This window comes from Cervus elaphus, chromosome 28, assembly GCF_910594005.1.
Source record: "Cervus elaphus chromosome 28, mCerEla1.1, whole genome shotgun sequence".
NCBI classification, from domain to species: domain Eukaryota; kingdom Metazoa; phylum Chordata; class Mammalia; order Artiodactyla; family Cervidae; genus Cervus; species Cervus elaphus.
Genome location: NC_057842.1, coordinates 54125385 through 54413742, shown reverse-complemented (window position 1 = coordinate 54413742; position 288358 = coordinate 54125385). Strand labels below are relative to the sequence as shown.

The 288358-nt window shown below is 39.1% G+C and overlaps 2 protein-coding genes, 1 long non-coding RNA gene and 1 pseudogene across 3 annotated transcripts; 3 read left to right on the top strand and 1 right to left on the bottom strand.

Moving 5' to 3' along the window:
* The first annotated feature begins 14966 nt into the window (after nucleotides 1-14966).
* LOC122685442 lies at nucleotides 14967-17408 on the top strand (annotated as a pseudogene).
* Nucleotides 17409-73301: 55893 nt separating this feature from the next.
* On the top strand, nucleotides 73302-137151 carry UFL1 (UFM1 specific ligase 1). Its single transcript, XM_043889832.1, has 19 exons — nucleotides 73302-73495; nucleotides 74672-74817; nucleotides 76175-76203; nucleotides 89371-89468; nucleotides 89990-90104; nucleotides 92606-92736; nucleotides 117029-117087; nucleotides 120827-120973; nucleotides 122639-122814; nucleotides 123439-123618; nucleotides 125338-125458; nucleotides 127754-127870; nucleotides 130705-130822; nucleotides 131859-132025; nucleotides 132106-132236; nucleotides 133477-133557; nucleotides 133872-133957; nucleotides 134450-134630; nucleotides 135256-137151. Exons 1-19 carry the CDS (start codon nucleotides 73419-73421, stop codon nucleotides 135472-135474), a joined length of 2379 nt encoding a protein of 792 aa, XP_043745767.1. The 5' UTR covers nucleotides 73302-73418; the 3' UTR covers nucleotides 135475-137151.
* Nucleotides 137152-144954: 7803 nt separating this feature from the next.
* On the top strand, nucleotides 144955-198288 carry FHL5 (four and a half LIM domains 5). The gene is made up of 6 exons (XM_043889833.1): nucleotides 144955-145115; nucleotides 180930-181100; nucleotides 181901-182075; nucleotides 183832-184001; nucleotides 188140-188326; nucleotides 193826-198288. The coding sequence occupies exons 2-6, from the start codon at nucleotides 180942-180944 to the stop codon at nucleotides 193987-193989; spliced, it is 855 nt and encodes a 284-aa protein (XP_043745768.1). The 5' UTR covers nucleotides 144955-145115; nucleotides 180930-180941; the 3' UTR covers nucleotides 193990-198288.
* Nucleotides 198289-247033: 48745 nt separating this feature from the next.
* Nucleotides 247034-264325, bottom strand: LOC122685244. Its single transcript, XR_006338308.1, has 2 exons — nucleotides 263856-264325; nucleotides 247034-247121 (listed from the first exon to the last, which is right to left on the bottom strand). It is a non-coding gene; the product is annotated as an uncharacterized LOC122685244 (long non-coding RNA).
* Nucleotides 264326-288358: the final 24033 nt, after the last annotated feature.

Genomic DNA, 288358 nt, shown 5'->3' with positions numbered 1-288358 from the left:
ATTCCATTTGTATGATTGGCACTCTTGTTGCCTTATGTAAAATGGGAAATTCAGGTTCCATTCTTTAAGAAAAATTTTAGCTGTGAAATTATGACTAAGAAAAAGAAAGTTGATCTTTTTTTCAGACAATTTATGGCAACAGTATTGTTTAGACTCAAGGAAAATTAGTTAAGATGAAACTTAAAGTTTAAAAAAAAAAACAGTTCTTTTTGCATATGCAGTTAGGGAAAGCTAGCTTGATAAAACACTTTCTTTGGATCCTGAGGAAATAAAGATATACTTAGAAGAAAACTTGATGTTAACTCTTATCAGGCCCTTGAAATACAAATACAGCCCACTTTGTCTGGGCCATCACCCTTTGGTTGATTAGTAAAAGTTCAATTCAAAGGAAAAAAAAAGAGGGAAGCCTTTTAAGATTGAGTATGTAATTTTGGCTATTCTGACTGTTATCCATAAACTGATAAGTTTAGTTGCAATACCTAATTCATGAAATGTAAAAAGATGAAACAATGAGATCTCGGTTTGTCTGGATGTTTGTATGTCTCAATATGTGTTTTTGTCTTTGGATAATATTGCTGAGGTTAATATGTAAAGAAGCCCTACTTAATTGGCCTTAATAAAATATAAGCACTTACAAATCACACAAATGTAAATTTACCTACTTTTGTCTTCTTGTAAGACCAAGAGGGAAACTAAAGATGTTTTGGTTTATTAAACATGCATGTGGTACCACTGAAGAAAATTTATACTATGAAAAAAATGTATGTTTTTAGAGGTTATGGAATATGTTCTGAAGTTTACCAATCAGAAAATGCTGGTGTAACATTTCACTTAGTTTTGTTAAGGTTTTCAGGGTTAAAAATTATGATATGTAAAAATGATAACAGAAACATTTCCATGTATAAAATAAGTAGGATAGGTGCTGTTGGTGAAGAGAAGGAATAAAAACAGAGATACTTTTGTTCAAGAAAAATGATGATAATTTTGTCCTACAGTTATATGTTTCTGGATAGGGAAATACAGGAAAATTTGTTTGGATCCATAAAATGATAAAAGGCTTATGAAAAAGAAACTTTGAAAAAAGAATTTTAAGGGCAAGGCAGAGGTATCAGTCTTGAAATGTAATGATGTTTCAGATGTTGCTAGTGAATAAATGCAACTTGCAGAGCAAAACTTACTTTTGATGCTACTAGGCAGAGTGAAACTTACTGCTGGTATGCTACTACACATGCTGAAACACACACTCCAAACAGAGGTCATTATTTCTACAGTTACAGACATTAGGTATGAATAGAAGAGCAAATATTGAAAAGATAACAGGGTTACCTCGGGCTAAGGGCTGGAAGAAGGGAGACATTCATCTTTTCTGTTTATTTATGACCTATTATGTGTATAAGCTAAAAGTAAATAAATAAAAACAAAGAAAACTGAAAAAAAAAGAATTTTATATATTGTCAGGGTTAAGATTAAACTAAATTAATTTAGGTATATGAATGCTTTTATTAACAGTAAACTGATTCTAAAATTGAATTTTTTTTTCTCTGTTAAGAAAGCAAAGCTCTCCTAGAATATTGATCTGATTTCAGTAACGGAAACTTCTAATGGGAAGTAATTGTTTTGTTTCTAATCATATTTTTGACTCTAACAGATGGAAAAATTGTCCAGGAAAGTTGTCACAGAATATAACTACTCATGGCGTGTAGCACTGCTGGCTTCAAGTTAATTGCTTAAAGCACACATACAATGGTTGTATGGCAATTAGGTGGTTGTTTAGTCACGCAGTTGTGTCCAGTTCTTTGAGACCCCATGGACTGCATCGCACCAGGGTTTCCTGTTCTTCACTGTCTTCTGGAGTTTGCTCAAACTCATGTCCATTAAGTCAATGATACCATCCAACCATCTCATCCTCCATTGCACCCTTCTCCACCTGCCCTCAATGAGTGGGCTCTTCGCATCAGGCAGCCAAAGGATTGGAGCTTCAGCTTCAGCATCAGTCCTTACAATAAATATTCAGGGTTGATTTTCTTTAGGATTGTCTGGTTTGATCTCCTTGCTATCCAAGGGACTTCAAGAGTCTTCTCCAACACCACAGTTCAAGAGCATCAATTCTTCAGCACTCAGCCTTCTTTATGGTCCAACCCTCACATCCATACTTGACTGCTAGAAAACCATAGCTTTGACTAGATGGACTTTGTTGGCAAAGTAATGTCTCTGTTTTTTAATACTCTGTCTAGGTTTGACATAACTCTTCTTCCAAGGAGCAAGCATCTTTTCATTTCATGGCTGCGGTCACTGTCCACAGTTATTTTGAAGCCCAAGATAATACTCTATCACTGTTTCTATTTTTTCCCATCTATTTGCCATAAAGTGATGGAACTGGATGACATGATCTTAGTTTTCTGAATGTTGAGTTTAAGCCAGCCTTTTCACTCCTCTTTCACCTTCATCATGAGGCTCTTTAGTTCCTCTGCCATAAGGGTGGTATCATCTGCATATCTGAGGTTATTGATATTTCTTCTGGAAATCTTGATTCCAGTTTGAACTTCATCCAGCCTGGCATTTCGCATGATGTACTCTGTACAGAAGTTAAATAAGCAGGGTGACAATATGCAGCCTTGACGTACTCCTTTCCCAATTTGGAACCAGTCTGTTGTTCCATGTCCAGTTCTAACTGTTGCTTCTTGACCTGCATACAGGTTTCTCAGGAGACAGGTAAGGTGGTCTGGTATTTCCATCTCTTGAAGAATTTTCCACAGTTTGCTGTGATCTACACAGTCAAAAGCTTTAGCTTAATCAATGAAGCAGAAGTAGATGTTTTTGTGGAATTCTCTTGCTTTTTCTATGATCCAACAGATGTTGGCAATTTGATCTCTGATTCCTCTGCCTTTTCTAAATCCAGCTTGAACATCTGGAAGTTCTTGGTTCACATACTGTTGAAGCTTCACATGAAGGATTTTGAGCATTACCTTGCTAGCATATGAGATGAGTGTAATTGTGTGGTATTTTGAACATTCTTTGACATTGCCTTTCTTTGGGATTGGAATGAAAACTGACCTTTTCCAGTCCTGTGGCCACTGCTGAGTTTTCCAAATTTGCTGGCATATTGAGTGCCACACTTTAACAGCATCATCTTTTAAGATTTGAAATAGTTCAGCTGGAATTCCATCACCTCCACTAGCTTTGTTTGTAGTGATGCTTCCTAAGTCGCACTTGACATAACAGTCCAGGATGTCTGGCTCTAGGTGAGTGATCACACCATCGTGGTTATCCAGGTCATGATGACCTTTTTCATACAGTTCTTCTGTGTATTCTTGCCACCTCTCCTTAATCTCTTCTTCTATTAGGTCTGTATCATTTCTGTCCTTTATTGTGCCCATCTTTGCATGGAATGTTCCCTTGGTATCTCCAATTTGACAATTAGGTATAAATGATAAAATGCATGGCCTATAAAGCATTTCCCTATTAACATAGGGAGCTCTGTTATCCTCAGAGCCTGTTCATGATATCTGAGTTTTCCCCCAACGTGAACAACTAGGCACATATATAAACAAAGAAGCCTAGCACCGAGGGACATGGGTGGACCCAGAGCAGGCAAGTGAACCACTCTGGCGACATTGGGGAAATGTATTGATTATAAATGCTTTCTGTGAAAGGAATTACAATTAAAAGAGGGAAGTAATGGAAGAAAATTTCACATACTGAGGTATGAGAAAGTCATTCTGGCCTATACATGATTTAATTTGAACTTCAGGCTAAGCAAAACAGCCTGTTTGTGGCTCAATACATACATTGCACTTTGCTTTAATCATTAAAACAGAGAATAATACAAAAATGCATTTTTATTCTTATCCTCATTATAATGTGTCTAGTAAATTTCAAATGTTGTCCAGGTACTATGAAAGTTTATTGCTTTTCTTGTTCTGTACCTGTCCCTCCTCAAGATTGAGGAGTATCAAAGAAAAGCGGGGATTGAAATGGAGTAGGACCCTATGGTCCTTACCCCCCACTATGTCCTCGGCCTGCCTTTTGTCTGTGGAAAACTTATGCAAAGAATAAATTTAATCAGAGAAGTGAGAAATGGGGAAACAAACAAAAACACTCAAAGAAGACCAAATAATAATAAAAATGTAGTCATTAAGCATAGTCAAGGACCTTTAGTTCTTTTTCAAGGGCTGCAGATAATATTCTAGCCATAGGAGACGTTAGCTACATGATGACCACACTTTACCCAGGACATGAGCTGTCACAATTCTGAGAATTGGCTGCAAAGAAATGGGAATAAATGGACCCTGGAAGTAAAGATTAACTAAAACAACCAAGATGATGCTGGTCAGAACAGCAGTGACCAACCTGAAGACGACTCTTCGAGAGATGACAGTGCTCATTCTGCATATAGCCCATCTCCCCACACTCTGTCTGTAAAAGTTCTCACCCCCTGCTTCTGGGCAGCGAGAGTCAGCTTTTGGACAAATGTTTGCCACCCTCCCTCACCCCCAGTTGTCAGCATCTGAAATAAAGCAAACGTTCCTTTCCACCAACCTGGCCTGTTTATTGGCTTTTGAGCAGGGAGCTGCCAGACCCCACACACACACACACACACACACACACACACACACACACACACACACGGTAACAGGCGTTGTCATGGAGAAGAACTGAGCCTTTTCGGATGTTTATCCTTTCTGATGACTTCATCCCTCTTTACTTCCATTCTGTCTATCTTCATTTTCCTTTAGCCTGATAATCTCCCTTCGGAATTTCCCGCACTGTAGGTTTGTTGCTGATTAATTTTCAGTTTTTGTTTCTATTAAAATGCCTTTGTCTTCCCTTCTGAAGAATATTTCCATTGACTATAGTATTCTATGCTGGTAATTATTTTTTGGGAGCACTTTGAAGATATTTTCATTCCCTTGTATTCTGCAAAGTCAGCTGTCGTTTCATTGTTGCTCTTTGAAATGATACAACTTTTTTTTCTGGTTTCTCCTAAGATTTTATCTTTGTCTTGTTTTCAAGTGTTTTATTGTGTGGAATTCTCTTTGTACTTATCCTGTTGGATGGTTATACACATGTACATCTGTGGTTTAATATCATCTATTAATTTTGGAAAAATTTTAGCCATATCTCTTCCAAGATTTCTTCTGTACCAACCACGGTTCTCTCCTTAAAGGAGTCCAGATGCAGACATTTTTAACTGCAAGTCATGTTCATCATATGTTCTTTTCCATCTTTTTGTCTCAGTTACTTCAGTCTGGATATTTTTTCAGACCTATCTTCCAGTTCACTATTTTTTTCACAACTGCATCCAATCTCTTGTTAAAATCAAATATTAAATACTTAATTTTATTAATTTTGTTTATTATTTTTTAAATATTTATTTTGGCTTTTAGTTTTAATTTAAATGAAAATTTAATTTCTTTTTATAATCTCTACTTCTTTAGTTAAAAATGTCAACTTGCAATTGAATGTCTTACATATATTATCACAGTAATTTTAAAGATTGTATCTGCTACCTTTAATACCTATATCTCTTTTAAATATGGTAAGTTTTTCATGCTTTTTAATCAATTAGTGTAACTTTTTGTTTTATTTTTCACTGAGTCTTGAATATTACAAGCAGAAATATCTAGGGATCATTTGAAGATATAATTTATTTCTTTGTCCAAATGTATTTGCTCTGCTTCTGCCAAGAATAAGTCTAAAATCCATTTCCTTAATCCAACAGTGAGTAAGTGAATAGTGAATTTGAAGCTAGGTAGTTAGAATAGGAAAAAGGAGTCCAAAATGGCAATGGCTAAAAGACAAAGAAGGGAAAAGCCTGCAAAAATAGAACGAGGGAAGGTGTGAGGACCAGAGTGAGAACCTCAGGTGAAACAAACAGTTCTCCTGGCTAGCCCAGTTTCCGTAGGGTAGGCTCAGTGGGAGGAGAAAAAACATATAAAAAGGGAAGCCAAAATTGAGCCAGGGGCTTCTCTTCTCTTTGTGTCTTTTGGATGGGCCCACCCTCACGTCTCGAGGATGTATTTTCCTTTACGTTCTAAATAAAACTGAGCAGTAACATGGATCTGCAACACTGGTCTGTCCAAGGAAATTACATGGGGCCATAACACTGCTCCACCCTTGCTTCAAATTTTTGTTGCAACGAGACAGAACCAAGGAAATTACAAACTCCCCCAACATGCTGCTGCTGCTAAGTCACTTCAGTCATGTCCGACTCTACATGGTGCCATTTCTCAGATTTAACCTGGCTGAAGCAACCTCAGCTCGGCCCCCGCGAGGCAGAGGCCAAACACAGCAGAAGCCCAACTCAGCAAAAGCTCCTGTGGTGGAAGCTGAACCCAAAGAAAACCCCGTGCAGTGGAAGTGACAAGAAGCCCAGCGTGCTGGAAACTGGGACAGCGAAAAACAAACTCAGCAGAATGCTCACGCGACTCAGTCTCAGAAGACCTCTGGTTAAGGGAGGAGGTCCTCACCCTGATGGCTGAAAGGACATATACCTAACAAAATCTTAATTCCTTTGCAATCTCTTGTTTCTATTTCCTTGAACCCCCCCATGAACAGGTGAGCAGCAGTGGATGCAACTGAGGGACTCTGGAGAGGCTCCTCCCCAGTGTGTCCTCAAGGCCCCACTATCCTCTGCGCTCTAGTAGCTATTGCCCAAGTGGGTGGGGGTTCTTCTGTCCTTAATCTTCTATGTGCCAAGGATCAGGTCAATGAAAACTGTGAGCACAGTCAGGTATTTAGCAGATTTTCTGGCAGATTATGAAGGGGATTTCTTTGTACATTTTCCCCATTGCTTTTTCCTCCCGTCCTTTGGCTTCTCTCTCCGTTTATGCCACTGCTTACAAAGTATTGGGCAGGTCATCATCTTTCCATTTCTGAAAGTTATGTTTGAAACAGTTTACCTAAGATTGGGACTCAAACCCACGTGGAAGGGACTCTGTGCTATGCTTAGTCACTTAGACATGTCCAACTGGGACTTGAGCCTGGCCAAAACTGGGTTCAGGACCTAATGAGGCTCAGGCTCTGATGTCTCATTGCAAAAAATTCAGTGAGAGACACAGTGATAGGTAAGAGGTGGATTCGTTCAGATTCAGAGAGCAGCCCACTCCGCAGGGTGTGGGCCATTGCAGAGAGCTCCAGTATCAACCATAGAATGTGGTGTGGTTAGTTTTTGCCAGTTGGGTGATTTCTTATGCTAATGAGTGGGAGGATCATCCCAACAATTAAGGAACCACCCACTCCTCGGTCTTTTGATAGTGCCTTGGAACTGTCATGGCACCTCTGGTGTGTCATTTAACTTGCAGATTGAGGATCAAGGTTTAGTTGAATTTGACTTGTCATCTTGGACCCATTTGATTTTAATCGGTTTATGTTATTCCCTTGGGCTTGTCATTATTTCAAAATTTGTGCCCTGCCCGCTTCCCTCCTATTTCAAGCTCTTTTCCTGAGCCCCGTCTGGGCCCACAATGTTGCCTCTACAATCTTCTGGAGGGACAACCAGAAAATAGCTGACCCTTGGGAAAGAAATACTGTATAAAATTCAATTCCTCTAGATATTCAGGCCTTCATCTTCTGTGTTTCCTACAACATGTGCAACAACAGCATCTCTCAGTGAACCTGCTAGGGTAACAGGCACACAATATCTGCTAGAAGTCCATCTGTTGGTGGCATCCCTTCAAGGGCAACTGGGCTTCCAGGACAATGTTTGTCACTTTGGGAATTAGCCCTCTGGCTGTTTGGGCCCAAACCCTTACCCTTCTCCTAAAGTTACAATCATACCCCCAGATCAAATTTCCACTGCACTTTTATGGAACATCTTATCAATTTGTTCTTAAGTCACTTACTAACTCCTACAACCAAGACCCTGCTGCCTTGTAGGCAACACTGCTCCATCCAGCCTATTAATAAAATACTCTTAATGCCCCTAACAGGACCAGATAACCCGCTCCTTAGTCATTACTTCTCCTATTACCTAAAGTAGGTCTATGACAATGAAATGTTTACCTTTGGAGATACCCTAACCTGTTCTTATGGAGGACTAGGGGAGAAAATCAATGACTTACATTCCCTCAGAGCAGTAAGAGGATAAGGCTTATGGCTGCTTCACCAGGTTCCCAGTCTCAGGGCACAGGCTTGGGTTGCTTTACACCATGGTATCTATTCTCATCCACAGTGGACAAACCAGCAATGACTTGATTACACCTCTTAATCCTATCCAGCACTGGTCCTTGGGGACACCCAACTCCAGTCCTGGGGTCCCAGGAAGTCAACCTGCCTTGACCTACATAGGTATCTGGTCCCTGGGAGGTTTCCATGCCTCAACCTGCTCAAAGATCCACCAGCCCAGGGTCCCAAGAGGTTGACATGCCTCGACCTGCCCAGGGATTCAATCTCCAGGAGGCTGTCATGCCTGAGCTTGCCTGGGGATCTGCACCCTGACCCAGGGATGCCTGGCTCTCAGGTTACAACAGTGCTAGGTAGGATAAGCTTCAGAAAGACTCACCCCTAGGGAAGTCCACCCATGGAAATAGAAGGAAGCCTATTAGTTGTGGGACTGTGCCCGGTCTCAGCAATAACTCAAGAGTCCAAAGAAAAACACATTGCCTTTCTGGAAAGTCTAAAAGAGGCCCTCCAAAAGTTTACCAATCTGGACTTAGACTCTTAGAGGAACAGGTGATTTTAAAGGACAAATTCCTGCCCCAGTGCGCATCAGACATCAGGATAAAGTTACAACAGCTACAGTAGCAGGACCCTGTTGCCTCTTTAGATGAGATGGTCCAGAAAGCCACCAATAACTTTTATAACAGAACAGGAGAGGGAGGCCAAGGTTCAGGAAAGGGAGAAAAGGAAAGAGATGAGGCATGCCCAGATGCTGGCTGCCCTCCAAGGAAGCCCTATGGCAAACCCCAAGTGTTAAAGAACAAGGTACCAGGCAAATGTCTAATCTATAAACAGGCAGGACTTTGGGCCAAAGAATGTCCAAACCATGACAAGTCTCCTTAAATAGCTTACTGAAAGGTTGTTGCTGAACGATAAGACATGGGGATTCTTGGCCTCCAGAGGAGATGAATTCAATCTGGGGCCAGAGACGAGGCTGGATCACACAGAGCTTTTGTGTAATAAAGTTTTATTAAAGTATAAAGGAGATAGAGAAAGCTTCTGACATAGGCATCAGAAGGGGGCAAAAGAGTACCCCTTCGCTAGTATTAGGAATGGAGTTATATACTCTCCAATGAATCCAAAGAATGCCTGGAGGTTGTAAAGACCTCACCAGACCTACTCCCATAATTTACATTTTAAGATAACAGAGTTGGCCAGAAGGTTTAATCCAAAGATTGTCCTCAGGCAGGATACATCCTTGTAAAGACCAGACCTACTCCCATAATTTATGTTTTAAGATAACAGAATTAGCCAGAGGGTTTAATCCAAAGACTGACCTCAGGCAGGATATATTATTGTTATATAGTCACTCACAATCTGTTAATGAAAAGAAAGGAAGGTCATAATGGCACCAGATAATTCATCCCTGGCCATAAAATGATTGACTTGAATCTTGTAGAAGGGCAGATTACCAACAAATAGTTTTGTTTACATAGATTAGGGAAACAATACCTGAGTAAGTAGGTTGGGCCATTTGGCAGAACCAACTTGAAGATAGAGTCATAGCTTAAGACAACATTTCCATAAGAAAAAGAAATGTATTGGTTAATTCAAGGTTTGAGAGTAGTTAGCTTCAGGTGAAACCAGGTGTCATGGCAACACAGCATTTTAAGAGAAACCTCCTTTTAAATTTGCATAGAGAAGCAAAAATATCGCTGGTTTGTTTCCTCCTGCCGCTTAAGAGAGAGAAAAATGTCTGGCACTTGCAGCCTCTTTCCTCCATTTGGAGACCCCTGGTCTTCCTGCCTGTTACCCCCTTATTACTACAAATGCCATCAATTGGGACATTGGACGGCACTCTGCCCTTGCAACCCAAGAGCCTCAAAGTCAAGTGCCAAACCTTCCCTCATGATGGTTCAACAGGACCGAAGAGGCCCGCTCCAGCCAGCCCGCCTGTCACAGAAAACCATCACAGGGCTGGAGCCAAGGGTACAAATGGATGTGGCTGATAGGTCTGAGAATTTCTTGGTTGAAAAGGGGGCTACCTACTCTGTCCTGACCTCCTGCTCCAGAGATTTCTCCGTTCAAAACTGTACCATTTTGGCTGCTACAGGAAAAGCAATTAACAAAAAGATTCACATAAGCACTTCTCTGTTGCTGGGATGGACAAATATTTTCCCATCAATTTCCAGTGGTCCCAACTCCCTTATTGAGAAATATTGAGTATCCAACTCCCTTATTGGGAAGAGATCTTTCCCTGCCTTTGAAATCTTGTAGCTATTGCAGATCTGATGGAAGATGCTTTAAAACACTCTCTTGGAGGCAAACTAACTATTTTTACCAGCCACCAAGTGAAACAGCTCCTGAGTGGGAGAGGCAATTTATGGATATCTGATCAAAGACTCTTCAGATATCAAGTAGTGCTGACGGAAAATCCAGGCATAACTACATGCCCTTGTGAGGTTCTTAACCCAGCTACCCGCCTGCCTTCCCCTGAGGGCTCTCTGCCCTTTCAATCTTGCCTAGAAACCTTGGACCACTGAACAAAACCCCGAGAGTGATTGTCAGAAGATCCTCTGTCCAATCCTGAGGAAATCTGGTGCACTGATGGAAGCGGCTTTGTCTTCGATGGAAAAAGAAGAGCCGGATATGCAGTAGTCTGCAATTTTGAGACCATAGAGGCTAAACCTTTGCCACGAGTTACTTCAGCCCAATTAGCTGAGCTCATAGCCCTGACTTGAGCTTTAGAGCTGGGAAAAGGAAAAAGAGCAGCCATTTATACTGACTCCAAGTATGCCTTTCTGGTGCTACATGCACATGCTGCTGTTTGGAAAGAAAGAGACCACTTGACTACCCAAGGGTCTCCAATCAAATAAGGTCATCAAATCCTTAAGATCATGGAGGCAGTCCATCTGCCCACTGAGGTTTCAGTCTCCCATTGTAAAGGACACCAAAGAGGGAGCTCACAAGTGGCATGAGGGAATCGAGCAGATGGCCAGGCAGCTAAGAGAGCAGCGTTACAGAACAGTGACCTAATAGGGGTTGCCACCTTAGTTCCACAGACTAATTTGCTAGAAACTCCTTCCTATGCTGAAGGTGAGACTCTTAAAGCTAAAAGTAAGGGCTTTCAAGATCATATGGGGTGGTTCCAAAAGGAGGGACTCCTTTTTCTGCCTGGGAACCTCCAATGGAAGTTAATTAACTCCTTACATGCCATCACTCATTTAGGGGAGAAGACCCTCCAAAGATTACTAGAAAGGTCCTTCAGAGGAACAGGCCTCCAAACGACTATAAGGCAAGTGATCTCCTCTTGTCCCACTTGCCAATTAAACAACCCCCAAGGAGCTCAAAGACCCCAGATGGCCCAGTCTGTCCAATGACGTGGGACCTACCCAGGAAAGGACTGGCAGATGGACTTCACACAGAAGCCAGTTTCTTGAGGGTATAAATACCTATTAGTCATGATAGATACATTCACAGGATGATTGACGGCCTTCCCACGTGGACTGAGAAGGCTGAGAAGGTGGTTAAAAAAAAAAAAAAGAAAAGAAAAAAAACTGCTCCATTAAATCATTATGAGATTTGGTCTGCCCAGGTCATTACAAAATGACAATGGGACATCATTTACTTCTAAGGTCCAACCAAGGGGTCTCTGAACTACCCATTGCTTCAAATTTTTGTTGCAATGAGACAGAACTGAGGAAATTAAAAACTCCCCAACTAAGCTAAGGGCAGGCCTTGCAAGAGTTAGTTCATGTTTCTTTTACTCTTGCTCCTAAGGGTAAAACTTCCAACTGAAAGCCTAGTGTGCTGGTCTACTAGTACTTCCTGTTGCCCCCATTCCAGTGTTTGTCCTGCCACTGCCATGAGCTGCTAGGAAACCTGCAGAGCCTCCCAGCCTCAGCCACCGCTTTCAAATCAGTGAATGCATTGAGGGGACAAGACGGGAACAAACGTCTGACACATAACCTCCCTGGCCTTCCCTTCTCTTCATGTCTCAGTCTTACAAGTGAGACCAGGGAATCTACCAGGGAATCCTGCAGTGCCCTCAACAAGACTTTTTGGTTCATCATTTTCCAACTCTTGTGTTTGTTTTACAACGGTTTAGTTGTTTTTCAATTATTCAAAGAAGCTATACCCACCATTTCTGGAAGCAGAACACATCAAATAGCATATTGCTAAAACATAAATAAAGAAAAAAAATTGTTTTAGAGCCCCAAAATAGCGGAAAGTGTTGTCTAAGGAGACCTGAATATCTTTAAGTAGGAGACAAAGTTAGGAAAATCACCTAAAGAAGAAGAAAAGCTTAAGAGATGCAAATGACAATACCTAAAAGATGAATATGCAGAGTACATCATGTGAATTGCCAGGCTGGATGAAGCCCAAGCTGGAATCAAGATTACTGGGAGAAATATCAATAACCTCAGATATGTAGATGACACCACCCTTATGCAGAAAGTAAAGAACTAAAGAGTCTCTTGATGAAAGTGAAAGAGGAGAGTAAAAAAGTTAGCCTAAAGCTCAACAATCAGAAAACAAAGATCATGGCATCCAGCCCCATCGCTTCATGGCAAATAGGTGGGGACACAATGGAAACAGTGACAGACTTTATTTTCTTGGGCTCCAAAATCACTGAAGATGGTGACTGCAGCCATGAAACTAAAAGACGCTTGCTCCTTGGAAGAAAAGCTATTACCAACCTAGACAGCATATTAGAAAGCAGACATTACTTTGCCAACAAAGGTCCATCTAATAAAGTTATGGTTTTTCCAGTTGCCATGTATGGATGTGAGAGTTGGACTGTAAAGAAAGCTGAGCACTGAAGGATTGATGCTTTTGAACTGTGGTGTTGGAGAAGCCTCTTGAGAGTCCCTTGGACTACAAGGAGATCCAACCAGTCCATCCTAAAGGAAATCAGTCCTGAATATTCATTGGAAGAACTGATGCTGAAGATGAAACTCCAATACTTTGGCCACTTGATGCAAAGAATTGACTTATTGGAAAAGACCTTGATGCTGGGAAAGATTGAAGGTGGGAGGAGAAGGGGAAGACAAAGGATGAGATGGGTGGATGGCATCACCGACTCAATGGACATGAGTTTGAGTAAGCTCCAGGAGTTGGTGATGGACAGTGAAGCCTGGTGTGCTGCAGTCCATGGGGTCACAATGAGTCAGACACGATTGAGCGACTGAACTGAAAAGACATATATAAATAGTCAACCTATATATGACAGGAATTCCAGGATAAGATGAACAGAAGAAAAGAAACAGTTAAAAGAGTTAAAGGCTAATCAAGAAAACTCTTATTCCCTGAAAAACAAACAAACAAAAAACCCGGAGTCTAAAATCAAAAATTTAAACGTTCAAAGTTCTGGGAATAATTAATAAGAACATGTATATTTAAATGTATTCTGGTGAAATTCTGAACTTGGAGTTTAGGGAAAACAGAGCAATCTTACATGCATGAAAATAAAAAATGCAGCTTTTGTGACTGGCATGGAAAGAATCATTATTTCATGAAGTTATTACTCATTGTTTCTTACATAAAAGGCTCCAAAATCTAGGTTCGTTTGCATTTCTGCAATAACAAAAGCTTATACTTTTAAACTGGCTTCAAAGTACATCGAAAGCTTCTTCCAATTGATACTGCTTGGTGTCGATTTAGTGGCTATAGTTGGGAGAGCTTTCAACTTCTTTGTTGTCAAGTTCACTGTGGGAAGTTTAGAAATAATGCCTTCATTACCATAATCTATGATGATTTCGTATTGTTCTCAATTTCCTTATCACCCTTTGTACTTTCTGTTCACAACGGGCGTCACAGATCCAGGTTCCAAACCAAGATATATACCTAAGATAAATCAGCACATTTAAGTAAGATACAGAAGGACAAGCAAAATCATAAAACGTAATAACTGAGGCTATTTGTGAAAAGGGACTTCACTTTGGATGGAAATGGAAGGAAGCAAATTTATATTTTTTAAATGGAAACTGAATAAAGCACAATTTCAGCACATATTTGAATTAATTTGACTGATGGAGCTGAGTTTTACTTGACTGATACTTAAATTTGGGAAAGAAGCAATGTTCTATAAAGTGGTGAATTTTTTTTTTTTTTTTTTGTGAATTTTATTTTTTATAAAACAGCTGTATGGACCTCTACTGACTGAGTAAACTATCACACATCCCTGCTTCTCTGACAGATTTGCAGAAGCCATGGGCGTGAACGACACAAGCATACATTTTCAGCACCATGGCAGACCCCACCTCGATTCATCCACAGAGTAACCCAATACCACTTGTGCCTTGGAGTACAAAAAATACAAAATTTTCTGTATACACTGCATATTTTCTTTTTTCTAGGTAATCTCACACATACACTGCACACAGAAGATATACAAAGAACTGGAATTCTTCTGATGCCCTTATAAATATATGTGACACCAAATTTTCAACAATACTTCCCCAAGTCTTCAGATAATCAGCATTCCAGTACAACAAACCAGCCTTTACTGGCCAAGATAAATGTAGCAAGGAATACACCAGGAGTGTATAATCCAACTTTAAGAACCCTTGCTCTCAATGAAGAAAGTGAAAGTCGCTCAGTCATGTCTGACTCTTTGCGACCACATGGACTATACAGTCCATGGAATTCTCCAGGCCAGAATACTGGAGTGGGTAGCCTTTCCCTTCTCCAGGGCATCTTCCCAACCCAGGGATCGAACCCAGGTCTCCCACATTGCAGGTGGATTCTTTACCAGCTGACTCACAAGGGAAGCCAAATAATCTTTGTCAAAACGGCTAGGAAAGTGTCCCCATGAGCAGCGGCCGGACCTGCGGTCACGCTGACGCCTCGCCACGTGGCCCCAGGGCCCGGAGCGGCCGGAGCAGCTCGCACCCTGACCCCGGCCGGCTCCCGCTCCGGGCTCTGCAGGCGGGCGGGCGAGCGCGGCGCGGCCCGGGCCGGGGGGGATGTCGCGGCGGACGCGCGGTGAGGAGCTGGATGAGCTGCACTACCAGGACACAGATTCAGATGTGCCTGAGCAGAGACAGCAAGTGCAAGGTCAAATGGACCCAGGAGGAGGACGGGCAGCTGAGGGCCCTGGTGAAGCAGTTTGGGCAGCAAGACTGGGAGTTCCTGGCCAGCCACTTTCCTAACCACACCGACCAGCAGCGTCAGTACCGCTGGCTAAGGGTCTTGAATCCAGACCTCATCAAAGGGCCATGGACCAAAGAGGAGGACCAGAAGGTCATCGAGCTGGGCACGAAGCAGTGGACGCTGATCGCCAAGCACCTGAAAGGCCGGCCGGGCAAGCGGTGCCGTGAGCACTGCCACAACCACCTCAACCCCGAGGTGAAGAAGTCCTGCTGGACGGAGGAGGAGGACCGCATCATCTGTGAGGCCCACAAGGTGCTGGGCAACCGCTGGGCCGAGATCGCCAAGATGCTGCCGGGGAGGACGGACAATGCTGCGAAGAATCACTGGAACTCTACTATCAAGAGGAAGGTGGACACAGGAGGCTTCCCGAGTGAGTCCAGAGACAGCAAGCCCCCCACGTACTTGCTGCTGGAGCTGGAGGACATGGATGTGCCCCCTTCTCGGAAGGCCAGGGAAGTGTCGTGACCAGCTGGCCTCCGGCATTCCCTGCCCTGAAGGAAAAAGAGAGCAGCGAGGAGGAGGTCGCGGCGGCCGCCCCCGCCCAGGAGCAGGAGCCCGTCCCCGCAGAGCTGGACGGAGTGCAGACCCCGGAGCCCCTGGAGGACTTCCCCAAGCATGAAGACCAGGAAGGCTCCTCGCCGGAGACCAGCCTGCCCTACAAGTGGGTGGTGGAGGCTGCCAACCTTCTCATCCCGGCTGTGGAGTCCGGCCTCTCGGAAGCCCTGGACTTGATCGAGTCGGACCCCGATGCGTGGTGTGACCTGAGTAAGCCTGACCTCCCCGAGGAGCCGTCGGCCAAGGGCAGTCTCGTGGGCAGCCCAGGGCAGCCCCAAGCCTGGCAGCCTGGCAGCCCGCGCCGCCCTGGCCAGCCGCCTCCGCGGCACCCAGCGTGACCGAGTACCGCATGGACGGCCACATCATCTCCGACCCGAGCCGCGGCAGCCGGGGCGAGCTGATCCCCATCTCCCCCAGCACTGACGTGGGGGGCTCGGGCGTGAGCACGCCGCCCTCCGTGCTCAAGCAGCGGAAGAAGAGGCGTGTCGCCCTGTCCCCCGTCATGGAGAACAGCGCCAGCCTGTCCTTCCTGGACTCCTGCAATAGCCTCACCCCGAAGAGCACGCCCGTCAAGACCCTGCCCTTCTCGCCGTCCCAGTTTTTGAACTTCTGGAATAAGCGGGACACACGAGCTGGAGAGCCGCTCGCTGACGTCCACCCCCGTGTGCAGCCAGAAGGTGGTGGTCACCACGCCGCTGCCGCGGGACAAGACGCCGCCGCACCAGAAACACGCTGCGTTTGTTACCCCAGATCAGAAGTACTCCATGGACAACACTCCCCACACACCGACCCCGTTCAAGAACGCCCTCGAGAAATAGGGACCACTAAAGCCCCTGCCCCAGACCCCCCCACCTGGAGGAGGACTTGAAGGAGGTGCTGCGCTCTGAAGCCGGCGTCGAGCTCATCATTGAGGACGAAGTGAGGCGCGAGAAGCAGAGGAGGAAGGCCGGGATGCGGCGAAGCCCCATCAAGAAAGTCCGCAAGTCCCTGGCTCTCGACATTGTGGACGAGGACATGAAGCTGATGATGTCCACGCTTCCCAAGCTGTCCAGCATCCTCGCAGCGGGCTCCTCAGGCCTCACCCCGTCGGGCAGCAGAGAGGACAGCAGCCTGCTCAACCAGGGCTTCCTGCAGGCCAAGTCCGAGAAGCCAGCGGCCCCGAAGTCCCGGGCCGCTTTCCCTCCCTGGCCCCATGACCAGCGCCTGAAATACGGTGGCCTGCGGGGTCACCAGGGACCAGCTCTTCATGCAGGAGAAAGCCCAGCAGCTCCTGGGTCGCCTGAAGCCCAGCCACACGTCTCGGACCCTCATCTTGTCTTAGGGGCTTGGCAGTCACGAGCCCGTTCTCATGTTTACAGGGGGCCAGGGGACTGATTCTGGGCTGTGAATTTGAGAATCATACTCAGAGACAGCCACCAGCCCCTCCCAGACTGCTCAGGTGGGGACAAGCAGGCCCACCTACTGACCTGTCTCTGAGCCCGGCTGCAGCTGCGGGCAGTTCCTGGTGCTAACAGAACAAAGTCCCACCTCTGAGCTGGCCTGGCCCTCCCTGAGTGCCACAGGGAGCCCCTCAGCTTCTCCCAAGCCCTGGTCAGGCCTGCCCTCATCTCAGACCCCTGCTTAGGACAGGGGACCTACCTAGCCAGCGTGCTCCTTCTTGCAACTTGTTGGTGCATTTTCTTGAAGGAATAAAAGTTGTCTTTCTCCAGCAATCTATAGATTCAATGCAATCCCTATCAAGCTACCAATGGTATTTATCACAGAACTAGTACAAATAATTTCACAATTTGTATGGAAATACAAAAAACCTCAAATAGCCAAAGCAATCTCGAGAAAGAAGAATGGAACTGGAGGAATCAACCTGCCTGACTTCAGGCTCTACTACAAAGCCACAGTCATCAAGACAGAGTGGTACTGGCACAAAGACAGAAATACAGATCAATGGAACAGAATAGAAAGCCCAGAGATAAATCCACGAACCTATGGACACCTTATCTTCGACAAAGGAGGCAAGGATATACAATGGAAAAAAGACAACCTCTTTAACAAGTGGTGCTGGGAAAACTGGTCAACCACTTGTAAAAGAATGAAACTAGAACACCTTCTAACACCATGCACAAAAATAAACTCAAAATGGGTTAAAGATCTGAATGTAAGACCAGAGACTATAAAACTCCTAGAGGAGAACATAGGCAAAACACTCTCTGACATAAATCACAGCAGGATCCTCTATGACCCACCTCCCAGAATATTGGAAATAAAAGCAAAAATAAACAAATGGGACCTAATGAAACTTAAAAGCTTTTGCACAACAAAGGAAACTATAAGCAAGGTGAAAAGACAGCCTTCAGAATGGGGGAAAATAATAGCAAACGAAGCAACAGACAAAGGATTAATCTCAAAAATATACAAGCAACTCCTGCAGCTCAATTCCAGAAAAATAAATGACCCAATCAAAAAATGGGCCAAAGAACTAAACAGACATTTCTCCAAAGAAGACATACAGATGGCTAACAAACACATGAAAAGATCCTCAACATCACTCATTATCAGAGAAATGCAAATCAAAACCACAACGAGGTACCATTACATGCCAGTCAGGATGGCTGCTATCTAAAAGTCTACAAGCAATAAATGCTGGAGAGGATGTGGAGAAAAGGGAACCCTCTTACACTGTTGGTGGGAATGCAAACTAGTACAGCCACTATGGAGAACAGTGTGGAGATTCCTTAAAAAACTGGGAATAGAACTGCCATACGACCCAGCAATCCCACTCCTGGGCATACACACCGAGGAAACCAGATCTGATAGAGCCACGTGCACCCCAATGTTCATCGCAGCACTGTTTATAATAGCCAGGACATGGAAGCAATCTAGATGCCCATCAGCAGATGAATGGATAAGGAAGCTGTGGTACATATACACCATGGAGTATTACTCAGCCATTAAAAACAATTCATTGGAATCAGTTCTAATGAGATGGATGAAACTGGAGCCCATTATACAGAGTGAAGTAAGCCAGAAAGATAAACACCAATACAGTATACTAACGCATATATATGGAATTTAGAAAGATGGTAACAATAACCCTATATGCAAAACATAAAAAGAGACACAGATGTACAGAACAGACTTTTGGACTCTGTGGGAGAAGGCGAGGGTGGGATGTTCTGTGAGAACAGCATTGAAACAAGTATACTATCAAGGGTGAAACAGATCACCAGCCCAGGTTGGATGCACGAGACAAGTGCTCAGGGCTGGTGCACTGGGAAGACCCAGAGGGATGGGATGGGGAGGGAGGTGGGAGGGGGGATCGGGATGGGGAAGACATGTAAATCCATGGTTGATTCATGTCAATGTATGGAAAAAACCACTACAATATTGTAAAGTCATTAGCTTTCAACTAATAAAAATAAATGAAAAAAAAAAAAGGCTAGGAAATAATGCTAAAAATAAAGGCTAAAGGAGAAGAGGATTGAAACATCATTGTGTAGGTGTAAGAGCTTAATAATTAAGAACAACAATGCTGGATTGAAACTGCTTAGGTTTGCATTTCAGCTGTGCAATGAACATTTTCTCATTTTTGATATTGATCAATAGAGTGAAAGACCTTCCAATATGGTATAAAACATCAAAAATAACCACTAGTATAGTAAAAATAGAATGTAGGCTTTCCAACTCACCAGAGGCAAAAACAAGCCAACACACTGAGTCCAAATAGGAATTCAGGAAAGAAAAAAAGAGAAACTGGCAAGTCTGAAGAACACAAAAGCATGTCACAAGTAAAGCAGAAAGAAGTCTTTTCCTCATTCTCCTCCCACTCCCCCCACCTTCCGTTCCTGATTCCTAGAAAATGCCAGTTCCCTTCCTGCTCCTTATCACATATATCAGCAAGAAGAAAAGTCGACATTTGGTATTGCATCTAAAACTGGAGATAGAAACCATGGTGCTCTTAGCACAATAGCGCACAGGACATATGCATTGGAATATGTCTGAGTAATAAGTCTTATTGCTTTTTGGCTTCCCTTCCTACAGAATCCAAAATACAACCACCCCCACACAATCCCAACTCTATCTAAAGTAGAAACAGATGGGACTAAAGAATAATTCCCCTGAGGCTGAAGAGAAACCAGGCCAGTGGTAGCTGGGCGGTGTGAAGAGAAAGCAAAGATCAGAAAAAAACAGGTTTTGAATTTCCTAGTAACTGTGAGAGAGGAAGCTTCATAAAGCAGCACAAGACTTGAACTTGAAAAGTTGGACATACAAGAAGTAGGACAGAGAAGCCGCCCCTAAATTCTACTGGGCTCTGTGTGGGTTGGGGTGTCTGCCTGGAGACCGAAGTGCTATTCTTTGTGTTCCTCTGAATCCTGTGAGCATCTGATCATCTAAGAGAGCTAAGAGTAAGGACATTTAAGTTCCTCCCCTCTTGACTACTAGTAAGGGGAAAAAGAGTATCTTTTTTCATTTACCTGTAGGTCTTTTGCCTTCCTGGTAACCATGTGCCCCAATATTAACACATAGTACATTCTTCGACTACTTATTCATATATTCAACAATCTATTAATCAACTACACTGAGTAGGGAGTCTTCCAGTGACTAGGGAAACCAGCTCAGAGAGTCCAGCTTTCTGAGTGTTAAGTCGTCCACTATCCATCTTGTGACTCTCCTTTGGATCAGCTTGACTTGTGCTGAATTCCTGACACGTCTTTTCTGTGTTAGCAACAAATCAGAAGGCACAGCGAACATGACAACAATCTTAGTTAATGTCTTAGTTTTCTCCACTTTTACTGCACTCCACAGTGTCAGGGCAACCACCAAAAAGTGCTTTCTTAAATGTGATATAGTCTGTGACTCTAATGGTAAGTCTCTGCAGAAAAAGAAGCACCAGTTGTCCCTATGAATCACAGCTTGCAATCCTAGGCACAGCTACAGCTTGCTCTAGAGTCGTCAAATCAAATGTTTTTTGAATGTATGTTATTTTTTAAAATCTATTTGTCATGACTTGATATTTGATATGCTTGTTTGGGTCCTGAAACAGAAAGAGAACACTTAATAGAAAAGTTGGAGAAATCTGAATGAAATCCAGAATTCAGTTAAAGAGAAGTACCAGTGTTTTGACAAATGAACCATGATGAAAACAGGTATAAGATTTAGGGGAGACTGAGTTTATGGTATACATTATCTTTGTATTTCATTCTTCTGTAAATCTAAAATTATTCCCAATTAAAAATTTCTTTTAAAAAATCTCAGACTTCCCTGGTGGCACAGTAGAAAGGAATTACCCTGCCAATGCAGGACACTTGGCTTTGATCCCTGGTCCAGGAAGATTCCACATGCTGTGGAGCAACCAAGCCCCTGCACCACAACTGCTGAACCCATGAGGCTAGAGCCTGTGTTCCACAATAAGAGAAGCTGCCGCAAGGAGAAGCCCCAGCACTGCAGCTGGAGAGTAGTTCACTCACTGCAACTAGAGAAAAGCCCACACAGCAATGAAGACTCAGTACAGCCAAAAAAATAAATATTTTTTTTAATGGCAGTGCAGATGCTCAGACTATATAAACCTGTAAAGTTGGTTATTCACTTATTTAATAAATGTTTATTGAAGTGAAGTCGTTCAGTCGTGTCCGACTCTTTGCGACCCCGTGGACTATAGCCCAACAGGCTCCTCTGTCCATGGGATTCTCCAGGCAAGAATACTGGAATGGGTTGCCATTTCCTTCTCTAGGGGATCTTCCCAACCCAGGGATCGAACCCAGGTCTCCCGCATTGCAGGCAGATGCTTTAACCTCTGAGCCACCAGGGAAGCTTGAGCACCTGTATTAGGCATGGGGGGTACATGAATGACTGACAGCCCTAGTTGTTGCACAGCCATAAAATACTAATAGGAAACCAGGGCTAGGAAAGGCAACTGACAAAATCAATAATTGGTATGGAACCCACTCCAGATGAATGCCATCTCATTTTTTAAAATATAACAAAAACTTTAAATATATTGCAAATAGCCAATGAGATGAGAGTATAACTTTAATTTTTTAAAAAAGAGAATAAAAAGAATGAGAAGTAAACAGAAATAAAGATATGTAAATTTTAAAGTTAAGATGTTGGAGATATAAATATAGCAAAAAGAATGGAAAATGCAATAGAGAGGATAAAGTTTATAGTTTAGACAGTCAAATTGAGAAATAATAGGTAGGAAGACAGCATTAAGAAACTCACCAGAGTGCAGAGCAGACTCAAAGAAATTTATAAAAACATGAAACAAAAATTAAAAATTATTTGTGAGCTTATAATAGAAGGTTATACTCAAAAACTTAAAACAACATTAATGTATGGTAAGGAATATTTAACACATAATTAAAGCATAATGAGGTCCTTGTAGTCAAGTATGAATTAATGAATAGATGGGATTCTAGCTAATAAAACATAAATCTTAAACCATAAGAATAAAACATTTCTTGCAATACAGCAAACTATATAACCAGAAAAGAATTCCAAATAAAAAACACCTAGATATGATGAATAAAATTTAAAGTATGAGCTCATTAGTGGCCTCCAGACAATAAAGATAAGATACCAGACTCTGGCTTAGAATCGAGAAAGAAGCACAAAAACCTAGGGAGATAATATTGGATTACAACCTGAAGAACATCTCTTTCACTGGGTCGGGAAGATCTCCTTGAGAAGGAAATGGCAACCCACTCCAGTATTCTTGCCTGGAGAATCCCATGAATGGAGGAACCTGGTGAGCTATAGTCCATGGGGTCGCAAAGGGTCGGACACGACTGAGCGACTTCACTCACCTATTACATTGGTGTGGGGAAGACCAACATTCTCTAAAAGCCTTGTGGTGGCTGTTTTCTGTAGACTAGAGATGATGGTGGCAGATGCCATCATAAAATCAGGCTCCCTGGTTTCATTTCCAGATGGATAGAAACCAGGTGGCACTGTTGAATCATTAGAGACTTGCTGTGTGCAATTACCATAATAAGCCAATGAGGTGGGGCAGTAATCAAAGTCTTTTATCCTAAAATGATCTCTGGTGGTAGTTAATTGAGTATGAAAATCCCTAGGAATAAAATAGATAGGCAGCCATTAAAATACTGCTTGATATGTACAAATGAAAAAAACCTTAGGTCTAGTGATGAAAACTTCACTAAATGGGGATTAAAAACCACTTGAAAAGTGGAAGTGTTAATCACTCAATGTGTCCAACTCTTTGGGACCCCACGGACTGTAGCCCGCCAGGCATCTGTCCATGGACTTCTCCAGGCAAGAAAACTGGAATAGGTTAGACATTCCTTTCTCCAGGGGATCTTCTTGACCCAGGGATCAAACCTGGGTCTCCCACATTGCAGGCAGATTCTTTACTATCTGAGCTACCAGGGAAGTCCCAAGAATACTGGAGTGGTAGCTTCCATAAGCCTCTTACACTTATCCATCAGAGGGTAGACAGAATGAGAACCACAATCACAGAAAACTATCCAGTCTGATCACATGGACCACAGCCTTCTCTAACTCAATGAAACTATGAGCCATGCCGTATAGGGCCACCCAAGATAGACTGGTCATGGTGGAGAGTTCTGACAAAATGTGGTCCACTGGAGAACGGAATGGCAATTCACTTCAGTATTCTTGCCTTGAGAACCCCATGAACAGTATGAAAAGTCAAAAAGATATGATACTACATCACTGGCTATCACAGAAATTTTTGTTGTTTAGTCACTCAGTCATGTCCAGTCCAACTCTCTGCAACCCCATGCACCGCAGCACACCCGGCTTCCCTGTCCCTCACTATCTCCTGGAGTTTGCTCAAATTCATGTCCATTGAGTCAATGATGCCATCCATCCATCTCATCCTCTGTTACTCCCTTCTGCTCCTGCCCTCAGTCTTTCCCAGCATCAGGGTCTTTTCTAATGAGTCAGCTCTTCGCATCAGATGGCCAGAGGATTGGAACTTCAGCTTCGGCATCAGTCCTTCCAATGAATATTCAGGACTGATTCCCTTTAGGGTTGACTGGTTGATCTCCTTGCAGTCTAGGGAAATCTCAAGAGCCTTCTCCAGCACGACAGTTCAAAGTATCAATTCTTTGGCACTCAGCCTTCTTTATGATCCAACTCTCACATTCGTACATGACTACTGGAAAAACCATACCTTTGACTATAAAGGCCTTTGTCAGCAAAGTAATGTCTCTGCTATTTAATACACTGTCTAGGTTGGTCATAGCTTTCCTTCCAAGGAACAAGCATCTTTTAATTTCATGGCTGCAGTCACCATCCACAATGATTTTGGAACCCAAGAAAATAAAGTCTGTCACTGTTTCCACTGTTTCCCCATCTATTTGCCATGAAGTAATGGGACCAGATGTCATGATCTTCATTTTCTAAATGTTGAGTTTTAAGCCAGATTTTTCACTCTCCTCTTTCACCTTCATCAAGAGGTTCTTTCGTTCCTCTTCACTTTCTGCCATAAGGGTGATGGCATCTGCATATCTGAGGTTATTGATATTTCTCCTGGCAACCTTGATTTCAGCTTGAACTTCATCCAGCCTGGCATTTCTCATGATGTACTCTGCATAGAAGTTAAAGAAGCAGGGTGACAATATGCAGCTTTGACGTACTCCTTTCCCAATTTTGAACCAGTCTGTTGTTCCATGTCTGGTTCTAACTGTTGCTTCTTGACCTGCATACAGGTTTCTCAGGGGAAATTAGTGCTCCCATCAAAGGCATGAAAGATGCAGTGGTAACAATTCCTATAATCTCTTTTTACTCCCCTATTTAGTTAGTATAAATTCCAGATATATGCTCAGGGACACCTCTGTAGGATGATAAAGTTAATCAGGTTGTGACACCAATTGCAGTTGCTATTCCCAATGTTGTATCATCACTGGAGCACATCATCACAGCCCTTGGCACCTTTCAGGCAGTCACTGATTCAGCAAACATTTATTCTCTACACCAGGTAGTGGAGAAAGTTAGAAGTGATTCACCCTCGCTCTTATACCTCAGGGCTATGTCAGCTCTTGGCTCTTGGTCCCATAATACCCTAGGGGGGGCCTTGATTGCCTTGATATCCCACAGAGTATCACACTGGTTCGTTACATTGATGACAGCATGCTAAGTAGATCTGGTGATCAGGAAGTAGAAGTAGATGCTTTTGAAAGGCCCATGCGTGCCAGGCAGAGGAGACATAAAACTCATGAGAGTTCAGAGACCAGCCCCATAGATAAGTTTCGAAAGGAGCAGTGTGCTGTAGCAGGTGAGGATAACTTCTCTTAAGTGAGAAAAGTTGGCGGCACTTGGTGCTGCCCCGCGAAGAAAGAGGCTCAGCGCTTGATTGAACTTTTCAGGCTTTAGAGAGAATGTATACCTTATTTGGAAGTGCTGTCCCAATCCAATTACAAGGTAAAATATAAAGCTGCCACTTTTAAGCTGGCTCCAGAGTAAGAGAAGCCTCAGTGTTGCGTACGAGCTATGGTGCAGATGGTGCTACAATTTAGGCTTTATGACCAAGCAGATTCAATGATATCTGAAGTGCCTCTGGCCAACAGAGGCTCAACAGAAGCACCACAACACAGATCTTAGAATCTGGGAATAAGGACATGCTGTATGCTTCCAACAACTATCCTTCATTTGAAAAGTGACCTTGAACCAGGTCCACCAAAGACATAAGACCCTATGTGACTGTGTCTAGGACTCTCCTTTGTGAAATGAGACTTATTTGATGTGCCAAATTATGAAGTCGGGTTTGTGCAGCAGCATTTCACTCCTAAATTGAAGTGGTACACTCAAGACCAGGTTCAAGGTGGTCCAGACAGCACAACTGAATCACGTGCGCTGGTGAATCAGACCCCAGGGCAGTTGCTGCTATTGCCTTTATGCCTCCCCCTCACCAACATCTATGAACTCATACGCAGAGACTAATGACTAGCCCATAGAGGGGGGAAAAAGCACAGGCCTTTTTTAGAGTTAAATCTACAAGGTATTATGTCTCCAGCCAAGAATAATCACTGCTCTATTACAGTCCCACTTCTAGATGTCTGTAGGAGAGGGAACTTCCGCTGCTGAGCAGATCTTCAGGCAATAATTTGTGCTCTGCTTTTTGTAGAAGGAGAGGTAGATGGGTACAAATCTAAACTAATCATTGGTTAATGCCTCATGAGTTATCTAGCTAATCAGGGACCTTAGAAATGTGAAGATGGATGACGGCACAAATTGGGGGAAAAGTAACATGGATGGACGTACTGACCATGAAAACGCCTTGCTCAGCTCCCCAGCTCCATGGAGCATAACTGATGGATTGAGCTATTGCTCTTCTGGACCCACCCCCACAGTCCTGTCCAGGCCACATTTCCAAGTGTTGCACTGAGCCAGTGACTTTGCACAAAGGCTTACAGGTGCAGACCCATTCCTGCAGGCACAGGAATTTTTAAATGAAGTACTTTGGTTCAAGGACTCCCTGTCAGCTAGGCAAACTTTTCTAGAATTGCACTGAGGCCTGATACACTCTGGACACGTTGCCCCTTCCTTTTCACTCCTTTTCAGAGATGTCAGAACTGCATTTCCCCACTGCCTCCACATTTTCCTTCCTTTTTGCCTTTACAGGTATTTCCCCAATAATCTTTTGCGTGTCGCAGGGGGCCTGTATTTTACTATTTTAATATCCAAAGATAACAGGTCAAAATCCTGAAATCTTTGAATGTACCTAATTTGGAAAAGGTTTCTTTGCAGTTGTGGTTAGTTAAGGATTTTTGATCCGAGGACAGTATCCTAGATTACCCAGATGGGCCTGAAACACCATCACAAATGCCCTTAAAGTGAGACTTGACATACACACAAATGGAGGGAAAGGCAGCAGTGAGAGAGAGATTGGAAGATACTGGTCATGGAAGGCAGCCACCGAAAGCTGGAAGAAGCTGGGAGCAGATGCTCCCCTAGAGCCTCCAGAGGAAGTGTGCTTCTGCCCGCAGCTTGATTTCAACCCAGGGAACTGATTCTTGAACTAAGTTCCAGCCTCCAGAACTGTGGAAGAATAGATGTGTGATGTGTGCTGTTTGAAACTATTCAATTGACGGTAATTTGTTAAAGCAGACACAGGAAATTAATACACATGTCTAATTCTGTCTTGGTGCCCCACTTCTTGAGGATCTGAACTAATACAAATGATACCACTTGTAGTTCAAGAAAAGAGGCAATGAGTTTTAGGGGCGGGTTCACTCACTGCCCCAGAGAAGGCAATGGCACCCCACTCCAGTACTCTTGCCTGGAAAATCCCGTGGACGGAGGAGCCTGTAGGCTGCAGTCCATGGGGTTGCAAAGAGTCAGACTCGACTGAGCAACTTCACTTTCACTTTTCACTTTCATGCATTGGAGAAGGAAATGGCAACACACTCCAGTGTTCTTGCCTGGAGAATCCCGGGGACGGGGGAGCCTGGTGGGCTGCCTTATGGTGTCGCACAGGGTCGGACACAACTGAAGTGACTTAGCAGCAGCAGCAGCATTCACTGCCCAGTAGCCTAAGATGCTATCAGACTGAGTGGTATGTGGGGCCTGGACACTCCTTGGCCCAAGGCAGCAGAAGGCTAATGGCTATCGCAGATGACATGGAAGGCATTTGGAATATCAAGAGAAACAACACCTACAAAGCAGCAGAGGTGGTTGGTTACTGATAAATTGTATTGCTAACTGCAAAGGAATAATAAGAAGCTGAGCATTGCTAAAAGGCAGTTAAGGGCTGAGTGAAAAAACCATTGACCTGTTTAATCGCTTACAAAGTAGAAAAGACACAGCTGAGCAGCAAATTGAAGCTCTGAAAGTTAAAGATGCAGGGCTCCATAGATGACTAAATAGTTGAGGAAGGTCTGTGGTGGAAAACCAGGGTAGCCTGGCACAAAGGTCCCTGCGCTAGAAGGTGTAACATATGTAAAGTGGGTGCCCCTTTTGGAAGCTGTTTGCACTTCCTCTCCTGGTTACCAGTCTGATGACCAGGGTTAAATCCCAACATAACCTGCACAAGCCCAAACCAGGTGCAGCAAGGGAGGAAGCAAAGTAAGCCCCCCAGGAGCAGCAACACCAGTGGGAGCCAGGAGAACGCATCTGGCATTGGACTTAGAGGGTGCTTAACCAAAGTGTCGGAATATGAGACCAGATAAACTAGGGATTTATTGATTTGGAACACTTTCACAGGGCATAAGATCTAACAACCTGGCAGGAACCTCAGGGCGTGGGTGCATTTGTTACCAGAATGGCTCCTGGAAGTCTGAGAAACTGATGTCCCACGCTAACAGATGGTAAAGAAAATAGGGGCTGAGAGAAGTGATATGGTAGAATAAATGTAAGGCTAGAATACTCATCAGAGGATTAATGTTCCAGTGGAAGAATGGGACACCGAGTAAAGAACTATTCAGCAAGGCCACGAGGCATGTACTGGTCTGGGTGCCAGAATCACTAAATAGTTTGGTGGTGGCCTTCTCCGCAATGCAGGCCTGAGCGTGGCAGAGGAGGCCACAGAGTTGGGTTTGCTTCTATCCATAGAGATGAGTCTGGGATGTGGGCTTAGCAGCAGATGCCAGGAGGCCACAATTACCCGGACAATTGGCAAGGCCAGAGAGGCAGCCCAGGGGCTTTGATCAGCCAGGAGTTGTTAGTAGAGCTTCTTCTCTCTAGAGCAGTGGTCCCCAACCTTTTCAGCACCAGGGACTGGCTTTGTGGAAGACAATTTTTCCATAGACCAGGGGTAGGGGGGATGGTTTCAGGATGATTCAGAGCATTATATTTATCATGTACTTTATTTCTATTATTATTATATCAGTTCCACCTCTGATCATCAGGCATTAGATCGCAGAGGTTGGGGACCCCTATTCTAGAGATAAGGTAGACATGCAGTCAATGGTAGTGTACCCAATGTCTGTTGTCGTTGCTGTTTAATCACTAAGTCATGTCCTACTCTTTGCTACCCCATGGACTGCAGCTTTCCAGGCTCCTCTGTCCTTCACTGTCTCCCGGGGTTTGCTCAAATTTGTCTCCATTGAGTCAGTGATGCTACCTAATCGTCTCATCCTCTGCCACTTTCTTCTCCTTTTGCCTTCAATCCTTCCCAGTATCAGGGTCTTTTCCAATGAGTCAGTTCTTCTCATTAGGTGGCCAAAGTATTAGAGCTTCAGCCTCAGCCTCAGTCCTTCCAGTGAATATTCAGAACTGATTCCCTCTCGGACTGACTGATTTGATCTCCTTGCTGTCCCAGGGACTGTTCTCCAGTACCACAAGTATCAGTTCTTTGGTGCTCAGTCTTCTTTATGGTCCAGCTCTCATGTACCTACATGACTACTGGAAAAACCATATCTTTGACATACTTTGTTGGCAAAGTGATATCTCTGCCTTTTCATATAGTCAGTCGGTCATAGCTTTCCCTCCAAGGAGCAAGAGCCTTTTAATTTCATGGCTGCAGTCACCATCCACAGTGATTTTAGAGCCCAAGAAAATAAAATCTGTCACTGCTTCCACTTTTCTCCTTCTATTTGCCATGAAGTGATGGGACCGGCTGCCATGATCTTAGTTTTCTTTAACGTGAGTTTCAGTCTCTAAAAAGGCAAGAGCAGGAAAAGCAGGAAGGTCTCAACAATAAAAAGTCACAATCTTAGTCCCTAAATCTTAGCGAGTTCTCAGATCCAGAAAACGTTAATTGAAGAGATGGGCTGTATCAGTCTCACTTTCATTTGAAGAAACTGAGGCACTGGCGAGGTAAACAGCTGGCCAAGATCACACAGCTAGTGCGTCAAAGAATAAGCTCAGGAAAATATAACTGCAAACTCAGGACTAAATGTTAATATGTGTAGATATCAATAAAGTAGATGAATACTCACAAAAATGTGCAAAGGAATACAAATGATAAATATGTGGCAAAATTTTAGTAAACAAAGAACATAAAACAATATACTATCATATTAAACTTGATTAATAAGGATTTTAAATAATATGCTGAGCTAAAATTCAGGAATATATAAACTGGCACATTATTTCTGGAAGTAATTTTCACTAAAACACCTAAATTTGGGGAATTTTTTGACCCATAAATGGTACACTTAGGAATTTATTATATACAAATCATTAAACATTTGCATAAGAGTTTGTTTACAAAGGCAATGATTAGCATAAAATATAACAGGAAAATTAGAAGAAATACCCTAATGTCTTAAAAAAAGATTGATAGGAACATTATATAATCATCTAATATAATACTATAAACCATTAAAAATCATAATATTAGATAATATCCAATGCCATAGAAATGTCCACAAAGCATTGTTAGATGTGAAACAGCAAATTAGAAAGAATTTTTATGTTACTATGCAAGAGTTCTTATCCAAAGATTAAGTGAAAATTTAATATTCATATAATGGGTGGATAGACCTCAGAGATCAATTATAGCAACGGTCTCATTTTCTGATGAATCTACTGAAACACATAGAAGTTAATATTTTAAAGTATAAATAAAACAAATAGACTGAGAGCAATTTTGTATCCAAAAATGTGCACGTGTGTTTGTGTGTGTCCGTGTATATGAAAGAATTATAAGAGTCCATGTCACAATGCCACTGATGCCTGTCTACCTGTAGTGCAAATAATTATTTAATGTATTAAGTTTTCTCTATTTCCATTACTTTTTCAATGAACATGTATGAAAAACCAAGAAATATTATTTTTTTAATTTGTTCAATAAATTAGCATGCAGTTAAAACCCCTCTGTTCCAACATCTCAAGATTTGCCTGTACAACACTAACAGTTCTCAGGTGGCATTCATTAGCATTCACATAAATCCTTTAAGCTCAAAATTACCTTAGTTAGGATGCAATCTAATTTTATTTTTAAGATCTGAAACAATAATCCCATTGCTTGAGTATGGGACTAGATCATATGAATACTGATAAGTATGTGAGTAAATATGAATATTGGTATCAGTAAAATAGAATTCATAGGGAATTTTTAGCTTTATATCTAATTGTTATTTTACTTCTCAATAAATAAACCTAAGCTAAAATTAGGTCACAGAAGTACTATAGTTTTTATAATTAGTACTATAATAAGTATAAATTTTAAATTTTCCTCCTTACATTGTATCTCTTATGAGCACAGATTTCCAGGTTTCCCCAGTGGCATTTACTGTTTAGTTCTCCTTACCACCATCATCAGTAAACATCATCATCACCCCCTGCAATTTTACTGTGCTGACACATTAGATAAACCAGTACCACTGACTCCACCTCTCCCCCAGCACTAATATTATATATGCTCAGATCCGTCAGTGCTCTCCTTGACACTTTACCACAATCAGAAGCCTTTGTGCACCTAATAACTGGACCACCCCGACATACCAAGGATCTCTGGGTAACAGAGGACTTAAGGCCCTCAGAACTTTGGGAAATGAGGCCATGGTTTACCCAGAGTGTTAGGTTTAACAAGTACAGGCAGGTATGAGTGGTAGGGGATGGTAGAATGAGTAACGGTTCTACACCTCTGGTACTTGAGAATTTAAGAACCGAGACCTCAGAAAAGAAAGACATGCAGTAAAGAACATGGAAGACAGAAAGGAGCCCGGGGACCTCGCTTCTAATCCAGACTCTGCTCATGTGTGTGTGTGTGTTGGTCGCTGAGTTATGTGCGATTCTTTATGACCTCATGGACCACAGCCCACCAGTCTCCTCTGTCCACGGGATTCTCCAGACAAAAATACTGCAGTGGGTTGCCATTGCCTTCTCCAGGGGATCTTTCCAACCCAGGTCTCCTGCATTGCAGGTGGATTCTTTACCATCTGAGCCTCCAGGGAAGCTCATAGGCATTCTAAAAGACTATAATGGTTTTACCTCCGGGGTTAGACATCAGGCCAATTTAATTCAGAGATAAAGAGGACACTTGCCAAAAAAAAAATTCTAACCATTCATGCCTAAAATTATTTTACAGACACAAAGAAAGTCTTTATTCCCCAAAGAGAGAAACACAATAAAATACTAATACCAGGAAGAGTTCATCTGAAGAGTAAGTGGAAATTTTAATTGTATACAGATTAAGAAAATTCTAGGGCTGGACCTGAGAGATCAATTACAGTAACATTCTCATTTTATGATGAGCCCACTGAAACCCAGAAAGCTATATTATAAAGAGCGTAAGTAGATTGCGTGATAATTTTCTAAATCCCAAAACACTAGAATGAGAACTGAACTTAAAATGCTAGAGACATTGTTTCAGGACAAAAATAAATGCAAATGTTCTGTACTTATATGTTAGCTTAATTAAACCTGTAACCTTGCAAATGTCATTGAAAAACAAGGGTTCAGATAACTATAACATGGTAGGCCACAGAAGATTATCAGGGAAATTTGGTGCTATGCGAGACTGATATTATTATATAGTCTGGACAAGAGTTAAAAGGACCCACAGTATAGTCCTTGACAAAATAATGGACCTTTTAGGAACTCCTCCAGTACCTTGAGTATAAGATAGAGGGCTTGATCTTCAATGATCAAATTTCACAAAATTCTATAAAAATCCAACTTTCTGCAAATTTCTTGAGGTCTCTGTCCACAAATACTTGATTGTCTACACCTTTGATCTTATCCACTGAGAACCTCTATGATTCTTGCAAAAATAACAAAACATAGATCATTCAATCAATGAATCAATACTATTACTTTTATCATAATTGCCTTAGATCTCATATGGCAGACCCTAAAATGAGGCATACTGTAAATATCTGCTGCCAACTTAAATACTATAGAGTGATAAAAATCTAATAAAAATGATGAAATGTGTCCCACAAGAGGCAGCAGCAAAAATACAATAACCATTTATCCCCATGAATGATGAGTTTATAAATTACAGACCTGTCCTGCTAATGCCTATGAAAATTTTTATAACTAAAGATTAAAAAACAAAAATTAAAAAAAATTCCCTCTGTAGTTATAACCAATTCAAAAGGCTTCTAATCAACAGTGATCAACTACAAGCAAGATTCTGTGTGCTGGCTCTTTAAATACCTACTCAGTTAAAACATTATTTTAATAAATCATAGCTTCTTCTTATATTTTATAACCATAGTAGTGTGCTCAACTGTATCTGACTCTCTGTGACTCCATGAGCTGTAGCCCACCAGGCTCCTCTGTCTATGTAATTTCCAGGCAAGAATACTGGAGTGGGTTGCCATTTCCTATTCCAACTTTGTAACCGGATCAGGACTTATAAGATGATTTTTAATTCTTCTCTTGAGCCTCTGTGATAAAATTCTTTAAAAATGGTTTTCAGACACCTGACCTTGCCAAATGCTCCACTGTTCCTTCCTCACCCTCTTTCTAACCATCAGGGAGGCTCAAAGTAAAATGGTTGGTGAATATTAACTTCCTACTTCAGAAAAAAGGGCACACAAATGTTAACCTCTGATCCACAGGTTAAGTTCAGGTCTAAAAGGAAAGGAATTTTTTTCTAAGAATATTGGAAAGAAAAACACCTAATCTTATACCATTTATTCAAAGGGTGAGTATTATCCATTAAAATACTTAACTGAAAAAAAATTGAAGAAATTCTAAGAGTCTTAAAAAAAAACCAAACCATTTCAAGTTTAAAAAAAAAAATGAATGGGATTCTCTCTTGTTAATATATCCGGCAATATTAGGGTCTCAAGAACATTCATTTCCATCAAACACCTGGTCTCCCTGAAAACTGGTACATTCCCATACATTTATCAAGAAATAGTTCCAATTTCTCAGCTTTCCTCATTTACAGTTTCAGGGAAAGAGCCTGACATCGATTTTTGCACACGACTCTGATTGAGTCCAGTGGGAATCCTGCACATAATTCGGCAGTACAAAATGACCCCTCACCAAGCAGACTATGCCCCTCTTACATATTTTATAGTTTCCAATTCTCAACTTTTTTTTTTCTAAATCAGTTGCTCAGCTTTTCTGAAATTTCTCCCTATATTCTCTAATATTTTAAAGCACAGAGTTTAAAATTTGGGAAAATCACTTTTAGATTAATATTGACTTAATATCTTTAGCACACAGTCGTTGTGGCCTCAGGTGCCGAAAAGTTCTAAACAGTGTTAGTGGCACTGAATTTCCAACAGAAAAATTATAAATTATAATAGTCTCAAGATTAATACAGTTTACAGCAAGTGTTAATAAGAGCAAGTAGTTGTATACTTTTATTCTGTTGCCGACAGGAGTAAACATAATTTGTTCTTTCCACAAGAATTTTTCATTTAGGAGGAGTGCTACTTCAAGTAACAAAATATGGGAATGAAAGGAGATTTAACATTAAAGATATTTTAGTAACTCACTTATCCAGACTTTTTGAAGTAGAAGTTTTAGAATTGGTTACTTTAGCTGCTCAGAAATATCAGGATGCTGGTGGGTTTCCCTGCTACTTCGTTGGCTGTACCCTCATGGTCACAAAATGACTATAACACCTGAAGCCTCTTACTCTCAGACTATATCTCCTAGGGCATGAAAGAAAAGTATGAGCTTCAGTTTACAGTTTATTCCTTGGAGGGAGGAGACATAAGTGGAACTCCACCTTATCTGCTCACATTTCAGTCATATAGCTGAAGGAAATCAAGGTTTTGTTCGCAATGAAGTGGAGTTGGTAGTGTCTACATCTGGAATTCCTTACTCGACCACAGCAGAAGCCACATTTATTGGATATTTTGTGTGACCACTTTTGGGGTAGCTACATATGTACAGAAAGTTCCCAGCAAATATCCACAGTAGGTATGAGAAGGATGGTGGGGCCCTGGCACTCAACATGTTTTTCTCCAAAATAACTCCATTTTTAAATAAGGCACCGTAGTCAGAGATGTTGAGATGACTTAGGGAATACCTTGAAAACATCTAATTATCTTCACTTTACCATTAACCCTAGCTTAGTTGGTAAAGAATCTGCCTGCAATGCAGGAGACCTCGGTTCAATTCCTGGGTCGAGAAGATCCTCTGGAGAAGGGATAGGCTACCCACTCCAGTATTCTTGGGCTTCCCTTGTGGCTCAGCTGGCAAAGAATCCACCTTAATGTGTGAGATCTGGGTTTGATCCCTGGCTTGGGAAGATCCCCTGGAGAGGGGAAAGGCTACTCACTCCAGTATTCTGACCTGGAGAATTCCATGGACTGTATAGTCCATGGGGTCGCAAAGAGTCAGACACAACTGAACAACCTGCACTTTCACTTTATCATTAACTCTACTATCAGTATATATTTTATTTAACTATACACTGACTCACATGAATGCCAGTGGTATAGACTTTACTATTCAATATGCTTACAATGAGTGAATTTTCTAATATGTGCATTTAGTTCAGTTCAGTCACTCAGTCATGTCCAACTCTTTGCAACCCCATGGACCGCAGCACACCGGGCCTCCTTGTCCATCACCAACTCCTGGAGTCCACTCAAACTCATGTCCATTGAGTTGGTGATGCCATCCAACCATCTCATCCTCTGTCATCCCCTTCTCCTCCCATCCTCAAGCTTTTCCAGCATCAAGGTCTTTTCAAATAAGTCAGTTCTTTGCATCAGGTGGCCAAAGTATTGGAGTTTCAGCTTCAGCATCAGTCCTTTCAATAAATACTCAGGACAGATTTCCTTTAGGATGGACTGGTTGGATCTCCTTGCAGTCCAAGGGACTCTCGAGAGTCTTCTCCAACATCACAGTTCAAAAGCATCAATTCTTCAGTGCTCAGCTTTTTTCATAGTCCAACTCTCACATCCATATATGACTACTAGAAAAACCATAACTTTGACTAGACAGACCTTTGTTGGCAAAGTAATGTCTCTGCTTTTTAATATGCTGTCTAGGTTGGCCATAACTTTTCTTCCAAGGAGCAAGTATCTTTTAATTTCATGGCTGCAGTCACCATCTTCAGTGATTTTGGAGTCCCAAAAAATAAAGTCTCTTACTGTTTCCACTGTTTCCCCATCTATTTGCCATGAAGTGATGGGACCAGATGCCATGATCTTAGTTTTCTGAATGTTGAGTTTTAAGCCAACTTTTTCACTCTCCTCTTTCACTTTCATCAAGAGGCTCTTTAGTTCTTCTCTGCTTTCTGCCGTAAGAGTGCATTATGTCTTAATAAATCTGTACCACCACTGCCCGCCCTCCCCCCTCCCAATAAAAGGTAGTGTGGCTTCTGCATTGGTGCACTCTCTTAGAATATTTGCCCTTGGAACCTGCCATTATGTTATGAGGAAAACTCAGGACTGATGAACAGACTCCATACAGATGCTGCAACCAAAGCCACAGTAGACGCTAGTTTGACAGCTAGCGTCACCTGACAGACAGGAGAGTGAGCAAGCCTCTAAAGGATTCCAGCTTCAGGTAAGGCTCCAGAGATCATGGAGCAGGAACAAGCCATCCCTGTTGTGTCTTATCTGAATTCCTGACCCACAGGAACCATGAGAAATAACACGTGATGGTTGTTGTTTTAGGCCACATAGTTTTGGAGTAATTTATTATATCAATCAATAACTGACACTAATGAAATTGCAACACAAATTTAAAATAAAATGTAAAAATGTAAAACGAAAAGGTCTCTGGAGCAGTAAGTATATAATTGGTGGGGGGGGGGTGAATTTATTTCTTACAATAAATCCACAAAAATTCAGGAAATCAGGAGAGGCTTGTAGCTGTGATATGCTAAATTGGTGAGCACTAACTACAATCAATAAATAAAGTGGGGGACTTCTCTGGTAGTCCAGTGGTTAAGACTCCTCACTTCCAATGCAAGGTGCTCAGGTTCCATCCCTGGTCAGGGAAATAAGATCAGCATGTTTCAAGACACAGCCAGAAAAGTAATTAGTTAATTAATTAAAAATCATCTTAATAATAATACATAAAGTGACTTTGTTAGAAAGAATGAGAGGGTAGCCATGGGCATAGACTGGTTAGATAAATCTCCGAGTTTGGGAGTCCCTCTCTGCCACAATTATCTGTGTAACCTTGAACACCCAGGTGGCATTAGTGGTAAAGAACTTACCTGTTAATGCAGGAGACATAAGAGACAAGGCTTTGATTACTGGAAGATCCCCTGGAGGAGGGCATGGCAGTCCACTCCACTATTCTTGCTTAGAGAATCCCGTGGACAGAAGAGCCTGGCAGGGACAGAAGAGTCCATAGGATTGCAAAGAGTCGGACACAGCTGAAGCAATTTCACACACACATACACACAAGACACACACACAGCCTTGAACAAATAACCTCTGAGTCTGTTTTCTTAAATGGAAAAGATGTATTTGGGAGAATTGAATGAGATGATTCATGTTAAGTACTTAGCCTAAGGTCTGACCTGATTAGTGCTGTAGCTATCATGAAATACTTGGAGAGCCAACAGCATGGCCCTAAATTATCTCCATCTATAAAGCTGCTGCTTAACCCATAGATTTTAGAGACATAGAAATAGTAAGTCCTTTCTATAAACATGCTATCTGTGAAGTTAAAACATCTTCTTTCACATTTTCTAATTCCTAATTAATTGCTCAAAATCACTTGTTGAAAATAATCATAAAATCAAGAAATGCAGTTGCTGCTAAACAGATGAAGAATGAGATTTCCATTTATTTATTGTTTTATGGAATTTATGGAATTTGATGGTAGTAAATATTATTCCAGATGATGCCTTCCTTGCTAGAGAGGCAGTATCACCTTGCCATTTTTGCATGACTATCAGATGATGGCTTTTTCTACATGCTAGTTGCTATTTTAGAGAACAAGTGAAGTCAGGAGTCAAAAACAAATGATCTAAAATACAGGGAAGGAAGAAAAAAGTTGGCTCTTACTCTTCCGTTTCATTTATTGCATATCTGTGATCTAAGCTCAGTAGGCCAGCAGGTTAATAAACAGCTTTAAGCAGCCATGGCCCGCTGCTGATGGCCAGAGAGGATCCTAGGAATTGGATTCATCTGATACAAACATCTTTGGTTGCACCTCCCTGAATGATTTGAGATGTAAACAAAAAGGGAGGTTGACCTCTAGTAAGAAACAGGCACACATTTGGAACCATGCATTTTCACTATAGCATCCTGCTACTTTAAGGGCATCAGCAAAGAATGCCATCTGAGGACATTTATAAGATAAAGAACATCTTTCCAAGATTTAATGCAGCTTCTTATCTGTGTCTTACCTGTCTTGCTGTTCCTAGCGCATTACATGATTCCTAGATCACAAGAGGCACTCAATAAAGGTATGCCGAACTGAATTTAAGTACCAGGTCAGAAAGGAGTCTCAAAACCTTCAGAAGAATACTCTACAGGCCATTGAGCATAGAGAAGTGATGTTTCTCCCCTAAGCCCAATAAAGCTTCACTATACTTTCTGTTGTCCTTTTCTCACTCCCTCCAGGCCTTTTCCAGCTAAGATGGCATGGTGTAGCTTGGTGTGTGCATGTTCAGTTGCTCAGCTGTGTCCGACTCTTTGCAACCCTGTGGACTGTAGTTCACCAGGCTCCTCTGTCCACAGAATTTCCCAGGCAAGAATACTGGAGCAGGCTGCCATTTCCTCCTCCAGGGGATCTTCCTAATCTAGGGATTGAACCCATGTCTCCTGTATTGCAAGTGGATTCTTTACTGTTGGGCCACCAGGAAAGCCCATGGCTCGGTAGATGAGTGGAAAATCTCTGCAGCATGATGGTCAAGTTCAAATCCCAGCTCTGCCACTTTTCTAGATGTGTTATCTTGCGCAAGGTTACTTAACTTCTCAGCACCTTAGTACATCATTTGCAAATGGAGAATAGCAATGCCTACCTGTTGGGGTTATTGTAAGGAATAAATCCATAAGAATTTTCCAAGTAAACAGATTGAAGCAAGCTTAGGATAAACAGCCAATAAATGACAATTGTAATGATAGGCATCCGATCTGTTATTGTCCGAGGTGTGCAGCCCAGGCAAGGTCCTAGTTCCCCTCTCCCTTGCCAGCCTGGTTAAGAAGCCACACAGATGTTACAGCAGAGAATGCTCTTTGCACTCACACGCTGAGAAGGATGACTGGAGAGGATTTTCTTTCCACCAGAACTCTAATCAGCGCGGTGGATAGAGAATCACACTGATGGTCCTTGGAAGGCCCAGCTGTGAACAAAAGCACAGTCTTATTTTATTTCGTGGACAGTTCTTTTCCTGCCACTTTGGATTTGAATAATGCCAAACATGCCCTGAAAAGACAACAAGTCCTTGATTTTCGTCAGCAAATTAGGTTATATTACCAGGCTTCCCCGAAATCATCACTAACCGTGCTCAGGAACACCTCCTTTTATATGTTTTTATACAATGTATTAGAAAGGCTTGAAATGCTGCCACCTAGAGACAAGTATTTAGTAAACATTACGAAGGCAGTGATGGTGAAAGACCGCAAAAATAGAACTTGGACATGCATTCCAAATGTCATTTTAAAATTCTATAAAGTAAATTGGTTATATACCTATTCTATATAAAATAAATAGGATCAAGCAAAAAAGGTGAAAGTAATTCAAGGTAGAAATAAATAGCATCCTTCACAATTAATATTTTTAAAGCAGTTGTCTATCACGGGCACTGCACTAGAATAATCCTTCGCTCAGAACACAACAGAAATGAACAGGAGTCAGAGCATCTTGCCTTTCAGCTTATCGCCCATGCCTGGGGGTCAGAGTCCCACCTGCCGTGCCCAGAAAAACCATGCACTTCTTCAGGAGAAGAGAGACCAGATGGTGTATGCATGAGGCAATTCCAAGAGCCTCAACACTTCTCTCCATCTCTCTCTGTGCACCTACCTTTGGGTAAACTATTGTTAGCATTCAAGGATTGACATTACACAGTGAGGATAGGACATAAGCAACTAGTTACATTCGTTGGTTATAATTAGAAATTTCATGAGGAACAGAAGAAAAGGTTTTTTGTTATTTTCATCCCACAGGAAAGAATGTTTCCTAATACTATCCCTTAGGTAAAGAGAAAAACTCCACCTATAAATATATTAAAGTTTTCTACATTTTCCATTATTTTGTGACCAGTGCTTCCTTTCCAACCTTCAAATCTCTCTTGCCAACATGTTGCTTTTGACAACGGTTACTGTTTTTGACTCTTGTTAATGGTATGGACCTAATAGAAGCAGAAGATATTAAGAAGAGGTGACAACAATACTCAGAACTATACAAAAAAAAATCTTCATGACCCAGATAATCATGATGGTGTGATCACTCGCCTAGAGCCAGACATCCTGGAAGGCAAAGTCAAGTGGGACCCAGGAAGCATCACTATGAACAAAGCTAGTGGAGGTGATGGAATTCCAGATGAGCTATTTCAAATCGTAAAAAAAATGATGCTGTGAAAGTGCTGCACCCAATATGCCAGCACATTTGGAAAACTCAGCACTGGGCACAGGACTGAAAAATGTCAGTTTTCATTGGAATCCCAAAGAAAGGCAATGCCAAAGAATGCTCATACTACTGCACTCATCTCACATGCCAGCAAAGTAATGCTCAAAATCCCCCAAGTCGGGCTTCAACAATATGTGTACCATGAACTTCCAGATGTTCAAGCTGGTTTTAGAAAAGGCAGAGGAACCAGAGATCAAGTTGCCAACTTCCACTGGATCATCGAAAAAGAGAGTTCCAGAAAAACATCTGCTTCTGCTTTATTGAATATGTCAGAGCCTTTGATTGTGTGGATCATGACAACCCATGGAAAATTCTTAAAGAGAAGGTAATACCAGACCACCTGACCTGCCTCCTGAGAAATCTGTATGCAGGTCAAGAAGCGACAGTTAGAACTGGTCTTGGAACAGACTGGTTCTAACCAAGGAAGGGAGTATGTCAAGGCTGTATATTGTCACCCTGCTATTTTAACTTATATGCAGAGGACATCATGAGAAACACTGGACTGGATGAAGCACAGCTGGAATCAAGATTGCCAGGAAAAATATCAATAGCCTCAGATATGCAGATGACACTACGCTTATGACCGAAAGTGAAGAAGAACTGAAGAGCCTCTTGATGAAAGTGAAAAAGGAGAGTGAAAAAGTTGGCTTAAAACTCAACATTCAGAAAACTAAGATCATGGCATCTGGTCCCATCACTTCATGGCAAATAGATGGGGAAAGAGTAGAAAAAGTGACAGACTTTATTTTTGGGGGCGGCCTCCAAAATCACTGAAGATGGTGACTGAAGCCATGAAATTAAAAGGCACTTGCTCCTTGGAAGAAAAGTTATGGCCAACCTAGACAGCATGTTAAAAAACAGAGACATTACTTTGCCAACAAAGGTCTGTCTATTCAAAGCTATGGTTTTTCCAGTAGTCATGTATCGATGTGAGAGTTGGACTATAAAGAAAGCTGAGCACCAAAGAATGGATGCTTTTGAACTGTGGTGTTGGAGAAGACTCTTAAGAGTCCCTTGGACTCAAGGAGATCCAACCAGTCCATCCTAAAGGAAATCAATCCTGAATATTCATTGGAAGGACTTGATGCTGAAGCTGAAACTCCAATACTCTGGCCACCTGATGCAAAAACTGATTCATTTCAAAAGACCCTGATGCTGGAAAAGATTGAAGGAAGGAGGAGAAGGGGACGACAGAGGATGAGATGGGTGGATGGCATCACCGACTCAATGGACATGAGTTTGAGTGGACTCCAGGAGTTGGTGGTGGACAAGGAAGCCTGGCGTGCTGCAGTCCATGGGGTCACAAAGAGTCAGACACAAGTGATCAACTAAACTGACTGACTGACTGATACAAATTTAAAAAGACGTTTCTCTTAAAATTCTGTGTTGTCTTGAGGACACCTATTTCCACCTGAACTTAACTGTTCTCAAACCTTGATCTAACCAATGCATTTTTCTTATGCAAATGTTTTCCTTCAGCTATGTTAATTGAACTATGTATTTACCCTAGACTCTGTCTTTCTTGAAATAGGTTCTGCTTAAGACTCAGAACTGAGAAAGACTCAACAAACCTGTATGTTTTACTCATAAATTGTTCTCCTAATCTATGTTAATAAATCTATACACTTATGTAGAAACCTACCTTTCTTGAAGATTCATGTCAATCGTTTTATGGCCCGGTGTGACTCACCTGTTGCCAATATTATCTCAAAATGCAAGTTGTGGGTGAGGGGCCTGGTGCCACTGAGTTTTGGGACATCTTCTTTCTCTAATTAACAGCTTGCTGATAGGTATATAACATTGCTAAAGGCTAGCAGGCGAGCACTCTTTCTGCCCCATCTGATGTCTATGTCAGAAGCTTTCTATATCTCTTTTATACTTTAATAAAACTTTATTACACAAAAGTTCTGAGCAATCAAGCCTCATCACTGGCCTCAGATTGAATTCTTCTCCTCCGGAGGCCAAGAATCCTGGTCTATTTCATGGCTCAGCAAGAACTTTTCAGTGGGACATCTCTGAAGCATTGAGAGATGCAGATAAAAGTCACCATGTGAATATTTGCATATTCATCCTTCACATTTATAGATGGGAAGCTTTCATTTCATGGAAATTAAAATTTTATTCACATGAAATCTCAGAACAAGAAGAGGATGGATGGCAGTAAGCCATTTCATCTCTGAATGGCTACTCTCTTCCTCTCATACTCTGAGTGGCTATTCTTAAATAGTTAAGAATATTTTTCTTAGAATTATCTATGATGGTAATGGCCTGGCCAAGAACATGTCCAGATTCTGAGATGCAGGATACTTTTTGCAAGAGAATTTTCCCTGATTTCTTTTAATGTTTCTTCTAAAGCAATGTAAGAGCAGAAAGTAATTCAAAACTCATGTCTTAGAAATGACTAAACTTTGCATATAAAATTATCTTGATGCACATCATTCATTCATCTAAGGTCAGTAATTCTAACCATCTATAGTGTTTCCAAATAATATTAGGTTTGTAGAATTCTGGATAATAGTAAATGATCTCTTCATTCACCAAATCCTAGTAACCTCATGTGATTCAAAACAATATGTAAATGCTAAAAATTAAAAGAAATCAGAATTGAATGGGTTCCTAGAGTTTTCATTCATAACTGTATCATAAATCATATCTAGTCTAATGATTACCAAATTTTTCCATGAAATGCTCTAACATGTAGTGTGATCATATCATCACACTGCAAAGTCCTATCCATACTGCTCTATCAAAGGACTTTGATAGATAGAGCTTCCTTGATATACCAGAATGATATATACAAGGTAGAGTAGAATTCATAGAAAATTTCATTGACTAAGATGCCCATTAGCATCATGGAACCCGGTGATACAATATCACAAGGAAAGCTCAAAAGAATAAATTTTTCTCTAAAATTTTATACATTATCTTCTTAAAATTCTCTCCCAATCTGGCCCCTAACTCCACTTCCAATATTTCATAGTAAACAAATTTAGCCACTATCAAAAAATAATTTTTGGTACTTCTTTTTTAAGAGTTCCATCTGATGTGCTTATCTGGCAGGGGACCATATTGCCAATTAGCACTATAAAGTTTCCAGGTTTTTTGCAGGTGTCCTAGATATTTTGGTACCTGAATTACAAAAATCTTTCACAGGAAATATGATAAAAATGTGTTCCCACTTTAACACAAAAATGATTGAAATAAGCCTGAAGTCAAAATGAAATATAGAATGAAAGTCTCTATGGAGGCATTAATAATTTATTTTTATTTTTTAAAAAAAGATTAAGTTTTTATGGATAACTTCTATCCCCATGAACAAAGGAGAGTTAATATAGATGTGTCAATGAAGACTTTAAAATTCCAAACCCTTTCTCCTAGGGACCCAGTGCAGTTCATCCAAAAGGAGTTCTAGGCTGTTAGAGGATACAACTATATGATTACTATTAGATCATAACTGAGGTCACATAAAGTTTCTCAACCAAAAATTAACAGACACTCAACAATGTGTAATATTCTCATTGAAACAGGTCCACAATTAATATTCACATTTCCTTATTGGCTTATTAAAGGTAGACTACAGTAAATGTACTTACTCTTTTCCACAGACAACTTTGCTTTATTCAACTCCTCCTCTAAGTATGCTAAGGGCAAAATAAGAGGAATCTTCTCCCCTCCTGTCCTTGCAACTCTTCCCCCTCAGATTAATCTGTTTTCATGAACTATGTCTGCCATGTGACTTTTCCCCTCAAACACAACCAGTGGCTTCCTGGTGAAAGCTGAAGCAACCTATCCAACCTTCAATGCCTCCTATAGGTTTTGTCCAACCTGCATTTCCTGCCTTAGAGCCTGGTGCGTGGCCACTCAAAGTCTCTCTTCTAGTTGGGCTTGGCTGGCCTTTCAAGCACATGTGATTCACTGTGGCGCAGTATTGTTCCCCAATTTCCTTCAGTTGGAATGAGTTCTCATCCTTTTCCCTACCATCTGAACCTTACCCATGATTTCAGGTTCGAGGAAAGTCACATCTTCTCTCTGAAGTTCTTCCTTATCAGCCCATTTCACAGTCCCTATACTTACTACTGATTTGTATTGTGTTTATTATCTTTGCTAGCCAATTAATATTTATCCTATTCCTTGTATTTTTAATTAACTACTTGAATATTTATATATCTTTCTCCACATAAATTTGACTTTAATAAGGATAGAGACACTCTTTTAATATTGATTTTGACTTTAATTGTCCTTCCCCAGTGTATAGTGCATAGCAGGTGTTCAACAAATTCTTAATTCATTCAAAATAAGCTAAAAGAGCAGCACAAGGGATTCATGCTACATATGAAGCATCCCTTTACAGGGAAACCTGCTAAGCATTGCTCTAAGTTTCCCAGAGGAATATTATCCCCTGGGTGTCATTAAAAATAGATACATGCTATTTTGTGCTGGATGATATAAAGGAAAGTAATAACTCAGGAAAGAAATATCCAGGGGTGCATAGGCCCCAGTTCTCCTGTTTCATTATTCTTTAGCTATTTCAATGCTTTCCAGGCTGTAAACATCCGAAAGGAAGATAATTTAGTACCTGGATGTGTGCCTTCATTTCCAGTGTGCACAGAATGAAGTAAACCAGCAGCAATAGGGAGTTCTACTTGTAGTTGAAAGTTAAGCTTGACAAACCAGTCAAAGCTCTAACATATACAATCCAGCAATATCGCATCACCTCAGACAGTCTTCAGCCTATACACCTTCTCCTGAACAATAGCAGCAAGCACCTACTACCAGTGCATTTCTCCCTTTCATCCTTTTAATTCCGTCTTTACTGTCGTCAACTTTGCCTGTTGATTGGTCCAGTAGACCATTTAAATTTAATGCAATTAAATTAAATGATGAATAAATAAATAATGAATCTTCTATTCATGATAGCATGGGTGCCGTGTGTGTGCATGTGTGTGTGCGAGCGTGTGTGTGTACATTCATGCCTTAACTCGGGTTACTGCTCAACTTTAGTCCTTGACCTCGTCTGCACCGTCATCTGGATTGTATTGCACATCTCAATCTGAACTTCATCCTGGCAAAAACAAAGCTGCCGGCACTAGAGTTAGAGAAGGCATTCCTCCAGCAGAGTGTTGGATCAGGGTGACCCTGAGCCTTCTTTGGACTTTATTTGGAACTAGGCATGGAAAGCAAAAGTGGACTGTCCCAAGGAAAGACATCAACAAGGAAGAGGAGAGAGCCAAGTGCTAGCACGTCTTTGGCCTCTGTGTACCGGTGCACGATGTACGTCATTCATGATAGCTTATCTACAACTTGACTGAGCTGGGGTTCTGCTAACAGTGGCAATCTTGACATTTCTTGGTCAGAATTCAGAGAGATGTAAGACTTCCAGTTAATGTATTACTTACTTCTTTATGTCGATTAGCCTTCGAGACATGTGCTGAATCAGAAACCTAAATAAAGATAAGTTTTTAAATGAAAAAAAAGATTAATACAATTATTGATATGGTTGACTGTAATTATACCACTTTACTACTTGGTTTCCATTTGCCCTGGTTTGTTTCTTTGTTTTGTTTTTTGATTCTCTGCTCCTCCTTTCTTGGCTTTCTTCGGAGGAAGGAGGGGTATTTAATCAAATAGTTTTTATTATTTTATTTTAACTTATATATTGACTTTTTAGTTTGAACTACCGTTTGTATTATTCGGTCGTGGTTATCCTAGAGATTAATTACCACACTCTACTTATACTTAATAGTGTGTTAATCAATATGAAATTAGGAATCTCATAAGAGTAAAATTCCATTTAACTATCTCCTCTTTTGTGCTATTTTTATTATTTCTTACTTGTATTATAAGTGTTTCACAAGCCTCAGTCAGTTGTATTATAAAGGAAATGAAAGAAGAGAGAAATTGTCTCTTATATTTATGTGTATATTTCCCATTTCTTGTTCTCTTCTCCCCTGCAGTAGATTCAGTTTTCATCAGGTGTTATTTCCCTCTGGCCTGAAGGACGTTCTTTAGTATTTCTTGAAAGAACAGACCTGATGATAACTAATTCTGTCAGCTTTCATTTATCTGAAAACATCTATATTTTGCTTTTATTTTAGAAGAATGTTTTCACTGAATATAGAACCATAGATGGTAGAGGTATACATATATTATTTCACTAGTTTAAAAATGTCATTCTACTGTCCTCAGTCCTCCAACGTTTCTGGTGAGAAGACAGTCACCATTCATATCATTATTCCTGTGTATGTAATGTGTCTTGTTTCTCTGACCACTTCCAAAATTTAAACTTATGTGGGCTTTTCCAAAAATTTGACTATGATGTACCTAAAGTTTGGTCTTTGACTTAACCTGTTTAGAGTGTTCTGAGCTTCCTGTCTGTAAATTTAGATTTTTCACTCAATTTGGGTCATTAGTTTTTCAAACATTTTCTTCCCCTTCTATGTCTTTTCCTTTTTTGAAATTCATACTAGACATATATTGGATCACTCAATATTAACCCAGAGGCCTTTGAAGATGTGATCATTTTCCCAGTCTTTGCTTTCCTTCTCATCTTCAGATTGGATAATTTTTATTGACTTGTCTTCTCATTACTGACTTTATTCTGCATCATCCAATATGTTGTTAAGCCAATTTGGTGATTCTTTTTTCATTTCAGAAACTATACTTTTCAAAAGTAAAATTTCTTTTTTGAATAGATTTTCTTTCTTTACTGAGATTTCCTATGTTCATTCTTTATAACCGTTGTTTCCTTTGGGTCATTAAACATGTTTGTAAAATCAAGTTTAAAGTCCTCATATACTAATTTTTACACCTGATTCATGTTGGGGATTTTTTTTCCCCTTGATTAAAAGTCACATTCTTCTGCTTTGCATGTTTATAGCTTTTATCTCACATCAGGTATTATGTTCCATTGTAAAATACTGTAATCTATTTTCTTCACTGGAAGATTGTTGATTTTTGTTCTAGAAGTGAGTTAAATTACTGGATGATCACCTAGAACTTGTGGAGGCTTATTGTTATGATTTGCTAGGGTAGGTAGTTGAAAAACCCTGGTAGTTTATCAAAATCTTAATTTGAAAGAACTCAAACTCAAAACTCTTGTCTTTTCTGCTTTGAGAAACATCTAATATCTCTACTCACTTTTTCATCCTTACAGCTACTACTTTCTAAGTGGGTTTCTTGGAGTCTTCCTCATACTTACATAGTCCAGAAGTCAGCCAAGTATTTGAATAGAGTTCATCTTCTTATTACTGTGTCTCCTTGTCTAGGAATTCCTCATATAGTGTATCCTCCCAAATTTTCAGCTATTCTGGCATCCTTGAACACCAACTTTTAATTTTTCAAGCCAGTAGTATTCTGGCTTTCTGCTTAAGTCTAAATGTTCTATATTATGCAGACAGCAGAGAGACTTGTGTAAAAAAAGGTGGGGGGGGTGGTCATACAAATGTGAATATCTCCTGTGCATATGGTGTCTTCTTTTAAGGGTTAAATCCTAAGTCTCTCTGCTTCTAGTTACTATTCAATGCCTTCAAATTATATATACACAAACATACACACACATATGTGTTACAGTTGTTACTATGAAAAGGTCAGTCCAATTATCTGCAACAACTGAGATTACTCTTCCAACACTTTTGTATGGCTCTAATTACACCTAGAATTGTAACCAGAATTCTAGATATGGCCTTCAATATCCTACATAATCTACCCCTGTCTATTTATTCCACTTCATCTTACCTGCTCTTTTATTTTATTTCAGAAATTGTATTCCACTGTAAAATAAAACCAACTCCTCTGAGTTGAATTAAATCAATAAGTAGATTATTAGTTTCATTAAAAGATTCTTGGTAGAGATAAGATTTAGGTCATATGCATTGTACTTTAGAGTTAAGTTTGGTAAGGGCTGTGTTTCAAACATGCAAGGCTGGCTTGAAAAGAAAAGTGAAAGTGTTAGTCTCAGACTTGTCCAACTCTTTCCAACCCCATAGACCATAGCCCACCAGGTTCTTCTGTCCATGGGATTCTCCAGGCAAGATACTGGAGTGGATAGCCATTCCCTGCTCCAGGGGAGCTTCCTGACTCAGAGATGAAACCCAGGTCTCTTGCGATGCACGCAGATTCTTGACCATCTGAGCCATGAGGGCAGCCCAAAGTCTGGCTTAAGAAGCTAATAAAAGGATATTGGTTTTCTGTTGGAGGTCACTATTTTTATTATGGTTGAGTTCTTTTCAATCTACATAGTTGTGAATATTCTGTTATAGATTTTACAGTTTAGGTCATTCAAGACAGAGTTGACAGATTTCAGGGAAAAAATGGTGAAATATTTTCCATTCCAATTACCTCTAAAAAGTAACACTGTTAGCATCACAGCTGAGACTTTTTTCGAGTCTCTCAGGATATATCACACATCTGGTTCAATGGGAAAAAATATAGATTTCCTGATAACTCTAATAAATTTCCATTCATTTATTCATTCAACAAATATTTCTCATGTTGCTGCTGTATGGTAGGCATATACTAGGCATTGGAAATCCAAAAACTGAATGAGATCAATACAGGCTCTATCCTCATAGAGCTTGATAGTGGATTTCTCACAGTTATCTAGATTTACATATTCCATATATCACTTGTAAGTTGAAAAAGTAGATAATCAGGCACATAGGAGTGTTACACAAAATAGCTCTGGATGAGGACCTGAGGGGATTTCCTGTAAAATAAATCCCATGGGCTTTATGATGTGATGTTTAAACACCCCGATTCTTATTTTTCTCACTTCAGATGCTGTTTTTATGTTATATCACCACCATTTTGTAAGAAGCAGTTTGTCATATTCATGAACAAAAATTGTACTTCCTTTAAGCATGTTTTCAGTGAGTATGCTTCTGTTGATTTTCCGTTACCCCCCACTAGGGGCTTCCTTCTCCTGAGGCAGAAGCTGAAGCAGAGCGTAGAGGAACCGGAGTCGCATACTGTCCAGGGATTAAACAACCGAGTGGTTTGGAAGTAGTAGCTTCCTTGAGCTTCCTAGCCTGAGTCAAAATAATGAGTCCAAGAGATTTGGGGTGAGAAGTTTCTTGGCCCTGATAATATTTTAGTCAGACTTAAAATATACCTCATCCTAATTAATTCTCACTGTCCTTCAAAATTAACATCACAGTGGTATCAAATAACAAAAACAAAGTGTTGGCAACCAACTGGACGTAGCAACTAAGTTAAACAAGGCTCTAGATTACCTAATGTTCTGCATAAACTCCCCCTGAAGGGCCCTAAGCCGTTAGCAGCCTCCAGAGGAGGCCTGCTTGCCAAAGAGCTGTGTGAGATGCCAAGAACAGTGGAATCAGATCAAGTCGCTGCTTTTTTAGACTCTGGGCACTTCCCAAATTGAACTCTCTCACCAAACCATTGCTGGAGATACTCTTCCTTCTTATAATCTCTGGATTTCACAATTGTTTAAAACTGTCAGACCTTGTTTACTTTTTCAGCTTATTTTTTCTCTTATCGTTTAAGATCCTCCTCGTTTCTCCTTATTTTCTCTTTAGCTTCAGGATCTCCTGAACCAAAGTTTGTGTGTGTGTGTGTGTGGTGTATGTGTTTCTCTCATGTGGCCTGCTGGGAATGAAAACAGCAAGGATCTCTCATCCATACTTAATTTTCTTCACAGCAGGTGCTGTGGTGTGGCAGGGATTCTGGACAAAAATCCAGTAGGGCTTTTGTTGGAGCTGCCATGCTAGTTACCGGAAGATCAATAAATGATTAGAACACCTAACACAGTGAATGATTCCAGTGGAGCTGAAATGAAGATATTGGAAATCACTTAAAATTCATACACACATTCTTTGGCTATCAAGATTTCAAACTTAACATGCATAGTACCTAGCCACTTTCTGAATATATTGTTTGAAAGAGATTTAAGATTGATTTTTTTCTTTATGTTTTGCTAAACACACATTGAGAACGAGAGAAAAAAACAATTTAAAAAATTGATTTTGGCAATCAGTTTAATCAGGTAAAAAGTAAAGAAATTCAGTAAGAGTTCATTTGTCCAGTATTTGTAGATGTAAGGAAATTTTCATGATAGTTTACTTTTTCTAGCATAAAACTTTTAAATTTATAATAATTTGTAATAATATTATATTTATAATATAATATTTATAATTATATTTATAATATAATAATCTTCAACCAAAGATTTCAAAATTCCTATAACAATTTCTTTCTTTCTTAAAATCTGAACACTAAATAGAACTTCATCTTTTTCTTGATACAAGAATTCTAGTTACTCATTTGCCTTTGCTCTAAATGTGCCTTTAATTATAATTGTGGTTTTTACAGCTTCTCCACATTTCCATGGTTGATATGTCCCAACATCACAAAATGAGTATATTTCAAATTTCCATGTCCATACTCAGGTTGTCAACACTGACCAGCAGCCCTTCTCTTTTCCTTGTTCATCTCTCTCTCTTTCATGCAGAATCTGAACTTTTACCTAGTTCCACAGGCTTCCAATTCCACTACCCACTCTCACCTTCTTTGTCTTCCTATTACTTGAGAAAATTGAACCATGAATCTGTCAAGGACTTGTCCATTCCTACCTCAACATGTCAACATCAGCTTCCCTCCTCAGGGGATGAATGGGCCTCTCCCTCCAACCTCTGCTCTCCATCTCCTTCCAGGGTACTGGCAGAATTTCCATCAATTATTTCCCCTGACTCTCCCATCGAAAATCTGTTTTTCCTCTTGACCTAGAAATAGACTTAAGTCTATCCCACCTTAAAATAAAAAAAGAAAAAACAAAGTAAAACAAAAATTCCCATTGATGCTGTAACACATTTCAAACTTCATCGTTGTTCATATTGATTCCCATTTGTGATGATTTACTTCTTGAGTGTTTTATGATTTTGAATTTTAAACTCAGTTAATCTAAACCTATAATGTGGGGATCTGAGTTAAGTGTGGATCTTTCTAGAGAGTTACTTTATTTGTTTCTGCCAGATACCCACGGCTACATTATTTTAATTTCCAAGATTTAGATTACATAAATCCAACTACAGATTCCACATGAAGTCGTGGTTATATTTAGAAATTGTTAAGAAGCACATTCTTTTTGCTCTTCCTAGAATCAGAGCCAAGAACAAACAAGTGACCTTGTCATATATCTTTGCTGGTAAGAAGATGTTATTTTCCTAGCCTGTCTTTTCACTGAGCAAATATCCCTTTGAAGGAACTGACTATAGGGATCACTTTGCATAAGTGAAAGGTATTGAATCATGAAAACACAAGTCTCCTTGAATCAGAAAATACCTGCTTGCAGTCACAAATCTAATATAGACTTACCATGCCAGATTGCTGCTTTTTCTTTTTTGTAAACAATGAGGAGTGTCCTTGTGAACTTTAAAATGTTGTTGCATTATATCCAGTGCATTTGTAGTAGGTGATCTAGCCCTCCATATTGCTGGAAGCAAAAATCCCGAAGTTTCCCTAGCAATAAAAATGTGAGTTCTGTCTGTCAAGGTGATGTCAAACTGAATCATTGCAATTATGAGAAGCTCCAAAATACCAAGTTTCATTTATCTACAGAACAAAATATTTGTATTATAACCTATTTTCTGGTAGAAAGCAAAAAATCATCCACGATTCCTCACTATTATATTAATCAGTCAGTTCAGTTCAGTCACTCAGTTGTGTCCGACTCTTTGCGACCCCGTGAATCGCGGCACACCAGGCCTCCCTGTCCATCACTAACTCCCAAAGTTTACTCAAACTCATGTCTATTGAGTCGGTGATGCCATCCAGCCATCTCATCCTCTGTCGTCCTCTTCTCCTCCTGCCCCCAACCCCTCCCAGCATCAGGGTCTTTTCCAATGAGACAACTCTTCACATGAGGTGGCCAAAGTATTGGAGTTTCAGCTTCAGCATCAGTCCTTCCAATGAACACCCAGGACTGATCTCCTTTAGGATGGACTGGTTGGATCTCCCTGCGGTCCAAGGGACTCTCAAGAGTCTTCTCCAACACCACACTTCAAAAGCATCAATTCTTCGGCGCTCATTTTTCTTTGCAGTCCAACTCTCACATCCATACATGACCACTGGAAAAACCATAGCTTTGACTAGACGGACCTTTGTTGGTAAAGTAATGTCTCTGCTTTTTAATATGCTATCTAGTTTGGTCATAACTTTCCTTCCAAATGGTAAGCATCTTTTAATTTCATGGCTGCAATCACCATCTGCAGTGATTTTGGAGCCCCAAAAAATAAACTCTGACACTGTTTCCCCATCTATTAGCCATGAAGTGATGGGAATAGATGCCATGATCTTAGTTTTCTGAATGTTGAATTTTAAGCCAACTTTTTCACTCTCCTCTTTCACTTTCATCAAGAGGCTCTTTAGTTCTTCTTCGCTTTCTGCCATACATAAGGGTGGTGTCATCTGCATATCTGAAGTTATTGATATTTCTCCCAGCAATGTTGATTCCAGCTTGTGCTTCTTCCAGCCCAGCGTTTCTCATGATGTACTCTGCATATAAGTTAAATAAACAGGGTGACGGTATACAGCCTGGACGTACTCCTTTTCCTATTTGGAACCAGTCTGTTGTTCCATGTCCAGTTCTAACTGTCGCTTCCTGACCTGCATACAGGTTTCTCAAGAGGCAGGTCAGGTGGTCTGGTATTCCCATCTCTTTCAGAATTTTTAAATAGGTAAATATAAAAATCTACATTGCAACAGCTAACTATGTAAATTATGTTTAACATTATTTCCATTTCAAAAGGTGGAGAAAATCAAGCCTTAAAAATTTAAGCAGCCTGTCTAAAGTCACACAAAATTAAGGGATCAATCTAGTATGTAAATCTAGAAAAGTGAAAGTGAAAGTCACTTAGTCGTGTCCAACTCTTTGTGATTGTATGGACTGCATAGACCATGGAATTCTCCCGGCCAGAATACTGGAGTGGGTAGTCTTTCCCTTTTCCTGGGGATATTCCCATCCAAGGGATTGAATCGAGGTCTCCAGCATTAGAGGCAGATTCTTTACCAGCTGAGCCACAAGAGAAGCCCAAGAATCCTGGAGTGGGTAGCCTATCACTTCTCCAGCAGGTCTTCCCAACCCGGGAATCACAATGGGTTCTCCTGCATTGCAGGTGGATTCTTTACTAACTGAGCTATCAGGCAAACCCATGTAAATCTAGAACTCCCTTTAAAACACACACACACACAATAAACAACAGGATTATATCCTCTAGTCATGTCTGACTCTTTGTGACCAGGCTCCTCTGTTCATGGAATTCTCCAGGCAAAAACACTGGAGTGGGTTGCTATTACCTTTTTCAGAGGATCGAACCTGGTTCTCCTGCATTATAGGCAGATTCTTTACTCTTTGAGCCACCAGGTAAACCCTTTATGCCCTCCAAGGACCTTTAATAATGTAATTATTGAGTAGAGACTACAAAATCACTATCTTTAGAATAAAAATAGATGTACAGAAGGAATCTAAAACATACCAGAAGAAGGAGACTTTGTAGAAAAATGTTTTAAAAGTATAAAATGGAACTTATAAGAATTCGTTTCCAGTAATTCTTAGCAAAGTAAATCAGATCCACCTTCAAGCTGCTGCTGCTGCTGCTGCTAAGTCACTTCAGTCGTGTCCGACTCTGTGTGACCCCATAGACGGCAGCCCACCAGGCTCCGCTGTCCATGGGATTTTCCAGGCAAGAGTACTGGAGTGGGTTTCCATTGCTTTCTCCACCTTCAAGCTAAGAACTATTAAACTGGCAAAAAAAAAAATTTTTTTATTAAATCTGCTGGATTCCATCTGAGGATGAAAGAGGCGGGGATTAATCAAAAGAGCAAGATCTAGAGAATGAAATGAAAAAGAAGAGTTATGAATTTGAGGCCACTTTTATGTACATGTTTATACCATAAAGAACATCTGAGAGAATCAGGAACTTAGCAGGATTTTGAACAGATTATTGTGCCAAGGGAGCAAATATTGGAGTTCACTGCCTGCCTAAGACAGGGGTAATGATAAATAACTTGGACACTGGTTTGGAACCACAAAGAAATATATCCTACAAATATGGTTCTATCATTAAAAGACAGGCTTTTATGAGAACTGAAGCCCAGATAAGAATCATCTCAAACTTACATTAAATTAAGATGATCTGAAATTTCTAGCTAACTACCAGGAAAAATATAAATCCTCTCTGGTGGAAGGTAACATTAATATGCCCCTAAATTATTTCTATTACTTTGCATTAAATATGATGCTTACATTAAAAAATAAACAAGATACAGGGAGACAAGGTAGCTTGATCACAACTAAGAGAAAAACAGATAATAGAAACAAACAAAAAACTCAAATAATATATTATTAAAAATAGATTTGAATATTTTTAAGGCAGTAAAAAATAAGATTTAAAACATTGCAGATAACTAAAAGTTGCATAAAAAAGAATCAAATAAGAATTCTAGAGCTGAAAAAACATAATGACCAAATACTAAGAAATCAATATATAGTGTCATAGTAAATTAGTTACAGATGTAAAAGAATAAGTCACCTGGGAAATAGGTCAGAACAGAGAAACAAAAAGAAGGGAAAAAAGAGAAAATCACATAGGAGATTGATAATGAATACCGTGAAAAGTTTGAAAAGATGTATAATTGGCAGTTCAGAAGAAGCAGAGAGAAAAATGAGGCTGAAATATAATTGAAAAGATTATGGCTATGGAATTTTCAAAGCAAAAGAGATCAAACCACAGATTCAGGTAGCATTAGGAAACCTAGAAGAGATAAATACCAAGAAAGCTATTGAGGAGCTATTAGAAGATTACTAGCATAAACTCTAATCAAAGATTTAGTACCAAAGTCTCAGTAACTCTCTTGGATTTACTCTGTGGATTCAGTGGCTCCTAAAATTCTTGCTATCATATCCATGTTATAGGCACTAAAATGCAGGAAGAGGCAAGAGAAACCTCTTCTTCCCAGATTTATCAACTTCAAAGAGCTTTCCCCCAAAGGCAACTCTGGAATCTCCTTGACCCCTTTATTTGCAATAAATGTGAGGAACTGAAATTTTTTCATCTAGTTACTTTGTCACCCTACTGTAGTTAAGATATAACTTTTAACAAGAGTGGTGAGAATAGATCTTTGGGGAGTAATTAGCAATATTTAAGCATAGAAGCAGGACAATCAGTTGGTGAACTCTTTCCATCACCCATTTGGAGAGGACCAGGATGATGGTGGTGGTAGTTGTGAAAAGTGGTTGGATTTCTGCAGATATTTTGAGCATCTGATGGGATTTACTAATGAATAGTTAAAGGTTATAATAGTTTTACTACTAATAGCTCTTTGAAGAGAGCATTACTAATGGATCTACTTCATAATGAAGTAATTTGAACCGAGAAAGGAATAGATGAAAGATGAAACTTAGAGGAAAGAAAATGTTAAACGTCTGACTAGTTTAAAGAATAAAAACTGTAGAATAGAGTTTAAAAATCACATAAGTGGAAAAACTAAAATTTTCTAAGGTCTGTTGACTTTAAAAATACTCACAACCTATAAGTTGAGAGTTATATTTTACTTGGTGGGAATTTTTAGAACTTCAAGCCCATCTCAAGTGACCCTGGGGGAACTGTTCCAAGGAGGGGGGCCGTGGGGGGTGGGGAGGAGTCAGAAGTTTTTGACAAAGTAGTCTAAATATCAAAAGATTATTGTTATTTAAGGAAAACCAGATATCTCAGGTTAAGGGATTTAACACTTTTCTATTTACAGGAAGATACTGAAATCATTCCTTTCACAGGCATCTCAGCTGTCTGAGGCCAACATTCTGAGATCTGATTTTTCACGTCCTTAGTTCCTCTCTCACCATAGGGAGTGGCATTGATTCCTGGCACTGACAGATCACAGGTATTATTCTCCTTCCTGGTTGCTCTGGAGGACTGGAAATGCTGACGGCTATGACAACCTTGTATATTGATAGGGCAGGAAATACTCCATTTCACAGGTCTTGGTAATATTTAAGAGTAGAGCAGATAAAGATTGTTAGAGCAAAAATGAGGGAGAAACCTACTTTGCCAGAGATGAACAAGAGTGGGAAGGGTATTTCAGAAAGATAAACTGTTGCGTGTAAATCTGCAGTCTTCCAGGAATCCTGCAGGTACTAGGAGAGTGATAATGTGGCACTGGATCCCAGCCTTCCTTAGAAGACCTTTTCCTTTCAGGAGACTTTTAGGAGTCTATTTCTTTGACAGTGAAGAACCATCAAATGTTTTTAAAAGCACAAGTGGTATGACTTAAGCTATATTTTAATACAATTATGTTTTAAATACAGATATGTTGTAGAAATATAAACTGAGATCAATAAAACACCCTGGAGAAGGAAAGGGCAACCCACTCCAGCATTCTTGCCTGGGAAATCCCATGGACAGAGGAGCCTGGTGGGCTACAGTCCAAGGGTTGCAAAGAGTCAAACACAACTTAGCACACAACTTAGCAACTAAACAACAACAATAAAACATACAAAAATGAACAAAAACATAAATACATATAACCCTCAGTGTAAAAAAAAAGAAATCAACAAAATAGTTCATAACTGTTTTTATAAATATATAAAAATAACTAATTATAAAATAATTATATATTTAAAATATACATATATATAGAAATCAAGTTGTTGTTCAGCTGCTAAAAATCAAGTATAAGGTGGGTTGCTGGGAGAAATATCAACAACCTCTGATATGCCTGTGATACCACTCTAAGTGAAGAGGAACTAAAGAGCCTGTTGATGAGGATGAAAGAGCAGAGTGAAAAAGCTGGCTTAAGACTCAACATTCAACAAAATAAGATCATGGATTCTGGTTCCATCACTTCTTGAAAAATAGATGGGGGAAAAAATGGAAAGAGTGACAGATTTATTTTCTTGGGCTCCAAAATCACTGCAGACAGTGACTGCAGCCATGATTCAAAGACACTTGCTCCTTGGAAGGAAAGCTAGGATCAACCTAGACAGTGTAGTAAAAAGCAGAGATATCACTTTGCACAAAAGTCCATCTAGTGAAAGCTATGGTTTTTCCAATAGTCATGTACAGATGTGAAAACTGGAACATGAACATGAGGGTTGAGTGCCAAGAATTGATGCTTTTGAACTGTGGTCTTGGAGAAGACTCTTGAGAGTCCCTCAGACAGCAAGGGGATCGAACCAGTCAATCCTAAAGGAACGTCCTGAATATTCATTGGCAGGACTGATGCTGAAGCTCAAGCTCCAATATTTTGGTCATCTGCTGTGAAGAGCCAACTTACTGGAAAAGACCCTAATGCTGGGAAAGACTGAGCATAGGAGAAGAAGGAGACAACAGAGGATAAGATGGTTGGATGACATCACCAACTCAATGGACATGAATTTGAGCAACTTTTGGGAGACAGCAAAGGACAGGGAAACCTGGAGAGCTGCAATTCATGGGGTCGCAAAGAGTTGGACACGACTTAGCCACTGAACAGCAAGGCACTGTGCTGTGCATGTTTGTTGAACACAAAAATGAATGACTCTGTCCCTGCTGCTGCTGCTGCTAAGGCACTTCAGTCGTGTCCGACTCTGTGCAACCCCATAGGCGGCAGCCAGCCCACCAGGCTCCCCCGTCCCTGGGATTCTCCAGGCAAGAACACTGGAGTGGGTTGCCATTTCCTTCTCCGATGCATAGAGGTGAAAAGTGAAAGTGAAGTCGTTCAGTCGTGTCCGACTCTTTGCAACCCCATGGACTGCAGCCTACCAGGCTCCTCCGTACATGAGATTTTCCAGGCAAGAGTACTGGAGTGGGATGCCATTGCCTTCTCCAGACTTTGTCCCTAGACTTAGGTAATTTATGAGATAGGTTGTTGGTGGTTGTTAGAATTGGAAAGAAGTAAAGGATGTCAGAGATAAGAGACAAAGAATCTTTGGGGTTCAAGAAGTACCAAAAGATGTTTCCTGCTTTTCTTGCACCTCCTGTTCCCCTCACTAACAACCAGGCACATACAATATCCTTTTATATTTTTTGGCTTATATGTTGTTGAACAAATGTTATTAGGAAGAGAAAACATTTTTGGATTTAGAATACTATTTTATACTGTATATTTAAATTAGAGTATTTCTTCTTCACTTAAGATGGCAATATATCAAATTTCTGAAAGCCCATAAATAATTAGTAATACTTTGTGGACTTCTAAACATGTTTCTTTTTCATATTGTTTTTCTCTACCAAATTACCCAAAAGAAAGCTATCATAAACAGAATTAAAATGTGTGAAACCTCCATATGGTTATTGTGGCTTTTCATGGTATAGCTATAGACTTTAATCTCAATTCTGCCGCTAGTGTTAGAATCAGTTTCAAGTAGAACTACTGAATATTTTTCCCTCTGTATCCCAATCTATTCTAGCATGTATCGTTTTCTTGATAGATGAATGTCTCATATTGCAAGGAGCACAGATGTGTCTTTTTCTCAGCTATAATGATGAAAAACTCCAGTAAGCAATTATTTTGTGAATGGATTTTACAGAATGCCAACTCATGCTTCAGAACTAATTCATCCTTCTGTTAACAACAAACATTCACCCAAATATTCCCCCACCTGCCACAATAAGTGTGATAACAAATACAAGATTTTAGAAAAACCATGTATTTACCAAATTCTGAAGCAAAGTTCAATCATAGTAATATTACAGATTTTTATGAGGAAAAATCACTAGATTTTAACATATTGCAGTATATCATAATCTAGAACATTGTAATGTTAACAGTATTTCAAAGAAGCAATCTTGTTAAATTTGCTTCAACCTCAGGGAAAGCAATTGAAAATTTCTAACAACTTATGAAAAATACACACCTTGAGAAGTTGGGTATTTTCTTACTGACCCATTGTTTATCCTCTAATGTTTTATTTATAACTAAAGACTTAAAGAAGCAAATTAAGAAGCTTTACTGTTGGTATTAAAAGTTATTTAAAAATTTAAAGGAAACTCAATGCTTTCTATTATCTTTGGGGTCCTGTCTAAACTCTGGGTTTTCTACCTAATTAAAAAATCAGAAAAGTTCTTTAGGTTCATTACTTACAAAATGGAGGGTCTCCAATTACTGTACTGCATCACCACCACCTCCAAGATTGTATAATCATACTTACTTTTGAACTTCAAGTCTAAAGGGAAAAAATGTTGCCTCTGATATCCAAGCTTAGTCCACTTTAGTTTTCTGTGGTTACTGTAACAAATTACCGCAAACTTAATAACAGAAGTTTCTGGAGCCTCTTCCAGCTTTGGGCAGCTCTTCTGGTGTCTGTCTTGAAATTCTTGCTACCTATCTCTTACAAGGATATATGTGATTGCATTTAGGGCCCTCTCAGATAATCCAAATGGGTTTCCCTGGTGGCCCAGCGGTACATAATCTACCTGCATTGCAGGAGACAGGTTTGATCCCTGGGTCAGGAAGATTCCCCTGGAGAAGGAAATGGCAACCCACTTCTGTATTCTCGCCTGGGAAATCCCATGGACAGAGGAGTCAGGTGGACTATAGTCCATGAGGTCTTAGAAGAGTTGGACATGACTAGCAACTAAACAACAACAGACAGTCCAGAATAAAATTTTCCTCTCAAGAGCCTTAACCTTTGCCATTTCTTTTATCATACATTATTCACAGATTTTAGGGAATTAACAGGAATATCTTTTGCAACCTACCATACCATCTATCTGTGGTTTTATCCCATACTTTCCTACCTCTGCTGAGATTTTCTCCCTGATTCCCACCCCACCCCTTACCTCTTCCTCCCTTCCCCTCATACCTTTGACTCCTCCTTGCCAATGGTTTCCTTCCCTCATCATATATTCACAGTCTGTTAGGGCTACCATAATGAAGTATCACAGTTTGGGTGGTTTAAACAACAAAAATTTATTTTCTCACAATCCTGGAGGCTAAAAGTCTGAGATCGAGGTGTTCTTAGGATTGATTTCCTTTGAGACTTGTCTCCTTGGCTTAACGGCAGCCTCTTCTCTCTCCCTCATATGGTCTTCACTCTGTAAATTTGTCTCCAAATTTCCTCTCCTTATAAGGACATCAATCATATTGGATTAAGGACCACTCTAATGACTTCATTTTAGTGTAATAACCTCTTTAAAGACCCTGTCTCCAAATACAGTCACATTCTGATGTGGGGGGAAGGAGGGTTAGGACTTCCACCTGTACATCTGGGGCAAGCACAGTTCAGGGCATAACACAAACCATTCTTTCCCACTCTGAAAACAACAGTAGCAACAAAAACTTCCCTTCAAAAGAACTATTCCCTCAAAGCTCCTTCTGTATTAAGACATTTACTTCCCATCAAATATCCTGTGTTCCTCTACATTTTCTGGCCCTCTTGCTATAAGCTAGAGCCTTGGGACTAATTTTCAATAGGCAGTATGCAGTTCTAATGGACCAGTAGGGGCTTGTACTATGAAAATGTGAATATAAAAAAGAAAAGTAATTTCATTTTAGAGTCATGGTCTCATAAGACTGGCAACAAACAGATTATAATGTTCATTTCATAAAAAGTGGTTTCTGTGATATTCTCAGCTGCATTTTGTTCTCATGCCATCAGCTTTCACCAATGCAGGCTTTAAGAAATAGCTTTATGAAATCCATTATGACATTTCTATAAGAAATGTCCAAAAATCATCTCCAGAACATCTCCAAAAATCTTTGCTTCCCCAGAAAGGCCCTTTTTACTTTTGTCAATGATAATCTTGTGAGTGACATATTTGTCTGTTTGATTTTGGTTTTGGTTTTTTGTTTCATTCTTATATTGCCTGAAGTCATATTTAGCATACAAGTGATACAACTAGAAGGTAAGCTCAATAAAGGTAACAATTGGGACTGTCTTAATCACATTCATGTATCCCCTATGCCTGATCCGTTCAGTCCAGTTCAGTCGCTCAGTCGTGTCCAGCTCTTTGCAATCCCATGGACTGTAGCACACCAGGCCTCCCTGTCCATCACCAACTCCCAGAGCCTACCCAAACTCATGCCCATTGAGTCAGTGATGCCATCCAGCCATCTCATCCTCTGTTGTCCCCTTCTCCCCCCACCTTCAATCTTTCCCAGCATCAGGGTCTTTTCAAATGAGTCATTTCTTCGCATCAGGTGGCCAAAGTACTGGAGTTTCAGCTTCAGCATCAGTCCTTCCAGTGAACACTCAGGACTGATCTCCTTTAGGATGGACTGGTTGGATCTCCTTGCAGTCCAAGGGACTCTCAAAAGTCTTCTCCAACACCACAGTTGAAAAGCATCAATTGTTTGGCGGGGTGCTCAATAAACATTTATTAAATAAATGAATGAGCAACTTGACAAGGTTACATGGCCTGAATATCTACACTGTCATTTTAAATTTTTTTTTTATTTATTTATTTACCTGTTGGCTGTGCTGGATCTTCACAGCTGTGTGGGCTTTCTCTAGCTGCAGTGAGCGGAGGCTGTCCTCCTGTTGCCATCCTCAGGCTTCTCATTGCTGTGCCTTTTCTTGTTGCAGAGCATGGCTCTAGGGTGCACAGGCTTCATTAGCTGTGGCTTGTAGGCTCCGTAGCTGCAGCCCCCAGACTCTAGAGCACAGGCTCAATAGTTGTAGTGCACAGACTTAGTAGCTCCACCACACACGGGATCTTCCCAGACCAGGAATCGAACCCGTGTCTCCTGCATGGGCAGGCAGATTCTTCACCACTGAGCCAGCAGGGAAACCCTACACTATCATTTTCTCTCTAGATCTCAACTTTTCGAGTTTTCCTGGTATTTCCCTACACCACATTGTTTTTTATTTGAGTGAGTGCTAAGTCGTGTACGACTCTTTGCGACCCCAGGAGCCCACCAGGCTCCTAAGTCCATGGAATTTTCCAGGCAAGAATACTAAAGTGGCTGGCCATTTCCTACTCCAAGGGATCTTCCTAACCCAGGGATCAAACCTGTGTCTCTTGCGTCTCCTGCTTTGGCAGAAGGATTCTTTACCACTGAGCCACCTGGGAAGACCGTGTTTCATTTATCAGTTCAGTTCAGTCGTTCAAGTTGTGTCCGACTCTTTGCGACCCTATGGACTGCAGCACTCCAGGCTTCCCTGTCTGTCATCAACTCGCAGAGCTTGCTCAAACTCATGTCCATCCAGTCGGTGATGTCATTCAACCATCTCATCCTCTGTTGTCCCCATCTCCTCCTGCCTTCAATCTTTCTCAGCACTGGGATCTTATATAATGAGTCAGTTCTTCACATCAGGTGGCCAAAGTATTGGAGTTTCAGCTTCAGCATCAGTCCTTCCAATAAATATTCACGACTGATTTCCTTTAGGATGGACTGGTTGGATCTCCTTGCAGTCCAAGGGACTCTCAAGAGTCTTCTTCAACACCACACTTCAAAAGCATCAGTTCTTCTGCACTCAGCTTTCTTTATGGTCCAACTCTCACATCCATACATGACTACCGGAAAAACCATAGCTTTGACTAGACGGACCTTTGTCAGCTAAGTAATGTTTATTCTGAATCAATAATTATGAAAATATCTTCAATAAACATTTAATTGAATAAACTGACTCAGTCAACATATATTGTTTCGACAGGCTTGATACTTTTTGCATGGTAAAAAAATGACAAAGACAGTCCAACCAAGAGACTTTCAGCATTCATTTTACATCAAGTCAGCAGTCTTCCCAGAATGGGTTAAGGAGGCAGGCCTGGGAACATCAGTCAGGAACCTCCGCTGTCCACAGAATCTTTCAAGGGGGGCTTGGCAAGGTCAAAATTATTTTCAAAATAGTACTAAGACATTATTTGTCTTTTTCACACTTATTTTATCAAGAGTATATAGTGAGGTTTTCTGGAGACTGCATGATGTGTGGATAGCTTAACAAATTGAATTAAGAAACTAGCTACTTTCTATTGACCTTTTAAAAAGACACTAAAACGGAGGGCACAGTTTGAATATACCTCTAGGCTAAATGCTTATAGTCTTGTAACCAAAATTTAAACCTGCCCCAATTTCCCTATAAAGCTGCCTCTGACCTTCAAGGATACTTTAGCTTTCCTCTTATCAGCATCAATTTACAGCTTCCTAGCCAATTAAGTGAACATATATGCAAACAAGTCAGATAATAAATTGCTATTACCCTAAAAAGATTGTAAAGTTCTAGTTACCAATCACAATAAGAAACACTATACTTCCTCATCAGGCTTTGTAAACCTGAAAAGTCAATCTTTTACCACTCTTAGTTTTGAAGTCTCCTTGTTCACAAGTTATTTGCTTCTTAATCAATAAAATATTTGTATCAAGTTCTCTGAATTTTCTTTTGGCAAACCCAAATGTTGCAACAATTTACAAAAATGTGAAACAATACATTCTTCTCAGTATTTTTTTTTTTGTTCTAGAAGACTGATAACTTTACCACAAATATATATGTAAACAAGCATTTACTGAAGACATTTTCAATGATTATTTTATTTCTGTTTTAATTTTTAACATGATAAACATTGTTAGATATAACCCATATACAAAACTCTTTAGGAGATACTCAAAATGTTTAAGACCACGAAATATTCCTGGAGTAAAAAATGAGAATCACTAAGCTAAAAAGGACAATAAAAAGGGCAGTTCAGTTCAGTCGCTCCGTCATGTCTGACTCTTTGTGATCCCATGGACTGTAGCACGCCAGGTTTTCCTGTCCATCACCAACTCCTGGAGCTTACTCAAACTCAGGTCCATTGAGTTGGTGATGCCATCCAACCATCTCATCCTCTGTTGTCCCCTTCTCCTCCCACCTTCAATCTTTCCCAGCATCAGGGTCTTTTCAAATGAGTCAGTTCTTCGCATCAGGTGGCCAAAGTATTGGAGTCAGCTTCAGCATCCTTCCAATGAATATTCAGGACTAATTTCCTTTAGGATGGACTGGTTGGATCTCCCTGCAGTCCAAGGGACTCTCAAGAGTCTTCTTCAACACCACACTTCAAAACCATCAATTCTTCTGTGCTCAGCTTTCTTTAAAGTCCAATTCTCATATTCATACATGACTACTGGAAAAACCAAAGCTTTGACTAGATGGATTTTTGTTGGCAAAGTAATGTCTCTTCTTTTTAACATGCGTCTAGGTTGGTCATAATTTTTCTTCCAAGGAGCAATCATGTTTTAATTTCATGGCTGCAGTCACCATCCACAGTGATTTTGAAGCCCCCAAAAATAAAGTCTCTCACTGTTTCCATTGTTTCCTCATCTGTTTGCCATGAAGTGATGGAACCAGATGCTATGGTCTTAGTTTTCTGAATGTTGAGTTTTAAACCAATTTTTTCACTCTCCTCTTTCACTTTCATCAAGAGGCTCTTTAGTTCTTCTTTGCTTTCTGCCATAAGTGTGGTATTATCTGCATATCTGAGGTTATTTCTCCCAGAAATCTTGATTCCAGCTTGTGCTTCATCCAGTCCAGCATTTCTTATGATGTACTCTGCATATAAGTTAAATAAGCAGGGTGGCAATATACAGCCTTGATGTACTCCTTTCCCAATTTGGAACCAGTGTGTTGTTCCATGTCCAGTTCTAACTGTTGCTTCTTGACCTGCAAACAAATTTCTCAGGGAGCAGGTCAGGTGGTCTAGTACTCCCCTCTCTTTAATAATTTTCCACAGTTTGTTGTTATAAAGAAGGCAGAGCACCAAAGAATTGATGCTTTCAAACTGTGGTGCTGGAGAAGACTCTTGAGAGTCCCTTGGACAGCAAGGAGATCAAACCAGTCTATCTTAAAGGAAATCAACCCTGAATACTCTTTGGAAGGGGCTTCTCAGGTGGCTCAGTGGTAAAGCATCTGACTGCAATGCAGGAGACTCAGGGTCGATCCCTTGGTTAGGAAGATCCCCTGAAGAAGGAAATGGCAACCCACTCCAGTATTCTTGCTGAGAAAATCCCATGGACAGAGGAGCCTGGTAGGCTGTATACAGTCCATGGGGTAGCAAAGAGTGGGATACGACTTAGAAACTCCACAACAACAATTCTTTGGAAGGACTGATGCTGAAGCTGAAGCTCTGATACTTTGGCCGCCTGATAGGATGAGCTGACTCACTGGAAAAGACCCTGATGCTGGGAAAGACTGAGGGCAGGAGGAGAAGAGAGCAACAGAGGATGAGGTGTTTGGAATGGCATCACTGATTCACTGGACATGAACTTGGGCAAACTCTGAGAGATGATGAGGCACAGGGAAGCCTGGTGTGCTGCAGTCCATGCGGCTGCAGAGTCGGACATGACTTGGCAACTGAACAACGACAAAGGTTAAGAAGAACAAGCTCCTTCCTCTATGTAGTAGGAACACAAAACCAAAAACAAATGTTTTCTCTTTCCTCTTTTGGACTGCTAGTCCCAGGGAACACCTATGATGTCATGACTGGGCAACATCTTGGAACACACACAGAAAAATTCTCAATAGAATGAGAGGAATATGCGTGATGGCTACACAGATAGACAATATACAGATCTAGAGGTACAGCCCCAAAGTTCGTTTTCTCTTTTCACTTCCATCTGACATATTCTCCAAACCAGAATTACCTTTCATCAGTTCCTGGCTCCTGAGAAATTAGGATTTCTATCTAATTTTCCTGGCAAAATTCCCCAATCAGAGAGATTTCTGACATCCTTGATCAGTGACCCTTATGTTTCTGATACCACTGCCCACAGATCTTTTTACATGAGGTTATTTCTCAGAGATATGGCCTTGCTCTGGAATGGCAAATATATTTCATAGCAAGTGCCAACTCTGATATATTGTTAGCGGTTGGCTGGAACATTGCAAAGAAATCTGAGGTATTTCCAGGCTTAGCAAAACAAATGCCATCATTGATTAGTGGTCTGACCTGAGTCCTAGATGTGTTAGCTTGTATATGTGTGTTTGCTGACCCTATAAAATCGATTAGAACTGCTGTGGTCAAACAGCTACAGAACAAGACAATAAATGTTCAGTACATGAAAAAATTACCCAAAAATATAGCTACTATGGTGGATAATAACAGATATCAATGACAACATCTCCCTCATGAGCAAACTCAATTCATTTAAAATATAAGCATAATGTTTTAAGATTCAGAACAACAAACTCATCTGAAAGAGCATAAGATTTGCCTTAAAGGTTTGCAATTGCATAGCTTGTATATCTGTATATATGAAGACATTTTTACCTTTCACACGAACTAGGATAGATGCCAACTACTCTTGATTATGGCATTTTAGGAACTTGGCTGAACTTACTTTCGGCAGCCATCTCCTGAGAATGAAATTTAGGAAGGTGAAGTTTAAGGTTGCCAGCTGTGGCTCTTGACAATCCCCAGGTGTTGTCCCTGCTGCTGCTGCAGTGTGGCATCTGCTGCGAAGTCCTATTCCTTTATAACATGTCATCCGGTTGGGGTAATTAATAAACACTACATAGAGGAAGAAGGAGGAAGCTGAGAGAGGAGGAAGAACAAGAGAGAAAGAAGAAAGAAACCAAACAATGACACATACTGAATGATATCACTTATATGTTGAATCTTAAAAAAAAATTTTTTTTTTAACTCATAGATACAAATACCAGACTAGTAGTTGCCAGAGGTAAAGGATTAAGAGTGGGTGAAAAGGGTGAATGTTGTCAAAATGTACAAAAAAAGAAGTAAAAGGAGAAGGAAGATGATAATGATGATGGTGATGACAAGGAGAAGAACAAGGGGAGGAAAGGAAAAAGACACAAGCTGCTCCTGGAGATCTGAGCCAGCCTAACTTTCCCCTTGCTCGGCAGGAAGCACAGATATTACGGATTTCTTTAGAATGTGTTCCTATGTCTATTAACTCTACACACGACTGCCTTAGCACTGATACAAGCTGGCAATATATTCTTTTAAAGCATATTTTGTTGGTGAAATAGAAGAATTTTCAGCTCCTTGGAGAACAAAGCTCAAGCCCTGACGAGAGCACTAACTTGTTCTTTTACGAATTTGCCTTTTTGTCATTTTGCCTGGGAGTTACACTGTGGAGAAGAGTAGACAGGAAAGCAAGTGTTGCCTGGAGCTCTAATAAATCTGCCTCTAAATACAGTATTGTGAAGAAAGTGGGAGAAAAGTGAAACCAGAAAAGACTAATATAGAATTTGTTCCCTTGGAAACAAAAGAATGCTTAGTGCTTTTGGAATAAATAGTAGCACAAAAGGTGTGGCTCTAAAATGAAATTCTGACAATATAATCACAAATAACACTAGTGAGGAATAAATAGGGAGGATAAACATAAAATTTTATAGTTTACAAGGTATTTACATGCATTTGACTCCATGGGTCAAGACTACAACCATTATATACCAAAGATAAATTGATGGGAACCAGAAGTGACACTGGTTATTGCTTTACTGATGAGGGTAAAAGGTCACAATGAGCAGAAATTTGCTCCCTTACCTCCCAACAAAAATGACAGATATCAAAAGGGAATTTTAAGCCTTATATTGGAGTAAGAAGAAAAAGAACAATATGCAAAACAGGACATATTCTAAGATAAATCATTAAGTAAATGACTTCGTACAGTTTAAATCTTTAAAATGGTGGTTAGTAGAAAACAGTGTGAATTTCTTAAGAGTAAATCTTAAAAAATTTACTCCTCCTCAGATTAATAAATTTGAATTATGAAATTCTATAAACCAGGTGATATTCCATGATCTTCCCCTTAAACAAAAGGACTAGCATGGTGTGGTGCTAGTGGTAAAGAATCTACCTACCAATGCAGACTTAAGAGATGTGAGTTCATTTCCTGGGTCAAAAGATTCCCTGGGGGACAGCATGGCAACCCACTCCAGTACTCTTGCCTGGACAGAGGAGCCTGGCAAGCTACAGTCCATGGGGTCAAAAAGAGTCGGACATGACTAAAGTAACTTTGTATTTAAGACAACTATAGCCATGTTATAGTTATGCTAACTCTTTTTTAAAAAGTAAATGAATCACACTATTAGATGTTCCTAAATTTCTTCTGGCTCTAAAATTTTTTAAATCTAAGATCCTATTGTATGAGTGTCACCAGTTATCACAGGTATATATCCTTGATTCACTCTTAATCAATTTTGTTATTAAGTTGAATACTTAATCGCTATAGAAGGCAGGTGATGGCAGAAATAACAATGTTGAATGACATAGTTAATTTTTGAACTAATCTCAGCTAATTAGTTGAGCTTAATAATAGTTTGTTCTTCTTGGTATCCCCAGGGCATACCATAAAGTCTGGCATATAGTAGACCTCAAACACTATTTGTTGAAAGAATAAGTGAATGAATAGGTCAAAAATAACAAGGTGAAACTTATCAAATAAAATTAATTTGTTCAGGTACAGAATAGACTGAACTTGGTTTGATAGCAATTTAGATAAAGACCAGTCAGATACAGTTCATTACCAGATCAATTTAAGCCAAGAGTCCAATTAACAGAAGTATAATATCTGGGGAAATTAATCTCACTGTCATCGCTCTAGTCAGACTATGAGTAAAATACTAAATTCCTCCTGGGTATCACTTTCTAAAGCTGACATTGCCAAGCTAGAGTTTAACATGAGAGGGTAGCCAGGATATTTAGAAATCTGGAGATCTTGTCAGGAGATATAATTGAAGTATCTGAGATGTTTAACTTGGAAAAAGAAAGCAAGAGGGACATGCTTTGAATATGTAAAGAGTTGTTTATCATGGGAAAGATATATTAGAGTCATCCTCTGAGTCATCCAAGGAAAGAATATTGAAGTGACAGGGAAAAAGATCTCGCTTTAGTATAAGGAAGGAATTTCTAACAGTTAGATTTGTCCCAAACAGGATTAATCTGCCCTGCAAAGAAGGGAACATTTCATCATTTTAAGTGTTCAAGCAAAAGTACATAATCTGCCAGGAGCTGGCAAAGAAATCATTGCTGTGGATGGGTATTAGCATGAATGATCTGAAGAGCCTTTCCTGCCCTGATACTCTCTGATTCTATAAGCCCTGAGTGATTCACTGCCTGTCTCTTCAACATCATAATAATCTCTATTTTCATTGACTTTTCTTTTTATTTAATACCCAATTAATTCTCTTTGTTCTTTCTCCCATTACTCTCATTTGCTTGTGAGGTAGTTGTACAATCAAACGTTCATTGAAATCTCAGAAGGGAAAAAAGAAATTGCCTCTTAATAGTCACAACCAGGAATTCCCTGGCAGTCCCATGTTTAAGACTCCATTCTTTCAATGCAAGGAGCATGAGTTCTGTACCTGGTTGGGGAGCTAAGATCTCACACTCCACACAGCAACCAAAAGGAAAAAAAAAAAATCTCAACCTCTTTGCCCTAAAAGCAAATGGACTTCTTCCACCCGGGACTCATGCTAGTTTCCTGAGACACTGATGCTTTCTATGTATAGGATTATAGTGCCATTTTTGATGGTGGGATTGAGGTAATTGTTAAATCCCAAAGGGCAATAAGATAATGTTAGCTATGTAATTAACAATATCTTTGTAATTTCTATACAGTAACAAATAGTAAACACTGACTTGCTGAAAATACTCATTTTGCCATTGTTTCATTTCACTTTCCTAGTTGAGTTGAAGAAAGTTTATCTTGGAGGAACTTTACAGGATCACATCCCCTGCCATCTCAGTGAAGCCAACAACCCATGTTACAAATGTTAGAATATCTAATTAGCCTTAGATGAATCTAAGGATGGTGCCACAACCACATACTAGTGTAGTTGAAAAGACCTTGAGTCCTTTCCACATAATGAACATGTCACAATCTGACTTAGGCTTGTAGACACAGACTGTTAGAAAATATTCTAGAGAATTGAAATGCTATTTTTCAAATCTACACAAGCTTATTCTTAAAAGGAATCTCTCATCTCTTATTCAGTAGCCACTTGTGCTATTTACCATTAGCCTATCAGGTAATCTATCAGATGTTGGCCAACACTGAACTATTTCCCATTCAAATTTTTATCCCTTATTCAAAATGACTGAAATTATAGTTATGATACGTGGCTGCTAACTGGAGGTGGTTGCTTTGAATCTCATGATCCCAGAGTCTGAACAAATGTGTGCCCTTATCAATGGTCTAAACCAGAGCCATCCGATAGAACTTTTGGTGAGGATAAAATTGATTTTCTATACAGTCCCATAAGCTATCCATGAGCCACATGTGGCTATTGAGATCTTGAAAGGTAGCTATTGTGACTAAACAACTAATATTAAATGATACATGTATTTTTAAAGACTACTTTTAGAGCAGTTTTAACTTCACAGCAAAACTGTGAGGAAGATACAGAGACTTCGCATATACCCCATTCCTCCACACACATATAACCTCTCCGTTATCAATATCCCACACCACTGTGGTACATTTGCTATTAAAACAATCGATATGCTTACATTTATTTACACATCAAAACCACCCAAAAGCCCATAGTTACATAATGGCTCATTCTTGATGTTGCACGTTCCATTTATGTGAACAAATGTGTAATGACGTCTCTCATTATAGTATCATATAGAGTATTTTCATTGTCTTAAAAAAGCCTCTGTGTTCCACCTGTTCATTCCTCTTCCCTTCCCAAATGCTGCCAACCATTGATTTTTTACAATCTCCATAGTTTTGCTTTTTCCATAATGTCAGGACATTGGAATTATACAGTATGTAGGCTTTTCAGATTGGCTTCCTTCACTTCGTAATATGCATTTAAGTTTTCAGCATATCTTTCCATGACTTGATAGCTCATTTCATTTTAGCATTGAATAATATTCCATTGTCTGTATGTACCACAGTTCATTTATCCATTCACCCTTTGAAAGAAATATTAGTTGCTTCCAAGTTTGGGCAATTACAAACAAAGATGCTATAAACATCCGTGTGCAGGTTTTATGTGGACATAATTTTTCAGTTCCTTTGAGTGAAATACAAGGAGTGTGATTGCTAAATCACATGTTTAGAGCATGTTTAGCTTTGTAAGAAAGCGCCAAACTGTCTCCAACATAGCTGTACTATCCTGCATTACCATCCATGAATGAGGATTCTGTTGCTGCACATCCTAGCCAGCATATGGTGTTGCCAGCATTCCAGATTTTAGCCATTCTGATAGTTGTGTAGTGGCATCTCATCGTTTAAATTTGTATTTCTTTGATGGCATATGATATGGAGCATCTTTTCATATGCTGCTTTGTCATCTGTATATCTACTTTGGTGAGTTATCTGTTAAAGTTTTTGGTTCATTTTTCTTTTTTTTTAATTGTTGAATGTCATGACCTTTTTTGAAAAACAGTTCTTTATCAGCTGTGTCTTTCGCAAATATCTACTACCATGCTGTGGCTTGTCTTCTGTTCTCTTAACATGGACTTATGCAGAGCAATTTTTAATTTTAATGAAGTCCAGCTTATCAATGATTTATCTGTTGTGCCTTTGTTGTTGTATCTAAAAAGTTACTGACATGCTAGAATTCATCTAAATTTCCTCCTGTTATTTCCTAAGTGTTTCACAGTTGCATTCTTCATTTAGGTCTGTGATCTATTTTCAGCTAACTTATATGATGAGTGTAAGGTCTATGTATAGATTCTTCTTTTCTTTCTTGCATGTGAAAGTCTAGTCGTTTCCATACCATTTACTTAAAAGACTATCTTTGCTCTATTGTATTGATTTTGCTCCTTTGTCAAAGATTATTTGACTATGCAGGTTTATTTTTGGCTCTCTATTCTCTTTCATTGATATATTTGTCTATTCCTTCATCAATACCACACTGTCTTGATTACTGTAGCTTTGTAATTAGTCTTAAATTCAGGCAGTGTCTGTCCTTCAACTTTCTTCTTCTTCAACACCATGTTGGCAATTCTGGGTCTTTTGATTCTCCATATAAACTTTAGAAAGAGCTTGTTGATATCCACAAAATTAATTACCCAGATTTTGATTGGGATTGTACTGAATCTACAGATCAAGTTTGGAAGAATTGGCATCTTGACAATATTGCCTGTTCCTATCCATGAATATTGACTATCTCTCCATTTACTTAGTTTTTCTCTGATTTCATTCATTAGAGTTTGTAATTTTCCTCATGTAGATCTTATACATATTTTGTTAGATTTATACCTAAATATTTCATTTAGGGGGCTGTTACTGAAAACAACATTATGTTTTCAATCTCAACTTGTTTGTTTCTGATATAATCTTTATTTTAATTCATTTAAATGGCTTCATCTGTATAGTGACTATCCTTTTAGGCAGCACAAGCTGTCCCTACAAAATACAATCTTGAATTGAGCACCGAATAATTGATTTTTTTGAACTGTGGTGTTGAGAAGACTTTTGAGAGACTTTGAGAGTTCCCATGAGAGGACTGCAAGGAGACCAAACCAGTCACTTCTAAAGGAAATCAGTCCTGAATATTCATCCGAAGGACTGATGCTGAAGCCGAAGCTCCAATACTTTGGGGAACTCACGCAAAAAAAAACTGACTCATTGGAAAAGACCCTGATGCTGGGAATGACTGAAGGCAGGAGGAGAATGGGACGGCAGAGGATGAGATGGTTGGATGGCATCACCGACTGGATGGACATGAGTTTGAGCAAGCTCTGGGAGCTGGGGAAGGATAGGGAAACCTGGCATTCTGCAGTCCGTGCGGTCATAAAGTCAGATACGGCTGAGCTACTGACCTAAAAATATTATTGGAAGGAAAATCTTCGTTCAGGTTTTCCCGTAAGATGTTACGGGAAAATCCAAAGGAACTCTGTGACCCATAGCATGATTCCCTACACAAATCAAACCGCCCTACCTTAACAGAGAAGAGGTAATGTTAACCGCAGTTTGGAGCACAGGTCCTCCCCCGCCTCCCCAAAATAAATCAAACAGAGGGCAGGGGAGGAAAAAAAAACACAAAAAAACAAGAGTGGTTAACTTGATTATCACTGCGCCAGAATATTAGGAATAATGCAAACAAAGACTTGAAGTAACACTTTATTAACTTGGCTTTCCGGCAGACGCGTACAGAGACGGACGGCCTGGCTCTCCGCAGCCGCGCAGGGATCCCACGCCCAGGACAAGCCTCCCGCGCGGGGAGGGCGGGGCTGCGGCTTTTCTGGCCCCGCCCCCGCCGGCGCAGCTCGCGCACGTTCCGTAGCCGCGTCGCGGAGAGTCTCTTGTCCCTCCGCGCGGCCCGTTCCGCCTCGGCTCCCGCGGCCTTTGGGCTGACGTGTCGGCGGTTGGTCGGCGGCTGGGCGAATAAGGCCGAGATGGCGGACGCCTGGGAAGAGATTAGGCGTTTGGCGGCAGACTTTCAGCGGGCGCAGTTCGCAGAGGCCACGCAAAGGTGCCTGACCCTCCCTCTCCGTTTGTGGAGTCCACAATAGCCTCGGGGGGCCACGCCGGGATCTGAGGCTGCAAACCCCAGGCCTTGGACCCCGGACCTTCCCATCCCGTCAGCGTTCCCGCCCCTTCCCTTCCTCCCAGAGGCTGGAGTGCGGTTTCCGAAATAGTTCTCGGTGGGGAAGACCTAGAACATTCCTTCCCACCCCCCTCCAAGCCCCAGCCAGGTGCAGGCGAGGCCACCCCACCTCGACGGCTGGGACTGGTGACACCCCTAAGACTATCCCTCTGATCCTTGCTTAACGGTTAGCAAGTCCCTGAAGCATCATTGACTGTGATACACTTCCTTAGAGCTTGAAAGGAGAGGCTAACCCCAAGGTGCAGTATTTTGCAAATACTATGTTGACTCCGTAAACATTTTGCCTTCTTGTTCACCAGGATAGGTGTGCTAGGCCAGAGCCATACTCCCGTCTGTCATTTTTAGGGACTCCACAGACATTTGACGTTTTGGGGGGTGTGTCCTGAAAAAGCCCCTAAGTTTGCTTTTTACCTTTACTGAACACATATAATGGTAATAGAACCCCTGTTTATCTGTTGACTACTTCTTGCCTTGTTCCTTCTGGAGCTGAAGACTTTAATCCCCTGATGCTGTGTTTTGTATCACCGCTTAGCAAACGAGGACACTTAGTTAAGTGTTTGTGTAACTATCAGTTGCAAAATTATGGTTTTCCTGGCCTAGCCAGGTGTCCTGCTTACAAAGCTTATACATAGGAGTGAGGCAACTGTGCATTTAATAAAAGAAAATTTTGTGTGTTTTTTTAAACTGAAGCGAAAGTGGAAATTGAAACAAAAGTAGGACATGTTTTTTCTTCTACTTACATTACATGTCCTTACTTTTCTATTCAGATTTGAAGATTAGAAGCAGGCCTAAAAGAGCAAACTCGAAATCTACAATAGACTTGTAACAATGAACTACGTGATTTAAGTTAATGTAAACCTGTTTACTCCCTAGAATTTTTTTAAATGTTTTGAATTAGTGTTGTACGAAAAAAGATGCAGATGCTGTAATATAGAAATGATGACTATCCAAACCTTTTAAAAACCCATTGTCATACATCTTTTTAAACATATTGAGCACTGGATGTAACAAATTCATTTTTAAAACTTTTGTTTCCCTCAGATTGTCAGAGCGGAACTGCATTGAGATTGTGAATAAATTAATTGCTCAGAAACAGCTAGAAGTAGTTCACACACTTGATGGGAAGGAATATATTACTCCAGCCCAAATTAGTAAAGAAATGAGAGATGAGCTACATGTTCGAGGTGGTAAGTAATTCCTTAGTTTTTTCTTCTGTTTCTTCGGAAAGGGGCCTGGGCATGACCTTTTAAACCATAAATCATAAATGATTTGGAGGTTATAGTACACCCTTCTTAATTGTTAATTTGATAATCAGCCTTAATACTTTTCAATAGGTTTGGGTGAACATTATATAATTTAAATGAAGTCAAATATTGTCACTTTACAAAATCGCATTTTTTTATTTTGAGATATGTGTTCTGTTTGTGAATTAATTAGCTCTTTTCACAGTTCTTGAATTTATTGGGTGACTCAGGTGGACTTAGCTGTCTGTTATCAGGTGATAATTATGAAAAGGGAACAGAGGTTTTAAATTACAGATCGTTGAAAATCAAGACTGTTCTATCATGTCTTTTTAAATTTTGTTTGCAAATTACAAAATAATTTAGTATGGTGTTATATCAGATTGTAGGAAAAGCTACTACAAACACACAAAAGTTTTTGTTTCCATTGCCTTTTTGAAATATGAAGAAATTCCTGAGCAAATTTGAACACTGTTTGATTAAAATAGATGCATCTGTGAAAACAACTTGTTAGATATTATTAGATACACCTTTGGTGTTTGTTTTTTATCTTACTGCATAGTCCTAATAAAATACTAGCTATAGTTTGAAATGCTTAACAGATATTCTTTAGCTAATAAGTAATAACCTACCAGTTTCAAATAATTGAAAATACATTATCTGAATTTTGTTGTTAATATGTCTTTGGTCACAGTAGATAAATTGTGAAGGGATGAAAATAATCCTCATAGGTCTGCCCAACTCAGTATCAGCTGATGCTGGTTATTAGTTTGATATGACAAATGAAACTTTGAAAATAAGCTATCCTCTATATTTTAGCCATGGATACTTATGCTAATAACTTGTCTTTCAAGACATTAATTACTGTGGCCCTGTTGGTAAAGAATCCACCTGCAATGCAGGAGACCCTGGTTCGATCCCTGGGTCAGGAAAATCCGCTGGAGAAGGGGACAGCTACCCACTCCAGTATTCTTGGGCTTCCCTGGTGGCTCAGATGGTAAAGAATCCGCCTGTGATGCGGGAGACCTGGGTTCGATCCCTCCCTTGGGAAGATGCCCTGGAGAAGGAAACAGCTACCCACTCCAGTATTCTGGCCTGGAGCATTCCATGGACAGAGAAGTCTGGCGGGTCACAAAGTGTCGGTCACGACTGAGCGAATCTCACTTTTCACTTTCATTGTGTCCTTTGCAGAAAGATTTATGTTTTGGATTTTGAAATGTCCAAAACATAAATCTGTTGAAATTTGCAGTTTTGGGCTGGTATGTACTTACTGATAACTTAAATGAATGTCTTTTTTTTAAAGGTCGAGTAAACATCGTTGATCTGCAACAGGTAAATTTCAGCTTTATAACAGTTTTTACTTTGATTTCTCAACTTTTATGTTACTAATTTTTTCAGTGCCTTAAGTAGTCACTTGGTATTGGTATCATATTGTGTTTGTGAAGAAATATATGACCTTCACTGATACATTTAATCAGTTTAACAAGTTTTTCTTTCTCAGTTGATTTGCTTATACTTTATTCTTTAAAATATAAACTAATAGTTACCATTTTATGTAATTATAGAGCTTATGTAATTTTGAGAAAAATCACTAGTTTCTCAGTGACTGGTTTTTAGTATGTGGAAGTTAAACCTAGGAGATATTTTTAGAAAATACAAGTGTATGTGTTACCAGTAAGGGTTTTTTTGTTGTTCAGTGGCTAAGTGGTGTCTGACTCTGTGCGACCTTACGGACTGTAGCGTGCCAGGCCTCCCTGTCCCTCACCGTCTCCTGCAATTCACCCAAGTTCATGTCCATTGAATCGATGATGCCATCCAACTGTCTCATACTCTTCTGCCCTTTCTCCTTTTGCCTTCAATCTCTCCCAGCATCAGGGTCTCTTATAATGAATCAGCTCTTCGCAGCAGGTGGCCAAAGTATTGGAGGTTTAGCTTCCACCTCAGTCCTTCCAAAGAATTTTCAGGGTTGATTTCCCTTAGGCTTGACTGGTTTGATCTCCTTGCTGTCCAAGGGACTCTCAAGAGTCTTCTCTAGCACCACAATTCAAAAACATCAATGCTTTGGCATTCAGCCTTCTTTATGGTCCAACTCTCACATCTGTACATGACTACTGAAAAGACCATAGCTTTGAGTATACAGACCTTTGTCACTGTATAGATTTGTCATAGCCCTCCTTCCAAGAAGCAAACATCTTCTAATTTCATGGCTACAGGCACAATCTGCCCAGGAAGAAAAAAATCTATCACTGCTTCCACTTTTTCCCCTTCTATTTGCCAGGAAGGAATGGGACCAGATGTTATGACCTTAGTTTTTTTTAATGTTGAGTTTTAAGCCAGCTTTTTCACTCCTCCTTCACCCTCATCAAGAGGCTCTTTAGTTCCTCTTTACTTTCTGCCATTAGAGTAATATCATCTGTATATCTGAGGTTGTTGATAATTTTTCCTGGGAGTCTTGATTCCATTTTGTAACTCATCCCGCTCAGCATTTCGCTGATGTACTCTGCATACCAGTTAAATAAACAGGGTGACAATATACAGCCTTGTTATACTCCTTTCCCAGTTTTGAACCAGTCAGTTGTTCCATACAAGTTCCAGCTGTTGACTTTTGGCCCGAATACAGGTTTCTCAGGAGACAGGTAAGATGGTCTAGTATTCCCATCTCTTTAAGAATTTTCCAGTTTGTTGTGATCCACACAGTCAAAGGCTTCTGCTTAGACAATGAACCAGAAATAGATGTTTTCTGGAATTCCCTTGCTTTCTCTATGTTTCATTGATTGTTGGCAATTTGATCTCTGGTTCCTCTGCCTTTTCTAAACTCATCTTGTACATCTGGAAGTTCTTGATTCAAATACTGCTGAAGCCTACCTTGAAGGATTTTGAGCATAACCTTACTAGCATGGGAAGTGAGCGCAACTGTCCGATAGTTTGAACATTCTTTAACAGTGCCTTTCTTTGGAATTGGGATGAAAACTGACCTTTTCCAGTCTTATGGCCACTGCTAGGTTTTCCAAATGTGCTGACATATTGGGTGCAGCACTTTGACACCATCATCTTTTAGTATTTTAAATAGCTCAACTGGAATTCTGTCACTTCCACTATTTTTTTTGGTAGTAATGTTTGCTAAGGCCTACTTGACTTCACACTCTAGGATGTCTGGCTCTAGGTGAGTGACCACACCATTGTGATTATCCGGGTCATCAAGACCTTTTTTGTACAGTTTTTCTGTGTATTCTTGCCACTAATCTCTTCTACTTCTGTTAATTCCTTACCATTTCTGCCCTTTACCGTGCCCATCCTTGCATGAAATACTCCTTTGATGTCTGCATTTATCTTGGAGATACCTATTCTTTCCTATTCTGTTGTTTTCTTCTGTTTCTTTGCATTGTTCATTGAAGAAGGCCTTCTTATCTCTCCTTGCTATTCTCTGGAACTCTGCATTCAATTGGATATATCTTTCCCTTTCTCCACTGCTTTTCACATCTCTTTCCTCAATTATTTGTAAAGCTTCCTCAGACAACCACTTTGCCTTCTTGCATTTCTTTTTCTTTTGGATAGTGTTGGTCAGTACCTGCTGTACAGTGTTACAAAGCTCTCTCCATAGTTCTTCAGGCATTCTGTCTACCAGACATAAGCCCTTGAATCTATTCATCACCTTTACTGAATAATCATAAGGGATTTGATTTAGGTCATACCTGAATGGCCTAGTGGTTTTCCCCACTTTCTTTTAGTTCAAACCTGAATTTTGCTGTAAGGAGCTGATGATCTGAGCCACAGTCAGCTTCAGGTCTTGTTTTTGCAGACTATATAGAGCTTCTCCATCTTTGGCTATAAAGAACGTAATCAGTCTGATTTTGGTATTGATCATCTAGTAATGTCCATGTATAGAGTTGTCTGTCTCTTGTGTTGGTGAAAACGGGTGTTTGCTATGACCAGTGAATTCTCATAGCAAAGCTCTGGTCGCCTTTGCCCTGCTTCATTTTATACACCAAGGCCAAGTTTGCCTGTTAGTCCATGTATTTCTTGACTTCCTACTTTTGCATTCCAGTCTCCTATAATGAAAAGTACTTTTTTTTTTTTTTTTTTGGTGTTAGTTCTAGACGGTCTTGTAGGTCTTCATAGAACCATTCCACTTCAGCTTCTTTGGCATTACTGGTTGGGGCATAGACTTTGATTACTGTGATATTGAATGGTTTGCCATGGAAACGAACTGAGGTCATTCTGTTGTTGTGGAGATTGCCCACAAGTACTGCATTTTAGACTCTTTTGTTGATTATGAGGGATACTCTGTTTCTTCTTTAGAATTCTTGCCCATAGTGGTAGATATAATGCTCATCTGAATTAAATTTGCCCGTTCCCGTCCATGTTACTTCACTGATTACAAAGATGTTGATGTTCACTCTTGCCATCTCTTGGTTGACCAAATCTAATTTACCTTGGTTCATGGACCTACTTTCCAGGTTCCTATGCAATATCATTCTTTATGGATTGGACTTTACTTTCACCGCCAGACACATCCACAACTGAGCATCATTTCTGCTTTGGCCCAGCTCCTTCATTCATTTTGGAGCTATCAATCTGGGGTAATTGCCCTCTGCTCTACCCCAGTAACATATTGGACACCTTCCAACCTGGGGGACTCATCTTCTGATATTGTATCTTTTTGCCTTTTTCTATTGTTTATGGGGTTCTCACAGCAAGAATACTGGAGTGGTTTGCCACTTACTCCTCCAGTGGACCATGTTTTATCAGAACTCTCCACCATGACCCGTCTGTCTTGGGTGACCCTGCAGGGCATAGCTCATAGGTTGATTGAGTTTTGCACACCCCTTCACCTTGACAAGGCCATGATCTATCAGGGGGCATCAGTAAGGTACACTACACTATATGCAGGAAACTGGCCAATTTTGTGTGAATAGGTTTAATTTCTTATTTTTTCAATATTTTTTGTTTCAGAGTATAGTTGATTTCTAGTTCTTTTTCAGAATCCTTTCCCACATGGGTTATGCAGAACATTGCATAGTATTCCCTGTGCTATACGGTAGGACCTTCTTAATTATTTTATACATAGTAGTGTGTATCAGTTCAGTTCATTTGCTCAGTCATGTCCAACTCTTTGTGACCCCATGGACTGCAGCACACCAGGCCTCCCTATCCATCACCAACTCCTGGAGTTTACTCAAACTCATGTCCATTGAGTTGGTGATGCCAACCAACCATCTCATCCTCTGTCATCTCTTTATCCTCCCGCCTTCAGTCTTCCAGCATCAAGGTCTTTTCAAATGAGTCAGCTCTTCTCTCAGGGGGCCAAACTATTGGAGTTTCAGTTTCAACATCAGTCCTTCTAATGAATATTCAGGACTGATTTCCTTTAGGATGGACTGGTTGGATCTCCTTGCAGTCCAAGGGACTCTCAAGAGTCTTCTCCAACACCACAATTCAAAAGCATCAATTCTTTGGCACTCAGCATTCTTTATAGTCCAACTCTCATATCCATACATGACTACTGGAAAAACCATAGCCTTGACTATCCAGACCTGTCTTGGCAAAGTAGTGTCTCTGCTTTTTAATAGGCTGTCTGGGTTGGTCATAGCTTTTTTCCAAGGAGCAAGCGTCTTTTAATTTCATGGCTGCAGTCATCATCTGCAGTGATTTTGGAGCCCCCCAAAAATAAAGTCAGCCACTGTTTCCACTGTTTCCCCATTTATTTGCCATGAAGTGATGGGACCAGATGCAATGATCTTGATTTTCTGAATGTTGAGCTTTAAGCCAACTTTTTCACTCTCCTCTTTCACTTTCACCAAGAGGCTTTTTAGTTCCTCTTCACTTTCTGCCATAAGGGTGGTGTCATCTGCATATCTGAGGTTATTGATATTTCTCCCGGCAATCATGATTCCAGCTTGTTCTTCTTCCAGCCCAGTGTTTCTCATGATGTACTCTGCATATAAGTTAAATAAGCAGGGTGACAGTATACAGCCTTGACGTACTCCTTTTCCTATTTGGAGCCAGTCTGTTGTTCCATGTCCAGTTCTAACTAACTGTCGCTTCCTGACCTGCATACAGGTTTCTCAAGAGGCAGGTCAGGTGGTCTGGTATTCCCATCTCTTTCAGAATATTTCACAGTTTATTGTGATCCGCACAGTCGAAGGCTTTGGTGTAGTCAGTAAAGCAGAAATAGATGTTTTTCTGGAACTCTCTTGCTTTTTCGATGATCCAGCGGATATTGGCAATTTGATCTCTGGTTCCTCTGCCTTTTCTAAAACCAGCTTGAACATCTGGAAGTTCATGGTTCACATATTGCTGAAGCCTGGCTTAGAGAATTTTGAGCATTACTTTACTAGCGTGTGAGATGAGTGCAATTGTGCGGTAGTTTGAGCATTCTTTGGCATTGCATTTCTTTGGGCTTGGGATGAAAACTGACGTTGCCCAGTCCTGTGGTCACTGCTGAGGCTTCCAAATTTGCTGGCATATTGAATGAAGCACTTTCACAGCATCATCTTTTAGGATTTGAAATAGCCCAACTGAAATTCCATCACCTCCACTAGCTATATTCATAGTGATGCTTTTTAAGGCCCGTGTGACTTCACATTCCAGGATGTCTGACTCTAGGTGAGTGATCACACCATCGTGATTACCTGGGTCCTGAAGATCTTTTTTGTATAGTTCTTCTGTGTATTCTTGCCACCTCTTCTTACTATCTTTTGCTTCTGTTAGGTCCATCCATTTCTGTCTTTTATTGAGCCCATCTTTGCATGAAATGTTCCTTTGGTATCTCTAATTTTCTTGAAGAGATCTCTAGTAGTTTCCATTCTATTGTTTTACTCTATTTCTTTGCACTGATCACTGGAGAAGGCTTTCTTCTCTCTCCTTGCTATTCTGCATCCAAATGGGTATATCTTTCCTTTTCTCCTTTGCTTTTCACTTCTATTTCACTCTTTTTTAATGGCTGAGTAATATTCCACTCTATACATGTACCACATCTCCTTTATCTATTCCTCTGTCAGTGGACATTTAGGTTATTTCCATGTCTTACTTGTTGTAAATAGTGCCCCAGTGAACATTGGGGTGAATGTATCTTTTCAAAGTATGCTTTCCTCCAGATGTATGCCCAGGAGTGAGATTACTGGACCATGTGATAGTTATATTTTTAGTTTTTTAAAAATCTTCATACTGTTCACTGTAGTGGTTATACCAGTTTTACATCCCCACCAACGGTGTTAAGAGGGTTCCCTTTTCTCCACACACTGTCCAGTATGTATTGTTTGGAGACTTTCAGATGATGGCTGTTCTGATTGGTGTGAGGTTATAACTGATTGTAGTTTTGATTTGCATTTCTCTAATAATTAGTGACATTGAGCATATTTTCATGTTTTTGGCCATCTGCATTGTCTAATTCAGTGAAACCATGAACCATGCCATGTAGGGCCACCCAAGACAGACGGGTCATGATGGAGAGTCTGACAAAACATGGTCCACTGGAGAACAGAATGGCAAACCACTTCAGTATCCTTGCCTTGAGAACCCCATGAATAGTATAAAAAGTCAAAAAGATAGGATACTGAAAGGTGAACTCCTCAGGTTGGTAGGGGCCTAATATGCTACTGGAGATCAGTGGAGAAATCACTGCAGAAAGAATGAAGAGACGAGGCCAAAGCTAAAATAGCACCCAGTTGTGGATGTGATTGGTGCTGGAAGTAAAGACTAATGCTGTAAAGAACAATACTGCACCGGAACCTGGAATGTTAGGTCCATGAGTCAAGGTCAGTTGGAAGTGGTCACACAGGAGATGGCAAGAGTGAACATCAACATCTTAGGAATCAGAATGATCTCTGTTCGTTTTCAAGGCAAACCATTCAATATCACAGTAATCCAAGTCTATGCCCCAACCAAAAATGCTGAATAAGCTGAAGTGGAACAGTTCTGTGAAAGACCTACATGACCTTCTAGAACTGATACCAAAAAAGATGTCCTTTTCATTATAGGGGACTGGAATGCAAAAGTAGGAAGTCAAAAGATACCTGGAGTTACAGGCAAATTTGGCCTTGGAATACAAAATGAAGCAGGGCAAAGGCTAACAGAATTTTGCTAAGAGAATGCACTGGTCATAGTAAACACCCTCTTCCAACAACACAAAAGAAGACTCTACACATGAACATCATCAGATGGTCAATACTGAACTTAGATTGCTTATATTCTTTGCAGCCAAAGATGGAGAAGCTCTATACAGTCAGCAAAAACTGGGAGCTGACTGTGGCACAGATCATGAATTCCTTATTGCTAAATTCAGACTGAAATTGAAGAAAGTAGGGAAAACCAGTAGACTACTCAGGTATGACATAAATCAAATTGCTTAATGATTATACAGTGGAAGTAACAAACAGATTCCAGGGATTAGATCTGATAGCGTAGCTGAAGAAGTATGGACAGAGATTCGTGACATGGCACCGGAAACAGGGAGCAAGACCATCCCCAAGAAAAAAAAAATGCAAAAAGGTAAAATGGCTGTGTAAGGAGGCCTTACAAATAGCTGAGAAAAGAGAGAAGCTAAAGGCAAAGGAAAAAAGAAAAGATAAACCCATTTGAATGCAGAGTTCCAAAGAATAGCAAGGAGAGATAAGAAAGCCTTCTTCAGTGACCAGTGCAAAGAAATAGAGGAAAACAATAGAATGGGAAAGACTAGAGATCTCTTCAAGAAAATTAGAGATACCAAGGGAACATTTCATGCAAAGATGGGCTCAATAAAGGACAGAAATGGTAGGGGCCTAACGGAAGCATAAGATAGTAAGAAGAGGTGGCAAGAATACACAGAACTGTACAAAGAAGATCTTCATGACCCAGATAATTACGATGGTGTGATCACTCACCTAGACCCAGACATCCTGGAATGCCAAGTCAAGTGGGCCTTAGGAAGCATCACTGTGAACAAAGCCAGTGGAGGGGATGGAATCCGGCTGAGCTGTTTCACATCCTGAAAGATGATGCTGTGAGAGTGCTGCACTCAGTGTGCCAGCAAATGTGGAAATCTCAGCAGTGGCCGCAGGCCTGGATCAGGGCAGTGTTCATTCCAATCCTGAAGAAGGCCTATGCTAAAGAAATCAAAATACCACACAATTGCACTCATCTCACACTCTAGGAAGATAATGCTTAAAATCCCCCAGGCCAGGCTTCAGCAATACGTGAACCGTGAACTTCCAGATATTCAAGCTGGTTTTAGAAAAGGCAGAGGAACCAGAGATCAAATTGCCAACATCCACTGGATCATCGAAAAAGCAAGAGAGTTCTAGAAATACATCTACTTCTGCTTTATTGACTACGCCAAAGCTTTTGACTCTGTGGATCACAACAAACTGTGGAATATTCTGAAAGAGATGGGAATACCAGACCACCTGACCTGCCTCCTGAGAAATCTGTATGCAGGTCAAGAAGCAACATTTAGAACTAGACATGGTTCCAGATCGGGAAAGGAGTACGTCAAGGCTTTATAGTCACCCTGGTTATTTAACTTACATGCAGAGAACATCATGCGAAATGTTGGGCTGGATGAAGCACAAGCTGGAATCAAGATTGCCGGGAGAAATACCAATAACCTCTGATATGCAAATGGTACCACCCTTAATGGCAGAATGAAGAAGAACTAAAGAGCCTCTTGATGAAAGTGAAAGAGGAGAGTGAAAAAGTTGACTTAAAGCTGAACATTCAAAAAACAAATCATGGCATGCAGTCCCATCACTTCATAGCAAATAGATGGGGAAACAGTGGCTGACTTTATTTTTGGGGGGTCCAAAATCACTGCAGATTGTGACTAAGCCATGAAATTAAAAGACATTTGCTCCTTGGAAGAAAAGTTATGAGCAACCTAGACATATTAAAAACAGAGACATTACTTTGCCAACAAAGGTCCGTCTAGTGAAGGGTAACTGTTGCTTCCTGACCTGCATACAGATTTCTCAAGAGGCAGGCCAGGTGGACTGGTATTCCCATCTGTTAAGAATTTTCCACAGTTTGTTGTGATACACAGAGTCAAAGGCTTTGAAATAATCAATAAAGCAGAAATAGATGTTTTTCTAGAACTCTCTTCTTTTTTCGATGACCCAATGGATGTTGGCAATTTGACCTCTGGTTCCGATGGGGACTATGGTAACATTAATGGTGAACTGCGAGGGAGACCTTGCCCACCTGATGCTGCCACGGCCCTGGTCCCTGTGGTGAGCCCCAGCCAACCCACCCTCCCCAGGAGACCGTCCCACACTAGCAGGTTGTTTTGGTTCAGTCGCCTGTTGGGTCACTCTGCTTTCCCCTGGGTGTTGGTGCCAGCAAGGTTTTTTTTGTGCCCTCCAAGATTAGAGTCTCTGTTTCCCTCAGTCCTGTGGAAGTCATGCAAACAAATTCCACTGGCCTTTAAGGCCAGATTCCCTGGGGGTTCCTGCTCCTTTTGTCAGATCCCCGGGCTGGGAAGCCTGGTGTGGAGTTCAGAAGCTTCAGAACAATGAGAGTACTTCTTTGATATTCTTGTTCTCGTTTGTGGGTCACCCACCCCACGGGAATGGAATTTTATTTTACTGTGATTGCGCCCCCTCCTACCATCTCGCTGTGGCTTCTTCTTTGTCTTTGGACATGGGGTATCTTATTTGGGGGGTTCTAGCGTTCTCCTGTCAGTGGTTGATCAGCAGCTAGTTGCAGTTTTTGTGGTGTTGCAAGAGGTGGTGAGCACACATCCTGCTACTCCACCATCTTGAACTAAACAGCACTGATCTTTGTTTTCTGAATGTTGAGCTTTAAGCCAGGTTTTTCACTCTCCTCGTTCACCTTCATCAAGAGGCTCTTTAGTTCCTCTTCACTTTCTGCCATTAGGGTGGTGTCATCTGCATATCTGCGGTTGTTGATATTTCTCCCTGAAACATTGATTCCTGCTTGTGATTCATCTAGCTCGGCATTTCACATGGTGTACTCTGCATCTAAGTTACATAAGCAGGATGACTATGTACAACCTTGATGTACTCCTTTCCCAATTTTGAACCAGTCACTTGTTCCATGTAAGGTTCTAACCGTTGCTTCTTGACCTGCATACAGGTTTCTCAGGAGGCAGGTAAGGTGGTCTGGTATTTGCATCTCTTTCAAGAATTCTCCGCAATTTATTGTGAGCCACACAGATTAACTTCAGCAGTATTATCCAAAGACACATACTGGAGACATACATAAATCCAGACTAACAGAGATCTCACAGTTTTTGCTCAAGGTTTAAAATGCCTCTTTGTGTTTTTTTGTTTGTTTTTTTTTAATCTTGGCTTGAAGTTCTACTAATTAGTCCAAGGGCAAAGTCCCAGAAAAGTGGGCTGTGCTTGTATCTCAAAGACATAGTAAGAGGATTTCAAGCTTTCTTCTAGGTGTGTTTTCTCTCAAGGTCAGAATTCCTAAGGAAAAAAATATTTTAACAAGCTAACTTTCTCTAATTGCCTATACAAAAGAACCAGTTTTTTTGAGAAGTGTCTGTTTAAATCTTCCACCCACTTTTTGATTGGGTTGTTTATTTTTCTTATATTAAGTAAGCTGCATGAGTTGCTTTTATATTTTGGAACTTTAACCCTAAGAAAACAATAATTCAAAAAGATACATGTACCCCAGTGTTTATTACAGCACTATTTACAGTAGCCAGGACTCGGAAGCAACCTAGATGTCCTTCGACAGATGAATGGATAAAGAAGTTTTGGTACATATAAACAATGGAATGTTACTCAGCCATGAAAAGGAATGCATTTGAGTCAGTTAGAGTGAGGTGGATATACCTGTAGCCTGTTACAGTGTGAAGTATGTTATTAATGCATATATGTGGAATCTAAAAAAGTGGTACCAATGAACCTATTTACAGGGCAGGAATAGAGATGCAGACATGGAGAAAAGACTTGTGGACAGAGTTGGGGAAGGAGAGGTGGGGCAGATGAGAGAGTAGCCTGGAGCATGTGCATTACCATGTGTAAGATAGATAGCTAACGGGAAGTTGCTGTGTAACACAGGGGACCCGAAGTGGCACTCTATGACAACCTAGAGGGGTGGGATGGAGCTGGGGGAGGTTCAGGAGGGAGGGGAGCATATGTATACTCTCGACTGATTCATGTTGTTGTATGGCAGACGCCAACACAGTACTGTAAAGGAATTATCCTCCAATTAAAAACAAATTTAAAAAAGAACCAGTTTTGCAATTTCAAAAGAGTTTTAACCAGTTTTCTCTGGAATCTAAACAATATTGTGGTCTCACAGCGTCAAAAAAGATTATCTTTTTTTGTATTCATAGTTTTATAGCTAAAATTTAGACCAAATAGTGGTTAAATTGACACTCATAAGAGGGGCAGACTGACTGATGAAATGTTGTCCCAGGGTACCATCAGTGGTGTTTATAACTGAAAGCAGATGGAAAGAACAAAAAACTTAATGCCCTAGGAGCATTTTCAAGGGATATTTCTTTGGGTTTAGAAGGAGATCCTCCCATGTTGAATAACCTGCAACTGAGACCAGCACTCCTAGAAATGAAGTCCAGCATCCTGGAAACATTACTCGGAGGCACCTGTAAGGGATTCACAGCATCCTGTGGATCGCCTTTGATCTTGATGCTGATGGGCTTTGGGGCATCCTCTACTCCCTCACTGGTTTCTAACCAGACATCTCTGGCAGCTTTGGTTCCTTTCAAGGTGCTCTCCCTCCTTGCCTACGGTGGACATTTGCACCAGTGCAGAGCAGTTGCTGGGTTTTCCCTTAAGCCTTTATAGACAACAGATCTCCTCTGTGTCCTATAGCAAGATTTCCTACGCTGGGGTGTACTCCTCAGGGTTGAGCATTTATAAAATTTACGTTGTGATCTACTGAGAATTGGCCAACTCAGTAGGCTGTCCGTAGCAGTGTATGGGCTGCAAAAGCCTGGGGTCAGTGTGAGGGGTCAGCTGAGAAGTAAAAGGAAAAACTCTTGGAGGAATTGGAGTTGAGAAGCATAATTATTTCAGATGTGTGTGTTTTATAACAAAGATAAGACCTCAGGGAGCCTGTGCACTCAGCCTGATGAAGACAGCACTGGCAGTTTAGAAATAAAAAGCAAAAGATCTTTTCCCAGGAGGATGTTGAACATATGTAGTGAAAAACAGGCCTTTCTGTGCAAGATAAGTTGGAAAGAAAGGCACAATCCAAAGGAGAAGCAAGGAAGATAGTGCACGCAGAGATCTCTTGCCATAGTGGAGCGAGACCTGCAAATTACCTTGGCAGCAATCCAAATCATGGCACCAGATGATGTTGGCAAGTGAGAGGACCTTGGTTCTTATCTTCTTCAGAGAAAGAATTCCACAAAGAGACATTTTAAAGCAGACACAGAATTTATTGGAAGCACAGTACATGCAAAGAGAACAAAGAAGCAGTCTATTTAAAACAAAGCAGAAATACACACCCAGGAAAGAGTGTGGGTGTCCTCCCTAATGAAGAGCGTCCCAGAGAGGTGATTTAAATCACTTACATGGAAGCAGTTTTTCCTGGGTTTTTTATTTCCTCTGGCTAGTCCTCTTTCTTTATTTCCCACCTCAGACTTGACCCAAGGCTCTTCCTGATAGACTTATCCATCTTTTTGCCAAGATGGATTCCAGCGTGGGAGCCTGTAGGAGATTGACAGCACCTATTATGGGATAGCGCCCCTCCCTTTTTGACCCCCAAGTCTTTCTACTCATGTGCAGTCCTGGAAATCTCCTTGACCTCAGAAGTGATAGATGCAGTCGTCTTATTTCTTGACTCCAACAGAGCTCAGCTTCTGCTATTAACTTTATCCTTGAAGTGTCTAGGGGAAGCAAAGCTCCAGTTTACTCCGCTTGACAAACTCCAGCTGTTCAGCTCAGGGACCCATCTGCCTCCAACCTCAGAACCACCAGCCAGGATCTGCTGAGAAACCTCATTCATGATGCTGACAGTGGGTTTGGCTGACTTATTTGCAAGCCCATGGATCACACCATGGGCTGAGATGTATCAGCAGGCTTGACCACCTGAATGCTGGCCTGTAGAGCCTCTCTTGAGTGAGAGAGTCAGGGCTGGGATGGTCCTTGGGCCAGGAGGCTCCCTATGGGACAGCAGTCCACCGATTGCTCAGAGGCAGTGGGCAGTTTGGGTCATAGACTCAGACTCACTGCATGATGTCAGCAGGTCAGGACCTGCCTGTTGGACTGCTTCAGGCGCTCCCTCTCACCCCTGTCTGCCTCCCTGGGGTCTAGGTGGGACTCTGGAGGTGAAGAGACCTTTGAAGTTGTGTGATTTTGTAGTGCAAGCTTTCTTAGCAAGTGAAAGTGTACAGGTTCAGAAATGAAAGTAAATAAGCAATAAGCCCCTAATTGTTTGAGATTTTTTATAATACTTCAAATCAATTTGAAATTCACCTAAGGGGAAGTAAGTTTTCATTTTTTTTAAAGTTCTAAAATGTATAATTTCAAATTTAAAAACAATATGAACTTATCACTAATAGAATGTGTACTTATTTCCCAGGTAATTAATGTGGATCTGACTCATATTGAAAATAGAATTGGTGACATTGTTAAATCAGAAAAACATGTTCAACTAGTATTGGGACAACTGATAGATGAGTAAGTACAATAATTAAGAATACCTTTTTGTGGGGTTTTTTTGGTAAGCTTATACTTAAATTTAGAATAATTGTGGCACTACGGCATTTTTTAGAACTCTTCTAGTACTGATTTTCATTATTGTACTTAAAAAGTAAGTGATTACTTGTGTGGAATACTAGGGAATAATATAAAGTTTTAATTTTTTCTGTTTTAAAGCAACACGAAACTTAATTTTTGTCATCTTTCCCATTTGAGCTTAACTCTGAAAGTAGAATTGTTCCAAAAGTCTTAATGAAAATGACTGTAGAATTTTAATTGTTGAAAACAATTTCAGCATTTCTTATTTGATTAACCTTCCATTTAGTTACACTGATAAGAAAAATTTCAGAATGTGATTAATGAATGGTGTTTACCTAAACATACCCATATTAATTACTTTTGGGGAATGCCTTATTGCAGCAGAAATTAAACATAAAAAGATAAAGGAACATTATTATTCCTAATTGAGTTTTTCCTTTTTTTTAAATTTAAACTATTAGGAACTATTTGGACCGTTTAGCAGAAGAAGTAAATGATAAATTACAGGAAAGTGGTCAAGTAACCATAGCAGAACTGTGTAAAACCTATGATCTTCCTGGAAACTTTCTGACACAGGTATTTTTTCTCCTTAATGGTATAATTTGTCTTTTCAAATAAATGGCGAGTTTGAAAGGATGGAAAAAAGCTAAACTTACTATTATTTGTTTTTTTGCAAGTGTTTTGACTATTTCCTAGTTTTAACTATGTTCTAGCAATATATTTGGGGGATACTTAAACATTGATGGCTCTGAAAAGATTGTTTAGAAGTGATTTTAATCTTCCTGAACCCAGAGATACCCTAAACTTGGTAGACTTAAGGTCTCTTGGACCTGCTTGGATGCAGTAGCAAGTATACCAGAAGTGTATCTTTATTGAATGCTTCTTTAGCGAGGATATCTTCAGTTCTGGTTGCTAGTTATAATTTAAGCAACAACTGATGAAGACTGTAATTTATAAGAGGTGCTTCTGGCATCTTGTGTGGTAAAGGTCACAGGTGCTGCTAAACGTCCTGCAGTGCGCAGAGCGTCCCTTCCCAAGAGAACGCTTTCTTCCCCAGATGTCAGTGGTACCGACTTCTTCTGATGGCACCTTTTCTCCTCCTCTAAACAGAGAGCATGATAGGGAGAGGAATCAAGGAGTGGCTTATAATCCCTTAATTTTTGGTACTCGTGTCAATACTCAAATAGGATTATAAGTTAAATTACAGTGGTGCCTGAAAATAGAGACTATTTCCTTGTTTGTTATTTTGGTTTTCTTAAAGTGGTTTAACATTTTAGAAGTCTGTTTGGAACAGTGGAAGTTAAACAGACCATGATTTGAATTCTGTCTATGACACTGCTTAGTTACTTAGGGTCAGAAAAATTATTTTTTATGACTGTTTGTGCTTCAAGTTAAATATCTGAAAATGGGAATAATTGTCTCTCATAGATGTCAGTGAGGTGTCATGTATATGGTATATCAGGTGAAATGGCTGGACTAGAGGAAGTTCTCAATAAATGATGGTTCTGTTTATGTATTTACTGGGACAAATAAGGGAAAAGCCAAATCATTTTAGGTATACTTAAGAAAATCCAGCTTAGAGAAATTACCAAACCATAATTGCATGAGATTAATTTATAATGCAACAGATTTACTCACTCATTTTAAGTGGGTGATTTCTCCTCATTGCATCTAAAATACCATTAAGCATATAGATCTGTTTTACAAAGCGTTTCAGGAGGCTAAGCTCCTGAGCAAGTGTATGCAAATTACATAAGATAAAATGAGTCAGTTCAGTTCAGTCACTCAGTCGTGTCTGACTCTTTGTGACCCCGTGAATCGCAGCACGCCAGGCCTCCCTGTCCATCACCAGCTCCCAGAGTTTACTCAAACTCATGCGCATCGAGTCGGTGATGCCATCCAGCCACCTCATCCTCTGCGGTCCCCTTCTCCTCCTGCCCCCAATCCCTCCCAGCATCAGGGTCTTTTCCAATGAGTCAACTCTTCGCATGAGGTGGCCAAAGTACTGGAGTTTCAGCTTCAGCATCAGTCCTTCCAATGAACACCCAGGACTGATAAAATGAGTAAATACATGTAAATCACAGAAGGCAAAAAAATATGTGTTTTTGGTCAGTTTTACATTAAAGTATCAGAACAGACCAAGTGGTTTGTTATTGTGCTACTGATACATTTTAGAAATATATATGGTTTCTTTTTTCAGTTTTAATTTTTCTCAGTATCATAGGCAGTATTGTAAAAGCTCACTAAGAAGTTGTTTGGGGGACTTCCCTGACAGTCCAGTGGATAAGACTCTGAGCTTCCAATGCTAAGGGCACAGGTTTAATCCTGGTTCGCAGAAGTAAGATCCCACATGCCTCATGGGGCAGCAAAAAAAATGGATCCTTAAAAAAAAGTTGTTTGGAAAGCATTTTTCTGTACCATAGAAGTATCAGCCAGGCTGACTCGAGTGGATTTAACTTGTTCTGGAAAGGGAAATATGTCCAATATTTCCAAATACGTTCATAAACCTGACCCCAGTCATAGTGTAGCTGTGGAGAAATGCTCTCCTCTGGTTACCAAGAAATCAGATTGTCTGTCAGTATAGATTTATGGACACAGTTTGTTAATATTTTCATCACAGAGTATAACTTTTCAGGTCTTATGTATCCCTAGGTTGCAGAATCTTGGGATAATATTTATTCCTCTGTTAGTATTAGCAGCTCCATATAAGATCCTCTCCAGGATCCTTGTAAATGTCTTGGTTGTCTGTGTTTCAGGCTGCCTATATCTGGAAAACTGGTTAATTTCTTTTATTTTACTCTATAAATAGGCCTTATTAGCAGGTAGCTGAGTTTTTTAACGTATGAGTTATTAGACTCATTCAATTCTTGTCTTCACCATAAGATTATGAAGTTTCCTAGATCCTAAGTCTTCATTTTACTTTATATATCTTATTAATTTATGCTTGCTGAAATTACTCAATCATATGATTAATGCAACATCATCATGCAGCATGACTTTGGTAAACATATACAAATGTAAATCTGTAATTTTGTTCTATCATTTTAATAAGAATTTTCACCCATCTTTACCCTCAGGCACTAACTCAGCGACTAGGTAGAATTATTAACGGACACATTGATCTTGATAACAGAGGAGTAATATTTACTGAAGCTTTTGTATCTAGACATAAAGCACGCATCCGTGGACTGTTCAGTGCTATTACCCGGTAAGCAAGTTTTAAAGTATGTGTATTTTTACATTTCTTTGATCATTGTTTGCCTTTTTTTTTCCCCTTAAATCTTATTCAGGACCCTAGTTTATTAAACAGAAGGGGAACTTCCATGAAATAGGAATGGGGATCCCAGACTCTGGAATGTGTCCACGTTCTCTCCAACCCACATCTCTTTCTCCTACCTTCACCACCCTTAAGACCCCAAATGCACTTCTGCAGAATACCCAGATCATATATAAAGTCACTGTGGGATCATGGAAAGAGCATGCAGTCAGAAACCCCTGGGTCATAGCTCTATCATATAGTAACCATGTGACCTTGAGCAGGTGTTAGTCACTTAACTTCTTTGAGCCTCAGATGGTGCTGGATGACTTTAGAACTCTTTACTAAATAAAATTCTAGTAGTCTAATGAATAACCATTGTACTTTCAAAATCACTTTAACTGAATATTTGGGGCCTCTGTGACAAACTCCAGCATGGAATTAAGAAAACCTGCATTCTCAGTTTTCTCTTTTCTCCTTTCATTAAATTTATCTCAGTGGTTTTTTTGGTCCCCCAGCATATAAATGTCCAGATTTCTCCATTTTAAAACAATCAAACCTCTCTTAACCCTGGATTCCGTTCCCTCTACCATCTTGTTTATTCCTTTCCTTAAAGGGAACCATCTCAAATTGATGTCTACAGTTATTGTCTCAGTTTTCTTACCTTCTGCCACTTCTCAGCTCACCCATCTGGTTTCTTCCACTTACATAGCAATGATGTCAGTCTCGTTAAATCTAATGGGTATTTCCTATCCTTGTTTTACTTGACTTTGTAGCACCATTTAACTCCAATTATGTCTTCTTCTTGAAATGTTCTCCTCTCTTTTTCTTTTTTTTTTTAACACCACACTTTCCTGATTTCTTCTTACCTCTTTTGGCTGTGACTTTTAAGTCAGCTTTTCTGGCTCTTCCTCCGTTCACTAGCCTTGAAGTTTTCTTTCAGGCCATCTTCTCTTCTCATTCCTGCACTACCTGCATAGTTGCTTTTAAGTTCCAGACACATACAACTTATATAGTATCTCTATTGAGGTGTTTTACAAGTGCCTCAGATTCAACATATTTAAAATAACTCACTGTCCTCAGCTGTCCCACTCCTCACCTCTTCTGAATTCTTCCATTTGTGTTTCCATTATCAGTAAATGCCATCATCAGGTTGGTTTTGCCAGAAAACTGGGAGTCATCCTTTACGCCATCCTTTCTCTCACCTCTGTTTCCAGAACACAACATCTTTTGAATTCATATTCTAAATATTTATGTAATCTTTACTTTTCTGACATCACCATTCTCACGAATTCAGGCCATTTTTTACTGGACTGTTTTAGTAGCTTTCTAACAAGGCCCTCTTCTATTCTTACTATGTTTCAGGATGCTCTTTAGCATGGCAGCCACAGTGATTTCCTTTTGTCATTCAGTAAATCAGAAGCGCTCGTTGAATACCTGGTACATGCAGGGCCCTAGCAGAACGAAACACTGAAAGGTTAGAAGAGAGAGCTCTCAATCTGATGCAATAGTATTTTTTCTCTCTCTTTTTTTAAATCTCACGCTTATATTAATAGAAAAGTTGAAAGAGAACCTTTTTTTCAAATTCTGTCTCATTTGAAAGAAAGTAGCTGACATTATGTCCCATTACCAGAAATACTGTAGTCTGTTTCCTACAAACAAGGGCAGTGTCCTATAAAACTACAATACAAACATCAAAATCAGAAAACTGACCTTGATCCATTACTACCATCTAATCTTTGGATCCCATTTGTGATTTACCAGTTGAATCCTAATAGTATTCTATATAGAAAAAGGATCCAGTTCAGAATCACATATTGCATATAATTGTCAAGTCTCCTTGGTCACTTTCAATCTCCAACACCTACCTTACTTTCATGAGATTATTCATTCTTTCCTTTCTGCTACTTTTTTCTACTGATAATTCAGGTTGTTCATCATTGGCAGGAATATCACAGAAGTGATTATATCTCTTTGTCATTGAACCCTATCCGGTGGCATGCAATTTAGATTTTTCCAATTACTGATGCTGCTGTGTTGTGCTCAGTCATGTCCAACTCTTTGCAACCCCATGGTCTGTAGCTTGCCAGGCTTCTCTGTTCATGGGATTCTCCAGGAAGAATACTGGAGTGGGTTGCCATTTCCTTCTCCAGGAATGACTGAGGTGCATTGTAACTTCTTTTTTTTTTTTTTTTTCTTTTTTTCCCCCGGTCCCTCATTGTAACTTCTTAATAAGAAGGTATGTAGATTTCTCATTAAGGTTTTTTTGTTTCCCTTTGTAATTATTTGTGGGGCAGGCAGTTTGAGATCTTGTGAGTTACCCTGTTTTTCATCAAATTTTCAATTTATTCACTAAATCACTACAGATTTAACGGCTTTCTATATTATTCTTTGGATTATAATCCATTGTTATCATTATTTAGATTTTCACGTTGGCTAGTGGAATGCCCTTCAGCCTGGCTTCTTTGTTCTTTTGACATTTCTCAATCTTTCCAGTACTTCTTTTCTTTCTGATACACAAAGGAGTTCCAGGCTCAGTTCATCCTTTGCCTGTTCGACCTTAGAATCATCCATTTCTCCAAAGACCTGTGGTTCCTTTTAGTACAGTATTTAGAAACCAATATCTGAACAGTAGATTGTTTATTGCTGTTTGGGTTGTTCCTGCTCCCAAGCCCTCAGCAGACAAGCTACAGGATACACATGGGAGGACAGGGAGGCCTGGCCTCCATAGGATCATAAAGAGTTTGACATGACTGAGTGGCAAACGACAATATACATGTACACCCCTATATATATGTGGTTTGTGGTTTGTTTTTTTTTTTTGCTTTTTTATTTTTGTGTATCAAAAACCATGAGGTCACACTGAAATAATTAGTTAGAAGAATGAGATATGTAGGTAAAGTAAACTACATTGCAATTCCAAGTTGAAATAAAAATCTAGCAGCTTAGTTTCATTGTACTAAAAAAGGTAGAAATTTTGTGCAGTCCAATTAAACTTGTATTGAACATCCACAATAGTTTATGTACCCAGTAGTTTTAAGATAAAGTTCTTCAAGGAGTCCTTTGCATGTTTTTAGGAATATGTTCAGGTAGAAAGAAACAGAAAATAAAAAACATGAGAAGCTTGTAATAAGATAAACAGAGAGAGGAGAGCAAAATTCACAGAGCGTGTAATTGGACCTAATTGGTCTGTTGTACAGTTGCCAAGTTGTGCCTGACTCTGCAACCCACGGACTGCAGCACACCAGGCCTCCCTGTCCTTCACCATTTTCTGGAGTTTGCCCAGGTTCATGTCCACTGAATTGGTGAAGCCATCCAACCATCTCATCCTTTGTTACCCTCTTCTGCCTTCAGTCTTTCCCAGCATCAGGGTCTTTTCCAGTGAGTCAGCAGTTCACATCAGGTTAGCCAGAGTATTGGAGCTTCAGCTTCCACATCAATCCTTCCAATGAGTATTCAGGGTTGATTTCTTTTAGGGTTGACTAGTTTGATCTCCTTGCAGTCCAAGGGACTCAAGAGTCTTCTCCAGCACTGCAATTCAAAAGTATCAATTCTTTGGCACTCAGCCTTCTTTATGGTCCAGCTCTCACATCCATACATGACTACTGGAAAGACAATAGCCTTGACTATACAGACCTCTGTCAGCAAAGGGGTGTCTTTGCTTTTTAATACACTGTCTAGGTTTGTCATAACTTTCCTGCCAAGAAGCATTCGTTTCCTAATTTCATGGCTGCAGTCAACATCCACAGTGATTTTAGAGCCTAGGAAGAGGAAATCTGTAACTACTTCCACCTTTTCCCTTTCTGTTTGCCATGAAGGGATGGAACCAGATGCCATGGTCTTCGTTTTTTTAATATTGAATTTTAAGCTGGCTCTTTTGCTGTCTTCTTTCACCCTCATCAAGTGGCTTTTTGCTTCCTCTTCGCTTTCTGCTATTAAAGTGGTATCATCTACATATCTGAGGTTGATGTTTCTCCCAGCAATCTTGATTCCAGTTTGTAACTTATCCAGCCCAGCATTTCACATGATGTGCTCTGCATACAAGTTAAAGAAACAGGGTGATAATAAACAGCCTTGTCGTATGCCTTTCTCAATTTTGAACTAGTCAGTTGTTCCATTCAAGGTTCTAACTATTGCTTCTTGACCCGCCTACAGGTTTCTCAGGAAACAGATAATACGGTCTGGTATTCCCATCTCTTTAAGAGTTTTCCACAGTTTGTTATGATCCACCAGTCAAAGGCTTTAATGTAGTCAATCAAACAGAGGTAGATATTTTTCTGGAATTCCCTTGCTTTCTCTGTGATCCAGCAAATGTTGGCAGTTTGATCTCTGGTTCTTCTGCCTTTTCTAAACCCAGTTTGAATATCCATAAGTTCTCAGTTCACATACCACTGAAGGCTAGCTTGAAGGATTTTGAGTATTACCTGACTAGCATGGGAGATGAATATAATTGTCCAGTAGTCTGGACATCTTTAGTATTACCCTTGGGATTTGGGATGAAGATTGAGGTTTTCTAGTCCTGGGGCCACTGCTGGATAGTCCAACTTTGCTGACAGATTGAGTGCAGCACTTAATAGCGTCATCATTTAGGATTGTAAATAGCTCTGCTGGGATTCCATCATCTCCACTAGCTTTACTGACAGCAGTGCTTCCTAAGGCCCGGTTGGCTGCACGCTTCCAGAATGTCTGGCTCTGGATGAGTGATGACACCAACGTGGTTATCTGGGTCATTAAGATCTTTTTTGCACAGTTCGGTGTATTCTTGCCATCTCTTCTATATCACTTCTGCTTCTGTTAGGTCCATACACTTTGTGTCCTTTATTGTGCTCCTCTTTCTATGAAATGTTCCTTTGATATATCCAGTTTTCTAGACGAGATCTCTGGTCTTTCCATTCTGTTGTTTTCCTCTGTTTCTTTGCACTGTTCATTGAAGAAGGCCTTCTCCTCTGACCTTGCATTTCTCTCAAACTCTGCATTCAGTATACCTCTCCCTTTCTTCCTTACTTTTCAAATCTCTTCTTTCCTCAGACAACCACTTCGTAAAGCTTGCTCAGACACTTTGCCTTCTTGCATTTCTTTTTCTTTGGGATGGTTTTGCTCACTGCCTCCTGTACAGTGTTACGAACCTCTGTCCATAGTTCTTCAGGCACTTTATTTACTAGATCTAATCCCTTGAATCTATTCATCACCCCCACTCTATAAGCATAAGGGATTTGATTTAGGTCATACCTGATTGGCCTAGTGGTTTTCCCCACTTTCTTTAGTTTAAGCATGAATTTTGCTATAAGGAGCTGATGACCTGAGGCATAGTCAACTCCAGGTCTTGTTTTTGCTGACTGTATACAGTTTTTCCATCTTCGGCTCCAAAGAATGTAATCAGTCTGATTTGATATTGACAGTGATGTCCATGTGTAAAGTCGTCTCTTGTTGAAAAAGGGTGTTTGCTTTGACCAGTGTTTTCTCTTGGCAGAATTCTGTTAGCCTTTGCCCTGCTTCATTTTGTACACCAAGGCCAAACTTGCCTGTTACTCCAGGTATCTTGACTTCCTACTTTTGCATTCCAGTCCCCTTTGTTAAATAGGACATCTTTTGGTGTTGATTCTAGGAGGTCTTGTAGGTCTTTGTTTAACTGATCAACTTTAGCTTCTTCCACATCCATTGGGGCATAGACTTGGATTACTCTGATGTTGAATGGCTTGTCTTGGAAATGAACCGAGATCATTCTGTCATTTTTGAGGTTGCACCCAAGTGTACTGCATTTTAGACTCTTTTGTTGATTATGAGGACTGCTCCATTTCTTCTATGAGATTCTTGCTCACAATAGTAGATATAATGGTCATCTTAATTAAATTCACGCATTCCCATCCATTTTAGTTCACTGATTCCTAAGATGTCAGTGTTTTCTCCTGCCATCTTCTGCTTGACCACATCCAATATGATTTGTGGACCTAACATTCCAAGTTCCTATGTAATACTTTCCTTAATAGTATTGGATTTTACTTTCATCACCAGACACGTCCACAGCCAAGCGTCGCTGCCGCTTTGGACCAGCCGCATCACTGCTTCTGGAGCTGCTGTTAGTAGTTGTCCTCTGCTCTTCTCCAACAGCATCTTGGACACCATCCAGCCTGTGGGCCTCATCTTTCGCTGTTGTACCTTTTTGCCTGTTCATACAGTTCACTGGGTTCTCACGGCAGAGTCCTGGAGTAGTTTGCCATTCCTTCCACCAGTGGACCACGTTTTGTTATAACTCTCCACTTCATCGTCTGTGTTTGGGGCCCTACATGGCGTGGCTCATAGCTTCCCTGAGTTTGACACGCCCCTTCACCACCACAAGACAATGATCCTTGAAGGGGCTAATTTTCAGGAACTGTAGATAATTTAGCTGAATATTTTAAGTAAAATAATAAAACAAATTGGCCTATGTAGAAATTTGGTAAAATAATAATTTAGTCAAAAATCACCATACAGAGGTTTTAAATATTAAGTCATATTTTGAATTAATATTTTCTGCTCTCCTAGGTCTGTCATATGGAAAAGTTATAATGTCTTAAATAGTCAACAAGAGAGGGTCAAGTAGTTTGAATAACTTAAAAGTCTGTTAGTCATATTTTTGTTGTTCAGTTGTTCAGTCATGTCCCACTCTTTGTGACCCCATGGACTGCAGCACGCTAGGCTTCCCTGTCCTTCTTATCTCCCGGAGTTTGCTCAAACTCATGTCCATTGAATTGCTGATGCCACCCAGCCATCTCATCCTTCTCCTGTCCTCAGTCTTTCCCACCATCAGGGTCTTTTCCAGTGAGTCAGCTATTTGCATCAGGTGGGCAAAGTGTTGGAGCTTCAGCATCAGTCCTTTCAATGCATATTTAGGGTAGAACTCCTTTAGGATTGACTGGTTTGATCTCCTTGCTGTCCAAGGGACTCTGAAGCATCTTCTCTAGCACAATTTGAAAGCATCACTTCTTCAACACTCAGTCTGTTGATGGTCAAACTTTCATATCCATACATGACTACTGGAAAAACCATAGATTTGACTAGATGGACCTTTTTTGGGAAAGTGATATCTCTGCTTTATAATACACTGTTCAGATTTGTCATAGCTTTTCTTTCAAGAAGCAAGCGTCTTTTAATTTCATGACAGCAGTCACTGTCCACAGTGATTTTGGAGCCCAAAAATATAATACCTGCCATTGTTTCCGTTTTTTTCCCATGATGTGATGGGACCACATACCATGACCTTAGTATTTTGAATGTTGAGTTTTAAGCCAGCTTCTTCACCCTCCTCTTCACCCTCATCAAGAAGCTCTTTAGTTCCTCTTCATTGTCTGCCTTTAGAGTAGTGTCATCTGCATATCTGAAATTACTGATACTTCTCCCAGCGGTGTCGATTCCAGCTTGTGCTTCATCTAGCCCAGCGTTTCGCATGATGTACTCTGCATATAAGCTAAATAAGCAGGGGACAGTTTACAGCCTTGATGTGCTCCTTTCCCAATTTTGAACCAGTCCATTTTCCCATGTTCAGTTCTGTTACTTCTTGACCTGCATACAGGTTTCTCAGGTGGCAGGTAAGATGGTCTGATATTCGCATCTCTTTAAGAATTTTCCATTTTGTTGTGATCCACGTAGTCAAGGTTTTAGCGTTGTCAATGAAGCAGGTGTTGATGTTTTTCTGGATTCCCTTCATTTTTCTATGGTCCAGTGGTTGTTTGCAATTTGACTTCTGGTTCCTCTGCCTTTTCTAAATCCAGCTTGAACATCTGGAAGTTCTTGGTTCACATATTGTTGAAGCCTCGCTTGAAGGATTTTGAGCATTACCTTTCTAGCATGTGGAAGAGTGCAATTGTGCAGTAGTTTGAACATTCTTTGGCATTGCCTTTCTTTGGAATTGGAATGAAAACTGGCCTTTTCCAGTCCTGTGTCCCCTGCTGAGTTTTCCAAATTTGCTGGCATGTTGAATGCAGCACTTTCACAGCATCATCTTTTAGGATTTGAAATAGTTCAACTGGAATTCCATCACCTCCACTAGCTTTGCTCATAGTGATGCTTCCTAAGGACAACTTGACTTCACATTCCAGGATGTCTGGCTCTAGGTGAGTGATCACACCATCTGGGTCATGAAGATCTTTTTTGTATCTTCTGTGTATTCTTGCCACCTCTTCTTCTGCTTCTGTTAGGTCCATACAGTTTCTGTCCTTTATTGAGCCCATCTTTGCATGAGATGTTCCCTTGGTATCTCTAATTTTCTTGAAGAGATCTTTAGTCTTTCCCATTCTGTTGTTTTCCTCTATTTCTTTGCACTGATCACTGAGGAAGGCTTTCTTCTCTCTCCTTGCTATTCTTTGGAACTCTGCACTCAGATGGGTATATCTTTCATTTCTCCTTTGTCTTTTGCTTCTCTTCTCTTCCTAGCTATTTGTAAGGCATCCTCAAACAACCATTTTGCCTTTTGCATTTCTTTTTCTTGGGGGTGGTTTTGTCACCATCTCTTGTACAGTGTTATGAACCTCTGTCTACAGTGTTTCAGGCACTCTTGTCAGATCTAATCCCTTGAATCTGTTCTCTCTACTGTGTAATTATAAGGGATTTGGTTTAGGTCATACCTGGGGACCTAGTGGTTTTCCCTACTTTTTTCTATTTAAGTCTGAATTTTGCAATAAGGAGTTCAAGATCCGAGTCACCGTCAGCTCCTGGTCTTGCTTCTGTTGATAGTATACAGATTCTCCATCTTCAGCTGCAAAGAATATTTTCAACCTGATTTCAGTATGGAACATCTGATGATCCATGTGCGTGTAGAGTCATCTCTTGTGTTGTTGGAAGAGAGTGTTTGCTATGACCAGTGCCTTCTTTTGGCAAAACTCTGTTAGCATTTGCCGTGCTTCATTTTGCACTCCAAGGTCAAACTTGCCTGTTACTCCAGGTTATCTCTTGACTTCCTACTTTTGCATTCTAATACCCTGTTATGAAAAGGACATATATTTTTGATGTTAGTTCTAGAAGGTCTTGTAGGTCTTCACAGAACCATTCTTCATCTTCTTCAGCATTAGTGGTTGGGGCATAGACTTGAATTACTATGATGTTGAATGGTTTGCCTTGGAAACAAACGGAGATCATTCTGTCGTTTTTGAGATTGCACCCTTGTACTGCATTTCAGACTCTTGTTGACTATGAGGCCTACTCCATTTCTTGTAAGGATTCTTGCCCACACTAATAGATACAATGGTAATCTGAATTAAATTCGCCCATTTCCATCCATTTTAGTTCACTGATTCCTAAAATGTCGATGTTCACTCTTGCTATCTCTTGTTTGACCACTTATAATTTACCCTGATTCATGGACCTAACATTCTAGGTTCCTACACAATAAGTACTGTTCCTTACAGCTTTCGACTTTACTTTCACCACCAGATACAACCACAACTGGGCATCATTTCCACGTTGACTCAGCCTCTTCATTCTTTTCCAGAGCATTTCCCCGCTCTTCTCCAACAGCATATTGACCTGGGTAGTTCATCTTTCAGTGTCATATCTGTTTGCCTTTTCATGCTGTTCATGGGGTTCTCAAGGCAAAAATGCTGAAGTAGTTTGCCATTCCCTCCTCCAGTGGATCACGTTTTGTCAGGAGTCTCCACCATGACCCGTCCATTTTAGGTGGCCCTACATGGCATAACTCACAGTTTTATTGAGTTATACAAGCCTGTGATCCATGTGATCATATGGTTAGCTTTCTGTAATTGTGGTTTTCATTCTCTCTGCCAACTGATGAGTGAGAATAAGAGGCTAGTGCAAGCTTCCTGTTGGGAGAGACTGGCTGTGGCGAAAACTCAGTTTCACTTTGGTGGCAGGGCCATGCTCAGTAAATGTTTAATCCAATTATCTGCTAATGGGTGGGACTGTGCTCCCTCCCTGTAGTTTGGCCTGAGGTGGCCCAGTCCTGGAGTCTTGTAGTCTCTATAGAAGGGATATAGTCTCTGTTAGGCCTAATGACAACCTCCTCCAAGAGGATTTATGCCAACAAGCTGCACCTCCTAGGACTGCTGGCAACAGTGTCCCGGTCCCCATGGCAGGTCACTGCTGACCCGTGCCTCTCCAGTAGATCCTCAAACACTGAGGCAGGTCTGACTCAGTCTCATGTGGTGGTTACTGCTCCTTTCTTACCCTGGATCCTGGTGAACACAGGTTTTGTTTGTGCCCTGCAAGAGTCTCTGGCTAGTGCATAAGAACAAAAATACAGACTAAACCTAAACCAGAAAACTGGTATAATTGGCTTAAAATAAATAGGGAGCAAAGAATTGGAGTCAGAAAAAAATCTGGATTTTTTTAAATAATTTACTTAAATTATAATTATTAGAAAAGCATTCACAAGAATCTATCCAAAAGAAATTAAAACATATCTCCACACAAAGACATGAAAGCAAATCTTCATAGCAGCGTTTGTCATAATAGCCCCAAACTGGAAATAATCCAAGTGTCCATCAACTGATAATGGATACAAACAACAAAATATGGTATATTCATATACCAGAATACTCTTTAGCAATAAAAAGGAATGAGTGCTGATCCCTGCTTTATTATTCATGAACCTCAAAAATATGCTAAGTAAAGGAAGCCAGATGCATGAGACACATATTGACTCCATTTATGAGAAATCTCTAAAAAGGCACATTTGTAGAGGCAGAAATCCTGTCAGTGGTTCTCTGGGTTACAAGTGGCAACAGGAATTAACTGCAGACATCTAGGAAGGAACTTTTTGGGTGATGGAAGCCTTCTAAAGCGGGATTGTGGTGTTGGTTGCTCAGCTCTGTTAGTTTATTGAGGTCATTGAATTCTGTATTTAGAACTGGTTAGATTTATATGTGTCTCTAATTAAAGCTGTTTTTAAAAATATGTGTAGTCATTACAGAAAATACTGATAAACAAAAGAGATTAATTAAAGTGGATCTCTCCCAGTCAAATTCCTTAACTGGATTATAGCATTCCAGTTTCCTTTCAGTTTGTGTATGATCTCATTTTTCTTTAAAAATACAGTCATATAAGATTCAGTGACTTCCCAGGTGAGGACAGTCTCTTAGACAGAAAGAATAAACAAAAACTTAATATATAAAAAGGGCAAGGCAGATAGTCAAGATCACTAAGTTCAATTCAGTCGCTCAGTCGTGTCCGACTCTTTGTGACCCCATGAACCGCAGCACGCCAGGCCTCCCTGTCCACCACCAACGGCCAGAGTTCACCCAAACCCATGTCCATTGAGTCGGTGATGCCATCCAACCATCTCATCCTCTGTCGTCCCCTTCTCCTCCTGCCCTCAATCTTTCCTAGCATCAGGGTCTTATTAAATGAGTCAGCTCTTCGCATCAGATGGCCAAAGTATTGGAGTTTCAGCTTCAGCATCAGTCCTTCCAGTGAACACCCAGGATCAAGATCGCTAAATCTGAAGTTAAATTTTGGTCAGAAAGGAAATTGATCCTGGAATAGGAAAACAGATCAGTTACCTAGTATTTCAGTAGCATAATTCTGCTTAAGGATGTAAAATTTCATGCAGTTTTTTTTTTTTAAGTTAATTTACAGTATTGTGTTCATTTCTCGTGTGAAGCATGTAATTCAGGTGTACGTGTATTTGTATATATTTTTCATCTTCTTTTCCATTATAGTTTATTGCAGGGCATTGAACATAGTTCCCTGTGCTATACAGTAGAACCTTATTTATCTATAGTAATTAGTGTCTCTTAATCCCAAACTTCTAATTTATCCCTCTCCTACCCCTTTTCTCCTTTGTAACCACCAGTTTGTTTTCTGTGTCTGAGTCTGTTTCTGTTCTTTAAATAAGAGCATTTGTATCATATTTTAGATTTCATATCCAAGTGATACTATATGATATCTGTCTTTCTGTGTTTGACTTAACTTCACTTAGTATGATAATCTCTAGGTCTATCCATATTGCTGCAAATGGCATTATTTTATCCTTTTTTTATGGCTGAGTAGTAATCCATTGTATGTATGTACCACATCTTTATCCATTCCTCTGTTGATGGACACTTAGGTTGCTTCCATGTCTTACCTGTTGTAAATAGTGCTGCTTTGATCATTGGGTGCATACATCTTTTTGAATCATAGTTTTGACCAGTTTATATACCCAGAAGCAGGATTGCTGGATCATATGGCAGCTTTAGTTTTTTAAGGAGCCTCCATACTGTTTTCCATAGTGGCTTTACCAATTTATATTCCCATCAACAGTGTAGGAGGGTTCCCTTTTCTCCACATCCTCTCCAGTATTTATTATTTGATGAAAGCTCTTCTGACCCATGTGAGGGTGATACCTTATTGAAGTTTTGATTTGCATTTCTCTAATTACATTGAGCATCTTTTCATGTGCATATTGGCCATCTGTGTGTCTTCTTTGGGTCTTCTATTTGGGTCTGTTTGGGTCTAATGTCTATTTGGGTCTTCTGCATGTTTTTTGATTGGGTTGTTTTTTTTTTTTTGATTGAGATATGTAAGCTGTTTGTATATTTTGGAAATTAATCCCTTGTTGGTCACATCATTTGCAGATATTTTCTCACGATATGTAAGCTGTCCTTTCATTTTGTTTATGGTTTTCTTTGCTGTGTAAAAACTTGTAAGTTTGAATTAAGTCCCATTTGTTTATTTTTGCTTTTATTTCTGTTGCCTTAGAAGGTTGACCTAAGAAAACATTGCTACAGTTTATGTCAGATAATATTTTTCCTGTGTTCTCTTCTAGGCGTTTTGTGGTGTCATGTCCTACATTTAAGTCTTTAAGTCATTTTCAGTTTTTTTGGTGTGTACGGCATGAGGGAGTGTTCTGATTTCATTGATTTACATATGGCTCTCCAGTTTTCCAAACACCACTTCCTGAAGAGACTCTTCTCTGTGTATATTCTTGCCTCATTTGTCAAAGATAAATTGACCATGGGTGGTGGGTTTATTCTAAGCTTTCTCTGTATTTTGTTTTGGGGGGCTTTTTTTTTGCCATGTGGCTTGCAGGAGATTAATTCCCCAATCAGGAATTGAACCTCTGCCATCAGCAATGGAAATGCAAAGTCCTAACCACTGGACCACCAGGGAATTCCTTGGGCTGTCTTTTCTGTTCCATTGATCTAGATGTCTGTTTTTGTGCCAATACCATGGTGTTTTGATTACTATAGCTTTAAATTATTGTCTGAAGTCTGGGAGGGTTGAGCTTCCTGCTTTGTTCTTTTTCCTCGGGATTACTTTGGCAATTCTGGGTCTTTTATGGTTTCATATAAATTTTAGGGTTTTTCTGGTCCTGTGAAAAATGTCGTGAGTAATTTGACACAGATCACATTAAATCTGTAGATTGCTTTGGGTACTGTGGTCATTTTAGCAATATTAATTCTTCCAGTCCAAAAGCATGAGATATCTTGCCATTTGTTTGCATCATCTTCAGTTTCCTTTGTTAATGTTTTGTACTTCTGAGCATATAAGTCTTTCACCTCTTTGATGAGGTTTATTCCTAAGTATTTTTTGATGCAATTTTAAAAAGGATTGCTTTTTTACTTGCTGTTTCTGATACCTTTCATTATTAGTGTAAAGAAATGCAACAAATTTCTATATGTTAATCTTGTATCATGCTACCTTGCTTAATTCGTTTATCAGTTTTAGTAGTTTTTGTGTGGAGTCTTTTGTTGTTGTTCAGTCACTTAGTCATGTCTTAACTCTTTGCAGCCCCATGGACTGCTGCATGCCAGGCTCCCTGTCCTTCAGTATCTCCTGTAATTTGCCCAAACTCTTGTCCATTGAGTTGGTGATGCTATCGAATCATCTCATCCTCTTCCTCCCCTACCTCCTTTTGCCTCCATTCTTTGCCAGCATCAAGATCTTTTCCAGTGAGTGGCCTCTTTGCATCAGGAGGCCAAAGTATTAGAGCTTTAGCTTCAGCAACAGTCCATCCAATGAATATTCAGAGTTTCTTTCCCTTAGGGTTGATTGGTTTGATCTCCTTGCTGTCCAAGGGATTTGCAAGAGTTTTATCCAGCACCATAATTCGTAAGCATCAGTTCTTCAGTGCTCAGCCTTCTTTGTGATCCAACTCTCAAATCCACATATAATTACTGAAAAAACCATAGCTTTGTACATCTGTGTCTCTTTTTCTGTACAGACTTTTGGACTCTGTGGGAGAAGGCGAGGGTGGGATGTTGTGAGAGAACAGCATCGAAACATGTGTATTATCAAGGGTGAAACAGATCACCAGCCCAGGTTGGATGCATGAGACAAGTGCTTAGGGCTGGTGCACTGGGAAGACCCAGAGGGATGGAATGGGGAGGGAGGTGGGTGGGGGGATCGGGATGGGGAACACATGTAAATCCATGGCTGATTCATGTCAATGTATGGCAAAAACCACTACAATATTGTAAAGTAATTAGCCTCCAACTAATAAAAATAAGTGGGAAAAAAAAACACATAGCTTTGACTATACAGATTTTGTCGGCAAAGAGATGTCTCTGCTTCTTAATATGCTTTCTAGGTTTGTCATAACTTTCCTTCCAAGGAGCAAGTATCTTTGAATTTCATGGCCGCAGTGCTTTTCTGCAGTGATTTTGAAGCGCAAGAAAAGAAAATCTGTCACCATTTCGACTCTTTATCTTCTATTTGCCATGAAATGATGGGGCCAGATGCCATGATCTTAGTTTCTGAATGTTGAGCTTTAAGCCAGTGTTTTCACTCTCCTCTTTCACCCTCATCAAGAGGGTCTTTAGTTCCTCTTCACTTTCTGCCATTAGAGTGGTGTCATCTACATATCTGAGGTTGTTGATATTTCTCCCAGCAGTCTGCATTCCAGCTTGTAATTCATTCAGTCCAGCATTTCACTGATGTACTCTGCATAGAAGTGAAATAAGCAGGGTGACAATATACAGTCTTGTCGTATTCCTTCCCCAATTTGGAACCAGTCCATTATTCCATGTCCAGCTATAACTATTGCTTCTTGACCTGCATACAGGTTTCTCAGGAGACAGGTAAGGTGTTTCCATCTCTTTAAGATTTTTCCACAGTTTGTTGGATCCACTCAGTCAAAGGCTTTAGTGTAGTCAATGAAGCAGAAGTATATGTCTTTGTGGAATTCTCTTGCTTTTTCTGTAATCCAGTGAATGTTGGCAAGAGATCTCTGGTTCCTTTACCTTTTCTGAAACCAGCTTGTACATCTGGAAGTTCTTGGTTCACGTAACTGCTAAAGCCTAGCCTGCAGCATAAGCTTGCACAATTGTACAGTAGTTTGAACATTCTCTGTCATTGCCCCTCTTTGGGATTGGAATGAAAACTGACCTTTTCCAGTCCTGTGACCACTGCTGAGTTTTCCAGATTTACTGACATGCAGAATGCAGTTTTAACAACATCATCTTTTAGGATTTTAAATAGCTCAGCTGGAATTCCATCAGCTCCACTAGCTTTGTTCATAGTAATGCTTCCTAAGGCCCACTTGACTTCACACTCCAGGATGTCTTGCTCTAAGTGAGTGACCACACTGTCATGGTTATCCAGGTCATTGAGACTTTCTTACATAATTCTTCTGTGTATTCTTGCTATTTTTTCTTAATCTTTTCTGCTTCTCTTAGGTCCTTACAATTTCTGTCCTTTATCATGCCCGTCCTTACATGAAATGTTCCCTTAACATGTCCAGTTTTCTTAAGGAGATCTCTAGTCTTTCCCATTCTGTTGTTTTCCTCAGTTTCTTTTCATTGTTCACTTAAGGCCATCTTGTCTCTCCTTGTTCTTCTCTGAAACTCCACATTCAGTTGGATATATCTTTCCCTTTCTCCCTTGCCCTTAGCTTCTTTTTTCAGCTATTTGTAAAGGCTGCTTATAACCATTTTGCCTTCTTTCATTTCTTTTTCTTTGGGATGGTTTTGGTCACCCCTTCCTGTAAAATGTTATGAACCTCCATCTGTAGTTCATCTGGCACTCTGTCTGCCAGATGTAATCCCTTGAAACTATTCACCTCCACTGTATAATCATAAGGTATTTGATTTAGGTCATACCTGACCTAGTGGTTTTCCCTACTTTCTTCAGTTTAAGCCTGAATTTTGCAATAAGGAGCTCATGATCTGAGCCACAGTCAGCTCCCAGTCTTGTTTTTACTGACTGTATGGAGCTTCTCCCATCTTGGGCTGCAAAGAATATTGACCATCTGGTAATGTCCATGTGTAGAATCATCTCTTGGAATCTTTCGAGTTGTTTATATATGGTATCATGTCATCTGCTTATAATGAAAATTTTACCTCTTCCCTTCCATTTTGGATACCTTTTATTGCTTTTTCTTGTCTGATTCCTGGAGCTAGGACTTCTGATACTCTGTTGAATGGAAGTGGTGCGAGTGGGCACGCTTGTCTTGTTCCAAAATTTTATTAGGAAGGTTTTCAGCTCTTCACCATTGAGTATTATCTTATCTGTGGATTTGTCATACATAGCTTTTATTATGTTGAGATATGTTCTGTCTCACCCACTTTGGTAAGAATTTTTATCATGAATGGGTGTTGATATATGGTATCATGTCATCTGCTTATAATGAAAGTTTGTCAGATGCTTTTCTGCATCTGTTAAGATCATGTGGTTTTGTTTGTTCTTTTGTTTATATGGTTTATCACATTCATTTGCATATGTTGAACCATTCTTATGAACTTGGGGTAGATTCCACTTGGTCATGGTATATGGTCTTTTTTATGTGTTGTTTGATGCAGTTTGCTAATATTTTGTTGATATTTTTTGCATCTATATTCATCAAACATAGTGACCTGTAATTTTCTTTTCTTTTTTTTTTTTTTTTTTTGATGCTGTGTTTGGTTTTGGTATCAGGGTGATTGTGGCTTCATTGAATGTCTTTGGGAATGTTTCCTCCCCTTCAGTCTTTTGGAAGATTTTGAGAAGGATTAGTATAATCGTTTGTATGGTTGGTAGAATTTGCCTGTGAAGCCATCAAGCCCTGGACTTTTGTTGTAGAAAGCTTTTAAATTAAAGATTCTATTTTACTTCTAGGGATAGGTCTGTTCAAATTATGTAGTTCTTCTTGATTCAGTTTTGATGGGCTGATTTTTTTTCTAGTTTTTTAAATTGAAGTATAGTTGTTAGTAGTGTTGTGCTATTTTCAGGTGTATCTTTGTCTAATTTTTGTATCAGGCTGATGGTAGGTAGCTTCACAGAATGACTTTTGGAGTATTTCCTCCTCTTCAGTATTTTGGAAGAGTTTGAGAAGGATCATTATAAGTTCTTTGTATGCGTGGTAGAACTCCTCATTAAAGCCATCCAGCCCTGTACTTTTGTTTGCAGAGAGTTTTTTTTTAATCATTATTATTCCTACAGATTCTATTTCACTTATAGTGATCAGCCTGTTCAAATTATCTGTGCTTAATTCAGTTTTGGTGGACTGTATATTTCTAGAAACTTGTCCACTTCTTCTGGGTTGTCTAATTTGATGGCTTGTAATTGTTCATAGCATTCTCTTATAACAGATACTTTGTATTTCTGTGATATTGGTTGTTATTTCTTCTCTTTCATTTCTTATTTTATTTGGTTCTCTCTTTTTGTTCTTGGTGAACCTGGCTAGAGGTCTGCTAATTTTGTTTACCCTTTCAAAGAACCAACTCTTGGTTTTATTGATTTTCTTTTTCTATTTTTTTAAATTTCCAGTATAAGTTAATTTACAGCATTGTGTTTCAGGTGTACAACAAAGCGATTCAGTTATATTTATATATGTATATGTGTGCATATATATATTCTTTTTCAGATTCTTTTCCCTTATAGATTATTACAAAATATTGAATACAGCTCCCTATGTTATACAGTGGTTCAGTTCAGTCACTCAGTCATGTCCAACTCTTTGCAACCCCATGAACCGCAGCACACCAGGCCTCCCTGTCCATCACCAACTCCCAGAGTTTACCCAAACCCATGTACATTGTGTCGGTGATGCCATCCAACTATCTCATCCTCTGTTGTCCCCTTCTCCTCCCACCCTCAATCTTTCCCAGCATCACGGTCTTTTCAAATGAGTCAGCTCTTTGCATCAGGTGACCAAAGTTTTGGAGTTTCAGCTCCAACATCAGTCCTTCCAATGAACACCCGGGACTGATCTCCTTTAGGATGGACTGGTTGGATCTCCTTGTGGTCCAAGGGACTCTCAAGAGTCTTCTCCAACACCACACTTCAAAAGCATCAATTCTTCTCCACTCAGCTTTCTTTACAGTCCAACTCTCACATCCATACATGACCACTGGAAAAACCATAGCCTTGACTAGATGGACCTTTGTTGGTAAAGTAATGTCTCTTTTTAATATGCTGTCTAGGTTGGTCATAACTTTCCTTCCAAGGAGTAAGCGTCTTTTAATTTCATGGCTGCAGTCACCATCTGTAGTGATTTTGGAGCCCAAAAAAATAAAGTCTGATACCGTCCACTCTTTCCCCATCTATTTGCCATGAAGTGATGGGACCAGATGCCATGATCTTAGTTTTCTGAATACTGAGTTTTAAGCCAGTTTTTTCACTGTCCTCTTTCACTTTCAAGAGGCTCTTTAGTTCTTCTTCCCTTTCTGCCATAAGGGTGGTGTCATCTGCATATCTTAGGTTATTGATGTTTCTCCCGGCAGTCTTGATTCCAGCTTGTGCTTCCTCTAGCCCAGCATTTTCTCTCGATGTGCTCTGCGTATAAGTTAAATAAGCAGGGTGACAATATACAGCCTTGATGTACTCCTTTTCCTATTTGGAACCAGTCTGTTGTTCCATGTTCAGTTCTAACTGTTGCTTCCTGACCTGGATACAGGTTTCTCAAGAGGCAGGTCAGGTGGTCTGGTATTCCCATCTCTTTCAGAATTTTCCACAGTTTATTGTGATCCACACAGTCAAAGGCTTTGGCATAGTCAGTAAAGCAGAAATAGATGTTTTTCTGGAACTCTCTTGCTTTTTCAATGATCCAGCAGATGCTGGCAATTTGATCTCTGGTTCCTCTGCCTTTTCTAAAACCAGCTTGAACATCTGGAAGTTCACTGTTCACATATTGCTGAAGCCTGGCTTGGGTGGCGGTTTAATCACTAAGTCATGTCCAACTCTTGTGACCCCATGGACTGTAGGCCGCCAGGCTCCTCTGTCCATGGGATTTTCCAGGAAAGAATACTTGAGTGGGTTGCCATTTCCTTCTCCAGGGGAACTTCCTGACCCAGGGATTGAACCAAGGTCTCCTGCGTTGCAGGCAGATTCTTTACCAGCTGAGCCCCCAGGGGAGCCCAGGCTACACAGCAGGTTCTTGTTTATCTGCTTGTATAGCAGTGGTGGTCTAGTCACTAAGCCATGTCCGACTCTTGGACTGCATGGATGACAGCCCACCAGGCTCCTCTGTACATGGGATTTCCCAGGCATGAATACCAGAGTGGGTTGGCATTTCCTTCTCCAGGGGATCTTCCCCACCCAGGAATTGAACCAAGGTCTCCCAGGTTGCAGGCAGATTTTTTACCATCTGAACCACCAGGTAAACCGTATATATAGTAGTGTATATGTATTAATCCCAAGCTTTTCATTTACCCCTCCCCTGTTTCTCCCCCCATTTTCCCCTTGGGTAACTAAATTTGTTTTCTATGCCTGTGGGTTTGTTTCTATTTTGTAAATAAGTTTATTCATGTCATTTTCTAAAATTTCACATATAAGCAATATCATATGCTATTTGGCTTACTTCTGTTAGTATGACAGTCTGCACTTCCATTAATGTTTCTGCAGAAGACAGCATTTTTCTTATGGCTGAGTAATACCCCACTGTGTGTGGGGGAGGTGTATCACATCGTTTTTATCCTGTCATCTGTACTGAACATTTAGGTTGCTAAATGGACATTAGGTTGCTGTGCTGCAATGAATATTGGGATGCATGTTTTTTTCAAAGTATAGTTTTATCTAGTTGTATGCCCAGGAGTGCAATTACAGGGTCACATGGTAGCTTTGTTTTTAATTTTTTTAAGGAACCTCCGTATTGTTCTCCATAGTCCCTGTACAGATTCACATTCTTACCGACGGTGTAGGAGGGGTCCTTTTTCTCTACACCCTCTCCAGCATTTATTTGTAGACTTTGATGATGGTCATTTTGACTGATATTAGGTGATACCTCATTGTGGTTTTGATTTGCAGTTCTGTAATAATTAGCAATGTTGAACATTATTTCATGGGCCTGTTGGTCATCTGTATGTCTTTTATGGAATGTATGTCTTAAGTATTCTGCCCATTTTTTCATTGGATTATATCTATTTTTTTTAATCTCTTATTTTATTGATCCTCCTCTGAGCTTCATTATTTCCTTCCTTCTGTTCATTGTAGGTTTTATTTTTTCTTCTTTTTCTAGTTTTTTTAGGTGTTAGGTTGTTTAATTAAGATTTTTCTTGTTTTTGGAGGACAGCCTGTATCATTATGAACTTCCCTCTAAGGGAATTGCTTTTGCTGTATCCCAGAGATTTTGTATGGTTGTGCTTTCATTGTCAGTTATCGCAGGATATTTTCAGCGTTCCGTTTTGATTTCATCATGACCCATTATTTTTTTAGTAGCATGTTGTGTCCTCTCCACTAATAGTTTTTTTTTTTTTTTTCTTGTTTCTGTTTCTGTGGTCGATTTCTAGTTTCATACTGTTATGGTCAAAAAAGATACTTGAAATAATTTCTACCTCTTCAGTTTGTTGAGGTTTGCTTTATAGCCTCATCTGTGGTAACTCCTTGAAAATGTTCCATGTGCACTCAGAAATTATGTGTTTTCTTGGATCTTTTTAATGTAGTGTCCTGAAAATATCAATTAAATCTGTTCTAGTGTGTCATTGATTTTCTGTCTGGAAGATCTCACCATTGATGTGAATATGGTGCTAAAGTCTCCTACTATTATTGTATTCCCATCAATTTCTCCCTTTATGTCTGTTAGTATTTGTTTTATGTATTCAGATGCTCCTGTGTTGGGTGTATATATGTTAACAAGTGTAATATCCTCTTGTATTGATCCTTTCATCATTATTTAGTGTCCTAGTTTATCTTTTTTTATGGTCTCTATTTCAAAGTTTATTTTTCCTCATGTGAGTATTGCTAGCCTCTCTTTCTTGCCACTGCTGTTTGCATGATAAACTTTTATCCATCCCCTCACTTTTAATCCATATGTGTCATTTGCCCCCTAAAGTGGATCTTTTGTAGGCAGGATATTGTAGGCCCTTTTTTTTTTTTTTTTTCATCCAATCTGTCACTCTTTGACTCTGGATTGGAGCATTTAGTCTATTGACCTTTAAGGTAATTATTGGTATATTGGTATATATTTCCATTTTAAACCTTGTTTTCCAGTTGTTTTGTATTTCTTAATGTTTCCTTTTTCTTTTCGTCTTTCCTTTTGTGGTTTGATGTTTTCTTTTGTATTATGCTTTCATTCTCTTTTGGGTTTTGTGACTCTATTGTGTGTTTTTGATTTGTGATTACCCTATTTTTCAGATGTTTTAACACATTCCAAACCCTTGCTTCAAACTGGTAATCATATAGGCTCAAACATACTCTTAAAAATCTATATTTTACTACTCTTCTCCCCCATATTTTATGATTTTGATGTCCTTTTTCACACCTTCATGTTTATCCTTTTGCTGGTCATTGTAGTTATTGTCACTTTCTTCCACAATATTTTTTTAATCTGTGCAGTGGCCTATTTAAGTGGTTTACTTTCCAGCTGTGATTTTTTTTCCCCCTACAGATTGTTCCTTATTTTCTGTTTAAAGAAGACCTTTCAATATTTCTGTTAGGATAGGTTTAGTATTGCTGTATTTTTTTTAGCTTTTTGCTTGTCTGATAAATTCTTTCTCCTATTTTAAATGACAGTATTGCTGGTAGAGTTTGCTAAGTTGTAGATTTCCCTTTCAAGACATCAAATGTCACTTTCTTCTGGCCTGAAACCTTTTGTAGAGAAATCAATCGATAGGCTTAAGTGGGTTCCCTTTGTAACTCTGTTTTTACTTCTGCTGACTAGAAACCTTTCTCTAACTGCTATTTGAATTATAATATGTCTTATTGTGGGTTTGTTTGGGTTCATCTTTTGGAGGGAGGAGCTTCTGTGCTTCCTTTACCTGGATATCTGTTTCCTTCCTTAGATTTGGGAGATTTTCAGCCATAATTTCTTCCAGCGTTTTCAATCCCCTTTTTTCTTCTCCTGAGATCCCGTTATGCATAGATTGGAACACTTTATATTATCCCATAGGTCTCATATATTGCCTTCATTTGTCTTTTTGTCTGCTGCTCTTATTGGGTGATTTCCATTATTCTACCTTCCAGATCATTTATTCATTTTCTGTATCATTCAGTTTGCTGTTTATTGCCTTTAACTTGGCTTTAATCTCAGCAAATGAGTTTTCTAGTTTTTCTTGATTCCTCTCTGTAGTTACTAGTTACTTGTTACAGAGATCTGCATTTCTATTGATAACCTTTCTTAATTCTTCACTAGTTTCATTACCTCCTTTTTGAACTCAGGGTCTAGTAGACTGGAGAAATTTGTTTCATTTTTTTTTTTTTTTTTTCCTTTTCCTTACTGGGGAGTTGTCTTGATCTTTTAACTGGGTATGGTCCCTCTTCATTTTACTTACATTTTTCTGACTCTGTTAATTTAGGAGAAATAGCTATCTACTGTGGTCTTCGAGGACTGATTTTATGTAGGAGCATCCCTGGGTAGCCTGCATGAATCTAATATTTGGGGTGAGGCCTCTTTTTAGTACAGGTGCCTGTCAAGTCTTTTCTCAGTATGTGCTGGCCGTTATCCCCTTGATGGGGGTGTGACTGGTGCTGTGACCAGAGCTTCCAGTGGATATTGAGCAGGGCCTCCTCTTGGCTCTGTGGTTCTCAGAGCCCTGTTGGGAACAGAGCTGCTCCCAAGTTGTTGGAGTAGAAGTCCCCAGATCCATGTCAAAGCTGTGGTATGAGAAAGGCAGGCCTGGAGTGCTCCCACTGGGAGAGAAACCGCTGCGTAACTCCTCCACAGAAGCTGTCCACAGGGAGTGCATTCTGTGGTGCTGCCTGTCAGTCATCGTGTGGGCTCATAAAGTACATTGTTGGAATTGCCCTTGCCCCTTCTCAACCATGGGAATGCAGGCAGTTGGCCTGGGTTACCCTCAAGCACTGTGCTCACAAAACCATTGGCACAGATCTGCAGGCTCAGGTCCTCTGTAGTTAGGCACCTAAACTGTCATGGTCACACACCTGGACCTGCCATGAGAGCTACAGACCCCAGTCCCACCTATGTATGTGCATGCCCCCAAAGCTTGCAACTGTTCATGCCAGACCTGCCGCAGCCAAGGAGCGCCAGTAATCTTGTATGTCCAACAGGTGCTAAGCTTGCAAAACCATCAGCATGGCGTAAATCCGTAGATTGATCAGCCGCTGAGACATAGCTCAGATTTGAGCCCCACCTCCAAATGTGGGCATCACTTCAGCTCTTGCATCCTCCCAGAGCTCATAAAGGAAGAGCCACACTGCTGTGAGCACACAGAGATTAAAGATGCTCTGGTGGGACCCTGCCCTTCCCTTCTCTCGAGGGTTACCGAATTAACAATGGGGCTTCTACAGCAGACTCAGGCTCAATCCTGTGAACACCTCTGAAGCACACTCTACCTCCTTCAGGCTGTTTCTGCACAGCCAACCCCTGTCCTCTCCCCAGGTCTGTCCCCTGGACCCCAAATTTCAGCACCCAGCCCGTGATGTCCACTAGCAGACATGTGTCCTTGGCTGGGAATTGCAGCGAGGTGGGCAGGACCGTTAGTGCCAATCTGTCTCTGTTCTGCCTGTGGCAGACTCGTTACTGCACTCTGCTCTGAGTCTCTGAAGCTCTCTTTCCATCCTGGTGGACATTTCAGCCAGTGAAAGGGGTTCCCAGGGTGAAGGAACCTTTCCTCTTTCACAGGTCCTTCCTGAGGGCCTAGAGCCTGTCCCAACTTCTTTTTTTCTTCCTACCCAGATTCTTGGTGATCTTTCTTGCAACTTTGTATGAGGTCTGTCAGCTTTCAGAAGGTATTCTGTGAGAATTAGTCCACATGTAGATGTATTTTTGATGTATTTATGGGAGGTATATATATTTATCTTTTCCACCATCTTGATCTCTGGTACAATTTTTGCCTTCATTTTTTTCTTCTAAATTAATTTATGTTTTTCATAAGCTAATCATCCTAGTTTATTTAATTCCTAACTATGTGCAACTCTATAATCAGTAAAAAGGTTTTTGTTTTGTTTTCTCTACATAAAGGCCTACAACAGTGAATTCTTTGATTTCAAGATATGGATTTCAGGAGCAGCTTCTTTACTGTGAGTTTGATTTAAATTGCATTTCACTTAATTAGCTTTTGAATAGACTAAATATAAAACTTAACTAATTGTAATATTTTTACCTCTTTTAATCTTAAAACTTATTAAAATATTTCTAGTTGTGAAGTTTCTCTGTACCATTTTTCATGTATGTGTCTTATCTGTTATATCCACCATTTAGTATTAGGTACCTCAAGAGGAATGGAATTTTTTTTTAAATTGTGTATGTGTATAAAATACTGTGCTGTGTGTATGCATATATAGAGAGATTTTAAATTTTAGGATTAAGAATAATTTTCACTTTGTTTCTTATCAATTTTTCCTAAATTTTTTTATGAAAGTAAGTGTGTGGGGGCTTCCCTGGTGCCTCAGACGGTAAAGAATCTGCCTGCAATACAGGAGACCCAGGTTCAATCCCTGGATCAGGAAGATCCTCTGGAGTAGGAAATAGCAACCCACTCCAGTATTCTTGCCTGGAAAATGCCATGGACAGAGGAGCTAGTGGGCTATCGTCCATGGCGTGTTTGGCTAAAAAAATTTTACAAAAAGCTTATAGCATTAAAAGTATATTCTTAGCATTTAAAAAATACAGTAATCTCTCTAAAATAATGTTGGTCCATTGCCTATTTTGTGTGTCTGTGAAACTCTCTCTTTCAAACTTTAATTTTGTATTGCTGTACAGCTGATTAACAATGTGGTAGTTTATATGTATATGTAGACTGAGTTCTTTCGCTGTTCATCTGTGAAACTCTTAAGAGGTTTTGAAGGGTTTTTTTTTTTCCCCTAAGCTTGACTGGAATAATTTTTTAAAGCAGTGGCTTAATTTTTCAACTCAGGTATACCTGCTGTACAAGTATAAGAATTAAATAATAGAAAAGAAATTCAAATACAGAACCAAAAATTTAATTTTTATTCACTATGTTTTACAGAATGTGGAGATAAATTTTTTAAGACAAATTAAAAATGTGATGTATTTTGGAATCTGCTTAATTGGGTTTGGTGGAATTTCATTATAATATAAACTTCTTTAAGTAATAACTGATAATTTGATAATTTTGGTCTGAATTTAGCTTGGATTTGTGTTGTACAGTCACACAAAATTTTAAATTATGTGTTTGAAATTTAGACCTTTTTGATGTATTCTAATTTACTCAGCAATGGAATTCTGAAATTCATTTTTAAACTAATTTTTATTTCTGTTAAAGGCTAAGTTTCCTGAATCATTTTGTCCCAGACATCTTTTGAATGTTCTTGTTGGTACACTTAGAAATAACTCCTTCCTATCTGCTTTATCTTTTTTTTAGGCAATTGATATTTAAAACAACAAAGTGTGTAGTTAAATGTTACAGTTTAAATAAAAAGCATAAATTTCCCACCAACAGTGTAAGAGGGTTCCCTTTTCTCCACATCCTCTCCAGCATTTATTGCTTGTAGACTTTTGGATAGCAGCCATCCTGACTAGCGTGAAATGGTACCTCATTGTGGTTTTGATTTGCATTTCTCTGATAATGAGTGATGTTGAGCGTCTTTTTATGTGTTTGTTAGCCATCTGTATGTCTTCTTTGGAGAAATGTCTGTTTAGTTCTTTGGCCCACTTTTTGATTAGGTCTTTTATTTTTCTGGAATTGAGCTGCAGGAGTTGCTTGTATATTTTTGAGATTAATTCTTTGTCCGTTGCTTCATTTGCTATTATTTTCTCCCATTCTGAAGGCTGTCTTTTCACCTTGCTTATAGTTTCCTTTGTTGTGCAGAAGCTTTTAATTTTAATTAGGTCCCATTTGTTTATTTTTGCTATTCCACTATTCTGGGAGGTGGGTCATAGAGGATCTTGCTGTGGTTTATGTCGGAGAGTGTTTTGCCTATGTTCTCCTCTAGGAGTTTAATAGTTTCTGGTCTTACGTTTAGATCTTTAATCCATTTTGAGTTTATTTTTGTGTATGGTGTTAGAAAGTGTTCTAGTTTCATTCTTTTACAAGTGGTTGACCAGTTTTCCCAGCACCACTTGTTAAAGAGGTTGTCTTTTTTCCATTGTATATTCTTGCCTCCTTTGTCAAAGATACGGTGTCCATAGGTTCGTGGGTTTATCTCTGGGCTTTCTGTTTTGTTCCATTGATCTATATTTCTGTCTTTGTGCCAGTACCACACTGTCTTGATGACTGTGGCTTTGTAGTTGTAGTACAGCCTGAAGTCAGGCAGGTTGATTCCTCCAGTTTCATTCTTCTTTCTCAAGATTGCTTTGGCTATTCGAGGTTTTTTGGTATTTCCATACAAATTGTGAAATTATTTGTTCTAGTTCTCTGAAAAATACCGTTGGTAGCTTGATAGGGATTGCATTGAATCTATAGATTGCTTTGGGTAGTATACTCATTTTTACTATATTGATTCTTCCATTGCATGAACATGGTATATTTCTCCATCTATGTGTGTCCTCTTTGATTTCTTTCACCAGTGTTTTATAGTTTTCTATATATAGGTCTTTTGTTTCTTTAGGTAGATATAATCCTAAGTACTTTATTCTTTTCGTTGCAGTGGTGGATGGAATTGTTTCCTTAATTTCTCTTTCTGTTTTCTCATCGTTAGTGTATAGGAATGCAAGGGATTTCTGTGTGTTAATTTTATATCCTGCAATTTTACTGTATTCATTGATTAGCTCTAGTAATTTTCTGGTGGAGTCTTTATGGTTTTCTATGTAGAGGATCATGTCATCTGCAAACAGTGAGAGTTTTACTTCTTCTTTTCCAATCTGGATTCCTTTTATTTCTTTTTGTTCTCTGATTGCTGTGGCCAAAACTTCCAAAACCATATTGAATAGTAGTGGTGAGAGTGGGCACCCTTGTCTTGTTCCTGACTTTAGGGGAAAGGCTTTCAATTTTTCACTATTGAGGATAATGTTTGCTGAGGGTTTGTCATATATAGCTTTATTATGTTGAGGTATGTTCCTTCTATTCCTGCTTTTTGGAGGGTTTTTATCATAAATGGATGTTGAATTTTGTCAAAGGCTTTCTCTGCATCTATTGAGATAATTATATGGTTTTTATTTTTCAATTTGTTAATGTGGTATATTACATTGATTGATTTGCAGATAATGAAGAATCCTTGCATCCCTGGGATTAAAAAAAAAAAAAAAAGCATAAATTTGGTGTTAATGGCAGCACCAGTAGGTGGCAGAGTTGAAGTTTGGACTTAGGCTATCTGGATCCATACCTATCCTCTTAACCATGGCATTATACTTCTGTTATAGGTAGGGTTTAAATGTGTTGCTTCAGTTTAAACAGTGGAAGTGTAATAATTTATACAGATTTTCATGGCTTCATTTTACACTGTTGATTCTAATAGGATCCAGGTGTCTTGATTTTCTAAATATGAGAATATTGAACTTGGTTACACCAGTGATTGTGTATTATCTACTCTGAAAGTGTATAGTCGTCTACTTTTAATCATGAGATAGATAATGGAATGTTTTTCCAAAATAACTCAGACTAAACAGTTCAACATTAATATTAATTAGTTTGAATTACAGTTCAGCATCTTTAGCTAGTTGACACAGTTTCCTGAATTTATGACATGAGTATTCTCATAAATGGCAGGAAAGTTTTGTCTAAAATATGATGTCTTTATTTAGTATGCAACTTGAATTTTAAATTGCTTTTTTTAAGGATAATAAATAAATGGTGAAATTGTAAAGTGTTTTACTTCTGAGATTTTTACGTGCTCTATTTCTGTTTGTTTTTCTTTTAAGCTGTTCTTGAAGAACTTGTTAATAACGGACGCTTACGAGGCACTGTGGTTGGTGGGAGACAGGATAAGGCAGTGTTTATCCCTGACATTTACTCCAGAACACAGAGTGCTTGGGTGGATTCTTTTCTCAGGCAGAATGGCTATCTGGGTAACTTTTTCTTTTTTTTCTTTAAACGAAAAATCATTTCTGACGTTTAACACATTCTTAGAAAAACTGTATTAACCCTGGGAGTGAGTACACATGTACTTTACTGTTGGCCAACAGACTAGAGTGGCTCTCGTTGAATATGAAAGTAGTCACATTGAAGGTTTTTGTGAGTCATGTAACTGAGTTTAATTACATAGTCACTGAACAGTTGTAATGTAGAAAGGCCAAAGCTAGTATTGATTGTTACCAGCCTTCCAGTAATGTGATACTATATATCAAATACTTCCAGTTCTTTTTAATTCATAAAAAGTGATTGTTTTTATACCATAATTTATAAAGTTGCCTGATTTACATAATCTTAGAAATACTTTATTGGCTGTCAGTTTTATCATTTTTATTAGTTATCCTGTATGTCAGAAACACTGAAGTTATACTAACTTCTGTTTCTGGGGTTCCATCATTTGGATGAAATACATTGATTGAATTTAATCATTAAAACAAGTAGTGCATGTGTGTGCGTATTAGTCACTCAGTCATGTCTGACTCTTTGCGACCCTATGCACTGTAGACGACCAGGCCCCTCTGTCCATGGGATTCTCCAGGCAAGAATACTGGAGTGGGTTTCCACTCCCTTCTCCAGGGGAATCTTCCCGACCCAGAGATCAAATCCAGGTCTCCTGCATTGCAGGCAGATTCTTTACTGCCTGAGCCACTAGAGAAACCCAAGAGATAAGTTACCTAAAAATAAGTAAATCTGTAAGTCATTAGCATTCAGTTTAAATGTGTGCTAGAATGAGTACTGGCTTGACTTATGTTTTCTTGACTTGACTTTCTATAATGTGCCTTTGCAGTTCTTCAACCAAGGAGTTGAATTGAAATTTTGTTGTAATTAATTTTCTTTTATTATTTGAGGACAGAGAGAGGTTGGTAGCTATCTCCAGTAACTTTAATGGCTGCACATTTAAGTCTTAAATATTTTACTTTTTATATACTAGATCTTTTACTAGTATAAATTAGACTAGAAAATTGCTATCGTCAGTTGTCTGATAAAATATTTGAAAAATAAATTCCATTCCTTTAGCTAACTGTGATAAGCAAAATTTCAATTTTTGTTTCTCTAATCATTACATTCCTTTATCCTCAGTTCTGTTTTTATTGCCCTTTTGTCTTTTGTCCTCATCCTTCCTTTCAACTCCTCAGTTTGAGAGTAAAAGACAAAAAGCAGGATTAATCAAGTACTTGAACCAATTTATCTACAAATATGTTTAGCAATAAAAATTGGGGAGTGTAACATAGGGCCCCAGTGGCTCAGCAGTAAAGAATCTGCCTGCAGTGCAGGAGAATGTGGCAAGAGCAAGGGTTTGATCCCTGGGTTGGGAAGATCCCCTGGAGAAGGAAATGGCAACCCTCTCTAGTATTCTTGCTTGAAAAGTTCCATGGACAGAGAAGCCTGACAGGCACACTGCAGTCCATGGGGTCTCAAAGAGTCAGACATGGCACAAGGTAACATAACCAGGAAAGAGGCTGCGATATGTTTTACTCTTTAAAAATTCAATTAAAATACAGTGCATTCCCAAAGAATATAGATTTTGATAGAACTTAACATTTTCTAAGAATTCTAAGAGTGACTAACAATTCTATTCCAATCTTGTAATGTATTTCTAGAATTTGATGCTTTGTCCAGACTTGGAATCCCAGATGCTATGAGCTACATAAAGAAAAGATATAAGACTACACAGCTCTTGTTTTTGAAAGCAGCTTGTGTTGGTCAAGGACTTGTGGATCAGGTGGAAGCATCAGTAGAGGAAGCCATCAGCTCTGGAACATGGGTTGATACTGCAGTATGTTTTATCTTTTTCTTCTTAATTTTCCTTTAAGCCAAGGACAGCTGGTATTTCACTAGTATATGACCATTTTAAGAATTAGGATACAGCTCTCAGGAGGAATACTTTCATGGTTGGGGGAGGGAGAAGGGTATTACATTTTCAGATAGTAGAAAGAGCTAAGAAGAAATGTATTTTGGAGGCAAAGGTATCAAGAATTGAAGTTAGATTGTGAGTTTATGAGAGGAACAAAGTGTGACTTGTAGGTTTAGGGCCTGATCAACGGAATGGAAAGTGGGTCCATTGGTTAAGATGGGGGAACAATGGGGAAGGGAAGATGGGAGCCGAGTTCTGGGCACACCCGGAGGCACAAAACAAGTTTTGAACAGGACATGTTCAAGTTTGAGATGCCTACTTTTAGGTATGAGTCCAGGTAGGTTAGGGAAGCAGTAGGATATGTAATTTCAGAGTTCAGAGTGGTGATAAAATTAGAAATATAATTTGGGAGGTTGTTCAGCACATAGATGGTTCCAAAAACATTGAACTTAATGAGATCACTTAGGGAAAGCATATATGTTAACAAATGGTTGATCTGTATTATATTGCATTGATACTTTGTTTTCATTTTGTTTGTAATTCTAGCCTCTGCTACCCAGTTCCTTATCAGTTGAAGACGCTGCAATATTGCTTCAACATGTAATGAGAGCACTCAGCAAACAGGCTTCAGCTGTAGTCTTCAGCGATACTATTGTAGTCAGTGAAAAATTTATAAATGATTGTACAGACCTGTTCAGTGAACTGATGCACCAGAAAGCTGAAAAGGTATGCCAGATTTCCTTTCACCTACTGATTTAACAGTATTTTGACATTACAGTCATCTGATGACTTTTGAAAATAAGGTAAGCAGTATACCCAAAACTGAACACTGTTTCATACATTATTTTCCCTCCGTGCATCATTCCTTTTTATTTCCTCTCCTGGATTTGTTTTTCTCCTCCTTCATTCCCATCCGAACATAGAAGTTAGAACATAGGAAGCTGATTTTATAAATCGAAATCTTATCAATGAAATTATACACTTATGCCTGAGAGTATTGATTGAACATTAAAATCCGTAAAAATGATACCACTGGATTATATGCATAATACAGAGTGTATCTGTTTATCAATACACATTATATTTACTATATCTAGCAGAGCCTCATAATTTAACCTATTTAGTAGTTACCAGCCAGATAACTTACTGAGGAAAGAAATTGTTACCATCCAAATTGATTAGTTCCTCAGAGCAATGCTGTGGAAGTATTTAGAAGCAGAGGTCATACCATGTCTGCTTTAATGACTGTTGAATTCATTTTTCTGGTTAACAGCACCCCCATTATAAAGCCTGCTCACAAATAGGTAGAAAAAGGCCATTTATATCTCAGACTGTTAATAAATTCATGAGGGCTTATTAAGTATATAATTTGTGTTCATCTGTATTCCTTTTAAGCTCCTTAAATAGTCTTAAAAATGACATAACTTTTCTATATTTGGCCTGCAAACCAGCAGAGAGGAGTAAAAAGTACACTGGATTGATATCTGTAAACCTGAGTTCTAATTTCAGCTTGTTTACCCTGTAGGTGTTTGACAAATAGACCTCCAGTTTCCCCATCTTCAAAGAAAAGAATGGTGATGCCTATTCTTACAAGGATAAATGTGAATTGAGAAGTGATGAAAATAAAATGTCTGATACATGTTAGCTACCAGTTAGTAAATGACTATATTACTATTTTCATTTGTTACCTTTTACTGAACTACAGTTTAACACTATCATGTTTTTTTCTTGTTCTCCTCCCTCCAACCACAAAAATAAATTCAGGGGGAAAAGATTTCCTTTGTTTGAACTGTCATTTCAAATAAAATGACACTAAAACAAAATGATATAACATTTCATTGGAAAACTGAAAAGGAAATATTTTCAACAAGAAAATGTTTTTCACTGCAGATTTAGAACCATTTTCTGAACTTTGAAATAGTTCATTGTTTCTAACATAAATTTATAAAAAAGCAGAAATCAAGAATGAGTCCAGAGTGGGGAAAAGTTTACATGACTAAGTATGCAACTCATATGTGATCATTATTGTGGGAATGAAGATTTCATTATCTTTCTAGTAATCTCGGATATCCAAGTGGTACTGGACCAAGGAAGTCTTGAATGGAGAGGAAGAAAGGGTCATCTGTTAGGCAGTGGAAAAATTAGCCAATAACATTTAAAGAGGATTCCATCCAGTACTGTGTGACCAGTTAGTTGTTAAGTGATCAGGCATAGGATTTCTCATTACCTGGTGATAAATACAAAACATCAAGGACAACAAGGAAGGAGATTGATTTGGGGCAAGGACTAACAATCTGAGTGGCAGCTGAGACAAAGCTCTATAATTCTTAGCAGTGAAACCAAACAAAAAACAATTAGGATATGAGTATATAAACAAGTTTTATTTTATGCATTTTGTAATATTTTGTATCTTCACCTACAAAAAATAAGCATGTTTTATTTCAGGAAATGAAAAACAATCCTGTTCATTTAATCACTGAAGAAGATCTGAAACAAATCTCCGTTTTAGAAAGCATTAATACAAGTAAAAAGGATAAAAAAGATGAACGAAGGAGGAAAGCAACAGGTAACAAATTATTTAATAACATGGAAGTTTCAGATGAGTTTTCTTATTCATTGCAGTGAACTTTGTGTTTATCAGACCTTTAGGAAGGCCTTTTCTTTGTTTAATTCACCTGCTGATATTAACCAGATCTTTTGCTAATGAATTAACTTGATTATAAAAATGAAAATATTGATGGTTACTCTCTTATTTTGTGAGAATTAAGCTAGTTTCATGACCTCCTGTTCCCATTGCTCTTTAATGTTCCAGCCCTAGTAGCTTTCTTTTTTCTTTCTTGGTTCTCAGACTTTGCAAGTTTATGTTAACTTCTACCTGGAATGGTCACAGGAGTTCAAGTAACTGTTTCCTTCTTATCATCAAGAGCTCCCCTTGAAGCGTCCTGCCTCACAGAGGCCTCCCCAGCCACCACCCAGAATAGTGGGCAGCACTGTCAGTGTCCGTGTATTGTTCTCCTAGTGTTTTTCATCCCTTTTATCACTGGGATGTCCTTTATCATTTTGGAATCTTCTCCATCTCATTTATTGTTGTTTCCCTAATACTTAGAGCACTCCTTGGCATATTTTAAGTGCTCCATGAATATTTATTGAGTGAATGAATTTCCCGAGGGCCTGTTTTTATGTATTCTTTTAATTTAGAATCACTGGAAATTATCCTAGGTATCACTGGTATACTAGTAACTTGCACTGGGAAATTAACACGTATTTTCCATACTTTTCGTCGTTTGAAAAATTTTATTAGTGCTGTATCAAGGTTAAAAATATTAGATATTCAACGTATTTAATCAATAAATACAGCTATATTGACCATGCATTATAAAAACTTTATTTGCTGTGGAAGTTCACTACTTCAAGATTATTTTTCTCTTCAAAAATCTTTTTCTACAGAATCAATAATGGTATTTTGAAATTTCTCTATTCTAGGAACACTATATGGTAAACTGCTGTAATAAATCATAGTTTTCATAGCAATGCATATTTTGTTAATTGAAGATTTAAATCCACTTAATCAATTGGTTGTACTTGGTATAACTAGTCCGTTTTAGATCCTCCTTAAAATTCAGGGTCATCTGGTGGTTTGTTCTGATAGTGCTGTTATAATAGTGTAATTACAGTTCATGGAATAATGTCAAACATATTTACCGTAAGAACTTTATTGCCAAATGTAAAAAACACATTCACTTTAAACTTTTGTTTTGAAAGTTGTGGTTTTCTATCATAAAAGCAATAGAACTTACGGAGTATGATAAAATCTAGGTGGCTCAGCTGATAAAGAATCTGCTTGCAATGTGGGAGACCTGGGTTCAATCCCTGGGTTGGGAATATCCCCTGGAGAAGGAAATGGCTATCCACTCCAGTATTCTGGCCTGGAGAATTCCATGGACTGTATAGTCCATGGGGCTGCAAAGAGTTGGACACAACTGAATGACTTTCAGTTCACTTTGACTTTAAGGGAATTCCACTTAGAGTTTAGAAAAAAAAAATATCTGTTTATATATATATCATTCTATTTAAAAACTGAATTTTTTTTTAAACTGAATCTTTTATGAAGAAATATATTTTCAATATTTTTCAATGTTATAATCCCATTATTTTATTTTGTTGAATAGATATTTTAAATGTACATATATAATAGAGAAGTACCTCTAATTTTAGTCTGTTTCTTGGTTTGTATTTTTTAGTCTTTATTTAGCCAGTAGGTGATTGATAATTTTCCACTTAGCCAATTTATGGTCAACATTTATTGAGCACCTGTTATCTGTCCAGCATTGCCTTAACCCCTAGGATGTGAACATTAGTGAGAGAGGCTCCCTACTGTCAAGAAGTTCATTGTCTTTTTTAGGGTGGTGGGAGAGTCAGCATGTCCCCTGTAAACCTGGGGAATAATCTTTCAATCAAGAAGACAAAACCATGTTTGTGAGGTACTGGAATAGGGGCTGTTACTGAGGCTATGGTAACAGAGATAAGCAACTTAGGGCAATTTTGAGGAAGACAGAAGGAAGGTAAACGGATGGGTTTGGCCAGGAAAAAGTCAAAGCTTCAGAAATTAGATGTTATAGGGAGACTGCATTTAGAGTAGATAAGCTATCTAAGTGAGTTGCTTTAATTCAAATATTTCATCTTATTATTTATTAATTTTTATTGTTTGAATTTACAAAATATTTTAATAAATCACAACATTAAAAAGTTGCTAAAAGTTGTTCATTTGGCTTTTCTTTTTCTACTCTAAATATGACAATATAGTGTGATTATTTCTAAAAACAGTATTGGGTAATACTAACTAATGTCCTTTTCCCACCAGAGGGCAGTGGAAGTGTGAGAGGAGGAGGTGGCGGCAATGCCAGAGAGTACAAAATTAAAAAAACCAAGAAGAAAGGAAGAAAAGATGACGATAGTGACGATGAGTCATCTCACACAGGTGTGTGGCTCATTTCATTTCTCCTTTGAATGTGTGTGATTTTTTTTAACTTACTTTCTTAAGATGCATACAGTGAGGTATCTGTGATTATGCAGGAAGTCCTTGCTTTGCAGTTTCAGTGGGCACAGTTTCACAGTTAAATACACCAGTACCCCAACAATGCAGTTCATATTTCAGTTACCAGGGTGGTGTACTAACTGAGTAATTACATAAAGTACAGACTTTGCTGCTGGCTCCTTAATCCACAGATCACAGAAATAACAGATGTGCATCATGATCTGTGACAGTCACATCACTTATGTCCAAGTTTTTCAGAGACTGATCATTGTGCGTCTCTTAACTTGCTTTATGCACTGAAAACAGCATGTAGTTGTGTTACCTTCTTGTCCCCCGGTGATAAATCCATGTGACATTTTACAAAAATGGATAATCAAGAGAGGAAATTGGCCAACAAAGATGAATGTGTGGCAAAGGAAAGTGATACCACTGGAAATACGAATCAAGAATAAGTGGAGTTGTAGAAGAAATACCTGACTCTGGGAATGTTGAAGTTGCCTCTGTTCAAGAAACTTTAGCTGCACAGAGGAGCTTGGTAAAGGCACACTTGACGTAAAGAAGTGAAATGATTATGACAAAAAGGATAAAGATGTCTGTAGGGCATGAAGTTGACAAAAAAGCTTCACCTTAAAGGAATTCTCAGAAGTGTTTCACAGTGTTGAGAGGGCAAAGAATAAAATGTTGGAAGCTGATTGAGAGTTAAAAAGGGAATATGACAGCTTGCTCAGGCATAGAAAAGATGCTTGCTCTGTATTTTAAGTTACAGGATGAGAAGAAGGCAAGCAGTGTTCAAATTATTCTTGATAAGTTTTTTACAAAGAAAACATTTTCATTCTGTTTCTGATGCACTAAATTACAGTGTACTAAATTAGAATTATTAGTCTTATTTTTCATTTCCATATACATTCATAACCAGCAATAAGAACTTTGAATGTTTTCACAAACATTTTTAAAAGGTTACAGAACAATCATAAATTTTCCCATTGCAGTTTCAGCTTGCATAGATTTTTATGGTCTCCCAGCTTCCATGCAAAGCAAATTAGAAAATTTTATGAAAAGTGACTCTCTGCAAATTTAAGTTAAAAATAATTTTATCCATGTTTAATTTTTATGGTAACACCTAATTGGTTGGTTGCTTCTATCTAAGCAGAGGAACTAGATATATATGCATCTTTGTCTAGACTTTAGTTAGTATTTGGTATGGTTAAGTTAGCAAGACACACCTTACTTTGCTATTCTAAATAAAAGTACAATATTTTTTTTATGTTTGTTTTAAAAACAAATGAAACTATGATACCTCCCCTTCTCGTTTTCCCCAACACAAAGAGAAACTTGAAATGATGATTTGAGATTTTTTTTTAACCTCTTCCACAGAATTTATTATTTATCGGCTTGGGAAATATAAATATCAAGTGACAAGGTTGCAGATGTTAATACGTTACTACTTGTAATGGAACAATTGCTTAAGATCTGTCTAAAATATTCTAAAATAAAATAGGTACTGTTCTCAACATACATAAAGCAGTATTAATTAACAGAAAAGTGTCTTAGAAACTGTGAACTTATTTTTAATTAGCATTAAGACTACTCTGTGTGAGTTCCTCAGAGGTTAAACAAGGAGTTAGGAGTGAAGGGTCATTTAAGAAAATACTTCTCTAAAATCTGTAGTCTTAAGTAATTGAGGCATTGTGATACTCCTTTTGTGTATAGTCTAGTAGGAGAGGAGCTATAAAAGAATTTTTTTAAAAGGCAATTTCAGTACTTTTGAAAAACTGTTTTGTTGTAATCTCAGAAATGGGGGATGCAGTTTGATTCTCATCTAAAATACATGCTCAACTCTGTATAAAAGATTACTAGAAGGAAATAATACAATTTAAAAACTAGTCAAATACCTACAGGAAGCAGACAGAAAAGTCAGATACTGTTTGATGTCAGAGAGCAGGAATAAATAGCAGAACTCAGGGGAAAAAAAAAGGATAGTACTTTCCTATCTATTCTAAACCTACAAGAAGTAGCTGTACTTAGATCTTGATGCATACTGAAAATTGATTTTTGAGCTATTCTATTTTTATCCCTAAGGTTTCACTTTTAGAGACAGTAACCTAATTTAGCTGGAAATAATCACTTTTTTATACTTTCACAATTAATTATGGAAATATTGTTAGCTTTCTTTGCAACCCATACTTTTCCAAGTAAGTGAGTAGGCATAACATTTCCTCAGTTAACAGTTATTTCCATTACATACAAATTTTCCTTGGCATAGAATTATTTTTGTGAGAGCAAAAATAATTATGGCTCTAAAGCTGTAGGTTTTTTCATCCATGCCTGTTGAAAAAGACAGTTTTTAGCTTCATTCTACTAGAATTGTGGTTCACTTGATTATAAGGATGATTTGATCTTTAGTAAATATTTATAAAGAAGGACAGTCTGCTCCGTATCCATTGTTCAACAAAAAAATTATCCTAAGATCTTAACAGTCCACTTGATTGTTCTGATTTCCAGATATTTGCATCATCCAAGTTAGATTAGGGGGGGAAATCATCATTACTATTTTTGATTGACATGTAGAAAACAAGTTAAAATGTTATTACTCAATGCCACTATATATTCTATTTTCATTGCTTATTGCTATTTGACATGGGCAATTTTTGGTGACAGAAGTTAACATTAGAGACTTTATGATCAGCAATGAATAAATTACTATCTTATTAAATATATTATTTGCTTGTAGGTTGCTTATTTTTGTTGTTTTTTCCTGTGGCTCATTTTTATTACAGGAAAGAAGAAACCAGAGATTACTTTTATGTTCCAGGATGAGATTGAGGATTTTTTAAGAAAACACTTACAAGATGCCCCTGAGGAGTTTATTTCTGAGCTTGCAGAGTATTTAATAAAGCAAGTATATGTTTTTTGTTTTATGGTAGAAATTTAGTGAGTTATTAAAATTTTCACAACCTCATAGAAAACATATAGGTGTTTTGTTTTCAGAACTTCAAATTTACAGTCACAAATTCCAGATTTTGTTTGCTTATAGAAGTAGTTCAACAAATATTTAAGTGTGCTGGGCAAGGCAGTGCCGAAAATACAGAGCAGGAATGTGGAGGCGGTCTCATCTCCTTCTCTCTTCCAACCCTAGTTGGAAGAAAAACAACATTGCATGAAAAGTAACATCTAAAATGAAAAGATTATTCTCTGTCAAACAGAAGATAAACAGTGCACTTTTACAGAGAAAATAAAGTAACAAACTGCCCTCAAAGAGAATAAATTTAGACAGCACTACCTTATAAATGAGCCAGGCTAAATTTATTTTTATACAGAAATAAATCGTATGTAACGACTATCCCTGACTACCATGACGTTTTCCCACAAGTTAGTCCGTGTGTGTAAGCTTCTCTAAACGCAATCCAGGAGCCCAGTGCCTCTAACTTTTTGAATTTAGAAATAGAGCTTTTGTAGTCAAATTTTTTAAAATCTAAATGAATGCTCTTGTGCATAAAAGTTACTATTAATCATTTGCCACTAGATTTTAAAAGTCTATTCTGTGTTTAGCATAAGGATTTTTTAAAATACAGATCTTTTTATAGTACTTTAGAAATCAAGAGTTTAAGTTATAAGTTATTACTCCTGAGGATGGGAAACAAATTTACAATCTGCTGTATTTATACCAGATTACCTAATTTAAAAAGCTGCTCTGAACTGAATTTGAATTGAAGCTTTTGTTAAAAGTTTTTCTCGTTGTCTTTAGTGCAATAAGTTTGATTACTTTATAACTTCAAATTAATTATTCTCAATTTTAATTTCTGGAATTAGAGGAAAAATTCTTGTGAACCATTCTCCAAATCTTTAAAGCCTTATTTCCACAGAAGCAAATTTCTTATTTACATAAGCCCAGTGCATTTTAATGAACTAAATATATTTATCTTATTCATAGACCTTTAAATAAAAATTACCTCGAAGTGGTACATTCAGTTTACATGTCTTCAACTTCTTCGGCCTCTGGAACTGGTAGAAAGCGCACGATCAAGGACTTACAAGAAGAGGTTTCAAACCTTTACAATAATATTCGATTATTTGAAAAAGGGATGAAGTTCTTTACAGGTATTATACTTAATAGTGTTTTTTCATTGATTCTCAGTTGTTCTTGGACATTCATTTTAATAAAGCATTTTTTTTTCCAGATGATACCCAGGCTGCTCTTACCAAACACCTGCTGAAAACAGTGTGTACTGATATCACTAATCTCATTTTCAACTTCTTAGCTTCGGACTTAATGATGGCAGTAGATGATCCTGCAGCCATTACCAGTGACGTAAGTTAGTGTTTTTCTTGTCACTCTTGATGTGCTTGGACTTCAAAGCAAAACGCATTTTATTTTCTCACATCCTAAAAGGAAAATGAAATTCAGGAAGGAGTTTTTAGAAATCTGTCAGATTTTTAGTTCAGGTTTACTACACTGTATATACAATTGCTACCAGGATTGGTAATATGACCAGTCTATTAACAGTACTAATAAAAGGAAATACTAGTCATTGTGTCTGGAAATGCCTGTAATAAATATGATAGCATGCATACTTGGCCTTCTACTTCCTATTAGCATGTAGAAAGCAACAGGAGAGCATCATCTCTTTAAAAAAGATAAATAAATAAGCTCTTGGGCTTCCCAGGTGGCACAGTGCTCAAGAATCCATCCACCTGCTAGTGCACGATCCAGTTCAGTCGCCCAGGCATGTCTGACTCTCTGCGACCCCATCAACCGCAGCACGCCAGGCCTCCCTGTCCATCACCAACTCCCTGAGTTCACCCATGTCCATCGAGTCAGTGATGCCATCCAACCATCTCATCCTCTGCCATCCACTTCTCCTCCTGCCTTCAGTCTTTCCCAGCATCAGGTGGCCAAAGTCTTAGAGTTTCAGCTTCAACATCAGTCCTTCCAAAGAACATTCAGGGCTGATTTCCTTTAGGATGGACCAGTTGGATCTCCTTGCAGTCCAAGGGACTCTCAAGGTCTTCTCCAACACCACAGTTCAGAAGCATCGATTCTTCGGTGCTCAGCTTTCTTCACAGTCCAACTCTCACATCCATACATGACTACTGAAAAAATCATAGCCTTGACTAGACAGACCTTTGTTGACAAAGTAATGTCTCTGCTTTTCAATACACTGTCTAGGTTGGTCATCACTTTCCTTCCAAGGAGTAAGCGTCTTTTTGTTTCATGGCTGCAGTCACCATCTGCAGTGACTTTGGAGCCCCCAAAAATAAAGTCAGCCACTGTTTCTCCATCTATTTGCCATGATCTTAGTTTTCTGAATGTTGAGCTTTAAGCCAGCTTTTTCACTCTCCTCTTTCACTTCCATCAAGAGGCTCTTTAGTTCTTCACTTTCTGCCATAAGGGTTGTGCCATCTGCATATCTGAGGTTATTGATATTTCTCCCAGCAGTCTTGATTCCAGCTTGTGCTTCTTCCAGCCCAGCATTTCTCATGATGTCCTCTGTATCTTTGACATGTGGTGAATATACAATCCCAAAGGATTTTTTTTTTTTGCCCTATAGGTAAGAAAAAAAATTCTAAGTAAGTTATCAGAAGAAACAAAAGTGGCTCTCACCAAACTCCACAGCTCTCTGAATGAAAAGGTAAATAAAGTTTTACTGTGTTTAGATACTTGAGCTAGAATTTGTGATCTTTGAATAGATTTTTATCAAAATAACTGAAAACTAAATTTAAAACTATTAATCCTACACTCAAGACATCTCTTTGGAGGGTGAAGAAAGAGACAAAGCTGGGGACACTTTACTGTCTAGTCCTAAATCACAGTTTCAAACCTAATGACAAAATGACCTTTTTAAAAATTGTATTCAGGGTATAAAATTATAAAACAGTATTACATGACTGCTTTTCTTTAGGCGACTGTTTATAAAAGTAAATAATGGTTTAAACACCTTTACAGAGCATAGAAGACTTTCTTGGTTGTCTGGATTCTGCAGCAGAAGCTTGTGATATTATGTTGAAGAAGGGAGACAAAAAAAGAGAAAGGTAACACTGAATTAACGTCTTAAATTGGAGTCTCACTGTCTGAATCCTGCAGACAGAACTGTTGTATCTAAATGACTGTAGACCTTCAAACGTAGTCAGTCTTCATATCCTTAGGTGTCCCTCTCTGACCCAATGGAATAAGGTATCAGAGTTCTTAATCCCATAGCTGATCAAGCCTAGGAATTAATAATTCTTATTAGCCTTAAGACCTTCTTTATGGGAAGCCTTATTTAAACCAGTGCACTTCTGTTTGATACCCAACAATTCAAAATAAAAAACATACTTTGAGAATCCCTGATGTATAGTTTCTCTATCATTTTTTAGCATACTAGTTTATCCATGCTGTTCAGAACTATGTGTCTGTTGCGTAAAAGGTCCCTTAAATTGTTTATGAAGCTAGATAAACTGGGAAAGCTAAGAAGGGAAGAACTGAAATTGGTGAGAACTTGTTAGAATATGATAACGCGCTTGTGTTACTTTCTTTTTGTTTAGGCAGGTACTGTTTCAGCATCGGCAAGCACTGGTTGAACAGCTAAAAGTCACAGAAGACCCTGCTCTTATTCTGCATCTCACATCGGTTCTGTTGTTTCAGTTCTCAACCCATAGCATGCTCCATGCACCTGGAAGATGTGTCCCCCAGATCATTGCTTTTCTGAATAGTAAAATTCCAGAGGTATTATATTTTCAGTCTACTTGAAACTTTTAAAACTTTTAGATTCTGAATATTTTGAGTGGATAGATGTGAATCTAATACACAGAACATATTAACATCATGTTTCTGCTTCCTAGAATGGGAACAGTAAAGGAGGAGATTGATTTTTAAAACTCAGACTAGTTCAGGAATCTTTCAGGATCCTTTAAGATCTATGGTAAAGAATATTCTAAATTTAGAAATTAAGTTTTTGGAAGTGATATAATAATGTCAGTCTTCCATTTCAGTTTATGCAGGTTTAACCTGTCCTTCAAGGATCAGCTCAAAAAGTCTTACCCAACACATGGTTCTTCTGAGGGACTTCTCAGCTAAAAGCAAACTGGCTTCTTTGAACTCTCATGTCACTTTATCTTTGGTGAGAGAACCCAGCTCAGTCAACTTACATTAAAATTATATGTATTCATGTCTTATCTCCACCAAACTACCTCTTTGAGAGCAAGGACCTTGCTAGATTCAGCTTTCTACTTCTATGACCAGTAATTTGTAAAGATGAAGACCTGCAGTATATAATGGTTGAATGCATCTTACTTTGTCCCACAGAAAATTAAATCATGTTTGTTAACTTTCCTCTCCTTTCTGTTCACAGGATCAACATACTCTTTTAGTAAAGTATCAAGGTTTGGTTGTAAAGCATTTAGTCAGTCAAAATAAGAAGACTGGGCAGGGAGAAGATCCCTCGAGTGATGAATTAGACAAAGAACAAGAGGATATCATTAATACAACTCGTAAAGAACTTCAGGAGCTTTCCTCGTCCATTAAAGACCTTGTTTTCAAATCTAGGAAGTCATCAGTGACAGAAGAGTAATGATTTTAATTTACTTAATGTTGTCATACAGTAAATGTTTCCCCCCAAAGTTAAAGGTGAGTGGTTACCAAAAAAAAAAAAAAAATGCTCATTTCACAGTCCAGAATCCCCCTAATAGCATCTCCCACACCCACAATTCAGTTAAAACAGTAGCATTGTATTCATTGTAAGTGTAAAAAAATGTAAGTTTTTGTAAATTGGGCTCTCCATGGAAAGTTTTTTTTTCACATTCTAAAAATTATACATTTCAAGTTTATTTTCTTCCTAGAAGCTGAATGAAAAATAAATTTTCTGATATCTTTTATCTCTAGGAAAGGACTCATTTGTTGTGTTACTAGATTTCAGGTGACATACATAAATACAATTTACATAGAAACTTAAAATGTGGTCAGTGTTTTTTAAAGAAAGGAAAAAAACCTTTGGTGTCAAAATGAAAATAGTGTATTTTTCTTTAAAATTAACAGAGAATGCTTCAAACCTAAAATACAGAAGTTTGCCAGCTATTGTTCTTGTTTTATTACTAAGCCCTTGCTCTTATTCCTGGCAGATAGAGGGCCTCTCGTTTCCCCCACAGGAGTGAACTTCTGCGAGACTGGGGCTTCAGGGATGTGTTTACAGAGACAGAATGCCTGAGGGCCCCATGCGTTTCTATGCTCTATTCTCAAGTAAGATGCTGACAAGAGTGAGAGAAAAAGGGTAATTTACTTATAAGTGTTACATCACATTTACTAAAAATGTAATACAGATACTTTTCTATAACCCAGTTTGCATTTCTGATTTCATTTTTCATAGCAGTAGACACTGTCACCTAATACTTTGTTGTAGGGGATCTATAATGCATTTAAATCATTGGAACTTTTTTTTTCAAAAATAGAAACTTATTAAGAAATAGGTATTCTTAATTTGTAAAGATTAGCAATTAAAAGACTAAAGGAAAATAGTTCCTTGGAGTAATAATTTTAATCAAATGAGTTTTAAGCAACAACTTATTCTGTATAAAAAAGGAATTTAATTATTTAAAATATAGTAAATAAAATGTCAAATATTTTTAAAAATACTATTTTATATTATTCCTTATATGGCATTTAAAACAATGTTTTAAAATGTTTGACTACAAAGATCAGTCTACCTCTACCCTAATTCTAGACAAAGTATTAACATTGATTGAAAGAAATTAATATAATTTGCTAAGCAATGTCAAAGTTGATAGGAATATAACATAAATTTTAAAATATTGCCACTGGTAATTTTCTATTAATGTATTTTCATAAGGAAGGGCAAAGGAAGAAAAATGACAAATCCTCTGTGACCACAAACTCCGCTTCAGCTTCCAGAATACACCCAACCTAATTTTTTATTCAGTGCTTGTTTAAGGATCTTATTACTTAGGTTTCAAGAGATACCAAAGTAATCCACATTTAAGTCAAAGTATCAGACAATGAAACAAAAAGCCATTCTTATTTTGTTGCATTAAACTGTCATTAAATGTTTTCTTTTATCAAAATGGTTATTTTTCCACAGTAAATAAGCAGTTTTTAATTATTTTTGTAAATAAAATTAGTTGATTTTGTATGTAAAAATCTAATTTCATTAATAAAATAACTGTTAAATGTTTACTGTGCTCTTAATGGGCAGATTTAAGAATGTTATTTAGAATAAAGTTCTCTTTCTATTAAATTTTATGCACTTTGAATCTTCTGATTACTAGGATCAATGTATATGTGTGATATAAATACATTTTTAAATTTTTATCCTGAATATTTTTAGAGGATTTTATTATGTTTGTACACAAAAGTAGTTCCATAGTCCTCTGTTTCTTTCATTCCTTGCAAGTTTGCCATTCATGAACCTTTTCACCTTAATAAGTCATTTTCAGTTACCTGGATTTCAGCAAATGTATAGCTAAACTTTTATCTGCTATTAGTACTTCTTACTATTGCACATAATGGCAGGGATATTTGAATAATATGCTCAGGTATTTATGTTCATATGTTCTATCTCCAGACCATTTGTTTTTGAATAGTCAAAGGAAACTCATTTCTGACCGTCAGAAAGAGTCAGTGAACAGTGGCTTATCTTCATCAAAAATCAGTGTATTTCCCAAAAAGACCTTAACACGAAATTAGAAAAATAAGTGTAGAAGTTGCTTAACCTGAATGTAGACCCATCTTGAACTTTTTGGAGAATGTACTTTAGTCAGACAATGAAGCACCAAGGGTGAATTCAAAGTGCAGCAGTAATTTGAAGTAGTGTGTCTATACAGTGAAAAGAAACAGTTCATTCCTTCCTCAGAAATGCCACTTGACCCACAGCCAAATGGGATTTTTTTTCTATCAAGAACTAACTTACGTGAGTTGGGTAGGGGTGGGGAAAATGGAAGTGTTGCTGTCTTTGACTAATACCAATGAAGCCTTTGACCCCAATGTACACAGTATATAAGGAAAATGAAAGAAACACATTTATAAATTCTGGCATGTACATTTTCCATAAAATCTGGGAGCACTATTAAAGTTATGGCTATTAAAATAGCCTACAGATTCACTCAAGTTGTTCCCCTCTGAAGGCCACACTAAGCAAAGAGGGGAATAAATAGAACCCAGGACTCCACAGCAATGGAAGAAAAAGAAATAAAAGGAATCCAAAGTGGAAAAGAAGTAAAACTGTCCCTATTTGCAGATGACATGATACTATACATAGAAAATCCTGAGGATTCTACGAGAAAACTACTAGGGCTCACCAGTGAATTCAGTCAAGTTGCAGGATACAAAATAAATATATAGAAATCCATTACATTTCTATACACTAACAATGAAATTTTAGAAATAAATTAAGGAAACCCATATAAAGAATAGGATACCTAGGAATAAACTTAACTACAAAAGACCTGTACTCAGAAAACTCTTTTAAGATGCTGATAAAAGAAATTCAAGCCCACACAGATGGAGAGAGATTACCATGTGCTTGGATTAAAAGAGTCAATATTGTTAAAATAACCATACTACTCAAGGCATTTTACAGATCCAGTGTAATCCCTATCAAATTACCAATTATATTTTTCACAGAACTGGAACAGAAAAATTTTTAATTGTATGGAAACACAAAAGACCTCAAATAGCCAAAACAGTCTCGAGAAAGAGCTGGAAGAACCTGGCTCCCCGGCTTAAGAATATAAAGTCACAGTAATCAAATGAGTATGATGCTGACATGGAAACACACACACAGATCAGTGGAGCAGAAGAGAGTCCAGAAACAAGCCCAAGTGTTTAAGGTGAATTATCTACAGCAAAGGAGGAAAAAATATACAGTGGAAAAAAGACAGTCTCTTCAATAAGTGGTGCTGGAAAAACTGGACAGCTGCACGTACAAGAATGAAATTACAGTGTTCTCTAACACCATATTAAAAAAATAGACTATAAAGACCTAAATGTAAGACTAGATACTATAAAACTTGCAGAGGAAAATACAGAAAACTATCATATAAATTGTAACTTTTTATTTATCTCCTAGAGTAATGTAAAGGAAAACTAAAGTTTTAAAATGGGACCTAGTTAAACTTAAGAGCCTTGCACAGCAAGAGAAACCACAAAATGGAAAGACAACCCTCAAAAGGTAGAATGTATTTACAAATGATGTGACTGATAAGGGATTCATTTCCAAAATATACAAACATACAACTCAATAACAAAGCAATTAAAAAATGGGCAATACATCTAAATAGACATTCCTCCAAAGAAAATATACAGATAGTCAATGGGTATTTGAAAAGATGCTCAACATCATAATTATTGGGAAAACGCAAAGCAAAATACAATGAGCTGTATCACCACACACTGGTCAGAATGGCCATCAAAAAGTCTATAAACAATGCTCAAGAGGGTATGGAGAAAAAGAAAACCTCCTACACTGTGGAAATATACATTGATGCAGCCACCATTGAGCACAGTATGGAGGTTTCTTAAATACTAAAGACGGAGTTGCCATATGATCTAACAGTCCACTCCTGGGCACATACCCAGGAAAGGCAAAAACTAATTTGAAATGATACATGCACCCCGTGTTCACAGCAGCACTACTTACAGTAGCCAGGACATGAAAGAAGCCTGTAAATGCCCATCAAAAGATACATGGAGAGAGGTGTGGCATATATATTATACAAAGATATATAGTATATTGGGCTTCCCTTGTGGCTCAGCTGGTAAAGAATCCACCTGGGTTCAATCCCTGGGTTGGGAAGATCCCCTGGAGAAAGAAAGACTACCCACTCCAATATTCTGGCCTGGAGAATTCCATGGACTGTAGTCCATGGGGTTGCAAAGAGACACAACTGAGCAACTTTCACTTTTCATATAGGTTGCACTCTCTTTCTTGCTTCTGCTTGAGCTCAGTCTCCGGTACTGCCGTGTAGACTGAGTGAAGTAGAACCAAGAAAGAACCGTTGCTTGACTGCAAATTTTTGGAGGTCTTGTGAGGTCAAACAAGACCAAAAAAAAAAAAGAAAAAAAAAAATAAAAAAGAATGAAATAATGCCATTTGCAACAATACGGATGGGCCTAGAGTTTGATACTAAGTGAATCAAGTCAGAGAGACACGGTATCACATAGAATCTAAAAAAATGCATGCATACTATGTCACTTCAGTCGAGTCTGACTCTTTGTGACCCCGTGGACTGTGGCCCTCTCAGCTCCTCTGTCCATGGGATTCTCCAGGCAAGAATACTGAAGTGTGTTGCCATTTCCTCCTCCAGGGGATCTTTCCAACCCAGGGATCAAACCCAAGTCTCATGTCTCCTGCATTGGCAGTTCGGTTCTTTACCACTAGCACCACCCAGGAAGCCCATGTAAGTGAACTTATTTACAAAACAGAAATAGACTCACAGACATAGAAACTTATGGTTACCAGAGGAGACAGCAGTGGGTAGAGGAGAGATAAGTTAGGAGTTTGGGATAAAATAGATAATAAAGGCCTACTGTATATAGCACAGGAAACTATATTCAATATCCTATAATAACCAATAATGGGGGAAGATCTGAAAAGTACATGTGTGTGTGTGTGTGTTTTAGTGTTAGTCGCTCAGTTGTGTCCAACTATTTGTGACCCCATGGACTGTACAGCCCGCCAGGCTTCTCTGTTCATGAGATTTTCCAGGCAAGGATACTAGAGTGGGTTGCCATTTCCTTCTCCAGGGGATCTTCCTGACCCAAGGATCAAACCTGGGTTTTTTGCATTGCAGGCAGATTCTGTACCATCTGAGCCACCAGGGAAGTGTCTGTGTGTGTATACACATATATGTATGTGTGTGTGTGTGTGTGTGTGTGTGTGTATGATTAAAAAGTCACTTTGCTTTATATCTGAAACATGGTAAATCAACTATAAATAAAAAAAAAAAATAGAACCCAGGTCAGACTTTTTCCAAACCATTAAGAAAGCAAGCCTGACTTTTGGACCTTTAAAAACTGTTTATTCCATTTACATCACACACAAAAAGAAGGAACAACTACATTAAACAGGTATTAAATTTTTTAAAGTTCCCAATGTTGTGTTTTATCTGTTTTACCAGGCTTGTCCTTATTTGCACCTCTATTCCTCTTCAATGATTAGTAGTAAGACTTAACCTGGATGTGTGTTTGAAGAGCAGGAAGGAAGGGATTATATTGGGGTGTGAGGGAGGAAAGGAAGGACATGGCGAGTTTCAATCCTTGGCTCAATAATCTCCTGGATCCTGTGAGACAACTAAGTACAAAGAATAAGAATACAAATCTTAAAAATGTGTCTTGCTTTCAAGGTGATGGCAAGAATCAACAGTTGTAGTTCAATACAGTGTTTGGAGAGCAGCAAGCAGAGGATGTAATGGGAGAAGGAAGTCAAACTCGTGCACTGCAGGGAGGGCTACTGAACCAGCTGGAGGCGACCCTCAAGAAAAGTAGGACTAGCCTGGTAAGGGCATTTCTGGGCAGAGGAAAGGAGATTCCAGACTACTAAGATAATATGAAATGAGAAGTGTTGGAATCCCTTAAGTATGAGAAATATGAAAAATGATTTGGGAAGTAGTGTAAGATGAAGCAGGAGAGACTAGAGAAGAAGGAATCACAAAATGGCTTACATGCTAAGCTGAGAAGTTAGCCATTCTCCTAAAAGCAAGAGATTGCCTTTAAAGATAACCAGGGAAGTGAGGTGATTGTCTTTTGAAAAGATCATCCATTCTGAAAGGCAGTTTGACAGTTTGCCAACATCCTTTAAAATGTATCTATTATTTGTGAGATCAGTGTCTCCTGAGAAGGAAAATGTGAACTTAAAAACGTGTACAAATCTTTCTCCCCCAGCCTCTGATAGAAGAGAAATGTGGATGATACCTCTCTCAAGGAAAGGAGGCAGTCTTTCACCAAAGAAAAGTCCTTTCTCTGACCAGTCAAGCTAAGACAAAATCCCCACAGGTTTTCTCCTGTGTTTATTATTCATTATAAAGAAGAAAAAATCATTTCAGCAAATTGTTTTCCTACTGAACTGTCTTTACTTACTAGTAAAGTGCAGCCTTAAACTAAATGTTTAAGTTTAAATTAATGAACTTAGAGTATTCTGGTTTTTTTTCTTCCCTGTTTCCCACCAGAATCTAAGTCTTGTGAGTCATAAATTATAAATGCTCAGGCTAAGTTTTGGTGTTGAAGAAAACAGATCATAGAGAAAAAAGAGGAAGCATTATTCCACCACATACTTCATTATGTTGCAGCCATTATTTGCAGCCACTTCAAAAATATTTGATTTGGAAAATCATTCACAGTATATCAAGTAAAAAAGATATATGCAGTGTGGTTTTGATTTTCTTATTAAACATATTTAACTATAACTGTGTAAGCATTTGCATGAAAATATTTACATAAACATTTCCTTGTATAGCTACATGTATGCATACAGAATATTTCAAAGATATCTGAGTGATGAATTGTGACTGTCTCTTGAATTGCAAGTCATTTTAAACAATTTTTTTCATTATTTCAGATTTCTGCAAGAAGCATGTATTTTATAATTCAATAAACATATCTTTAAATATTGTTTTATAGTGATACAAAGAAATTGCAGAAGGGGACTAGACTGAGGCAGATGCCAAATGTTTTATGACTGATAACAACTATCCAAGTGAGAAATGTGAGGGCCAGAATGCAGGGATAATGACAAATCTAGGAAATATTTAACAAAGAACCACCAGAAGTTGCGGATGGGGATGAATGATGGGGATGGTGGAGACCAACAGGAAAGTGAGAAGTCCAGGGTATGATGGGTTAGGTGATTGTGCCATGTCCTGAGACAGGAAATACAGCAGACCTCATCTGTACCGTGGGAGGTGGGGAAAAGATGAAGGTGTTTGCTTGGGACTGCTGAGTTTGGGATGCCTAGGGACCTCTGTGCAAAGACAGCGAAGAGACAACAGGAGACAGGCCTAGAACCATAGAGAGCAACACCAGCTGAGAAGACAGGATTAGGAGTCATAATATATTGTTAATTGTTTTTATGAGAAAACCCGTGGAGAGTGTAGAGAAGCATTCTGAACTGAGAATGAAGTTCTAGGGAAGGGTGAGGTGAATAAAGGGAGAGGAAGTTGAAGATGCTAAGCCCAAGGAGAAAATTAGGAGAGAATAACTTAGTGAAACCAAGGGGAGAGAGCTTCAAAAAGAAATGGACATGGCAGAGATGAGAAATTTCAGGTAAGATTAAAGACAGGAGTGTTAACTAAGATATTTTATGGGCTTAATGGAGCTATGTGGAATAGTTTGAGAATGGAACAGGAGGATCTCAGGTTGGATGCGTGAATGTAGATGAGCCTCTCAGGAAAACACGGGGCCACTAAAGGGGGTTCCATAACTTCATGGGGACATAGGCGACTTTATAACTCCTAGATTCCACTTCCTCACCTTTAAAAGGAGAAAATTAATGCCGGTCTATCCGTGGCGTCATGAGAATTAAAAGCTACTACTAATAATAGATTTTATGTTAGATTGAATGTTTTTATAATAGTTTGAATGTTCTCGTGTCCTTTCACTGAATCAATTTGTTGCTGCTCATCACAATGTTTTCATTTTCATAATATCTTTATCATCAAAGTCAGGTGAATAACAAGGCACTGAGTTGATTGCCTTTATATATTTCCCTAGCTCAAGTCTCTTGATTGTATGTAACTGAGTTTGACCTCAGAAAATATTAACATATTTCTTTGGCACCTGGAACAGGGACAGTTCAAGTTTGGTCTGGGAATAGATGGAGTTAAAGCAGAACATTTCCTTCCTCACCCGCCTTTACAAACTGAAGAAATGGCCTTAGATTAAAAGTAAATGTCACTTGCTTTATAGATAAATATGACCCACTGAGAATTCCAGTTGTATATTAGTTCAGTATTCAAACATTTCTTTAGATCCAACTCCTGAAATATCTGGCCACTTTTTAAGTTTTGACTTCAGATTTCAAAAGACTGAGTCTGTGCTTAGGTGAAGTCACACAGCCGTGGACGTGACGTAACAATTGTTGCCAGCTCATAGGGAGTGAGGCAGCAGCAGGGAATGCCAGGTCCACAGTACAGGTGCAGGAAGCAGGTAGCTCCTTGCAGTTATCCGAGTCAAATCCAAGGCTAAAAGTTCACCAGTTTCCCAGGAAGCCAGTGACAGAGGCCACACGCCACGCTTCATCTCTCAAGCTACCGAAAACGCTACAGGTGAGAACATCGGGCCTCATCTCTTTCCAGATATTTCAACAGAAAAACTCTGTAGTTTGTCCATTTCTAACCTATAAGAAGATCTGATTTTAGCTCAGTTGGTAAAATATTCGCCTGCCATGCAGGAGGCTCTGGTTCGATTCCTGAGATGGGAAGAACTCCTGGAGAATGGATAGACTACCCACTCCAGTATTTTGGGGCTTCCGTGGTGGCTCAGACAGTAAAAAATCTGCCTGCAATGCAGGAGACATGGGTTCGATCCCTGGGTTGGGAATATGCTCCGAAGAAGGGCATGGCAACCCACTCCAGTATTCTTGCCTGGAGAGGATCCCTATGGACAGAGGAGCCTGGCGGGCTACAGTCCATGGGGTCGCAGAGTCAGCCACAGCTGAGTGACTAAGCACAGAACACAGCAACCCATAAGAAGGATTCTGTCAGTGAAATAACAGCAACAACAAGAAAAAAAAAACAGGAAATATATCATCCTTTATAGAAAAAATTTTTAATTTAAATATACCCTCAATTTAGCCTAGGCAGTGGGAATTTCTTGAGTGTACGTGAATGTCTGTATGTGCACTTTATATTTTAAACTTCCTGGAGATTATCTAGACGTTTCATGTACTAATTCTGGCAGGATTTCCCTTTAAGGATGTCCTGCAGAGAACTTGCTACTCATAATTTTAAGTAAAAATTGACGAGTGCTTTTTCAGCCCAGTAGGAGTCAGCTATGTACATGTCACAAGACTTGGAGGAAACCCACACACTTCTATTTGCTTCCTCAAAGTTACAAAGGCTGCAGTTGGGAGGGACCCTCAGATAGTTTTGGTGGCCCATTCTGTACTTCTTGGAGGTAACATATGAATGTGTTGGAGGAGAAAGTAAACCATCATATATTCTCCTTTCATCTTGTTTAAACTGTTGGAAGAAGCGCCTTTAAGAAAAAGTAAGTTTTGTTTTCTTCTTCTTAATGTTGTCTTTGCATTTCTAATTTTTTTTTTTAAGTGCGGGGGATTCTTATAAACTTTCTCATGGCTACTTAAAGGAAACTTGGTGGTGACTTGGTTTTACTTGGCAAGCAAGTATACATCTTGAAGTTTCTTAGAAACTTTTTAAAAGGCATTTGAGTCAGCAGTTATCAAACTTTATATGCTGAGCTTTTCAGATTTCTCAATTTGATGCCATGTGTATAAAGGCAACATAGTAGCCGGATAACTGTTTTGAGTTGTCTCCTGAGTTCTGAAAATTGTCTATAATTGGAGATACAGCTTCACTGTATTCATAAAGAAAAGGAATTACTTGATTCTGGGGTTTTAATTGGCTTAATTTATTTGAATGACTAACTTTATCACTAAGGATATTTTATGGCTGGATTTATATAGCCAGAGCACAATTTAAAGTCATTTACAGATTTTGAGTTAGTGAGATTCCTGCTATAAAAAAAAAAAAAAGAAAAACTGCCTATTTTTCACAAGCAGACATAAAGACAATTCCTAATCTTAGGCTTTCTAAGATTGAATTAAAATGTCTGTGTGTCTGACCCATGTGTAATATGCTGAATGAATCTAAAGCATTGCTTCTTGAAACTGAGATAGTATTATGAAAGCAGAAGTATGCTTCCCATATGTGTTTATACTTTTTCCCTCTCTAATCAGATTCTTTTTGGTGCCTGTCATCCATCTGAAAACCAAATGCAACTCTTCAACTTGTCAATCTGGGTTTTGGAAATGTGGGAACCAAAAAGAATCATTTAAAAAAATGTGTAATTCTTATAAATAAAATGTAACAAGTCATTTTAGCTGTCATTTCACATTCACAATATTATCATGTATAGGTTCTAGGATTTTTATTAGCAACATATATGGGTTAAAATTTAGCACAAACAGTTGCAAATATACACATTGCACAGGATATTTCTTAACATATTTGTTATGATATGTGCCTAAAGCCATAATCCAAACTGCTTGATGGGAAAGGTAAACTCTGACATCTGTTTTCTACACTTGTTCTATTTATTCCCATGTGTTGTCATTAGTTGCCAATTCCGGGACTGTTGCACCTAAACAAGAGCAGCGGATTTGTGCTTTAATGTAACATCACCTCACTGACAAGTCTACCTCTTATTTTTATTATATTTGCCAACAACATTCTGAGTAAAGTTGGATTAATTTGGGTTCCTTAAGCAAGGCTAGCCACTTTCTACTATAATATTGAAAATAAAATTTTTTCTAGAACATGCTGCATAAGCTTAGATTTGTTTTTTCACATTTTCAATCTAGGAAATGATCTCTTTAGAACTGAAAACCAAATACTTGGGTTCACATGGAAAGTTCTGAATCAGCTGTTAGTTAAACAACCTTACATTTCCATGTTCCTGTAATTCTCTTTATCCTTTCTGATAGTCATCATTTTTCTTGGTTACCTTTTGGCCCCCTGGAAGGAACTGTGAATAGGAGGGGAAGGAGGAGGAGGAAAGGGGACTCCCTCCTGCCATAACCGCTCGAATCCCTCCAAAATTATCAGCTTGAGCACTATCTCCACATTAGACTTGGGATCACAGATTCTCTAAACAATCTGAGAATCAATGGACACGTCTCAGAAGAAACAAGGCACGTTGTATATAAATTTTTTTTTCCTTAACATTTCTGGGGTTGATATACTCTTGAAACCTGTCCTTGAGTATTCTTGAGGTGTCCTGATTATGAACTACCATTCTCCACAAAACCAGACATAACCTGGAGTTGGTGGGTTTATGCAATCTTTAAATGGATTAAGGTGGAAGTATGTCTGTCTCTCTCAACTTACCCAAGGATAGGTAAGGTTAAGGCAAAGATTTTAGCTGAAGATGACATTTAAGGGTTAATTTTAGAAGTAGATACATAGTTAACCCATAGTCATACTTGTTCTGGGCAGCATGTCCACTGATTTAAAAGTGGAAGATTCAAATATCAGAAGTTTCTTCTGTGGCGACTAAGGCTTAGAATCGAAAGGTGATAGGACTAAGCCTCTAGAGACCCCCAGAATGTGGAACAGGTGACTGCAGGGGGACCTACCTATTCTCTGGCCATTCTCCCAAATCCCCATACCGACCTGTTGGTAGATTGGGGCATAAAAGCAAAGATCTAAACCAGTGCCTATTATCTCATATCCTTTACTTCACAGATCATGGACTTAAATCTTTCCTTCTTTATTGGCTCCTCTCATCAGCATTTAAGCTTGTTCAAATCCCCCATCTTGAAAACCTTCTGCTTCATTACCAAGCTTTTCCAGTTACCCTCATTCCTAAGCTTTATAGATCAAAATCCTGGAAGTATTGCTTACACTCTGTGAAGAATCCCCACTTTCTTAGCCCTCACTTCTCAATCTATTGCTGTCTGACTTTGACCCTCATCAGTTTTCCCCAGCTCTCACTGAGGTGATCAATCGCTAGTGTATTGCTAAATCCAGCAGAAATTTCTTATTCTCTTCTTACTGTTTCAGAACCAATTTACCTTAGTCTCCACTTTCCCCATCTTGAAACACTCTTTACCCAGAGCTTCCATGATGTCCAACTCCTAGTTTTCCTCCCACCTCTAAGACCACTATGCTCAGTCAGTTTCACAGATTCCTCTTCCTCTTCCCTATATCCTAGACTCCTTTTCTCTTTCTGAGCAATGTCACAGCTTCACTTACAGTCTATTCTGTATGCTTAGGAGTCCGAAATCTTTATGCCTAGCTAAGATATCTTTTCTGAGCAACAAACCTCTATGTCTGATTGTCTGCTGCATATAGGACTTCCCAGAGCAGGTGTAGACCTTAGTGAATACAATGGAGTAAGTGGAGGGACATGAAGGGCAAGCCAGGTAGAAATTTTGACCTAGAATTTTCCCTGGGATCCCTTTCAAAATGTCCAAGGAATTTATGTGGTTTCCCCGCCCTAACCCTAACCCGCACTCGCTCTTTGGACCTGACTGAATAGCTCTCCTTGACTTTCCCACAGTTCTCTCAAGTCTCATTTTAATCTAAAAGTAAACTCATCAACTGCCTCTCATACTTTCCACCCTGCTTCCCCCAAGTATCCACATACAGAAAATGACACCATGATACAACCGGTTGCTCAAGCCAGAAACTGGATGTGAACTAACTCCACCTCTCCCTCAATTTATGTACCCAAAGAATCTCCAAATTCTGTCCCCACCACCTCATCCACTCACCAGCTTCCCTCCTCTGTCACTGCCATCACCCTATTCAGGCTGCCATCCTCCTTTATTTGGTGAACAGTGGTCCTTTTTCATGGGTCTCCCTGCCTCCAGAATTGCCTTCTTTGGCTTCACTCCCCATACTGAAGCCAGAGTGACTGATATGAAACTACTGGTCTAAAAACAGATTTGATTTTGTCCATCTCTTACTGCAAGCCTTTTCCTGACTCTCCACTGGCCTCAGGGTAGTGTCCAGATTCCTTCTCAAAGTTAAAGAGAAGCAGTAGATCAATCTACTGTAGTAGATTGTAGTAGATCAATCTACAGCAGATGTCCCCTAACTTTAAAGTGCTCAGGAACCACCTTGTTAAAATGTATATTCTGATTCTGTAGGTCTGGGTTGGTGCCTCAGTTTTTGCATTTTTAATAAGTTCCCAGGTAATGCTGATAATACTGGTTCATGGACCATACTTTTCAAGCTAGACTGGCTGGAGCTCAAGTCTCTGTATTCCTCACTAAATCTGATAACTTAGAAGAGTCACTTAGTGCGCACACACACACACACACACACACGTGTGTGTGTGTTATTGTCCTTGTATATGAAATGAAGATCATGACAGTATAACTTTTTCTTGGGTTTAAAATAAGGAATAAATGTGTTATAATGAAATTACAATAGTGTCTGGCACAGAATAAGTATTAAGCACAAGGTATTTTTCTTACTAGTTAAGGCTCTGAATTGGAGAAGGAAATGGCAACCCACTCCAGTATTCTTGCCTGGAAAATCCCGTGGACAGAGTAAGCTGGAGGGCTACAGTTCGTGGAGTTGCAAAGATTGGACACGACTGAGCAACTGAGCCCTGAGCGCAAGACCCTGAATAATGTAGCCTCTATAGTCTTCTCCAAAGCAGTTTTTACTATTGCACTGGTGGGCACACCCAGGAATGCACATGTGTGCACACACACACACAACACGCTTTACTTCTCAGTCACAGCAAATGACCTTCAGCACAGTAGGAACTGAGCAAATGCCTCTCTTCTGCCCGGCCTCCATGGGCACTCCACAGAGCTCTCTGCCCACAGACCTAACTCACCTTAGTCGTGTTCAGGTGCTCCTTTCTCCGGAAAGAACTTACAGACCACCCTCTACCCAAATCTATGTTTGGTACCACTTCTTCATATTCTCAAACTGCCAACGTACCCTCTTGGGCTCACATTATAGTCTCATTTATCTATCTTCTATAAGACTGCATGCTCCATCAGAGCAAGGGACTATGGCAATTACTGCTGAATTTCAAGCATTCTACACACAGTTGCAAGTTTCAGATGATCAGTAAGAAAGAATATGCATTTTATAGACACATTTCCAAAGACCATAAAATGAGACATGGAGACAGGGAACAAAGATTTAAGCTCTGATGTAATAGAATGAGCTTCTCTACAAACGCTGCCTCTGGGTTGCACTGTTAACCCACTGGAAAGGGAAAAAAAAAGTTTTAAATTCATTAAATAAATATGCAAGGCTAAAAAGTCAGTGCAAGAGTGATAGTGTGATACAGAGGAAAGAGTCAAAGCTTTGAAGTCTGGTCCATGTTGAGTCCTCTGTGAACTTGAGCAAATTAGTTTGCCTCACTTCCTTAAAGATGGAATAAAAACACCCATCTTGTAGAATTTTGTTTTAGAATAATGCTACCAGTAGTCATTTTTACTTTTATATCTTCTCAAATTCTGCTTATACAATTCTGCTGCTACTGGACCTTAAGATTTTCCTTTGCTTATTCATTTTGCCAGAGCAGAATTATCAATGGACCTTAAGTGTTATTTTGCAGTAGATCATTTGGATGTATCAGGTTCTCCCCTCTCATTATTTAAGAATACACTTTGAGTTTTATTTTCAATTTAATTGCAATGATAACATGCACTGAAGATGATGGGGAAATCGGCTTCTGGGATTCTTGCTTTCCAGCTTGAGTGTGTTCTCTTTAAAGATCTTTTATATTTAATGATTCTTGCTGTTCTTAAGACAATTTAAGTAAAATGCCATTATCATGCAATTCCTAATACTTTTTAAAAGTCTACTAATAGCTGTCCTGGTCAAGGTATCAAACTATTTATCATTTTCCTGACAGAGTCAAAAAGTCATGTTCATTCCTTCACATATTCACTCATTCATTCAAGTAGATAAAGTCAGTATAGTATTAATATCTATAGAAATACTGGTCAAGGTGTTCAATTTTTCTTATATCATGAATCTCTCCACTGTGCTGATAACCATTTCATGGGTGAACAAGGAGATGCCTATGATAAATTTTGACCAAGGCTTCTCAGTATAGAACAATGCCTTGACTTTATGTAAATATTTTTTCTTCACATCGAATTCAGCATTTCTTTAGCAGTTCACAGATATAATTTACATGCAGGAAGAAAAAATGCATCTGACACCAAGCTATCACATCACTTAAATGAAGTAAGGTATAAAAATTATTTCTGGTCTTGTAATTACATTCATTCTATTAATTTGATGCCTTGAACATTTCTACACTTACACTATTACAGAAGATTCTAATCACTGAGAGTTTTTTTTATAAACTGTACTACTACAATCTAATTTTGTTCAATATTTTTCCTTATTTTCAAAGTGATATAGTAAGCATTGTACAGTTTAAAAAGTAATGAACAGTAAAAAATCTTTTTAAAAATCCATAACCTTAATCAATAATTTTAACATTTGAGCATATTTTCTTCTAAACTTGTTTTCTACTCTTCAAAAATATTTATGTGGTCAAGGTCACACTGATTATTTAATTCCTACTTTTTTTCCACTTAAAGCAATATTAGGAGCATTTTGCCATGTTATTAAGGAATTTTCAAAACACCATAATTTCCAGTGTTATTTTAAAAGTCATTTAGTAAATAATTTTATATTTTTTAAGCAGTGTGCAGAAGTTCTTTTCAAACCCTAGTTAGGTATAATTTAATAGACACTCAACAAAATATAACTAAAAAACACAAAATGTATTTTATGTTTTCTGTAAATGGAAGAGACAGTAAATATTTTAGATTTCAAAAACTATTCAACTCTGCAGTGATAATTCAAAAGTAGCCACAGACTGTAAATGAAAGAGGCTGTGTTTCAATAAAACTTTATAAGACACTTCATATAATTTCACGTATCAGAAAAATTATCCTTCTTTTGATTTTTTTTGATCACTTAAAAATGTAAAAGCTATGTTTAGGCCTCAAGCCATGCAAACACAGACTGTGGCTGGATTTTTGTTCTTGAGATGTAGTTGGCAACCTCCACTCAGCAGCCTAGTTCCAAGAACCTCGGCTTCACCAAGTTTGAAAAAGTTCCATGAACACAGAAATGTGAATACATTCTTAAGGAGAGGTAAATAACTTTCAATAGGTGCTAAGAAATTCTTAAGCTAAAAATGTTTAAGAATTACTGTGTCAGATAATAGACCCAAAAGCACTTTTTTGTAAACCATGCATGTGTGTTAGTCACTCAGTCGTGTCTGACTCTTTGTGACCCCATGGACTGCAGCCCGCCAGGCTCCTCTGTCCATGGGATTTCCCAGGCAAGAATACTGGAGTGGGTTGCCATTCCCTTCTCCAGGAGATCTTCCCAACCCAGGGATCAAACCTGGGTCTCCCGTATTGTAGGCAGATTCTTCACTGTCTGAGCCACCAGGGAAGCCCTTGTAAACTATAAATCATTATTAAAATACCTATTAGCACTTTGCTTATTATACTTTCCACTCAGACACCAAGTGATCTGAAAAAAATTGACTAATGAAAATAAATGTAGGCATTATCAGAATTCTATCTGAAAAACTGATACTCAGAATGAAAAAATCTTATAAAACTGTAATCTAAAGAGGGACCAGATAACAAGTTAAATTACTAAAGACATTTAAAATATAATTAATGGTTATTCTGATCAAGGTAATTAAAATATTTATTGTTTGTTTTTTGACTGAGCCAAGAGCTTAGACATAACACTATTGATTCCTTTGATTTTTTTAAGTTTTAAACTACAAAGTTAAAATAATCAGAGAATCCTAATTCACCACTCTGATTAATAAAAACTAGCCTGTGTGTTATACATCTATACACACATATGCTGTCTTTTCTCCTCCTGCCACATGAATATGCACACAGCACAGCAAAAGGACTTAGGAATAAAGCCTTCTTTATTGGAATGTATGTATGGATTTGAAAGTGCCACTTACCCATGAGCCTCTCATTTCAGAGCTCTAGGACAACTGTGAACAGACACAGTGTCATATGTGAGTCAGTTTATCACCAATGTTTTTATTGCTAAGGCTGGGTTGGAAAACAGAGCTTTTCCGTGAGCCTGTGCCTCCCAGCCTGAACTGAGCTTATTTGCAGAGAGGCAGAGAACGAGGACCCAGTGCTCCTCCTGTGGCCGGGCGGCGGCAGTGGGCTCCCCCCCAGGAGAGCAGAGTTTAGCCCTACGCCTTGGCAAATCCCACTGGAGGGAAGTGGGAGACACTTGAGTGGGGTCCTTTGCCCAGTTGCTTCTCAGCTAAGTGACTCCCCAAGTAGAAGAGAATCAGCAAGCGAAGGGACAAACATTTCACCTCCAAAACTTTCCAAAGACAGATTCCTTTACAGGGCCAGTATAGAAATCTGAGAGAAATGAGATTCTTTAATTTGATTTTTAATTCAAAAAATATCCCTGCTTCTTTTTATAAATGTAAGCTCTGCTGGAATTCCAATAGAGCTATTCAAAACTGTAAAGGATGATGCTATTAAAGTGTTGCACTCAATATGTCAGTAAATCTGGACGACTCAGCAGTGGCCACAGGACTGAAAAAGGTCAATCCTCATCCCAATTCCCAAGAAGGATAGTACTAAAGAATGTTCAAACCATAGGACAGTTGTACTCATCTCCCATGCTAGTAAGGTCATGCTTAAAATCTTGCATGCTAGGCTTCAGCATTACTCAAACCAAGAACTTCTACATGTCCAAGTTAGGCTTAGAAAAGGAAGAGGAACCAAAGATCAAATTGCCAACATTCGCTGGATCATAAAGAAAGGGAATTTCAGGAAAACATCCACCTCTGTTTCATCAACTACACTAAAGCCTTTGACTGTGTGGATCATAACAAACCGTGGAAAACTCTTAAAAAGATGGGAATACCAGACCATCTTACCTGTCTCCTGAGAAAGCTGTATGTGGGTCAAGAAGCAAGTTAGAATGCTCTATGGAAAAACTGATTGGTTCAGGATTGAGAAAGGAGTATGACAGGGCTGTCTGCTACTATTTGCTTATACCTATATGCTAAGCACATCATGAGAAATGCCGGGCAGGATGAGTTACAAGCTGGAATCAAGATAGGTGCAAGAAACATCAACAACCTCAGATACATGGATGATACCACTCCAATGGCAGAAAGTGAAGAGGAACTAAAGAGCCTCTTGATGGAGGGTGACAGAGGAGGGTGAAAGAGCTGGCTTAAAACTGAATGTTAAAAAACTAAGATCACGGCATCTGGCCCCATTACTTCAAGGCAAATAGAAGGGGAAAAGGTGGAAGTAGTGACAGATTTCCTCTTCTTGGACTCCAAAATCACTGTGGGTGGTGACTGTAGCCATGAAATCAGAAGATGATTTCTTCTTGGCAGGAAAGTTATGACAAACCCAGACAGTGTGGTGAAAAGCAGAGACATTACTCTGCTGACAAAGGTCCATATAGTCAAGGCTATGGTCTTCCCAATGGTTATGTATTGATGTGAGAGCTGGACTATAAAGAAGGCTGAGAGCCAAAGAATTGATGCCTTCAAACTGTGGCGTTGAGAAGACTCCTGAGAGTCCCTTGGATAGCAAGGAGATCAAGTCAATCAATCTTAAGGGAAATCAACTCTGAATACTCCTTGGAAGGACTGATGCTGAAGCTGAAGCGCCAGTACTCTGGTCACCTGATGCGAACAGCTGACTCATTGGAAAAGTCCCTGATGCTGGGAAAGATTGAGGGCAGAAGGAGAAGAGGGAGTTAGAGGTTAAGATGACTGGTTGGCATCACTGATGCAATGAACATGAACTTGGGCAAACTTCAGGAGATGGTGAGGGACAGGGAGGCCTGGCCTACTGCAGTCCATGGGGTTGCAAAGAGTCGGACACAACTTCGCAACTGAACAACAATAACAACTGTAATTTTAGTTTGGTATAAATTTAAGTCATCAATGTAAATTGTTGAAATGCCAAATAAGAGAGATTTTCAGTTGATGGTATACGTCCCAGGCCTGCTTAACAGTGTGGTCTTCAGCCGACCAAGAAGAGAACAGTAGGCTAGAATTATTCATAGCAACGTGTAGTTGAGTTCTGAAAGTTCTGACATGTAACAGTAAGTGACCTTTCACCTATCCAGGTATGGACCACCCTCCAAGCGTGGTCCCAGCAGCTGTAGCAATGATCTCTGGCCTAGTCCACACCCCCACCTACTGCTTCCCACACAGCTGTGCGGAGTCCTTTCTGCTTTTCCCCACCTTTACTTAGAGACTCACTTTTACTCCACCTTCAAGCTTCAGATCTAAACATGCACATGGGTGCCCAGTGTGTCCGACTCTTTGCAACCCCATGGACTGTAGCCTGCCAGGCTCCTCTGTCCATTGGATTCTCCAGGCAAGAACACTGAAATGGGTTGTCATTTCCTCCTCCAGGGAATTTTCCCTACCCAGGGATGGAACCTGCATCTCCTGCATAGGAAGGCAGATTCTTTACCACTGAGTTACAGCTCTGGAAGAAGCCTTAACTGACATATTCTAGAAATTTCCTAAAATGTCCAGATGCCCTCTCTTGCTCCTCTTACTCGCTCTCACCCACAATATTTAGTGAGTGCCCAGCACGTGTTGATAACATGCTAGACACGAGCTAGTTTGGGGCCAACATAGCATCTGTCCTGCCCGAAGCTCCCTGTTGAGCAGGAAGGACGATTAACTAGGGCTGCGGTGCCCAGTGTGTGCTGACATACGGAGAGCCATGCAGTTCTAGAGCCAGGACTCTGGTCTGGGGGCAGAGTGATGGAGTAAAGTGCTTATTTGTACGTCTCTCCCATGCCAGAGTAGAAGTTTTTCACAAGGAGAGACCCAGTTTTACCTTCACTGCCAAGCACTATGTTAGGCACTCGAGAGCTCTTTGTGAAAACTACAGAAATAAAGTTCACCGTGTTCAGAGAACCGTTTGCTGTTGTTGGGTTTAAAACTGAAGAAACCAGGTCAATGCAGATGCCAGATTTTGAAAGGTCTGAAACTCTATGCTAAAGGACTTAGACCAGGAATAGTTCACAGAAAGCAATGTGATTCAAAGACAGTCATTTAAAGACTCTGGATCAGTCCAATTTCTAAAGTGGGAGGGCAGTGGCAGTTTGACCCTAAATCGTTAAGATCCTATGGCCAAAGCTTCAACTTTCTTCCTGCATTCATTTAGCACATTCTCAGGCCAGGCTCTCTCTCAGGTGCCCTGGACACAGCCCTGAACAAGGCAGAGGACACCGCCACCGCTAGTGTGACAGGTTGGCAGGCCTTAAAAGTCCACACACTGAGTGAGGCCTGGAGTGAAAATGAAAATAACACTAAATCGTGACCAGTAGTTGTCAAGTAAAACTGTGAACATTTGGTTTTCAAAGGAATGACAACAGATTTTTCCCCTTTGCTTTATACACAGAATTAGCAGAAGCAAGCTGAGATCCACACATTGTATTGCCAAAGCTGTAACCCACAAGTGCTGAGTGAAGGCCATGAATACTTTGGGTCCAATCATTTTCCTTTGACAGATACCAAGAACTGACTCCGATTAAATCTCTGAGACTGAGAACAGATAAAAATTAAAGCTGATTTTAAAGATTACCCTATAACTATTTCAGTGGCCACCCACTCCATCACCAACAAATTTGAAACTGTCAAGAGAGTAGCTTGTAATTATTGATTAGTGTTATCAACAAAGTACAGGTTATAACCCTGCCTTGTATCTTTGTAAATCACATTCTGGGTAGGAAGATTATTTTGCGTTAGGTATAAATACTAGGAAAACTAGTTAGCCTTAATCTCTACCCCTTCTCCAACCCAAACCCAAACCCCCTCTTCATGGCACATAAACTCACACATACATACACACACACACCCCACACACATGCACACACATCACTACCTCAATTTTTTAAGTGATGATGTGGAAGATAAAGCTTTTCTTCCCAACTGCACAGTTAATCAGTAATAACTATAACAAAGGGCTTCCCTGGTATCTCAGAAGGTAAAGAATCTGCCTGCAGTGTGGGAGATGTAGGTTTGATCCCTAGGTCGCGAAGAGCCCCTGGAGGAGGATATGGCAACCCACTCCAGTATTCTTGCCTGGGAAAATCCCATGGACAGATGAGCCTGACTGGCTATAGTCCATGGGGATGCAGAGTTAGACACGCTGAGGAACTAACACACACAACTATAGCAAAAACCAATAGAAACTGAATTGTCTGCAATGTTGGGGGGAACATGTACTTGCTTTTGAGGCTAATGACGGTTTCATACAGCTAGTGGCAGCTTGCCTTCAGGCATGAAATGATCATCTCTCTTCATGCATGTGAGGCTGTAACCTGGACACAGTGAAAAGGTAGAGATACAGACAGTGCCGCACTAAAGAGCCTCTTGATGAAAGTGAAAGAGGAGAGTGAAAAAGCTGGCTTAAAACTAAACATTCAGAAAACTAAGGTCATGGCATCTGGTCCCACCACATCATAGCAAAGATGGGGAAACAGTGGAAACAGTGGCAGACTTTATTTTCCTGGGCTCCAAATTCACTGCAGATGGTGACTACAGCCATGCAATTAAAAGACACTTGCTCCTTAGAAGAAAAGCTATGACAAACCTAGACAGCATATTAAAAAGCAGAGACATTACTTTACCAAAAATGTTGTATCTAGTCAAAGCAATAGTTTTTCCAGTAGTCACATATGGATGTGAGAGTTGGACTATAAAGAAAGCTGAGCGCCAAAGAATTAATGCTTCTGAACTGTTGTGTTGGAGAAGACTCTTGAGAGTCCCTTGGTCTGCAAGGAGATCAAACTCGTCAATCCTAAAGGAAATCAGTCCTGAATGTTCATTGGAAGGACTGATGCTAACGCTCCAATACTTTGGCCACCTGATGCTAAGATCTGACTCCTTGGAAAAGACCCTGATGCTGGGAAAGATTGAAGGCAGGAGAAGGGGATGACAGAGGATGAGATGGTTGGATGGCATCACTGACTCACTGGACATGAGTTTGAGCAAGCTCCGAGGGTTGATGATGGACAGGGAAGCCTGGCGTGCTGCAGTCCATGGGGTTGCAAAGAGTTGGACGTGACTGAGCAACTGAACTGAACTGAACTGAACTTCACCTTTCCCCTTTTTAAAAAATCACAGTGGTAACCAAAGCTGTCATTTCATACAAAGTTTTTGCCTGTGTTTGTATGAAAACAGCCATAGAAAATGGCTTCTATAAGGAGCCTGGAGATCTGAATTCTGGATGAAGTTTTTTCAATGACCACTCTGTAAGCTTAAAAAAAGTCAATTTGCCTTCCTGGACTTCAGTTTTTCTCACTTGATAGATGAGAGGATCTAGAGAATTTCAAAAATCCCTCTCAGCTCCTAGATCTAGTGGTACTGTGAAAATGGGCTGAAATCAGAAGCATTTTTTAAAGAGAATGAACAATATCAAAATGACTGCAGCACTAGAGGCTTTCTCTCTAAATATCTTATTGTATCTATAGGGGATTCCTTTCCCCAAGTTTCTCTATAATTCTTCTATGTCCCCTTATCTTCCTTCCTTCTTTCTTTCTTCATCCTTGTCATAATGACTGAGATTTAATTATTTTAGTAAACTATTGAAGATTGGTTGGTTGTACAACTAATATACTGGAAAGTGGAAGTCAATTCTTTCTTTTTCCTTTACAGACATGAGATCACGTAGAGCAAAGTTGAGAAACTAATTGTGTGAAATTACCAAAACGGTGGTACATGTAAGACTCTTTAAATGGGTCACTAAACTGGCATTAAATTTTGGCTGATTTTAAGAAAATCTCATTTCTATTTAACAATTTGGCCCTAAAGTTCAATCTTTACTAACTAGGAATCTGTCTGAAAAGAAGTTTTATTAAAATTTGTTTTGATTAGCAATGTGGGTATTTCCTTTTAAGTATTTACAAAATTTTATTTGGAAGATATATTCCATTTTTCTGGAAAAAATACTAGATCTATAAACATCCTCTTTGGAGTTTCGTTTCTATCCCTGTAAAATAAGGAGCTAAAATTGATCTATCTCCTCTAGTTCTTATGTTCTATCATCAAACACAAGTGATTTAAGATAAGTAAGTTTAGTTTTTTGATTTGTGTTAAGACCTCATTTAGTTTTTAAAATAGGTCATTTGGTACAAAATTCAAAAGGTACAAAAGACTACATACAAGCAGAAAATAAATCTCACTACCTTCCCAGTCTCTTCATCACTGTTTTGAGTTTCTTCAAGAGTGATTAGGTATTTTTAAGTTAAACGTTGATTAATGAGAAGTTAAGCTTTTTTTGATCAGTACCAAATGTTATAGCACTTTAGAATAACAACTTATATATATTCTTAAAACTTTCTATCTACCATTAATTCCTATATATTTCAGCAAGGTTTATTTTTCCGTAACTCATAACTGTTTTAAGGTATTTTGATATATATTATCTAATTTGCTCCAAAGCACCATCTTTGGGTATGATTTACAATATTCTACCTTATAAGGCAGAATACAAATGTCATATTTTTTTTTGCCATATATGTATTTAGATGCTGCCAAAATGCCAAATGGAAGGCTGATTAGTTTTATAAACTGGTTCTTTGACTTGTGCCTGAAAAAGTCATGAAAATGATCAACAGAGATTAAGAATTTCGAGAATGAGTGGAAATTGTGTTCCCATGAAAAGGGGCTCTTATGCCTCATGGTCAGCCTCCGTGGCAGCCTGCTGAGACTGCCACCCTCACCCTTGGTCTGTGAAGGACCAAGGAGAATCCCTACCAGAGGTTCACAGGAGTATAAAGGCTGCAGTGACTATTACTGTTGAAAACAGAATAAAAAGGTCCAAAGAGACATCTACTCCAAACCTGTATCCCTCTATTAAACTGCTGGTAGACTTGCAAAGACATAAGACATTTGCTACCCTCTGACTTGCCCTACCAGTTCAGAGGAAAAGAAAAAGTATCTGGTGTTTCTTCCCTAGAAATTAAGGGAAGATAGTTTATACCTGGCATGCTTCTAGTCACTAGAGATTTATAAGGATGCCTTCCAACAGAATATTCAAGACGGGAGGTACTTCAGCTTATTTTCTTGATCTTGAGTCATCATCACTTTCAGTAAAAAACAACTGTAAGTTTTATCTGAGACATTTTAAAAGATCATCCAGTAAGTGCTGGACACTTCCAGGCTCCATGTGGAGTACAGAAAAGAGTAAGATACAAAGTTAGGTGGGTCTATGGAAGCATTATTAAGAACAAAACTAGTGAAGGTGATGGAATTCCAGCTGAGCTAATTCAAATCTTAGAAGATGATGCCGATAAACTGCTGCACTCAATATGCCAGCAAATCTGGAAAACTCAGCAGGGGCCACAGAACTGGAAAGGATCAGTGTTCATTTCAATCCCAAAGAAGGGCAATGCCAAAGAATGTCAAACTACTGTACGATTGTGCCTCATTTCACATGCCTGCAAGGTTATGCTCAAAATCCTTCAAGCTAGCCTTCAGCAGTACACGAATTGAGAACTTCCAGATGTACAAGCTTAGAAAAGGCAGAGGAACCAGAAATCAAATTGTTGACATTCATTGGATTATAGAGGAAGCAAGAGAATTCCACAGAAATGTCTATTTTATTTATTACGCTAAAGCCTTTGACTGTGTGAATCACAACAAACTGTAGGAAATTCTTAAAAAGATGGGAATGCCAGACCATCTCACCTGCCTCCTGAGTAATCTGTGTGCAAGTCAAGAAGCAACAGTCAGAACCAGCCATGGAACAACAGACTGGTTCCAAACTGGGAAAGAGTACATCAGGCTGTATATTGTCACCTGCTTATTTAACTTATATGCAGAGCACATCATGTGACATGCCAGGCTGCATGAATCACTAAGCTGGAATCAAGACTGCCAAGAGAAATATCAACAAATTCAGATGTGCCACCCGAGTGGCAGAAAGTGAAGAGGAAGTAAAGAGCCTCTTGATGACGGTGAAAGAGGAAAGTGAAATAGTTGGTTTAAAACTCAATATTCAAAAAACTAAGATCATGGCATCTGGTCCCATCATTTCATAGCAAATACAAGGGGAAAAAGTGAAAACAGTAACATATTTTCTTTTCTCTGGCTCCAAAATCATTGTGGACAATACTGTAGCCATGAAATTCAAAGACACTTGCTCCTTGGAAGGAAAGCTATGACAAACCTAGACAGCATATTTAAAAGCAGACACATCACATTGCCAAAAAAGGTCCATCTAATCAAAGCTATGGTTTTTCCAGTAGTCATGTACGGATGTGAGAGTTGGGCCATAAAGAAGGCTGAGCACCAGAGAATTGATGCTTTCAAATTGTGATGCTACACAAGACTCTTGAGAGTCCCTTGGACTGCAAGAAGATAAAACCAGTCAATTCTAAAGGAAATCAACCCTGAATATTCATTGGACGGACTGATGTTGAAGCTCCAATACTTTGGTGACTTGATGTGAAGAGCTGACTCACTGGGAAAGACCTCAGTGTTGGGAAAGAGTGAAAGCAAAAGGAGAAAGGGGCAACAGAAGATGAGATGGTTAGATAACATCACCAACTCAACGGGCATGAATTTGAGCAAACTCTGGGAGATAGTGAAGGATACGGAAACCTGGTTGTGCTGCAGTCCATGGGGTTGCAAAGAGTCAGATATGACTTAGTGACTGAACACCAACAAAGATACAGTGGTTGCCCTCGGTGAGCCTACATTATGGTCATAAGGAGTACAATAACCTCCTCCTCCTCCATAATTTATAATAGAAGTTAGGATATAAAAATTACCTAAGAGAAATACAAAGGGCCTTCATTGAACATATTGTAATACAACTTGTAAATATAACTCATGTACTTTATATATACATTATAATATAAATTCATATATCTTAAAATGCAAAAATGTCTGCAGCTTTAAGTTAATACTTGTAATAGAACTTGTTGATAGATTCATTTCAGAAGGCCCAGAAAAGAGCTCCTCTTCCATCATTATGTTTTATGAATTAGAAGAAGGTCATAAACCAAAAGAATCTATAATACACATTAATGCCAGGATACATAAAAACAGTATATTATATGGTTAGACTTATTCTCAGGAAAGAACTGTGTGATTGATTGTGAACTCTTATTTAGTGCCCTTAGTTAAATGACTGAAAGCTCTTCCTAATTTGTTTAACTTGAGTTGTCATTTTTAAGCCATTTTTCGACTTAGAAAACTACTTTATAGGGTCTATTAGATAAAGGATATATTTATCATTTTACATTGGCCACCTTCCAAATAAAGCATACTCTTCACTTCATTAGAGAGTTTCTAATGTTATTTTTCATCAGAATAGAAGTGGTTTCTCATATTTAAAAACATATTTATTGGAAGAAAAATCATGGAAAGCATTAGCACTCAGCTCATCTTTCCTAAATTCCTGGGTCTGTTTAGGAATTTCCTAAATTCCTAACCTGCTCTCAAGCCACTGTGTAAAGTGAATATGTTTATCATCTTCTTAAGGTGAATTAACAGAGTAAGGATAGAGTTTTCTCATTACTAATTATGGAAGGAAATTAGAGTTTATTTTAAAACACCAAGAAAAGAAAATAGCTGCCTTGGTTTTATAGTGATCAAATCACAATGTCTTTATAACATATGATATTGAATTCAAAAATTGAAGGAAAAAAGGTACAAAAGACACTGCATTTCCTGTCTGATGAAGCACACTCCACTAGGCCACAGCAAAGTTCTCCTGTGATCTTGTGAACTCAAACACCTGGCCCTGCAAGGAATTCAGCTGACTAGCATGTGTTAGAGATTCAGTCCTTCTAGTGTAGACGTAGTTTCTGCAGTGGCAGGTCACACTTCTCGCTAAATATACTTGTATTTGTCAATAGATGCAAGAAGCAGCAGGTAGAAACAGTGTTAAGTAGACGAATCAATGAGCGCCCTCCCAGTGTTGAGAAAACCACTCCGGCTCAGATGGGGTTTCCCTGGCGGTGTTAGTGGTACATGATGCACCTGCAGTGCCGGAGACACAAAAGACAGGGTTCAGTCCCTGGGTCGGGAGGATCCCCTGGAGCAGGAAATGCCAACCACTCCAGTATTTTTGCCTGGAAAATCCCAGGGACAGAAGAGCCTGGCCAGCGATGGTCCACGGAGTCTCCAAGAGGCAGACATGACTGAAGCGGCTTCACACAGCAGGGCACTCGGGGCTGATGCTGAGAGCAGGTGTTAGCATGAGGAAGGCGACCTCAAACAGAAGAGAAGGGCAGCCAAGCAAAGCAAAACAAAACAGAACCAGAAAGCGATCACGACTATCTTCAGTATTCCCTATAGTACTTGAATTTCTCAAAAAGCTTAGAAGTGGGTGAAGGAAACATTCTCTAATATTTACATCAGATCTGCAGGTATGTTTAGATTAGAATCCACTTCCAGGAAATGAGGCTGATCTGGGGGATTCACAGGCAGGAAATACCCTGCCGCTACCATGTGCGGACTCCACGTGAAACATATTTACATAAATTACCATATTTAGTTCAGTCCTTGTATATACCAAACCCCAGCACTAAATGAGAACTCAAGACTGTGAGGAGATCCTCAGGCAACCTAGGAACAGTATTTGCTTTTCCAGAACAACTTTTACAGAAATAATAGCAAGTTGACAGGGAGTAGAAGGGAAGACAACTTATACCTATTGAAATGATAGTGGTTCCTTCAGGATGAAAATGGAGACAAGTCTAAGGATGGATTTAAAAGCAGGAAGTTTGGTATTTGAATAGGCACAGGCCTAGATAATGCAGTTTCACCTTAAAGGTGGCATTCTTTATGTCTTGAAATTTTTCTTATATCCCAGTGAGGAAAAGAATCAAGGATGGTATTAAAACCACATATTTTTTCTATTATTTTCTATTTTGTAAAGAATGTAACATTTGATAAAATATAGTTATTCTTATATAGTACCATGAACTACATTTTACCTCTGTATCAGTAATAGATGCCATAACTACATGATTCTGAATGTAATCCCTCCAAGAAAATCATACAAAGCAGTTGTTTTCTTTGTTAGTATCCACAGGACAAATTAACCAGATGGAAAGCTCTTGTCAGCTGTTTAGTTTCATGGGAGAGCGCTGGTATCAGCTCTCAGGGGAATTCTCATCTGACCTCTCTACACAGAACATTCAGCTTCCAACAAACTGAGCTTGTGAATACATCCCTAGAGACTAATATCAAACATTCCACCACAATTCTATGATGCTTGTTTTAGGTTATTTTTGATTAATGGCCTGAAGTTATGGCTTTAGTTATTTTTAAAATTGTTTGTTGAGTTTTCAAAAGTAGTGTTTGAGGGGTTAGGAAAATAGCCTTCTTCTTCAAAATGGGAACGACAGTTATAATTGCACATTTTCCATCAAATCAAGTACACCTACAGTCAACTCACTCATGCCTTTTCCATCCCAATTGCACTTGATACTTCAGTGGGATCATACGCTGCTAACAATGTTCTCATTTCATAGTTAAGGAAAGTAAGTGCCAGAAAGATTAATTGTTTCCATAGCACTCATTTCTATGCTAGGGCTAAAGCAACCACTGCAACAAACTATACCCTCTGCATTCCAACCCAGTCTTCTCTGTACATTGTGTGTTGGGTTATAAGCAAAATCCAGATAATAGAGGACACACAGGTCTACTCAACTCCACCATCAGAACTAGGAAAAGAAACAAAGGAAAAACCTAAGAGGATAACTTTACTAGCTACTCTAACTCCTTAGTATTTTCAAATCTGAAAATTAAAATTTTTCTACTGTTCAGTTCCACCATTCAGTTGTGTCTGACTCTTTGCGACCCCATGGACTGCAGCACACCAGGCTTCCCTGTCCATCACCAACTCCCAGAACTTGCTCAAACTCATGTCCATCGAGTTGGTGATGCCTTTCAACCATCTCATCCTCTGTCATCCCCTTCTCTTCCTGCCCTCAATCTTTCCCAACATCAGGGTCTTTTCCAGTGAGTCAGTTCTTCACATGAGGTGGCCAAAAGGATTGGAGTTTCAGCTTCAGCATCAGTCCTTCCAATGAATATTCAGGACTAATTTTCTTTAGGATGGACTGGTTGGATCTCCTTGTAGTCCAAGGGACTCTCAAGAGTCTTCAGCATGACAGTTCAACAGCATCAATTCTTCGGCACTCAGCCTTCTCTGTAGTCCAACTCTCACATCCATACATGACCACTGGAAAAGCCATAGCTTTGACTAGATGGACCTTTGTTGGCAAAGTAATGTGTCTGCTTTTTAATACACTGTCTAGGTTTGCCTATGACAAACTTTCAAAGGAGCAAATGTCTTTTAATTTCATGGCTGCAGTCACCATCTGCAGTGATTTTGGAGCCCAAAAAAATAAAGTTTCTACTGTAGAACATATATTAATACTTATTTCATCTGCCCTAGTTTACACAGACTGTGGAGGATATATTTCTTCATATATCTCACTTAACTCTGCCCAAGTTCTGTCAAATACAGTTACTCAGATAACACTGCAGTGAAACAATACTTCAGCTAACATCACAGATTTCAGAAGACAATGACATTGCAATCTTGGTAAAGACATGATTTGTCTGTGAAAATCATATTCACAGGCTAGTGCAGCTTCTAACAGAGAATTGAAGCATCTGATCATAACAGTTCAAAAACTGTTAATGGAAGCTTACTGGTACCCGCAGTTTAGAGAGAAACCCTTTAATAATATCAATAGATTAGCCACCTTCTGCTGTTTCCTTGATACCTTCCTCAGCTGGGATTTAAAGGGCATTCTAGCTGACTTCTTCAGGGAAAGTGAAAAGACCCTCCTTGCCATAGACAAGAAGCTTCCTTGGAGCTTCACCTTCTGTTCCCTAATCTCTATCTCAGTCCTTGGATATATTTGCCAAAGATATAATAGATATGAATTAATTTTACTATTGAAGTCAACATATGCAAATTCTTAACTTTTTTATTCTTGAGCCTTTATCTTTTATGTTGTTGATAGAATTCTCTGTGTTTTCAGTAGTACTTGTCTTGGATTCCAAGCTCATGGGAAATAGGAAGCTTTCCATTCATTCATTTCTTCAGCCATAAAGCATGTGCTGAAGCCCTGCTGTGCTCAGACATGAGACACACAGAAGTAGGCATCATCCTTCCCTTGAGGAGCTCAGAAGAGAGAAAGACACAATACAAATGTGGGGGAAACTCACACACTTGTGAACTAATGACAGCAACTTCTGTGTCCTCAGAGATCTGAGAAAGCTACGGAGAAGGATCTTTAGCTGGACCTTGAACCATGAGGAGGTGGGCAAGGTAGGGGGTGAGAAGGAGAAGGTCATTAAAGATAGAAGAAAAGTCATGTGTGAAGGCTCAAAAGTGTAAAAAGACAGTGCATTTGAAGAATAGGGAGTCATGCATGCGTCCTAAGTCGCTTCAGTCGTGTCCAACTTTTTGTGACCCTATGAACTGTAGTCCGCCAGGCTCTTCTGTCCACGTGATTCTCCAAGCAAGAAGAATGGAGTGGGTTGCCATGCCCTCCTTCAGGGGATCTTCCCAACCCAGGGATAGAACCCAAGGTTCGAACCCAAGGTTCTCATGTTTCCCACACTGGCAGGCAGGTTCTTTACCACTGGGTCATGGGAAACGGCTAAAGCATAGGTGAAGGGTGTGGGTGTGGGTGTGGGTGGGTGGGTGTGTGTGTGTGTGTAAGGAGATGACCATGAGTCTGAGAAAGAATTTTCTTGAGCATTGTGAAGGATGTTCTGGAATTCCCAGGGAAACTGATCTTTAGTCACCTAGTAGAAATGTGCTTGCTTCCACTCAATGGAATGAGAAATTTTTAATAATATCTTCAATTCTATGTAAGCCCCTATTGTCCATCAGAGATATAAGGGCGGGGGGGGAGGTACACAATGATTTAAGGAATGCTTCTGAAGTGGAATCAAAAAGATATGGTATGGCTTCCCTGATGGCTCAGTGGTAAAGAATCCGCCTACCAATGCAGGAGACACAGGTTAGATCTCTGGGTCAGGAAGATCCCTTGGAGAAGGAAATGGCAACTCACTCTAGTATTCCTTCCTGGAAAAATCCTATAGACAGAGGAACCTGGCAGGCTACAGTCCCTGGGGTCACAAAAGGGTCAGACATGACTTAGCAACTAAACACCACCACCACAATAAAGATATGTTGGGGGGAACAGGCAGAGAGGGAGGAGAGAATAACCGAAACAAGTGCATTGGCAGACTAGCTGCCATGGTTATACATGTATCACCATGGTTTCTGTAACTCCTTATAGAGCATAGAAAAATATACTTCACTCAATGAGGCTTCCAAAATGCTCTGTACTGACCATCAGCCCACTACCTGCCCTCAGAGCAACAATTCAAATTAAAATATGAAATGGGGAGATTAATCCCAGGTAAATCCATCTCAGCATAGTTCAAATTAAGATTCTTCATCCACTTTTAGTCTCCATCCAAGCTCTGTATATCAATCACACGTTTCAAAGACTTCAATGTTTTGAACTAACATTTTTCAAGAGCATTTTAACATTCCTTATGCCCTTTGGATTTAAATTCTTTCAACTTCTTTCCTAAAGAAAAGCAGAAACAGATCTACTTTACAGAATCAGTGGAAGACAGGAAGGGGCAACTGAAGCAGTCATGCAGCATTCCCAGATGAGCAGAGATGTATTAGCACAGGCTGAGTAAGGCCATGAACAACCAGATGACGATTAAGCCAGAAAGCCCAGCAAACTTTGAATTAAAGAACAGTGCACTAAAAAAAATAATAAAAAAAAAAAATAAACAGTGCACTTTGTGGATGAACCCAGAATCTGTCATATAGACTGAAGTATGTCAGAAAGAGAAAACAAATATTATATATTAATGTATATATATGGAATCTAGAAAAATGGTGCTGATGAACCTATTTTCAGGGCAGGGGTAGAGAACAGAGACAGGCATGGGTAACACAACGGGGAAGGAGAGGGTATGCTGAACTGAGAGAGCAGCATGGCTATACGTGCACTATACCAGCCCCCTTGGTGGCTCGGACGGTAAAGAGTCTCCCTGCAATGCAGGAGACCAGGGTTCGATCCCTGGGTGGGGAAGATCCCCTGGAGGAGGGAATGGCTACCCACTGCAGTGTCATCGCCTGGAGAATCGCATGGACGGAGGAACCTGGTGGGCTACAGTCTCTGAGGTCGCAAAGCGTCAGACACGACAGTGACTCACACACACACACACACACACACGTGTAAAATAGACAGCTCGTGGAAAGCTGCACACACAGGGAGCTCAGCTCAGTGCTCTGATGACCGGGGCGGAAGGGCAGGGCTACAGGTACACATCCAGCGGAGTCGCACTGTTGTACAGCAGAAACTAACATCCTATCACTAAGCAATTATACCCCAATTAAAAATTAATTAGAATAGTACACTGTTCAGTTCAGGATTCTTTGTGACCCCGTGGCCTGCAGTACTCCAGGCTTCCCTGTCCATCACCAACTCCCGGAGTTTACTCAAAGTCATGTCCATTGAGTCAGTGATGCCATCCAAAAATCCCATCCTCTGTCGTCCCCTTCTCCTCCTGCCTTCAATCATTCCCAGCATCAGGGTCTTTTCAAATGAGTCAGTCTTCACATGAGGTGGCCAATGTATTGGAGTTTCAGCTTCAGCATCAGTCCTTCCATGATTGTGGCATTATTTTCATCTATTTAACAAAATTTACAAATCGTGTAGTAAAGATGGAAGTAATCTTAAATACCATTTACTGTATATCCTCTCACCAAGACACATAATCAACTTCATGAATTTATATAGTACTTCCTGCCTCCACGTGGAACTAAAAAGCTGTAATTGAATCAATCTAACAACTTACATTTGATATTTAGAATAAAGGATACATGATAATTCAACTCCCTTAACTAAATAAAATTCCTGAAAACCAAACCAACATACAGACATTGTTGGAAACCGAAAGACCCAAATTATATCCTAGTACATTTCAACTTCTAGGATATAATTGGGGATATAATTTGGAGAAGGGGATAGCTACCCACTGCAGTATTCTTGCCTGGAGAATTCCATGGACAGAGGAGCCTGGCGGGCTACGGTCCATGGGGTCACCAAGACTTACACACAATTGAGAGACTAAAACTAACAGGTTTCAACTTCACCATAAAAGATAAAAGCCTCTCACTTCTGAAGCTTGTAATCTCTGGCAGGAAAGTAATAAGACAAAGCTCATGCCTTATTGCCAAGTAATAAGATGAATCTCGTGCACACTGGAACCACGTTTTGGCTTTGCACAATTCATGGTAAATGAGTATTGAGAGAAAACTTTGTCTCCGTTTCCACCCTTTTGCATCTAAATGGTCACTCCCAACTCAGTCGGGGGTCATGGTGATTTGCTGACCACTTTGTACATGCTTATTTGGTCTATGTATTCCTAGTGAACTTCATGTAAAATATCAGTACAGCATTCGGATGTATAATCCTCTGTCTTGAGAAGGTATATAACTGTGTATTAGACTTGTAACAAGTGGGACATTTCTCAGAGTTTCCTGACAGTTTATCTCCTAGGTTACCACTCTCGGGTTGGCTTAAATACAATTTCTTTTTTTTTTCTTGAAAACTAAATAAATTAAATAAAATGATCACCCTGAGCTACTAATCAGCCCTCAACTATCCTCATATCTTCCCTGTTTGGACAATAAATTCTATAACCACCAGTAGCATGCAAAAATATCCTCAAGATATTGCTACATGCATCTGGATTACTTCTCTGCTGACAAACATAACAAAAGAATGGTTTAATATAATACTTCTGCACATTTACCACCCACTCATTTTTTAACTATTAAAAATAAAACATATGTATAAAATATTTCCATGATATGCAAAGTATAAGAAATAATTTTGCTTAAAGAAATCAAGTATTTTCTATATATTTGAAACCCTCTGCCACTTCCCAATTCCAATCTAACTCCAGAAGTTAATCTTAAACTGAATCCTGATTTTTGTGTTTATCATCTCTGTGCTTTAATAGCCTTAATAATATTTATTATGTTTAATAACATAACATACATTTATTATAATTCCAAATAATCAACTTGGGCTACTTTTTAACTTTATAAAAATGCAATCTTGGTGTATGTACTATTTTATAACTTCTTTCACTCAATATTGTGAAATTTATCTGTATTAAGGAGGGCACCTGTAATTCATCTGTTTTTATTGCTGTATAACAGTATGTTATATGACCATAAATCTATTAATACTTATTTATCCACTTTTCCTTTGATGGATTTTCAGAGTTTCCTGCTGTTAGGGCTACTATAAACTGTGCGTCATGAGCATTCATTCTTTCAGGTGATCCCTGCAAGATTTATGATTCACACACTTAGGCAAGAAATCACTGAGTCATTTGAAAGGTACATGTTCAACTTTACAATACAATGAAAAAAATTGCTTTTCAAAGTAGTTTTGTCCATCCATATTTCAGTCTTATTTCAGTGTGTGAGTTCTTGTTGCTCCTTATTCTCACTAACATTTCGTATTTTCAGACTTGATAGTTTTTTCTGACCTTGTGAGTATAAATTATCTCATTGTTTGCTGAACAGGTCAGACAAATTTCACTGAGTAGATTGAGCTTCCTTTAAAATATTTTGGAAAGAACAATTTTTGCTTATGTCTTTTGCCTATTTTTCTATTGGTTTACCTTTAATTCTTATCGATTCATGAGAATGTTTTATATATCCTGCATTGTAATTCTTTGTCAGTTATATATGTGACAAATATCATCCATTAATCTGTTATTCTGTGGCTTGTATTTTCATTATTAATAGTATCTTTCAATGTGAAATTTTTAAAATTATCAGTCTTTTTATTTGTAGCTAGTGTTTTTGCATCTTTTTAAAAAAACTTTCCCTATCCTGATCATAGAAATTTACTCCCATATTTTAAGCTTTGTTTTTATGTTGATGGTAGAATTGTTACCAATATGGTGTAAGGTAGGACCCAATTTAGGTTTTTGTCATGTAAATAACCAATTACTTCAGTACCATTTATTGAATACTTTTACTGAACTATTATTGTATGTGTATAAATGTTTGATTTGATTTTCTATTACATTGCACAGATCTTTTAGTTTATCCAGCTCTAGTACTTTGCCTTAACTACTTTAAGTTTTGGTTTTCATGACAAGCCCTCCTACTATCAAAATTTTTTTATATATTGTATGACATTTAATACAAGTATAATTTTTATTATTTTAAAGCCTTTTTAACATCGTATTTCTGGGGTATAGAAATTCTGTGAGATTTATATATTGGTTTTGTATCAAAGAACTTGCTAAACTCTCTTTCAGCGACTGTTAATGAGACTGAGCACAACTTCATGTTTATCAGTTATTCAAACATCCTTCTCTGGTACAGTGTCTATTTGAGCTTTTCTCTCCTTTATTGGCTTGTCTAGGTTTTTTCTTGCTAATTTGCAGAATTTGTGTGTGTTCTGGATATGATTCTTTAGTTGATTCTTGCATTTTCCTTCTGTGTCTTCTGAAAAATTTGTTGCTGTTCAGTCACTCAGTCGTGTCTAACTCTCTGGGACCCCATGGACCATATCCCACCAGGTTCCTTTGTCCATGGGTTCTCCTGGCAAGGATTCTGGAGTGGGTTGCCATTTCCTTCTCCAGAGCATCTTCCCACACCAGGGACTGAACTCACATCTCTTGCATTGGCACACGGATTCTTTACCACTGAGCCGCCAAGAAAGCCCTTTGAAAAATAGTGGTTCTCAATTTTAATGTAGTCTAATTTATTAAAATTCCCCTATTTGGCTAGTACTCTCTCCACCTTGTTTAAGAACATGTTCCTTGTTACAAGTTAATGAAAACATTTTCCTATATATTTTGAAAGGGCTAAAAGACAAATAACACTGTCACAAAAGTAAATTTTGAAGTCCATCAACATAGTATATCTTTATCTTCTTTGATTTTTTTTTAATGTTCCTTCAAAGTATTCTATGTAGAAGTTTCACACATTCTTATTAAAACGTATTTGAGGGTCTTTTAATTATATCATAAATTATATATTTTTTTAAATTTCATTTTCTCTGTGTTGCTATAAGAATACAATTGATTTTTATACATTTTACCCAGCAACTGATAGCTCCCTTGCAAATTCTAATAATATAGAATTACTTGGATGTTTTTTGCACAAAAATCAGTCACCAGGAAATGAGAGTGTATTTGCTCCTTTTCAATTCTTATATTTTTTCTCATCTTAGTGCATAGTCTATAACTTTCAGTATAAAACTGAACAGAAATGATAATCAAGGACATTCTTTTCCTTTTTCTGATCTCAGTAAAAACTACCAACATTCACCAGTAAGGATAATATTTGCTGTATTTTTTACTGCATTGAGAAAATTCCTCTTAGTTTGCTAAGCTTTTAATCATGAATTGAAGTAAAATTTTTTATCAAATGTCTTTTTGCATCTGCTAAGAATATGGCTTTGTCTTTTATTTGGTAAATGTGGTAAAATACAATGATTCTTTTAATTTTAAACTAAAACTCCATTCCTGGGATAAACTCAACTTATCATATTAACTTTTTCATATATCACTAGATTCAGTTAGTTACTATCTATGCAACTTTCTTGTAATTACTGCAAATTTTATTATTCTGAGTATGATTGGCCTAAACATTTTTTCTCATAATGTTTTTAGATTTTGGTATCAAAGTTTTGGGCTTCCATGATGGCTCAGTGGTAAAAAAAAAAAAATCTGCCTGTCAATGCAGGAGATGGGACTTCAATCCTTGAGTTGGGAAGATCCCCTAGAGAAGGAAATGGCAACCCATTCTAGTATTCTTGCCTGGGAAATCCCATGGACAGAGGAATCTGGTGGGCCACAGTCCATGGGGTCACAAAGAGTCAGATGACTTAGTGACTAAGACAACATCATCAAAATTTTAATGGGTTCAAAATTAAATGGATCATGTTTTTTGTTTTTAATTATTTGGTATAGTTTGCTAATATTGTTATTTCTTCCTAAAAGCTTAGTAAAATCCACTGGAGAAGCCATGTGAACTTGTATTTTACTTTGTATGTAGACGTTTAATTTCAAATTCAGTTTTTCTAATAGTTACCAACCAGTTGAAACTTTATATTTCTTCTTGTTCAGTTTTAATGTTTTACTTATCTTAGAAGTTTCCCATTTTGCCTAAATTTTCAAATTCTTTAAAGTTGTTCTATGTTAATATTTATTCAGATTCATCTACATATTTATAATTTTGGTTGTTTTTCACCCATCTATCTCTGAGCTTCAGTCTGAGCTCAATATTCTTTTCCATGAAGAATACTATTTAGTATTTACTTTAGTAAGGATGTGCTATTGATATAATCAGTTTCTGATTGTCTGAAAAAATCTTTTTTTTTTCACCTTTATTGTCAAAAGATAAAGTACAGACTTCTAGGTAGGCCCCCTTTTTTTTTCCCAGCCATTTTATTTTTCCATCATCTACCTTCCATTTTTCTGTTGAGAAGTAGGTAACTTCTCAATTTATTTTTACTCTGAAAGTAATATTTTTGACCTATTTTTAAGATCTTATTTTTCTTCAATTTTTAATAGCTTTACCCAGAGAAGCCTAGGTTGTGTGTTTTCAGTCTGGGTGAGGTTCATAGTTTTTGCTTTGTTTTTTAAATTTGTAACGTGATGAATTTGTTAGCTTTAACAGACTGGCCATTATTTCCTCAACAAAAATTCTCCCTCATATTCCCACCAAAATACATAAAACTACTCCTTTTACATGGAGATAATATTATTTGTAGATTAAATGGAATATTGAAAAATAGACTCCTAATCAGTTTCCTGTCTGTGGTGTATCTACCTTCCAAACCTTTCTATCACTATTCCCAGATTAATTTTCATAGATCTCAGTTCAAAACACTTCACTCATCTATTCTCAATCATCAGTGGTTGTATCTTTCCTATACAAAAGTACGTTCATCTCTAGTTTGAAGCTTAAGCCACTGATGATCTTACCCAGGCTACCTTTTCAAACTTGTCCTCCAATTTGTACCTTCTCATGCCCTACCAACCACTTCAAATAACTTACTTGCTGTTTTGCACGCAGGCCTCACTTATAAAGTCTAAACATCTTTCCTCCTGATTATGTTGGTCAGTCTCAACGTCCTTCCCCACATCTTCAGGAAAGGACAGGTTTATGCAGGCTCAGATCCTGGGCTTCACTTTCCGACAGGTGTAGGTTTAAATCCTAGATTCAGCATTTTCAAGTGGTCTTAGCCTCTCTAAGCTTTGGTTGTTTTCACCTGCCAAATGCGGACAGCAGTAGTGGACCCATCCTACAGGACTGTTGTGAGGATTGAGAGAGAATCTGCATAAAGTGGTTAGCACAGCACGTGGCTTCAGGAAAGCGCAGGAACATTAGCGCTCAGCGTTAGTATCCGAACAGTTCCTCCCTGGGTGGCAGAGGCTGCTCCCGGCCCACGTCAGCACCCAGGCTGCCCCGTAATCCAGGGGTCAGGAACTTCCTGCTGCCACCAATACCACTACCACGACTGTCTCTCACAGCCCCAAACCAAGTCCCTGGCCCCTGGAAAACCTGAGTCCGAGCATTCTGAATGGTGGAAACCACACACCACTCTATGACCCAGCCGGCCAGCAGCAACAGCAGCGGGAACATGTCCTTCACTTCGCCTCCGCCTGCCCATGCACACACGTGCTTGGAGTTAACAGCTAAATTTGCATCCTGAATATCAGCTGTAAGACGGTCCAGGAGAAATCTCTATCTGCCTGACCTCTCCAACCAGGAGGAGGATAGAACCAGGTTGGGAGAACAAATCCTTAATACCTACCACATGATCCATCAAATGCTATTTTCTCTAAGTTCCTGAATTTTTCCAAGCTAAAGGTAATCCCTTTCCTCTTCTTAACTGGGGCTTTTTTTAATTTTCACTCAACTTTAGAACTTCCTGGGAGCTTAAAGATACTTGTTCTCCTTCCCTACCCCCCAATAAATTCTGATTTCATTGGTTTGGGATACAGATGCACTTTGGGGGAAATTTTTAAAATTCTAATATGCCTCGTGTTTAGAACCATCGCTCTAAATTATTATAAATTCTCATTTCTCCTTATCACTTCCAAACTTTTGTTTAGTTATAAAATGTCCTTACTCTTTCTACTAGATTATAAGCTCTCTGAGGATAGAATTTGAGTCTAGCCTATTTTTATGTCCTTCACGGACTTCTAGCAGATTACTTTGCAAATATAAAAAAAGTTTACCTGTTTATATAATGAATGAGTGAATGGTATGTGATGCCCTGCAAACACAAGCATGTTAGAGATGACCTGCATGGCCTCAAGTCCCTGCCTCTCTCCTGCTTGATGTTCTCTGAAGTACACTTCTTGTGAATTTATTAATTCTGTTCAGCATAATAAAAATATGAGTATATTGCTCACAGCATTTGCCTTCTAATCATTAACTCACCATATAACATTACTTGACACAAAGTTATTCCTAGTTTTAAAAATAACATGTATCCAACAGCATTCTCATCCATGAAAGCTATGATCATAGACTCACATCCTTTTAGGCAAAAATCTAAAATCTAAAGCAGAGAATTGTTAAGAAGAAAGCCACATCCATCCATGACATTGAACTTCTGAGCTATTTATCTTATCTTCATAGGTTCTTAAATGTATCAGCGTACCTCTAAATCAATATTCTAAAACCTCAGTATACAGTGATAAAAATTCTGTACTTAAACTGTTGTGTAACTGCAGAATGACTTTGAAAGAAGTTTGACAAGAATATATCTAATCTTATCCCATTGAAAAGCTCGACATGAATGTCTAATTGATATTGATACTAACATTTCTAAGTTCATGCCTAGAAAAGTTAAATGCTATCCAGTTGGGATCTACTGTTAATATTAAGATTCCCTATGACTCATAAATCAGCTCTGTTCAAGGATTTTAAATATTTGGAAGCAAACATTTTTAAATATCTTTGCCAAATTAACCCTCAGATGGGGGCTCCTGAGATAAGAATCACATGGTCCCTATCCCCTTTCCTACAGTTTTACCTGTTAGAAAATGATTGAAAACAAGTCATTTGGTCTGTTCTTGTGGGTTATGACCAACCTAAATAGCATATTAAAAAGCAGAGCCATTACTTTGTCAACAAAGGTTCATCTGGTCAAGGCTATGGTTTTTCCAGTGGTCATGTATGGATATGAGAGTTGGACTATAAAGAAAGCTGAGCGCAGAAGAATTGATGCTTTTGATCTGTGGTATTGGAGAAGACTCTTGAGAGTCCCTTGGACGGCAAGGAGATCCAACCAGTCCATCCTAAAGGAAATCAGTCCTGGGTGTTCATTGGAAGGACTGATGTTGAAGCTGAACTCCAATACTTTGGCCACCTGATGTGAAGAGCTGGCTCATTTGAAAAGATCTTGATGCTGGGAAAGATTGAAGGCAGGAGGAGAAGGGGATGACAGAGGATGAAATGGTTGGATGGCATTACCGACTCCATGGACATGGGTTTGGGTGGACTCCGGGAGTTGGTGATAGACAGGGAGGCCTGGCATGCTGTGGCTCATGGGGTCGCAAAGAGTCAGACACGACTGAGTGACTGAACTGAACTGAACTGTGGGTACAAATTATTCCCTGATTATTCAGAAATATTAATGAAAGGGATAAAGAGGAGGAAAAAAAGGCAAAAAAAAAAAAAGTACAGAATTATGTTTAGGAGAATAAGGCGGTAAAATGTGACCCAATTGGAAAAATTCATACTCTTGCATTTTTGCCTACCCCTGGCCCCATTTAGAACTGTTTGTATTAAAGGTTCAAATAGTTTTAAATAGTTGGAAGGTCTTCTTTTATCCTGAATATACCTGGGTGAAAATCTGTTGGCAAGCCTTACCATTCCCCAACTTTGGATATAATCCCATCCTTCTCTCATTGTCTTTTCTCCTTCCTTCCCTGCTAATCAAGATCCTTGTTCTCTTCCTTCCCTCCTAACATATTTTCAAAAGCTTAACTTCTTTAAAATCTTCCTAGGAAGGTCTTCCTATGCTGTAGCTCCTCACTGCTTTCTAAAGTCACTAGGAATTCTATGGTCCTAGTGGAATGTGTATCATATTCTCTATGGCTATAACACTCCTGTTTAACAAAACTCTATGTGGACGTATTCCTATACCCGTAATTAAATGACAGGCTTCATGAAAATGAGGACTGAATTTCTTAGTGTACTTTTCCCAACCAAGAATAAGAGAGTGAACATTCAGTTTGTTCTATCTCAAATTATATTCATTATTACCAAGGTAAGAGCTAAGAGGATACAGACTTCTTGAGGGCAGAGAGTTCAGCTATTACTGAGTAGATAGTTCAATACACATTGACCTGGACCAAATGCCTACTCCCACTGTATCGAACTATAAAATGCAAAATTATACAGTTTTGAGATATTGGACTGACTCTTTCACCCTCCCCAGCTTCTTGACATTGCTTTTAAAAAACAGGTAGAATAAGATATACTTTCTCTTTTAAAAGAAACTGGAGAAAATATGGGCCATTTTGTTAAGAATTTTTATGGAGCAAGACCTGTTATGTAATTATAATGGAGATGGGGCAGAACCATATCTTCTTCCTGTACTTACATTTAGATAAGTATTTATATTCATTGATATATACTTCTATATCAATATTTATAAAATATTTAGAGATTTAGATTTTATATTTAGACAACTGATGACCAAATGAGGTACAAGTATTATTGTATTTAAAGTGTGGTTTAAAATAAAAACTTGAAAATCTGCCAATTTTGTAATCCCTTTGGCTGTTTCTTCATTTTATAATATACTAAAAGCCTCACAAAATGGAAGTAGCCTGGGAGTTTCTAAGTCCAGAGAGGCTATGTTTCATGGTGCTATTATACACATCTAAGACTAAAGAAGTACATGACTAATGAAAATGGCATTTTCCATATGAAGTGATCAAAGTTAAAAGTATATATTTTATTATAAAACTCTTGATCACTGTAAACATGAACAAAATTTGAGTTTTAAAACCTTTCAAGGGACTCACATTTATTTTCCTCCTGTTTCCAAGCCCTCAGCAATCCTTCTACTGTGTGTTGTATTTGCTAAAAAGGGACATTTCTGTGGAATTAAGCAAATAGGGGATTCAATATTCTTCGCAGATAATTTTGGCATGTTCCATTGGGAACTTCTAGTCTGAATTTTCATCCTTCCTTAGAAAAGACACACATGTTCCAAATCCTGTCTTTTCTCTGTTACTGAAGATCTACAATATACAGAATTAATGACAGTGTACATTTAGCAAGACACTCAGCTGAAAATGTTACCATTAAAATAAAAGAAGGCAAACTATGTGGGAATGCAATTTAAAGATAGTAAATAAAAACTAGCACTAAAAATCCTGTAAAAAGCATCACAATAGTGGATTTTCTCATTTTGCTAAAATTGAAAAAAAAGAAACAAATTTCTGAGATGGAGAATTAGAAAATATCTGTAGTTCATAATATATTTTCCAAGAAAATCAGTGGTACTGCTTTTGGTGACAACAAAAAACACGTGTTTAATCCCTAATTAATTGCCAACATCTGTTGGATCATAGAAAAAGCAAGAAAATTCCGGAGAAACATCTACTTCTGCTTGACTGACTTTGCTAAAGCCTTTGTGTGGATCACAACAAACTGCGGAAAATTCTTAGAGATAGGAATAACAGAGCACCTTACCTGTCTCCTGAGAAACCTATATGCAGGTCAAGAAGCAACAGTTAGAACCAGACATGGAACAACAGAGTGGAACACTTTCACTTTTCATGTCAAGGCCGTATATTGTCACCCTGCTTATTTAACCTACACGCAGAGTGCATCGTGGGAAATGCTGAGCTGGATGAATCAATAAGCTAGAATCAAGATTGCTGGGAGAAATATCAATAACCTCAGATACACAGATGACACCACCTATTGGCAGAAAACAAAGAGGAATTAAAAGAGCCTCTTGATGAAGGTGAAAGAGAAGAGTGAAAAAACTGGCTTAAAACTCAACATTCAGAAAACTAAGATCATGGCATCCAGTCCCATCACTTCATGGGGAAACAGTGGAAACAGTGACAGACTTTATTTTCTTGGACTCCAATATCACTGTGGACAGTGACTGCAGCCATGAAATCAAAAGATGCTTGCTCTTTGGAAGAAAAGCAATGACAAACCTAGACAGTGTATTAAAAAGCAGAGACATAATAATTTGCCGACAAAGGTCTGTATAGTCAAAGCTATGGTTTCTCCAGTAGTCATGTATGGATGCGAGAGCTGGACAATAAAAAAAAAAAAAAAAAAGGCTGAGTGCCAAAGAATTGATGCCTTTGAACTGTGGTGCTGGAGAAGACTCTTGAAAGTCCCTTGGACAACAAGGAGATCAAACTAGTCAATCCTAACGGAAATCAATCCTGAATATTCATTGGAAGGGACTGATGCTGAAGCTGAAGCTCCAATTCTTTGGCCACCTGATGTGAAGATCTAACTCACTGGAAAAGACCCTGATGCTGGGAAAGATTGAAGGCAAGAGGAGAAGGGGATGACAGAGGATGAGATGGTTTGATGGCATCACTGACTCAATGGACATGAGTTTGAGCAACTCGGAGAGATAGTGAAGTGTCAGGAAGCATTTAACAAGAGGCTTCCTGTGTGCTGTTTTGGATCTGTCAGGAACCCTCTGGCCCTTATTGATTCCTGAATATTCAGGAATTAAGAGGAGAGGCACGCCTTTCCCGGGGCTGAGGAATCCAGGCATTTCTCATTACAGTGTAAGTACCCTCTTCCTTTTTATGAGCCAAATGGTAAAAGGTGATTGTTTGCAACTCTCTCTCTCTTTCATAGGGATCGTCTTATGTTTTGTAAGTCTGGAATTTTAATCTTTATCTTTGCTGAGAATAACTACAGTATATATGCCCATGCCATGTTGATTAAAACACCTTTGCTCCATCAGAGCTTTGGTCCCCGTGTCTTTCTTTCTCTCTCTCTCTATTTCTGGCTAATTCCTTGGAGCGCGGAGGCCGGCTGAGCTCACTTTCTTGCCCGGGCTTCTAAGCCCCTCTCGAGAAGGCGCACTGTGCCTTCACCCACTCGAGAGGGCGCCTGGTGCCTACATGCAGCAGCGCGAGCCCAAAGAACAGGGCTCTATTGGCTTTCCGCCTAAACCAGGGGATATCGGCCTCTTTCTCTCTCTTACTCTCGGAACCACCAGGTTCCAGTCCATTAAAGGACCAACAGTGAAGGACAGGGAAGTCTGGAGTGCTGCAGTTCATGGGGTTGCAAAAAGTCAGACGCCACTGAACAACTGAACAAAAACCTTTTGAAATCCATGAATTTTGTCTAATGGTTTTTTCCTAAATTTACAAAATAACTGTAATTCTTCTCTTAACCTTGGCTTTATATTTTTCATTCTATAAAATGCTGCTGCTGTTTTTCCTTCTGTGTACATATTAGTTTAGCCCTAAAACCTTAAATAGCCTATATCTCTTTTCTACCACTGATGGTTTTAACTGCATGTCTACATATGGGATATTGCTCAATGGCAGGTACAACAGTGTAGTTGGGGAGGGTGAAGCCACAGGTAAGGAGGATGTCTCAAGGGACCTTAGAACTAACTAACGTGCAGAAATCAAACTCACATCTCTTAAGTCTCCTGCCTTGGCAGGCAGGTTCTTTACCCTAGCACCACCTGGGAAGCCCAAAGATTAGGGAAATAAAAGGATGGCATAGAAAATGACAATGTACTTGATTAGTAATTTCTATTTCAGTTAGAGAAAAAAAAAAAAACTTATTTCCATGGAACTCCACCTCCAGATCTCTACAACAAGCTAGTAAGTGATGACAGTTAGCCAAAGCTCTATCAACAGTTCATATTCATATCCTTGAGGTGAAACCATCCTATTTCAACAAATATCACTTTCTCATTGAATTCCACATTAGTGAATGATGAATACAAGATGTTTTTTCACACTCTGGCTGCTGGCTTGATGCGTTTTGCTAGCAAAATACACAGGAACTGCCAAGATGGGAGAGTAGCCTTTCCTAAATCCCTCCAAGTGTCACCATGACGACAGCATATTTCCTAAACTGGTGGGTATTCATATAAGAAGATATAAATCCATTCAAGTGCTTGACTCATACTGTATTGAGGCTTTATAATTTATCAAAAATTTTGCCTTTATGTATGTGAATTATTCTTCTATTCACAGGATTAAGGCAAAATGACAACTGCTCGATTTTATTGCCAATACTGCATGGCATCACTTGTTGGGAAGAAGTATGTACTAAAGGATGACAATCCATACTGTGTTTCTTGTTACGATCATATCTTTTCTAACTATTGTGAGGAGTGCAAAGAACCAATTGAATCGGGTTCCAAGGTAGGTTGAGTTCACAGAATTATTGCATATGATCAGCAGAAAAATGTGTTGTGATGCCTCTTTTTCTTTAATAATCTAATGCTCTGCTACTAGATAAAAGGATTTTCAAAGCCATCATCAATCAAGTTGATGTTCAAGGCACTATGCTCAGCACTGTGAAACATAACACATGCTTTAATCCTTACAGTGATCTTAGGAGACAGCTTAGGACGCTAAAGATTAAAGAAGTTATTTGACCAAAGTTACACAGCTAAAATGTTTTTTCTAGAATGACAAGAGTATAAATGACTAACTATATAAACAATTGGAAGTATAAAGATTCCAAAACCTTTATTTCCTAACTTTGAATCAGTTTCATCTTCATTAAAAATATTGTGCCCTGACACCTCTCATACATATAGCCCATTCCTACCAGAATGCATACATATTGTTGTATATTTTCTTTTTTTTAATCTTTTTTTTTATCTTTGCTTTAGTTAAGTAGTGTTGAGATTTTGTTTACTTAAACAGTAATAGGATGTTATCATCTAAAAATAAAAATCATCTCAGGAAATTGGAAGAAATAGGAGAGTCCCGTTATTTTCCATCTGTCTTTCGTGACCAACCAAGGAAGCCGCAGGCTCTAGCTCTTAATTGCCCCAGAGTCTCCTCTCTCCAGGTAGTGGTACCAACAACATCATGCCCTCAAGCTACCAGCACAACCTACTAGCACCAGAGCCCCAGAGTGTTTAGTATTGTCTTACAAAATGGCCTGTTTGATCACAAACGCATTTAATTAACTTTTATTCACTGTCTCGAAGGATCTTTGTTACAAAGGCCGTCACTGGCATGAGGGATGCTTTAATTGCACCAAATGCAGTCACTCTTTGGTGGAAAAGCCTTTTGCTGCCAAGGATGAGCGCCTGCTCTGCTCCGAGTGCTATTCTAACGAGTGCTCTTCCAAGTGCTTTCACTGCAAGAAGACCATCATGCCTGGTAAGACCTCAAGGCCTCCTGGTCTGTAACTGAAGCTACAAGCACAGGAAGAGTGCAGTGCATCCGTGCCCCCGTTCTCCTTCCGTGGTTTCACTTTTCATGGTTGTAGTTACCCAAGGTCAAAAATGTTAAGTCTGAAAATATCACCTGGAAAATACCAGCAATAGAGTTCCTTAAGTTTTCCATTGTGTACTGTGTACTGAGTAGTGCGATGAAACCCCTCTGCGCCTTTCCTTGACGTGAATCATCTTTGTCCAGAGCATCCTGGCCAGTAGTCACTTAATAGCCATCTCAGTTACCAGATCGGACTGTTGCTGTATCCCAGCGCTTGTGTTCAAGAAACCTTTATTTTAGTTAGCAATGGCCGCAAAGTACAATAGTAGTGATGCTGGCAATTCAGGTATGCTGGAAAAAGCCATAAAGTGCTTCCTTTAAATGAAAAGACAGTTCTTGATTTAATAAGGAAATAAATTGCAAGCTGAGGTTACTAAGATCTAATGTAAGAACAAATTCCCCATCCATGAAATCATGAAGAAGGAAAAAGAAATTTATGCTAGTTTTGCTCTCATGCCTCAAACTGCAAAAGTTACAGCCACAGTGCATGTAAGTACTTAGATTAGATGGAAAAGGCATTAAATTCATACAGCAAGATACTTTCAGAGAGAGAGACCACATTCACATCATGTTTATTACAGTATGTTGTTATAATTGTTCTATTTTATTGTTATTAATCTCTTGCAATACCTAATTTATAAACTTTAACATAAGTCTGTATGTATAGGGGGAAAAACACGGTATACACACACACACACACACAAGGTTTAGTATTATCTGTAGTGTCACACATCCACTGGGGATCTTGGGATGCATCGCCCACAGATAAACGGGACTATTACACAAAGCCCTGCTTTTCAGAAAGACATCTTTCTTACTATCTCTTTAATCTCATTTAGTGTACTTTAGAAATGAAAAGATTATACTTTGTTTCCAATGGGCAAAGTGTACTGTCTTTTATATATTGTCATAAACATAATTCATAGAAACATTTTGAACCAGAAACTGAACCAGGAAATAAAATCTACACCAATTAATAATGCTAAAACTGCATTAAACACCCTGTCCTAGGCAGAACCAATAGCATCAAAAAGCACAGCCCATCATAGGAGAATGGAATCACGCATCATTTTGTATCTCAACAAACACTGGTCTGAGGGTCAGTCGTCTTTCTTTTCTCTCAGGGAATACAAGGATCCATGTAAATGGTTACACCTTTAGGCAAGTAATAATCCTCTTTGTTGATCCTCTTCAATACCTATGGACAGCAGCATGAGAACAATTCTCTCTCATTTTCTTATTATAGATTCAAAGATTTTTCTAGGAGACTATAACTGCACAACATCAATCTCAGGAGTCTGTGCCATGGACATTCCTAATATCCTTGTAATTCTTATTATGGCTCAATTTATCTAAACCATGTGCAGCCTTTCAGAGTCTACTTTTATAGTCCTTTCACATCATAAAATTATGAAACAGCACAAGAATTTCCAGTGAAAGAGTGATTCACCATTATTGTAGCTGAACTCTATTGACCTCTTTTTTCAGATAAATGTTTTGGAAACCAAACACTATTTTTTTTTCTATGTGGCTGATTAGTTTATCACATTAACATATAGTTTAAGTGATTTGATGTATTACTGCTTAAAAGAAAACAATGAAACTTGATTTGTACTAATAGACTCTTACTTTTGGGGTCCAGGTTCCCGCAAAATGGAATTTAAGGGTAACTACTGGCATGAAACCTGCTTTGTGTGTGAGCATTGCCGACAGCCAATAGGAACGAAACCTTTGATTTCCAAAGAGAGTGGCAATTACTGCGTGCCGTGTTTTGAGAAGGAGTTTGCTCACTACTGCAGCTTTTGTAAGAAGGTAAATATCTATAGAGCATAAGCTTATGAAATCTTCCAAACCAGTGCTTTTTAGCAACATGATATATTTGTAATGAACTGATGCTATCATATTATAGCCATCTTTGCACACTCAGGTTAGTATTGAATTCCAACAAGTTCAAAAGCACTACCTGTCACAGTGAGGAAGCCCATCTATTTTTACCACCATAAAATGCCACCCAGAACATGAATTTAATGTTCCAAAAGCTCAAGTGATTTGATATTCCAGTTCCATTCACTGCTGTTCATGCAAGATTTCACGTATTCTGGTGAAGGACCCACATCTCTCTTTGAATACAAATATTTCTTAGAAAATTTTTGATCCATATAATTTCAGAGGGAGATGGATTTGTCTCACAGAGTGACTAAGGGAACCAATTTAAACAGGATATTTCACTCCTCACTTTATATCCAAGCAATGTAAATGTCTTCTTGGCTTGAAGCTTTTATATTTCTAGCAGTAGACAGATCTCAAGAGTGACAATATCATTAGGGAAACACATTCATTAGGCAGAAAGAAGGCTAAGCACTGCAAGTGGTTTCCCTCGCCTCCAGTTGCAAAGCTTCACGTAGGGCCTTTTAACTTGGATACCCATTCAAACTTTTTTTCCTATTGGAAACTTTTTTTCCTTTCTCAAGTAAACTTGGTACAATTCTTTTTTTATCCTCTAAACTTTTATATGAAAAAGTCACTCATCTCTATCACCTTGATAACATGTCTGTAATCCATTAATATATTGATGTTCTCAAACAAATCCTTGACCTGTGAGGTATCATAAGTTTCAAACACCCCTGTAAGTTGTGATCAGAAAGCCTGAATCATGGAAACATGTACTAATTCAGTACAGTGGTTTCTAAAACACTTTTGATCTACAGGCTACTCCAGCAGATCTCTTAAGACTATTTGTATATTTGCATCCGGACAGCTAGCATGTCATTACCACTTTCTACAAATTAACACACACAGTGAGTTTCTACATATATTTAAAATGCTGATACTGCATTTGAGGAGGCATTGATAAACTCCTAAGTTACAATTATTAAATTACACGATGTCAGTCACTCAGTCATGTCCGACCCTTTGCGACTCCATGGACTGCAGCACGCCAGGCTTCCCTGACCTTCACTGACTTCCAGAGCTTGCTCAAACTCACGTCCGTCGAGTCGGTGATGCCATACAACCATCTTATCCTCTGTCTTTCCCTTCTCCTCCTGCCCTCAATCTTTCAGGATCTTTTCCAATGAGTCAGTTCATATCAGGTGGCCCAAGTATTGGAGCTTCAGCTTCACCATCAGTCCTTCCAATGAATATTCAGGACTGATTTCCTTTAGGATTGTGGTGGCTGAAAATTATTACTGAAAGTAACATGACATAAAACCATTTCACTCATGGAGACTTCCATTACTCTATCAGAAATACTGACTTAGAAAATGACTTTACAAGAAACAGACTCTATGAAACTGAGACAGATGAACATGAAGCTTTCAAAAGTATCAATGAAATGCATTTAGAAAGAGATGAAATAAAATGGATAGATTGACCTGATTGTTTTGAGGGACAACTAAGTTGGCCATTTTTAGGCTGTGTTTCTTAAGGACTTACACTAAAATGAAACTTGTGGGAGTCATCTTAAAATCATTTGCTGGGCACACGATGTAAAGTTTCCTTCAATGCTATTCAAGATTCAAATATCTTCTCTAGTATATCAGAGCTGAGCACTGTCTGGGGCCAAAGCCCTGGTGTTTCCCAGGTTAGAGGAGCCTGCCCTATATTTAGGACATGATTTTAAGTCCCCAGAAATTTATGAAATGTTTGTATTGGGTAGTAGACAGATCATAACATGCCAGATTATTTTCTATTTAATTTTTTAAAACCACAAGTCCTTTAAGGAAAACTGGATATAAATGTTTCTAATCAAGATGATCCAAGCTGAAGAAAAACAATTTGTTTCAACCCAAGCCAAAGACCAAATATAAAACAAAAGAAAATAAGCAAAAACTATTTCTCAACCAGCCCATAGAATTTTTTCATAGATTTTATTTTGTGAAACTAAAATGTATTTTCTACCAGAAAGCAAGTAACCTCAGACAATAGTCCTTTGAATTCAAACGCCACAAGTTTCACGTGTTCTAAAGTTGATTAACTAAGTGCAAAATCATTGTTGCCTCCACTTTGCCAGAGAAGAAAGTTGTTCTAAATCCTGGGATCAATCAGTATCAAAAACCAGGCTTGGATATTAGACTTCACCTTAGCCTCCCTGCCTCTTCAAAAGGAATATAATCACAAACAAGCTATTTTTAATGTTCCAGAGTTTCTTCTCCCTGATGAAACAATCTTTAGTGTGTACATCCAGTTTCATTTTGCTGTGAATACAGTTTTCAAGTTTTGAATCTTTTAAGCCTTGCCTGCTAATCATTTGACCAAACAAATCAAAAGAATCCTGAATTCTGCTGTGCCTGTTGTAAGGCATTTGAAGTCAGTAGGGGGTATTTTAAATTGCTTTAGTTCACACACACCATTATGTTTCCCATTTACTTATTTAAAATAGTATATATTTTTTCTCATTTACAAAAAATAACTTTCTATCAAATATCTTTAATTATTAAGGTAGTCATTGGAAAAGTTTTAAATATCTTTAGGATAATCTTTTCAAAAGCCTGGAGCATACACAGTTATTTAATTTGTAACAATAGAACATCTTAGAATAGACGTTTTCTTTATCTAGTTAATTTGCATACAAAGACTACGGCACCATCTCAGATATCACTTTGCTTCAGTCATTGGAAGACATTTCTATGAACCCTTGCCAGGTTCCCCAGCCACCCCCAAGAGCTCAATAGCCATGGATTTGAAAAATGCTAGGATTTAAAAATTGCTACACAAGTAAAGTTGTCTAATATTTTTCCATCTGATTTTTAAATAAAGATATCTCAGTCTTTTAAAAGGTAGAATCCATGGATTAAACTGGGTTAGAAAATATTTTACGGAGGAATAACAAGCATCTCTGCAAAACCCTAACACATCACACATTAAGGGTCAATGTACAGCACTGATGACCGAATCCTGGTGCCGAAAACTCACACAGTTGCCCACAGTCATCCCATTTGTGCTAGGTACGATACTAGAATTGCTTTCCAAACATGTTTTCCCTTGGTGCTTCTTCATTCATTCAACAAAGATCTGTCAGTGGCTTATCAGCGCAAAGTAATCTCGTCTCAGTGCTACGGTCACTGTTGGGCATACAAACTGTGGAATCAGACCGCAGGTTTGAATTCTCACTCTGTGTCCCGAGCAAGAGACGTACCTGCTCTAACTCTCTGGAGTGGTTCGTCTCTAAAGAGGGAAGATACTGTGTCAGGATGTTGAGAATGTTAAGAACAGGTTAAGCACAGGACTGAAGACTGAAAAAACAGCTTAGAAATATTATATTTAGTCATTATTAACAGATGACACGTGCCATGCCAAGTCCCGTCAGTCATGTCCAACTCTTTGCAACCCCATGCACTGTAGCCCACTAGGCTCCTCTGTCCATGGGATTCTCCAGGCAAGAACACTGGAGTGGGTTACCATTTCTTCCCCCTGGGGCTCTTCCCGACCCAGGGACTGAACCTGAGTCTCCTGGAGCTACTGCACTGGGACATGGGTTCTTTACCACTAGCACCGCCTGGGAATGGTGTTGAGCAAATCCTTTCAGGGATGCTACTGCTGCATAAAGCATTCAGGAAAAAAATCAGCTTTTTTAAAGGATTCTTAGAAGTTATATATGAACATAAGGACATAGCATAGAAAGTATCTTAAGTCTAATGGCAGATCTTTGAAGACCAACAAGAAAGAGGAAGATGAGCAAAGAAATCAAGAGCCTATACATTTTTCATCTTCCTGAGCTCATCATGACCCTGCTTCTTTCCTATACCACTGTAGGAGAAAAATTAGGATAATTCTCATCAGTTCTATTTGATCGAGACAGCCTTTTGTTTTACTTTGGTTCCAAAAATCACAGGAAAAAGACACCCTCTGACACAAGGTGATAGGGTCGCTCGAAGTACCACTTGTGGACAAAGAAGAGAATCACAAAAGACAATCCAGGGTCATGGCCGTTTTTGTGATCACTTGCCAGGTGATAACTTCAGGTGGGATAACGTTCCATGACCAGCCATGGCATAAGGAGTGTTTTCTGTGCAGCGGCTGTAGGAAAGAGCTCTGTGAGGAAGAGTTCATGTCCAAGGATGACTATCCATTCTGTCTGGACTGCTACAACCATCTTTACGCCAAAAAGTGTGCCGCCTGCACCAAGCCTATTACTGGTAAGTTTAATATAGTCCTAGCAAGAAAAAGTATGGTTCTGAAAATGCTATACAGTTGATTTAGGAAATGTCATTTTAAAAAAAGGATGATCGTTCCCTTGTTTCCTTTTGAAACAAACATGAGTACCTATATATAAATATGAATATTACACAGAACCCTCAAGGTAAGTATAGTGTATAATTAAGGCAGCTAGGCTCTGTAGAGGGTCATAAATACTAAACTTCACGGTACTGACTCAAAGTAAAGTAGTCTTTCAGGAAAGAAGGAGAGTAAGATGAACAAAGAAGATCTTCACAAGGAGGCCTGAGCTGAGGTAGAACTTTAAGAAAGTGAGTGGGAGAAAGGGATACTTATAAATCAAAATGCTGCTCGATTCTAACCCAAGAGTGAAGGGGCCTTAAAATAGAAAAAGTTTTAATTAAGTGCAAGTACTGTGCAAAAATCAGAAGTTATAATAATTATGATAGCATAGGTGAGGAATTAATTAAACCTCAATTTAAGATGATTCTAGCAAATGTATTATTCTCTTTCATTCTGTTCCCTTACAGTAAGTTTTAATTATGAATAGATAAAACAAGATAGCATTCTGTTGAACAAAATGTGTGTGATATGATTTGAAAACAACATAAGTGGTAAATCTATCTGTGCTAAATGAGTTCTCAAGGTAAAAAGCACGTTGTATCTTCCTCAGACGTTACTTCTGAAATGCTAATCCTGTCATAAGAGAACTGACCCTCTCATCCCTGAGAAACCCAATAGCTCTTCTTTTTTTCTCTCCTTGTTAAAAATGTATTTATTTTCAGTTGAAGGATAATTGCTTTACAGTATTCTGTTGGTTTCTGCTAAACATCAACATGAATCAGACATAGGAATAGCTACATCCCCTCCCTCTTGGAGCTCCCTCCCACCTCCACCCCATCCCATCCCTCTAGGCTGTTATAGAGCCCCATCTGAGCTCCCTGAATCATAGAGCAAATTCCCATTGGCTATCTATTTTACATATGGTAATGTATATTTCCATGTCACTCTCCCCACATGTCCCGTCTCTCCCTCCTTCCTCCGCTCCTGAATCCGTAAGTCTGTTCTCTGTGCCTTCATTGCTGCCCTGCAAATAATTTCATCAGTACCATCTTTCTAGATTCCATACACATGCATTAATATATGATATTTGTTTTTTTCTTTCTGACTTACTTCACTCTGTATAACAGACTCTAGGTTCATCCACCTCATTAGAACCGACTCAGAAAGGTCTCTTTTATGGCTGAGTAGTATTCCATTCCAATAGCTATTCTTTCAGGTATGGTCACCAAATAACATGGCAGAACTGTATTTCTGTTCTCCATTTCCAGTACTCTTAGATCATATTTCACTTCTGGCTCAGTTTATGTAACATAGGATTATTACAGATTATTTTCTCCCTCCTCTATCTTCAGATATATCACAAGTAAAATTGAATATTTATTTATCCTCAAGTAAAGAGTTTTGCTGCAAGCCCAGCTTGATAGGCTTTCACTTTCTTGCAAGGGAGGAAGTTTCCTAGATAAACAGAGCATGGTCTTGTTTCTCCATACAAGGCACCATATTTTTTAGAATCTCACACTGGCCCATGGGCTACATCTGGCCAGCAAGCATGTTTTGTTTGGCCTGCATAAGCTTGGAAACAACTAACGTAAAATCTCTCTCTTCAGCCAAAAAGTAAATGAAGAGCCTGCCCGGGGTGAGCATACTGCGCTCACTCCCGGGCAGGTCACTGTCACAGGGAGCCGAGTGGCCGGCCCACTGGTAGGGCATGCCCCCTTTGTTCCTCCCACAACCATTCAGCTATGTCACCTCTGCAGCCCTTTCAGGGACGTACACTGGCAATTTTAAGAACATAGGGCTCCAAAGCTTGGGCTGTTAATCACTCTGCTCTCCTGCTTCTGCATATCTGGCAACTCCTGCAGCCAAGGGAATAAGCCTCCCTCTCTACTGGTGCTAGTTAGAAATGAAACTTCCAAAAATGTAACAGTAACTAGAGCTCCAAAAACTTAGTATAATATGCAATCACAGCTTGATGGACTCAGACAATTTATTCTACGACACTTTTCTTGAATTGGCCAGAAAAAGGCGGGGTGCGGGTGGGTTGGAGGTGGATTTCCATGAAGAAATGAGAGATTTCAACAACTTAAAAATGTTTGAAAACTTTCCAGGGACTCAGATGGCTAGTATGGATCTTAAAGAGCCTATTCAAACTTTGAACTTGATGAGTTTGCATTCTGATGCATCACCACAGATGCATGTGTCTAAGCGATTTTTCTGATGGACGGCTGCAGGTCAATTACTGAACCCAACTTTCTAAAAATCAGACAGAAAAACTACATTTTCCACACGAAACACAGGGATGATCAGGAACCAAAGATTTGTCCCAAAAGTAATCCAAATGCAGGATATATATTTAGAATAATCAGTCTCTTGATCATTATCTTAATCTTTTGGCTCTGTGATTGAGACACACCAGAAACTAAACGCCTGCAAAAACTTCCAACTCACTTTAGTATGTCTTGATCTGATTTTTCAATATATATGGGCTTCCCAGGTAACTCAAATGGTAAACAATCTGCCTGCAATGTGAGAGACCTGGGGCCGATCCCTGGGTCGGGAAGATCCCCTGCAGAAGGGCATGGCAACCCACTCCAGTATTCTCGCCTAGAGAATCCCATGGACAGAGGAGCCTGGCAGGCTACAATCCATGGGGTCATAGAGTCAGACATGACTGAGTGACTAACACTTTTAAATATATATACACACACACATATATATATTCTCTGTAGTAGTGCTTCTTTAGAGTTGAGCTATTTGAACTAATGTACCATAGGGAACTATACTATTAATACCATACATTTATCTTCTGAAAATTGTACATTCAGGCAAACAATATGTCATCCCCAGAAACTATGTTAGAATTGTTTCTAAAACATCATTTTAAATTAACCAGATCTATAAGGAACAAACTCAAGATGTAACTACAATTTTTTTCTCCTCCTCCAAGATAGGATTTACCTTTCTAAGGGGATAAATGAAGCAGTTTGACCTAGTGGGAACAGCACTGATCTAGGGAGTAAAAGACCATGGCCTTGTCTCTGCCCCTGATTACTGTGTGACTATAGGTATGCAACTCACCTCCAAGGTCCTCATTTGCCTTCTTTGCAAAATGAGGAATTAAATGAGATCACATCTTTGCTGTTTTCTATTTCTGTTTATTTTCAGTAAAGTGAGTTTCAAATGTTGACTTCTTCAGACAGGAATGCTAATATTTCTGGTTATGTTCTTTAAGAAAGAAAATTCAGACTTAATTTGGTGAAGTTGGAAGCACAAACTCTGAAACAGATGGCCTAGGATTGAATCCCAGATCTGCCACTTAGCAGCTGGGTGATTTGGCCAAGAGGCTAACCTCTCTGTTTGACAATTACTGTCTGCAAAGTCGGTTGACGGTAATAACTACCCCATGGAGTGAGGTGAGAGCCGTGTGAAGTAAAGGGCTTGGAATAGTGACTGATTCATCTCTAGGAGCTCAACAAATGCCAGCTCTTATTTTACTGAATTTTCAGGAATAAATGAAACCAGATAAAACGTGTCAGAGTCCTGTTTCCTGGTTGACTTTCTTATTGAAAATGACCCCTAAGATCTGAGGGAGTAAACACATCCAAAATCGAAACAATTTATAACCATCTCACATGTTAAGTCAAGACTTTCTTATATTCTTGGTACCAGCTGCTTCCTTTTTATTCTTTTTTTGTAAAATTCTAGAAGAATTATTTTTACATTTGCCCCCTGTACAAAGCTTAATAATAAAATCAAGAAAATTTCATGTGCATCAAAATGCTAGATGTGTAATAATTAAATTCACGAACAGAGGTGGTTTATGTATATATAGAACATTATTCTTGCAATCAGCTTATTAACATCTTGAATAATATTAAGGGGATTAATTGGTACATTATTGATTTACTCTCATTAGAAAGTAGTGATGGCATCATAAATAAGCTACAATTTAATCAAGAAAAGTACAAGAATTTGATGTAAATGTATCCCTGAACTAGTAAATTATATGTGAAGACATCAAAAAACATTTCCAGGAAGGAAACAAAAGTTCATTATCATATCCAAGGAGAATTTACCTGAAATAAAATATTTATTCACCTTTTTTGCTTTACCATCCCAAATGGAATAGTTGGAAATTATATGTGAATCAGCATATGAACTATTTTAGCCTCACTAAAATAGTGTGATAAGCAAACCACAAGAATTTCATAGCCCTAAGATCACTTGGAGAAAACCTGGCAAATGAAGATTCAAGTCTAGGGCATCCCAAACCCTTACCAGACCTTAGACCTTTTCTCCTTTTTTACAACTCCTCAAAATCAGTTCCTTGAACTGTACCCTGGATTTATATTTGGGTAGAGAGAGAGAGTCTCACCGAAGACTCAAATTCTCATACCTTTTCTTATTAATAGAAATCCTATGGCTCAAGTAAGGCCCAAGTTGAAATGGGGAAGCTGATGTCATTGGGTAACATGGCTTCAGTGGCCACAGGAATCAGATTCACACATCTTTGTTGCAAGCCTACACTGCAGTCAACTCTGGGCAAGGTAACAAGGTTATCATACGAGGTTAGCTAAGGACAGTTCAGATGAAATTCTCTATTGGAGGCTTTTGGAAATTGTGTTTCAAGCCACAATATGACCGTGGGACTTTATCTTCAATAAAATTAAACATGGGAGAAGAGAGACGAGAACTAAAAGTCATTAAAATATCAGATACCAGGCTGGGAAGTATTCATTTATTTTACCTTAACTTTGCTTCAAAGTAAACAGGGTCACGAGGAAGGAAAAAATATTCTTACTTAGATAAGTAAGTAACTTACTTAGATAAGTAACCAAGTCACTTACTTAGATAAGTAAGATAAGTAACTTATTTTGAAGTCTTACTTCAAAACATTTCTTCTTCTCATTGCACTACCCTATATTTCCTTATATCTTTTGGAAATTGCTCAGCTGTGTACGACTCTGCAACCCCATGGACTAATACAATCCATGGAATTCTCCAGGCCAGAATGCTGGAGTGGGTAGCCTTTCCCTTCTTCAGGGGATCTTCCCAACCCAGGAATCGAACCCAGGTCTCCTGTATTGCAGGCAGATTCTGAGCCACAAGGGAAGCCTCACGTCTTAGGCAATCAGGAACTGTCTCCAAAAATATGTGCTTTGTATGTCCAAATTCAACCTACTTATGTAGATTTTGGGACAAAATTGACTGGGTATCTGGCTGGATCTCAAAGGAAGAACCTGTGGGTGGCATTCCTGAATGGACACAGGCCATTGGGGGTGGCATCATTTCTTGGTTACTTTCTTGATGTGGTCTTACTCACTGTTTTTTATCCAGCTCCCAGAAGTGTACCTGATAGAATGCTCCATCTATTTGTTGAGAGAATAGATTACTCTTTTTCTCCAATTGCTTTACAGGTCTCAGAGGTGCCAAGTTTATCTGCTTTCAAGACCGCCAGTGGCACAGTGAATGCTTTAACTGTGGGAAGTGTTCGGTCTCCTTGGTGGGGGAAGGCTTCCTGACTCACAACAAGGAAATCTTCTGCCGCAAATGTGGCTCTGGGGTGGACACTGACATCTAGAAGGAGACAGTCCCTCCCCACCGGAAATCCACCCTTGCTTTTGTTCTCACTAAATCCAAAACTCAACTGACATTGCACTTCTGACTTAATTTTTAGAAAAAATTCTTATAGAGTTTATAGCACAAGTATTTTTGCACACATTCTAATTGAACTATAAGGGCTCAGAAAAAGCACAGTCTAACAGAAATGAATAGACTCTAAATCACAAAGACACCTTTCCTTGCAAAATACTGCACTCTGCTGTTAGAAAATATGGAAAAATATTTCTTTATTGTAATCTAATGTATAACCTATACCTACAAGTCATGGATTTTATTACTAAAAACTGATGTTTTTCAAAACTGCAGAGTAAGAAGGATATCAAGAGATCAAATTGAAAGACAAATATATGAGACTAAGGTTTGCATTCCTCACTAGTTATACGTAACATGCTTAGCTGTGAATGGTAGAAAAACAAAGATGGTCAGGGAAAACATCAGTAATCATCATATTTAGGTATTTTGTCATTTTATCATTCTCTTATTGTTCACAAGTACTAACTTTGGAGTTGAAAAACAAAGCTACAATTTGCACTCATCCTCCCCGCTTCCACAACTAGTTGGTTACCATATTTAATCAAAGGAATTTGAGAATTCTGGGCACCTTGCCTCTCATTTTCTGCATAATTCAAAGGTATCCTTTCCCCCCAGGGATAGTTGAAGCATAGGTTTCAACACATTTTGTGTTAAAAGCATTTCAAAGTCCACAATGAAACTTTTTTCTAAATATTTACATATTCCCTGAAAGAAAAGTCTATTCTTTCAAAAGAGCAAACCAGGATAATCATTGTCCCCAAAGGCAAATCTTTAAAGTAAATTGATCACTAAATCATCACTTGTGGAAATGAGTTTTAGGGAAGGGATTGTGTGTTGGAACATGACTTTCATCCAGATATCTAAAGGCATAATAGAATGCATAATTAGCTCTGAGCCTCATGCATTTTGCCTTCCAACATTTCACAGGTGATTAATGAGAAGACACAGAAGTGAGTTTTAAAGAAATCTAGTAATAATAATAACCGAAAAAGAATAACTCACTGCTGATAATTCAGGACCTGTGAAGAAGCACAATAGAGCAATAAGGCCTGTAAATGAGGCTTCCTCCACACCTGGGCTACCCACAGCACCCTGCCTAGAGCTTCAGTCTCTTACAGGGACTCTGATGGGCACTCTCAACCTTCAGGAGCCACTCTACAAATAAACCAGTGTGTTTATTGGTCACGGCCTTAATGAAAACCTATCACTATGTGTTTATCTTTATACCACACATCTACTGATGATGACCCTAACTAGCGGCCCCTGGACAAGAATTTCCACATTATGTAGGATAAATGGAAATCAAACTCTGTTCTCATTCAATTATGACCCTTGGTTATAGCGTCACGGGTGCAGCAGACAGAGGTCAGGAGAGGAAATCCAGACTTGACACGACATTTTTATAAGTGTCTACTCCCATATTAGTGCATGAAAGTTTCGGACTGAAGTCTAATTACATGCTGTGGTTGACTACAATGGTTAAAGCAGCATCAGAGAAGATTCAATTAAAATTGTTATGGAAACACAATTTTTGAAAAAGTTTAAAATGCAAGAACATTTGGAGATATTAGCAATTTAGAGATACAAATAAAAGGTCAGGCTTCATCGGCTATTTGAAAGATATAATTGTCCTTTTTTGGGTATTAACAATGCCAAGATATTTTCTCATATTAACATTTAAATGTAGGCAAAAATATCAATATTCTTCCTGCATTGTTTGAAATTGCACATGTAGAACTGAATATGCCAATTGTTCAATGCTTTAGAATATAATAACAGTGAACCATATATTTAGAAAGCCAAGCCATTGTGAATCTGTGTGGATATACAATATGTAATACTGTCTCAATTAATCAATTAGAAGTAAACATACAAAATGGTTTTTCTTCAACAATTGGTATCGCTTAGGCATTTTGCCGTGTGAGACTGGGGGGAGGTGAGTATGCACATGATCAGAGTTGTTACTTAATTCACAGAATCATTTCCAAGACAGAGATTTTGTCATCCTTTGCTAAGTATACCTAAGTATATCATATCACTAAGCCACCTTCTAAATGTGGAATTATCTCTATTTTTAGAAGACATTTCTTCCATATTTAGTGGGTAGCTTAGTCACCAAACACGTATTAAACATGTACAACGCACAGTTAGAGCTCAAGCTGCTATGCTTCTGGGGTGGGGGGAGGTAGATCAGGGTACGGAAGCACTGGATGCCAGATGCAGAGAGCTCATAAAAAGCGCCACTGTGGACCTAACACACACAGAGCAGCAACTGAGAAAAGACACGATTAGACTGACACATAAAGATAAAAGCAAAAATCATACGTAATATGTGATAGGTGGTTTACGTCAATAAAAAGAAAACCCCTCTGACTGACTTATCACAAGATGGAATGGACTGTCTCAGAAAGCAGTGGGCTCCCAAGATTCAGGACATGACATCTGCCCAAATAGGGAAGCTGTTAGAAACCAATCCTGTGTGCTGAGAAAAACCCAATGGCTTGGAAGTAGCAGAGCAACTGGGCCAAAGAGGAAGAAGAAATGGGATTGCTAAAGAAAAGGGTCAGATGAAGGGAGAGGATGAACTCTTAGGATAAAAGGTTTATACTTAATAGAATAGGAAAGAGAAAGGTAGTTACTGTTCTTAAAAAGAGGAGAAAAATGTGTAAAGAACATTGTGCTAATGATCGCACCTGGCGTAGAACTGAAGAGGGCAAGTTTCTGAAGGTGAAGATATCTGACCCCAGTGATACCTTTGATTAGTGGCTGCAGAAGTGAAGAAAGGGGCAGCAATAGGTAATGCAAACCAACAGCTAGATTTAATGATATAGATGAGTGAACAAGTCAATGAATCAAATAATAAAATATTTGATAAATAATTGATAATTATCAAAAATATTTGATAAACATTTAATAAAATAAAATAACTGTTGTCATGTTGTGGTTAGGGATGAAAAAGAAAAATGCAGAAAGAATTTCTGCTTTCATCGTAAGAGGAAGGGTGCCCAAGTCTTCATTTTTCACTCAACAAAACCATAACACATTATATTAGAAAAATCTAGGGCCTACTGGTTAAGTGAAGTGTAATGGAGCTATAATCATGGGTTGAAAACTTACTTTAAAAAAAAGAAACATTAAATTTTACTTTGGAGGGAAAGATTGCTCAACCATGGTAAAAATGAATCACACTGTCAAAAAAGACCTTGGTTAAATATCACTGCAAAATTTAGTCCTACAAATGAAAAATTAACCTAAAAATGTATGTCTGTTGTTAGTATTAACAACATTTTTTAAGAAAAAATTACTTTTTTAACCTACTTTTGGTATGTTGATAGCAATTCATGTTTTAAATAGGAGAAGATGGTTATAATATGCTTGAGGTGTATTTCATTGAGCACAGAAATTATTCTCAAATACAATCATAGATGTTCATTATTACAATAATATCATTTTTGCTTGTTTTATAAATTCTGATTTTCAAAATTTTCTTAAGCTAAATAAGTTTTATAGTACATATTTCTCAAACTGTATTTAGAGATTTATTTTTTACATTAACTGTGCAGTAAGCAAGATAGATATGGAGTAACTTTATAGTGTTTATATGTCTATTACATAGTAGTTATGAATTTTATCTTCACTTTTACAATACCTAAATTAGCCATTTGTTCAAATATCATTTCAGAGTATTAAAACAGGAATGCTGCTGCTGCTGCTGAAGCATAATTCAATTCTGTCTGAACCAAACAGTAATATCTACATATCTATGTTCTGTCTTACAATGATCAAATTTTAAAATATTCTAAACTAAGAATTATTTTAATGACTATATCTGTGATTCTAAAAATATTCTATCAGAGATATCTCACTTCAGTTGAATTTTCTTATTTCTTATTTTGAGGTAGTCTTCTGCTAATTTCTTTTCATTTATATACTAGAGGAATTGGTAAGACTCTTATTGCTTTTAATCTCTTATTAATTTTGTCTAAAGCAAAATCTGCATCTGTAATAGACTCCATGTAACTTCAGCTAATCCATACTACAAGCATCAATTAAATTCTCTCTAGAGTTACATTAGATGATTCATTTAATGTCAGAATGTATTTCACAAAAAAACATTCAGAAAAATATCTCTCACCAAACATTTCTAGTGCATTTTTTTAAGCTGTAGAGCTTTGAAATATGATGAAATTCTTATGGATACTCAATAAACATTTACATCTTGGAATGGTGTTTCTTCAATTAAATGGTCAGAAGATTACTAGAACTTATACTTGCAGGGATATACTTTTATCATAAAGCTCTTCCCCCAGAACTATCAGATCTTTAGATCTTCACTGTCCTACCAGAAACATTCCAAAAGTCAACTGGAACAACTGTAAAGAAATGTTTGGGGAACTTTGTGGTCCTCTTTCTAAGAAGAAGTAAAGGAGATGGATCAGGCTTCCCCGGTGACTCAGCGGTAAAGAACCTGCCTGCCAAAGCAGGAGATGTGGGTTTGACCCCTAGATCCGGAAGATCCCTGGAGAAGGAAATGGCAACCCAGTCCAGTACTCTTGCCTGGAGAATCCCATGGACAGAGGAGCCTGGCAGGCTACAGTCCATGGGGTCGCAAAGAGTCAGATACAACCGAGCACACTCACACACACCTGTTAAACGTGGGGTTGGAGGAGATATTTCTCAAATTGATAATCAAAAAAGAGGGGAAAGGAACGGAAATAATTCAAGCTCAAGTTTCAGTTTATACAGGAAATAACAGAGTTTATGCGTATTCAGAATGCCTGGATTGTACATCTCTGTGGTTGAGAAAGGAAACAGCTCACTGTGATAGAATTATGATCCATGCCACAGAGAAGCAAAGAGTATTTGGGTCAAATATTTTCCCACGAATGGTAATAAACTTATGGAGTGGATGTCCATAAAGGGTTCTCTGAATGAGGAACATTAATGAGCTCAACAGACATCCATTCAATGACTCAAACAGTGACATTAAATGCTATTCCCATCACATCTAAAAACAAAAATTAGGTTTGACATTTATGGAAGTCCATACAACGAATCCCAAAGGCTTATTCTTTATTTATTCAAGTGACAACCTACTCCTGATTTGCCTCTGTAGCATCATTTATGAAACTCTTTATCTGAGAACTCTAACCCAAGGAAATAAATGAGGGAGTATGAATAAAGAAGAAATGAAGAAAAAAAGAGTGGTGATAAAAAATTAACATTCCTGAAAAAAAATAGAAAATTTAATTTATTTTAAAGACATTTTTCCCTATAATATAATAAAACATTTTCAAAACCACAAGGCATTTGAAGAAAGCAAAGTATTATGGACAAAGGAAAAGAAAATTTGATAAAATTTGACATGAGAACTACAATTTGGTATCTGTCACCCACGTGGCTCAAGTAGTAAAGAACCCACCTGCCAATGCAGGTGACGTAAGAGACACGGGTTCGATCCCTGGATGGGGAAGATCCCCTGGAGGAGGGCATGGCAACCCACTCCAGCATTCTTGGAGAATCTTATGGACAGAGGAGCCTGGCAGGATATAGTCCATAGGGTCGCAAGGAGTTGGACACTACTGAAGCGACTTAGCATGCATGCATAACCTCTCTCAAGGGAAAATTACTCTCAAATACTACCAACAGACACACAGTCACCAAAGTCAATAATATTCACAGTTCCAATACTGTTGTGAGGTATTTACTATTGTTGGTCTTCCACTGTTCCTTCAAAATCTGACTATAGTAATCTTTTCACTATATGTGTGTGTGTGTATATGGATATAGAGAGATGTTGATTTTTATATGTATCTATCCAATTACCATGTAACACACCTTAAATAATTTTAAAAATTAAAAGCAAAATTCTCCAGTTAGTTGCCATCAATAGGTGCTCATGGCAATCTTGGAAACAGATCTCCTAAAAGAATAGTAATGTTAAATATTTTCCTTACATCTATAAGATACTCTTTTCATGTTTGATACATTTGGCTCATTATTTTCATACACTCCTGGGGGGAGAGAGGTACTTCTGGAAAGAAATTTGGCAATGTATATAAAAAGAGTCTTAATTTTTTTATATGCTTTTAACAAGAAATTTCAATTTCTAAGAATTTATACTGGGAAAATCATTGGAGAACCACACAAATATTTTGTACTGAAAGGTTTACTTCAGTATTCTTTAATAAGGTCCAAAATAAGAATAAATTAATTATGGTATCTATTTATAATTAAATACTTTAAATTAGCCATTAAAAAATAAGACTAGTGACATGAAAATGTTCATGACTCAAGGTTGAGTATAAATAAAATATTATTAAATATGTATGATATGTCCGTGTTACTAAGTTTATTCATTTATGTGTGAAGAAAAACACTGCAAGGAAGTACAATAAAATATGAACATAAGCAAAATTTAAAAGTTGTCTTCCAATGGCATCCATGGCACTTGTCTCTCATGTCTCCTAAAGTCATACCTCCCTTTATCCATTTCTTTAAAAAAGATACTCCTACGTTTTCTCTGTCAATGAACTCCTCTAGTTTCTTGACTTCAATTGCCTTTTCTGTGTAACTGAGCCCAACTATACATGTCTTGCCTTCAATTCTCTTCTGAGTTCTGGACCTGAGTTTGTCTCTGCCTCTGAACATCTGCAACTCAGTACCATGTGAACGGCTCACAACTTGATTACTCTTCCTACAAATCCCACTTACTATGTTCTGCGTCTATAGTTACATGTATCATCCAAACAGTCTTTAGATTTTATGTCTTGGGCACATGCAAAGATACTCAACACCATTAGTCATTAAGAAAATGCAGATGAAAACCACAAGGTACCATTTCACAAGGACTAGAATGACTGTGATCTGTAAGTCAGGCAACAACAAGTGCTGTTAAGATGTAGAGAAATAGGAACACTCATACCCTGCTGGCAGGAATGTAAAGTGATGCAGCCACTTTGGAAAATAGCTGGTCAGTGTCTCGAAGGGTTAAATATAAAACTATCTAACAGCCCAGCAATTCTACTTCCAGTTATCTACTTGAGAGCTATGAAAACATACATCCACATAAATGTGCATAGTAGCATTATTCCTAATAGCCAAAGAAGTGGAACAACCCAAGCATTCAATTAATGAATGGATAAACAAGCATAGCATAACCATTCAATGGAATGTTTTTTTTTCCCCAATGGAATGTTAGTCAACCATAAAAAAAGAATGAAGTGCTGACACATGCCACAACATGTACTTTGAAAACGTCATTCTAAGTGAAAGAAACCAGACAAAAAAGATAATATATGTATGATTTCATTTATACAAAATGTCAGAAAATGCAAATTTATAGACAGAAAGTAGAGCCATGGTTTCCTAAGGCAGGGAGAAGGGCATGAGGGATCTTTGTTGAGGGGAATGAAAATATTCTAAAACTGATTTATGATGATAGTGGCACCACCACCTGGTAAAATTACTAAAAAAAATTATTAAATTGTATCCTTGAAATCAGTGAATTATCTGATACCTAAAGTACACCTTATAAAGCTATTTTTTTTTAAATCTCCCTTGGATCCCACCCCCTCCCAATCCCCTATACCTAATTCTCATAAGAAAAGCCACAATTTAAAAATTTTCCCTTGCAAGCTTTTGTCATTCTCCACAAGCTTCATTCCTTTATGCTTCCTATGCCTAGGAATCTCCTGCCTGTCAAAATGTTAATCACCCTCCAACATCCAAAGTTATTGCCTATGTCAAATCTTTACTGATATCCCTTAGAAAAAAATTCACCATTTTCCTCAACTTCTTTTCCAATATTGTGAGCAGTTTAAATAACGATTTACAGTACAGTCAGAATTGGGAGAAAATCTAACTAAAAGGTGACGGTCTTTGGAGCCAGAGCTACCAGGTACAGGTCTCAGCCTTGCCACTTCCCTTGGTGTGTGATACTTGGTAGTTACTAAACTCTCTGAGTCTTGATTTTGCCATCTTGAATCGGGGATCTGTAATATAAACTTCAAAAGGCTGCTCTGAATATTAAATGAAATAGATGCAAGCTGCTTCACATCTACCTAAATCATTTCACTTACTAAAAAATTAAATGTCAGTTACTGTCACCTTCCTTTCTACCCTTGCTCTGCCCCTAGATAATGCTTTTATTCATCGTTTATAAACCCAAAGCCTAACAAAATGTCCGGCACTTGGTAGAAGAGCAATAAATACTCACTGAATTAAATGTTAGTTGTGAAAGAGTTATAATAATATTTTATGTTATCAGTAACCATGATAAATATGTAAATCCTTTTTGCTTCTCATCTCGATTGTGTGAAATGAAGTTGCCCACGTGAGAAGCAGCTAGACTGGAAATCGGCACCTGCAGCTTCAAGCTCTGAATTTTCTACTTTGATATCACTGTTTCCTCTGTCCAGAGACTATGATCTGTAGGATGCACTTGTCCCAGCCAGAATTCACGAGGGTGTCTTCAGACACTTAATCTTCAGGTGCCCTGGATAATAATTCTTTACTTGAAGTTTCCTCTTTCCTCAAAATAGATTTTGCATGCAGAGTAGGTTTTATGTCAAACCAGACCGTCCCAAATACGCCTGCCAAATATGGAGTCAGCCGGCCAGCAAGTGTTGGATTGTGTGCTTACAGTTAGAAATGTAATTGTGCTTACTTTGCTTAAACTCCAGAGTGCATTCTCTGTGTCTCTCAAAAGTGCAGAGAACTTTACTTTAACCTATTGCTGAGTACAGACAGTTCTGAGCATCCTAAATTCTCTTATAGTACCACAACAGCATACGTGAGCTGCCCTGGTCCTCCGGAGGTCCCTGCTTCTCTATTTCAGCGTTCTCTTTCTGTTGATGAGCATTACTTCGCTCTGGACATAGATTCCAGACTATTCACTTAATTACTTTGGAAAGAACTCCAGAAAACAGACATCTAAGCACACTTTTTTGTATACAAATCTTTATTAATAAAGATTAATTAACAGCATCTTTATTATAATAACAACAGGCTTCCTTGGTAGCTCAGTTGGTAAAGAACCTGCGTGCAATGCAGGGGACACAGGTGCAACAACCAAGTGTTTATCAATGGGTCAGTCAGTCCAGTCGCTCAGTCGTGTCCGACTCTTTGCGACCCCATGAACTGCAGCACGCCAGGCCTCCCTGTCCATCACAAACTCCCGGAGTATACTCAAACTCATGCCCATCGAGTCGGTGATGCCATCCAGCCATCTCATCCTCTGTCGTCCCCTTCTCCTCCTCCCCCCAATCCCTCCCAGCATCAGGGTCTTTTCCAATGAGTCAACTCTTCACATGAGGTGGCCAAAGTATTGGAGTTTCAGCTTCAGCATCAGTCCTTCCAATGAACACCCAGGACTGATCTGCTTTAGGATGGACTGGCTGGATCTCCTTGCTGTCCAAGGGACTCTCAAGAGTCTTCTTCAACACCACAGTTCAAAAGCATCAATTCTTCGGCACTCAGCTTTCTTTATAGTCCAACTCTCACATCCATACATGACCACTGGAAAAATCATAGCTTTGACCAGATGGACCTTTGTTGGCAAAGTAATGTCTCTGCTTTTTAATATGTTGTCTAGTTTGGTCATAACTTTCCTTCCAAGGAGTAAGTGTCTTTTAATTTCATGGCTGCAGTCACCATCTGCAGTGATTTTGGAGCCCCAAAAATAAAGTCTGACACTGCTTCCACTGTCTCCCTATCTATTTCCCATGAGGTGATGGGACCAGATGCCATGATCATAAGTTTTCTGAATGTTGAGCTTTATGCCAACTTTTTCACTGTCCTCTTTCACTTTCATCAAGAGGCTTTTTAGCTCCTCTTCACTTTCTGCCATAAGGGTGGTGTCATCTGCATATCTGAGGTTATGGATATTTCTCCCAGCAATTTTGATTCTAGCTTGTGCTTCCTCCAGCCCAGCATTTCTCATGATGTACTCTGCATATAAGTTAAATAAGCAGGGTGACAATATACAGCCTTGACATACTTCTTTCCCTATTTGGATCCAGTCTGTTGTTCCATGTCCAGTTCTAACTGTTGCTTCCTGACCTGCATACAGGTTTCTCAAGAGGCAGGTCAGGTGGTCTGGTATTCCCATCTCTTTCAGAATTTCCCACAGTTCATTGTGATCCACACAGTCAAAGGCTTTGGCATAGTCAATGGGTAACTGGATAAAAATCCAGGGTGCATCCATACAGTGAGATACCCAAGAATAAAAAGTAAGAGATGACTAATGCATGGAAAAGCATGTATAAAAATGAAAAAATCAGATAGCAATGACTATAAACTGGATGATCCCATTTAGTTGAATTTCTGAGGAAGTAAAACTAGAGAGACAGAAATCAGTGGTGTTAGAGGCTGGGGGTGAGGGTATGAATTGAAAGGGTTACAAGGGAAATTTGAAGAGTGATGGTAGTGGTTACATATCTATTACTTTTGTCAAAATGGTGTCTTTTTAAAAATCTGTGCTAAGTCGCTTCAGCTGTGTCCAACTCTGTGCGACCCCGTGGACTGTAGCCCACCAGGCTCCTCTGTCCATGGGTTTCTCCAGGCAAGAAGACTGCAGTGAATTCCCATTCCCTTCTCCAGGGGGTCTTCCTGACCCAGGAATTGAAACTGGGTCTCCTGCATTGCAGGCAAATTCTTTACCACTGAGACACCAGGGAATCCTAATTGTTCCTAGTACCTAAACATGCTATTGATTTTTATATATTTATCTTAGATCCAGGAAACTTGCTGAAATTTCCTACTAGTGTTAATGATTTTAATCTAGATTAGGCATACTTCTTGATCCATATTGCCTGGTCCTCAACAAGTACCCACAATTCTGCTGCCTGATATTATCCTCTATACGCAGCTTCTAAAGATAGGGTAATACAAGTGTTCAGCTGGCAAATGTTCAGAGACAGATCCTGAGACTGAAAACACTCTGGCTATAGAAATTTTAGTCCAATGCCCATTCTTAGGTTTTTCATGAAATTTCTCTTCCTTAAATGAGGTATGTCTCTAGCTGCTGTAAATGAGACCTATGCCAGTTTACGAGGAGAGTGATCACCAAAATTCACATCTGCTAGGATTCCCAAAAGCAAAATAAGGCCCTTTCATTTGTGGTTCGTTCTCTAACATGGAATAACTGTTGACAACTTTTTGGGTAATTACCTTTTTGGTGAACCCTGGTCAGCTTTAAGGTGAGAGCAACCTCCCCTACAAGTCCACACGTGTGCTAAGTCACTTCAGTTGTGTCCGACTCTTTGCAACCCTATGGACTGTAGCCTGCTAGGCTCCTCTGTCCATGGGATTCTCTAAGCAAATATACTGGAGTGGGTTGCAGTTTCCTCCTCCAGGGGATCTTCCTGACCCAAGGATCAAACCCATTTTCTCTTATGTCTCCCACATAGCAGATGGGTTCTTTCGCACCAGTGCACCTGGGAAGCCACCCTACAAGCACATCTGATGCTAAACACAGGCAAGTGGAGGTGACTCTGCTCAGCCTTAACATTCCCCAAGAACAGCCTCCAGGACCATGCCCTCACCGTATCTGCAGTCATGTGCAAAGTACCTGTGTTTATTTCCAACAACAATCTAATAAAGTGGTACTTTTAATTATTCCAGCTGGGCTGATGAGACAAAGGTTTAAAGAGAGAAAATAATTGGCTTGAGGCATTATGATACAGGTAGGTCTGACTCCAGAGTCTACGTTGCCAGTGAGGCTCATAATGCACTATGTAACTCTGCCTTCTCTCTCTGCAGCAAGCCATATGACATTATTTTTCATATGCTTTCTTTCTGCTGGTCCAAGTCCTGCTCCACCTGTTGGATGTCTTCTGAGTCTTTCTCCTTTTTGCTCCCACAGTTCAAGACTTCATGACCTCTTGCCCGGACGTTTTAAATTACCTCCTACTGAAATATGTTTCTGTGCCCCTATGGCCTCATCCCTACATCTATTATGCACACTTCCTTCACCAGGTAACTATTTCTCAGGTAGCACCTGATCGTGGCTCCATCTTATTCAGCAGCCTTTGTTGGCTCTTCATTAGGTCTCCTCCCAAATCTAGTCCCACCCTCTCTTTCCAGACATCTCTCTCAGGATTCTTTCTACAATGGAATGTGCATTCTTAAGGACAGAGTCTTTGTCTACATCATACATATACCTAGAACAGAGCCTGGCAGAGTAGATGCTCAAATTAGTATTAGGTGAAAGAATGAAGAAACCTCCTGCTTTAACTGAATCTTATTACTTGTTGAATCCAAAATAAATGTCTTATATTTTTTCCCAACTTGATTCCTTTGCTTAAAATATGTATCTGTGTTGTAAATAAGTTCATGTACACTGCAAGTTCATACACATTGCTATATTTAAAATAAAATGCCTTTCCATTTCCATTAAAAGAAAATATACTCAGAGAAAAATTTAAAACATTAAAAAAATGGAGTCCTCTCTACCATCTCCACTTAGGCAATTTAATTTCCATTAAAATTTATCCATTATTTAAGCTACAGCTCATAAGTCAACTTCTCCAGCTGGAAACACCCTCTCTCACCTCTGTACTTTATGACAACTCTAGTATCACACTCAATATATTTGCTCTGAATTATAGTTAATTCTCCCCATTAATTTATGAGAGCATTGACTCAAAAACAGGGAAATGTCTGATTCAGCTTTGTAGTCCCTGTATTGCTGAGTATAAAATAAGCCTAAACAAATGCTTGTTAATTTTTTTAAGTGAATTTGGTCTCAGAGCAAACCACTTCTGAACTTCTTCCCCATAAATACTGATACACACGTAAACAACAACATTTTTCAACAGTTAAATGTTTTAACATTGTTTTGAACAATGTTAAATAGTTAAAGTAACAACAACGTTAAATTAGTAAAATTACTAATGCCATTGACACTAAGGACTTTGACTGAATTTCATCTTCTCAGCAGCCCTCTGAGGTATGATCCTTATCACGTGGGAAAGTCCAGGCACAAAGAGGTAAGTGCTCCAAGTTACCACAGTTAGTGCAAGGGAGAGCCTGAATTTTAAATCAGGAGGTTTGGCTTTCAAGTTCATGCTCTTAAGCTTTGACACTACCACTCCCAATAATGAAAAGTTCAATTTTTTTTTAAGTAAAGCAATGTTGTTTATTATTTTCAATACTACTTTGTTACTGAACTTTTATTGAGCCTTATTTATGCTTTGACTGGCAGCTAATTGCCTAGGTTGCGGAATAGTTATTTGTCTGGCAATGGGTATTTTGATGGTTATTTTAAGCATACAGATCCTATTTAAGTTTTGTTAGATTTATATCTAAATATTTCAGTTATTTTGAAGCTTGTGTATGTTTTATTTTTTAAAACTTGGATTCACCATTGTTCATTATTTGTTTGCAGAAATACAGTTGATTTTTATGAAGACCTTGTATCTGCAACTTTGCTAAACCCACTTATTGGTCCTAAGAATGTTTTTGTAGATAGCTTCCGTGTAGACAATATTTTAATTTCTTCTAGTACAGAAAAAATTTTATAAGAGCCAAATATAAATACATCTATCTATACCACAGACCTGTAAGTATGCAAACTTTTGGAACTGAGCATTCAGTTCAGTTCAGTCCCTCAACCGTGTCCGACTCTTTGTGACCCCATGGACTGCAGCATGCCAGGCCTCCCTGTCCATCACCAACTCCCGAAGCCTACTCAAACTCATGTCCATGGCATCGGTGATGCCATCCAACCATCTCATCCTCTGTTGTCCCCTTCTCCTCCCACCTTCAATCTTTCCCAGCATCAGGGTCTTTTCCAGTGAGTCAGTTCTTCCCATCAGGCGGCCAAAGTATTGGAATTTCAGCTTCAGCATCAGTCCTTCCAATGAATACTCAGGACTTATTCCTTTTAGGATTGACTGGTTTGATCTCCTTGCAGGCCAAGAGACTCTCAAGAATCTTCTCCAACACCATAGTTCAAAAGCATCAATTCTTTGGTGCTCAGCTTTCTTTATAGTCCAACTCTCACATCCATGGGCTTCCCTTCTGGTTTAGCTGGTAAAGAATCCACTTGCAATGCAGGAAATCCCTGGGTTGGAAAGATCCCCTGGAGAAGGGAAAGGCTACCCACTCCCATATTCTGGCCTAGAGAATTCCATGGAGTGTATAGTCCAAGGGGTCACAAAGAGACAGACACGACTGAGCAACTTTCACTTCACTTCACTCACTTTCATACATGACCACTGGAAAAACCATAGCTTTGACTAAATGGACCTTTGTTAGCAAAGTTATGTCTCTGTTTTTTAATATGCTGTCTAGGTTGGTCATAGCTTTTCTTCCAAAAAAGAGTCTTTTAATTTCTTGGCTGCAGTCACCATCTGCAGTGATTTTGGAGCCCAAAAAAATAGTCTCTCACTGTTTCCATTGTTTCCCCATCTATTTACCATGAAGTGATGGGACCGGATGCCATGATCTTAGTTTTCTGAATGTTGAGTTTTAAGCCAACTTTTTCACTCTCCTCTTTCACTTTCATCAAGAGGCCCTTTAGTTCTTCTTCACTTTCTGCCATAAGACTGGTGAGCATAAGGAACTGGGCATATTTGGATTTCTATTTTGTGTATCCACAATTTTTTTAGCAATATTGACATAATATATTTTCTTTATAATGAAAAAATGTCAATAAATCAATAAAAATGGAAGACTACCTTTGAGACAATTTGTGGAAAACTATTCGTCTAACTAACACTAAACCTTTCCTTCCCATAGCAGGACATTCAGAAGCCACAGCTTTGTGACAATATTGATTTTTTTAAAATAAAGACCAGTTTATTCTTTGCATTATCCACTAGGTGGCAGAAAACTGTTACCATCTAAAGCGACATTTCTAGCTTAGTCCAGGCTCTTTGCTAAACTTCAGATTTAGGCAAATTGCTTTCACCTCTATGCTTCGCAATGCTGGCCTTTTCGTACATGGCATTTTAAAGCAAACAACTATTTTTAAGCTGGGAAAGAAAAAATCAGAGGTTTTCACAGTAATAAATACTATGTATGAGCATGCTAATTACATGTTTGCGTTGCTTTGTTTTAACATAGTGGAAACAGATGCACAGACATTGGGTGAAGGGCTGAAAGCCTCCACAGAATGTTCCATCCAGATGTCAGAGAGTATAGTTAAGCAGAAAGACCTGCAATAGGACAGTTTTCTGTAACTTTCAAGCCAACTTTCTCACCTCTGGTTGCACCCTAGACACTCAAGGGCCCTACCCCAGCACTCCGAGGGTGGAACCTGGACGTTGGTATTCGTTCAAGCCTCCTCAGCTATAAGAGGATTAAACTAGACAGTTTAGTCTTTCAGGTTCCAATATTCTAGGACTGATGTCTAATGTGCTCCTGCTCAGTCGTATCTGATTCTCTGCGACCCTAAGGATTGTGGCTCTCCAGGCCCCTCTGTCCATGGGATTCTCCAGGCAAGAGTACTGGTATGGGTTGCCATTTCCTCCTCATCTAATAGCATATCTATTATTATAAGCTCTGTGACTGCAGAAGCTAACTCTGTTCCGGAGCCTTTATGAACATTAACCTAGTTAATCCCCTGCACTATGAAAGAGTTAGGGGAAAATGAGACATGAAAAGGTTTCAAAACTTGCCCAGGGCCACACAGAAAGAGAATGTTGAGATTCTTCCTGGCAGTCTGGCTTCAGAGCCTGAGCTTATAGCATTATAGCATAATTCCCTCATAAATGGTTGATTAATCCGTCTCTCTTTCTGCCTATATGTAAAAATGCACCTGCACCAACAATAGTTTCCAACATTGTTTTTAAGCCATAGCTGCCGATCTCGTTGGAAATTTGGCACACTCTATCTGGGAACTGTGCTTTGGCAGTGACTGACTAAAAAAAAAAAAATTAGTACATTGGGAGTGCTGTTGTTTTTCTGGAGGAAATTATAATTCAATTCAGTAATCCCTGGTATTTTGCAAAAGAAGAGAATTTTAAATGCACTTATTAGAATTTTCAAGAGAATCCTAATTGAATAAATTCTATAAACATCCATGACATGAATTTGATGCCAAGCCTCAAAGAGACTAATAAAAACTACCTTCTATTCACACTGTCCTCTCTTTTTAGAACCTCACTTTTTTCTGGCGTCTGAACACATGGCTCTCTTGACCCATGAGAACGCTTCCGTAGAAATGCAGGTGGATGTGCTATTGATTCTCCCACATGTGACTTAATCAGGCTGAATTCTTTGCAGGTTTCTCCTGAAAAATATATCAATACTTTTTGCCAACATTTCTTGCTAAATAAATACCCGGGGGCAGTGTTAAGTAGTAAGTATACTGTATGGTTGCTATGAAGTTTTAGATCATCTGTCTTTGAGGAAGACAGTCATATTCACAAGAATTAAATGCCTCTAAGAGTGACCATTATGTGCTATTATTTTTAGCTTTTCATGCTGGAAAACATATGTAAAAGTACAGTGAGAAGTACAATAAACACACGTACTCATCACCTAAATTCAATTAATTTTTAACTCTGGGCCAATCTCTTTCCCTACACCTCTACTTATTCCCTTCCCCTCAAACACAGGTTATTGTAAGCAAATCCCAGACATTATACTACCTCAACTGCAAATATTTTAGTATGGCACTCTAAAGAGGCTCTTTTTAAGAAAACATAACATTTATCTGATAAAGTAAAATTTACATTTTTAGAACCTATTTTATCTAGGTCCCATTCATTATTGAATGCCCTGGTCTTAAGAAGCATAGGTTATTGTTGAGGAATTACAGTTTATTTCCAGAAAGTAATTTATCAGGCAAATGTTAATCAGGAGAAATACAAAGGGCCTCGGCAATATACCATAATTTATATTGTTTTTCTCCCTTGCACTTTCTCCAAACATTAGACTATGTTTGGTTCTTGTCAAATAGTTGTGATCTCCTTAGTAACCATTTACTTTGAGAAAAAAGTTTCTTCTGGGTCAAATGTCAGTAGCACATGTTGTGTGAAATAGCAGACTACAGCAATTTAGCAAAACACAGAAGTTTACTATACAACCCCCAGACTGTGGATTGGGTAACAATTTTTAAACTGCACAGAAACTCCCATTGCAACTGGACAATGCAATGGAAGGAAGCTGACTTTAAAGGCAGGACTCTCAACAAGGAGTAATCTTGAGAACATCTCTATGGGCTCAGACTTTTCCTCTTGAAAATCAGTGGGTTAACATGGAGGCTCTCCCCCCAGGTAGAGCTTCCTTATACATAGTCACTTGGTCCATGAAATCCTGGAGGGGTGGGCTACAGCAAGGCAAAATGCCCTGAAAACTCCCATGCTACATGCAAAATCCCTGAAATCAGTGAGAGGGGCTTTTTCTAAACCATTGTCCCATGAGGACTGGCAGCCACTCAACAATCATCTGAGAGAGTCAGGCGTATATTCTGGCCTCACCAAGTGACGAGTTGCCGGAGGGAAAGGAGATAATTTAAAACCATAGTCTTTCTATCCTTGAGGTTCCCAAAGGGCCAGTGTGGTAAATTTTAGAGTTGGAATGGGACTTGGCACTTGGTTATGGCACTGGTCCCTGGGTTGCACTTTGAAGAAAAGAAATTCAAACACAAGGAGAAGGGAGATACAGTAGGCTTCACAAAAGTGGTATTTCTACCAGCCTATAATTAACTGAAAATTATACCCTGATATTGTTCAGCACAGTGAAACATTCTATCTTCAACAGTTATATAAAACATATCTGATTCTTTTCTTTCAAAAATGTATTTCAGATCTATGAGTCTGTCATTGAAATGATTCATGGTCTCTCTCTTTCCTCCCCTTTTTCTCCAATGTAAGAGTTTCGTTTTCTTCATCTTTGTTCTGGCCCTATTTTTTTCATTCCGAGTATGTATAGGTGCTTTCCTGGTGGTTCAGATGGTAAAGAATCTGCCTGCAATGCCGAAGACCCAGGTTGGACCCCTGGGTTGGAAAGATCCCCTGGAGAAGGAAATGGCAACCCACTCCAGTGTTCTTGCCTGGGAAATCCCAAGAACAGAGGAGCCTGGTGGTCTACAATCCACGGGTCATGAAGAGTCAGACGTGACTAAAACTTTCACTTTTTTTTCCCCCTTTACATGCCATCATACAAGCTTACCCAGCCTAACTGCCTTGAGTCACGACCTCCTCATACCCTTCACATCACCAGTCCCTGCCCCTGTGTCCAAGAACCAATCCTCTCCCTCATCCCTTGACTATTAAGAACATTCTATACATATAGCAGAATTGGGCAATAGAAGAATTTCCTTCTCTTTTTTAACTAAACAACTCTACTACCAATTTTCACTAGTAAAAGGCACCATCATGTTCTTTTCCCCAATACAGAATATCAAACGTCTTTTTCTTTTCTCCCATGTTCAATTTTTTGACAAAATGTTTCATCCTGTCTATAAAATATACATTTCCTTCATGATGACCCAAGCATCCATGATATTCTCAGGCATTTCATTATACAGACTACTCTAACCTGGTCAAGGAGTTACCCAGTTCTCACCTTTGTCCCCACTAATTCTGCTGGAGCCGTGCTGCCCAGCATCACCTCCGCTCACGTGATAGGTCCTCGGTCAGATAAGCAGAGCAGCTAGGAGCAAACACGTGGGTGTCAGAGCTGGACTTCAGTCTTGGCTCCATTCCGTACTGGCCATGTAAGATTGGGAAAGTTGTACACCTCACTCGTTTTGAAAATGAGAAGAATAAAGCTGAGTATGATAATAATACAACTTTCATCACAGCATTGCTACAAGGATTACATTAACAAATGTATAAAGTACTTACTTGGTACCAGGCATCTAGTTGTTTAAAATGTGTGGCCTCTTTGGGATAGAAAGTGAACTGAGAAATGACTAGAAAGCCAAAGACAAAACTGTAGGATACGCAATTTCTCCTTTCTTATTATTTCTCCATCTCTCTGTCTCTCTAGCGCTCTCTCTCTCACACACACACACACTCAAGCAGTAACAAGATAAGAGTTGAGTCAATGAAGCAAATAGACTAAATAAACACTGATTCAAGAATTAGCAAGTTCAGTTAACCAACAGCCAGAGCTGACAGCTTCATAATGATGAGTTCATAACAAAGAAAATGATGATGGAAAAAATTACATTTGGTAAGTGTTCATAAGTATGTCTATTTCTCATATTTCTTACTATCTTCTATTTTATCACTCAACTTCCAGCTTTATTTAATCCATTATCCATGTTCTATATTTTTATTCAACTAGATTTTTCCTCTTGGCAAATCTTCTAACTACATTTATAAACCAGTCACAAAACATTAAACAAATTGCAAGGAGAAGTGTGCAGGTCTGTGTCAAGAAAACACATATACTTGAACTTTTGGAGTTTAGAATCTAAAACAGAAGCATATAGAAATTGGAAGTTTAAAAGAATATGTAGTGTGAGAGCAACCTAAAAGTCCATTAACAAATGAATGGTTAAAGATGCTGTGGTACACATTAAGATAGACAATGGAATATTACTCAGCCATAAAAGGAATTTTCATAAAAGAAAATTCTTTTCTGTAATGTTTTCTATCATCATTTTCTAGGACTTCCCTGATAGCTCAGTTGGTTTAAAAAAAAAAAAATCTGCCTGCAATGCAGGAGACACTGGTTCGATTCCTGGGTCAGGAAGATCCGCTGGAGAAGGGACAGGCTACCCACTCCAGTGTTCTTGGCCTTTCCTTGTGGCTCAGCTGGTAAAGAATCCACCTGCAATGCAGGAGACCTGGGTTCAATCCCTCGGTTGGAAGATCCCCTGGCGAAGGGAAAGGCTACCCACTCCAGTATTCTGGCCTGGAGAATTCCATGGACTGTATAGTCCATGGGGTTGCAAAGAGTCAGACACGACTGAGTGACTTTCACTAATAAAAGGAATATATTTGAGTCAGTTCTAATGAGGTAGATGAATTTAGAGCCTATTATACAGAGTAAAGTAAGTCAGAAATATAAAAACAAATAACAAGTCTTAATGCATATATATGGAATCTATGTGAAAAATCTAGTGAAAAAGCTGGCTTAAAACTTAGCATTCAAAAAATAAAGATTGTAGCATCCAGCCCCATAACTTCATGGCAAATAGATGGGGAAAAAATGGAAACAGTGACAGATTTTATTTTCTTGGCTCCAAAATCACTGTGGACAGTGACTGCAGCCATAAAATTAAAAGATGCTTACTCCTTGGAAGAAAAGCTATGACAAACCTAGACAGTATATTAAAAAAGCAGAGACATCACTTTGCCGACAAAGGTCTGTACAGTCAAAGATATGGTTTTTCCAGTAGTCATGTACAGATTGTGAGAATCGCAGCATAAAGAAGGCTGAGCACAGAAGAATTGATACTTTTGAAATGTGGTGCTGGAAAAGACTCTTGAGAATCCTTTGGACTGCAAGGAGATCAAACCAGTCAATCCTAAAGGAAATCAACCCTGAGTACTCATTGGAAGGACCGCTGCTGAAGCTGAAGCTCCAATACTTTGGCCACCTAATGTGAAGAGCAGACTCACTGGAAAAGACCCTGATGCTAGGGAAGATGAGGGGTGACAGGGGATGAGATGGTTGGATGGCATCATCAACTCAATGGACATGAGTTTGAGCAAATGCCAGGAGATAGGAAAGGGCAGGGAGGCCTGGCATGCTACAGTTCACGGGGTCACAAACAGACATGACTGAGCAACTGAACAACAATGGAATCTATAAAGATGCTACTAGCAACCTAGATGTCCATCAGCAGACGAATGGATAAGAAAGCTGTGGTACATATACACAAAGGAGTATTACTCAGCCATTAAAAAGAATACATTTGAATCAGTTCTAATGATGTGGATGAAACTGGAGCCTATTATACAGATTGAAGTAAGCCAGAAAGAAAAACACCAATACAGTATACTAATGCATATATATGGAATTTAGAACGATGGTAACGATACCCCTGTATGCGAGACAGCAAGAGAGACACAGATGCATAGAACAGTCTTTTGGACTCTGTGGGAGAGGGCGAGGGCGGGATGATTTGGGAGAATGGCACTGAAACATGTAAATTATCATATGTGAAATGAATCGCCAGTCCAGGTTCGATGCATGATACAGGATGCTCGGGGCTGGTGCACCGGGATGACCCAGAGGGATGGGATGGGGGTTCAGGATGGGGAGCACATGTACACCCATGGTGGATTCAAGTCAATGTGTGGCAAAACCAATACAACGTTGTAAAGTTAAATAAATAATTTTAAAAAATGAAATAAAGATGCTACTGATGAACCTATTTGCAGGGTAGCGATGGAGACGCAGACATGGAGAGCAGACGTGTGGACACAGTGGGGGAAGGGGAGGGTGGGACAAATGGAGAGAGTAATATGGAAATACATGCATTGCCATGTGTAAAACAGAAAGCCAGTGGGAATTTGCTATAAGACTCAGGGTGCTCAAACAGGTGCTCTGTGACAACCTAGAGGGGTGAGATAGGGTGAGAGATAGGAGGGAGGGAACATATCTATACCTATGGCTGACTCATGTTGATATATGGCAGCAACCAATACAACACTGTAAAGCAATTATCCTCCAATTACAAATGAATAAAATTTTTAAAAGGAATATATAATGAAAATTATCCTATTTGTGTCCCTCATCTTCCTTCCATTCCTCCATCCTACATTTAAGTTTCTTAATCTTTCTAAAGTGAAGTCGGTCAGTCGTGTCCAACTCTTTGTGATCCCATGGACTGTAGCCCCCCAGGCTCCTCTGTCCATGGAATTTTCCAGGCAAGAGTACTGGAGTGGGTTATCATTTCCTTCTCCATCTCTCTAGCATTTCATTATAGATTGTTTCTCACACCTTTTATATATAAAGGAGCCAATTACACATGCTAATCTGTACATGGACTCTTTAAATATTTTATTTTGAGGCAATCGCAAAGCCACATGCACTTGTAAGCAATACCTTCTGAGAGATCCTGTGTCCTTTTCCCAGTTTCCCCTGATGGTAAAATCCTGAAAACCTGCAGCATGATACAACAGCCAGATGTTGACAGGGATCCACTCTGAACACAGAATACTTCCATCATCACAAGCATTCTTCATGCTGTCCTCTGGACAGCACCTGTTTTTCTATACAATGCATTTGTTATCAATAATTTTCCTCAAACTTAATTTAAAAAAAACTAGCCTCATTATTTTAAATTGCCTTTCCTTATTTTGAGAGGAGTCTAACATCTGTATATTTTCTTCATAGTCATTTGTATTTCCTTTCCTGTCAATTGATTTTTCATATCCTTTGAAGAACATTCTATCAGTTAGTTTGGGCTTTATATTAATTTCCAGGACTGCTTTATAAATTAGAAGCCAGGTATGATGTAAATATATTAAAATTCATCCATTTTGAATACACAGTCTGCTGTGTTTTGACAAATGTATTCACTTATGTATAACTACCAGCAGAATCAAAATATTAATATAAGACATTTCTATGACCCAAAAACTTCCCTTGGGCCCACTTGTAATCAAGTGCCCCTCTCAAACGCATTCTCAAATATCATCTACTTAATAAAAAGCTGAATTAAGAATAACTGGGGAAGATATTTTATTACTACAGTCTTATTGTCACTCTCCTTTGGATCCAGTGGGTAAGTAAGGAAGAGGCTGAACTTCTTTTTTTTTTTTTCTCATTTATTTTTATTAGTTGGAGGCTAATTACTTTACAATATTGTAGTGGTTTTTGTCATACATTGACATTAATCAGCCAAGGATTTACATGTGTTCCCCATCCCGATCCCCCCCCCCCACCTCCCTCTCCACCCGATCCCTCTGGGTCTTCCCAGTGCACCAGGCCCGAGTACTTGTCTCATGCATCCAACCTGGGCTGGTGATCTGTTTCACCCTTGATAATATACATGTTTCGATGCTGTTCTCTCGAAACATCCCACTCTCGAGGCTGAACTTCTAACTATCTTTTTTCTGAGATTATGAGCTGTGAGATGACAGTAAGTATAACTTTTTTAGGTTTTATACTGCATTTACCATTTGCACGTGCTTAACAGATATTATCAGTCAACATTTGCTTCTAACTTGAAACTTGTCATACATTAGGTCATAAAAAGGAGGAAATAATTGAGTTGCAGTCTATGATATAAAAACATTGCCCTGCAGGTGTAGAGAACAGGCTTGCGGACAGTGTGGGGAGGAGAGGGTGGGATGAGCTGAGAGTAGCGTTGACATATACACACTACCGTGTATAAAGCAGATCGCTAGTGGGAAGCAGACATACAGCACAAGGAACTCGGCTCAGGGCGCTGTGGTGAGCTAGAGCGCTGGGATGGGGGGTGGGGTTGGAGGGGGGGGATGTATGTACACTTATGGCTGATTCACATTGCTGACATTGTAAAGCAATTGTATTGTAAAGCAATTATTGTAAAGCACTGTAATATTGTAAAGCAATTTACAAAAAAAAATATTGTAAAGCAATTATCCTCCAATTAAAAAAATTTTCAAACACATGCCTACTCACAAGAAGGTATAATTGCTTATACAACTGTCAGTAGAACTTTTAAAAAATGATAAAATCACCTTTAGAAACAAATACAGTCCCCTCCTTACCTGATGCTTTGTTCCTGACTAACCAATTGTAGGTAAATGCTTATATTCTTGGGAAGAAAAATGGCAGACAGCAATAGTAAAGAGGCAATGATTCAAATGAGTGTGAGCCATTTGCCACTGAATTTGGACAGATCCATCACCCTCATCCTGACGCTCTCTGCCTCAGAGCTGATGTGTAATCACTGAACTGCAGCCAGCTTTGCAGGGTTGAACGGGAAAGCCATTATGCACCCACAGACCAGAGTGGCAGCTTTCAATGACTACAGTTTGACTTATTTTTTTAGGTCGTTTGTGTCTGTGTGGGAGGAATGGAAGCAGAGCATCTGGAGATAGAAGACAGACTCATTTTCCGTGTACTGCTATAGGAAGCACAGGGGTATTGAAGCTTCTGCATCAGCCATCCTGGAAAATAAATGTGAACTTGCTACAGAGCACTGTGCTTCCAACACCAATATCATTTCGGATAAGCCACTGCCAAATAACGACCATTCCTTTAAAATTAAAAGAAAACAAAAACTGTTTCTCCATTAGAAGTATCTAAATATGATAAAGTACTACTTAAAACCATATTTATGGAGAAGATGTATAACTGTGTGGCTTTCAGCATCTAAAATAACAACTCGCAAACTTGAGTAAACTTCTCTTTAATGGAGAGTCAAGGCTAGTTTCTAAAATTATCACGGAATAAAATAAGGAGTTAGAACATCTACAGTAAATACTTCCTCAAGCAAAATAATGCCTTATTTGGGCTAAGCCCAAAACTAATACAAACCCTAAATAACCAACTAAATGAAAAACTTAGTCCTATTTCAACTCCTCTCAACCAGAAGACTCCCTTTTTCACTGCTAATTACCCTGTTTCCTAAACTCATGATGCGTGTTCTCAGCCGAGTCCGACTCTTTGTGGGCCCACGAACTGCTTCAGCCCACCAGGCCCCTCTGCCTGTGAAATTTTCCAGGTAAGAATACTAAAATGGGTTGCCATTTCCTTCTCCAGGGGATCCTCCTGACCCAGGGATCAAAACTGTGTCTCTTGCATCGGCAGGCAGGTTCTTCACCACTGTGCCCCTGGGAAGCTGAAGGAGAGGCCCTCATCATAAAGGCACTACATGTTTTCCATACTTCTGACCTATATTTGAAATCCTTCCAAGCTCTAATTTTCTTCTAGGTAGTTTTTCTCCAGGAAGTTTCAGAATTAGATTTTTTAAAATAAACATGAGCTTTATTTATTTATTTTACAGAAGTATAATTGATTTGGGCTTCCCAGGTGGTGCAGGGATAAAGAATCCGCCTGCAGATATGGGAGACACGTGTTCAATCCCTGGGTCAGGAAGACCCCCTGGAGAAGGGAACAGCAATCCACTCCAGTATTCTCTCCTGGGAAATTCCATGGACAGAGAAGCCTGGTGGGTTACAGTCCATGGGGTCGCAAAAGAGTCAGACATGATTTAGCAACTAAACAACAACAACAGAGTTGATTTATAATGTTGTATGAATTTCTGCTATATAGAAAAGTGACTCAGTTATACAAATGTATTCATATATATATATACATATTTCCATTATATATATTTCCAGTATCCTATGGTTTACCATAGGATACCTAATATAGTTCTCTGTGCTATACAATAGAACTTTGTTGTTTTTCCGTTTCACATGTAATAGCCTATATCTGCTCATCCCAAACTCCCACTCCATCCCCTCCTTAACCCTCCCTGCCTTGGCAACCACAGTCTGTTCTCTATGTCTAGAAACATGAGCTTTAGATACATGGTTTACTATTGTGTAGCCTCTGAAGAATGGTACATAGAGTTCTCTTGGTACAATTTCAATTAAACCATATCATACAACTCCTATTCAATGACAAAATGAGAAACAACAGTAATCACATGTAAGTTTATGCCATTTCACTTTTGTTTGTCAATCTGTAGATTTCTACACATGCAAATAAGATCCAATTTTCAGAATTCTACATTTAGGATTTTCAAAGAGAGATTGACCTAAAGACATCCCAAACAAAACATACTGTTAGAGCCCAAATGGATAATACTTATTGGACTAAACTACACAGAGAAATGATCAATAAATAATCAGTAACTATTATCAGCATATATTTTAACCAATTTCTGACCTCTCAAGTTGTTCTTTGAGGTTAAGAGGGTGGCTAAGCAAAAGGAAAAAAAGGAAAAGAAAATAGAAAAATCTTATGTAAGGCATGATTCCCTGGTGGCTGAGCAGTAAACCCATCTGCAATGCAGAAGACCCATGCAGGAGATGTGGGTACGATTTCTGGGCCAGGAAAATCCCCTGAAGAAGAAAATGGCAACCCACTCCAGTATTCTTGCAGAGAATCCCATGGACAGAGGAGCCTGGCAGGCTACAGTCCATGGGTCATAAAAGAGTCAGATACAACTAAGTGACTAAACAACAATGTGAATTTACCAGAACTGAAAATCTAAGAGAGAGGACCATCCTACTGATAGTGGTGAACTTTATACTATACTAGTTTTGAAAAAGAAATATTAGTAGATTGTTCAAGAAGTTGTACACTAACTACAACAAAGATATGGCTTCAAAATCATTGACTATTCATAATTGATTTTGTACGTATTAGAGTCAAATTCCATTCTATGAGAATGTATTTTTTCAGCTTTATTAAAGTATCATCACTAAGAAAAATTGTAAAATATTTAAAATATATGCAGTGATACTCTGATATACATTGTGAAAGGGTTCTCCCATCAAATTTATTAATACACTCATCACCTCATATAATGATAATGAAATACTGCATCCTATTAAATAAAATAAAATCCATGAATCCAAACTTACATAAATGAGTATATATACATACAAGGAAAGAAAAATGCCTTTGCTACAGAAGAAAAGTGTTATATTACAAAGCTACAATAATTGAGATAGTATGATACTGACATAAAAACAGAATAGATCAATGGGACAGGATAGAAAACCCAGAGGCAAATCCACACACCTATGATCACATAGTCTATGATAAAGGAGGCAAGAATATATAATGGAGAAAAGACAGTCTCTTCTTACAGTGGTGCTGGGAAAACTGGACAGCGACATGTAGGAGAATGAAATTAAATACTACCTAATACTATACACAAAACTAGCTAATACTATACACAAAAATAAATTCAAAATGGATTAAAGACCTAACTGTAAGGCCAGACCCTATAAAACTCTTAGAGGAAAATGTAGGCAGAACACTCTGACAAAAATTACAGCAAGATCTTTTTCGACCTATCTCCTAGAGCAATGAAAATAAAAACAAAAATAAACAAATGGAACCTAATTAAACTTAAAAGCTTTTAAATAGCAAAGGAAACCATAAACAAGACAAAAAGACAAGTCTCTGAATGGGAGAAAGTATTTGCAAACAAAGCAACAGATAAGGGATTAATCTCTAAAATATACAATAGCTCATGAAGCTCAATATCAATAAACCAAATAACCCAATCAGAAAATGGGCAGAAAACCTAGACATTTCTCCAAAGAAGACATACAGATGGCCAACAAACACATGAAAAGCTGCTCAACTTCACTATCAGAGAGGTGAAAATCAAAACTACAATGAGGTATTACCTCACACAGGTCAGAATGGTCAATATCAAAAAATCTACAAATAATAAATGTTGGCGAGGGTATAGAGAAAAAGGAACTCTCATACACTCTTGATGGGAATGTAAATTGGCACAGCCACCATGGAGAACAGTGTGGTTTTTCCAGTAGTCATGTATGGATGTGAGAGTTGGACCATAAAGAAAGCTGAGTGCCAAAGAATTGATGCCTTTGAACTGTGGCATTGGAAAAGACTCTTAAGAGTCCCTTGGATGGCAAGGAGATCAAACTAGTCAATCCTAAATGAAATCAACTCTGAATATTCATCGGAAGAACTGATGCTGAAGCTCCAATACTTTGGCCACCTGATGCGAAGAACTGACTCATTGGAAAAGACCCTGATGCTGGGAAAGATTGAAGGCAGGAGGATAAGGGGACACAGAGAACGAGATGGTTGGACGGCATCACCGACTCAATGGACATGAGTTTGAGCAAGCTCCAAGAGTTAGTGATGGACAGGGAAGCCTGGCATGCTGCAGTCCATGGGGTTGCAAAGAGTTGAACACAACTGAATAACTGAACTGATGGAGGTTTCTTAAAAAACTTAATACAACTATCAAGTATGTGTTAGTCACTCAGTCGTGTCTGACTCTGCAACCCTGTGGACTGTAGCCCACCAGGTTCCTCTCTCCATGGAATTCTCCAGGCAAGAATACTGGAGTGGATAGCCATTCCCTTCTCCAAAACTATCCTATGTCCCAGCAACCCCACTCCTGGGTTATACCCAGAGAAAACCATAATTCAGAAAGATCCATGCACCCCAATGTTCATTGCAGCACTATTTACAGTAGCCAGGACATGGGAGCAACCTAAATGTTCTTCAGCAGAGGAATGGATAAATGAGACAAGGCACATATATACAATAGAATATTGTTGTTATTGTTTCATTGCTAAGTTGTGTCCGACTCTTCTGCAACCCCATGGACGGTAGCCTGCCAGGCTCCTCTGTCCATGGGATTTTCCAAGCAAGAATACTAGACTAGGTTGCCATTTCCTTCTGCAGGGGGTCTTCCAGATGCAGGGATCAAATTCATGTCTCCTGCATCGGCAGGTGGAGTCTTTACCACTGAGACACCAGGGAAGCCCCACAGTGGAATATTACTCACCCATAAAAAAGAAGATGAAATGGTGTCATTTGTAATGATGTGGATGGACCTAGAGTCTGTCACACAGAATGAAATCAGAAAGAGAAAAAAATTCCATATTAATGTACATACATGGAATCTAGAAAAATGGTACAGGCGAACCTATCTGCAAAGCAGAAAGAGACACATGGATGTAGAGAACAAATGTACAGACATGGAGAAGTGGCAGGTGGGATGAACTGGGAGATCAGGATTGACATATACACCTACGGTTATGTAAAAAATGGATAATTAATGAGAAGCTACTGTATAGTACAGGGGACTCAATGCTCTCCAGTAACAAGGGGGATACATATATATATTTAGCTGATTCACGCTGCTCTACAACAGAAACTAACAACATTGGAAAGCAACTAAACTCCAATTAAAAACAAACTTAAAAAAGAAAATCGTCACTTTGAAATGCCATAATAATAATTGATTCAGGCAAGAATCATCAATGGAGTCCCCCACAAATTTATTAATGACAAAGAGAAAAACAATAAATGTACAGAGGAGATACTTGGTAGACACCATGTTACTGAGTGGTAAAAATCAAGTAATTAGTAATGGGACTAAGTGAAGCTTCTGCTACCCACTGTGAAATTCTAAGAAGGATACCTCTCTTCTTTGGAATCCTTGCCAACAACACATGGCCTCCTGTCTAATTATGAGTTAATATCCAACACACCCAAACTGTGAGACATTCCATCAAATAGCTCGTCTGCACTTCTTTAAATTGTCAAAACCATGAGTAACAAAGACTGAGGAGCAGTTCCAGATTAAAGAGATGTGATAACTAAACACAGTACACGATCCTGCACTGGATCTTAGACTGGGGAAAAAAAATAACAATTGAGACAAATGGTGAAATTTGAATATGGACCATATGATAATGTATCAATGTCAAGTATGATAGTATAATTGTGGTTATGTAGGAGAATATCTTTGTTCCTAGAATATACACACTGAAGTCTTTAGGACAAAGGGGCATAATGTCTGAGATTGATTCTTAAGTGTTTCAGAAAAAAAATAAGCATTTAGAGTGAGAGAAAATGAGGGAAATGTAAGTGATTGGTGTGTCTGGTTAAGGGTATGGACGTTATTTCTTGGAACTATTCTATTTCTGTAAGTTTGAATTTGTATAAAAATAACAAGTAAAAAAATAACAGAGTACATGGTAAAATTTCCTTAGGAAACTATGGAATATTTTACAAAAAATATTTCAAAAAAGATTTGGAGCCATGGAAATATACCAGGGATCATCAAGGCTATGCATGCTAGAGCACCCTTAGCAAGAAAGGCACGGGAGATGGCTTGCCACTAGCCGAGAGCAAGCCCAGGCCCGGGCTCCATGCCCCTGGCAGAGCTCAGGCCCCACCTCTAGCAGCCACCATGGCCATGTGGCTCAGTTTACAGGGGGCCACATCTCAGCCACACGGTTTGAACATTCAAATCCCCATGTGTGCAGCTGGTTCCACATGTGTTTATCTGGGAAGTAATCATGTATATTCTCTGCTTACAGAATACTTTACTCAGTGTTCATAGCAGGGCCCCCTTCAAACAGAGCTGTAGATGCCTATCAAAAAAATTATATGCATATTTGTGTGTGTGTGTGTGTGTGCATACACACAGAGGCCCAAAACTTTTAAGGAATATACCAATTTCATAAAATGAGGCTATTTTCTTCAATCTTAGTTGTTTTCCCCCAAAATATCACTCAATTTGCAGACTGTTAGGAAGACTGGTCTCCCCATTAGTAGCTAAATCCCACATACCAAATCTCAAAGTAGGAAAGTTATTTAATTGAGATTCGATTTCCTCCTCTGCTAAATGGGGTGATACCAGTATTTATGCCATGGGATTGTAATTGTTAAAATGCAAATGCTTTGAAAGTACACAGCACAGTGACTGGCAAATGATCAGAATTCACACGAAGAACACACATGACGGTATTTTGGCCTAGAAGGATGTGCGCTTGGTCATCATCAGGAAGGCTGTTTCTCATTGAGCTTTTTCTCAGCTCTCTCAAAGTGACATATGTAAATAACCTTTTCCTTACATGTCAAGCAGCATATCCATTGAAAGTCTAGCTGAAATAATTTGAAAATAATCATCCAGGTCTTGCCATCAGCTTTAACAGCAGTTCACTTCTCGGGATCAATCAGATGCAAATAAGCACAATGGTTCTCCTCCTTCCGCTGCCTATTTATAGTGGCTAGGGGCAGGCCTGCAGGCGCAGAGCTCACAATAGGAGCCCCCTTCCCTGGGGCCGTGTGCATTCACTGCTTCTTATAAGAAATGCCTTTTGCCACATCCTGAGATCAAATTTATTTTATTTATGATGGTTTTCACTGACAGTTTGAAAATATCTCTAATTACATAAAGATTTTTAAGTTCAACTTCCAAGTCTCTTAAATACACACATACATCTGCTCCTTTCATAGACAGATGAAATCACTCAATTACCTTCTCGCAGAAGTTAAAATAGAAAACAGTTTTCCAACTGCCAGGCACAGCACCTTCCTTTTCTTCCAGGAGGTGGCATGTTAACCGGAAAAGCTATCAGAAAGAGCTGCTTCTGTTTGGACACAGAGAATGATCCCCAGACATGGAATGTCATCTCAGATTGATTTCCCTCTCACTGTTCCTTTGAATACGTTGTTATTTGAAGAAAACATACAGAAAAAGGATACATAATAGGACAAACAACACATGCTCCCATGAGGGCTTTAAGACAGATGTTATGTAAGGAAGTGCCAAGAAAAATGATTCATCTTTTTGGATTTACAAATTCCTACTTATCTGAGTAAGCAAAAGAATAAAAGAATCGCAGGAGAACAGATCCTCAGGGACCCCTGTCCGCTCATGTGTACCCTTTCCCCTCTCTTCTCGTTCCTCTTTTCTGACGTCTTATTTATTTGCATGTGTACACATTCTCAGTTCTTTCCCAGTTGTTTTATTCCCAGACAAGCTTCTAGAAAAGAGCAGTCTAAGCCCAGGGGCTCCATTTGCCTGCCTCATCTGCAGTGCTCCTGCTTTCTGCCCACTAGTTCTGTGTTCCTTGAAGCATACGGCTGGCACAGACCCTTGGGTGCTAAAGCCAGTGGACACGCCCAAAGCCTTGTCAACTGTGAGCATGCTCAAAGGCTACCTGAATGTGTTACTTCCCTGTTCCCCTCTCAAACTGCTGCCTCCTTAGTTTCTTTGAAGCCTCTGTTTCCCTTAGTTTTCCTGCTTTCATTTGCTCTCCTACCTCTGCGCACTGCTCTCAGATGTAGAATTCATTCATGCCCATAGCGTCAAATTCCACCTGAATACCAATGACCCCTATGTATAGCTCAACTCTTCCACCGTAAATCACCTTTAGTGAACAGACCACTTGTTAGTCATGACCTCAAGCTCCATATTTCAGAGAGTCCAGCATCTTCCCACTCCTCACTGAGTCTGCTCCCATGCCTCCTCACTGGGAATGGATCAACCTGCCGTCACAAGAGCAGCTACATGTATTCAATGTTGAGTTGGCATCAGGAAGTTCCCTGAGTATTTCACATGTGCTCTTGCATGTAATGCTACCCACAGCTCCAGGATGGAGGTACTCTTATGTAGCCACGTTGCAGGGGAGGAACACAGCATCCTCACAGAATCTCGTTAAGGCAGATAGGAGTGACAGCCGCGGGGCCGGGGGGGACTCCAGGGACAGGGTCTGAGCCCGCGGGTGGCCCCGCCTCTCCATCTCCCGCCCTTTTCTTGTGACCGGCAGTTCAGCTCTGTTGAGTCAGCTCTCTAATACTGGGCTGGTCAAAAAGTTCGTTCAAGATTTTTCCGGGATATCTTCCAGAAAAACCCAAATGAACTTTGCCCAACCGAATATTTCTCGACCTGATCCTCTCTTCATTAGCTTTGGTTTAGTCTTCATCATCTGTTACCTGATTGCCATAAAAGCCTGTTTCAGTTTTGTTTAGTATACTTGCCATTTGTTTAGTATTCTTGCCCTTTCAGGGGCTTCCCTAGGGGGCTCAGACAGTAAAGAGTCTGCTTGTAAGACGGGAGACACAAGTTTGATCCCTGGGTTGCAAAGATCCCCTGGAGAAGGGAATGGCTACCCACTCCAGTATTCTTGCCTGGAGAATTCCACGGAGAGAGGAGCCTGGTGGGCTGTAGTCCATGGGGTCACAAAAGAGTTGGACACGACTGAGCAACTAACGTTTTCATGTCTTCATTTGCCCTTTCAGCTCTCCATGTTACTGTGTGAGTTATCTCCACAACACCAATCTGATCTCATTCAACTGCAAACTTCTTACCACAATATACAAGGTCCTTCAAGATGACCCCTGCCTGTTTTCCCAGTCTCATCTTTTTTGTGTGTGATTTCAAATATTTTTTCATCACACCAATACATGCATCTAGTTTGACAAAAATCTATTTGATTGAACTACATGAAATTGCCGATGTTCAATTTCAGTACCCAAAAGCACCAATTTCATTTTCAATCTATTATTACTGAAACTCATCATGGAAAACTGTAGTTCCTGGCTTTGTCTCTCCCTAGCTCCAGGCCCGCTCCCCAAAGACAACCACTTTTTATCCTTTCTGTTGATTCTTCTGGATGTGATCTCCATATTTCTCACCACACCCTGTAACAGTGTTAGGTCTGGTTCTGCAAAGTTCAAAGCAGTGCCTCAAATAAGAGAGGAGAGGGGTTTGTTTGCCCAGGGCTTGCTAGAATATGGCATTTCTCCTCCTGGTTTGAGGGAGAATCCATGCTTCAGGCAGCAAGAGGGGGAAAGAAACAAAAAAGCAAAAAAAAAAAAATTTAAAAGCTCATATAAGTGCTTTCTCCCTCAAGGGAGATTTCAAGAGGCTATCACTTAAAACGTACGCATGTACCTTCTTTGCCAAAACTTCCTCCCAGCCAGAGAGAGGAGGGAGATGTAGGGCTCGCGCTAGCCAGCCGTGTGCCAACTCTTTCCTCTGCAGGACTGACAGGCTACTGGGCGACAGCTAGAAGTCTCTGCTACATATACTCATACCTGTGATTCTAGACTTATTGCAGTTTACACTTTCACATGTTACCAATTTCCATTTCTGATATATGTGCATTTCCTTATATGTTCATTTCCTCTCTCCTATTATTTGAGTATGGTTAAAAGCTACTAGTTGAATCAATTCATGAGTATGGTTTAGGAAATATAATTTACTGCACAGAAAAGCATTATCGAGATCTATTTTCTATCGTACGGAGCTTATTATCATGACAACTTTGTCTTCTATAACCTCCATGTAAATATCTTGAATGCTTTATCTCCAATTTGCTACATATAATTTCATGCAATCTACATGTTTTCCTGGAGCTCTCCCTCATTAAGGCCTCTGTTTTGCTACTCCAAACAAGACTGATAGTTCTCTCAGCTGGCTGAAGAGCTTTGAAGCTGGCACCCCTCTCCCTTACTCTCTTTTGTTAGAGACATGGTTTCCTACATTCTGTCTTTTCCTCTTTCTTGATGTGTTCCCTCAATTGTCTGGAAAACATCCTCCATTAATAGCTTAAGAACGTTTGCACAGAAAGCAACCCTTCTGAACAGGGCTGCATCTTCCCCACTTTTCACTGGTAGTGTGAGTATCAAGTTAGCACAAATATGTGGAATCTAGAAAATGGTACAGATAAACCTATTTCCAGGGCAGGAGCAGAGACACAGATGGAGAGAGCAGACGTGTGGATACAGTGGAGGGAGGGGAGAGTGGGACAAGTCGGGAGATCGGGGTTGACACACACACACACACACGCTACTGTGTGTAAAACAGCCCACGGGAACCTGCTCTAAAGCCCAGAAGGTCAGCTCAGTGCTCTGCAGTGACCTGGATTGGGTAGGCTGTGGAGTGAGGGTGGGAGGTGAAGAGGGAAGGGATATAGGTATACAAATAGCTGATTCACTTCGTTGTACACCAGAAAGTAACACAACATTGCAAAGCAATTATACTCCAGTTAAAAATAAAATAGGTCCTTCTATTTTAAAAAAATTTTTTAAATAAAGTTCACAGAACTATAGATGGAGATAGATGATAGCTAGCTAACAGGTAAGTAGATAGACTTTACTTCAGAATTTTGAAAATCTTCTACTGTCTTTTTGTTTTGGGGCTTGAGATATCCAATTCTATTCTGATACTCAATCCTTTACATGGTCTTTCCTAATACTTAGGATATCTGTGCTCTGAAATTTCCTACTGGAGTGTCCTAGTGGGAATCAGTTTCATTCTTGGCAGTGGCAAATTGGTAAGTTCTTTAAATCTGGATATTCATATTTTTTTAATTCTAAAATATTTTCCTGTATTTCTTGTTTTATTTCCTTCCTTCCATTTTCACTCTATTTTTAATTTAATTTTTATTTTATATTGGAATGCAGCTGATTAACGGACTTTTTTAGTGGCTCAGATGCTAAAGAATCTGCCTGTACTCAGGAGACCCGGGTTCAGTCCCTGAGTTGGGAAGATCCCCTGGAGAAGGGAATGGCTACCCACGCCAGAATTCTTGCCTGGAGAATCTCATTGACAGAGGAGCTGGGCCACAGTCCATGGGGTCACAAAGAGTGGGACATGACTGAGCAAGAAAACACACATGCATAGTTGATTAACAATGTTACATTAGTTTCAGATGTACAGTAAAGTGATTCACTTATTCATATACATGCATCTATTCTTCAGATCCTTTTTCCATATTGGGTATCACAGAATATGGAGTAGAGCTCCCTGTACTATATAGTAGGTCCTTGTTGGTGATGTGTTTTAAATACAGAAGTATGTATATGTTAATCCCAAACTCCTAATTTATTCCTCCTCCCCCCACCTTTCCCCTCTGCAACCACAATTTTGTTTTTGAAGTCCGGGAGTCTGTTTCTGTTTTGTAAATAAGTTCATTTGTTTCATTTTTTAGGTTTCACATATGAGCAATGTTGTATGATATTTGTCTTTGTCTGACTTACTTCACCTAATATGATAATTCCTAGGTCCATCATGTTGCTGCAAATAACATTATTTCATTCATTTGATGGCTGAGTAATATTCCCTTACATATATGCACCACATCTTTATCCACTTCTCTATCAATGGACAAGTAGGTTTTTTCCCTGTCTTGACTATTGTAAATAGTGCTGCAATGAATACCAGGGTGCATGAATCTTTTCAAATTATGATTTTCTCCAGATATATGCACAGGAGTAGGATTGCTGGATCATACGTAGTTCTATTTTAATTTTTTTAAGGAACCTCCATACTGTTCTCCATAGTGGCTATTCCAATTTACATTTCCACCAACAGTGCAGGAGAGCTCCCTTTTCTACACATCCTCTCTAACAATTATTGTTTGTAGACTCTTTTATAATGGCCATTTTGACTGGTGTGAGGTGATACCTCATTATAGTTTTGATTTGCATTTCTCCAATAATTAGTGACATTGAGCATCTTTTCAAGTGCTTTTTGGCCAACTGTATGTTTTATTTGGAAAAATGTCTAGTTAGATCTTCTGCCCATTTTTCAATTGGATTGTTTGTTTTTCTGACATAGAGCTGCATGAGCTGTTTGTGTATTTTGGAGATTAATCCCTTTTCAGTCTCTTCATTTGCAAATATTTCCCCCATTCTGTGGGCTGTCTTTCTGCTTTGTTGATGGGACTTTCTTTTTCATTTAGGTGTCTTTACTCATGCTTAGATATCTTTGGTTGACAATACATATTAAAGATGAATGTTTAAAAAGCTAACTGGTAGCTTCCAATGTGTGAATGAGATGTGTCAACAACTGACATGTTTTGGTTTGGGGTGACAGGATGGGAACCATAATTCTATTGGGGAATTTCTAGACTTCCTATTCCATATGCAGCTCAATATGTGAAGGACTTTCCCCCAGAAATCCAGTTCTCCACAGAAAGGGTCTTCAATCTCCTAACTGGAGATACATGCAATATAGACCAGATGGGATAAGAGAGTAGATCTAAGTCATCCTTGAATGAAGCCTTTCAATTAATAACCTGCATTTGCTCTAAATCCCAAGCAGTTCTTGTTCAATTTCTAGAGAATAACCTCTAATCTCTTGTCTGAAGGCTATACATGTAGTTACTTATTCAAGGTACAGAGGTCTGGAAATAGTTCAGATTTCAGTTCTATACACAGAAAAAAAATGCTTTTACCTATACCATTTTCAGTTCTGGACTTTATTGCCTGTATTTTGATATCTATATCATACCTAAGTTCTGACTCTGCATTTAAGGAAGCAGATCAGCCCTCCTCTCTTCTGTATAAGCTTCTGCTAAGTATGTAGTATTTATTCTACCCATTGCTGATATTCAGCAGGCACTCACCAGTTTGGCCATGCAAGCTTCTGAAATAGAAATACTCTTGTACCTGTTGGTTATTAGCCACCACCCCAAAACGCCTTGCATATTCTCTGGCCCCCACATCATCTCCTGGAAACGCGCACACACAGTTCTTCGAGGGTCACAGATGGCAGCCTTAAACGGGTCACTGAAAGGTTCAGTGAAGAGACCACTGACTGAGATGTGGAAAGGGTTAAGGGGAGACCAAGAAGTGATGGGCAGGACCCCAGAATCATCAAGATTAGCAAGCTGCCACCTCCCCTAAATCTGAACAAATAAGGGAAAGGGAAGAGTTGTCACAACCAAGCAGAGCTATTGCTACAGATCACAGTCCCCCGACAGGAACCGTGGTCTTAGGTGGATCACAGCAGACACTGACAAATCTTGACACAGCATGAAAGAGCCAGGGTCCGGAGCAAAGACCCTGACATCCCCTGTGCCTCCATCAGCTGAGCCAACAGGAAGCCAGCGGGCAAGAGAGCCCTCTCAGCCTGAGGCTCAGGTCGGCAGTGAACCTAGAGAGACAAACAGAAGGCTGACAGAGACCACGTAGCACATGGCCGTCTCAGAGTGTCCCCAGAGAGCTGCTCTGACACTGTATCTGGCAGTTCTTTTTGGTTGCTGGGACCTGATGCCATAATTATTTTCAAACATTTTAAATGCCCACCCTCCTCCTAATAAACAAACTCACAAACTGTAATAAACTTGTATTCACCAATATCCCCTCTCATTCTCCTTTTGCCTATAGATTTTTTTTCATTTATTTTTATTAGTTGGAGGCTAATTACTTTACATTATTGTAGTGGTTTTTGCCATACATTGACATGAATCAGCCATGGATTTACATGTATTCCCCATCCCGATCCCCCCTCCCATCTCCCTCTCCACCTGATTCCTCTGGGTCTTCCCAGTGCACCAGGCCCGAGCACTTGTCTCATGCATCCCACCTGGGCTGGTGATCTGTTTCACCCTAGATAATATACATGTTTCAATGCTGTTCTCTTGAAACATCCCACCCTCGCCTTCTCCCACAGAGTCCAAAAATCTGTTCTATACATCTGTGTCTCATTTTCTGTTCTGCATATAGGGTTATCGTTACCATCTTTCTAAATTCCATATATATGTGTTAGTATGCTGTATTGGTCTTTATCTTTCTGGCTTACTTCACTCTGTATAATAGGCTCTAGTTTCATCCATCTCATTAGAATTGATTCAAATGAATTCTTTTTAACGGCTGAGTAATATTCCATGGTGTATATGTACCACAGCTTCCTTATCCATTCGTCTGCTGATGGGCATCTAGGTTGCTTCCATGTCCTGGCTATTATAAACAGTGCTGCGATGAACATTGGGGTGCACGTGTCTCTTTCAGATCTGGTTTCCTCAGTGTGTATGCCCAGGAGTGGATTGCTGGGTCATATTTGCCTATAGATTTATACTCACTGTTCATGGGTAGTGGGGATGGAAGAATGGGGGTTTAGACTTTAAAAGAAGTCTAGATTCACTTTTAAAGACTGTTAAAAAAAAAAAAAAAAAAAAAAAAGGCTCTGTCTTTGGATTCACCTCCCCAGTTTTGCTCATCTGCTTGGAATGACTTGCATTCACTTGACTAATTCCAACTCAACTCAGTCAACTCAACAAGTCAACTCAGAAAACTCCCTACCCAAGAACGCCCTGCCTCCCAGGTGCCCTCCTGCATGCTTTTATAACCACCGTGTGATGACCACTATCAAAAAATTTTTCTCCATTTTGCTGAAACTGTTTATTTCCACCTCTCCAATGACACTATTAGCTACCTGAGAGCAGGAAGAGCATATTTCTGTTCAGGGATTCTTGACCTATCAGACCATCTCCTTCTGTTGAAATACATTTAGCCCCTTTACCATCCTGATATGAAACCCACAGTTAACGCAGCCTACATAAGAATCCGCCTGCAATGTAGGAGACCCCAGTTCAATTCTTGGGTTGGGGGGATCCCCTGGAGAAGGGAATGGCAACTCACTCCAGTATTCTTGCCTGGAGAATCCCCATGGACAGAGAAGCCGAGAGGGCTACAGTCAATGGGGTCACAAAAAGTCAGACACGACTGAGCGAATCAAGGCATCCACACATGCTGAAGAACTGTCTTCCAAGGGAGTAAATCCAACTATGCCAAGGAATCCCAAAACCTTTTTTGACAGTCTTGGATTCTCCAGCAGAAAAAGACTGGAAACAAGCTTTTCAGTAGAGACAGTGGACAAAATGCAAAGAGATGAACCAGATTATTCATGGTCAAGAAGTAGACCAACTGCGAAAGGTTATTGATGTAAGCAAAACTAACCCCGATGACAAAAGAATCATTAGGTGTGCTTAGAATTTCCTCACCCCCAAAAAACACTGCCTTCATTGGCACTTGTGGCATGCCAGTAGCCAGTTCTTGGGCGAGCAGTGAACTTCAGCAGGCGACAGGAGACATTATCCCAAGGGGCCTTTCAGCATCATTCACATGATCTCACACATCACAGACCTGAAGCCAAGACTTTAAACAAAGGCTCATGACTATTTAAATCACAATGTACCATTAAAAGCTAATTAGATCGTTCCTTAATTTCACAGTCTTCAAAAAGTTGAGATAATTTAATTACTTCAAATCTGAAGATTTTAAGTTTAAAGGCTACAATCATCATCTGACTATTAAAATGGAAATAGTTGACTGAAAAATGTCTTCTAACGAGTTCTGTTTCAAGGATATAGTCAGTCTTTAAAGGGTGGTTTGAATGCCCAGGTGAAAGTTTTTGCTTTTTCTCTTAATAGAGAGAACTGTATCAAAAGCTATCAGTACCTCCAATGAAGAATATAAAAAGCTATCAGTAGCCTATCAATTATTAAGAACAGCTGCTCTAGGGGTAATTCCTTTATAAAAAAAAAAAAAGCCCAATTCTTTTAGAAAAAAAAATTCCCTGAGCTTACTCTTTAAGGATGTGTGAAAATTCTAAGAATATGAATAAGATCAGATTAAAAGTTTATAGACTTTAGAAAAACATGTGGATGTATCTGCATGAAGAATGTCAGTGAATTTCAAGTATTATTTAAGCTATCAAATATGTACAAATCAAAATATGTACTATGGTAACAGTCATTTGAAATTATATTTTTGTGCCACTATAAATATAATAAAGCTATCAAGGGTGAAACAGATCGCCAGCCCAGGTTGGATGCATGAGACAAGTGCTCAGGGCTGGTGCACTGGGAAGACCCAGAGGGATGGGATGGAGAGGAAGGCGGGAGGGGGGATCGGGATGGGGAACACATGTAAATCCATGGCTGATTCATGTCAATGTATGGCAAAAACCACTACAATATTGTAAAGTAATTAGCCTCCAACTAATAAAAACAAATGGAAAAAATAAATAAATAAATATAATAAAGCAGTAAGCTGTGTTCAAAAGAAGTCAACAAAATACCTTCACTTTAGCATATGGAGTAATAAAGGGAAATTACTTATAATTAAGGAGATTCTACGTCAATATAAAAATACTTGAACAGGACGAAATTTGACTTATTTAGATACTTGCAATATGAATAATTCCATTGAATGTACTGACTCAATGCTGACAGTTATAGGTGTATGATGTAAGAGCCTCTAATACCACAAATATCCCTTCCATCAGTGACTTGACCTTCCAAAATGATGAACAACTCTTGGCATGTTCTGAACAAAGCAAAGAACAATCTAACTATGATTTACACACAATTTGCATTCTTGGAAAAGAATGCAATACATAAATCCATACATAAATAAAATGGATTTAGGCTTTTTACTCATAACCACAAAAACAAATCTTTCACCTATTGTCCTGGGTAATATTTTCCCCTCACATTTTAATCTCTTTGAAATTAGGAAATTTATCTTACAGTCAAGGGCTTCTTACAGTCTCTTTCAACTGGGAGGCAGTCAAGATCAGCAAACTCAATCACCTGCTCATCATGTCATCACTCAACTGTATTATCTGCTTTGTGGGTATTTCCTGTGCTAAGTTTAATTACTATGTAACAATTCCTTTTAAAAGATCATGCTATGCTCAACACTGAAACAAGTATTCAAAGGCATGGAAACAGTGCAGGTGGGCATCATTTTGAAATTTTAAAATGATCATTGGAATCGTGATCTTCATATTCAATTTTTTCCAAAGGTAGATCTAAATTGTTTCCTCCTTTAAGAAGCATACATTCCTTAAGGAAGGTAGACGCTGTAAGAAGATAGCGGCTTACATATAGTTAATGAAACAAATGCAAGGTTTCTTATCACATGTCACCCAGTGCAACAGATGTCAGGAGAATTTGTAGGTCCCTCAGAGTAGGTAAAAGAAATTTCAAAGATACAAGAGCTATGGAGAGTGACCTATGTTTCACATAGAACTAGCATTTCATAACATAGAACTAGCTATTTCATAATATAGAACTAGCATTTCATAATATAGAACTATAGCTATTTCATAATAGCATTTTCACCTTTCTCAGTTATACATAATCATATATCTTAAAAATCAATGGTATCATATCAAATGAAATATGGTATGTGAATGTATGGCCAAATATTTTAAAATCCTATGGAAACTTGTGCAATTCTTTACTGAAGGACTGTCCTACAGACTGAAAGATGTCTAGAGTTTCTGGCTCCTGACACTAAATATCATGTTTGTGACAAAAAAAAAAGAAGAGAATACACAAGCTGCAAAACACCACCAGAAAGGGAAGTGGGAGTTGGGTCGCGTTGGATACTACTGTTGGGTATTATGGCCATTCCAGGACCTAGTACATAATAGGTGTTCAATACATGCTTTTCAGAAGATGATTAACAAATGACTAAACTTTAGAATTTCCCAGTATGTTGACTATTGCGAGCTCAGTCACTGATGCTTTGTCAAGAACTGACCTTTTGGTCATTCTTATTGTAGACTATAGTTCTCTTACATAAAAATTTTGCCCTCCTTTTAGTAGAGCATTGCTTAAGCAACCACAATCACAGCATTATTCATTTATTTATTCCCCAGACACATGTTCAACAAGTACTTATTAACAATTTACCATGAGCTAAACCTTGTACTAAATACTGTGAAAACAGTGTAAAATAAAAGTGTATATAGATCCTGCCCTTAGCTTATACTGTCAGAGGCAGAAAATTAAATAAGCAAAAACAATAAAATGAGATAAGTCCTCTGAAGGTGGTGAGAGGGTAGAAATAAGATTCATCTGATTTTTAGCCATGCTAATTCATTTTGCTAGTGATCCATTCTGATCTGAAATACAGATATTATTGTCACTTCAGTGTTCTGGTGGCTACAATAAAAACCCTCTTTTTAATGCAATTCTTTTGGCTCATGGAGTAAAGGATCAGCAGTATAAATGTGGGAATGGTTTTTTTCACACTGTAAGAAAAAAGGCATACTTTAAATGACAAATATTAAAATGAGAATTCTCTACACTTCTTTTTCACTTCTCGTTTATTTTCTCAAGAGCTCTAAAATGTCAGTCTCAAATTTTGATCTCAAAATGGAACCAGCAGTGCTCAGAAATTTGCCTTTATAACATGCCCAGCAAAATAGGTCCTGAACACACTTCACATTAAACACTGACAAGTTACATGTCATCCATTCTGTCAAACATAAAGTGAAACAGTGGTCCAAACAATGGTCCCAACAAATTTTCACAGTTTAATGAGCAATTTGATGACATGACCCCTAATTGACATTTTATTGTTAGATATATTTGAAAATACTTTTCAAAAAGTATGTTACTAAAGCCACTGGATTGCAAAAAGAAATCATTTTACAGATGATGATCAATTTTTAAAAGCATATCTCTCTTTCCTTCTCTTTCTTACAGCAACATACACATCTAACAGAGACTCCAGCATTTTTGGAAAAATTAAAAAAAGATGACTAGGCATCAGAAATAGAGATTAAATAAGTGAAGTAGGTTTACCTCAAGGTTGAATCATTATTGCAGCTAAAGATTTTACACTAAAAAGCAGCAATGTCTACTTTTTATGTTATTATATTTTTATCATTTCATGAAAATGTTTTTCCTTTGACAAAATGGTAGATATACTAATTGAAATTAATGTCCTGGATCAAAAAGCATAGTTACCAAAACTTCAGTGATATCAGGTTTATTTCTTTTTAAATAAAGAGTCAAATGCACCCCTTTAAATACTTAGAAGATCTTTGAGAAATACATCTCTAATGTAGTTTAAAATATTCTTCTACTTTGAAATTAATTTAATATAGTGAATTAAATATTCAGTCTCAATCACTAGATTATATATTTTTTCTATTTTATTAAATTTCAGACTAATTTCCAACCACTGAAATACTTTCATGTTGATATTTAAGCAAGAACAGAAGGATTTTCCCCCTGTATCCTCTTTCTATTACCCTCCCCATCAAATCTTTATTTCACATTTCTGAGTCCTAAAGATAAGAGGTTCACTGCTTGTCAGGGTATTAACAAGATCATCTAAAATAAACCTAGTGGGTAGCACTTATGGATAAAAACAGCATCATGAATATGGATGTGGAAATAGTCAAGTTTGAAACCTTAGAAATTCATGAGTGCTACAGTTAAATCTGAAACCTAAAAAAAGAAATTTAGTATTTCACTGCTTCTGTCTTTTAAGGAGCTGAATACTCTCCACTTCTGCTATAGTAACATTTTTCATAACATCTTAGAATGAGAAATTGAAAAATCCCCACACATGAAAGCCTGACCTATTATCATAAAACCCACAAACACTGGTGCATCTGTGTATTCTTAGCATTAAAAGCTTGTGATGGGGTCATTTAAAAGGTTTTTTTCTCCTCCTCTGTACCATTTGACTGGCAAATCAGGTAACTGGAAATGCAGCTCCGACTTCTTACAGACACCTCTTCTAAACCCCAGTGCCAAGTGAAGACACCCTGTGAGGTACTTGCACAGATGTGGAATCATAAAAAACCTCAAAACTTTACATTTCACAGATAATGAAGCAAAGAGCCAAAGGCATCAATATATTTACCCAATTAAGAAAAAAACAGCAAACTGCTGGCTAACAATTAATAAAACCTGACTTAATCTCTCCTTAGGCTATGAATTTTGACTTGAATACAGTGTGTTAATATAAATACTGTATAATCCAGATATGCCAAAGACAAGAAGATTCACTGGAAAGCTAAAAAAAACAAAATTTCCCTCCCTGAAATTCCATACCGTGGTGCTCCACACAATCTCTATTTTAAGGGTATAATTTTTATACATAGAAATGATTATAAAGTTGAGTGGTTAAATCATGAATTTCTTTTTTATCCCTCTACACAAAAGTTAAAGCTCTCCTTATGAATCACAGAGCAATCTATGCTTTTTCTCAGTGAGAAATTGATTTACTTATTTCAATTTCAAGCTGCTTATCTGTACCAGTTGAGGTTTTAAGCCCTTATCTTGCCGCCTCTCAGAAGCAAACCCACCTGTCTTCCCTGTTTTATGACGCTGGATCTGAACTCTCCAAACTACTTTTCTTCTTTGCCAACTGCCTTGATGTTCGGTTGTGCCCAAAGATGAGACTAGAGGATAAAGACGTTTTTCCAGCAATTATCTGACCCATGATTTCCAGAAATTCACTCTTTGGTCCTCAGACTGTGACTGGGGTTCAGCTTGTCACTTGCTTCATGTAAGGACTCAAATGGGCTCAATAAAATCTATTGTTTCATCAGTCAATATTGTTTATCATCATTGCTACTACAGGGTTGCTCTTCTAATTAGACAATAGCATTATCTTTAAGTCAATGTTTGAGCAAACCTTTCCGCAGTTCATGTTTGGTGCCTGTCAGAATCTGGTCAGGAGACAGACATTACACCACTAACTTAACTGGAAAATTTTAATACAAATAATTGGTAACTTAAATTACATGCAAAATTTAATAGGTGGGTTGAGAAATTAGAGGGTTTATTTGCAGCCTTGCCAAGTTTCTCAGGAAAAATTTAGGGTGCTGTTTGGCAAGAAACGGGTCTTTGAAACTGAGAATATGAGTATCTGATTTGGATAAAATGAGAATCTTCAAACCCTGAGTCAATCTTAGCCTTCCTCATCAAGAAAATGTTCTTGCTCTCCCTTGTAAGAATCTCCTTCCTCTGCTAGTAAATCCTATAATAACCTCACCTTTTACTAGGGAATGTTTTACTAGGGAATGCCTGCTCTGCTCAAAATGTGCTCTAACTATTCCTTTGCCACAAGAGCCATAACTAGGGTCAAATTTGAACTTGCTCCAGAGGGTCAAATAGAGGTGTGATTAGAGAGGAAGTAGTTTAAATACCAAAAGGATTGCAATATTTTGCTAATGCGTACTAGAAACCCTGGGGAATATGTACAAAAGCTGTTATATTAAGGAGGAGAAATTATACTACTATACCAGACTAAATTCTTTGATATGGATGCACTTACTAGAGATATTGAAATTAATGCCAGTTTTTACAGCTAGGATGTGTTCTAACAGTGCAAATAGTTGGCTGAAACTTGAACTTCATGGTGGTCTATGCTTAATGAGGTTGAAATGCCAATGTTTTCCTGGCACTACTGTAGAGAAAGGAATACAAAGCTTTATTTAGGAAGACAGAGCCATTAGAATGGATTTATCCTGTATAGTTACAAGTTTTCATTCCAATCCCAAAGAAAGGCAATGCCAAAGAATGTTCAAACTACCATACAAGTCTGCTCATTTCATATGCTAGCTAAGTAATGCTCAAAATCCTTCAAGCTAGGTTTCAACAGCACGTGAACTGAGAACTTCCAGATGTACAAGCTGGATTTAGAAAAGACAGAGGAACCAGAGATCAAAGCACCAACATCGGTTGGATCATAGAGAAAGCAAGGGAATTCCAGAAAAACATATACTTGTGCTTCATCGACATCACTAAAGCCTTTAACTGTGTAGATCACAACAAACTGTGGGAAATTCTTAAAGAGATGGGAATGCCAGACTACCTTACCTGTCTCCTGAGAAACCTGTATGCCGGTCAAAAGGAAACAGTTACAACTGGACATGGAACAATGGACTGGTTCCAAATTGGGAAAAAAGTATGTCAAGGCTGGATATTGTCACCTTGCTTATTTAACTTATTTGCAGAGTACATCATGCAAGACGCCAGGCTGGATGAATCACAAACTGGAATCAAGACTTCCAGGAGAAATATCAACAACCTCAGATATGCAGATGATACCACTCTCATGCAGAAACTGAAGAGGAACTAAAGAGCCTCTTGATGAGGGTGAAAGAGGAGAGTGAAAAATCTGACTTAAAACTCAGCATTCAAAAAATCAAGATCATGGCATTCAGTCCCATCACTTCATGGCAAATAGATGGGAAAAAAGTGGAAACAAACTTAATTTTCTTGGGCTCCAAAATCATTGTCACTGTGGACAGTGACTGCAGCCACGGTATTAAGATGCTTGCTTCTTGGAAAGAAAGCTATGACAAACCTAGACAGTGTATTAAAATGCAGAGACATTACTTGCCAACAAAGGTCCATATAGTCAAAGCTATAATTTTTCCAGTAGTCATGTGAGAACTGGACCATAAGGAAGGTTGTATGCCAAAGAATGGATATTTTTGATTTGTGGTGCTGGGAAGACTCTTGAGAGTCCCTTGAACTGCAAGAAGATCAAATTAATCAATCCTGAAGGAAATCAACCCTGAATATTCACATTGGAAGGACTGATGATGAAGCTCCAATACTTTGGTCACCTGATGTGAAGAGCTGAGTCATTAGAAAAGGTCTGATGCTCAGAAAGATTGAGGGAAGGAGGAGAAGGGGGTGACAGAGGGTGAGACAGTTGGATGGCATCACTGACTCAATAGACATCAATCTGAGCAAACCCCAGGAAGATAGTTAACGACAGGGAAGCCTGGCATGCTGCAGTCCATGGGGTTGCAAAGTTGGATATGACTTAGTGATTGAACAATGACAACAATCTGCACAGCGACACACACCAGTTATATCTGTGAGAAGACCCAGAAGATATTCCCTTTACTAGGGCATTGAGGAAAATATTAATGAGGATATCCTTAAAAATATCTGTGCTTGTTCTCTTGTTTAAGCACTAGTGACCTTTGGGATACTGCCATTGAGATGGGTTCCCTCATCACAATGGAGACTTCAAAATAGCAGAGACCAAATTTTAGTACTTTGTTGCCAAAGACAATAGGGATATTTCAAATAAAAAAAGGACTTAGGCACCTAGTGGTGGTCAGAATATTCTGACTCATAGGGACGTTTAGTGAGCTAGTAGATCAGAGTGTCCTTGAGAATGAAATATATTGACAGCTTGCTAGAATATTACTTGATTCATAAACATCCTAATTTTTATGCAAAAAGTCTGCCACAATGGTCACTGCCTCTCATTCAGTTATAACATGGCAAAAGGTATAGATAAAGAGGTGAAAAACTGGGAACAATGATGTCATATACCATAAGATTATTAGATGAATGAAGAGAGAGAAGGATAGCATTCCCAACTGACTCCTAAGTTGTGTGTCTAATTCCAGTAAGCCATTAATAAACACTCTCAGGACAGTCAGAGTATCTGTGATCACTCACAACTATGATCTCAACTTCTAAATTTTTGATCTTTTGAACTATGGACTTAAATGAATTAAGTATCACATATGTTTAGAATGTCTGTATTCTACTGAGGGAGATTCTTCAGGATATACAGTCCACCATACTAACAAATATAAATTAATTTTCTTTTGGCAGAATCCAGAATTCCTTCTGGATTCTTTTTCTTACTAAACTATATCCTTTAGCTCTTTTAAACTATATCTTCAGCTCTTTTAAAAAGATTTAGAGTATACTAGTAGGCTCTCTTAGTCTTACTCTGAAAATATTTTTATTGTGACCTCACTCTTAAATTATAGTTTATCTGGGTATAGCATTTCTTATTAAAAGTGTTTATATCAGTACTTTAAATGTCATATTATTGTATTCAAGTACCTATTTTTGAGTAAGAAATTTCCTGTCTATCTAACTGTCATTCTGTGTTCATAGAGTATCTTTTCTGACTGGTAAGTTTTAAGATATTTTCCCTCTGATATTCTCCAGTTTAAAAATGGCTGAAAATTCTCTAAAATTAATGACAGCCAAAATTATAGATACAGAAACCTCAAGATGTGCAAGTAGGATAAATAAAAAAATATCTACACCTGTCTATATCATATTCAGACTTCAGGAAACTAAAGACAAAGAGAAAATTTTGAAAATCTCAGAGGAAACAAAACTACCTAATACATGGAGAAGTATAAGAAAGTCATCACAATTCTCTTCAGAAACCATGTATACAAGGAAATAGTGAAGTGAAATATTTAGAGTGCTCAGAAAAAAAACACTAATCTAGAAAACTGAATCCAGCAAAAGTACCCTTCAAAAATGGAGAAATAGGCATTTCAGACAAGCAAACTTATTGTTATGTTATTACTGCCAATAGACCTGCCTTGCATAAATATTAATATTAAAAGTTCTTCAGACATAAAAGTCTGAAACTCATAGGTTAAAAACTCAAACCTGCATAAGAGAGAAAGACTCAGATAAGGAATAAATAAAGGTGAAATGCATGGCAACCCTCCTGGATTCGGGCCTGGAGACTCGCACGCACAGAGGAAGCTGGCAGGGTGCAGTCCGTAGGTTCACAGAGTCGGACATGAGTGAAGCAACTTAGCACAAAGCTGAAATAAGACCTTTTATTTCTCCTTTTTAATTGACCTAATAAATTTGTTCAAAATAATGATAGCAATGATGTAATCAGTGATTGCAACTTATGGCTAAGTGAAATAAATGACAGCTCTGTTATAAGGAATGGAAAGGAGGAACTGGGTATGCTGTTACAAGGCGAACATACTACCCATGAAGCCTAACAGCATTTTTTGAAAGCAGGTTTATATTAGTTGTATTCTAAGTGTATTTTGCAAACTCTAGGGCAATGATGAAAAACAAGCATAATTTATATGCTAAGATAAATGGAAAAAGAATCATATAAAATGCTCAGTTAAAACTGGAGCAGGCACAAAAAGAGTGGAAGACAGAAATAAAGAGCAGGGCCTTTATTTGCCCTGCTGCACACGACAGGCCTGCAAGCCCTGTCCTTGCCCAGCTTCAAGACCAATGAAAGAGCCAAGAGTCAGCAACAGTAACATCCATGGTTTCACGGATGTGGGAGCTTCTAGGTCTGAAGCAAGGTCCTGGAGCAACACTGCATTGTGCACACCAAGTGGGCAGTCTCACTCCCAGGGGGAGGGAAATGTTCCCAGTTAAAGCGGAGTTGACATCAGGTTGGGAGGGAAAGGTTTCCAGTTAAAGCGGAATTGACATCAGGTTGGCTTGTTGGCTACCAGGGAAATGAGCAGGCCCCTCACTGCCCCTTTGATAAGCTGTCCTGGGACAGATATTCTGATCTAAGGATCAGAACAATCACCAGCTGAGGCTGGAGTGGGAGGAGTATTTAGGAAACTCAGTCAGGTGAGTAGGCTGTAGGTGAAGCAGGCGCTGGTCAAGCCGAGGATGAACAAAGAGCAAGAGAATAGCCATGTTGGGTGGCCTGATCATACACTCCACCCCTAGACCGCCTGCACACCCCTTACCGTCTTGGCCCACCCGTCTGGCCTGTGGTCGTTGACGTAGGATGGTAATGCAACCACATGCCAGAAGTAAGATACAATCAACAACGAGACACCAAGGATGCTCTGAACAGTCACTTGCCAGGATGCAGGCAAATTTTGGAGCCAAGGGCTTACCAGGTCAACAGAGAGGGAGTTAATGGTAGCAGCATCCTGTCCAGTTATAAGGAAAGTAAGGCCACCCCTGGTTTTGTGTAAACCCAGAACCACCTCCTTCGGGACGGATAGGCCCTGGCTCCAAGCGAAACATTCTGGTGCCAGGAGTCAGCCACAGTACAGGTCTGCCACTCCATGTTATGCTGAGTGCCATTAGAGATGGACCCACAAGGTCTTCCTAAACAAAATCAATTAATCCCACTAGTTAGACGTGTATGTCCAGAAGCAAGCCTATTCCACTCCACAGAGTATATGGCCCAGGGGGCTCATGGGCAGTCACCCCGGCAAAGGATAGGATGTCGTTGTATGGTAACATTTACCAGCAGGTAGTCTTCTGATGAAATAGCACGTGGGACAGGAAGTCTTTCTCCCCACTTTCAGCCATCCCTACATGTTTACATTAGCCTGGTCAATTTTTCATGAAGTTCAGAGGATGATGGCAATGAAGTCTTACTGTAGGCCTGGTAATCAGACTCATTTCACAGTGAGGCCATTTTGTTGCCCAGGCTAGGGACTAAATATAAGACATCTCACAGCCATAGCACAGGGGAGATCATGACCATTAAGCAAATCACAAGCAGTAACCACATTCTGAGATACCACACCCTGAACAAGCTCAGAAATATATTGATGGCGAAACATTTTAGAAGCTATACATTTTATCATTTATACCAAATTGTTACACAACCATTATATCTGTGCTTTTAGCAACAGATTTAAAGAAAGCAATGTTACACATCATGAGTAGTGATACTCTGTGACAACTTCGTTAGAGAATTCTTTTTCTGTCCTGAACATCAGGGCAAAAGTATGGTTAACACAACATAAATACAGACCTTAATTAGCAGAACTAGAATTTAATATCCATTGAAACATAGTGTTTTTCTAAAATTACCCTCATCTCCAAAGCCAAACCAAGACTAATTTATTTGCAAATTAAGTCTGGCCAATTAACTACACAGGCTCCTCCAAACTCCTCAGAAGGAGTCTCAGACTGAATTCCCAAAAGGCCTCTCGGGCTGAAAAAGCCCTGCCAAAGGCCTGCCCTCAGGACTCACCTTAGTGGATTTCTCTCTTCTAGAGGTCCCCCAAATATCAAGACTCCTGCACGTGCCAGGAGACAGTTTTTTCCCATTCACATGGTAAGGCTACTAGGAACCCAGCAATCTCCAAGTTCTGGAGGCACCAGTTGGAGAGAGAAGAAAAATGTTTTAATTCTACCCACATGTACATAGTTCACCAAATTGCTGTAAGACATAACTAGCTTGAGGGGAAGGATTTCTCCTGAAAAACACAGATCAAAACCAGACATTCCAGACAAAACCATAAACATTATAACCATATTTACCAGTTCACTCAATAACCAATCCTTTTGTGAAAGTTTTATGGAGCCATCAGGTTTTCCATTAGCATTCTTTCATTTCTTTCCCAGTTTGGTAGCATGATCTGAAATTTATCAGAGGCCTGTACAAACAGTCAGGCCTTGTCCAACAGTCCTCCCTGTGAATTTTCTTGAACATGAAGCACTTTTGCAATAGCATCAAAGTACAATAACTATAAATGACAAAAGACTTTTAAATACATGGCTAAACATCTGATTACAATGTAATTATTAAAGAAACTTGGCTACAATAAATAGAATTATGACCAATTATAATCTAACCCTTAAGAACCTTAATCTCTAGCAAAAACCAAGAAGCAAGTAATTGTAAACTGTTTGTCATAAAAGCATTTCCTTAACTGAAAACTTATACTTTAGTCTTTTTCTCCTAAGAAAGCAAATGTAGATAAACTTAGACCTGCCCAGCAATTAATGGGCTTCCCAGGTGGCTCAGAGATAAAGACTCCTGCCAATGCAGAAGATGCAGGTTTGATCCCTCGACTGGGAAGATCTCCTGGAGTGGGAAATGGCATCCCACGCCAATCTTCTTGCTTGAAAATTCCATGGACAGAGGAGCCTGCCAGGCTATACTCCATGGGGTTGCAGAGAGTCGGACACGACGTAGCATACACAACAATTAATACTCCAATATTTTATCCTATTTGAAATGACCCAGATAGTCAATTCTCTTCTTAGATCTATATACACAGAAATGGCACAGGTTTCCTGCTGGAGTTTAAAAGGCCTCTTTTTTCTCCACTCTCAGGGATCACAGGTGATTATAGTTTCTGAGAGTCCACGTAGATCATTTACATCTCAAAGGAGCAGAAAGAAATACCAATTCTTTCTAGAAAACTAACTCCCTCTAAAGCATATGCAAAAACCTGTTTCAGAGTGTCAAATACTCCCATCTTGGCCATTTTCAGTGATTTTTTTCAGCTTCTAAATAGCCAAGTCAGTTTAAACAATAGTAAGGCAATAATACATATTATTCACTTATATTCACATGCCTCACTTTCAGAGGAGCAGGAATCAACATTTAATCTACCCTCACCTCAGCAGTTAGCCCAGCCTCTGTGGCCTTTCTTCATACAAAAAGCAATGGCAGACTTCTCCGGTGGCCCAGTGGTTAGGAATTCCCCTGCCAATGCAGGGGACATGGGTTCAATCCCTGGTCCAGCAAAATCCCCCATGCTTCGAGGCATCTAAGCCCGGCGTGCCGCAGCTACCAAAGCCCATGAACCCCAGATCCCGTGCTCTGCACCAAGAGAAGCCATCAATGAGGAACCAGCGCACCGCACCTAGAACGTAGCCCCTACTCACCGCAGCCCAAGAGAGCACACGGCTGCAAAGGCCCAGCACAGACAATAGATTTAAAATATAAATCAAGGAGAACAAAATAAAAAATAAAAAGCAATGGCATGCCACAACTAAAGATCCTAAATGTGGCAACTAAGGCCCACCGGCACAGCCAAATAAACAGACATTAAAGAAAACAAACCAAAAAAAGCAATGGTCAGCCTACCACTGTGCCCACTGCCTTATCCTCTAACTTCTTTCTTCCCGCCACAATGGCAGGCACCATCGCAGCAGAAGCCTTGGGACTTGGGGGCAGGGGGTGGTGTCTGTGACTTCTCTGCTCTCTCTTGGCGCTCCATTAGTCAAGGACAGCCACCACAGGGCCCCACAGAGTAGGGGACAGCCACCCCAGAATTACCACAGCAACTTTGGGGATCCCCCCTGGAATTCTAGGGCCCTATATTGGTGGACACCCACCCTAGAATTACACCCGTAACTTTTTGGCTCCATAAGTTAATGGACGGCCGCAGCAACTTTCCATTGCCCACCCTCATTTCCCAGCTCGGGGCTCCTGGTCGGCTTCACCAATGGTTGGACTGTACCCTGCGGGCCTGTAAGCCCTGTGCGTGCCCAGCTTCAAGGCCAAAGAAAGAGCCTGGAGTCAGCAACAGAGATATCAATGATTTCATGGAGAGGGGGAGCTTACCTTTCCGGAGCAAGGTCCTGGAGCAACACCCCACCTCCTCGTGTAGCAGACAACAGGTAGGACCAACGTGGCAGCAGCCGCTGCTCCCTGGGAGGACGGAGTGGAAGGTTAGCGCTACAGGGGAATTGATATCTGGTTGGCTCATCAGTTACCAGGGGAACTAACAGAGGGGCACGCCCCTTACCACCCCTTTGATTAGCTATTCTGATGGAGATGTTCTGCTCTAAAAATTAAAACAACCACCAGCTGTGGGTGGGGGGGAGGGTACAAGTATGTAGGAAGGTCAGTGATGCTCGGCTCTAAAGATTAGAACAAGAGTTAGCTGAGGCAGGGAGCAAGCGTGTGAGATGAGTCACATGAGTAGAGTGTAGGTGAAGCTGGGGATGTAAGAGAGGAAGAGAAGAGCAATCTTGGATGACCTGTTCATACAGCCACTGACAGAAAGTGGTTACAGGCATGCGAGGTATTAAACTGTATCAATAATCATTTTAAATATGAACGATCTAAATGCCAATTGAATACAGCAACTATAAGAGGGTAAAAAAAAAAAAAAAATTCAAGATCCAGTATATGTTGTCTACAAGAAATTCAATTTTCATATGAAGACACAAATTAGAAGGATGAAAAACATAATGTAGAAACATAATTTAATAACTGGTTGGTTATACTGAATTTAAAGAGAAAAAATAAACCAATTTTACACTCTTGGAGTACACAGCTGTAACAGCTCAGAACAAAAGTTGCTTACAAATGGAATTGGCAATTTAATTTGATGAGAAACACTATACTTCAAAATGGAGAAAATCTTTTATTTTGTTATAATTAGTAACTGCTATTTTTTAAATGAAAACAGCTAAGGGGAACACAAATCCATATTTATCTGGGGAAAAAATGAGTAGTACACATTACAGTTTTTAAAATGAAAATAAGTTATTTTATATTAAAAGTCCCCACTAAGCAGTTTTAAATGGATCTCTTTGGTTGTTTTCTTGCTTTTTGACCATACTCTGGTGGTGTTATGAATCTACGGAAATTTGGCTTTATTTTCCCTGAAATTTTAAGAATTTAGGAGTCTATGTAGCATTTATTCTGTACTCCTCATAGCAAACGTATTATCAAATTCCCATACAATAACTTGGTGGTGATGGTTTAGTCGTTCAGTCATGTCTGACTCTTTGCGACCTCATGGACTGTAGCCCACCAGGCTCCTCTGTCAGTGGGATTCCCCAGACTAGAATATTGGAGTGGGTTCCCATTTCCTTCTCCAGAGGATCTTCCTGACCCAGGAATCAAACCCAGGTCTCCTGAACTGCAGGTTGTCTCCTGATTGATTGACCTTGCTGTCCTTGCAAATATTCATATTAATCTTTAATGAAAGGCTTTCTATATAAGTTCCCAATCTCACTTACAGAAATGCTTCACTACTTCTGGTTTGAAAGTGAAGGACATTCTTCATTTTTGTCCCAAACTCAGACATATTTTCAGGAACCATCCACAAAAATCACAAAAGAATTTGAGCTGGTATAATAAGTTTGTCATACAGTTCACTAAATCTACTCCATAGATTTTTTTAAGATTTGGTGATTAAAAACTTCATGATAATGAGTATTTTCTCATCCATGATAACTGCATTTGTAAACAATAACTCTGGGGGTTTTTGTGATTCAATATTGTATCTTCTTTGACATTCATCATAAAATCAACAAACTCCATTAATATTTATAGTTTCCTTTGAGAAGAAAAAACTACCCAAATAGTTGATTTTGTAGGCCAATAGCACACGGAGAGTCTCTAGAGAATAAAATGTGTACTTCCTCATCTAATAGACTTAAGAAACAATAATCATCTTTGGAGGCAAGCTAACATAACAAAAAAGGCAAAAAGTGTTATAGACTATGGATTGCATCACACATTTTGAGTGGCAACTTAGTTTTAGTAAGATAGTATGACTGAGAGGTGTCCCAAGACTTCCCAAGGCTGCATTTCTTTCTACTATAGTTGGCTATTCTTATCAGGCTCCAGGCCTTGACTTCCAGCAGCCAACTGATGCTGCTGCCAACACCGCTTACCTACCTTTACTTACTTATTACCACCACCAACCCCACGTGCTCCCACTCACTTCCAAGACTCACTCTTCCGTTTCCCCTTCTCCAGCTCAGAAAGAGAATCAATAAGGCAGCAATGACACAGCATTGGTGGGGAGGGGGAGAATCCCACTTTCTGCTCCTTCTCTTCCCTTTTTCCTGCTGGAGTCACAGGAAGTTCTCCTTCTAGTCCTGTGGTCAGCTTATTTTACAGTTTTATTCAGATTACTGAATACTTCAAGTCTCTATGTATGGTTCATTTGCTCATGTTACTTGCTGTTGAATATTGAAAGCTCATCTTCCATGCAACTAAAATATTTCTGAGTATTTTTCATACATGTAAGACACATGGTATGTGCAATATAAATGTTACTGAAGATCCAAAAGACAAGAAACTGGGCATAACCATAGAGAAATATGCCTTCACTTAAAGACAAAGCAAAAAAAAAAAAAAAATGGCTTGAGTAGTACAAACAACTTTTATGGAGAAATGAGATTTCAAAAAGATAATGGAGGGCAACTGGTATAAAACTTAGAAGTCTCTGTTTACAAGTGAATTGTTGTTTAGTCACTGAGTCTTGTCTGACTCTTTTGTGACCCTGAAAGTTTGTTGCTGAGTCATGAAAGATGCTGGGATTCTTGGCCTCCGGAGGAGAGGAGTTCAACCCGGGGCTAGTGACAGGGCTTGATCACTCAGAGCTTTTGTGTGATAAAGTTTTATTAAAGTATAAAAGAGATAGAGAAAGCTTCTGACACAGACATCAGAAGGGGCCAAAAAGAGTGCCCACCACACCCCCCCACACTAGCCTTTAGCAGTATGCTATATACCTAGCAGCAAGCTGTTAAATAGAGAAAGGAGATGTCCCAAAACTCAGACTGACACCAGGCCCTTCACCCACAACATACATTTTGAGATAACATTGGCACCAGGTGAGTTGCCACGGGCCATAAACCGATGGACATGAATCTTGAAGAAAGGCAGGTTTCCAAGTAAATATATAGTTTCGTTAACATAGATTAGGAGAACGATGTATGAGTAAAACATACAGGTTGAGCCCTTATGGGTTCTGAGTCTCAAGCGGAACCGACTTGAAGAAAGACAGAGTCTAGGGTAAATGCATAGTTCATTAACATAGCTCAAGAAAAACATTTCCATAGGAAAAACGCATTGGTTAGCTCAAGGTTTGAGAAAAGTTAAGTTCAGGTGGAGCCAGGTGTCGTGGCAACACAGAATTTTAAGAGGAACCTCCTTTTAAATTTCTATGCAGAAGGGGAAAAAATCTAACACTTGTTTGTTTCCTCCTGCCTCGTAAGAGAGAGATAAAAAAATGTCTGACATTTGCAGCCTGTTTCCTCCATTTGGAGACCTGGCCTTCCTGCCTGTTACCCTCTCATCCCCATGGACTGTATCCCGCCAGGCTCCTATGTCCCTGAATTTTCCAGGCAAGAATACTAGACTGGGTTGCCATTTCCTTCTCCAGGGGATCTTCCAGATCCAGGGATCTAACTCGTGTCTCCTGCATTGGCACGTGGATTCTTTACCATGGAACCACCTGGGAAGGAAGCCCTTACAAGTGAATAAATGGGAGTAATTTGAAAGCAATTTGTGGACGTTTACAGCCTGAGCAGAGCTTGGTAAAAATTATTTTGGCAGCAGTGTCCAGACCATTCTAGTGTGGAGTGGCTGGATGAATGAAGTCCAACAAGAAGATCACGGAAGTGTTCTAAATGAAACGTAATGAATGCCTCGAAATTTGATAGTAGGTAGAGAAAAGAGGCACAGTCAGAGCAGAGAGTGATTTTCCAACAAATTTTTGTTATGTGTCTGTAGCATGCCAGGCACTGTGCTGGGTGCCAGGAATAGAATATTAGGCAAAAACAACCATGGTCTATGCACTTCAAAAGCTTAAAAGGTAAATTGCATGAAAAAAAAGACTTCCTTGAGAAACTCAGTGTATCTGAAGGATGCCGCTGCCTACATGCTCAGTTGTGCCTGACTCTTTGTGACTACATAGACTGTATAGCCCGCCAGGCTCCTCTGTCCATGGGATTCTCCAGGCAAGAATACTGGAGCGGGTTGCCATTTCCTTCTCCAGGGGATCTTCCTGACACAGGGATCAAACCTGAGTCTCTGTGTCTTCTGCATTGCAGGTGGATTCTTTACCACTGAGCCACCTGGGAAGCCTAAAGTTGGTGTTAACTAACAGCAGATTGGAGGTGGAGAAAGCATACACAAATAATACTACCTTTCACCAGACCAGATCTGTAAATATTTGGCTACATCACTATCATCTGCATCCCACTACCCTCATAGGACCTTGTCATTCATTTGTTCAGCAAATCTTTATTAAACAGTTTACTCTGTACCCATTACAGTTCAAGGTGATAATGGGTATTTTCTCATCCATGATAGCTGCATTTGTAAACAATCACTCTGGGGGTTTTTGTGATTCAATATTGTATCTTCTTTGACATTCATCATAAAATCAACAAACTCCATTAATATTTATAGTTTCCTTTGAGAAGAAAAAACTACCCAAATAGTTGATTTTGTAGGCCAATAGCAATGGAAAAAAATCTTAAAATATAGTGGAGGAGAGAGAAAAGTAAACTGACCATTCCAGCACATTGTGACAATGTTGTGCAGTTCCAGGAAAGAAAAAGCATTAATAGTAGAATTGATGCTTTCAGACTGTGGTGTTGGAGAAGACTCAAGTTCCTTGGACAGCAAGGAGATCAAACCAGTCAATCCTAAAGGAAATCAACCCTGAATATTCATTGGAAGGACTAATGCTGAAGCTCCAATACTTTGGCCACCTGATGTTAAGAGCTGACTCATTAGAAAAGACTGGGGAAATGCTGGGAAAGATTGAGGACAAAAGAAAAAAAGGGTGGCAGAGGATGTGATGGTTAGATAGCATCACTGACTCAATGGACATGAGTTTGAGCAAACTCTGGGAGATAGTGAAGGACAGGGAAACCTGGCTGACTGCAATCCATGGGATCCCAAAGAGTCAGACACAACATAGTGACTGAACAACAACAAAGTAGAAACAGTTGTAATCTCCAATAACAAAATGATAACTCCTATTACCAAGTTCTTGAAAATCACCTTTACAGTAGAATTTTAAATTGCATTCAACCTTTTCTACAAGAAACTACAGTTTGGGGGTGTACAAGATGATCTGAACATCACATGTCCCCTCTTTGTCATAGGCAGTGCCTGGGCACTGTCATCTCAGGCAGAAAAAGACCAAGATAGGTCTAGAAGGGTCACCTCTTTGTTTCTGCTTTGGGACTTTTACTGCCTTCATTGCAAACACAGAATAAAACCACATAATAAAACACCTTTTCATAAACAGCAGGTGAAAAAGGGACTAAAACTAATCAAACCCTGCAGCTACCCAAGGCACCAAACCTAAGCTGCTTATCCTCTGAGAGGAGCAGTTGTTTTCCCAGCAGTATCCCTTGTAGTGGTGAGTGGACATGATGCATAACCACAGGGCTTGTGAAAGACTGCAGGCAGGAGTCTATTTCCTGAATCCTTTCTCTTGAGCTTCCGCAGAGCTCAGAGGGGGAATTTTTGTATATTTACGACGATTACTTGGGTACCTTCCATCACCAAAATTGGATATGTAATGTCTCACATTCTACTTATTTAGCAATAACACATTTAAGTTGCCAACTTCAGGCTTCTCAGGAAACTGTCCTGCTCATGGAATTCTGCCAACAGCCTAAGAAGGTTCTGAAGGGTTTGGCTGAGAAAAGGAAACATCGGCGAGTAATTCGATCCAGCATGAAAGGTCACAGGCGTCAAGATCTGTTGCCAAAATGCTGCTAGTGAGTATTAATTAATATCAGTTGAGCAAGTGTCTGGCATTTGACTAAGACTGTCATTCTTAGCCTCACCCCACTAAAAGAAAAAATGTGCAGTTTCAAGCTAACAGGGCCCAACAGACATTTACCTCTCTGGCCACAAAAAAAAAATGGAAAAAGGTTGATGTGATTACAAGGGTAAACCCCTCTCTTATTTCCAGGTAGACGAAGATCAGTTTTGCAGTCATTTATCTAAGACCATTTTCCACTCAGAGAGAAATAAACAAAATAACTAAAATTTATTGAGCTCTAAATATGTGCCAGACCCAGAAGTGGTCATATTATTTTTATGTTTAATCATTCAGCCTTCATAAGAACCTTGCAAAGTGTTATTATCCTCATTTTACAGATGGAACTGATGTGGTAAGCACTGGCCAAAGACATATAGCACACACGAATCCTCTACCTGCGAAGCCAGGCCCTCCCTATAACGCCCGTGTCTTGCTGTATCTAAGCAATCTATTACTTGCAACAGGAAACTCTGCATAATAACCGAAATATTGTCTATCACTGGAGGCGACTCTCACCTGCTGACTAGCTTGGACTGGGCCACATCTCTTCCCCCACATAAAACCTTAAGAATCATTCACTAGTGCTGAGTATTTGTTTAACTCGGGCTTCCTGGGTGGCACAGTGGTGAAGAATCCATCTGCCAGTGCAAAAGGTGCAGAAGACTCAGGTTTGATCCCTGGGTCAGGAAGATCCCTGGAGGAGAAAATGGCAATGCACTGCAGTGTTCTTGCCTGGAGAATTTCATGGACGGAGGGGCCTGAAAAGCTATAATCCATGGGGTTGCAAGAGAGTCAGACATGACGGAGTGCACACGCGCGTGTACACACACACAGAGGTTTAACTCTGATCAGCAACTGAATGCCTACAGCCTTTAGCCTATAGTATAAAATGGAGCATAAATCCATTGTTACAGTGGTGTGGTCACCGCAAGCCGACACGTGCAGAACTCAGTTTTGGGTAGGCAGTGAAAGAACGTTGAGTATCTCTTTTCTGCATCTCTCTTGATCTAAGATTGGCCCGTCTAACATGGCACATCTTGTAGAACATGAAGGATTTCCATTTTTTCTTTCACTTCTGCAAAGACACAATTAAAAAACCGAGGATCATGACTCTGTGTGTGTTCAGTCATGTCTGACTCTCTGCAATCTTGTGGACTGTAGCCTGCTAGGCTCCTCTGTCCATGGTGTTCTCCTGGCAAGAATTCTGGAGTGCGTTGCCATTTTCTTCTCCAGAGGATCTTCCTGGACCAGGGATTGAACCTGTGTCTCCTGTGCTGACAGGTGGATTCTTTACCGCTGCACCACCTCGGAAGCCCAAGGGTCATGATCACACAGACACTGCAGAGGGTGTAATAGATAGTCTGTGTGTTGTGTTTGATTTCTTGCATATATATTTTTAATGCTGAAATGTAAAAATTTTTGAAGAAGTAAAAAGTGCTTAAATAGGAAGGAAAGGTTGAGACGTTGATTATGGTGTGACCATAAATATATGAGTGAAAACCTATACTGTAAGTCTTAACCTGTGGTTAGTTAGCCCTGTTTCAATCCAGCCCAAGAACTCTGTTCTATTTGTTTCTGTTTTGTTTAATTTTCATTTTGTTCTGCTTTCCTCAAGCACATAGATCCATGATTTGGATTACAAAGAGATTGCGTATTCAATAAAACAAGCATGAATTGAATTACTCCTTTTACTCTTTCATCTTACAACCTAGTTATTTCATTTCCTACCTATCACACATGACTGTTTTCTGTACTCTTATTACTGGAAGTTACAGTCAGGTCAATCTATCATTTTTCTAGGATTTGAATTTCCTTCATTATTGTGTAAATCAGTGTGTATATGTGTGTGCTTGCTAAGTTGCTTCAGTCATGTCTGACTCTTTGAGACCTTATGGACGGTAGCCTGCCAGGCTCCTCTGTCCATGGGATTCTCCAGGCAAGAATACTGGAGTGGGTTGCCATTTCCTTCTCCAGGGGATCTTCCTGACCCATGGATCGAACTGGGGTCTCCCGCATTGCAGACAGACGCTTTAACTTCTGAGCAGAGTGTGTTTAGATAATGTAAATAAATCACTCCAATTTACATGGCTTGAGAATCAAGACAAACCCTGGTATGTTCAGGTCCAAGGCTCAAATTCTTGCCTTGATCTGTTTGTACTACCTGATGTCTACTAGGAGAAAACCCACTGATGCTTCTGCATACCCTCTTTCCTAGTTTTCAAATGTACTTCATTCGTAATTTTTGTTCAATCAGGGATTTTATTTTATATTATCTCCTATTCTTAAACAATGTAATTCACTCTCCCAATGTCAACAATCACATATAGTCAAATAACTTGCACATTTTTATCATCCTGATTCCCCTCATAAATTCTAGAAGAATATTTATAACTGTTTATCCTATTCCTTCCCCTGAATATTCCATTGGAATCTCAAATACAAACCATCCTACTATATATTCATAAAAATGTATATGTGGAATAGACATCAGAGTTTACTTATAATAAAAGTAGTAAGTTCATATATAGGACTTGAATTTTGTTCCAAGTGTTTCATGTGTCAACCCATTTAATTCTTCAAACAAATACATAATGGAAATACTATTATCTCCATTTTACAGATGAGGAAACTGAGGAAGACATAAGTTAAGTAAATGGCCCAAACCACCTGGATAGTAAATGGGATAAAAGAATGGGGCATTCAAACTTGGGCACTCCAGTTCCAGAGTCTGGGTTCTTTACCACTATGCTCCTCTGTCTCTCCTATTTTGTAGGTAAGGTCTCTGTAACCCATGGAGGTTAGGTGATCTGCCAATAATCATACAGGCAAAGTGGCAGAATCAGGTTTTTCACATTTCTGAGCCATGACAATTCTATTCCATTGTCTTTCCCCATCCACCCCACCATCACCTTTGTCTTCTTTGGATTTCCTAATCCTGTTAATGATTTCATTGTCTTCTCAGTTACCCTGCCTGAAACACCTGTCATCTTTTTCTTACTCTTTTTATAATCCAATCAATTGCCCAGTCCTACAAATTTAATTTTACATTTCTCTCTCTCATCTAGTCCTAAATTTCCTTTCTTCACTGCTCCTTCCTTACCTCACCCTCTTGTGTAATTTTAGACCATCCCCCTTTGTTTTCCTCATCCCCAAAGCCAGCTCTCTCCTGCTCTTTTAAATGATTCTTTAGCCATATGTGCATCCTTACTTCCAAATAATATGTGTCTGCTGCTCCTGTTTTTAACATTAGGCATTGACTATTGATTTCTCACAACAGAATAGGAAGATTTAACTCTCCCTCTTGCCAGCTCCCACCACACACTTTGCAATCCTCATTCTTCAAATATAAATATATTATAATTTTGATTGGATCAATGTTGACATTGCTATGACTAAGCAAATGCTTTTATTGATCCATGTAGCATAATATGATGTCTTTCTCTACTGAACAATTTGTTTTTGCCAGAGTTTCATTGGCCTGATTTTCTATCATGAGTTCAACCACACATTCTCCCCTATTGTGTCAGTATCTTCTCAATACATTCAAACAGCTCAAGTGTCCTTTTGATTTCATCTTCATGACATCTCTCATTGGAATTTCAGATTCAGTGCTCCACGAAGACTGTCTCGCATACCTCACCCCCACGTCAGGCCAACCACACAGCTGCCATATTAAGATCTCCCATCACCAGCATCCTGATGATCTCCTTCTCCCAACTCCTGAGCTGAGTCTCTGTTTTCTGGACCCCATGTCTTCATTCTAGCTATACCTTCTCATTTCACTGATGCAATATCCTGAGAAAAGGTGACATTTTGAAACTTTTAAAATTTTACCCTCACATTTGATTGAGACTTTGTGTAGATGTTGTTTTCAAGGTTAGAAAACAGTATCTTCTAGTCTTCAGTGTTGCTTTCACCTGTGACATTTTTATTCTTGGTTCTCTTTGTATGAACTTCCTTCTCCTACTAATACTATTTATTTTTGTATATAAAATAATACAAAAGCTTGTAGTATCTTTTGTTAGTCTCCAGTATTCTGAATTTTCACACATATGTGCTTTCCTGTGAGTCGATTTTTATCCATTTTGCTGAGAACTCAATTCAGAGAGCCCTTTCTGTTGAAAGCTTATGTCCTTTATTTCCCTGGTGGCTCAGATGGTAAAGAATCTGCCTCCGAGGCAGGAGACCTGGGTTGGATCCCTGAGTTGGGAAGATCTCCTAGAGATCTCTCAGTGTAATGATTAATTTTCTTACATCTCTTGGGGATATGATGCTTCATATGGTATTAGCCCACCATTATGGCTCATTACCTATGATTTCCACCGACCCTTGCACCAGCCAAAATTGGCTGGGTTTTTTGTTGTTGTTGTTGTTCCCTTAGTCTGACATGTATTTTCTCTCTCTAACTTTGTTTATGCCACTCCTGCATATCTAGAATACAAATCCTTTTGAGCTACAAATCCTTTAAAACCCAGGTCAAATGGAGCTTTCCCTCCACTCTCAACTCCTTAGAGCTATGTACTTCACACATAGCACTTTGTACACCTCATTTGGTTTTTACTAAACTGAACATATTATTTATATTATTATTTCTCTTCCTTTAGATAAGGAATTGTAGGAATTGTATCTTATTCTTAAACCTTTGCCAATGCAACACACATGTGGGTTCATTTAATTGAATTAAAACTATCCAAACCATAATACATAAGGATATACAATAACTTCTAAAGCTTTAAAATATTTTTCCTCTTTTATTTATTTGAAAAAACACCAAGATTTAAAACAAAAGATAAACCCCATTCACATCTTCATCTCTACTGGCTTAACTGATTCATTGCCATTGTAAAACTCTAAGCATAGTCTGAAATTTGGTTGCCAATTGTGTATCTATGAGGGAAAAATCATTTCCCAAAGTATAATTTTCCCCATAAAATATATCCATCAAAATTTCTGTGCAACTGACTGTAGAGAAATCGCACATGACTCACTAAATCAATTTACTCAGGTAAAAGGACATTGCTGGCTTGAGGGGTTATGGGGATTGTTATAGTAACTTCAGAAAGATAGCCAAGTACCTTCTCTGAACCATTTTTAAAACCTACCTCAGCACTGAAAATATTGTGTGTTAGCAGGAAGAGAAGGCAACTGACAGAGGCACAGGATCAGTGGAAATATCTAGTGTTGTCAAAAGAAATCCAGTCTTAGACTCGACAACCCCCATGCTTATTTTCAGAGCCATATTTCAATACCTTATTTCTGATTAATGTTAGTCATTCCATCTTGTTCCATTTAATATAAATAGCTCCCATTCATTGAGCATTTCATGCTAAACACTTTATATACTTTTAATTTAATAATTACAAAATCTCTTTAGATGTTACTCTTCCCATTTTTACAAATATGTAAAATCAGATTTAAAAGGAAGCTAGGTAAATTGTCTAAGGTCAGAAAGCAGATAAAGTGTCCTTTTTCTCTTACTTAATGATTTTAAGTACTTGGTGTTATTTTCACATGCTGCTGCTACTGCTGCTAAGTCGCTCCAGTCGTGTCCAACTCTGTGCGACCCCAGAGACAGCAGCGCACCAGGCTCCCCCGTCCCTGGGATTCTCCAGGCAAGAACACTGGAGTGGGTTGCCATTTCCTTCTCCAATGCGTTAAAGTGAAAAGTGAAAGTGAAGTCGCTCCGTCACTTCCGACTCTTAGCGACCCCATGGACTGCAGCTCACCAGGCTCCTCCGTCCATTGGATTTTCCAGGCAAGAGTACTGGAGTGGGTTGCCATTGCCTTCTCCGTTTCACATGCTAGTTGCCTATATATCCTTGAAACAGAATTTTCATTCTTAAGCTTTTATCCAAGAACCAATGGAAAAGCAATGCTGGGTAAAGGTTTGCTTGTTATCTAGAGTGAACGTGAAAAGGAAGATTACGTATGCAGACAATATCTACCATGCATATCCTCTGCACAGTATTTGTCTGTTTAGTTCTGTTTGTAATCTATGTTTACCCAAGAGAGATGGAAACTGCATTCTTGAGAGCTGTCTGTCTTCCTTTCTTTCATTTTCTGAAAAAGACCATTGTGCCGTGTGCTGCCTCTGAATCCAGCAATATAGCCCTGCCCTAGTACCCACAGAAGAGTTCGTCAATTCATCACAGTCTGTCTAAACCCCCTGCTTTTTATTAGTTGCTTTTTACTAACATATATTATAAGGGAAATCATATTTTTCCTTTAGGACAAAGCTAAAGGATCCAAACTTTTGTCTTTGGTTGTATATCCATTACTGTGCTACAGTTTTAAAAGCCCCCTAGTTTGAGACCCTTCCATCATACCACACCATCTCTTCAGCAACAGAACTGAGGCTATGTTCATGATCAACCACTCAGCATCAAATAAACAGCAAACAGAGCAAAGAACAAGCATTCACTAAATTATTTCTTGAACTCCTATCATTTACAATGTGATAAAGACTGAGTTGATACACAGATAAATAAAAAGTATCATTATACTGCAAATATGCAGAGGGCTTCCCTGGTGGCTCAGTTGGTAAAGACTCTGCCTTCCAATGAACCCTGGAGGAGATGTGGGTTCAACCTCTGGGTTGGAAAGATCCCCTGGAGAAGGAGAGGACAACCCACTCCAGTATTCTTGTCTGGGAAATCCTATGGACAGAGGAGCCTAGTGGGCTACAGTACCTGGGGTCACAAGAGAGTCAGACATGATTAGCCACTAAACAACGATGACAATATGCAGAGTGTTCTGGTATACAGAGCACATATAATCAATCATCTAAACACTAAATTTGTCCTGAAACAAATATAATACTTTTTGGTTGGCTATAGATGTCTTCCTGTTCTGTTCAGCTTTCAATAAATTTCTCTCCATGAATTAGACACATTAAAATTGTGAATACCGATGGTAGAATCTACATATTGAAGTCCCAGGGGAAAATCTCAGAAGTTAAGATATAAAGAGGGAGAAATCTTTAATTTTATCCTTTTTTATCAAACTTTCTTGCTTCTTTCCTGCTGCCTACCCTCTCTACCTCCTCCATATTCCCTCTCTCTCTCTCTCACACACACACACACACACACACTGCTGTAAACTGAAAGGGTGTGTCCATCCCAAACTCCTGTTAAAATATAATCCCAAGTATAATGGCATTTGAAAGTGGGTCCTTTGGGGAAGTGATCATGCCATGAGGTTAGAGGCCTCATAAATGAGAGTCAGAGACCCCAGGGAGTTCCCATGCCCCTCCTTCCCGTGAGGCAAAGTGAGAAGCCAGCTCTCTGTGAGCTAGGAAGCTTGTATTCACTAGAAACTGAACTTGCCAGTACCTTAATCTTGAACTTCCCAACCTCCAAAACTGTGAGAAACACATTTCTGTAGCTTATAAAGCACCCAGTCTATAATATTCTGTTATAGCAGCCCCAAAGGACTAAGGTGCACCTTCTAAGGCAACTTTGGTGGAAAAAAAAAAAAAAGTTCACTACAAGGCAATCTGAGAGAGAGAAGTGTGTGTGTCTGAGTGAGTGTGTGTATGTGTGTGTGTGAGAGAGAGAGAGAGAGAGAGAGTCGCTCCGTAGTGTCTGACTATTTGCAATCCCTTGCACTGTAGCCCGCCAGGCTTCTCTGTCCATGGAATTCTCCAGGCAAGAATACTGGAGTGGGGAGCCATTCCCTTCTCCAGCGGATCTTCCAGACCCTGGGATTGAAGCTAGGTCTCCTGTATAACAGGCAGATTCTTTATCATCTGACCCACTAGGGAAGCCCGAGAGAGAAGAGATGGTTTAATCTTTTGCTCTTTTGCTTTAGCAAAAATTTCAAAGACTGGTGCACAACAATATTGCCTCGGATGCTGTCTAAAGATGTAGTTCCAGATCATCATCCCCTGGAAATTCAGTGTATCTGGTAAGACCAGGAATCTGTATTTAACAATCATTCTCCAGGAGATTCCAAGGCAGTTCTGGGGAAGACCATGTTTTTAGGAACTCTGTTTTAGAAAAAGAAAAGGGTTTTGATTTATTTACTAAGAAATTTCCAGGGCTTGTAGCCAACTATATCCCACCCAGACCCCCCTAGTTGCATCCACCTCCTACAAGGTCTATTGCATCAGTGGGTAGATTCATCAAAGAGTAATGTGTTATAGACATCAGGCTGTCTCCAGGAAGAGGTGTTGGTTATGATGAGGATGTGAGATCCAGGGGAAGACAAGAAGAGGATTTTCACAGGCTCGGTTGGAATGCAGTTGTCTGGGGAGGCTGGGATGCTGCAAACTCTACAAATTTGCATCCAAAATGCAAGTAATCACTTCATTTATTCAAACCATCAAACTCTTCTTCCCAACTATTTCCAGCTTCTCAAGACTGAGCCAGAGGAAAATAACAATCCTGTTCTATAAAACAGCTTCGTATATGTCAAATATAAAGTCCTTCACAACTGTTTTCAATCTGAGTCTAAATTTTAGGTTTTTTTCTTCAATCTGTAGGCTCACTGACAGGCTCTGTAGCCTTAGTTAGCATGCATGGCTTGGCTTTGCAAGTTTCACTAGGGATTGGCACAAGAAAAAAAAAAAAAATAGAAATGTGTGAGTGGGCTAAATGGGAGCCCGGATCTCACAGGACACTGGATTAGGTACCAAAAGTCCCCTCTGGGAATCGGCCTGGTGCGAACTGCATCTTCTCAGTCTGCAGCCTTGCAGACTGTCCACCCAGCCCCAGCTGGTAGCACTTCACTAGAAGTCGGATAAGTACATTCGACTCCTGTGAGGAAAATGTGTGTCGGGTAAGGGGTAAATAAAGGAAGGCTCTGTGCTTAGTTTTCAAATATATCCTTGGAAGTACAAAAGTTCAGAGGTTTTAGAGAAATAATCAAATAGTGTCTTCCTGTTCTATTTTCTCAAAGTGCCCAGAGGCGGAAGTCATTTGTAGGAGGGCTTAGGATGAGTCCTCTGAGACCATTAGCGCCAGAAAGGGCTCCTGAACGTGCCCACTCAGATGGGAGAGGTGCATGCGTGTGGAACTGAATTGCAGCTAACTTCCGCTGGTTATCTTTTCAGAGTTCAACCTCAAGAGTTCAGCTATAGTCTCCTTGCCCCCAAAGCCATGCACCTTCTTGTGAGCAACACAGCCTCTCCATCCAGGCTCACAGATGCTGGGCTGTCTACTCCTCTCCTCCCACCCCAGGAGCTCTGCTCCAGTCCTCTGGGATGGGCACTCCCTTTCAAGCTTCCACTGTGCTGCTCCTCAGACTAATTTTCATCTCGCTTCTACCTCTGTTAAAATGTGTCAAGGTCTGTATTATTTACCTTTTCCAAAACCCTTCCATAAATCCCCAGCTGTTTGCCCTTCTACTGTGCTCCTGGGGCGCTTAGTTTGAATAACTGCATTTGGCCTATGTATAAATGTCCATATTTCTCCCTGGAGAGTTATATGTAGATTATCTTTGTTCTTTTCCAGGTAGGTGAGAAGTCCAATACGGGTCTCACTGGGCTTAAAAAGCATCCGTAAGGCCAAGGTCTTTTTTGGAGACTCTAAGGGAGCATTTGCCTCCTTGCTTTTTTCAGCTTCTAGAGACCCTGGTGGCTCAGATGGTAAAGCGTCTGCCTATAATGTGGGAAACCCAGGTTCAATCCCTGGGTCTGGAAGATCTCCTGGAGAAGGAAATGGCAACCCACTCTAATATTTTTGCCCAGAAAATCCCTTGGACTGTGGAACCTGGTAGGCTATCATCCATGGGGTTGCAAAGAGTAGGACACAACTGAGTGACTTCTCTTTCTTTTTTCTTTTTCTTTTAGAGTCCACCCACATTCCTTGGCTTGTGGCTGTCTTCCACCATCTTCAAAAGTCAGCAATTTCAAATCTCTCTCTCATCCTTCTTCCATAGTCACATCTCTCTCTAAATTGGGCCAACTGATGCAGGGTTAAATGTCCTAGCCATGTCATCTAATTCAATCTTCAAACACAAAGTAAATAATACTATGTCATTGAAAGAAAGCTGGTAGGTTAAGGAATTGCCCCAAGTCATCTAGACAGGACAGAGAGTCACACATTGGTCTGGCTATTGCCATCCATTCTGACTCTTCAACTGACTAAAATTCACTACATAACATCCTCAATTTGAGTGGAGAGAAAAGGAGACTTGCACTTCCATTCACGCAATAACCATCGCAGCCATAATTCGCTCTGCTTTTCTGCCCCTCCCCATACAACCCCCATAATGGCTCAGATTTGATCATCACTTTTTGATGGCTTCCTCTTTCTGAAATTCTCCTGTATAAACAACATCCTGCTGGAGGAGACACAAAAAGCACGTATAATTACTGCATTACATCAGAAACAGAATGGATGATATGAATGAAGGTCAAAGATGAAAAGTGAATCTAGAGGGCATTGAGGTTAAGACCTATGCTATTCTTTTTTTATAACTAAGACATTTTGGGGGCCATACAGCATGTGGGATCTTAGTTCCCTGACCAGGGTTTGAGCCCACTCCACCAGCAGTGGAAGTAGAGAGTCTTAACCACTGGGCCACCAGGGAAGTCTCCATGCTGTCTTCTTTAAAATCACCTTCCTCACATCACTTTCTGAAATTGGCCCGAGTGGCACAGTGTGAATCACAATCAAAGCCTGCACGGACAGTTCCTTCCATCACATTACCTCCACCCTTCACAGACACCGGATGGCTCTCCCAGTAGGCATCACTTTAAAACTCAGAGAAATTGATTTTAGCTTTTGAGGTGATGTTGTAACATTGTCATTCTTCCCATTTGGCAAAGAGTTACATTGCAAAGCACAAATCCCTCCCTCTCCCTTCCTCCCTCCTCCAAGCATACCCATGCTGGGAGATAAGCTTACCACCAGGCACTCTGGTAAAGTCAGCATCTGTTTAGGTCCGCCTGGGCTGCTATCACAGGAAACCATAGTTTGACTGGAAAATAAACAACATAAATTTACTTTTAACAATTCTGAAGGCTGAAACGCTGAGATGAGGGTGCCAGTGTGGTCAGGTTGTAATGAGGGTCCTCTTCCAGACTGCACACTGCCAGATTCTCCTTGTATCCTCCTCCCAAGGTAAGGACAGGGCTAGGGAGCTCTCTGGGGTCTCTTTTGAAAGGGCACTCATCCCATTCCTGAGGACTCCAGGGCCCTAACTCCTAATACCACCACATTGTGAGGGGCTAGGATTAAGGCAGACACACTAAAGCCATAATCACAGGAAACTAGCCAATCTGATCACAGGACCACAGTCCTCTCTAACTCAATGAAACTAAGCCATGCCATGTAGGGCCACCCAAGACGGTCGGATCATGGTAGAGAGGTCTGACAGAATGTGGTCCCCTGGAGAAGGGAATGGCAAACCACTTCAGTACTCTTGCCTTGAGAACTCCATGAACAGTATGAGAAGGCAAAATGATAGGATACTGAAAGAGGAGCTCCACAGGTCAGTAGGTGCCCAATATGCTACTGGTGATCAGTGGAGAAATAACTCCAGAAAGAATGAAGGGATGGAGCCAAAGCAAAAACAATACCCAGTTATGGATGTAACTGGTGATAGAAGTAAGGTCCGATGCTGTAAAGAGCAATATTGCATAGGAACCTGGAATGTTAGGTCCATGAATCAAGGCAAATTGGAAGTGGTCAAACAAGAGATGGCAAGAGTGAATGTCAACATTCTAGGAATTAGCGAACTAAAATGGACTGGGATGGGTGAATTTAACTCAGATGACCATTATATCTACTACTGTGGGCAGGAATCCCTTAGAAGAAATGGAGTAGCCATCATGGTCAACAAGAGTCCGAAATGCAGTACTTGGATGCAATCTCAAAAACGACAGAATGATCTCTGTTTCCAAGGCAAACCATTCAATATCACGGTAATCCAAACCTATGCCCCAACCAGTAACGCTGAAGAAGCTGAAGTTGAACAGTTCTATGAAGACCTACAAGACCTTTTAGAACTAACACCCAAAAAAGATGTCCTTTTCATTATAGGGGACTGGAATGCAAAAGTAGGAAGTCAGGAAACACCTGGAGTAACAGGCAAATTTGGCCTTGGAGTACAGAATGAAGCAGGCAAAGGCTAATAGAGTTTTGCCAAGAGAACGCACTGGTCATAGCAAACACCATCTTCCCACAACATAAAGGAAGACTCTACACATGGACATCACCAGATGGTCAACACCAAAATCAGATTGATTATATTATTTGCAGCCAAAGATGGAGAAGCTCTATACAGTCAGCAAAAACAAGACCAGGAGCTGACTGTGGCTCAGATCATGAGCTCCTTATTGCCAAAATGAAAGTGAAAGTGAAGTCGCTCAGTCGTGCCCAACTCTTTGCGACCCCATGGACTGTAGCCCACCAGGCTCCTCTGTCCATGGGATTCTCCAGGCAGGAATACTGGAGTGGGTTGCCATTTCCTTCTCCCTTATTGCCAAATTCAGACGTAAACTGAAGAAAGTAGGGATAATCACTAGACCATTCAGGTATGACCTAAATCAAATCCCTTATGACTATACAGTGGAAGTGAGAAATAGATTTAAGGGACTAGATCTGATAGACAGAGAGCCTGATGAACTATGGACGGAGGTTCATAACATTGTACAGGAGACAGGGATCAAGGCCATCCTCATGGAAAAGAAATGCAAAAAGGCAAAATGGTTGTCTGAGGAGGCCTTACAAATAGCTGTGAAAAGGAGAGAAGTGAAAAGCAAAGGAGAAAAGGAAAGATATTCCCATTTGAATGCAGAGTCCCAAAGAATAGCAAGGAGAGATAAGAAAGCCTTCCTCGGTGATCAATGCAAAGAAATAGAGGAAAACAATAGAGTGGGAAAGACTAGAGAGCTCTTCAAGAAAATTAGAGATGCCAAAGGAACATTTCAGGCAAAGATGGGTTCGATAAAGGACAGAAATGGTATGGACCTAACAGAAGCAGAAGATATTAAGAAGAGGTGGCAAGAATACACAGAAGAACTGTACAAAAAAGATCTTCAGGACCCAGATAATCATGATGGTATGATCACTCACTAGAGCCAGACATCCTGGAATGTGAAGTCAAATGGGCCTTAGAAAGCATAACTACAAACAAAGCTAGTGGATGTGATGAAATTCCAGCTGAGCTATTTCAAATCCTGAAAGATGATGCTGTGAAAGTGCTGCACTCAATATGCCAGCAAATTTGGAAAACTCAGCAGTGGCCACAGGGCTGGAAAAGGTCAGTTTTCATTCCAATCCCTAAGAAAGGCAACGCCAAAGAATGCTCAAACTACCACACAATTGCACTCATCTCACACGCTAGTAAAGTAATGCTCAAAATTCTCCAAGCCAGGCTTCAGCAATATGTGAACCGAGAACTTCCAGATGTTCAAGCTGGTTTTAGAAAAGGCAGAGGAACCATAGATCAAATTGCCAACATCCGCTGGATCATTAAAAAAGCTAGAGAGTTCCAGAAAAATATCTATTGCTGCTTTATTGACTACACCAAAGCCTTCGACTGTGTGAATCACAATAAACTGTGGACAATTCTGGAAAGAGATGGGCATACCAGACCACCTGACCTGCCTCTTGAGAAACCTATATGCAGGTCAGGAAGTGACAGTTAGAACTGGACATGGAACAACAGACTGGTTCTTAATAGGAAAAGAAGTATGTCAAGGCTGTATATTGTCACTCTGCTTATTTAACTTATATGCAGAGTACATCATGAGAAACACTGGGCTGGAAGAAGCACAAGCTGGAATCAAGATTGCCGGGAGAAATATCAATAACCTCAGATATGTGGACGACACCACCCTTATGGCAGCAAGTGAAGAACTAAAGAGCCTCTTGATGAAAGTGAAAGAGGAGAGTGAAAAATTTGGCTTAAAGCTTAACATTCAGAAAACTAAGATCATGGCATCTGGTCTCATTACCTCATGGGAAATAGATGGGGAGACAGTGGAAACAGTGTCAGACTTTATTTTTTGGGGCTCCAAAATCACTGCGGATGGTGACAGCCATGAAATTAAAAGACGCTTACTTCTTGGAAGGAAAGTTATGACCAACCTAGATAGCATATTAAAAAGCAGAGACATTACTTTGCCAACAAAGGTCTGTCTGGTCAAGGCTATGGTTTTTCCAGTGGTCATGTATGGATGTGAGAGTTGGACTGTGAAGAAAGCTGAGCAGTGAAGAATTGATGCTCTTGAACTATGGTATTGGAAAAGGCTCTTGAGAGTCCCTTGGACTGCAAGGAGATCCAACCAGTCTATCCTAAAGGAGATCAGTCCTGGGTGTTCATCAGAAGGACTGATGCTAAAGCTGAAACTCCAGTACTTTGGCCACCTCAAGCAAAGAGTTGACTCATTTGAAAAGACCCTGATGCTGGGAGGCATTGGGGGCAGGAGGAGAAGGGGGCGACAGAGGATGAGATGGCTGGATGGCATCACCTACTCGATAGGCGTGAGTTTGCGTAAACTCCAGAAGTTGGTGATGGACAGGGAAGCCTGGCGTGCTGCGATTCATGGGGTCGCAAAGAGTTGGACATGACTGAGTGACTGAACTGAACTGAACTGATTCCAGCATATGAATTTGGTAGGACACAAACATTCAGATCATATCAGGATCATTCGTCTTTCCTCTTCCTTGTTCATCAGCCCATCCATCTCTCTAGTTAGTTCCTCTTTCTTGGGTAGGAATGTTGTCTCTACTAGTATTAAACAGAAAACTTTTAACAATTCTTTCACCTCAGGGCCACAGAGTCTTATCTGTGACTACTTTCAAGTCCCAAAGGATTATTTAGTGCATGCAGTCGTGTCCGACTCTTTGTGACCTCATGGACTGCAGCCCACCGAGCTCCTCTGTCCATAGAATTTTCCAGGCAAGAATACTGGAGCGGGTTGCCATTTCCTACTTCAGGGGATCTTCCTGACCCAAGGATCAAACCTGTCTCCTAAGTCTCCTGCACTGGCAGGTAGATTCTTTACCAGTGAGGTACCTGGGAGGCCTCAAAGGATTATTTAATAATCATTAATAGAAAGATTTGGGGTTTCACTGAAGGGGATTTTTGTTGGAGGGAAAAAGCACTTTTGTTATTCCTCATGGTAGACCACATGAGCAATCACTCATTTGAAAGATGTCTATTTTCCTTTCTCTTAGTTATATTAGTGTCCTAGAACATTTCTTATTCAAAGTGAATACTTAAAATGAGCCCTCTGCTGAATGTTTGGGTAAAGACTGGTGAGTGGTTACAGGTAAAGGACCAGGCTGTGCGATCATCAGGAATTCCGAAATTTAGCCCAGTGCATTGGCTATCTTGCTATGGAAAATATGCGGGGGTCAGAACACTGTATATGCTTCTGATGGTAAATAATTTGTGCTAATTTTTTTTATATATATTACCGTACCAGATAGTAATTTAATCGGAAAAGGCCTGGAGAAGGATAATGAGGATAGTTAATGTTTGGAAAGGTATATGCTTTGTAACTAGACTGCCAAAGTAACATTAATTAGCCATTACAGGAGAATCACATGAATAAATTGATCAGAGTCATAATATATGTCCATTTTTCCATTTAACCATCCTATAAACTCCCAAAGACTTCATTAAGTTTCTATGATTAAAAGAAATATAACTAATAATTTTTTTTAAATACCAGAGACTTTCCAGATGTATTAAGGGTATAATGTGTGCTTAAAATAGAGCTGAAGAATGAAATAAATGAATTTTTGGTTGATAATATCATTAGATCACTTAGATACTAAGGGCAGTGATACTTACATTGGCTCATAAAATGGGCAGTGATTAATATCATTAAGTTACTCTCCTCATATTCATATTCCAGTTCTAATATTCATAGTTCCTTGATTAACCAACATGTCCAAAAAGAGAATCTACCCTGTCAAAATTATGAGTCTTGTAGTTCAGTCGCTCAGTTTTGTCTGACCCTTTGTGACCCCATGGACTGCAGCACGCCAGGCTTCCCTGTCCAACACCAACTGCCAGAGCTTGCTCAGACTCATGTCCATAGAGTTGGTGATGCCATTCAACCATCTGATCCTCTGTTGTCCCCTTCTCCCCCTGCCTTCAATCTTTCCCAGCATCAGGGTCTTTTCCAATCAAGAATAATCACCTTTCATTAGTTAATCTCAGAAAATTTTAGAAAAATATGTTATGCTACAGAAAATTAAGAACCAAAAACCTCAAAACTCTGAGAACTCTTATTGCTCCACTAAAATAACTATTAGTATTTTGATATATTTCTTTTCAGGCTTTTATTTTCTATGCTGTTGTGCAGAGATGCAGTCCTAATGTAGAGGTATAAATAACCAGCACTTCTATTTCTGCCAAAAGCATTTTCCCATATTTCTTATCTTCCTACTCAGCTTTTTTAAGCTGCATAGTATTCCAACAAAAGATTATATAACACTTTACTTACTAGTTCATTTCAGATTTCTGCTATTAAAAGTTGTTAGAGGAAAAAAAAAAAAAAAAAAGTTAGAGTAGTTAAGAGAACGTCCTTTGACATCAAGCAGAGTTTCTACCAGTAATCAGCTGCTTGATCATAAATATGCTACTTAATCTTTCTTCAGAATCTCACACAAAGAGACACTTAGTAAGCTTTCAATTAATATTTGTTGAACAAATGAATGAACCTCTTCTATGGACCAAATAGTGTCCCCTCAAATTTGAACATATATTGAAATCCTAAGCCCCAGGTTTTCAGAATGTGACTATACTCATTGATAGGCTCTTTAAAAGGTAATTAAGATTAAATGAGGTTACTGGGGTGGGTCCTAATGTAATACTGCTGATGAACTTATAAGAAGAGATTAAGACACAAACACTCAGGAACTTCTGCCAGCAAACAAGTGGAAATTTGCTATATGACACAGGGGAACTCAAAGAGTTGACGCATGGAGGGGAAGGGTAGGAAAGGGAATAATTAAAGCTGCACAAATGCAGTTTTTCATTGACATGCACGGAAGCTTCTTTAAACTTTGTTCATAGGTAAATGCCTATTTTGTACTTCTTCACAGGCATCAGGAAAATTCAATCCTGCCTTAGCAAAGGCACACCATGCCTTGGTCTTAGCATAAGTCCGATTCCTAGGCTGTCCCAGAATCAACAAAGGTGCATGCCTCAGGCTGAATGCTGCTATAACTTAACCATGAAAACTACACAGGTGCCAGGCTAGACAATGAATGCAATTGGAACTTCAGCAAATGCAGACGGGCCTCATGAACGGTAGTGAGAGGATTTGATTACAGAAAAAAGTCTTTTCACGTGAGGCTTTTTAGATATTTTGGGGTCATGTAAATTATTTGGTGCTTTTGCTTAGGTTTTCTATTGTTTGTTGTTCTGTTTCGCCAACTAGATCAAATCTTAAATTGTAACTATGTCTATAAGAACTACAGAAAAATAGGGTGTGAATTTTTAGTTTTCAATTGTTCAAATGAGGCCTAGGTCATTAGTGAGATAGGTTTCTCCAAATTCTATAATGTTTTATGCTATTCTGAACTTCACTCATGACAAATTGGAAATGGTGGGGGAGCTGAGCTTAGATACATGTGGTTTGTCCACAGGGTCTTGAAAGTTTCCCCCGCTATGACCTCAGGATGGCTCAATTATTAATTACCTAAGTTCTTAAACAGCTTAAAACTATATAATTCTCATATTGTGGCTAAATTCATGGAAGAGTGGTGAGTGGTGAGTGGAAGAGTATTATTTCATTAATAAATAAAAAAGTAAGTTTGTGGCCTTTAATACAGAGACACATGCTACCTTCTTGGGCTCAAAGAAATATTACAGAAACACAGATGGTAATTTAAAAGCCTGTGCCTGGAACATTCTGCTCCTAGAAATCAAGTTGCTCAGTAGTCAAAGCGAAATTGAGAGTGATTTAAAAAAAAAAATTGATTCAGTATTATACTCAGAAAAAGGGCTGTGGAAGAATGAAAACAAATCAAGGAAGACAGATTGATTAAATTGGAGGGAGGAAGAAATTTCCTCAAGAGAAAGGTTAAGATCTGAGAAAACAGATGCAGATATTAAAGGAAATATGAGATTTTTAAGGCCAAAATAAATCAATAATGAGGAGAATATTATAATAAGTAATATATTGTTATAACAAAAATAACAAAGAAGCATTATACCAGTAAAGAATAAACAATATATTATAACAAAACATAATTATATATTATTATATCAAAATATAGTATTATGACAAAAATAATAACAAAGAAGGTGATGTGAGAATAAAATGAGTAAGTACAAGAAAAGTCTTAAAAAAAGAAGTCTTTAGGGCAATGTCTACATGTGGTAACGATCTTACTACTCTCTACTGTCATTATTATCATTACTGTTGAGAGGTGTAAAGACACCAACATAACAAGCAGAATAAACAGTTAGATGCCAAAGAGACTTTCTAAAAGAGGAGGAGCAGAAAGGAGAAGGAAGAGAAGTTATAGAAATAAATTCCACTTGGACAGAAAACAAGAGGGTTCAATGGCTAGTCAAGGTCTCTGACATCTGAACACTGAGGAGAAAACACACAGGCGTGGATCCTCACACGGCCTCTTGAAGGAAGCTTCTGTGCAGAAAGGGGGTTCTCCAGCTGAAATAACTGTGAATTTGATGGAGAAATTCTTCCTAAGAATCAGTTTTCATAAATGAAAGCAACTTTATAAGAAGAGGCAGAGGCCACAGCCCCTGAGACAAAGGACTGAAAAGGCCACTCGCAAGAAGGCGACTCCACCCTTGTTCCAGCACTGAAATCCAGAAATACCATTCTGGATGATAGAGACCTGTATTTTTTTTTTTTTTAATAATTTCAATTTTTTGGCCACACAGCTTGGCATGTGGTATATTAGCTCCCTGACCAGGAATTGAACCTGTGTCTCCTGCATTAGAAAGAAGCATAGAGTCTTAACCACCGGACCACCAGGGAAGTTCAAGTTGTGTAAATTTTTTTTTTACCCTAACAGCCTTTGACCTTCGATTTCATTATCTAGTTACTATTTCTGCCTATATCCTGCCCTAGACTCCACTGGGACATAAGTCTATCTTATTCATTCCCAGATTTCTAACAGTTAACACAGTGCCTCGTATATAATTGTTGGACAAATAAATAAATTGACAGGTATGGAAGATACTAAAGTGTTCACTTTTCTTTTGGTTCTGATCATTACAAAGCATATAATTAGAAGCATAAGTATCCTTTGAAATTTTAAATGTATATTTTCCCTTGTCCTACTGTATATTGAACATAGGCCTCATGTTCTAAGGATTGGTCTGACTGTATTAGTTTCCTAGGGGTGTCATTACAGGGTGCCAGAAATGAGGGGGTGGGGAGGAGCTGCTTAACAGAATTTCTTGTCCGACAGTTCTGAAGTCTATAAATCCAAAGTCAAGGTGTTGGCAGGGTGCAAGAGAAGGATCTGTTCCAGGTATCTCTTGCTGGATGATAGATGGCTGTCTTCTTGTGTTTCATATCACTTTTATGTCTGTGCATGTCAGTCTCTATGTCCAAATTTCCCCTTTTTATAAGGACTCAATCACATTGGATTAGGGCACACTCTAATGATCTCATCTTACCTAATTACATCTGCAATGACCCTGTTTCCAAATAAGGTCACTCTGAAGAATTCAGGGTTAAGATTTCAACATATGAATTTAGAGAGACATAATTGAACACATAACAATGTCCCACCCCACAACTGCTTTTTCATCCTGAATCCAAGAATGAAGGAGATACATGAAGGAAAGCCTTGTTGATTGAGTTGACATTCAATACAAGCCACAAATAAATCTTTATTATTGTATATCACTGAGATCGCAGGGCTGGTTTGTCATCACTGTTTCACTTAACAAAAGCTGACCAGCTTAGGATCTAGTATGCATTCATTTGATGCAGTTCCCTTGGCTTCAGGTAGCGCAGTATGTTGAACTGTGTCCACCCCCTTCCCCCAAAAGCAAGTTTAAGTTTTAATCCTCAGTGCCTGTGAATGTGACCATTTTCAGAAATAAGGTCTTTGCAGAAGATGAGGGCCTATTGGAGAAGTGTTGGCCCTAAATCCAATGACTGCTGTCCTTGTGAGAAGAAAAGGACACAGAGATACAGATGCAGGGAAGAAAGCCATGTGAAGACAGAAGGTTACATGCAGAGGCTGGAGTGACGCATCTACAGACAAGGGACGCCCGGGATCACTGGAAGCTAGCGGAAGCTAGGAAGACGGAAGGAGAATTCCTCCCCAGAAACTTCAGAGGGAGCACGGCCTTGCCAACACTATGATTTGAGACTTCTATTCTCTAAAACTATGAATAAAATAAATTTACTTTGTCTTAAGCCACCCAGCTTGTGGTATTTTGTTACGGTAGCCCATTATGTTTGTTCTAGTGGGATCAATTCCTATTTTCATGGCAAAGCTTTTTTAATACTCTGTTTCACGAAAGCCAGTAATTCTTAATGCTGTTTCCTCATCCTTTTCTCTTAATGAAATGCCACAAAATATGGCAAGAACTTGTCTGAAACTGTCTTAGTGGTGGTATATGCTTTATTTTGTCTTTTTGCACATATTCATGGATATTTCAGTGGGAAGTTAAGAATGCATGCCAAGTACTCCTAAAGCTAACACTCTATTAACTCTCATCTAATATATTTAAGCATTCAGAAAGAGATCTTCTGTTGAAAAGTTAATCTCCTAAACCAACAAAGGAGAAGTAAAGTTGACAGTGTCAAGAAGAATGGGACTGAAAAATCCAGTAGGAAACAAATACCTAAAAACCAACCTCCCTGAGTCTTAAAATCTGATGTGCTCAGCTATAAAGAAATTCCAACTGCCTGCACAGAGCTGGCCTTACCTACGATGCCCCTAAGGCGCTAGAAGAGAAGGAATCATTTTATCATTAATTTTATAGCAGTGGTTCAGGGTCGCCATTTGGTGTGCACTCAGGGTAGGCTCTTGCCAAGATAACTCCTGTTAGATCTCAAGGAGGGCCGAGTGGGGAATCTAAACGCGAAAGCCAGAGTCACATCATTGACCTCTCATTGAACTGGCAGCAGCAGCAATAAAGAGCATCTGCATTTACCACAAGTGGGAAGGCACCTGTTACCTTTGTAACCTTAGGGAGACTGATTCGACAATCGGGGGCTGTGTTGAGCAGCAGAAAGTGACAGGCTGTCCATGGCCTTTGCAGAGGCAGCAGGAAATAAGGATTTGCAGCTTTGGGAGAGTAACCCAAGAAAAGGGACTAATTATTGGGGATAGGATTGCTTATTATTTATATTTACTATACTTAATACTTATAAAGGAATTATACCATCATTGAAGAATCATTCAAACAATACAGAAATTAAGCCAGCATCATTCCCAGAAGTAATCTGTTAATATACATATATGTCTAGAATTTTTCTATTTCTCTAATAATATAGTTTTCCCTCTCTTTTTACTATTTATTTATAAAATGGGATTATATTTTTTTACAATTTGCTTATTGGATTTAACAATATGGAAATACTTTTACAGTATTAAACATTTACTTGCCTTTTTTTTACTTTTTAGAGCAATGTTATTATTTTAATAAACATGAAGCATTCTCATTCCAAAATATTGAAACTCTCCAAAAAGTACAGAAAAGGTAGCAAAAATATATATGTATAAATATATATTTATATATATATAATATATATAAATATTTTAAAAAATATATACGAAATGTAAACAACTAAAAATAACTCTCAATAACGTTAAATGAGCTTCATTCCAGATATTTATTTATGTACAAATATATATAAAATAATAGAGAGATGAATAGATATATATATAAAGTTTTTAATATATGTAATATTTTAAGAAATATTTTACTTGAATTTAAACAACAGGATAATTTTTAAAACTGAAACAAAATAGAAGAATGATGAAATAGACAAATATCCCTTCTGACAAAGGGAATTATTTGGTTAAGTTATAAGGAAAAATAACAAGCCTACAAATATTTAGCTTTAACTCCGCATACAAATGCATTTAGTGTTTTAGCAGACATTATCAAGCATCTATTTCTGCCCCCTCCCATCTTCCCCTCCCCCTAAAATCTGTTTCTTCCAGTTTCCCTCCTTCTCATAACCGTGTGCTTTAGGACAGGACAGAGGGTGGGTCTTCACTGGTCACCACGCGGAAGCCCCTTCTCCTCACCAGTGATTGGTTAGCACTGTAGGCACGTGATCTGACCAATGAAATGAGGGTAACATTGCTGGAGGACTTCCAGGAAATGTTTCCTAATTTTCAGAAGGAAACACATAGAAGCAAATATTCTATTCTTCCCATCATTGTTGCATTTGGTTGTAATGACTGGATTGTTGCAGCTACTTTGAAGCCTTAGAACAAATCTGGTTCTTTTAAGAATAGAAGCACAGAAAGATTCAGAGAATCTGGGTCCGTGATATCATTGTTGGACTCTCATATTAGACAGCAGGTTTCCCAGGTGGCCCTAGTAGTAAAGAACCCCCCTGCCAATGCAGAAGACACGAGAGACTCAAGTTTGATCCCTGGGTTGGGAAGATCCCCTGCAGGAGGTCATAGCAACTTACTCCAATATTCTTGCCTGGAAGAATCCTATGGACAGAGGAACCTGATGGGCTACAGTCCACAGGGTCTCAGAGAGTCAGACGTGACTGAAGCAATTTAACACGCACATACACTAGACAGTATGGAGCAACACTGCTTCTGGAACTTCTTGTTATATAAAGTTACAAGTACTATTGTTTAAGCCGTTTTGAGATGGATTTCTGTTTCTTGAATCCAGTATTATCTTCAAAGTTATCCTTATGGACATAAGTGTTTATCACTGATCACGTCCTGATGTTGTGTGTGGATGTGTTTGTGTCCATGTCTATAATCTAACTTAATCCAAAATAATCTAATTTAATCCTGGGGTGATTTCAAGGCAAGCTTTATTTTGTGGTGGGAAAGTTCTATAATTACTCATATAACCAATCCACGTTTTATTATTCATTCACAATTTTTTTTTCAAAAATGTGTTCTGTGTATGCATATATGCATGAGCATGTATTTACCATATGTAGTTAGATACTGTTTTTAATGCTATGGCATAACTATGGCATAGTTAAACATGAAAAATCTCTGTTCCTATGAATTCATAGTTGAGGCTGTGGGGGAAGAAAAGCAATAAAATAAATAAGGATATTGTATTATCTATAAGAAGGTGATAATTCTTATGGGGGGGAAACAAGAGCAAGAAAGAAAGTAGGGAGAATCACAGACAAAGGATGGAGTAAGGGTTGCAATTTTAAGAAGGGGATTGGGCAAGTCCTCCCTGTTAGATGCACTTCTCATTGCATGCCGTTTAATCACATGGCTGTCCTGTAGGTGAACAACGTTAGCTACAGAAATGAGGCTGCATCATGTGAAACATTTTTGTTGTTCAATTTTAGATTATAAAAATCCCTTGAAATGAGAACTTGGGTCCACAATACCTCATTTGAACAGATATATATTTATCACCATCTGACAGCTTGTGCCCAACAACACATCCTCCTGAGAAGGTAATTAGATGTTTGATAGAGACACATTTGTGTGTGTGTGTGTGCACATTGAAACTGAAACACAGTCTTTCCCCTCCCACCTAAGTTCTGTTTCAAGTGTCAGTCCAAAGACAAAAGAACCTAATATGTACTAGTTTGTCCACCTGGTTATTTACCCTTAAATACATTATATAATAGCTATTATTTTTTGAGGATAAGATAAATCTCAGATGAGGTAGCAAACTTACTGCAAGATCCTTCTACATTATTACAACTATTTTACTACCTTTTATACTTATCTCTCTCACACAGAATTTTACAAAGATTTTGCTCAATAAAGCATTTAATTTATTTTCCTAAGAAGCCACAGCTCTCTTTTTGCAATTCATATTTCATTTCTTCCATATTATTTAATTAAATAATTACAGTAACAAGTATAACTGATTTAAACCAACAAACAAAATCCCTGATTATTTCACAAGCAAATAAAGAGTACGACTGGACATTTTTCTTTGGATAATTAGTGCTTATCTCATAGGACTGTGTGGCCCCATCATACAGTAAAACTAAAACCTGAAAGCATTAACACTGTTGGGTGCGATTGTTCAACCCCAACCCCTTCACCACTCTGACTTTTTTCCTCCCATCTGGCCAGGATTCACGTGGGAAGCTTTTCTCCATAGGTTAGCGGTCTGTTCTTTACTGTCACGCTGGACTGTGGGCGGGGGGGAGCCTCTGTTAGCCTCAGGCAGGGAGAAGTCATGGTTTATGACAAGAAAACAGAGAAACACCAGGATTCAGGAGCTGGCTGACTTGTCACGTACATAAAGAAGGTTGTAAGTACAAGCACAGTCAGATAAAGTGAGCCAATCTGAAGTCTTTGAAGGGTGTATCCAATGGTCAGGCTTAGAGAATATTTCTTGAAGACTAGACAGAAACCAGGAGGTACAAAAACAGAAGAAGACAAAGGGAGGGATGAATGGAAAGCACATCAAGTCAGTGCCTTGAAGGCTGAGGCAAGCTGGATGTCACCATTTAGTCTCCATCATTCTTTCCATATAGGAGAAGCCAATCCCTATGATAGAAAGTCCAAGGGAGCAAACAATGAGCTCGGTGTAAACTGATAAAAAGGAATACATCACACACTGAGATTTACCCCAGTTAGATCAACAGCATTTCCCTTTCTTCCAGGGAAAGAATATTGTATCACTGTCCAACTCCACAAGCAAGGCTTTCTCTAGTCTTGGTAATGATAACTTGTCACCAGTTAAACACAGAGGTTGAAAGTGTTAGTTTCCCAGGTGTGTCTGACTGTCTGCAACCCCATGGATTGTAGCCTGCCAGGCTCCTCTGTCCATGGGATTCTCCAGGCAAGAATACTGGAGTGGGTTGCCATTCCCTTCTCCAGGGGATCTTCCCAACCTAGGGATTAAACCTGGGTCTCCTGCCTTGCAGGCATATTCTTTATTGTCTGAGCCACCAGGGAAGCCCTTAGTTAAACCCAGAGGAAACAATGTTTAATATTACTTTGTATATGTTTGCTGAAGCTCAGAAATAGAAAGAAAATCACAGGAAAAATTAAATTTACATTCTCAGGAATACAAAATAGAGGGGTATGAAAGGTAGGGGTGTCCAAAGGAGAAAATTTGATATCCAAACATCTGGCCTTCAGAATACTGAGAGACCTACATAAATATTTCTTGGATCATCAGTTTCATCTGCATCTATTCCTCCCATGGCCATGTTACGACAAGGCCACAGATACTTCCATCTTTCTCCAATCAAGAAGACGGGTCTATGTCTCCTCCCCTTGAATGTGGTAGGCTGCGGCTTCTTTGACAAATACAGCAGGTAGGAAGAGAGACCATGTGACTTCTGAGGATAAATCACAAAATCATGGCACTTCAGTCTGATTGGCTGGAAACTTTCCTGGGGAGCTCTCATTTATCAGGTAAGAAGTCCAGCTACCCCTAGGACACCATGAAGAGACTACATGGAGGGGAGCATCTCCCCAGACACAGCCTTTGAGCCCTCCTTGGTGATGCACCAGATATGTGTCTCCAGCCCCAGCCATTTGAGTCAACCCAGCTGAGGTCCCAAAGCAAAGACAATGCCTTGTGTGAATTCCTGACCCGTAGGAAGTGTAAGATAAACAAGATGGTTGTTGCCTTATCCCACTAAGTTGGAGGGGGAAGGTACTCCCTTTCACAGAAAGAGATAACTGGAATAATTTCTAATCCTCTGGGACAGTGAAAGACAAAAGAAAGCAAAATACCATTTTTGCTGAGTTTTCTCTATAACACTTTTGCAGTTGTAGTTATGAGAAACTACTCAGAGGTCTTAAAAACTGTATGTAATTAATTTTTAAGGAATATGAGTTCTTCAAACTGGACATATTTGGGGCTTGTTACAGAAACCAAAGGTTAAATTAAAAGATTTTATCATCTAAAGCACTAAAAGATGAGAGGAAGCACCCATACACTCTTAACATCTTTCTGTCTGCCTTTTCCCTGCTCTTCTCCGCCTCTTAGTAAACTTGATCAAAGATTATTTGTCACTCTCAGTTCTACAAGAGACAGAATTCACCTGTGTCTTATACCTGGATTTGGAGCTGCCAATACTTCTTACTATGAACCAAGCAGAAAGCCACAAACCCAAAACTAGGGGGGAAACGGCTTTTGTGTAGAAAAGCTATTTTTAAATCATCCAATATGTCATTTTCCTATGGGTGACTTTCTTACAAATATTCTCAGCAACACCTTCATAGATAACTTTTTAAGAGAAAGCTGAAAGTATATTTTCTTTTTAAATTTAAGCCCAAAATAGATGATCTCCAAAAATATGAAAAAGAATCATTTTGCTCTACAGTAGAAATTGACACATTATCAACCAACTATATTTGAATAAAATATATAAAAATAAATGATCCAAGATCCAGAAGACTGTAAGACTTTCCCATTTTGTATATCTTGAGGAAATATTTTAAAACTAAGATCTTTTGGCTAATTTAAAAATTCCTATGTGAGAATAAATATCCCTAAGTTTTACACAGAACTACCAAATGTTAAAAAGAAATATTTTTTTCACTCTAAATTAGAAGTTGTCAATTTCTTTCCTTCTTGAATATTAAGTATACTATTAAAGGAAATTATATAAAAATAATCTAGGTTTCATTAAGGATTTTATCAATATCTCTGCACCATACAAAAAGTAAATTAAATACTGGGACTCAAACACTTATAAATAAGAAAATTAATGAAGTTATTTTACCAGCTTTATATTTACTGGCAAAAAAAAAAAAGTGTTAATTGGTTTTAAGTAGCAGCTTAGCTAAACTTCTTAATTTGTCCACTTGTGATGGTTTTGACAAGTCACTTCAAACGAGCTGACTCTCTGTTGTGCATTCAAGGGGGAATATATGGTGTGGCTTTTGCTGGTTAGAACAGACATCTCAGAAGCACAGGTGAAGAGACAGCAAGAGGCAGGATGTCCCAGACATCCCCAGCTCAATGGACAAGGGAAAAAGTGGTGAAATCTGTGAATATATTTTGATGCACATGCCAGTATTACTTCCCAAGGCTGAACCATCTGAAGAAGGTGGAATTTCCTTGACTTTTGAAGTCTTCCATCCCTTGTTTTAGGAGAATCCTTGGCACAAACAACATGTAAATTTCAGCAGCTTAACACAAACTTTCTTGCCCATGTAACGGTATGGTCAGGGTAGGTGGTGGACTCTGCTTTATGGAATGATTCCAGAACTACATATACTTCTCTCCACCATCTTTCCTTTGCTAGGTCGTCTCCATCTGGACAAATGACAAGTGATAAGAGAAAGAAGGAGACACCTGCTCTGGTCATGTCAGCCTCAATGGTGAAACTTACAACTTCTCATGTTCCACTGGCAAGAATCAGTCTCGTGGTAACCAGCTAGATGCAGGCTTTGCCACATACGTCAAAAAATAGGTTTCTACATTTCCCCAATTCCATGACCATCTTTCTTTTTTTTTTTTTTTCCCCACTTCTGGAGTGGCTACTTCCCTAATCCTAAGTAACATTATTAATTAAAAATTTTACATATCCTTTAAGATGTAGCTGGATATGGGGGAAATATACCAAGTAAAGTTTGATGTAGATATCATTGATATTTCAATAACTTGCTTCCATTATCTGTGAAAAAATGCAAAATTTTGGCTGAACAATTATATGAGGCATTTAAACCTTTTTATCTACCAACCTCCAGTCTTAGAAATCATATTTAAAGAAAAACTCTCAACATGTTATGCTATTCTTAGTTCAGATAGAAAATGATGCTGATTATAGCAGTGTAACTATGGTGTTGCCATGGTTATCCACCTATTAATGATTAAACTTGCTTCCTTATGCTGGTTAGAAAGTATATTTTAAAAGTAGAAAAGAAGTTTCAGTCTATTAGCAGATTATAAGACCCAAAGTTCTCAAACAAAAGTTTGGATATCAGAAACCAATTCAGGCTCTGATATTCAACAGATTTTTCTCTAGTGTCCATGATGTGGGTTGTTTTTCCCTCATCAACTCAGTAGTCATTCTTCAAAGAAATAAGCATTTTATGCATCAATCAGTCATTATGACTTCCTGGGCAGAGAGAAACTTGGTGAGAGATAATATGAATTATGCAAAATATAAAATTGTTTAAAACCATAAAGCATCAGCAAATTGAATGTTTATTTTTTTTTCAATTATTTATGAAACCCATTCTCCTGAGTCCATATACAAAACTATCACCATAAATTACCAAAGCACTCAAAGTTTCAGAATCATATGAAAAAGATGAATAGCTAATAGTTTTTCACATAAATGATTTTGAGATTTAAAACACAAGATATTTCTGTTTACTGTGTTTTTAAAAGCACTCAAATGTTTGTAGGTATTTCCAGCTTCCAACACAATAGATAATTTATCTCCTTACATTTATAGTCCTCACTACTGGTTTTTAGGAAGAACAAAAGCTTGGAAAAGATATACAAGGTATCTCTGTCTTCAGATAATTTTGTTCTGTACTAGAGGAAAAAATAATAATTATATGGTAATGTTTATCTTCCTGTGCTTATCTATTTGTTCATTCAATAGACATCTCTGGAGTGCTTAATTGCATGCCAAGCTCTGTCCTGGTATGAAATGCACAAGACAGATGTGGTTCCTATCATCATAGAGCTTCTAATAGCATAGGTAAGAAATGATGAAGCCCTAAACAAAGGCTTCTGAATGAAATCACTCTCTTTTGACAACAGGATGAACCCTTAACCTGTCCTTCAAATTCTTCAGCCTATATTTTAAGCGTTACTTGCAGAAGAGTACTATGCTTGCACACCCCCCTACACACACACACACACATAAATGGTTGTTTGCATACATCATTTGGAACCAAATTCCCATGTCCAGGATTGTGTTTTCTGTCTCCAGGAAGTAAATTATATCCAGATTTCAAGACCTAACTCAAATCTCACTTTCTCCACAAAGCCTACTCTGACTGACTGAATGGTCTCTCTGTCCTCTGACCCCATAGACTTTTTTTTAAGTGTTAAAAACTTGCATAGGAAAATTTATTGAATTTATATTATGAACCAGATATGTTACAATTAGTTTTCTCATTTTGAATCTTAATGGTGAAAAATCTGTATTTCACAGATGAGAAGACCTGAATTACAATGGAGATAAATAAATTGCCCCAAGTTAGAGCTATAATTCAACTCATGATGTTATGATGAAAAAACATCTGTGTTCTTTCCCAACACATCACACTGGCCTAGTAACACTTTCTTATTTCTTATCAGAGTGTAAATTCTGTTAGGTCAGGAATCACCTTTATATATGTCTACATTTCCCTTAATATCTAAACTTAACACTTTATCCATTGTATATCTTGATTAAATTTTTTCATGATAATTATAATAAAAATGCAAGATATAATACAGAAAACACCTTCATTCACATTTATGAAATAACAATTACAAGAGGTTGGGAAGACAAAAACACAGTGGGTTGAGGTAGTGAGAAAGGAAGCTGAGAACTAAAGAATGAGTAGAATTTCAGTGGCTGCCGTCACTAAGTAAAAGCATTCATTCCAGATATGGGGAAAGTCAAGAGCAAAGGTGTTGAAATGAGAATGCCCAGGGTCCATCCATGGCTAGAGCCAAGGTTGATACAGTGAAAGACAGATTAGAATGGTCAGAGTGTGGGATACCCCCAAAAGACATCATGTCCAAACCCTGAAATGTGTGTTTGTTACCTTATATAGCAAAGGGACCTTGCAGAAGTGATTCAAAGTAAAGATTTTGAGAGATTATCCTGAATTATCCAAATAGCACAGTGTAATCACAAGGGTCTTTATAAAAGGATATAAGGAGATCGACTGTGTGGATCACAATAAACTGTGGAAAATTCTGAAAGAGATGGGCATACCAGACCACCTGACCTGCCTCTTGAGAAACCTATATGCAGGTCAGGAAGCGACAGTTAGAACTGGACATGGAACAACAGACTGGTTCCAAATAGGAAAAGGAGTACGTCAAGGTTGTATATTGTCACCTTGCTTATTTAACTTATATGCAGAGTACATCATGAGAAATGCTGGGCTGGAGGAAGCAGAAGCTGGAATCAAGATTGCTGGGAGAAATATCAATAACTTCAGATATGCAGATGACACCATCTTTATGGCAGAAAGTGAAGAGGAACTAAAAAGTCTCTTGATGAAAGTGAAACAGGACAGTGAAAAAGTTGGCATAAAGCTCAACATTCAGAAAACTAAGATCATGGCATCTGGTCCCATCACTTCATGGCAGATAGATGGGGAAACAGTGGAAACAGCGGCTGACTCATTGTGCTGCGGTTCATGGGGTCGCAAAGAGTCAGACACCACCGAGCGACTGAACTGAACTGAACTGAACGGAAGGAGATCAGAGTGAGTAGAAAGAAATGTTACAATGAAAGCAAGAGGTTTAACGATAAGAGAAAGGGACCATAAGCCAAGAAATGCAGGTGGCCCAGGTGGCCTCTACAATCTGAAAAGAAAAGGGAACAGATTCTCCCACGAAGGAACCTAGCCCTGCCAACCCCTTGATTTTAGACTTCTGACCTCCAGAACTGGAAGATATTGAATATCTGTTTTCTTAAGTCACTCTGTTTGTGGTAATTTGTTACCTAAAAAATAAGGTATCAGGAAATTTGAGGGCTGTACTAAATAATCAGGAATATCCCCTGCACGCATTGAGCATTTCTAAGATAGGGATGGAAATAAAATCATTTGAAGATAAATCGTGATGTTACATTTATTCACAGCTTTCTAAACAATTGTGGTAGCAAGGAGAAAGGAACACAGGGAGATGCTTGGAGATTATCTCCGAGGAACTCAGAAAAAGGAAGAAAAATTCAAAGAAGATACGTAAGTTATGAGTGTAAGAAGATTACCTGAAGTTATAAGGATTTACTATATAGCGCAAGGAACTACTAATATATTCAATATGTTATATAACTTATATTTGAAAATAATCTGAAAAAATATGTATCTATATATATTTGCCTTACACCTGAAACTAACACAATATTATAAATCAACTATACTTCAATTTTTTAAGTATAATTAAGAGAATAAGAGAATTTAGGCCGACTATTAAGTGCTAAGGAAGATTATTAGTTAAGTGTTGCACACACTGAGTTTAGCATGCTGATGTCATACCCATTAAACAAATAAGACCTTACTACTAGAGAGCCAAAGATGACTTGGAAATAGTGCCAACTAACTGTGAATTCCATGCAAGCAAGAATATAGTCTTTTTCTCTTTACCACAAATCTAAGTACACGCAGCCAACTACACTTAGTAGATGGTGGACATATTTGTTGATGGGGAACATATCTGCTCTTGTTAATCAAATGTATTGTAGACATTTCTGATTTTAAAAGAGCCTCATTGGGATAAGAATCTAGGTGTAAAGATTTCTCTCTCTTTTAATTGATCTCCTTTCCTCCTCTTTCCAATTTTGCATCTGGATTCTAGAATCCATATATATCCATGTGGCTTTGACGGGGAGGAATGCCCAGTCCTTATGCCATCTCCTGAGTCTTCATGTGTCCGCTGAACTGAGCCATGGCCCACCAGGTCCCTGGGTGTCTTTAACTGATCTCTGCTGAATTGAGTGCATCCCATGTGGACGTCTGAGCATCACTATGGTGTTGTTGCAGGTGCCGTGGCCTCCAGCTGCAGGATGCTGCAACCACTTCATTCTCATTCTAACCACCTCATATCTCAACCTTATGAAAGCTCTCCCGCATTCCTCCCAGCCCTTCTATGTCCTCCGCCTCTTAGGGACCTTGGGATTCTCAGTTGCTTTCTCTGCATCATTACAATATGTACTCAATCCAGTGTAGTTTTTATCAGGACCAACTGCCCAGGCCACCTGCCTTCATCTTTGTTACCATTCATTCTAGTATTCAATGCAGACTTTTCTGAGACTCATGCAGGTTCCCTTAGGCTATACATTTGGAAACCCTGAATTTTACAGATTTATCTGAGTTTTTAAAAACAATTCCTTGGCTTTTAAACCTCTTGCCTCTCTATGGCTTTTTAAGTGTCAGATTTGAAATTAAAAGGTGAACAAAGATGTTTGAGTTGTAGACAGTATCTCTTCCTTCCTTCCTTAGAGCAATAATTATTGGTCTCTGACTTAGCCTTAACAAGACAGGACCACAGGGAATGAAAAAGAAATATTTGAGAAAGGAAAATCCATTGAAAGCCATTTCAAAAGCTTTATATATAGAAGCAGAAGAGAAAGCTGAAGACATGCACATGAATGACAGCTGAAGGAGTGAGAAAGAGAAATAGTAATGGTCTGAGGGCTCAGCTAGGCAGCAGCTACAAAGCGGGACCAGGAGAGAAAGAGGAAAGAAGAGTGAAAACACAGTGATGGAGACAGGAGGAGAACCAACGTTTCAGAGACCCCAAGTCCAAGAGAAAAAGGACATTTCCCAAGGAGGAGAGGAAGAGAAAAGTGAAAAAGTAGAGAGATCAAGGAGAATAGATACCCAGATGGAGCCCCAGGATCTGACATATGCAAGGTAACTAACATTTGACAATTGTGGGTTAGGGGTAAGATTTGGATTAGACCCCCAGAGACTATCCAGGTAAGGACTTCATAAAAAAATACCATCTTCTTAGTCTACTCCTATGCCAAAATGTTAGTAAACCATAGTAGATCTTATATATATAAACAATACATTTATAAGCAGCATATATAAGCTATATATATATGTATATATATATATAAAGCTGTATATTTCTTTTTATTATCCCTATGGAAATATCACTCATTATTCATTTCATGTTTACCCCTAAACTGGTATATGACCACTCTACTAAAGTACATCCTTTTCCTATGTGTAAAATTCATTTTTCACATATGTTTTGACATGTTACACAGAAAAAAAAAAACATGTTTTCTGTACATGTTACATAATTCTCCATTTAAAGCACACCAAAGTTATTGTGAGTTCAGAAAATAGTCATTGTAGTTCCTACTATAAAATTCCACGGCTGGAAAAAAATTCTTATTGTTCTGCTGAGCTTACTAAATATAAGAATCACTTTTGCTGTCTCAAGAATTGCTAAGCTTTCAATAAAGGGAAGATGTCAGTTTGCAAGTTCAAATGAGGGCCTGTGCTATAAACACTGTATCAGTTCCAAAGGGAACTAATGAGAAAGTGGATTGTATACCATGTGTATGTAAAGCTCACTTCAGCAGATACTCAAAGAACTGAAATTTTATACTTAAGTTACTTAATTGGTCACTGAAAAATTCACTATTATATTGTTTCCATTAAGTATTTCATCAACAAAAATGTACTCAATAAGGCAGGCAGATGCTTGCCTTATTGAGCACATTTTTGTTATAGTTTTGTATATCTATCTATAAACAAAACTATAATCTGCCTGCCTTATTGAGCACATTTTTGTTATAGTTTGTATATAGATAGATATCAAAGAGAAAAGGATCTCTCTATGGGACTTTATATATTTTTAATAAATATAAATATATAATTTAAAAGATACATATGAAATAAAACAGCCCAGACTATAAAATTACCTGAAAGTCACAATGATCAACCTAGCAAGTACTTAAATAAAAAGACCTGAGCTCTAGATGAAGTGACTACAGGTACAATGTTTAAGCTTTCTGAACCCCAATTTCTCCATCTACTAAATACATATGAATACTATAAATATTTTTAAAATAGTGATAGGCATAACACATATGCTCAAGCAAGCTATGGCATATTAATCGGGACTATGCTACTCTTTTACTGTTGGTTTTACAAAACTGTAGGAGTGAAATATAGCTAAGTCATGGAGTGAAGAATCAGCAAAATATTCCTAGATTCCTCCAGAATAATTTTCTCTCCACTTAATGTAATCTCTTCAGCATGTCATTCCACTGACATATTCTCTGAGTATACAGAATATCAATGAAGCCTCTGTGTCAGATTTTACAAAAATAAAAATTGAAGCTGTTTTCTGTTCTCTTTCATTTATTTAATTTCCAAACAAAAGCCCATCCTCCTGATCCACAGGACAGTTAGGACTGTCAATCTCATTTCTTTCACCAAAACTGAATAAAGCCCACCTGAGCCTTCACAGCAACAAACAAACATTAGGTTTTGAATAGGACATGTATCTGAGGGTGATGGACTCATCCAAATCTTGACACATTCTCGAGAGGCGGGCGGGAGCACAGAGGAAGACCCTGTTACCAAATCCGGCAGGCAGAAAGAGGACACAAGATTTGCAGCTGATACCATCTAATTCACTGACCTGATTGTGCTTCCAGAGGAAGACTCAGATTTCTGAGGTAAAAAAGATGGAGAAGATAGAATAAACAGCCCGGGTAGCCCAGGGCGTGCAGGGCTCTGGACGTAATACTCGCATGGCGCAGCACCACATGTAATGCGGAAACCAGCTGGTGAAGGCACAGAGTGTAGTCTTACATAATTATTGTTTAAAAAAAAATAGAGATTTATTTTTATGGACCTCTCACTGATGCACTCTGCGCTTAAGTAAATAAACGTTCACGGGTGATAATAAATAAAAGTGGTTTTCTTCTCATCAAGTGTCCAGAGGTCCCAGGTGGAAAAAACAGTCAAACACATTGTCAGAAAAATGGCAGACAACTAACTTCCTCCTCCCCAGAAAAATAATTGGTATGTAAGGAAAGCACAATGAAACACACCTTAATAACGTAAAAGTTAGATTCTAAAATGACTCCAGGGCTTCCCTGAAGGCTCAGCGGTAAAGAATCCACTTGGCAATGCGGGAGATGCAGGTTCAATTCCTGGGTAGGGAAGATTCCCGGGAGAAGGAAATGGCAACCCACTCCAGTATTCTTGCCGGGATAACCCCATGGACAGAGGAACCTGCTGGGCTGCAGTCCATGGGGTCGCAAAAGTTGGACACGACTTAGCAACTAAACAACAACAAAATAACTCCAGCTTTCATCAGACGGCAAATTATTATTATTTGTTAGCTTCCTTCTATATTATCAGAGAAAACTCTGGGAAAGAATTCAGATGCATATTTTATATCCATCAAATACTATTCATAAGTCTATTTTGCATATCAATTCAAGTTTTGCCACATTTTAGACAGAGGAAGCAAATTAATTCATTTTTATATGATTGTTTCCCTCTTCAGTTTTCTTGATTTGGACTTGTTCTCTCCCCAGTTAAGAACATTCTATACCCCCCAAAGTTCTGCAAACCTCAAGATGGTCCTGGGGATGCTTCTGTCTGGAGCTATATTTCTGTCCTTGAAATGA

What these genes read in the sequence shown, in the direction of transcription:
- UFL1 (XM_043889832.1), top strand. Translation starts at nt 73,419, where the DNA reads ATGGCGGACGCCTGGGAAGAGATTAGGCGTTTGGCGGCAGACTTTCAG. An exon ending in GAACATGGGTTGATACTGCA is followed by an intron (nt 122,815 to 123,438) that starts GTATGTTTTATC and finishes TTGTAATTCTAG; the next exon opens with CCTCTGCTACCCAGTTCCTT. An exon ending in AGGGATGAAGTTCTTTACAG is followed by an intron (nt 132,026 to 132,105) that starts GTATTATACTTA and finishes TTTTTTTTCCAG; the next exon opens with ATGATACCCAGGCTGCTCTT.
- FHL5 (XM_043889833.1), top strand. Translation starts at nt 180,942, where the DNA reads ATGACAACTGCTCGATTTTATTGCCAATACTGCATGGCATCACTTGTT. An exon ending in ACTGCAGCTTTTGTAAGAAG is followed by an intron (nt 184,002 to 188,139) that starts GTAAATATCTAT and finishes ATCACTTGCCAG; the next exon opens with GTGATAACTTCAGGTGGGAT. An exon ending in CTGCACCAAGCCTATTACTG is followed by an intron (nt 188,327 to 193,825) that starts GTAAGTTTAATA and finishes ATTGCTTTACAG; the next exon opens with GTCTCAGAGGTGCCAAGTTT.